The sequence below is a fragment of the Neovison vison genome, chromosome 7 (assembly GCF_020171115.1).
Source record: "Neovison vison isolate M4711 chromosome 7, ASM_NN_V1, whole genome shotgun sequence".
Classification (NCBI taxonomy): Eukaryota; Metazoa; Chordata; class Mammalia; order Carnivora; family Mustelidae; genus Neogale; species Neogale vison.
Genome location: NC_058097.1, coordinates 167141434 through 167389046, shown reverse-complemented (window position 1 = coordinate 167389046; position 247613 = coordinate 167141434). Strand labels below are relative to the sequence as shown.

General features: G+C 39.6%; 2 protein-coding genes across 4 annotated transcripts; both read right to left on the bottom strand.

The window, feature by feature from the left end:
• Positions 1-55458: 55458 nt before the first annotated feature.
• PRMT3 (protein arginine methyltransferase 3) lies at positions 55459-181741 on the bottom strand. Its single transcript, XM_044258964.1, has 16 exons — positions 181656-181741; positions 181256-181391; positions 179603-179685; positions 178171-178220; positions 177441-177543; positions 170438-170597; positions 168957-169101; positions 164970-165035; positions 156092-156213; positions 138544-138643; positions 110693-110771; positions 97731-97918; positions 95651-95737; positions 68252-68302; positions 67967-68054; positions 55459-56426 (listed from the first exon to the last, which is right to left on the bottom strand). Exons 1-16 carry the CDS (start codon positions 181681-181683, stop codon positions 56317-56319), a joined length of 1596 nt encoding a protein of 531 aa, XP_044114899.1. The 5' UTR covers positions 181684-181741; the 3' UTR covers positions 55459-56316.
• A 3039-nt stretch (positions 181742-184780) lies between these two features.
• HTATIP2 (HIV-1 Tat interactive protein 2) lies at positions 184781-200261 on the bottom strand. Of its 3 annotated transcripts, none has more exons than XM_044258963.1 (6): positions 200224-200261; positions 199453-199648; positions 196847-196954; positions 188533-188670; positions 186218-186279; positions 184781-185496 (listed from the first exon to the last, which is right to left on the bottom strand). In XM_044258963.1, the coding sequence occupies exons 2-6, from the start codon at positions 199645-199647 to the stop codon at positions 185271-185273; spliced, it is 729 nt and encodes a 242-aa protein (XP_044114898.1). In that variant the 5' UTR covers position 199648; positions 200224-200261; the 3' UTR covers positions 184781-185270. The 3 variants fall into 3 exon arrangements, with proteins under 3 accessions (XP_044114898.1, XP_044114896.1, XP_044114897.1); XM_044258961.1 differs by lacking the exon at positions 200224-200261 and adding an exon at positions 199994-200146; XM_044258962.1 differs by lacking the exons at positions 188533-188670; positions 200224-200261 and adding an exon at positions 199994-200150.
• Between the last annotated feature and the right edge of the window lie 47352 nt (positions 200262-247613).

The following is a 247613-nucleotide window of genomic DNA, read 5'->3' as shown; positions in this document are numbered from 1 at the left end:
ATAATCTGGCCCGCGCGCTGCCTCCAAAGAGGCCGTAAATCCGCATCCATCACCGCGTAGCCATTCGGTCGGAATTAACCAGTCACTACGGCCTTAATTACTTTGTCAAAGATGAAAAATAGTAATTGATTTCGCCCTCGATCACTTTGCCCCCCGCTCCCTGCAGATAAGCAAATAAATAGCTATTTTGTGAAAATCCGGGTCTATACGGCATTTGTGGGGGGAGAGGGTGGCGTCTACTGAAGAAGGGGCCGCCCCGGTCCGGTGTTTGTGCCACGACACGAAGGACAAACTGGAACCCAGGCAGGAGAAGGCCTGGAGTGCGGCCCGCCGCGTTCAGGGTGCTACCCTCCGCCCCACGAGGGAAGAACACAGGAGGGAGAGGAGTGAGTAGGGGGTTTTACCAGCGCCGGCTCTGGGGTTAGCCGGCACTGGCGGTACCAGCCTCCTCTCCTCCTCGGAAGAGCAGGTGAGAAAGAGCGAGGGGCTAGTTTGAGAGAAAGGGGAAGAAACTTGCCTAAGGCCAGCGGGCAGAGCTATGACTTGAGCCCAGATCTGTGTTGACTCCGGCCCACCCCACCACTTGGGATGCTGGCCTTGGGGTGATTTCGGGTGTAAACACCTTGAACCTCTATAGACAGTAGATGCGGAGGCTCAGTGTGGGTTTCAGGTGTCATTGACAAAGACAAGAAGCCCTGCCGTATTTTTGTCTCACTTGCCCACTACTGTCCAGTTCCACTGCAGTGTTGTTTTCTGCTATGAATATGGATTCCATAGACAGACTTCGCCACCGCCCAGCCTTTGTGACCTTGAGGGTGAATTCTCCATCTGTAAAGTAAGGATGATGAGAGTCCTGACTCAAGGGTTGTTTGAGGCTTAAGTGGGAGTAGGCGTGTGAAATGCCTAGAAGGGTCAGCCGCCCGGTTTGCTATCAATAAACAATCTTCATTACTCAGGCTGGAAAAATTATCTGTTTGAAGTCCATCAGATTAGCAAATAAAACAGTTCCTTCTCCCTAGTCCAGAAGGTTTAAAATGGGTAGACACGCACAGAGTGGAAAGCCGTACAAAGCAGATAATCATTTTTGCAACATTTTCCCTTCTTATTCAGTGGTTTGGTCATGCAATAATCAAGTATTTATCTTCATTAAAAGAAAACTGGGAGCATCCTGAAAAGGTACCCAAACACAGAGGTGCTGTGACCGTTGTCAGGAGACACCTTTTGGTTTAGATCAAGATAAATCTCAAGAAAAAAGACAGAAGGTAGGAGATTTGTAATGAGCTTTACTGTCCAGTTCTCATCTAGACGTTAGGGAGAACCGAACTAATCAAGGACGGCTTCCCTCACCAAGGCATTTCAGTAGAGTCCAAGGCTGGAAATCAGTGGCTCAGCTAAGTGACTAGTCTGCGTGCAAAATGTAGGTTCCAAATCCTGAGACTCAGACAGGCAGGACGCTTGTTCCTGAGTCAGCAGTGGGGATGATTCTCACTTCACTGCAGCAAAACACAGGGCAGTGGGCGCAGGCGCAGATGTAGATAAGTTTAGAACAAGCTGCAAAGGACATTCAAGGTCATTACAGTCCCACATGTCTCCCTTACCAGTGAGAAAACAGAGGTCGAAGGAGGAAAAGTAAATGCTCGAGGTCACTTGCAAATTAGAAACAAAGTCTAGCATCTATTCTTTTAAAGGGAAAGAAAAAGAAAAGGACTGTGCTCTCCTTTGATCCAGCAATTCCACTCTGAGGAATCTACTGGAAGAAATAATGGCTCAGTACAAGAATGTTGATTATAGCATGGTTGATTAAAAAAAGCCCAGGGAAAAAATATCCACATTAGATAAATAATAGAGCTAAAATATGGAATGATTTGCAGCTGTTATTAGAGCCACACAGTCAACCCAGACAGATTTTCATGAGGAGTTGTGGGAGAAAAGCAAGATGCATTAAAAGGTGTATAACATGATCTGACTATGTGTGTGTGTGTGAGAGAGAGAGAGACAGAGAGAGCTCCAGTACAATGTGAAAACACACATACTGGCACCCAGTGTGCTTTGGGATAAGTAGAGTGGAAAGGAGAGAGAGAAGACATAAAAAGGACAAACAAACAAAAACAAAGAAACAGGAAAAAGAGGGGGAAAACCATACGTTTAAAAAGGTTGTAATTGTCCTAGTCATCAACTTATGCAAAAAAAAAATTGTACAAACGATATTTTTAAAATTCAGCCCTAGAAACTACTGCTTTAATTAATGAGGATGTTCACCCAACAGGCTACTTCTATTACAAAGTATTCAGCCTCTATCTATTTTACTGTCTTCCTCTGAGGAGCAGAACTCAGAAAAAAGAATTCAGTTAATTAAGAACCCGAGCCTAATATTTGGCTAGTCTTCCTTCTAAAGCCTGGCATTTTTATCTCCTAGCTCTGCTGGGCTGGAACTGTTAGAGGACATGGTGTGGAAAACATGAGAATGCTCTGAGCCTCCCACCCCCATCTTTGTAACGTACGCTCAACTACGAAATAAACAAATTACACTACACTGAAAATTTCCAGTTTCTAATTCTTCCATAGTGACAATATCAATGCTTTCTGGTAAATAACATATTTACATCTTTCCTCTGCTCCTTATTCTCATCATTCTTCAAGTAGTCTTGCTTTATAAGTTGTATATGTTTGATTAACTGATGAATGTTCTCCTTCCAAGTTCACATTCTTTCCTGTTTATCCATCTGTCAAATTTCCCAAAACCCCAAATGGAAGATACCAGGTAACAGAGTTCAAGTCTCAAATATATTCATTATTGGAAATAAGAGATTTCTAATACATCAAGTGCAAGAAAATTGTTGTTTTATGTCTACAGTGTTAGTAAAGAAGATTCTCTGTTTTCTCTTGAATGTTCCTTTTTCCCTTCTGTTGTTGTCCTAGTTAGTGAAATTAAAAGAAAAAAAAAAATGAGTTCAAAGTCATGCAGATCTAGCAGGAATCCCACAAGTAGAGCGGAACAGATGTCGGGAAGAATCACTATAAAAGCAGTGATGGAGTTAAAGCAAGGCTATTGAGTTGAATCTGAATGAAGTTCAGAAAGACACAGTGGTCAAGACAATGGTCCAGGACATGGGACTTTGAAAATTCAAGACTCTTTATACCAGTAGGTAACACAGATAAGTTTGAGAATTAAGATTTTGTCACTTGGTGGTACCCTTGTAAATTGGGCCCAAGGGGCTATGGACATTGGCACCAAATTTGGTACTGCTGATTCCAGTAATCTGCAGCACTCAGTACAGGACAAGACCATATCAAACAATGGCAGCCAGTCTAAGATCTTTGAAAGACAGCCCAGTGTTAATTTATTATGATGGTAGTTGTCTCCTGGGATATCACCATTAGAGTCTAGAAATGATCCGTGAAATCTTTTAACATAATCTCTTCAGGTCTGCATTCTGTTTCAGAGTGTTTCTATTTTGTTTCTATTTTCAGTCTCAAGGTGTTCCTGGATGGGAGTAACATGATATATTTATAGTTGTTGATCTTTTTACCGCAATTTAAAATTAGACCTAAGTCAAGAGTTTGAATCTGCATTCAGCCACTTAACTAGCTGTGTGTTCTCCAGTGGTTACTTATTTTGTGAGCCTTGTTTTCCTTTTCAGTAAAATGGGGTTTCTTTGGTGATTAAATGAGATAAAGTACATGAAAACCTCTAGAATACTGTTTGGCTTGGACAAAGAGCTCCTTCTATCTTGAGAAATCAGGTTTTAGTGGGCTTGAAATTACTGCCTGAATTGTGACACTATTATTCCCCTAAACAAGTAACAAAATGATTCCTTTCTGTAGATCTAATATTACAGGATAGTTGCTAGGTATTACTCTCCCTATCTTTCCCTAAAAAAAAAAAAAAAAAAAAAAAAAAAAAAAAGATTTTATTTATGTATTTGAAAAAGCAGGAGCAGGGAGGTAGGGCGGGGGCTAGTGCAGAGAGAGAGGGAGAAACAGGTTCCCCGCTGAGCCAGGGAGCCTAAAGCAGAACCTGGGGATTGTGACCAGAGCTGAAGGCAGATGCCTAAGCCTCCCAGGTGCTCCCTCCTTATCTTTCTTCATGGGACATGATCTTTGCCTGGTGACTTTTTTCTTTCTTTCTTAAAAGTTCCAGGCCTAGTCATGTCTACGCCTCTGCATCTGCAGGGTCCTTTGCCCAAAATGTTCACCCTCCAGAGAGAATTCCTAACTATACCTTTAGACCCACTGCCCAAAACCTATCTCCTCTCAGAGGCTTTTTTTTTTTTTTTAAAGATTTTATTTATTTATTTGACAGAGATCACAAGTAGGCAGAGAGGCAGGCACAGAGAGAGAGAGGAGGAAGAGAGCCCAATGTGGGGCTCCATCCCAGGACCCTGGGATCATGACCTGAGCCGAAGGCAGAGGCTTTAACCCACTGAGCCACCCAGGCACCCCCTCTCAGAAGCTTTTAATGAACAGAGTTAGTATCTCCATCTCGTGGGCCTCTCTAGCACTTGATGCATTCTAATTATTTTCATGTAGGAAAGACACTAGCCATCTGTGGCTACTTCTGTTTAAATTAAAATTAAATGAAAATAAAATAAAGTGTAAAATTCCATTCTTCAGTCACCTAACTACGTTCTTAGTACCCAATAGCTACTTGCACTGGACAGTGCAGAGGACATTTCTATCATTGCAGAAAATTCTATTGCAGTGCCTTTCTAAATTGTGAACACGTCAAAGGCAGACGTTTTAAAGGCCTGATGTTTTAAAAAATCAAGTTTAAAAAAGTTTAGAAAACATCAAGTCAAAGGCTTGATGTTTAAAAGCGCTGTATTTCTACTTGTACTGACACGCTGAAGGCACTCAGGGTTTTCGAATGAGTGCCTTAAAAATCATAGAATAGCCTCCTGATTTCTTATATGTCACCTTACTGTCTTCTCTAAAACATATTATTTTGTATTTTAATTAGTTTTTTATTTTGTTTTTCTCATTATAAAATCAATACATGTTTATTAGAAAATTTGGAAAAGCTCAAAGAACATAAAAATATATAATCCCACAACTCCAAAATACATCCTATTAACATTTTCTCTAAGACTTTCTAGACTTTCATGTATAGAAAGATGTTTTTTGTATTTACAATATCGAGATAATGCTGTTCATAGTCTTTTGGAATCTGCTTTTTTTCCCCACTTATACAGTTGATATGCTCTGCCCCATTGCCATAAAATCTACATTATCACTTTTAATCACTTTTACTTGCCACAGATTTTTCATAATATATGAGAGCATCACAATTTAACTAATAAGCTATTATTTCACATTTGGATTGTTTCATATGTATATGTATTTAGAGAGGGAGGGGAGGAGCAGAGGGTGAGGATGAAGGAGAAGAAGAATCTTAAGCAGGCTCCACGCCCAGCATGGAGGCTGATGTGGGTAGAGCTCCCACAACCCAAGATCATGACCTGAGCTGAAATCCAGAGCGAGATACTTAGCCCACTGAACCACCCAGGCACCACCCCTCTCATAGATATTACAGATTATAATAAGGTACATTTAAAGGAATTGCATATTTTTGAAAATTGGATCTATCTTATCTGGAACAGTTTGAGGTCGGCCTGAAAACATGGATAGGGACCTGTACATGAAAACGTACCCAACCCCTGAGCACAGGGTCACTGTACTCTGGGGTTTGTCCCAGTGGTGCCCACTCTCCCCAGTGATGCCCACTCTCCCCAGTGATGCCCAGAAATCTAGGGCTACAAAAATGCCATAGAACAAAAAACCATAGTACATTTCCATAAGATTAAATCAGTTTTCTCTTTAGCATAATGGAGTTTTTTAAGTGAAAAGAATATTACTTATTAACTACAAATATTTATAATTGTCAGTATGCACACTACCCAAATTTTACAGCTATTAGGACCAAAGAAAAAAGCCCATCTGTTTACACAGGATCTAATTAAACAGTTGTGAGAAATAATGCAAACATTATTGAAATGGGCAGGACTTGTGAATGCTTCCTCTACAGTGGAAATGCCTGATTCAGGGCTCTCTCTGTTTTTTACAGATGATATGGATGATGGCATGTTTTTCCAAGTCATTAACTTGGACACGGCTTTGGGGCCAAATGAGAAGCTACATCCAAACCATTCTAAAAGCCTGGGTGATTGGTGGAACTGACAAAGGAAGGACCCTCAGTCGTTCACTGCTGTGGGAGCATTTGGGGAGTGTGATTGCCTGTGACAACTCACGGTTCAGTGATTCCATTGTTTCATGAAGGCCTGGTTTCACTGATACTAAGAGAAAATGGTGGGTTTGTCCTCACATGGGTTGTTCAAGGAAATGTCAAAGACATTTCCAATACTTTTTTTCCCCTTTAGAACCTTATTCTGTCAATTTGGCCATTAAAATGGTTTTTTAAAAAATTATATTATAGTAAAATACAAGCAGAAAGAAAAAAAATAAATATCATCCCACCATGACTCTTTTGTTGGCAAGGGACAGAAACCAACTCAAAACTATCTGAAGCTCAAGGTACCAAGTAATGTCTAGGTCAAAGTCAAAAAGGAGCCAGCTTCAAGGTGGGCTGGATTCCAGGCTGCCCACAGCGCCACAGCGTGAGGACCCTCTCTCTGAGTCCTGGACCCTCTATCACATGTTTTCAGACTCCCCCAGAATTCTATGGACCCATGTTTACATACTATCATCCAAGGGGAAAAGAAAGCTACATCTCAACCACAATCTGGGAAGCCTGGGGAAAGGACTCAAAGAGGCCAGACTCTGAGACAAGGCCTTTGATGCAGGTGGACTCTTTGGGAGGGGGACCCCCTGAGGGAGCAAGGAAGGTAAGACAGGAATGCGAGAAGAGTCAGGAAAGACAGCGTTAGTGAGTTACCACTGTGGGCCACTGGAGTTTAGCCCCATTGGTCCCTCTGAGGCACCATGTCCAAATTCTCCCACTGGGGACAAGGAAGGTAGGAGGCAATGTGTCACAGACCCTCATCCCTTACTGGCTGGGGGTTGTTCCGGAGGGTGTTCATCCCCAGCTCTTGTCGAACACTGCCCTTGAGCAGGGCAAGTTGTCATAGCACTGGAAAAATACCTACGTTTCTAAAATGGAGATAGTTAAGTCCTGCTTACCTCTCAAAGCCGAGGTGAAGATCAAATAGGACAAGAGAATGGTGAGAGCTAAGTAAACTGCAAAACACCAAGCAGTCTGTCGCGGCCGGCGCGACAAATCGTCCAGGAACGTGAGGGTAAGAGGATGGTGAAAAGAAATTAAGAGACAAAGAGATGGGGGCAGGAGGAGCACTGAGGAGGATGTCCAACAGTGCCGATTTTATTCCACATCCTACAAGCATTTATAAGGCAGACCACAATACAAGGAGTAATACATCAGTATCTACTCAGATAACTGCAAGTTCTTATAACAAGTTTATATTAACTACAAACAAATCTCGTGATGCCAGGTAGTCACGGCTAATGCCATTAGCTACTACTGATGCAAGACAATCAACCAGGAAGTGGGTTATGGGAGGTACAGGAACAACAGGGACCAACTAAGAATTCATGACCCTGACCACATTGTTCCCTTCTGTAGGGAGAGCGTGTGGGAAGTCACGTAGGCGAGCACGCCACACGTAGCACAGACCCCTTCTCAGTCTTACTCAACTTTCCTGTCCTTTACCCCTTATCAAGGCGTCCGGACTTTAAAGGAGACACAAGTCAGGGCCTGGTTTGATCCACGACTCCAACCATGCCGTAGCCTCCAACAGCAGTCATAGGAACTTGAATCTCTATTTATGGACCTGAGGCCCGCAGATATGTTCTCAATCACACGGGTGTCCGTGTATGTGTGTATGTTGCAGAACAAGGGTGTTTCCTGAAGAGAAGCATGATCAAGAAGGTCACTTATCTAAGGACAAGGCCACTAGTGGACCTCAAATGAGGAAGGGAACCCATGAGCCAGACGTGGCCATCTGCAGGCTGTACTGGTCACTATTTGTTTTCTTCTTCTTCCACCGTAACCGAGTTTAGCTGGGTACCTGGCAGTTAAAGATGACATATCCAAATATTCCTCATAGCACAGTGAGCCCTTGTCACTAAGATCTGGCCAATGGTGTATGAGCAAATTCTGTGTGCTCTCAGGGTCTTACCTTAAGACCCCTGAGCATATACTCCCTGTTCCTGTTGGCTGAGGGACAACAAGAGCAGCAGTCACGGCTTTGGACTCACAAGTAAGAACCATGTGGGCTGGGCTGGGATACCTGGGTGGCTCAGTGGGTTAAGCCTCTGCCTTCAGCTCAGGTCATGATCCCAGAGTCCTGGGATCAAGCCTCGCATTGGACTCTCTGCTCAGTAGGGAGACTGCTTCCTCCTCTCTCTCTGCCTGCCTCTCTGTCTACTTGTGATCTCTGTCTGTCAAATAAATAAATAAATAAATAAATCTTGAAAAGAATGGCGGGGCTGCCTACCATGTCTTAGCTATGACATAAAACACAAATATATTTCTCTTGTTTAAGCTGCTGTCCTTTGGGGCTTCTCTGTTGTAGAAATTTAGACTTTTTTTTTTTTAAGACTTTACCCTAATACATGTGAAACTGAGCCTGCCCCAGGTGGGAACAAGAGTCTCCTGTCAAACTTGGGCCATATCCATGCAATAGACTATAGGATTACCTGCCATTCTGGCTGACTGAAAGACCAATGGGCACCATTTTTCTTGAATGCCATTTTCTGTCAGCCTGGCCTGCCAAGGTCACTTACAAGAGGCAAGCCGCATCTGTATCCGACTGAGGGTAGAGCGTGAGTCACCACCGCTACTCCAGCATCCTGTGCTGCTGTTGGGCTGGTTCCCACTCATTAGCTGTACCCCACTCATAATGAGAACAGGTCTTTGCCTGCCTGCAGGGATCAGGACTCTGTTTGGTACCTTGTATTCATAGCCTTAAGGTAGGCGGTAATTTTCAGACCAAGAAACAATCTCAGAAGTTGAATGAGTTACATGAGGCCATACAGAGCCGAGGAGTCAAGGCTGATGGGTATCAGTCTACAGCCCGTGCTGCTTCCATCTCAGGCATGGCCTTCAAATAAACGGCCTACTTCCAAGTATGGTTTAGGTTGCTTAACCACGTAAAACTGGCATCTGCTTATTGAGATGAGAATCCTGGCACTTGGAAGCCCCCCCCACCCCAAACCATTCATTAACTGTTGCCCACCTTCTAGGCTTTTATCCTTTGAGAGGGTTTTTATTCTCTGGAAGCAAGTGTGACCATGCACATAGGAGCATGTGTCCTGGATACTTCTGAGAGCTGATGAAAGTTCTGGAAACATCCACACTGTTATGGGTTGAATTGTGTCCTCCCCCCCGCCAAAATATTTTGCAGTCCTAAGTCCCAGGACCTCAAAAGGTGACTTATGGGGAAGGTAAATTGTTTACAGAGATAATCAAGTTAAAATGAGGTCATGAGTGTAGTTCCTACTCCAATATGACTGGTATCCTTATTAAAAAGGAAAATTCGGACATGGAGACAGAACACCTAGAGGAAAGATCTTGTGAAGGGACACAGAGAAGATGGTCATCTAGGGAGGCTTGGAACAGACTCCTCCCTCACAGCCCTCAAAGAAGCCAGTCTTACCAAATGATACCTCGATCTCAAGTGTCTGGCCTCCAGAACTGGGGGACAATGAATTTCTGTTCTTGATGCCACCCAATCTGTGGTCTGGCAAACGGACCCCCAACTATACATACGCACATAAATCTCGAGTTCTACACACAAATTCTAGGAATTCATCCTTTACTCCAGAATATCCATGGACCCCCTAATGAAGGACCCAGCAAAGTTCTATTTCCTGAAAACATTCCAATGCCCATAACAGTGACAACACTAACAAAATGAAGGACAACTGTTTTAAAGCACTCTTCTGAGGCCTTCCCATGTATGCAATCATTTAATTATTCCAAAAACCCCAGCAGCCCCAAGAAGCAAGTAAGGGATTCTGGTACCTGGAAGTGGGATGCTTTACTAAGAAATGCCCAATAAACTTGCTGGTTTAAAACAAGAGATTAAGGGGACGCCTGGGTGGCTCAGTTGGTTGGACGACTGCCTTCAGCTCGGGTCATGATCCTGGAGTCCCGGGATCGAGTCCCACATCGGGCTCCCAGCTCCACGGGGAGTCTGCTTCGCTCTCTGACCTTCTCCTTGCTCATGCTCTCTCTCACTGTCTCTCTCTCAAATAAATAAATAAAATCTTAAAAAAACAAAAAAAAAAAAGAGATTAAGGAGCGCCTGGGTGGCTCAGTGGATTAAAGCCTCTGCCTTTGGCTCAGGTCATGATTCCCAGGGTCCTGGGATCGAGCCCCACATTGGGCTCTCTGCTCTGTAGGGAGCCTGCTTCCTCCTCTCTCTCTGCCTGCCTCTCTGCCTACTTGTGATCTCTGTTTGTCAAATAAATAAATAAAATCTTTCAAACAAACAAACAAACAAGAGATTTATTTTCTCTCAGCTCTGGATGCCAGAAGACTGCAGTCAGTATCCCTGAGCTACAGTGAAGGCATTCATACGGCTGTTCTCCCTCCACAGGCTCTGGGGAGAATCTCTTCCTGCCTCTTCCAGCTTCTAGGGGCTGCCAGCATTCCTTAGCTCAGGGTCGAGTCTGTCTCCTCATCACCTTCTCTGGGTGGGTATGAAAAATTTCACTCTGCCCTCCTTTTATTTAGGACCCTTCTGGATAACCCAGGATAACCTCACTATCTCAACATTCTTAACCTCATCACATCTGCAGATTTCTTTTCTTTTTCTTTTTTTTTCCGTATAGGATAACACTCATAGGTTCCAGGGATTAGGACACAGATATCTTTTTTTTGGGGGGGGTTAGCCTCCTGCTAACTGTGCTCTGGACCCCAAAGAGTCACATCTGCCTCACATGCATAATAAAAAGTCACCCCACCCCAACATCCTCCCAAACTTCAACCCATTAATGGATCAACTCAAATCCAAAGTCTCCTCTAAGTATCATCCAGTCAGAAGTCCCAAATCTCATCATTTAAATCATCTACATCAAGTATGGGTGAGGCTGTGTATGACCCATCCTCGAGCAAATCTCCTCTCCCTCTGGGAACTTGGGAAGTTAGAAAACAAGTTGTTTACTTCCAAAATACAATGGTGGGGCAGGCAGTTACTGACATCCCCATTCCTCAAGGGAGAAGAGGGAAAGAAGAAAGGGGTCAAATTTGCAAAATTCCACCAGGTTTCAAGGCCTGGAAATAATCGCCTGTGGCTGGAGGCTCTGCCCTCTGGACCCATGACTTGAGGCACCTGTTATTATTTCGTTCACTTTACAGGTGAGAAAAAGGAGGCATAAAGAGACGGAGGCCTGCACAAGATCACAGAGCGAGCAGGAGGCTGACGAAGGTGATGTGCAGGGACTTCCTCTGCAGACACTCTCTGGTTTATGAAGGGTCCTAGAAAGGGATGGGGATTTTTGTTGTTGCAAATGAAAAATACCTGTCTAATAACACTGTTGTTAAAAATACTTTTTAAAAAAAGATTTATTTATTTGAGAGCGAGTGCAAGCATGGAAGGGGCAGAGGAAGAGCGTGAGAGACAATGTCCTGCAGACTCCCCGCTGAGTGTGGAGCCCGACCTGGTGGGGCTCGATCCTACAGACGCTGGGATCGTGACCTGAGCTGAAATCAAAGAGTTGGATGTTTACCTGACTGAGCCACCCAGGAGCCCCTAAAAATACATTGGGAGCAAGTAGAATACCCATGCCAACTGCACTTTGCACCTCTGCCTTCCCTCTTTGTTTCCGACAGTTTCTTTGATGAAAATCTTGCACTTGGAAGGGAGAAGCTCTGGGGAGATGGAAGGCGCTCTTGCAGCCACTCCCGGTAGCTGTCCCATGCTGGTAACCCATGTTCTATACGTTCCCACATTGGTGGAGAGAGGGCACCTTCCAGTCAGACCTCTTTGGGATCTTAGCTCCTCTACTACTAGCTCCATGACCTCAGGCAAGTGGTTTTTAGCCTCTTTATGCTTTTATTTCCTTTTGGGAAGTGAGGGAGTAATAGAACCTCTCTCATGGATTTGTTGGGAGGGACTGAAGTAATGTATGCAAAGTTTAGCACAGTCCTTGACACATGAAAGCTGTTGCTAGTATTATTATTTTTGTTGTTCTTTCTCTTTGTTATCAGGTGATCTCTGGAGCTGATACCCTCTGGAGAAGGTGGTTTAAAGTCTGATCAATGCAGAGGCTACAAATTTTTTTTTTTTTAAGATTTTATTTATTTACTTGACAGACAGATCACAAGTAGGCACAGAGGCAAGCAGAGAGAGAGAGAGGAGGAAGCAGGCTCCCTGCTGAGCAGAGAGCCTGATGCAGGGCTCCATTCCAGGACCCTGAGATCATGACCTCAGCCAAAGGCAGAGGCTTAACCCACTGAGCCACCCAGGTGCCCCAAGGCTACAAATCTTTTTAAAATATATTTTTAAAAGGGGGCAGCTGGCTGGCTTAGTTGGAAGGGCATGTAACTCTTGCTCTTGGGGTCATGATTTCAAGCCCCACTTTGGACCTACAGCTTACTCAGAACAAAAAATATATACATTTTTAAAAGAAAATGCCTCATGTAGCTTCACCCTTATTGTTATCCAAAGGATCAAATTCTTGTGCCCCTTTTCCAGTTCTTCTTGCAAAGTAACTTTGGGAATATTAAATAAGTTCAATTTTCATCTTCCTAGATCTCACAAAATACACATATTTTTTCCCCCTTTCTTTTCTCTTCCCCTTAGTTTTCTGGGTGATGGGAGGGAAAAACCTTTAGGGAAGAAAAGATTACCAGATTCATAAACCAGTTTTCCAATTACTGAGCTTTTGCAAAACAAGATTCCATAACTGCTCAAGGTGCCAGGAAAAGACACATAAGAAAGTGATTTATCAGGAGCATCCATGGCAGAAAGTTTCTGAAGGCCCAGGGCATCTTTATCCTTGACTTACCTGTCAGCAGACACGAGGGAAAAGAAACTGCATACTAACCAGAAAATCTGAAATACTTGTATAGCAACAATTCTTGTGCTAGAGTTTTCTTCCCTATTTTCACACACACTGGGAAGGAGAACGCTGTCCTGACGCTCCAGCCCAAGTGAGGGATAAGGATGAGTGGAAAGTCCAGAGAGTGGGAGGTCCTCTGCAGCTGGTCTGAATGGCAAGGAAAAGCTTGATAAATCAAAATAAACCAAGAAAGATACTGGAGGAACAGTTATCTGGAATTGGTGTGCTTTGATTTATTGTTATTTCCCACAACCCATCTTTGATACACTCTCCATCTTCAGAAGGCCAAGTGTGGACAAGGCCAAGGCAATTGCTTACAGACACCTGGCTCAGCATTGGCTGTGGAGTATCTTTTGGCTGATCCTGTGGTTTTTTTTCGCTTGATGGAATGGAACTTGCTCACTGGAGGTCTGATGAGCACATGGGTGTTTTGTCTTTTGAAGCAATGATGGGAATTTTTCCTGTGGTAGCCTTCTAGAATTCACAAGGAAATGAATTTCTAACTCCTTTAACTGACTTCAGGTGAACAAAGCCTTTCCAACTGGGTTAATGTTTGACTTGGTTTGCTTTTTGCATACTGTTTATGTTGTATGATCTGTGTTTATTTATTCAGTAAATATTTACTGGGCAGTATGTCTAGACAAAGTATCCCTGAGAGTATAATAAACTAAACAGAGGTACTGCCTTCATGAACTTTACAACCTATCAGGGAAAAGGATTATTAGGCTACTGTAATTGACTATGATGAAGGTAATATATTATATTTAATAACAGCATCATTCAAGGGAATGATTATCAGGAGTCAGGTACAAAGTACATTACATATATTAATTCATTTACTCCCTGGGATAATTAGATAAATCTAATAACTTCTTTTTTTTTTTTTTTAAATCTAATAACTTCTTATCCCCATTTGATAGACAAGGACCCTGAGGCACAGAGAGGAGAAATAACTTGTCTGAGGTTACCAACTAGTAGGCAGCAGAGCTTGGTGATGGACCTGGGCAGTCTGGCTTCAGAGCTGGTGCTATTAGCCATTATGCTATAATTAAAGAAGCTCTAGGTGCACGGGGTCAGGGACAGAGCTCTTTAATGAGCAGGCCTGAGGCTGATTAGTGTAGGTGTGTTCTAACATACATACTTTCAGCTTCAAGTAATGCCTGGTCAACAGTGGCATAAACAAGGAAGGAATTCTTTTTCTACAACAAAATGTCAGGTGGTGTTTCTATCATGGGTGCAGAGGCTGTAGGAAGCCTGAGTTCCAGGAAGCACCTCTTTTCTTCCTCCCACTACTCTACAGCAGGTCCCGGTGTCTAGCCCATCTCCATGGGGTTGAGAGTTTTTGCTTGCATATCTTCCTCTTATCAGGAAGGGAAACCCTTTCCTGATGTTCCATAGCCAGAACTCTAGCAAATATTAGCCAGAACTGTGTTATACGCCCACCTCCAGACTAAAACTAGGGCCTGTCTTCCCTGAGACAGGGATTTCTAGGAATCTGTTAAGTGAAAAGAAAAGAAAGAGTGAATTTTGAGTTGGTAACCAATAGGGTCTGCCAGAAGGAATCCCATGTTCAAAAACTAAGCAGAAAACCAGAACATGACAAAAACAAGGGGTGGGAAGAGGCTCATTATGGCTGGAGACAAGCTTGGCAGGTGGCAAGAGAGGAGGCTTGGAAGGGGAGAACCGACACCATGAGGGACCATGCATGCCGTTTCAGTGAGAGGATGAAGGAGAATTTTAGACAGGGCCATGACCTGAGGTAACTTGTTTAGAATTATCATTTCTGGTAGCTCAGTGGGGAATATTTGAAGGAACAAGAAAGACAAGAGACAGGGAAACTGGTTGGGAAGATGTCCTGAGCTCTTGCACACACATGGTGGCAGAGAGAGGCGGGCCGCCATATTTGGGAGGGAGAACCAAAGACAGTGATTGGATTTGGGAGCAAGGGCCTGAGGGACGCAAGAGAACTTTCAGGAATATTATCTGCATTTCCACTAGTAAAAACACAAAGAGAACTGCTGAAACCAAGCCTTGGGAACCAAGTTCACAATAGTGAGCTGGCAATGACCATGGAAGGAAATCCACAAAGGTCATCCATTTTGGTAAATCTGAATTTTATTTTATATATATACTGCAACTCCACAGAGGCATCTACTTAATTTAATTGTTTGTTCTGAAATCTGTCTCTATGCGTCCAACATATTCATTCCGCTATTTCTTGACTTCTAATCCTGGAAGATGGGATTTAGGTTTCTCCCCACTTTACCTCTTCATCCTGCATCACGCATGCCCATGAGTCACACCTACCCCCAGCCTCCCAGTATCATTATGTCACAATTCGAGGTTAAAACAATATTCAGTATTTGCTTTATTATGGTTGTGTGGATATTATTCATAGATGAGACCTGTCAAACATTAAGATGCATTGTCTTTCTTGTATAATAAATTTTGATTGTACAAATTATATTATTATTATTATTATTTTTTAAAAGATTTTATTTATTTATTTGACAGAGAGAAATCACAAATAGATGGAGAGGCAGGCAGAGAGAGAGAGGGGGAAGCAGGTTCCCTGCTGAGCAGAGAGCCCGATGCGGGACTCGATCCCAGGACCCTGAGACCATGACCTGAGCCGAAGGCAGCGGCTTAACCCACTGAGCCACCCAGGCACCCCATAAATTATATTATTATTATAAATTGCCAAGCTTTCTATGAATGAATCTCAAAGTAAATCATTACTTAACTCTTCCCTTAACTCTAAATATTCTGTCAACATATTCAAACACATTAGCTTATCGAATGATATCATTTTGTTTCTTTTTTTTTTTAAGATTTTATTTATTTATTTGGAAGACAGATCAGAAGTAGGAGAGGCAGGCAGAGAGAGAGGAGGAAGCAGGCTCCCTGCTGAGCAGAGAGCCCGATGCCGGGCTTGATCCCAACACCCTGGGATCATGACCTGAGCCGAAGGCAGAGGCTTTAACCCACTGAGCCACCCAGGTGCCCCATCGTTTTGTTTCTTGAACACATCCATTGGTGAGCCCTGAGTCCTCCTGCTCCAGTGTGGGCTGGGTGCCTACTGAACCAGTACATCAGCTAGCTATTTCTGCACAGCGATTGCTCTAAAATGTAGTGGCTAAAAACAACAACTGTGGGGTGCCTGGCTCAGTGGGTTAAGCCTCTGCCTTGGGCTCAGGTCATGATCCCAGAGTCCTGGGATCGAGCCCCGCATCGGGTGCTCTGCTCAGCAGGGAACCTGCTTCCCCCTCTCTTTCTGCCTGCCTCTCTGCCTACCTGTGATCTCTGTCAAATAAATAAAATCTTTAAAAACAACAACAACGATTGCTTCATTCAGCTCCCTGTCCTGCAGGCGGCAATGTGGGCTGAGCTCTTCGCACTGGTCCTCCTAGGCTTAGCTGGACTCCCTTAAGCGTCTGCGGTTAACTGCAGCCCTGCCTGGGAGGGTAGGGGTGGGGCAGCTGGCCAGAGGATGGCATGCCCCATGATCTCTTATCCTCCACCGGGTTAGCTCAGACTGCATGGTGCAGATGAGGACTCCAAAGACAGAAAAAGGAAATACCCAAGACCTCCTGAGGTTAGGGTTGGAACTGGTTCACCATGACTTCCATCTCATTTTCCAGGCCAGATAAGTCACAGTGGCAGTCCAGAATCAAGGTGCAGAGAAAGAGATTCCATGTTTCAATGAATGATTCTGGAAGTTGTCTGCAAAGAGCATAGATCAGGAAGGTCACCAGCTGGGTCTCTCCATTCAAGCGACCCACCAGTCTGAAGAATAGTCACTTGTGGTGGGGTCTCCTATCACTACCAGCAGGATTTAGAAACCATGTGGTGATTTTTTTTTTTTAAAGATTTTATTTATTTATTTGACAGAGAGAGATCACAAGTAGGCAGAGAGGCAGGCAGAGAGAGGGAGGAGGAAGCAGGCTCCCTGCTGAGCAGAGAGCCCGATGCGGGACTCGATCCCAGGACTCTGAGATCATGACCTGAGCCGAAGGCAGTGGCTCAACCCACTGAGCCACCCAGGCGCCCCCATGTGGTGATTTTAACTGTGTGTGCAGGTAGGCAGTGGCTTGGCAGGTGCTGGTATCTTTAGGACACAGTAAATTCTGCAAGTGTTGGGAAAACTGCAAACTGGTTTCAGCTGTTGCTTCAAGGTTTTTCTGCCAGGGTGAAGGTATGGCCAGCATGATCCTCTCAGGAATTGCAGATAGGAGGCAAACAGGAGGGCCAAGTCCCTTCCTCCCTCCTCTCCTTCCTTTCCTCCCTCTCCAGCTCTCCCATCCCCCTCTGGAAAACCCCTTCCCCATGAGCACAACTTAACAGGGAGCCAGCAGGCCGAGGTGGAAAGGATTTTCAGAATCTCCGTCTGGCATCACATAGCAGATTATTACAAGTGTGGGTTTATAGTTCTGAGGTAAGAGACAATATGCTAATAACAGGCAGGTCCTGTTTTTTGGTTTGTGTCTTCCTTATTTCTTGTAGCTTCCTGAGAAACGATGCACGTAAGGTATATTTCTTTAGGTCTTTTAGGTCTAAAATATCATTAGCCTACCACCACAATTACAGCTTGGCTGAGTGTGGCATTCTAGTATGAAAATCATTTCCCCTCAGTTGAAAGCACATCTCCATTATCTTCTAGAACCTACTGTGGGCGCTAAGTCTGTTGTCATGTGGATTCTGAACCTTCGTGGGTCACATGTTCATTATTGATTGTTTGTCTTATCTTTTCTCTGTGGAAGCGGTTATGATTTTCTCTTTATTCCCAGTGTTTTGAAATTTCACAGCAATTTCCCTTAGTTCTGTTTTTTTCTTTTTCTTAAAAATTTTTCTTTTTAAATTAATTCTGCAAAGTGCTCAGTGGGCCTTTTCAATTTGGAAACTCATTTCCTTAAACTGTGAAATTATACTGAAATGTATTTGATAATCTTTTTTTTTCTCTCTCTCTCTCTGGAATGTCTAATAATCACTTGTGGTATCATCTAATTTTCTTATTATTGTTATTTTACTGTTAGCAGAGTAATCCCCCTGTTTTTAGTGGAGCACTCCCACCTTCAGCAGTGCCTGGTCTCCCAAGATAAGAATCCTTCTGGCTTCACCTTGCCCAGGGTCCTTCTTAACCCTGCGCTATGGACAGGTGTGCACGGGATCGTGCAGGGCAGGACCAAAGAGGCAGAGTGGCAGGACAGTGCCTCTCACAAGGGCATTCAGCCCATTCCTTTCTTTACAGCCCCACCTGAGTTCTGAACTTCGGATGTACTTGGTGCCTTCCATTTCTGACTCTCAGGGAGATTCGTAGAAGGTACCAGTTTCCTTCTTGGTGCCCCCTACTTGGGACTTCGGCTTCTGTGTTCTCTGGTCGGCTGAGTCGCTCTCACTTGCCCACCTGCTTTCATATCTTCTGCTCTGCCTCTGGCTCTGTCAGTAGGGCCAGAGAACACCTCTGTCCAGAGGCCACAGACACATGACCCTCTTCCCTGAGCAAGATGGCGAATGTGCTTCAGAAGCTGTGCAGTAATGTTGCAGAATGTTCCCCCATGAATCAAGGTATCCTGGCTCTCTGGGGTCCCCTCCCACACTTGAATCTGTGACTTGCCAATGGGACATTAGCAGACGCCAATCAACAGAAGTTTGTGCACTGGGTGATGGCCTCTGGCCGCTAGGAGCTCTGAGACTGCTGGGGGGGTGAAGCCAAAGCCAACTTCTTACTTAGTGAGAGACCACGGGAGGGAGAAGCCAAACCACACAGCAAAAACTAGCCCTCAGTCACCCCAGGTTCCCTCAACCGCATCCACCCAGAAGTCAGTTAGTACCGGCAGAAGCACCCAGCCCAGTCCAAACCACCGACTCACACAATTATGAGCAAATAAAATGACTGTGGCCATCGTGTTTGGACGGGTTTGTTATGCAAGGACTAACGGACAGGGAGGTGTTACACTGACGGTTTCTTTTTTGCTTCCTGTGCCTTTAGGGATCACAGATCAAGGCTATGTTGTTTTTGTTCTATGTGTCCCTGTAAGTTTACACTTCTATTAATCTGTTTATCTCCATTTTTACATGGTTTGGGGAAGAATACAAAAGTAAATGTACAAATCGATTTCATCCATTTAACTGCAAGTCTCCGTTTACTTCTTCATCGTCCAAAAGATATTTACTGAGCACCTACTAGGCACCAGCCCTCGTGAGGCGGCTCTCGTTTCATCTGTACAATAACAGATGTTGTTTTCCCCTTTCACAGATGAGACAACCAAGACTCAGTGAGGTCAAGTGCCCCACAATTAATAAGGAGGACTGCTGGGGTGTGTTCTTTCAGATGAGTGCCAACAAAGCCCCCCATGGTTCCAGTATACTTTGTTGAACTAGAAAACAGACCGTAGAGAAGTGAAAGTTGGGATGGATGTAAGACCCATCATCGACCAGCTAGCTGGCCGGATACGGGGGGTGAACAAGAAACAGTGGGAATCCCACCTCCTCTCTGTCTGCCTTTCATCTGGAGATGGCCATGGGACAGCACCACGAACACAAGGGACAACAGAGGCATGGCTGTCTTAATCGGGAAAGGTGGAGCGTTTGCTTCTGGGGGACTGTCTTGGCGCTTTCTCCTCTGTCCGCGCATCTTCTGCTGAGCATGGGTGTCAGCACCACTGCGGTCTGCTTGTATTGGGGAAGATTGGTTGGTGCCACTTATAGGACGCTTTCCCAGGGTAAATGTTAGCTTCTGATTGAGCTCCTGGGTGGTGGGCGGGGAGCGAAGCCCCGTGAGGCTCAACATGGTTTACGACTGTCAAACGGCTAAAACTCCAGGCGTTGCTTGGGAAGTATTCCCAGAAGGCCCCCAGATGACTTCTGCGCTCGGCGTAAGGGAAATTAAGTGCCGAAAAAAGTGTGTTCAATTTAGATCCATCTGGTCTGTTACTTCTTTCCTTTCTTTTTCTCCAGCAAGAGAACTAGTCAAAGATACTTTGGGATTGCTTTAACCTGCTCGGAAGCAAGGGTGTTGTCAGCCTCACATGCTGAAGAGCAGAGAGAAAAAGCGCTCTGATTCCAATGGGTAGCAAGCTCAGTGTGGAGCAGAGGTGGCCATCCGGGCTGCAGGCTCCCCAGGACACAGAACTTGGGAGGGAAGAAAGGGTGTGTGGTTCAAGAACACGTCTAGAAGAACGCAGAGGTGACCCTTGCAAGAAAACGGTCTGTTGCAGTATCTGCTAGCCAGCACGTGACCGCCTGAAGCTGGGACGAACAATGTCACTGGACTCCAAATAGGAAAACCAAAGCCAAGGATCTGGGGTTTTCCAAGTGGTCCTAACTTCAAATACTCATTCTCATCATCAGATCACGAGTCTGGAGTAAATCTATAAACCACATGAGCTTGTAATAAAAGACATCCAGCTACGGAACCCTGTATGGCTGTTACTGAAAGTGGGGCTGATAATAATTTCCATTTATTAAGCATCTGACCATATGCCAGTCGCTGTTCTAAGTGCTTTACTGCCTTTTTTATTTTTTAGTCCCTCCATCCCCGCCCCCGGCAGCCTCAAGAGTTGGTCCTGTTATTATTCTCGCTTCACACATAAGGGTACCGAGGCTCACGGAGGTTAGCTAGATCGTTCAACATCTACACCTCACCGGTGGCAAAGCTGCGATCTGAATGCAGGTGACCTGCCTCTAGAACCCAGGACAACAGGGGTCAGAGCTATGCAGCCAGCTGGCAGGACAGTTGCCTCGGAGAGGGACGGAGGCAAAAACGGATGGAAGGCTTTCACGTTCCACTTGATCAAATGCCATAACGTGAGTTTCCCCCCCTAAATATGTGTTTCTTGTTTGCTTTCAGCATCTATGACAAAAGGAAAAGCAACGCTGGAGAAAATGGGATAGCAATGCAGCATTTCCCCCCCCTCCGCCCCCGCCCCCTTTTGCAATGTAGCTTTTGAGCCAGGACAAGGCACTGTCCCCATTATGTTAAAGGTAGGAATTTATTCAGACATGAGGCGAGACTAGGCAGGGGGCCAGGAGCTACAACAGAAGTCAGGAATCTCAGCCTAATGGAATTATCTTCAGAACCCCTAGAAGCCCCCCTGTGGGGAAGTGTGCACCGGCAGGTTTAACGCGAGCTCCAGAGCAGTGGGCTGGCAATCACAGGTAAGGGTGAACTGAAAGAGTCTGGAGCCTGGAGGGCAGGCCCTGGGATGGCTGGAAGAATGAGCAGCTGAAGCCTGGAACCCTGGAGTGACTAAGGGAGCAGGGGAGGGAAACGGATGTGAGGTCCCATGAGGAGGAGGATGGTGAGCATCTGCCCCAGCTAGGAAGCGTCTTGGAGAGCTTCTGGTAAAGTCTTGAAGGTCCATGAAGGTGAAGGGGGAGAAGAAGGTGAGGAGGGTTCTACCTGGCCAAGGTGGGAGTATGTGAAAGCAGGAAGGAATGAGTTCTCCCAGCCGATGCTACACTAAGCGGCTCGGCCTTCACACAGAGCCTCTACCTGCGTGATCATTTTGCAAGGTTTCCCTCCTCTCAGGGATGCACACACCTGGGAGCGTGCAGGTCACCCTCTCAGCCCAGCAGGAAGGAGACCTCTCAGAGGGGTGGCGAGGGAGTGAGGCTCTCCCGGCTAGGGGGTCTGGGCATTTGGCAGCGCCTAAGGCGTCTGGCTCGCCGCTGTAACCACACACCCAGCACCAGGCCGGTCCCGTAGTAGGAACTCAATCATAATTTGTTGAGTTAACTTGTTTGATAAATGTGTGAAATAGCAGAATGCCACTGGGAAAATTGTCCTGTATCTTGGGATGAAAATGTCAAACCTTTATTTGGTTTTTAATTAGTTATCTTCTTGATCAAAACACTAATAGGACCAATTGGTAGCATTTATTGAGCACTTACAAGTGCTAACTTTTTACGTTTTAAGTGACAGGAAGCCCAATGCATATTTTGCTTTAAAAGTCCAGGGACAGGGGCATCTGGGTGGCTCAGCAGTTAAACAACTGCCTTTGGCTCAAGTCATAATGCCAGGGTCAGGGATGGAGACAGCATCCGGTTCCCTGCTGTGCGGGGGAGCCTGCTTCTTCCTCTCCCTCTGCCTGCTGCTTCCCCTGCTTGTGTTCTCTCTGTCAAATAGATAAAAACCTTAAAAAAAGGACAGATCATACTGTCATCAGGTAAGGTTTGATCAGGGGTCTGGCTTGGTTTCTCTGTGATTATTTAGTTCTGCCCTATTCCATGTGTTGCCTTTCTGCAGGCCAGATTTTATTCATGGATGCAAAATAGTTTCTGGCAGAGGCTGAGGCCATGTAATGCCTCATTCACACCTAGGAGGAGAAAGAGAGAAAAAGAGAGAGAAATAGTGAGGCCAAATAATGCCTCGTTCACACCTAGGAGGAGAAAGAAAGAAAAAGAGAGAGAGAGAGTCAGTCCTCCTCCTACCACTAAACAACATTTCTAAACTTTGCTGACTGAACCACACTGAACTAACCAGGAAAAATCCCCATGATGATTGGCACAGCCTAGGTGACTCATCCCCAAACCAATCAGTGTAGCAACAGGGCTGGGATCACCCCCAAGTGACTAGATCAGTCGTGACCCCTCCTTGAAGCTTGGGACGCAGGCCATCCTCACTAAATTTCATGGCTACTTTCAAATGGGCAGAGAGATAAGTGGATATTTACAAGGCAGACGAATATCCATTCATTCAATCCTCACAACACTCTGTGAATTAGATCCCATGGAGAAATAAGAAAAATGACGTCTGAGAAGTTAACCAACTTGCTCAAGATCACAAAGCTAGTAACTGGCAATGTTTGGATCTAAATGCACGTCTGTCTGCCTGACTCCAAAGCTCAGGCACTTGGCCACTAGACTCTCTTCCCCAAATCTTAGCCATTGCATGAGTCTCTCTGGTTCCCTCCAAGAGAAACCCATTCCTGTGATCACATCCATCTGTGCTGGAGAACTCCTTGGGTCCAGGATGAATCCCTTATGATACACAAGAAGGATTCTCCAGAGAGCCTAGGCCATGAGCTCAGCTTCAGAGGCCTCTGGATTCCAGCCTCACTTAGGGGGAGCAACACACACGAACCTACTTGGGCTCTGACCAAGAGGTTGCTATAAAACCAGGACAGACCGTTCCTGCTCTTCTCTCAGTGGTCATTCATCAAGCAGTTACTGCGCATCTGCTCTCTGAGGACCCATCTGTCTGAACTAAAGGCGGAAATGTTGTTTCCAGTGTCCTTGTCTGGTCTTTCATTTTGGTCTGCTCCTTTGTTTATCACACCCAGTAGCCTTCTCCTCCTCCTCCTGGACTAATGGTGGCTCTTGGTCTCATCCCCACACCCAGCCCATTTCCCTTCTCTGGACCCAGCACCCCTAGAATAGTAACTATTTGTCTCTTCTAAAAATTTCAGTTAATTAACCATGGCTGTCTTGAGAAAGAGGTGGAGTCTGCATCCGGTCTCAGAAGGCAGGCGTGCCATGATCCATTAATAATGTTTGCCCCAGGAGGAGAGGCTGGACTGCAGTCTGCATGGAGGGTACCTGACATTGCTGGGCCCATTCTCTCACCGAAGCTTCATCTTTGGGACTCACAGAACCAGATGTCCCCGTGGTTTGAGCTCCCTGAGGATGAATTTCCGGGGCTAGCATAATACTGACAATCTCTACACTCCTACCTGCCTCTTCAGTTATATAACTTTGAATGAAGCTGAGCTGTTTGCATGTCAGGTACCAGAAGGACGGAGCAGTCCAGAGACAAAGAGAAACAACAGTGATGGTACAGGTCTGACCCAGGCCAGAGAATCTGAAGTGTGATTTAGAATGTCTGGGTCAAGGGGCGCCTGGGTGGCTCAGTGGGTTAAAGCCGCTGCCTTCGGCTCAGGTCATGATCCCAGGGTCCTGGGATCGAGCCCCACATCGGGCTCTCTGCTCAGCAGGGAGCCTGCTTCTTCCTCTCTCTCTGCCTGCCTCTCTGCCTACTTGTGATCTCTGCCTGTCAAAGAAATAAATAAAATCTTAAAAAAAAAAAAAGAATGTCTGGGTCAAAATGCAGCCAAGCACTCACTCACTCTGGGATCCTGGGCACGTTTTTGCCCGTCCCCCGGCCTCAGTCTCTCCATGTGACATTGGGTTACATCAGGAATTGTCGGTGGGAATGAAACCACTTCTTAGGGGGTGATTTGGACATTTTCAGTGTCACTATGACTAGAGGCTGCTCCTGGAATTCACTGGGCAGGGGACAGGAAGAGTAGGTAACCTACAATACGCAGGACGGTCCCTCCCCGTGAACTGTCCCTCACAGTGAACTATCCCATGTCCTACTGGACACTTACGGACAGGAAAAACTTGTTCATAATTATCTGATGTTAGAACCTGGCTCCGCTTTAAATATGAATGCAATCCATTTTTAGCACAACCAGTATACACTGAATTTTTGGGAAAATGGCATTACCATATAAATCAAGGTAGAGTACAGCCTAAAAACAGTTGTGTTGAGTTGTGATTTACATACTATACGATTCACTCATTTTTAAAGCATTATCAATTCAGTGAAGTAGGTAACCAATTCAGTGATGTTGGTAGCCTTGGTAAGTCGGGCCACCATCACCACGATGGAGAGTCAGAACATTTCCGCCCCTTGTACCTGTCTGTGGTCAATTCCTGCCCCACCCCCAGGAAGCTACTGATCTGCTTTCTGTGTCAATAGATTTGTTTTTTTTTTTTTTCCCTAGAAATTTCACATATATAGAATTATACAACACATGGCTCTTTGAGTTTCTGTTTTTACTTAGCTTAGCATTTTCTGAGGTTCAGGTGCGCCGTGCCATGGATGATTAGTCTGCTTGCTTGTTACGACTGCTGAATAGCATTCCCCTGAAGTGTACCACACTCTTCTTTTCAACCCATCACCAGGTGATAAACATGTGGAAGGTCCCCCTGTCGTGGTTGTTACGAATAATGCTGCTGGGAGCATTCCTGTACGAGTCTTTGCATAGACATGTGTTTCTGTTTCTCTTGAACATATACTTAGGAGTAGAACTTGTTGGGTTACTTTGTTATTATTACTTTAATCGAGAGTTGTTTAAATTCTTTTGGAAATGGGCACCTGGGTGGCTCAGTCGGTTAGGCATCTGCCTTTGGCTCAGGTCATGATCCCAGGGTCCTGGGTTCAGCCTGGCATCAGGCTCCCTGCTCAGTGGGGCATCTGCTTCTCCCCCTGCCCCTACCCCCACTCATGCACTGTCTCTCTCTCTCTCTCTCAAAAATAAATAAAATCCTTAAAAAAGTTATTTTAGGGGCGCCTGGGTGGCTCAGTGGGTTAAGCCACTGCCTTCAGCTCAAGTCATGATTTCAGGGTCCTGGGATCGAGTCCTGCACCGGGCTCTGCTCAGCAGGAGGTCTGCTTCCCTTCCTCTCTCTCTGCCTGCCTCTCTGCCTACTTGTGATCTCTGTCAAATAAATAAATAAAATCTTAAAAAAAAAAAAAAAACCTCATTTAAAAAAAAATTATTTTAGAACTCACTTCGACCAGCACAAAATGAACCACCCAACCACCAATGCTGGGACTCATTTTGGAAAACTGACACAACTCATGGGGTCTGAGTCACCAATACAATACCCCCGCATCCCTGTGCATTTGGAGCTCACGCAGGCATGTACGTTGAATCATATACATGATTACGTGCGTAGAAGGAGGCTCGGACTTCTTTCATTATGTCTCTAGTTGGGTTGTACCCAAATACGTCCATATTAAAGTATATATTCCTAATAAATTACTTTAACTTCTCCTATTTAGGATGATTTTTTAAAAAATCATGTATGGTTACTTATGTTATTTCTGAATTTCATTTCAGGATAGTAAAGAGGGTGCATGTATTTTAGAGAAAGACGCCAAGGGGCAGACTGGGAAGGACTGATGACTTGAAGGTTCTGATACCTGTGAGTTTTAAAATTCTGTGCTCAGAGCAGCTTAATTAGAAAGGCTACTGCAGGTAATCCAGACTTGAAGCAAGAGCAAATCAGAGCAATTGTCTTGCACCAATTGCTGTGATCATCTGATTGTGGCCTAGCGTTTTCAGGCCAGAAGCAGAGAGACTGGCAGAAAGAAAAAACCCCAGAGAACCATCTTGAAAATGAATAGGAAGAGCTTCGGATTCTATTACTGAGCCTGGGTTTCAAGTGAGTCACAGAGTGGCAAGCTGACCCCGCAGGTCCCATCCCACATGCTACAAAGGCAGAAAGGGAGGCCTGCACAAGGCGGGGGTGGTCCTCACGAGCCAACCAGGTCTGGGTGATCTTGGAAGCCTCCTAACTGGACTGGCCCTGGGGAGGGAAAGGCTGGGAGGAACACAGAGAGCAGGCCTCAGGCTCCCCTCCGCTTGCCCAAGCAGCTCCGGCCCAGGCTTCCTCCTCTCCAGTTAACCTGACCCACTGTCCCGTGTAAGAAGGCATCACTTACCTGGTGTGACTCAGGCAAGGGAGCTGGGAAGGTCTCACTACCTCCATCCACTTCAGGTGGTTTAACCAAAGTGTGTGTGTATGTTACTTCACCTCCTTGGAGCCCCGGAAGGCGACCCGATCTCCACCGCCTCACGTTCCGCGCTGCTTTCTTGCCCCTCCGTAACGCCGGAGACCGCTGACTGGCTCCTCCATCTGACTGTGCACGTCTGGTTCTTCCTTCTCAGGGCTGCGTCGCCAGTTAAAGAAACATTCGTTAGAGCAGGGAGTCTGACGCTGGGAGATCAGGCTACGCCGGAAGGGGCCGCAAGCGCGGCCTTGGGACCCTCTGGACCTGCCTGTAAACAAGGAATCCCAAGGCTGGGCTCAGCACTACCCCCCGACCCCACCCCACCCACGCAGGAGCCCTTGCAAGTGGGGGTATGGAAGGAGGGGGGAATCCGCTGTTCTGGGGCTCTTTTGTCACCCCCCCCCCGGCTGGGGTCATCGTACAACTCTGGGTTTTCACGGTTTGGGTACTTTTTTTGTTTTTGTTTTTAAAACACAGACCTTGACAGCTCCTTTGCAAAACGGCTAGATGCCTGCATCGTCCCAAAGGAGCTGTGGTGTCTACAGCGGTCCACTGGGCTTTGGCGACTGGGCACACACCTAGGACACGGCTGCGGGTCCTCCCTCGGCCGCAGGCCGCGTGCGCGGGGCAAGGACGCGGGCAGGAACCAGGAGGACGTCTGGCCCAGCGAGCCGCCCTCATGTTGGAGGCCCGGCTGTCCGCGCGGAGCCTGGCAGCTCACGCCCAGGGTGGGCACTAACCTTCCTTTTACCTGTGGCTAGCTCCAGAGCTGCGCCAGGGTTTTTCTGGTATAAGCATGGAGCAAGCGAACGTTCTAGGCTGCTGCAGGCTGCAGCGGCACGAGGCCCGGCAGCCAGTGTGGACAGGAAGAGGCGGGCCGGGGAGGGGCATGAGTTACTGCACCTGCCCGTCTCCTCCGCGGAACGGCCAGCGCCGGCCTCTCAATTTGCCGCTTCCTCCAGCTTGCTACCTTCCCGAGCAGTTTTCCGGTGTTTAGGTTGGAGGAACTGCGGACTGTGGGACAGGCACTTTTGAAATCTGGCTTCTTTAGAGCTTCTGGAGCAAACTTCCCAGCTGTGGAGTAATGCGGAGCTCCAGGAGCCCTCTGGGAAGCTCTTTCATTACAGACATTTACAAAGGAAAAATTAAAAAAGAACAGTCAGCCTGGTTTCGATAAGAGGCGTGTATCTAGCCCTGCAAAGCTGCGAGCGTGTGCCTTGCAAGCAAATCGCAGTGCCTGCCCGAGCATCCAGGGAAGCTGAATTCACAGCTTTAAAAAACAAATGAGCATACCCCCTCCTTTTAAGAACTGAAGCTAGAAACGATAAGGTTATTTTTAAGTCCGTTATATGCTCACTGCCGACTAAGCACATACTTGCACCCAAGTACAGGAAGTCAGGCAGGATGGAAAGAACGATGGCCAAGGGCCTTAGGGTCAAGCTGTTTGCATTTGCATCTAACCCCTCAACTTCCTGTCTTTGCAACCCTCCATCCTCAGTTTCTCATCTGAGCCCTCCTGGGGCTGCTGTCAGGACGCATGCGCATGTGATAAGCATCTCATCCAACAGTCAGCGGTTATCAAGGGTTCTAAAGCGCCTGACCGCTAGTTTGCATATGCCGCAGCTAACCCATGAATTAGCGAATTTTTATAGTAGGGGAATGGGATTTGTCACTGTACCCAGGCTAAATTGACTCCTTCATGGTGCACAAACATGGAGGGGGTCATTCTTTCCCTGTAGGGCCCAGCACCATTCCAAGATCTGCTTCTATTCTATAACGTGTTAAACGGGACAAGGTCCAAATCAATCATCGTGTCCCCAGACCATTGAATTTTTTTAATGTAAACTCAGTGGTTTTTAGTATACATCAAAGTTGACCGACACTGCCATAGTCTAATTTTAAATAAGTTTCATAACCAGCTCACCCAGGGTGGCTCAGTGGGTTAGGCCTGAGACTCTTGGCTTGGCTCAGGGGCTGGTCTCAGGCTAGTGGAGTCCCGTGCCTGTTGGGCTCTGTGCTCAGTCGGGAGTTTGCTTGGGTTTCTTCCTTCCTCTTCCTCTGCCCCTCCCCTGCCCTCTCTAAAATAAATAAATTTTTTTGAAAAAATTCATTTTCATCACCACCCACCCCACCCCCAAGAAACTGTATGCACCAGCAATCATTTCCTACTTTCTTCCAGCCTTCTGGAGTCTGTCTCTATGTATTTGGCTATGCTGAACATTTTATAAAAATGGAATCATATCATATGTAGTCTTTTGTGACTGGCTTCTTTCACGTACCCTAATGATTTCAAGGTTCATCACCAGCCAGTAGACCTTTGCATTGTTTCCACTTTGGTGCACCTGGGTCATTAAGGAACTCTATGTTTATCCTTTGAAGAACGGTCAGACTGTTTTTCAAAAGTGGCTGCACTTTTTTATGTTTTTTATACTGGCAGTATATGAGGGTTCCAACTTCTCCACAGCTTCACTAATACTTGTTACTGTGTGTCCTTTTTACAGTTAATCGAATAGGTGAGAAGTACAATCTTGTATGGTTTTTATTTGGAATTCCTTCTGGCTGTTGATGTGGGGCATCTTCTTATATGCCTTTTGGCCATTTGCCAGTCTTCTTTGGAGAAATGTCTATTCAAATCCTTTGCCCACTTGAAAATTGTTTTATTTGTCTTCTTGTTGTTGAATTTTAAGTGTTCTTCATAGATTCTGGATTCAAGTCTTATCTAATATATAGGATTTGCAAATATTTTCTACCATCCTGTGGGTTGTCTTTTCATTTTCTTGACGGTGTCCTTTTTTTTTTTTTTTTGACAGACAAATAGGCAGAGAGTCAGGTAGAGAGAGAGGAAGGGAAGCAGGCTCCCTGCTGAGCAGAGAGCCTGATTTGGGGCTCTATCCCAGGACCCTGGGATCATGACCTGAGCCAAAGGCAGAGGCTTTAACCCACTGAGCCACCCAGGCGCCCCTCGAAGGTGTCCTTTGAAGCACAAAAGGTTTCAGTTCTCATTTAGTCCAACTTGTGAATCTTCTCTTTTATCACTTGTATGTTTTGTGTCATATCTGAGATCATTGCCTAATCCAAGGTCATGAAAGTTTACTCCTATGTTTTCTTATGAGTCTTATAATTTCATCTCTTATGATTTTATCTTCTAAGGGTCTTATAATTCTATCTTTGTTCAATTTCAGTGGAACAAAAAAGGAAACTAAGACCTTGTGAAGGTAAGCTTTGCTCCAAATTACGTTGCTAATAAGTGTCAGGTTGGTAACTCTTATAAGAACAGCTTAATTTTATGCAAGCTGATAGCAATATAACTTCAAGACCTAAGACAGCCTCAAGTCATGTTAAAAATCAGAGTCTAAAACCAAATTTATACTCTTTCTGAAATGGAATCCACCTTTAATTGGAGGCTAATAGTAGTAAGAACAGACCTTATTTCTCGAGCAATTAGTCTGGGTCAGGCACTGTGTTCTCTATCTACTTCTCAAAGCCATATTGTCAATAGGTACTATTATTATCCTTATTTTAAAGATGAGGAAATGGTTCCCAGGTGCTTTTTAAGTAACATGTCTGAAATCACACAGTCAGTAAGAGGCAGAGCTGGATTTTAAAGCCAGGGCTCTCATCTTCTTGTAGGGCAAACTATTAGAAAAACGAATGACTATGGCTGAAACCCAAATAAAAGGGCTTCTGACAAGATAAGTACCTGCTGATGACACGAAGTGGACCTCAACGGCCATGCCCATTTCTTGTCACATCTGTTGGTCATTTCTCTTGGTGGGGTTGTGTTGATTTGTGGTGGGGAGAACCCAGACACCACAGAGCATCTGGGTTGCAATGGAAGTCCTGATGCGTTTTCTTTAAATCCAATTTTCCACTTGGTTTGGCTAGGGCAGGAGGATGTCAAATTCTGTGACAGAGGTCAGTCCTATAAGGTGTTTGTCTCTATTTACATAATTCACTGGAACATTTTGGGGGGAGGGGGAATCCATCTTCACTGACATTAGCCTCGGGAACTCTCCCTGGCTGGAGAGAGAAGCAATCCCAGGGCTAGGCCCGTACAGAGGTCCAAGTTTGCAGTTTCAACCAGGCATATTTATTTACATGTGGAAACTCCCAGTGGGAAGCTGAAGAACACAACTTAGGAGTGGTCCCCAAGTGGGAAATTGAATAGTACGCTGAGCTCCTTTTATTTCCATTTAATTTACCGTTGGTATCATTACCATTATTTTGTTAATCATTTCACTAGCAATGATGTAACTTGGGACCAGCCGAGGTAATTGCGGCCAAATGGGGGAGACACTCATCGGCAGTACTGAGTTAGCAAAAGCTTTCATTCACCTTTTTAGGGATGGATATTAGTTCTTTCCTTTATTCATGGAGCAGAGAGCTGCCGGGAAATGCTCAAGATATTAAGAGCTCCCTGCAGCTTAATGAACTCTACACTTGGTTGAAAAGAGGTTTCTGTAATTTTCAGCTTGCTGCTGCCTGAGACTATCACTCGGCACAGCCAAGTGGTCTCCGAAGAGTCTAACGAGCCCATGTGAAGCCCCAGCACTGCCCCATGGTCTGAGCAACACGGAGTAACTCTTTACTCAAGGCTCTCAGACACCGGACTCTACCATCTGATAGGCTGTGTGACTTTGCGCAAGTTGCTTATGCTTTCTGGGTCTCTATTTTCTTATTTATCAAAAGAAGGTAATACCACTTACTGCATGATTGTCAGGCAGTCAACGGGGAAAGATGGGTAAAAGGCTCAGAGCATTCCTTGGTCCATACTAGCTATTTAATAGATGCTGTTTCTTTCCTGAACATGTGTTCGTATGGAGGACTTTTCCTGCTGAGCTCGGGGTTATTTGGGAGCCAAGTACAAGGAAGTGTTGAGAAACTAGTGGCTGGAAGGAAGGTCGGTTTTGGGTGGTGAAAGTGAAGACGTCAGAGGCTACATGGGTGTTCATGATGGGACTCAGCACGCCCACCCTGAGGCTCCGAGATGGCCTTTGTCTGGGCGCTGGAGACCTCCTGTGTTCCTGCCACTGCCTGCCACTGTGTTCCCTCTGTGCCTCTGACCTCGCTCCTCCTCCCCTTGGCTCACTGCTGTATTTCAGTCGCTCCCATGTGCTAGACAAGCCCTTCTCTGTCTTTCCAGAGGCTGCTCCCTCTGCCAGTCTCCTCTCTCCCTAACCCCCAGTCCCCTAGGTCTTCTTCAACCCGTCCTCACTGGCCCTGTCCCTGATCAGCCCTCCCAGATCACCCTGTGCTTTGCTGCACAACACAGATTGGTTCATGGGTAAATGAGCTTCTGTTTGTGTGAGGTTTTTAATTTTAAAGATGTCTCACCATCTGACAGTTGTTTCTCGAAGCCTGGGTCTGAGATTATTTTGCTTACACTCTAGGAGGTGTTCAGTAATACATGTTCAAAGAGTGAAAGACAAAACTCCTCTTGGGGAAAATGGGGGAAACAGATGGGCAGCTTTGATGCTGATTGTTGAACTCTCTGTCTTGGGCTGACTTTTAAGCAAAGGCAGGAAGATGAAAGCATTAATATTAGCTGACACAGTGTGCTTTCTAGCTGCCAGGAGCTCTTCTAAATACTTCTGTGTATTAACTTCTTCAATCTTGATGATAAATATATAATTACTGTCACCCCCATTGTAAAGTTGAGAAAACTGAGGCATGAAGAAGTCATTCTCAGGTAATCAGTGGCAGAGCCATGACTTGGACCCAGACTCTCTGGCTTCAGAGTGTATGTTCTTAGCCATTGTCTTATCTATTCGACACACATTCTCCTTTCCCCCTGGAAAATGCTTTCCTGCTCCAATCCTCCCCTTCCCCACACATATACATGTTTTGGGTCTCAGATCCCAGGTGAAATAGGTCTTCCTCCGAGAGAACTTCTCCATCTCCCACCCTAGCTCAAGCCCCAGCTTATCAATACACACAGCATCTGAATTTTGTATTGCCAAATCCTGACTGGTTATTTCCTCTCGATTACAGGGCATGGCTTATTTATCTCTGGACCCTCTGCAGCCACTAGCACAAGGTTCTGCATACTCAAAAGTGCTCAAAACTTGGTTATGATGGAATGCTCCCATATCCTCAGGAGCTACCTGTTAATAATACCCACCTTTGGTGAAATGTCATTACTTACAAAAATTGCTTATATGACGCTTACCCAGCTATCTCATATCTAGAAATTTACCCTAAGGAGATAATCATGCAAGGACAAAATAATGCTGATGCAAGTATCATTGATCATGGCAAAAATTAGGAACCAACCTAAATTGGTGATCAAGGGGAGACTAGTTAAATAAATTATGTTCTTGCCACATAACGGAATCCTATGATGTCATTAAAAGAATAAGATAAGTACATTTACAGATGATAACTTAGAACTTTATCCAAGCTGTACTGGGGAGTGTTTAAAAAAAAAATTTCCAAACTGTACTGGGGAGTGTTTAAAAAAAAAAATTCCAAACTATACTGGGGAGTGTTTAAAAAAAAAAAAGAACAGAAATTAACCGGCCCCTTTATTGAGAGCTTATTGTTCAGGTGCGGTGTTAAGCCCTTTTATATACATCAGCTCATCAATCATCACAACAGTCCTATGGAATAGGTTTGTTTTGTTATAATCCCCAAGTTTACAGACTAGAAAACTGGAGAGTAAGTGGTGAAGCCATTTCAACCCACAGTTATTTCCAGAGCTTGTAATCTGTATTATACTGTCTCTGTGATCCTGTCACATATTATTGCATAAACACTATGACAGAGACTGCCAGATACCTTGGATATCCGTTTCTCCCCTCTTTCATGGTAATAGGTTTTGTAGCAGGGCTCATGGCTGCCAGAACAAGGACTACATTTCCCAGTGTCCTTTGCAGCTATGTAACTTAGTTCAGGCCAATGGGATATAAGCAGAAATATATGTATTCCTTTGGCCTCTCTTGCAATCTCTCTCTCTCTCTTTTATTTTTTTTCCTTCTTCTGTTTTCTAGAATGCAGATGCTGTCCTTGGGAACAAGGACACATACAGTATGGTGACAAGATGGAATGAGCCGGGGTAAGTGACATGGTGGAGATCCTTGCCAATCCTGAACCACCTATGCAGACGTCCACGTGAGAGAGAAATGAGCTGTGATCACGTTTACATCGTCATCATTTTGGTTGCCAGTCGTTTGTAGGTGAATGTAACCTAAGGCATGCATCCAGAAATTCTTGCAAGGATGTTCATAACATTAACGTTAATCCCTCAGGATTGCAGGATGTGTAGTGATTTTTAAGTTATCTTCATAATTCTCTGGGTACATGAGCCACTTCTTACAAAAGCAGTAAATCAAAAGAAAAATATACCACAGTACCCTCTACCTTCTGCCCTACAGTTTCAGTTCAGTGGCCAAGTTCTCACCTGCTCTCAGCCCAGCCATAGCACCGTGTTTCTGGATGACTGCTCCCCCTGGCTCTCTGGGGTGCACTTCTGGCTTGCCTGACATTGAGGTTCAAGCTTACATCTGCAAAAATGCGTCTGCAGTACTCCATTGGGTTGGGAGGAGGGGAGGAAGATTAGCTCGAGGCCCTCCTCCTTCCTGGGAAGGGATGAAAACCAGAAAATCAAGCCAGTTAGTGTCTCCAGAGAGAAGACATATAGAAGTAGATCTGTAGGTCATTCATTTATTTAATAAATATTGTGGGGGGCATATATGGTTCTAAACTCTCTTCCAGGTATGAGGATACAGCAGTAAACATGGACTCTTTGTTGTCACGAAGCATACAGCTTAGAGGAAGGGACAAGAAGCACTTAGATTCCTCTGCACTACCCCATCTTACTGAGCTGGCCTGTGTCTGAATCCATCTGTTAGTGATAGTTCCACTTCCCAGAAGATCTCAGTGTTTAACCACCTTATTCGTTCACTTGAAAAGCATTTTCTGAGTGCCTAGAAGTGCCACACTGTAAACTGGGAATTTAAAGGCAAAGACAAGCTGTTTTCAAGATTTGACTGGTCTGTTGTTTTCAAGATTTGACCAGTCTGATGGGAGTGTCAGCACTAGAAATGATTGCAACATCGTCAGACAGGAGTCAGATCTCATACTCGGTTCTGTCTGATAGTAAAAGGAACTCCCAGCCTTGTTTGGAGGAGGGGTACAAGCAAAGCTTTGGAGTCATAACAGCTGAGCCAAGTCCCACTGAATGAAAATTACCAGGTATGTCTCAGGCCCAGGGAAACGATTCTGAGATGCAGACATCAGCACCAGTAAAATGCACGGGGCCCTTTATCTTTCAAGCACACCAGAGGTCTTGGCTCTAGTCTAAAATGGGGTTCAGATATCTGTGAGATAAACAGATGAGTTCAGTTTCCTAATCCTGAAAAGACTTGTTTAGCAGAAAAGACAGGGTTGGGGAGGGGTTAGGGTACCTGCCAGGCTCTTGGTCCCTAGCCTGATCCCACAGACTTCTGTCTGAGCCCTACAGAGGGCAAGTAGAAGGACATGCTGGAGCAGCGTTTGCAGGGTAGACCCAAGCAGCCTGCCAAAGGGCTAGGTGACATGAGATGGTTAGAGGGCATGTCCTCCTTCCCATGAGCTCTCCCACTGCCACGAGGCTTCCCTGAGCCAATGTAATGCTGCCTTCATTCCTCAGGGCTGCAGGTCTGGGAATGCCAGAACACAGTGCTTTGAGGAGGGGTGCATCCTCACCGGGCACAGGAAGGATCTGAAGGGACATCAGAGGACCTTAAGTGGCTTCTCAGGCAGTGACGATCACTGAGGGTCCCAGAGCAAAGAACATGTGGGGAAGACACATGGAAACAGGGAAGCTGGCCTTGAGGATTCCCAGAAATACTGTGGGAGGAGGAGGGTGCTGGATTAGGGGGCTGAGCCTGAGAGCCCGTGCTGGACACCAGCATGTGACAGCTGAGATAGCTCTGTCCCCTTATGTCTTAGCCTGGGCTCCCTGAAGGCAGAGCCTGAGATAAAGGCCTGCGTGGAGTTAGTTTACTTGGGAACATGCTCCCAAGGAGCAGGAGGGAGGGAAGAGGGTAGTGAAACATACACCACGAGGATGTGTTGCTGAGTTGGCCACCCCGTGATGTGTGAGAGCTGCTGGGAGTCTAATGGCCTGCATCTCAGGACTGTGCCCAGGGATGAAGAGGGGGAAGTGTCTGTCCACTGGCTCAGTACCCCTTGGTCACAGTGGCCCGAGGGTGTTAATTGCCCAGCACTTCCAGCAAGTTCTCAGGCATCCCACCCAGGCTGTCAGCAGAGGGAACCCAATGGGAGGTACTGACTGGTGCCCCTGCTCAAAGCAGGCTGAAGTCTCTGCTGCACTGGTCACCACGCAGTGGCCGGAGTCCAAAGTGGGCTGGCGGGATCTGGAGGAGTAGACAAGAGGTGCCCCAAACAGGCACCCATGAGTTGGTGAAGCCTCAGAAACCCAAGTTACAGAAGTTTCCAGAAAAAAGCAAGAATAATGATATGTTGTTATTGTTATTAACAAATAATAGCTAATATTTACTGGATACAAATTACATGTTAAATCCTTATGGATAAATCATTGCACATAACCTCATAACAACCCTTTGTGGAATGTGCTATTATTGACCTCTACCACGCAGATGAGGAAACTGAGGCAGCACATCACTTCCTCAAGGTCACACAGCTTATAGGTAGGAGATTTGACTGGTCTGTTGTTTTCAAGATTTGACCAGTCTGATGGGAGTGTCAGCACTAGAAATGATTGCAACATCGTCAGACAGGAGTCAGATCTCATACTCGGTTCTGTCTGATAGTAAAAGGAACTCCCAGCCTTGTTTGGAGGAGGGGTACAAGCAAAGTACCTCCCCGTAAGTGAGGGGATAGGCATCTTGGCTCTGGAGAGAGGCATGCAGCTCCCCAAGCCCTCTGACCTTCTGGCTAAAATGAAGACACATAGGGGAAAGTGTTCACGAAACAGAGACAAAAGATTCCCGTTTAGATTATATAAGGAATGCCTCAAATCAATAAGAGAAAGCTAGCCCAAAAGAATAGTCATGACTAGGTGATTCACAGCTAAGGAAACTGAATGGACAGTAAACATATAAAAATATGCTCAGGGGCGGGCGCCTGGGTGGCTCAGTGGGTTGAGCCGCTGCCTTCGGCTCAGGTCATGATCTCAGGGTCCTGGGATCGAGTCCCGCCCGCATCGGGCTCTCTGCTCTGCAGGGAGCCTGCTTCCTCCTCTCTCTCTGCCTGCCTCTCTGGCTACTTGTAATCTCTCTCTGTCAAATAAATAAATAAAATCTTTAAAAAAAAAAATATATGCTCAGGGGCCCCTGGGTGGCTCAGTGGGTTAAGCCTCTGCCTTCAGCTCAGGTCATGATCTCAGGGTCCTGGGATCGAGTCCCGCATCGGGTTCTCTGCTCAGCAGAGAGCCTGCTTCCTCTCTCTCTGCCTGCCTCTCTGCCTACTTGTGATCTCTGTCTGTCAAATAAATCAAATCTTTAAAATTAAAAAAAAATGCTCAGATTTACTAGTAATGAAGGAAATGAAGACGAAAACATGAATGAAATACTATTTTTTCACCTGCCGGCATGGTGGCACAGAAACGTTTGGTCTTACCAATCATTGGCACACGTATAAATAAGGAAGCAGTGCCCCCCCCGGGTGGGAGTAGGGGGCCAGTCTGCCACTATCTGTTAAAATGTAAAACACTCATACTGGGCCTCTGTGGTGCTCTTTCTCCATATGTGCCTTCAAGAAGCGCCCACACCTGCCTAGGTCCAAGAATGTTCCCTCCAGCATTGCTTGTAGGCATCAAAAAACAGAACGAAATAGAGCAAACGTGGCAGGAGAGGAAGCAGCTTAGATGTGTGTCTGTGAAGGAGCCTCACTAGTTCTATCTTACACAGTCATATGCAAAAAATAAGAAGAGCGTGATTGGAGTTCTGTGCCAACATGGAAAAATCCATAGTATATATCGATGAGTGGGAAAAAAGTGAGTTGTGGAACAACACGGAGCATGATGGCTTCACGGGAAACCAGAATCAATTGTTCCCATAGAAACTGCATGGAAGAGGGTGTGAAAACAAACGCTGAACTTACACCAGAAATCAGCTGTGGGGAAAGGAGGTGTAGAACCAGTGCCGAGAAGGCCTGATTCCTACCGCTTTGGTTTGTTTACAAGGGGATATAGTCATGGATTTCTCGTGTGGTGTTGCAAAGCGTAAAAACAGATGGGTGGTTGACCACTGGCCCCTCTCCCTTTTCCCAGCCACTAAAGAACAGAATTCCCAGGCTGGAAATTAGGGCATCATCTGGAATTCACCCGCTCCCCGGCCAGCTCCCCGCATCTGGCTCTGCACCCACAGTGGTCTCTCGGGCCAGGCACTCCTCTTCTCCTTCAAAGATTCCATTAGCGTGTTTACAGCGCTCTGACATTTGTTCATCCAGGGCTAACTGCAGGGCGAGGCTACGATTACAGTGGTGTTTTCTGTTTTTTCATTTTTCAATAAAAGAAAGGTTGAACATGTACTGTTAACATTCAACCGGGTGTAAAATCATTTCAACCAAAAGACTTTGGAAATTGATTTTTGTGGTGCGCAACCTGAAAAACATTTGTTAGAGGTTGCTCGTGTTTAGTTTTGTTCGTTGGCAAGAGCTGCTGTGGGTGTTCATTTACAGCAGGGTTCTCAAAGGGGGGCCCCAGATTAGCAGCACTGGCGTCCCCTCGCAAGCCCCAGCCCAGACGTGCTGAATCAGACTGGGGAGGGCGGCGGTACATCCAGGCGCGGGGGGGGGGGGGATGTGAGCAAGCCCTCCACGTGATTCAGGTGCACGCTCAAGTTTAAGAACCTCTGCTTTTCAGAGTCCATATTCTCTCATGGTTCACCTCCCCTTCCAATTTTCCTCAACTCCCTTCTCCTCTCCATCTCCCCTTGTCCTCCATGCTATTTGTTATGTTCCACAAATAAGTGAAACCATATGATCATTGACTCTCTTTTGCTTGACTTATTTCACTCAGTATAATCTCTTTTTTAAAAAATTTTTTATTTTTTCAGCGTAATAGTATTCATTATTTTTGTATCACACCCAGTGCTCCATGCAAGCATAATCTCTTCCAGTCCTGTCCATGTTGCTACAAAAGTTGGGTGACCTTTCTGATGGAGGCATAATACTCCATACTGTATATGGGGCAGGGGGTGGGAGGTTGGGGGAACCAGATGGTGGGTATTAGAGAGGGCACGGATTGCATGGAGCACTGGGTGTGGTGCAAAAAACAATGAATACTGTTATGCTGAAAACAAATTTAAAAAAACTCAAAAAACACTATAAAAATTAGGATGATACAAGATGGAGAAATTAAGTCTGGGAAATCCAAGTGTATGAAGATGTCGAGCCATTATAGCTCATAGTCACTGCTGGAAGAAATGTGGATTGGGAGAACTACTTGGAAAACAATTTATATTATTTTCAAAAGACCCAATAGTTATAAAATAGAACACAGAATACCCAGTCATCCCTGTATGTATACTTGGGAAAAATCTATAAAATGCTCAACTGGGAACATTAACAAAACAAGGTTATTGCAGTATTATTCTTTAAAATAAACATAGGAAGTCATTCAAATGGCCATCAGTAGGAGACTTCAAAGAACATGGTCACAGTAAAGTGAAATATGGCAATTAAAAATAATGCCAACCTTAAAAAAAAAGCAAGTTATAGAAAAATGCTTTTAGTATGAGACCACATTTGTAATTTTCTCAAATAATAAACTGAGTTTTATATTTAAAAAAAAAAAAAAAAAGAACCTCTGCTTGACCTCACCAAATAGGAACAACGTTTTAGGAAGCTGATCACACCTCTGTGGGGGGGACAACCTAAAATGACCTGTTTACATTTCCATTCATTCCTCAGATCTCTGCTGAATCATCACTTTCTCAGGAAACATTTTTTTCTTCTGTTTTCGTAGCGCCATGTACCTCTTCTCTCTGCACTGATCACAGATGCATCTTACACTTAGTGTGTGATGATCTGATTGAGGTCTGTCGCCCAGCACCCTCTCCCCAAACAGTGATTGAGTTTACCACAGTGCCAGACGCACGGCAGGCACTGATGGGTATTTGTACATCAATGAATGAACATCACCTTCACAGACAGGCTTCCTTGCCACAAACCGACTTTTCAACACATTTTTCACAAATCAGCAATGAAGCTTTCTTCGTCAAGATCCTCACTATTCATCCAGGTTTGAAACCTCGGTGACCTTTTTAAACTTGTCACATTCGTTCATCTGCAAGTGCCAGCCAGCTGCCAAGTCCTGTGGATTCTTCCCCTGGAATGTCTCCCTGCCTTCAATACTGTGTTTGTTGAAGCTAGCTTGCAACTGTTAGTATCTGTTGAGCGTTTTATGTTTTCCAAAATGTGCTTTTCCTTCTGTTAAAATATTAGCAACCATTGACTGGGGGCTCATGTGCCAGGCACGGAAGTGATTCCCATTACTGTGAAGGAGGTATTTATTAATTATTCTACATTTTCATGGAAGGATAAAGCCAGGGTTAGAGGGGCCTGGGTAAATGGTGCATAATCACTCAGCTCCTAAGTGTTAAGAGATACAATTGGACCTCGGATTGTGGTGATTCTCTGACTCATCCTCTGTGCTATAATGCCCTCTACCCATCCTTTGTCCACAGCCCCTCAAGCTGTAAGAGCTTGTGTGTTTGGATTCCATACCTAGTGCCTCTTTGTCATCCTCCATGCCGTTCCTTCCCTCAGAGTCACGCAGTGAGAATAAACATGCCTACTGGAAGGGAGATGGGCTCTGGGGATGGATCTGGGTTCAAACACAAGCTGTGGGATCCAGAGCAAGTTATTTCTCTTCCCTGAACCTGTTTCTTGTTCTGTAAAATGAGGCAAGTTAAAATTATGACCTTATAGGGTAGCTTTGAGGACTACACGAGATTGTTCACTTATCAGTGAACACAGAGTGAGCACTGATCAATGCTAACGCTTAATATGTCTCTTTCTAGTTCTCAATACATCACACCTGAACTCTGTCCACCTTTCAAGGCTGCAGGTAACCTGGGCTCCTCTTTTCCTAACTGCATCTGTCTTTATTCTAAAAAGACTCGTCTTTTTTGTTCTCTCAGTATAGATCACAATTGTTGCCGTCCCTATGTTTCCAGTCCTAAAAAACACGGGTGTTCTTTGAAAAACAAAAACAATATACAAAACCACAGAGAAAAGAAAAAAAAATTCCTGTTCCCACCCTCCAGAAATAACCCAAACATCCGTTCTTGTAACCGTGTGTGTGTGTGACTGTACCTAGCTAGATAGGGTGTGTTCTGAAATCTGATTTCCCTCGCTTTAGAATATTGAGTAGACAGACATCTTTCCATGCCAGTAAGTAGAGAGCATACCATCGCTCATTGCAGCTGTGCAGTGTGGTATTGCACACGTGTGCTACTGATGGACTGTATTGGTGAGCAACTGCTGCTTGACGAATCACCCTTCGGTTGTAGTGACTTATACAAAGTTCATGTAATTATACATAGTCTGTATCGATTCCACATAGAGAAGCAGATGGATCCATATAATGTTACATACGTATCACATGTCTGCAGGCTGGCTGGAGTTTGGTGGACTTAGGCTGGCCTCAGCTGGGTTGTTCTGCTTCAGTTTAGAGGGGCTCTGTCTATAGGGGCGAGGGTGGCCCTCCTCCATATGTCTCTCATCCTCTTTCTGGAACCAAGGATCTGCCCACGTACCATTCAAAGCACACCACATGGCCAAGTCCAAAGTCAAGGAGTGGGAAAATAGACTTGGCTTATGATGAAGAGAGACATGTGAGTGCAGACTGGGGTGAAGAATTGAGACCAATAATTTAATCTATCACATACATAATTGGTTTTGTTTCCCATTTTTTTAAATAATTATGAGCCATTTTGAGCCTTCTGTATCTGGCCCAATTTTATTTTCCTGCGATAAATTTCTAAAATCAAATTGCTGTGTCAAAGGACATATGCATTTCAAATACTGATTTGTATTTAATAGTATTCCAAAAAGATTCTATACTCCCTAGTAACAGTGTCAGAGAATGCTGGTTTCCTCACACGTTTGCCACTACTAGATTTTATCAATTAGAAAAAAAAAAAAAAGCTTTGCCCTAATATAAGAAATATGTTGTCCTAAGTTTATTACATTTCTTTGGTTATTAGTGAGGTTAGAAATATTTTTAGGTCTGTTGGTCTTTAAGTTGGTTTTTTTTTTTTTTTTTTTTTTTGAGTGACCTCTTCATGCCCTTTGCCTATACTCACTCTTTTTCAAATAAACAGATCTCCCCAGAACTAAAGTGAAGTCACAGCTTGCATCTCTTAACCCAGCTTTTGTGGGATTCCATGTGTGGTCCCCTCCCCACCCTCCCTTTTACTCAGGCCGAATGCAGTGTGCTAAGTTGGCATGAAGGCAAAGCAGCGGAGGGGTTCGTGCCCTTCAGGTGCCCGGGAGAAGAGAGTCTAGGAGGAGGAGGAGGAGGAGGAGGAGAGCGAGGAAGACCAGGCCCTGGAGCCAGTCTTCTGCGAAAGGTGACAGTCCCTGCTCCTGATGATGCTGACTCAGAGGGAAGAGGCCTGCTATAACGTCACCATCTTCTGGATGGCAAAAGAAAACTCCTTTCCAATCAACCACCTGGTCTATCCAAATGGTTTCCAATTAAGGGCATTTATATTTAAACGTAAAATCTAAAATCCCAGTCTGAGTTGGCAGGTTCTGGGAAGAAAATGACAAATCCTAAATCCTTCTCGTGTTGGCTCGAAATGCTTTGAACCAGTGGCTTCCTCCCATACTGCTTGTTGGGAAACCTAGAGTTCCAACGGGGTAAGAACAAGGGTGATCCTGGCCTCTATTCAGGTAGCACTTCTTGGGGCCCCCTATTGCTCTAAGCACTTTGTGCATCTGCTAACTCATTTAACCTTCACCATGACCACAGGAAACAGGAATTACTACCATGCCTACGTCGTAGCTGAGGAAGTTTGTTTTTGCCCAAAGACCTACAACCAGGAAATGGTGGAACCAGGATTCAAACACAGGTAGTCGGCTCTGGAGCCAGTGCTTTAATCACTGTGCTAGGATTTCCCCAAACGCACCACGTGTCCCCAAGTAGACTCAGAGAAGCACTCACCTTGCAGGATGCTGAAAGCTGTTACATGCAAAGGGAAACTTGGTGTTGAGGTCAACAGGTCTCCTTACCCCAAAACTTCTCAGGGACTACAATACGCCAATCTAAATGGTAGATTTTTAAAGACGCAAATCAATGACCTGGTACGTCCCAACATATTTGACCTTTAAAAAGATTTTACAGAATTTGTATTCCACAGACCATGTGTTGCTAAACGCTGTTAGAGAGGGCTTTGGATCAGGCACACTGGCTTGGGGCAGCTCATGAGTCAGGTGCCCGGTTTTCAGGTGACTGTGAGAGCCAGTGGCTCAACTCAGTCATTATTAAAAATTAAACCTACAACTAAATAAATTACATTACAAAGGTAATGGATACTTAAGACTTTACAGCTTCCTAATGACTTAACTGTACTTGATTGTAATCTAGGCTCTTACGTAAGGTTATGCCTGTAGCTCTACTCTGGACACTGTTCTGTACATGTGCAAAATTTGGTCTCTTGAGCATCTCCTCAGCTCCACATTCAGGGATGGCATATTGGTAACTTGAAATCAGCCACGGTAATGGTACTGACACCATCAAAACTGGCAGTCTCCACATCAGGGCTCTTTTCAGGGAAGGGGGTCTGTTTTGGGAGGAGTGGATGTTAAACATTTACCAGCACATCATGGCAGACCTGATGCTTAACATACTGACTTCACCGGTAAGCATGATTTGGGGAAGATGACTCCATGTCTTTGAGCTTTGGTCTCTGTTTCTTAAGACTGCTGTGAGGGTTACATATACCAGACTGGATTAAAGCCGTGCTCTCACACCCGGTCAGAACGACGCAGGCTCCTGGCGCTGTTCAAGACCTAGAGCTATGAGAATCTCTTGGATGGTACCCAGGGATCTGCCTTTTCAATCAAGTTCCCCAGAACATGCAGACCTGCCTTTGGGGACCAGTGGTAAAACTGAATAGTAGAGAGTATTTCTGACCCAACAAGCTACTTGGTCATATATCTCTTCCAGCTCCAGCATAAGCAGCAAGCACAGCATCGAAATTTCTCTTTCTAAAGTATGACTCATTATGGGACTGAGGCAGAGAAAGGGCCACCCCTCCCCGAGCTATTTCATGATTCTAATCCTCTACAGGTAGCTTGACCAGGACAGGACCACTTCTCTAGGCCAGCCACAGGATGTGGAAATAACTCAGTTTTGAAACTGTACTTCATATTGCTCTTTACTCATGTGCTTTTACCTGTCTTGCATCCAAATCTGGACAGGAAGGCAGGACAGCAGGACCACTGCAGGCCATGCAAATTCCCACGCTCTTCATTCACAACTGAACATGGGCAACAACTAAATCAGATACACCATATCAGCCCCTTGGTGGGACATCCCAGACCCTGTTCCTTCTCTCTCTTCAGCCCCAACGTGAGTATCAGAGGGGGTCAGATTTACTACCTAAATATTTTATTTTTACTATGTATATTATATTATTATATTTTACTATATATAAAAACGTTTTACACTACATACACATACACACATATTTTACTATATATATTATTATATATACGCTTGGTTATAAAATCGCAGAGTACAAGAGAAGAATCATCATCATAATAAAACAAGATTCCCTTGCTCCAAGAGCTAACCTCTTCGAATTTATTAAATAATTTAAAATTCTTCTTGTGGTCACTTTTACATTCCTAAATAATGTATCTCTATTTTTTGATGCATCCCTTTTAGGCATTTTATGTTCCTTTTTTCTATGATAGAGGAGGATTTTGCTTATTTCTACTGCCATAACCTTCCCAGTGTCTATTAATCTTATTTCCATCATTAGTTACTTTAAACACTTCACAGATACACTTTTATTGCTTATTCCATAGACACCAGATTACTTCAAGTTCTTATGGCTACCCACCCCACACCCCTCCCAGCTGCTGTCTTTCCACATTATCAAGGCTAAGTGGACTTCTGTGAGATGTAGTCTGACCAGTGACTACTGTCATCTCCTTGGCTCGGTATCTTCAGGATTGCCACCAAATATTGGACACATAAAATAACGGCAGAGAAAATAATTCTGAATTTTCCCCAGCTATCCTTTGTCTACTTAAGGAAAACACAGGCCCCCTTTATTTTTCTGCCCTGGAACACAGGAGTTATCTCATTAAACTAAATACCAAAGAGCAGCATGAGGAGCCAGAGCAGATGAAGGTGTAAGGGGAATAAATCCTATTAGGGTCCCAGCAGGAGAGTCATTAGAGACGCACACACTCATGAAAGACCTGGGGCTCCACTCATGTTCCTGTGGTCTCTGGTCCGGTACCAAAGGGGAAAATCATACGCTGCTTGCTTTCCGAAAACACCTCAAAGCCACCTCTTAAAGGCTTTGTTCTTTCTTTCTTTCTCTTTTATAAGATTTTATTTATTTATTTGACAGACAGAGGTCACAAGTAGGCAGAGCCAGGCAGAGAGAGATAGGAGGAAGCAGGCTCCCCGCCGAGCAGAAAGCCCCATGCGGGGCTTGATGCGGGGCTCGATCCCAGGACCCTGAGATCATGACCTGAGCCAGAGGCATCGGCTTTAACCCACTGAGCCACCCAGGCGCCCCAACAAGTTGTAGTTTCTTAAAGGTCATTTGCAATGTGGAATCTGAAACTTATCAATAAACTTATACTGTTTCATTAAAATCCAGGGTTTATCATGTCCTTAGAATGAATATTTGTAACCTTACACATTTTGAGTGGGGGAGAATATTAGTTCACAGAGTTACGCAGATCTTTCAAATGTTGACACATTTCAACATTGTATAGTATCAACAATCAAGGACGTTATTATTACTTTTGATCAGGTACAAAACATGTGACCCGAAAATATGGCATCTTGGCACACTGAGTATTTCAAGCTGAAGGAATTTGAGAAATGGCATGTGCAGGAAAGCTTCTTCCTCCCTCCCTTCCTTCCATTTTGTTAGCTCTGCTTGTGATTTGTTGCTTCTCAGTAAATAGGTGAACTCAGTGTTCAACAGTGGCCGTTCGACTGAACACATATTTGACTGTTCTCATGATTCCTCCCACCTTCAGATAAAACTCTCTGACTTTCCCCTTAAGCAGGTCATAAAACCCTCATGTGAGAGGGGCTCTCAGGTCCTGGGAAAAGAGGAATAACTCCAAAAATGAAGGAACACAGAGAGGACAGGCCTCAAATGAACAGGCCTTGCTGTTTCCCCCAGTTTACGACATTTAGCTTACCTTTTGTCCTATCACATCTTCCTCCAAGTTGCCACTCTTCATCAAACCTAGCATGAAACCCTCAGCCTTTTCTTTGGGTCTTCCTTTACTTCCTTGTGAAGGCTCCTGTGGTACTTAAAACTTGGAGGCATACATCAGAGATACTGTGGGTTTAGTTCCAGATCACCGCACAAGAAAGCAAATATCACAATGAGGGCAGTCAGCTGAATTTCTTTTTTTTGGTTTTTTTGGTTTGTATAAAAGTTATGTTTGCATTCTACTGCAGTCTAAGTGAGCAAAAGCATTACATCTAAAAACAACATACATCCTTTAAAGATACTTTATTGCTAAAAAATGTTAACCATCATCTGAGCTTTCAGTGAGTCGTAATCTCTTTGCTGGAGGGTCGTGCCATGATGTTGATGGCTGCCGATTTAGTCAGGGTGGTGGCTGCTGAAGGTTGGAGTGGCTGTGGTAATTTCTTAAATAAGACAACATTGAGTTTGCTGCATTGACTCATATACAAATGATTTCTCTGCAGCATGCGATGCTACATCATAGCATTTTACCTACAGTAGAACTTCTTTCAGAATGTAAGTCGACCCTCTCAAACTGTCACTGTCTTATCAGTTAAGTTTATGTAATATTCTAAATCATCTGTTGTCATTTCAACAACCTTTACCAGGGCCAGATTGTATCTCAAGAAACCGCTTTCTGTGCTCAGCTGTAAGAAGCAAGTCTTTTGCTCTTCGTTTTATAATGAGATTTCAGAAAGTCACATCTCCAGGCTCCACTTCTAATTTTGTTCTCTTGCTATTTCCACTATCTCTGCAATTTCCTCCTCTGCTGAACTCTTAAACCCCTCAAAATCATCCATGAGTGTTGGAATCAACTTCTTCCAAACTACTGTTCATGTTAATATTTTGCCCTCTTCCCATGAATCACAAATGTTCTTAATGGCATCTAGAATGGTGAATCTTTTCCAGATGGTTTTCAGTTTACTTTGCCCAGACCCATCAGAAGAATCCCTATCTGTGGCAGCTCTAGCCTTACAAAATGTGTTTCTTAAATAAACCTTGAAGTTGAAATTACTCCTTGACCTCCGGGGCTGCAGAATGGATGTGGTGTTAGGAAGCATGAAAACACCATCTCCATCAGAGCTCTTGGGTGCCAGGTGCACTGTCAGTGAGCAGTATGTAGTATTTTGAAAGGAAGTCCCCCCCCCCGCCCCCCGAGCAGCACATCTCTGCAGTAAGTCATATTATAGACAGATGTGCTGTCATCTAGGGTGTGCTGTCCCATTTTTAGAGCACAGAGTGGATTTAGCATAATTCTTTGAGCCCCTATGATTTTTGGAATGGCAAAAGAACCCTAGCTTTAACTGAAAGTCACTAGCTGCATTAGCCCCTAATAAGAGAGTCAGCCTGTCCTCTGAAACTTGGAAGCCTGGCACTGACTTATCTCTAGCTCTGAAAGTCCTAGATGGCACCTTTTCCCTACAGAAGGCTATTCTGTCGCACTGGGAATGTTCGGTGCAGCCACCTTCATTATTATGCTAACTGTTAGGGCCTTCCTCTGCATTAGGCTTTGGCTAAAGTCAATGTTGTGTTTGGGTTAAGCTTCTATCCAGACCACTGAAAACTTCCTCCCTATTGGCAATAAGGCTGTTTCACGTTCTTACAATCTGTGGGTGTGTACACAGGAGTGGCACTTTTAATTTCCTTCCAGAACTTTTCCTTTGCATTTACAAATTGGCTAACTGGTGCAAGAGGGCTAGCTTTCAGACTGTCTCTGCCTTTGACATACCTTCCTCACTAAGCATAATCATTTCTAGCTTTTGACTTAAAGTGAGAGACAGGTGACTTTTCCTTTCATTTCAACACTTAGAGGCTAATGCAGGGTAATTAATTTGCTTCATTTCAGTATTGTTGCTTTCAGGGTCTAGGGGAGGCCCAAGGAGAGGGAGTGAGATGGGAATGGCTAGTCCATGGAGCAGTCAGAACAATCACAACGTTTATCAGTTAAGTTCATTGTCTCGTATGAGTGCAGCTTGTGGTGCCCCAAAACAATTACAACAGTAACATCAAAGATCACTGACCACAGACCCTTATAACAAATATCATAACAATGAAAAAGTCTGAAATATTGTGAGCATTTCCGAAATTACAGACAAGAAGTGAGCAAATGCTGTTAGAAAAAAAAAAAATGGCACTAATAGTGGTTGTCAAAAACCTTCCATTTGCAAAAAATCTGGAGAGCACGATAAAGCAAAGTGCAATAAAACACATTAGTGTTAAGTAAATTTGTATGCTTTTCTTTTGTTAGTCTGTCTTTCATTACAGAGGTCATAGCTGAGAACTCAAGAAAAGAGCATAGGGGCACCTGGGTGGCTCAGTGGGTTAAAGCCTCTGCCTTCGGCTCCGGTCATGATCTCAGGGCCCTGGGATGGAGCCCCGTAGGGCTCTCTGCTCTGCAGGGAGCCTGCTTCCTCCTCTCTCTGCCAGTCTCTCTGCCTACTTGTGACCTCTGATCTCTGTCTGTCAAATAAATAAAGAAAAATCTTTAAAATTTAAATAAAAAAAGAAAGAAAAGAACATAAAGTTGTTTTTCTTCCCACTAATCTTTAAGTAAGGATTGGGAAGCCCTCCAGCTCATAGTGATATAGATTTTTAAAAATTCCAATTTTAGCTTGAAAACCAACATTTAATCATTAGCAACAAATCCTACCACTTGTTTTATTTGAAGTTATTGATAAGCTCACTTTTTTCTCTTTTGCAAGATAATGCTAGCCATAGTCAGTCATTCTTCCAAGTAAATGTAATATTTCATGGAAAAAAGTGGCTACTTTAGGTCATAAATCAATTGCATAAGTGCTTTCCCAGGAGACAAATATTATAGTTTAACATGCAGCAAGTGTTTTATTGGTAACATTAAGAATATTAAAAGACACATATTCAAGGGTCAACATCTAATGAAATTAGTATTTACCACATCACCAAGGACATTTTAAAGAGAGTATGTGGTAGTGAAGAGTAAAATGATTAGTATAGTTGGTGCCTCAATTTATGCTAAAGGGCCAGCACTTTTACCTATAATTGCTTTTGCATCATCCGTATAAATGCCAATACAGTGGAAAAGGCAAACAATGTGTCAGTATTACTGCAAGAAGAGTTTTGTTTTGGAGTCACCAGGGGTCTGCTGGCCACATTTTAAGAATCAATGATTGAGGTGAAAGATGATGCTAGTTTGGACCAGGATGGGGGTGGTGGTACTTAGAACTATTTTGGTTCTGGATATATAAAAAAATAAATAAATAGATAAATAAATAAATAAATAAATTTTTAAAGATTTTATTTATTTATTTGACAGAGAGAGATTATAAGTAGGCAGAGAGGCAGGCAGAGAGAGAGAGGAGGAAGCAGGCTCCCTGCTGAGCAGAGAGCCCGATGCGGGACTCGATCCCAGGACCCTGAGATCATGACCTGAGCCGAAGGCAGCGGCTTAACCCACTGAGCCACCCAGGTGCCCTGGTTCTGGATATATTTTAAAGGTAGATCCAATAGTTTGCTGGCCAGCTTGGATGTGGAGTTGAGGAGAAAGGTCAAGGATGACCTTAAAGTTTCTGGCCTGAGCCAAAAAAAGAAGAAATTCCATTAAGTGAGGTAGAGAAAGACAGCAGGAGCAGGGTTTGGGGATGATCAGAAATAGTTTTGGAACATGTTAAGTTTCAGATGTCCAAGAGACATGTAAGTAAACATGGCATGCAGGTGGCTGGCTACAGTCTACAGTGGAAGAAAGACGGCTGAAGATACACACTGAGAAAATATCAACATCTAAATATTTAAAATAGTAAGACTGGATGAAATCACCAAGGGAGGGAAGATGGGCAGAAAGATGGGAAGAAGAGATCTCAGGACTAAGGTGACAACATGTAAAAAGCGAAGTGGTAAGTAAACGCCAACAAAGGGAACTGAAGAGTGGTCAAGGAGGAAGAGAGTGGGGAAGGCCAAGAGCATGATCCTCAGCATCCACTACTACTGGTAGCTCAAATAAAACGAGGGCTGAGAATTGGTCACTGGAATTATCAACATGCACACTTCGTGACCTTGATAAGAGTAGTTTCAGTGAAGTGTTGGAGGCAGTGCTCCTGGTGAGCCCAGGCTTAAAAAAGATTTCTACACCAATGCTCATAATGGCTCCAGCCTGGAAACAATCCAAATGTTCACCAGTAGGTGAATGGACTGTTGACAAAAATAAACTTGATCTCAAAAAACACTATGCTGAAAGACAAAAATGAAAGAGTACATACGATATGACCCCCCTTACATGAAGTTCTAAAACAAGCAAAACAAATTTATCTTGATGGCAATCAGGATAGTTTTTGCCTGGAAGAGGGAGTGGGGATACATACTGACTGCAAAGTAGCACAGGAAAACCTTCTGGTGTGAACGAAGTGTTCTAAATATTAACAGGGGTGTTGAGTATATGCATACACTTGTCAAGTTGTTATACTGTACATGTAACGTGTGCATTTTATTTTATATAAATTATACCTCAATAGAGTTGTTCAAAAAATGGGAAGCGAGGCAACAGAGACCATGAACATGGACAACTCTTTGAGTGGTCTCAGTGTAAAAGAAAAACTAGAAATGTGGCAATAGCAGAGGAAAAAGTGGGGTTAAAATTTTTTTCACCATAGGGGTACCTGGGTGGCTCAGTCAGCTGTGTCCCACTCTTGGTCTCAGCTCAGGTCTTGATCTCAGGGTCAAAAGTTCAGGCCCTGTGTTGGGCTCCGCATTCAGCATGGAGTCTACTTTAAAAAAAAATTACCATGGGTGAAATAATGGCCTATTTGTATGTTAACTTGAGAATAGTGGAGGAAAAATTTGATGATACAGAGAGACATGCTGAAGCAGTTATCTTTGAACTATTCAGAGAAGGAGATGTGGGACACAGGGAGAGAGGCTAGCTTTGGCTAGAAGCAGTGGACGTTCACTTAGTGGGGAGGCAGTATACGGACATAAAAATTGGTGGGGCGTATGGTATGGAAACCTGTGGAAGTTCTCAGATTCATTCTCTTTTTCTTGGTAAAATAAGAAACAAGGACTTCACCTGAAAGAATGAGGGAGGAGGTTCTATAGGCTGGAGGAGAGGAGTGTAAAATAGTCATTGAGGAGACTCTGAGAAAAACAGACCAGAAAATAAGGAATGACTTCTGGACACCGGGGATTAGGAGTCATACATTTAAGACTAGACCATCAGTATGGTTGAATGCCTTCCTCTAACCTTACTGAGCTGCATATGCCCAGTCACAGGTTTGGACTAGAAGCAGAATTGTGGTTTAGCCAAGTACAGAAAAGTGAAAGAAGAGGTGAAGAAGTAGAAGCGGATATGAAAGGGAGTGATTATAATGATGGACTACAGATTTGAAACTGATCCAAGAAGGAAGGGTAAACAGGAAGGGGTGAGCGACAGAAGACATGTGGTATGAATGAGTGGATTTTGGTTGGTGGAGTTGAAGGACTGCTGGAACTGGATCACAAAAGAGAGTGAGCTGAAAACAGAGGAAGTTAGAATGATACTTAATGTTGAGATTTACACAGGAGTTTTGAGTCCTGGGTATATAGCCAGTTCTACAGGATGACCACAGGAGTGGCTGAATTTAGGTAAAGGGCAAGATCACTGGATGACGTCAATGAGCCAAAAAGTCAGGCTATAAAAGGATCATTCACATGAAATCTTAAACTCACTGATTAAGCAGGAGCAGTGTGGGGCAGTGGAGGCAGTTAAAACTTCAAGGAATGGAAATTAAGCTGGAGGTGGAGAGTTTGTGTTACAGTCTTGTTGACAGAAGATAAAGATAGGAGGGGATAGGAAGGACTGTGGAGAGAATGGTCCATAACTGGCAACCAAAAGCAAGGAAGTCACCTAATGCACACCCAAGTCTAGGGAGATAAGTGGTGTGGGAGAGGACAGTCACTATTTAAGAGGACTTCGGGGGAAGCAATATCCTCAGGAGGGCAAGGGATTTCAGAAAGAAAAGAGGAGACACACAGAACTGCACAGGGATATGAGCCTGGGATGCAGAACAAGCGGGAGGCTGGGGTTTCATCTTCCTTTAATTTAAGTTGTTATCTTAATTTTAAAAAATTACAACGAACTCAATGATAAGACTATTTTTACAATATATTTAGCTATACCCTAGAGCTAAATGAATGCTAACTACTCCAGGTTAGTCAAGATGTTGAGACACTATATGAAACCGTTTCTTTGGTAGGCTTTTTTTTTTTTTTTACAATGAAAACTTTATTGGAAAAGACAAGTGAATTGCTAAGATACTTTAAAGTAGTTTGCTTATTCATCATTTTGCTTGGAAAAATTTACCCTAACTTTATAGTAAGGAAACAAACACAAAATCATTAAAAATACATGAGCCTCCAAGGCTTGCTAGCTGGGCAGGGTCTTTACATACCTTCCCATGGCGTGTAGTGATTAAACACCACATTCTAGAGTGAGAACCAAGCAAGGCAGGCATTGGGAGCCTCAAGGCATGTTGAAAGTGCTGATATAAAGCAATTTCCCCAACTGTCTCTCCTAATATTGGCAGTTGGTTTTGGGTCCAGAGCCCTCTTAGAAACCCAGAGGTTAGTGAGATTCACAGAAGTCCTTCATTTATAGTTTAGTTTGTAGCTCGTGGGTGAGGTTCAACCATCTCTAACTTTGAAAAAGTTCTGTTTGTACCTCTCTCTGTCTCATTAAAACTGTCTAACTGAAATTGATAACCAGCTACAAAGTTTTAGTGTACTAATTTCCTCTGCACAGGGCACTGTTGCAATTCCAGACACATCTCAAGTATGTAAATACTATATATATGTATTTTAAATTAGGGTGAAGTCTTGGTTAATCCTCCAAGTTTGATAAATGAAGTACATCTAGTTGCTTAGCTTCAAGGTTTTGTAAAAACCAGTCTTTGTAATGTGTTCTATTGGGTGTATATTCTCTGCCACTGCCGTTAATGAACCTTGTGAAGAAAGTCTACGTACACTATTAGCTATCTCTGCTCCAGTAAAACTTTATAAAAATGGACTATGGGGTAGATCTGGCCCCAGGCCATAGTCTGCGAACCCTCTGTAGCAATGCTTGGCCTCAGCTATCTCACTGATCTTGCCTTTCATCACAGATTCAAATTCCATGACAGCAGGGTAGATGTAACACCGTTTTTGAGATATTCGTCACAGAAAAATCTGAATCTCTAGATGTTCTGGATCTATGCTACAGCTTAAAGGATCATTTCTGGCATGACTGGCAGGAGCTAAATGATGTATGATCCTGTTTTAATCTTTCCTATTCTAAGTTTTTAGCAGTACTGTCAGCAAGCTCGCTCCACCTCATAGTGACTGACTGCAGACCTCAGCTCAGTAACTTCACACAATACATTTTATATATTCCACTTTAAAAAGAGAGAAAGGGGGGCGCCTGGGTGGCTCAGTGGGTTAAGCCGCTGTCTTCGGCTCAGGTCATGATCTCAGAGTCCTGGGATCGAGTCCCGCATCGGGCTCTCTGCTCAGCAGGGAGCCTGCTTCCCTCTCTCTCTCTCTGCCTGCCTCTCTGCCTACTTGTGATTTCTCTCTGTCAAATAAATAAATAAAATCTTTAAAAAAAAAAAAGAGAGAGAAAGGTAGGTTAATGGAAAATACAGGCAGACCAGGTTGGTTAACCTAGATTAAGTGGTAAGAAGCAAATAATCCTACAGGACCAGAATTACTTGCTCTCCTTTTCAAACAGGTTATTTCGAAGGGAAATGACAGCTCCCTCATTTATAAAGTGTTATAAATTAATAATGTGCTAGCAGTTGGGGCTCCTTACTGGACCACTTTGTACAATGCTGTCCACCCTCAAGAGCTGTTTTGTTGAAACACTCCTTCCAAAATGCTCTGTTCAAAAATTACTCTTTGACTGAATAGAGATGACTAGTTGGATGAATCCTATACATTACAATATAACAACGTTAATCTTCACAAAGAAAAATAGGAAATGAAATAAAATCTCAAAAGCTTAATGGAAATGAAATAAAATCCTTGGGACAGAGTAGTTTGCTATCCCTAAATGAGCATCGGTCACAGCATGAAAGGACAGTGCATTTATCACTGTCAGGGGCTATGAAGTTTTAATTTTTTGTACCAGCTTAACGGCTGAGATTCCAATCAAAGAGCTAACATTTGGACTCTCATGTTCTCATAAAATGTTTAGGTACACACATTAGAATGTTTTGGCCTGGAAAGGTAAACAGGGACCTACCAACTATCGTTGGCCTATTTATAACCAGGAGAAAATTATAAGAGCCACTGGATGAAAATCTAGGCAAATCAAACAAGAGTTTAAAAAAAAATCATTTTTGAGAAATGCTTTTTTAAATAGTTGAAAAGTTTGTTACTCACTTACGTGAAGGAAAAGGCAAAAAAATTAGGCCGTATTTGGTTACTTTAAAAATCCATTAAATCTTTTTACAGGGCTTTCTTATTTTTATCACTCTACTATACCCAAATTTGTACCTTAAGTCTTCCCAGACAAAATTCAAAGTACTTTGAGCTAAATTATCAGCACCACACATTTCTAATAATGTTTAAATTAAAAAACAAGCTGGCCGGTTTAACCCAGTGAAAACAGAAATTACGCTTATAGAAGAAGCCAAGACTTAAAAGACTATGATCTGAAATACATCATTTGAAGGGGTTAAATTTTTTTTTTTAAAAGATTTTATTTATTTGTCAGAGAGAGAGAGGGAGAGAGAGCGAGCACAGGTAGACAGAATGGCAGACAGAGGCAGAGGGAGAAGCAGGCTCCCCGCCAAGCAAGGAGCCTGATGTGGGACTCGATCCCAGGATGCTGGGATCATGACCTGAGCCGAAGGCAGCTGCTTAACCAACTGAGCCACCCAGGCGTCCCTGAAGGGGTTAATTTTGCCATTGCTAGTAGTCCAGTTCCCTAAGACAAAAGACAATTTTTAAAAGAGTTTTGCTATAGTAATTTATGTCAAAATATTTCCACCCATTCATGTACTTAAGGGCACTATTTGATGAGGGAACAATTCCCAAACGAATCTCATGTAGACAGCACATATTCCGTGGAAGGGATCCTTGACTGACTAAGGATACTATCATGTAGCATTTAATGAATGTCTTCTATGTGTCAGGCACTGATTGAAGTAGCTGGAATGTATTAACTCATGAACTAGTGTATTCATAAAGGGAGAGAGAAGTGAAGGAACAGGACTACGATCCAACAGCAAGTAAGAGCTGTCACCAGAGCCTGCGCCTAGGCACTGACCCCAGAGCTCGTGCGGCTCAACGCCACGCCATGCTGCCTTGTGTATAGGTCTTATTTTGAAAAAGAACCAGCTGTTGAACTGAAAAAAGTGTACGAGCCAGCTGTCCTTAAATCCCCATTTTCTTAAAGATGATTCCTTTGACAAGGCTTTTTAAAATGCTTCTGATCTTATAAAAGGCTTTAGTATGTTAAAACATTTTATAATGTTAATGGTTGTTGTACACATTTTATTGAATGTTTTCTATTCTGCTTTTCAAATTGAGTCAATAACTGTAAACACCACAACCGTAAGTAGATTAACAGTTACATGTTAAACTTTGCATGAAAATCTAGTTTGAAAAAGATATAATAGTAAATAAGTACTTATTTTTCCCGACCTTTTAAAAACTTGTATGAAACCTATGATAAACACATTGAAATTAGATTTCCTGGGCAGTACTAGAAAACTGTCTGGTGAAATAACATCTGCAAAGATGAGAAGTTCAGAACTAGAGGGTAACCAACTAAGCTGTCTTTCAAATATGATTTGTGTGATGTTCTTTTCCGTATTTTAGTCCCTCCCACTTGCTCTTTACTTATACTCTAATATTCTACCAAATAATACAATTAAAAACTACTCCTCAGAGTAGAAATCTGTAATAAAATGTACAATAGTTTGTATATAGTTACTAGTTTAATATAACATTACCCAAATAACTAATCAGTTACTAGTGCTTAAAATTTATAGTAAGAAACATTAAAAACAACAAGACTATTTCTGTTTCAAATTTAGGCCTATTTAAATATTTTCAGTATAGCTAAACTCAATGTAATGGTTACATTTGTAAAATCTTGCTGAGCAGACTTCCAAGACTGTGATAATAATGTAGGTGGTCCACTAGGAACTGTTGTTCCCTTCCTTAGCTGAATTATATGAGATTCCAACCACATGTCTCTCATCTTGAGTAGACTCATTAGGAAAGATCCATCAGCTACATGTTCACATAAAACCCCCTCTCTCCACTCCTACCCATAACCCACCGCCGTACTAAAAACTGCAAGTTAGTTGTGCTTTCGTAGCCTTTTTACTGGAGACCATAAGTTTGAGTTGAATTATTCAATGTGAGGGTCACAATGAGAGAACGTGGATCTTTCTTATTCTTGTGGACTGTTATCCTTCCTTTCAAGGCTTCACCTATGGAAGAGAGGCAAAAGATGTGTTTAAGAATTCAAGGAATACAGTATGGCAGGAAAATAATAATGTATACCTAGTACTTCTTGCTTATTGTTGTGAGTTCACTCATTTTGGAAAAAAATTAATAAATTTTTAGGACAATTTTATGCTTAATTTTTGAACAAAGCAGATCTGAAAAAATGAAAAAATTTAAAATTAATTTAAAACATAACTGAATATTTAAAGCATGAATAACAACGATGTATTGGGAGATAATCCATGTATAGCACCAACTGGGGAAGTGAAATTTGCTCAAAGGATTGAGCAAAAGATTGGAGGGGGTAAATGGAAGTAAATTACTGAGAGTCTTAAGTTATAAATGAAATGGCGTACCAATGTTTGATAGTAGTCTGGTAAGCTAAAAAGGCATGCTGGAACTCCAGAGCAACAATTATAAAAACAAACCCAACACATGTAGTTAATTAGCCAAGGGTGGAGATAAAATGAAATAATAAAAAGTATTCAATTAAAAAAAAAGTAACAAGGAAAAAAGCAAGAAATAACAGGGGATACAGGAAAAAAAAGCAAATGACAGAATTAAATCTAGTATCACCGATACTAATATTAACTGTAATATGTTTAATACTTTGAATGTAGAGACAGCATCAAAGTAAAAAGAAGGAGAACTATTCTATATAATATTCTATATAATGTAATTCTATATTAATCACAGAGGGTCTGAAATGGCAGTATTAACGTCAGACAAAAATGACTTCAGGAAAAAATATACAACCAGAGATAAAGAAACACATTTCAAAATAATCATTCAAATCATAGAGACCTAATGACTTTTATGTATGACTATATGACTAAAGAGCTTCAAAATGCATGATGCAAATCTGACAGAACCACACGAAGACACATATAATCCACAATTATCACTGGAAGTTTCACCTCTCCTCTGTCAATAATTGCAATAACAACTAGACAGAAAACTAGAAAGAATATGGAAGATTTAACACACTATTAACCAACTTGACCTGGATGACATCTACAGAACCAAGACAGATTACATCTACATATGCTGGGTCATAAAACAGATCTTAATACACTTAAACATAAAGAAATCATACAGAATATGTTCTCTAACCAAAACTGAATAAAATTAAAAATTAACAGAAAGATACTTGAAGATACTTGAATAATCCCCAAACATTTAGGAATTCAACAAAAGACTTCTAAATATTCCATAAATCAAAATAAAAATCACAAGGAATATACTCAAAGAAAAGTAACTTGAGGCCCCTGGGTGGTTCAGTAGGTTGGGCAATTGGGCATCTGACTCTTGGTTTCAGTGCCTATTGTGATCTTATGGATAGTGGGATGGAGCCCCCTGTTGGACTCCACTCTCAGCAGGGAGTCACCTTAACAATTCTCTCTGTACCCTGACGAAATAAATAAATAAATCTTAAAAAAGAAAAAAAAGAAAGGCAATTTCCTTTCCTTTTTTTTTTTTTTTTAAAGATTTTATTTATTTGGCAGAGACACAGTGAGAGAGGGAACACAAGCAGAGGGAGTGGGAGGAGAAGCACGCTTCCTGCTGAGCAGAGAGCCCGATGCGGGTCTCCATCCCAGGACCCTAGCATCATAACCTGAGCTGAAGGCAGATGCTTAACCGACTGAGCCACCCAGGCGCCCCAAGGCAGGCAATTTAAAACATACTACTTTGGGACACCTGGGTGGCTCAGTGGGTTAAAGCCTCTGCCTTCGGCTCAGGTCATGATCCCAGGGTCCTGGGATGGAGCCCCGCATTGGGCTCTCCATGCAGTAGGGAGTCTGCTTCCTCCTCTCTCCTGCCTGCCTCTCTGCCTACTTGTGATCTCTGTCAAATAAATAAATAAAATCTTTAAAAACAAACAAACAAACAAAAAAAACCACTATTACTTCTATTACTTTCACTTCTTAGAATAGTGAATATTTTTAAAAAAAACTGAATTTTGATTTGATTCCTTAGGATGAATGATTAGAAGTGGAATACTTTCAAAAAACGCATAAAGTATATTCCAGTTTTTAATTCCCGTCATCTTCAACAACGCTGGTGTTATTAGAAACGAAACAAAAAAAATGAGTAAAAGAAAACAATACAATACTTTTGTTATTTAAACACTGCCAGAGGGACGCCTGGGTGGCTCAGTTGGTTGGATGACTGCGTTCGGCTCAGGTCATGATCCCGGAGTCCCGGGATCGAGTCCTGCATCGGGCTCCCAGCAACATGAGGAGTCTGCTTCTCTCTCTGACCTTCTCCTCGCTCATGTTCTCTCTCACTGTCTCTCTCTCAAATAAATAAATAAAATCTTAAAAAAAAAAAAACACACTGCCAGAATCTGACTACTTTGATTACACTTCAGTGATTATCAGTGGTGATGGGTATCATTTCAAATGTTTAACCACCACCTTAAAAAAAAATCCTTTGTGCATTCAAGTTAGTGATTTTGTTGATGGATATGAGGTATGGTTGCAAATGTTTCTTTTTAGTGTATGTCCTCTAATGGTTGCTGCTGTTTGATTTAAGTTCAATCCTTAAGATAATGGTCAAAATCAAAAGTGTTCTATAGAGCTTATGAGGCAGGCATCAAATTCTTCATTTCAAGTTTAAAGGATACATTGAAGAGTTCTATGTAGCACAAGTCAAGATGAACTAGTTTGGATACTTTTTGATAAATTTTCATGAAAGAAAAAAAATTCAAGCATCAATAGTAAACAAAACATCTGAATAATTAAAACGTCCTAACAGTAATTCCCTTATAAACTAGTATAGTTTTCATGTCTTAAGGTGAAATACAAGCAAAGTAACTATTTCTATAATAATCTTAATTTCAAAATGAGGGTGCAAACAGCACTTATTTAAGTTAATTAAATAGCATGAAGGGTCACAGTAATAAATACAATTTTCACCCTGCTGAACTCCCGTCAATTGTTTAGGCCTGACAAAAGTGCCAACTCAGTAGGTGTAATACCAGAAGGGATCGTAGTAATTAATCAGTGTCAAATAGATATAAAATGACTGATGCCGTTAAGCATGTGTACTGTATGGGAGCTGCAAAGGACACTCTCTGTGGAGCTGAGCTGTTACCACCTTGTTTTTATCATCGGCAGACGGCCATTAGTACCACAAAGCAGTGTTGCAGTTCAATCAAGAGCAAAATTGATTTCATTTCAATTCTGTTCTAGTGGCTTTTTAAAATTAATTTCTTCCAGAGCAATGAAATTTCATTTCCCCAGAAGGGGGAAAATTTTAAAATCATTATTATCACTATTAGAGCTTAAAGAATGAAAGAGAAAAAGAAATGGATTTTCCATCATATAAAAGCTTACTAGGTACATACAGAGAAAGAAAAATAAATAGCCTGACTTTAGTCATATTTTCAAAGCGAAATTACATGAAAAAGATATGGATTTTTACAATAAACACTGCCATATAAGTTCATACAGTAAAAAATTGTACATTAAAGGAAAGGGGACAAACACATTGAATTTAAACTTTAAAGTAAGTGTTCTCTAACTACTTTAAAAGTATTAATTCTGGGAGGATGGTTTGTTACTCCCAGAATGCTAGAAATCCTCAAATGTTAACAGCATTTCTTCTGAAATATTTTTAGATCTAGGCTGTGAATAAAATATAATAAAAAAGCCAAACACCAAACAAAACAAACTAGGCTCATTATTTTATACTTCTATTTTGCTTTTGGCCAAATGTACAATTCTTAGTCTGAGAAATTCCTTATTCACACAACATCTTTTCTTATTTTCTAAATATCAAGTCTACCCTTAAGGGTGGAAAAAGAGATTTACTGTTACTAAAGATATTCACACACCCGCCCCCATGCCCCACAATCTAGGCAGCATAATGAAAGACATATTTATAATATTTTATTTTAAAAATCTTAACATATTAGTTTCTAGATACTAAAACAAGACTTATATGCACAGCAAATTATTCTGAATAGACACTCGTGGCTTTATTTAATTTTATCTAATAATTTTAGAGCATAATGAGTCCAAAATTACTTTTAGTTTTAATTAAACACAACTACAGAGAACTCTTCAAACATGCCAAGATAAATTTGAACACCAAGCTATTTGAGTTCAATAGTATGATAAAATTTTTGAGAACATCACAGTTGACAAAATGGGACAACCAAATAAAATGGCCAGTAAATGCCTTTGGCACGATGTCACCCAAGGTGATTAGAGGAAATGAGATTTCAATGACAATGCATATTACTATGCTTATTGGTACATTCAGTAAAATTTTTACAATATGGCAAATACTACCAGCAGATCAAAAAGGAGAAAGACAACTTATCATCTATTAGAGAACCCTTTATCACAGCATACTGAGATGTACTAACACAGATGTATGCATGAAATGATCTAGGAGAACAAAGCAGACAGCAATTAATTTTCTAAGGTGAGGGAAGATTAATAGAAATAAGCTGGGTAATGCAGAGAAAACTGAAATTTATCAAGTGAAAGAGTTCAAACAGCTTTCTAGGTAGACTATCTTACGCGAAGGCAAGGAGTAAGAAAAGATAGGAAAGTTAGCTAAAAAATGCGTGGTCTGTATAAGTCCACATGAGCTGGAGCATATGATGGGCTACTGATGTGGAATGTAACACACTGGGACTGGAAATGAGGAGAAATGGTCAGATTGTAAAGGGCCACGGAAAGAAATTTGGATTTTATCCTGGAAATATTGACAGTGAAGGTTTTTTTTTGTTTTTTTTTTTAAATTAACTCTAGTAAGGCATAACTGACAATAAAATGTACACATTTTATGTGTGCAGCAATGGGTTTTACCATTATCTCACCTTCCTAAACTTTTGCCTACCCCAAGTCTCAAAGACTATCTCTTATGTTATCTTCCAGAAGTTTTGCAGTTTTATACATTTAATTTAGATTTTTGACCCATTTAGATTTGGTTCTTGAATACAGTATAAGGTAAGTATTAAAACTACTTTCCTGTACAAATACTTAAGTTGTTCTAAACACTATTTGTTGAAGACTATCATTTTCCAACTGAATACAGTGACCTTTTGGAAAAAAATTAACTAACTATACAAAAGTGGGTCTATTTCTAGATTCTCTACTTGTTATAATAATCTCTGTTTGCCTATAGTATAATATCTTACTGTCTGGTTTAATGTAACTTTTTAGTAGTTTAGAAATCATACAGTATAAGGATTCCAATATGATTCTTTGAAAAATTGCTTGGTTACTCCACATCTTTTGCATCTGCATACAAATTTTAGAATCAGCCTGCCAATTTCTTTCTTTCTTTCTTTCTTTTTTTTTTTTTCAGCCTGTCAATTTCTGTCTTGCTAAATTCTCTTATTAGTTCTGTAGTTTTTTGAGATTCCTTAGAATTCACTGTGGACATAATTATATTACCTGTAAATAATGACAGATTTATTTCTTCCTTTCCAATATTTGTTTGTTTTTTCATTCCTTATCACACTGGCTAAGACCTCCAATATAAGAAAATAGGAGTGGTGAATGTGAACATTCTTGCCTTGCCCCACACAGAGGGAAAGCATTCAGTTTTGCTCCATTCAGTATGAGGCTAAGCTATGGACTTCGTGTGGATGCCTTTTATCAGGTTGAGGAAGTTCTCTTTTATTTCTAGTATGCTATGAGTATTTATCATGAATAGATACTGAATTTTGTCAGCTGCTTTTTTTTTTAAATTAAAGATTTTATTTATTTATTTGACAGACAGAGATCACAAGTAGGCAGAGAGGCAAGCAGAAAGAGGGGAGGAAGCAGGCTCCTTGCTGAGCAAAGAGCCCGATGTAGGGCTCAATCCCAGGACCCTGAGACCATGACCGAAGCCGAAGGCAGAGGCTTTAAGCCACTGAGCCACCCAGGCGCCCCTCAACTGCTTTTTCTGCATCCACTGATGTGACCATGTGGTTTTTCTTCTTTGGATTGTTAACATGGTTGACTGAGCCTGATGGTGGATGTTAAGGAGGGCACATACTGCATGGAGCACTGGGTGTGGTGCACAAACAATGAATCTTGGAACATTGAAAAAATAAAATAAAATAAAAAAAAGAGACTATTAAATGATTCTAAAATATTTTTGAATTTTATATTATTGACTCAGTTTTGGATTCCTGGACTAAACCCCACTTGGTCCTAGTGTATTGTTTTTTTAAAAAAAATATTGCTGGATTCAGTTGACAATTTGTGCATCTATATTCATGAAAGATGTTGTTCTGTAGTTTAATTTTCTTGTACAATTTTTGTCTGGTTTTTGGTATCAAGGCCCTTATAAAATTAGTTCTCTTTTATTTTCTGGAAGAAACTGTATAGAATTGGTGTTATTTCTTTTTGAAGCAGCAGGAAGAATTTGCAGTGAAGCAATCTGTGCGTGGAGATTTGTTTTATGGAAGGCTTTGAGGCTGCCTGCCTGTTTTTGTAAATAAAGCTTAACTGGAACACAGCCACACCCACTCATTTACATACTATCCCTCAGAGTTTAAGGTGTTTGTGGATCCCTACTGCAGCCACTGTGGGGTTATTTGGGGGCTAGGATATAAGAGAACAAAGAGAAAAAAAGAAAAGAAAAATGGGGATTTCTCTAAGCATTAGGAGATCCTTTGCCCATTCCTCAAGTTAGAATTAGAGGAGCTAGTTCATCTGTGCTGATGCCTTAATTCTGAGTTTTGGGCTGCCTGAGATCAGACTGGGGATACTCGAAGCAAACAAATCATAAATTTATCACCAGTTCAGGGTATTCGAATTCTGGTCTTCTCCAATTTATCTGATATTATTTACTTTTCAGGGATCTCAAACAGCTGTTCCACTCATTCTGGTTTATTCAAGGTGCATTCGGTGAGAAAGCTTATTTTCACTGCCCTAAAAATCCTCTGTGCTCTGCTTATTTGTATCCCTTGCCCTCGGCAACCACTTTATTCCCCCCCCCCCACTGTCTCTACAGTTTTGCTTTCTCCAGAATGTTATATAGCTGGAATCACAGTGTGCAGCCTTTTGGGATTAGTCCTTTCACTTAGTAATAGCGTTCAGTTTCCTCCATGTCATTTCATAGCATCAGAGTTTATTTCTTTTCAATAATATTCCATTAGGTGGATATACAGACCATTTAGTTTTAATATAGTTATCCATGTTTAAATATGTCTACCATCATACCATTTTTTTAATTATTTGACAAAGAGAAAGAGAGAGAGCGAGAGTGAGCACAAGCAGGGGGAGTGGCAGAGGGAAGAGGAGGATCCCCAGCAAGCAGGGAGCCCAGTGTTGGGCTTGATCCCAGGACCCTGGGACCAAGACCTTAACTGACTGTGCCACCCAGGTGTCCCATACCATTTGTTTTCTATTTCTTTATGATTGTATCTTCTTCTTCTTTTTTTTTTTTAGGATTTTATTTATTCTTTTGACAGACAGAGATTACAAGTAGGCAGGGAGGCAGGCAGAGAAAGAGGAAGGGAAGCAGACTCTCCGCGGAACAGAGAGCCCGACTCGGGGCTCGATCGCAGCACCCTCGGATCATGACCTGAGCCGAAGGCAGAGGCTTTAACCCACTGAGCCACCCAGGCACCCCGACTGTATCTTCTTTTGAACCAAATCTTCTTCTCGAGATTCCATTTCATCTTCACTACTAGCTTATCAGCTATATTTTGTGGCTTAATTAAAAAAATTTTTTTAACTTGTTCCTCTGGTGTTTACAATATACATATTTATCACGATTTGCCATTAAATCAGTTCATGTGCAATGTAAAAACTATATTTCCATTTTCTCATTAATTTTTTTGATCACTGCCATAATTTTATGTCTCTGTTTTGAAACCCGTAATATATTATTTTTGTTTTAAATTATCTTTTACAAAATTAAAAAATGAGTAAACAAAGTCTTTTTTTTATGAAGTCACACATTTACCATTTCTGACATTTCCCATTCCTTTGCTCAGATTCCACTTGGTGATATTTTCCTTTCACTTGAGAAGCTTACTTTATCTTGTATTGACAATCTGCTGGAGATGAATTCTTGCAGTGTTTTTCTTCTGGAAGGGTTTTATTTAGGCTTCATTTTTGAAATACATTTATTCTAAATATAGAATCTAGATTGACAGTTTCTTTTAGCACTTTGAAAATGTCATTTATCATCTGGCTTACATAGTTTCTGAAGAATATTCTGATATTATTCTTTCTTTGTTTCTCTGTTTTATTTTCTCTGGTTCATGTTAAGACTTTTGATATTATTATCACTATTTATTGGCAATTTGTTTGTGATATGTCTTGGTGTTGTTTTCTTTGTATTGATCTTACCTAGGGTTCATTGAATTTCTTCAATCTGTGGGTTATAGCTTTTATCAAATGAAAGAAAATTTGGCCATTACTGTATCTTCAAATATATTTTCTGTCCCTGCTTCTTTCAGGGACTTTTTATCACATTTAAATTAGTGTGCTTCATATTTTCCCACTGGTTACTGTGTTTCTTTAAAAAGTCTTTTTTCCCTCTATGTGCTTCATTTTGGAAATATTTTATGCTGCATCTTTAAGAACACTGACCTTTTTTTCTGTTAATTGCATCGAATGGCACTTTCACTTCAGATACTATAATTTCCATCTCTAGAAGTTCTATTTGGGTTTTAAATATCTTCTCATATAACAGCAGTTATGTTTCAATATGCTTGTGTGCTAATTTCATTTCTGGGTCTGTTTCTTTCAATTGACATTTTCCCGAATTTAGCATTTGATTGGAAGTTTAGGCCATGATGAATTTTATGTTGTTCAGTTTTTTTTTTCCTTTTTTGCCAGTAAAGTTACTTTGGTCCAGTTTTTTTTTTTTTTTCTTTCTTTCTTTTTTCTTTTAAGGAGGCTTGTTTTTAAGCTTTGTTAAGGAACATGCAGGTTAGCCTTTAGTTTAGGGATAGTTTATTCCTACTATGAAGCTATGGTCCTTCTGGATTGAAGAGAGTCCAAAAGGAGTCCCCAGTCTAGCTGGTTGAAACTCAAATACCCAGAGCTACATGGAATCTCTGAGACGTGTTTGTTCACAGCTGCCTCAGATGCTTTGCTTGACCTCAGGCATTTCATCCTACCTCCAAGTATCTTAGTACTCATCTAAAACTCAAGGGGCAAAAAACCAAACCAAACAAAAACCAAAACCAAAAAAACTTAAGGGGGCATTGGAGGCTTTTGGAGCATCTGGAGGCTTTTGCTGATTAGCATGTCTTCTTTAGTACTCTGCCCAGCAACTTCTGGTTTCTACTCACTAGTACTACCACCAGGGATTTAGGAGGGTTTTAAAAAAAACCCCAAAAACAAAAAGGTGTTGTATTTCCTTATATAATCCCTTCTTTATACTAGCATAGCTGAGAAGGACCACATTTTCCTTACTTTGAAATTTCCCTTTTAAGTTTTCCTGGTTGTATTTTAGGGGATTCCAAAATTTTGTGGTGTACTGGTCTTTCTATTTAAATATAAGCACATACACAATGGCAATGAAAGAAATACAGAATGTAGACAAGGCAATATTAAAATCATATATCTCCTTCACAGTATTCTGAAAAGCTGAATCAGTTACTCTAAGGATTACTGGGTAATAAGTAGTTAGGATTTCAAAATTTCACTAGAATAAAATAACATTTTGTTGTAATTAGTAGGAGAAAATTCAAATGCTATCTTAAATCTCTCTCAAGATTTAAACATGAATGAATTAGCACAACCTTTAAAATTTAGCACTAAGATAATAAAATGGGAACTGTGAAGAAAGCAACATTTTCAAGTTTCCAAGTATCAATCCAAATACCAAAGCTATACAAAAACCCAACCAAACAAAAACAAATAAAAATGTAATAGAATTTCATTTGTGCTCATCACACTTCAGTTTTGCTGTGCTCAAGCTTTTTGGAGAAAGAGAAAATGAGACCATCAAGGTTTCATTTCCATAGCACTACAATCTTAAAGTGAAAACATGACAACAAGGTGCTGCTTGACTCTAACAGTGTTTATGTGCATCTACCAAATTCAATTTATGCACCAACAGTGAAATAAACTATACCGGAATTTTATGGAATATTTGAAACAGAGAGAGAACAGTATAATGACCACCCAGACCCACCACTCAAGTTTTGTCAAATCTTAACATTCTCCCACAGTTCCCTCAATTTCTAAAAGGAATTCAGGTCTATGGCACTGAATCCCCTATAAAGCCTTCCCTGATCCTATTTCTATTCTTCTGTAGGGCAGCCACACTGAATTCCCCAGTTATCATCTTTAAGTATTGCTTCTTACTTTGACTATGTGTGTTTGTACATGAAACTGTTTCACTGGTCTTTAAACTCCATATAAACAATGTAGTGGAGGAATCACTCTTTTTTGCTTAATGTTGCTTCTGATATTCACAAATACATGATTAATCTGTTACAGAGATTTTACTGTATGCAACTATCACATTTATCTATCTTCTGTTAATGGACATTCAGGGTGCCTCCAATTTTTCACTTCTACAAACCATACTGTTGTCAAGACTGTTGTAGTCAGGCTGCAGGGGAGACTGTTCAGAATACATCCCTAGAAAAAACTATGGTTTTAGCGATGGATACTTATACATCTATACTTAACTTGAAGGTAGCAAACTGTTCTCTAAAGCTGTACCAATAAAGACTATCAGCAGAAGAGTATAAAAGTTCCATTTGGCTACATGATTGCAGGTACTTGGCCTTGTTAAATTTTATGGTTTTTTTTTTTTTTTTTTTCCTGTAGTGATGGATAAGAAAGTCTCTTATATAGTTTTAATTGGCCTCTCTCCCTGAGTTCCTAGTGATTTTGAATTTCTTTTCATGGAAGTTTGTTATACATTCAGGCTTCATATAGTCAGAAAGCTTTCTGCAAAGGTGGGGGAGGATAATTTATATGTAATAAACAATTTAAATAATAGAGATTCCACAGTCAAATTCTAACTTTTGGAGTTAAGGGTATAGGTACGTAAGAACTCTAGGTGCTAATCAGAATGAGCAATCAATGAGGTACAAGATAGAAGAATGCAGAATTGGGCCAGTCCTTGAGCACCGTGTGAGATGTGAGCAGGTACAGACTGGGGAGAGCCATGTAGACACATATACTGAACACTGTAACTACTGAATAGCATTCTTTTAAATTTACACTTCACCTCTATCAGTGATAGTCACTTTGGAAGTGAAATCATTTTTACTTATATTTGCAACTTAATATATACTACTAGTTAATACTTAAAGAAAAGTTGTTGGAATTACTTTGTGGTATTCAAAAGCTACATATTAAAGCACATTTTAACTGGCAGGAATTATAAATCTAATCTAAATAAAAGTTTTCTTTAAATCACTACTTTATTGAAATGATATGCCATCTAAAATTTATGTAGCTCTAAGAACATCTTATTTACTTAGCATGTTGCATTGTTTCAAAGACAGTGGGCATAGAAAAAGTCCCATAGAATGAAGGAATAATGTTTACTTCAAAAAGAATAAGACATTTCTCTCCCTTTTCTTTCTCACCTGCTTTAACGGAAAATGGCTTTTCCAATAGAAATATTGTTTGTTTCCAGTGTGTTCTGGCACTCTGGGGGCCCGTGGAGAACACGACCTGCATTGGTAAGAGTTCAAAAGTATCTGATGAAGTACAAGATTTTTAATATCATGCTACATTAATCTACTACATCAAATACAAGCTCCGATTGCTTACAATAGCAAAATGCTTATGATCAAACACCTTGGGGCACAAAAACAAAATACAATGTATTTCACATAATTAATTCTTATAGGAAAACTCATAATACTTACCCTGCTGTGACAATTTTTCTCAAAATATATATCAAAGTAGCCAGCAATTGCCTGTTCAAAAAAAATAAATAATTATTAAACTAATTACATGACATAACAATTATTCAGTCTTTCAAGATAATGGCAAAATGAAACCATTTCAAAGACTAGATACCTCTTATACTTATGACAGGTCACTATTATCTCCTGGAAAAGATGTTACATGTGAAAATGAAGTCATATAATTTGGCTTTCCCCCACAGAAACAATATAATAATAAGGGCAATAAGGCTAATCAAATAACCAATATGTGTTTTATTAGAGAAATGACTGTGGTAGACTACTGAAAAGTGGGAGACCACATGAAGGAAGAGGCTCAGCCAGCCGCAAGAGCTGACCCATGCTCTCCCAAAGACAGCCTGCTGTGCAGGCGGGAGCCATCTTGGAGTTCTGCTCTCTGCTCTCAGACAACTGCAGCAGCCTGAGAGACCTGGGGAGAAACCAGCAGAAGAACTAGAGGACAAGTCCAGTCCGGACTGCAGAATCATACACAAATAAATCTAAATGATTGTGACTTCAAGGTACCTGGTTTTAAGGTGGCTTGTGACACGGCAGTAAATTTAACTTAAACATACTCTTTTATACAAAGATCTCATTTAATTTCTTCTGATCGTGTGCATTTAATTTTAAAGCGAAGTACTATGAATATTTTTGTAATGAGATCAACAGAATTTTTAAATGCCACTTTTTGGCTGAAGATAAACTAAAAATATATAATAGTACTCAAATAAAACATATGTTTAAGCAAATACCCAAAGGAGAACCTCTGAGGTAACTCTAAGGGTTTACTGTGATAGTATAAAATGGTCTCTAAAAGACGAATATTCAGATAAGAATATGTAATTTTCATTTCTTTTTAAAATTTAAATGATACCGTCCCTTTTTCTTTCACTAACAGCATTAGCTTTATCTATTTTTAAAACTGGCATTAAAAAAATAGTTATAAGGTGTTAAAAATAGGACACCGATTATTGAAAAATCACTATAAAGCTAGCTTATTTGTGTACTCTGCTGCTTTTGTTGAGAATGTGAACTTTTATTGATCTGTGAGCTTAATATGGATTGGGCCCAAAACAAGTTCAATATTTAACACTGAGGTTCATTACATTTTAGATACCAAGAAAGAATCAAAATACTATTTATAATTCTATCAAACAGACAAAATATAAAACAATGTAGTACTCAGGTACAGATTATTAGAGAAAACTATGTAGTTACTCAGAACATTTCTAAAACATGACTTCTATCAGTTGATTTCCTGGTATCCCTCCATAGACTAATTCAACTATTTTCTTAAATTTATTCCTGTATGCCAGTCTTGTTCACCAGTGTCCAGAGCAGTGCCTGGCCCATAGTACACAAAAAATATTTGCTGAGAGAATGTGCTTATTATATCCAATTCTATTATAGAACTTACCATACTTCTTATAGTTAGTTGTGCTATCAGACTACAATGTGTGTGTGTTTTTAAAGATTTTATTTATATTTGTCACAGAGAGTAAGTGAGCGAGCACAAGCAGGGGGTGCGGCAGGGAGAAGCAGCAGCAGGCTCCTGGCTGTGCAAGGAGCCCCATGTGGGATGGGATAGGATCCCAAGACGGATCTCTAGACCATGGGATCATGACCTGAGCTGAAGGCAGTCGCTTAACCAACTGAGCCACCCAGGCATCCCAGACGGCAATGTTTTTTAAAAAACAAAGCCTATGTGTAATTCATATTGTTGTTCTCCTTAATTTGCATAGGTCTCTCAGGTAGCACGTTCTCAATACATTTTAGTTAAGATTTTCAGTTTCAAATTCAGCTAGTCTTACTATGTTGTCAGGACACTTTATGAAATCAGTGAATAACCAGACTTAGAAGTTATAATTTTCAACTGAAAAATTGAAAAAAGAGAATGTGAGAATCGTGGCGGGGGGGTGGGGGTGGGGGGGGTTAGGAGAGGAACCCTACTTTGTAGGGACACGAAAAAGTCTCAGCCTGACCTCTGAACCACAGATTAGTTCCAAATCAACATAACAAAGGCTGAGAGAATGAAACTAAAATCTCAATCACTGGCACAGGCCTTGAAAACCTCTAATCAACAAAGATCTCTAGAACGTAAGAGAGATTTGAAAAAGCTGTAAGAGTTAGACTAATCACTAAATAGGGTATGTGTAGGAGAGCCCAAAACACTACAGCAAACGTTTAAAGAACTAGACTGAGATGTGAACCACTGCCTGCCCAGACATGGTTGACATGGCTTATGTTCTGGCTTTAACTGGGCTGACTGCCCACTCACACCAAACATCAACAACATTCTCTAGATAATTATAACAGGACCGACAGTATGCACGACATAACACACACAACACCCAGAAAACAATCCAAAATTATTCAACACACAAAGAACTAGGAAAATGTCTTTAACTTTTATGAAAAGTGATAATCCACAAATGCCAACTGTGAGATGACCCAGAAGCTGGTACTATGAGACAAAAACTTTAAAACAGAATTATAACCATGCTGTTATGAGGCAACAGAAATGGGGTTATAGAAAACACACTGAAATGAAGTGAAAGATAGGAATTCTTGTAGAGAAAAAGAAACTACTAAATGAATGAATGAATGAATGAATAAATAAATAAATAAAACTAATGGAAGTTTTAGAATTAAAAAATGTAATAACCAAAATAAAAAGCTCCCTGGGATGAACTGCAGAATGGAGATGACAGGGAGAAAAAAAGAAAAAAAATCAGTGAATGTGAAGATAGGTCAATAGAAAGTATCTAATTTGAAAAATCAGCAGAAAAAGATTGAAATACAATGCAGGAGCCTCAGGGGCCTGTGCAACTAACATATAGGTAAATGGAGGTCCAGATGGAAAAAAATATAGGAGCGGGAAAAACCTTTCAAAATTCTATATCCAGCAAAAATATACTCAGGAAGGAAGGCAAAATAAAGAGATTTTCAAGAAAAGGTAAACTAAAAGAATTCATTGCCAAAAAAACTTCAGAAGAGATATTAGGGGTGCCTGGGTGGCTCAGTGGGTTAAAGCCTTTGTCTTCAGCTCGGATCATGATCCTAGGGTCCTGGGATCGAGTCCCGCATCGGGCTCTCTGCTCAGCGGGGAGCCTGCTTCCTCCTCTCTCTCTGTCTGCTTCTCTGCCTACTTGTGATCTCCTTCTGTCAAATAAATAAATAAATAAAACCTTAAAAAAAAAAAAAAGAAGAGATGTTAAAGGCAGTTCTTCAAGCTGGTGAGCAATAATACTGGGAGGAAACCTCAAACATCAAAAACAACAGAAAAACAACAGAAATGATCAACAGTTTGTTAAGTATAAAAGATTACTTTTCCCCTCAGAATTTCTTTAAAATACTTAACGATTTTTTAAGACAAACATGATATAACATCATTTGGTGGGGTTTTCCATGTATGCAGATGTAATCACAAAGATCAGTGCAGGAGGTTGGGTGATTAGGAGGAAGAAGAGCAAAATGCCACCAACACATATAAATGTTTATAAAACTGGGATGTAAAGAAGGCTTTCTCAGTATCACACATAGGCAGAAACTTAAGAGAAGCTTAAAACTTAGTAACAAAGCCATAATGAGATATTACCCTACACATGTCAGAATTGCTAGAATCAAAGAGGCAAGAAATAACAAGTGTTGATGAGGATGTGAAGAAAAAGGAATACTTGGCTGTTGGTGGGAATGGAAATTGGTACAGCCACTATGGAAAACAGTATGGAAATTCCTCAAAAAGTTTAAAATCGAAATACTATATGATCAAGTAATTCCACTGGGTATTTATACAAGAAAACAAAACTGCCAATTTGAAAAGATACATGCACTCCTATGTTTATTGCAGCCTTATTTACAATAGTCAAGATATTGAAGCAACCTAAGTGCCCACTGATAGATGAATGGATAAAGAAGATGTGGTACATACAAACACTGAAATATTCAGTCATAAAAAAGAATAAAATCTTCCTATTCAACAACATGGATGAGCCTAGAAGTTACTATGCTAGGTGAAATAAATTAGAATATCTTATTTATTTCTAGAATATCTTATTTATTTACTTGAAAGAGAGAGAGAATGAGAGAGAGAAAGTAGGAGCAGCAAGAGAGCAGAGGGAGAAGCAGGCTCCCCGCCAAGCAGGGAGTTTCGGTGTTGTACACCCAAAACTAGTATGACACTGTATGCTACTTACACTTAATAAAATAAAATTTTAGTGTCAAATTAAAAGATGAAGAAATCAGAGTATTTGCATTATATATATATATATATATAACAAAGGGACACTGTCCTTTTTTACATTAAGTTACTACAAATTGTAAGGAAACAATGTCAAAAGAAATTAGAAAACAAAGCAGGAAATTTATAAAAGAAAAATCAAATAATATGTGTAAGTAAAAGATGTTTGACCTACTTAGAAAAATAAGTAAACTAAAACAATCAGATACGATTTTCCTTGATCACGATAGGGAAAACTTTTTTTTAAAGATTTTATTTATTTGACAGGGAGACGTATCACAAGTAGGCAGAGAGGCAGGCAGGGGTGGGGGGGGAAGCAGGCTCCCTGCTGAGCAGAGAGCCTGATGCGGGACTCGATCCCAGCACCCTGGGATCATGACTGAGCCAAAGGCAGAGGCTCTAACCCACTGAGCCACCCAGGTTTCCGGGGAAAACATTTTTTTTTTTTTTAATATTTTACTTATTTATTTGAGAAAGAGACAGTGAGAGAGAGCATTAGCGAGGAGAAGGTCAAAGGGAGAAGCAGACTCCCCATGGAGCTGGGAGCCCAATGCGGGACTCGATCCCTGAACTCCGGGATCATGACCTGAGCCGAAGGCAGTCGTCCAACCAACTGAGGCACCCGGCGTCCCGTGGGGAAAACATTTTTTAAAAGATAATATCCATAGTTAGTGGGGAAAGTAGCATGCATACTGGGAAAATAAACTGAAATGACCTTTCTAGAGGGAACTTAGCAATACATAATAAAAACCAAAACATCTGTATTAAAAAGAAGTCACAGAGAAAATGGTACACATGCTATGATTCTATCTACATACAGAATATTCAAAAACAGCACAATTTACACTGTTGTAAGTCACAATAGTAGTTACCCTTCAACAGTGGTAGAAACTAGAAAGGGGTTACATGGAGGGCTCCTGGGCTGCCAGTAATATTCTGTTTCTTCAGCTGACTGCTGGATACATGGTGGGTATTCACTTTGTGCAATTTTATCAAACTATACTTAAGATCTGTGTACTTTTCTGTTGTGTAAATACATGTTATGGGCTCAGTCAAAATGTTTATATAATGCATATACTCACTGACCCAGTAAATCTTAACTTCCAAAAAATATTCTATGGAAATTTATCAAGTATGATTGCAACGATTTATCTATAAGATGCCAATTTTAGCCCACATTTTCAACAACAGGTGACCAGTTAACAAATCATAATACCTCCATATGATGGAATAACATTTTGGCCATCAAAAGTAATCCTATAGGTAAATATTTATCAATTTGGAAAATCAGTCACAATAATACTATTGGGTAAAAGAATAATATATATATTATCGGCACTTATTACATGCCATGCAAATGTGAATACATATGTACATATCTGAAAAGACATTCACCAAGCTATTGAAGTAGATGATAGATTTGGAATGTGCATATTCATCAGCCTTACCTATAATTTAGATTTCCCATAAAAATGAACAGCTTCTGTGATAATAAATTATTTTTAACACTTGAGTTAAATGATCTATAGTATTGCATGGAGAGACATTCAATTTAATTATTATTACCTTTTATCAGTTCCCTTAGCAATGCCCACCTCTGTATACCCAAAGGCTAGGGCAATATCTAATATGTAATAGGAACTAAATGAACTTGAAAAAAAAAGACAAGTTTTTCCAACTATAATACAATAATTATATATATTTATTATAATTATATAATATAATTATAATTATATATATTTATTATATAAAATATATATTACTATAATACTAACAACTTCCATTATCAGGAAATGTGATCTAAATACAAATATAAATATAAATCTGTATAAAATACACAAAGCAAAACTTCATATATTTAACTCTGGTAAAAGACAGACTGGCAATATTACTATGATAGAACAAATGTAATTATAATAGAGTATATAGCTCTAAACGAAGAGGGGAGACTGATGCATGAGTTTGCAACAGAATTAAAAAATCAAAGTATTTGAGAATACAAAGGTATTTTAGAACTGTCTTCCAATCCCCAAATTGAACTATCTATGAAATTCAGTTAAAAATCAAAGAAACTCATCTTCCTCCAAGCCCCCCAAATACAGTGAAAGAAATACTGGGTAGTTTGGGGTAATAAAACAGTGCTAAGCCTCAAGACAATAAATAAAAATAAAGATATAATTCACTTTATGAGAATTTGGCAGGGGCCTATGACAAAGATAAATCTGAAGTCACATCTACTTTATTGTTCCCTCTGAAATGCACAATAGTTTCTTCAACTCAAACAGATTTACCTCCCTAATCATGTCTGGTGGAGGGTAATACCAAAATCAGTTCTACAGCACCCATGAAGCAGAAGCACGAGAAGGTAGGAAGAAATTCACCTGCAATAAAAAACTATGTGAAACCAGCCCCCCTCCCAAAAACAAAAAAACAAACTATGTGCAGAAAATTGACTCATCAGACTGTTAAGATTCACATAACTGGGGCACCTGGGTGACGCAGCTGGTTAAGCAACACACGTTTGGTTCCAGCTGGGGCCATGATCTCAGGGTCCTAAAATCGAGCCCCACCTGGGCTCCATGCTCAGTGTGGAGTCTGCTTCAGATCCTTTTCCTCTGCTCTTCCTGCTCCTGCTCTCTCTCTAAAATAAATAAATCAATCTTAAAAAAACAAAAACAAAAACAAACCCAAACCAAAAAAACCCCCACAAAACTCCAGAAAAATTCACATAATTGAGCAAGTAGAAAACTCTTGCTCTAAAACAACCAAAGGGCATTTCTGGTTTTAAAATGGGTATTGGGCGCCTGGGTGGCTCAGTGGGTTAAGCCGCTGCCTTCGGCTCAGGTCATGATCTCAGGGTCCTGGGATCGAGTCCCGCATCGGGCTCTCTGCTCAGCAGGGAGCCTGCTTCCCTCTCTCTCTCTCTGCCTGCCTCTCTGCCTACTTGTGATTTCTCTCTGTCAAATAAATAAATAAAATCTTAAAAAAAAATTAACGTGGAAATGTAAGGAAAGGTTTAAAACACTTTAAAAAAAATAAAAAAATAAAATGGGTATTAACCCTCAAGTAGAATGCTATTGAAAGGGAAAGGGCTCCCCCCAACTTATAAGTGGTCCTTAATAATTAAAATAAGGTATGAGACAAAAAGAGGAAAAAATGTCATTAAACTTGAATCATAGACTATAAAACCCAACTGAACTACAATTAGTGTTTTTATTCTCTGTGAAGCCATTATAACCAAATACGTCAGCTGATTTAGGGACAAAGCTATTTATTCTGGTGAAGAACATAAATATGCCACTATTTTTCTATCAGTTTCAAAACCTTGTTACCATCACTTTGACAGGCTACCTCTAGGTCTGCTAAATGTTAATTTCAATGAACTTACACTCTCTCTGTGGAAGTCATTCAAATGTAAGAATAAACAACAACCACAGGAAACTGAAAATGATGGCTAACAGGCAACGGTAATAAGTAACAGGAGCACAGCTTGACATGCGCTTGAAAAAGATCAGATAGGTTATAAGGCCCAAGACCAGATACATTTCTCTTTTGTTCCACACATATATCTTGTCAGGGGCAAAGGGAACTGCTGGGGAGAAAAAACAAGCATTAAAATAAAACATCTGTAGAAGTTGGACTAATCTGTAAAGGCAAGGTCACAGTTAAATAAATAGCATCTCACTGATTATACCACCATCAGAAAAATTTTTTAAAAGTCCTTAGACTGAGGGGCCCCTGAGGGTGGCTCAGTCATTAAGCATCTGCCTTTGGCTTGAGTCATGGTCCCAGGGTCCTGGGATTGAGCCCAGCATCGGGCTCGCTCCCTGTTCAGCGTGAAGACTGCTTCTCCAGTCTCCCGCTCCCCCTGCTTGTGTTCCCTCTCTCGCTGTCTCTTTCTCTGTCAAATAAATAAATAAAATCTTAAAAAAAAAAAAAAAAGTCCTTAAACTGAGAGACGGGAGAGTCTGTGGTAATTAAGAACAACAACAGTGCTCATTATAGAAGAAAACAGAATAAAAGAAAAATACATGCATATGCAGCAAACTTCTGGGACAGTCTGATCACAGTTGTAATTTGGTGGGCATCCTCCACATATATAGGAAAATAATTCAGGCCCGTAGCTTTGTTGTGCACCTTAAACATTCCTAAGCATTAGAACATAGTCTTTCAAAATGAACTGTTTCTTCTTTGTGGATTTCACAAAGAGGAAGAAAAAAACAGTACGTGTAAACTGAATATTTAAAATTCTGTTTTAAGCCATGTTTTGTTTATCCTAGACACACAAAGGTAAATGCACTTCATTTTTATACATGCTCATCTGAAGAACAATGACTTGGAATAAAAATAAATTATTTTCTCGTGTATTTTGGTATGATGAGTATTTCTTTAAAGAAAATGTATCATGTGTGTATGGAACAGGATGGCAGCCAATGAAATAAGATCAGACTAGACCTTATGAGGAAGAAGGAAATTAAAAATTATCATTATCACTATCACCTGCAGGGAGTAATTTATCATTTCTGTTCTTCATTGGTATCATGTTCCAACAGCGTGTGGTTACAGCAGATACAATTAGGCAGCTGGCCACAGAAGTAGGAGGATAATGTGCTTTTGATGGAGTTTATCCAAGCATGGAGATAGAGTGTTTGTAATCCATGCAGCAGAATCACTATAACAAAAATACAATTCATTTTTTGTTGGAGTATTCCTTTCAAAATCTTAATACAAAATTCAAAAGCCAACTGATGATGAGTCTGAAGCAAGTAAAGAAAGCGTAAGAAGAAAATACATAAAAATGATTACTATAGCTTACATCACTGTATATAAACAAGATGATAATATAAACATAAGCCATGCAAGCTGCTGCATAAAGAGTATGAACTCTGCTGTAATAACTGGTATTTAAACTCAGAAGAGGAAATCAACAAATATGAAAATTGTGTATGATTTTCTCCCAGTATTAACTATACCTTAAATCATGGACTCTTTCTTCTTCAATTAATTTTCTATTTTATCCCAAGAGAAAATTTGCATCTTTTCTTTCTTTCATGATTCCTCTAGGGAACAATACATATTAAGTGCCATATACTCCTCAAGGGATATTGTTAAATTGAGTAGTGTTTAGAAATAGACCAAGCAATAGGGGAAGTAGCAAAACAGACAATAGGTCTAAAAATATTTTTAAAAAAGTATTTTTACCAAAAAATTCAATTAAATTAATTTTTGACCTACTTAAAATATTTCCAGGTTGTAACTGAAATTTCTTTTAAATTTACTTATCTGGGTCCCTTGTAATTTCAAAATTGCTTACTAAGGTGCTTTTAGCAGGGGAAGAAGAGATCACCTCTTCAGAGCCTACAACGTAAGTACTTTAATTCTGACATTTCATAAATTGAGAGCTTACATGCCCTAACTGCTCAACATTTTTTCCTAGCTATAAACACAAGATACTGTTACTGTTCTATATACTCAATAATCACTGACATTTACTAATATTTTCACTTTTAAAAACCCTTTAAAGTACAGTGTATATGCAGAAAAGTGCACTTAAGTGTACACCATGAATTTTCAAAAAACACAGCCATGAAACCCAGTTTAAGAAATGAAACTCAGATCAAGAAATAGAACATCCTAGCACCCCAGTAATCCACTCGAGCCAATCCTAGGCACCTCCGGCCCAAAGGGTAACTACTATTCTGATTCCCCCCACCAGCTTTATTGAGAGATAACTGACATATAACATATAATTAACACATTACGATTATAAACTTAAGGTGTGCAATGTATTGATTTGATACACATATATTGCAAAATGATTACCATTAATCATTAATTAATTAATGAGTAATTAACCATTAATGTGATCAGCATTAGTGAAAACCTCCACCGTGTCAAATAATCATCATTTCTTTTTTGTGGTGAGAATACTTAACATCTATTCTCTTAATAACTTTTATACTTATAATACAGTATTATTAACTGTAAGCATAACGAGGTACACTGGATCCCCAGAACTTACTCAGTTAGTATCCTCTGACCAACATCTCCCCATTTCTCCCACCCTCTATCCCCTGTTATTACCACTTTACTCTCTGTTCTGGAAGTTTGGCTTTTTTAGATTGCGCATGTAAGTGACAGTATGCAGTATTTATTTTTGTCTGACTTATTTCACTTAGCATAATTCCCTCGAGGTCTATCCATGTTGTTGAAAATGGCAAGATTTCCTTCTTTTGATGGCTGAACAGCCCTCTGTGTATCTATATATGCACGTGAGTGTATCTTTATCCTCTCATCTACTGATCGACAGCCATATTTTGGCTGTCCTAAGACTGCAATGAATATGGCAGGGCAGCTATCTCCTTGAGATTCTGTTTTCATTTCCTTTACATATACTCAGAAGTGGGATGGCTGGATCATATATTAATTCTATTTTTAATCTTTTGAGGAAACTCACACCGTTCTCCACAGTGACAGCACCAATTTACCTTCCAGCCAACAGCACACAAGGGTTCTCTTTTCTTCACACCCTCACCAGCACTTGTTAGCTCACCACTATACTGATTTCTAAGATCCCAGATTCATTTTCCCTATTGCATATTTCAACATAAATGGAATCATACATCATGTAGTATTTTGTGGATTGGCTACTGTCCTCACTATTGTTTTTTTGATTCACTTACACTGTTGCACATTACTTAAACTGTTACAAGGCTGTAAGGCATATCTGACTAACAGTTTATTTATCCAGTCTAAGACTGACAGGCACTAAGTAGTTCTTTTTTTTTTTAAGATTTTATTTATTTATTTGACAGACAGAGATCACAAGAAGGCAGAGAGGCTGGGGGTGGGGGGCGGGGAGCAGGCTTCCTGCTGAGCAGAGAGCTAGATGCAGGGCTCCATCTCAGGACCCTGGGATCATGACCTGAGCTGAAGGCAGAGGCTTTAACCCACTAAGCCACCTAGGCACTCCTCTTTTCCCCCTTTTTGAGATATAATTCACATACCATAAACTTTTCATATTTAAATAAACTGCATAATTCAGTTTAAAGAATACTCAGTTGTACAACCATTGTTGCAATCTAATTTTAGAACATTTTTATTACCCAAAAAAGAAATTCTGTATCCATTCCCCCTCTATTCCCAGACCTGTCTATAGATTTCCTATTTTGAATATTTCATATAAGTAAAATCATACAAATGCAAGAGCATATAAATGGAATGCTTTCATGGTTAGCTACCTGTACTTAGCATGACTTTTTCAAGGTTCATCCATGTTGTAGTACATACCAATATATGTTTTGTTTTATGGACAGATACTACTTCACTGTATGGATCTACATTTTGTTTATTCATTCTCCAGGTGATGCACATCTGGTTTGCTTCCACTTTTTAGCTGTTATGAAGAATGCTGCTACAAGCACTCATGTGGAAGTGTTTGTGTGGACAAATGTTTTCATTTCTCTTGGGTATGTTTCTGGAAGTGGATGAATTTTTAAGTTAATCTTATTCATAAACTCCAAATAAAGACCTAAATGTGAGACCTGAAACCATAAAATTCTTACAAGAAAACAGGCAGTAATTTCTTTCAATCAGCCATAGAAACATTTTTGTTGATATCTCTCTTCTGGCAAGGAAAACAAAAAAATCAAACAGAACTACCATATTATCCAGTAATTCCACCACTGGGTATCTACCCAAAGAATATGAAAACACGAATTTGAAAAGATATATGCACCCCTGTGCATTATCTACAATAGCCAAGATAAGAAAGCAACCCGACTGCCCATCCGTAGATGAATGGGTAAAGAAGTATGGTATATTTATACAACGGAATATTACTCAGCCATAAAAAGGAATGAAATCTTGCAACAACATAGATGGACCTAGAAGGCATAATGTTAAATGAAGTAAGTCAGAGAAAGACAAATACCATATGACTTCACTCATATGTGGACTTTAAGAAACCAAACAAAGGAAAAAAAGAGACCAAAAAAGCCAGACTCTTAATTAAATACAGAGAATAAACTGGTGGTTATTCTCACCTTCTTTCCTTTGGTGCTCCCATTTAAAGATATATTAGGACTTTTCTTGTATCCTCTATATCTCTTGCCCTTCCCAAATCTTCCCACTTGTATCCCTCCACGCTTCCTTCTGGATATTTCCTTTTGACCTAAAATCTAGTTCAATGAACATTTCTACACCAGTGTGCTAAGATCTGCTGTTAAACTCATTTTAGTTAAGTTTCAGAATATGTTTGACTCTTTTTCAAATCTGCTATAATTCTTTTTAAATGTTTTCGAAATTTACAATTTCTTTTGTCCTTCAACTTAGTATGCATAGTTATTTTTCTTTTTAACTTTTTAAAATAGGCTCCATGCCTAAAATCAGGTGTGAACTCACAACTTTGAAGAGCCAAATGCGCTAACGACTGAGCCATCCAGGTCCCCAAAGAGTTATTTTAAAGTCCATATCTGGCATATCTGAAATCTGGAGCACTTGGAGCTCTGTTTTTATTGCTTACTATTTCAGCTGGTTATTGATTTATGTTGTCTTGTGTCCTTGTGTGACTGATTACCTTTGATTATAATCTGTACCTTATATCTGAAAAACTGTAGAAATAATTTAAGGCCAATGATAATGATCTTCTAGAAAGAATCTTTGTGCAATGAATCTGGGGGTGCTGGCAACCCTAAGATCATCTTAATCTATTAGTGGGGTTTGAGAATTGCCTGGGTCACCCAGATGATTTGAAGCTAGGCTGCAGTCCATGGAAGGATTTATTTATTTATTTATTTATTTTTTTCATGGAAGGGTTTATTTATCTATAATTTTACCCTATTCTTGGGTGCAGTCTTTCATGGTCACAATGCAAAGCACTGGGGAATCACAAAGTCCTGATTTTTATATTCCTATCCATGTGAGGCTATCAAAGGGCAACACAAGTCTTAGCTGCTACTTCTGAATTGGTAAATGCCTATAGGGCAAAAGCAGACCCAAACGTCAGTGTCATTTCTCTGGATTGTCTTCTTTTCTGAGTTTTAGCTTGATAATGCTTTACTAATTTATATCTCTGATACCTTCAAACAGGTAGTGTTTTATTTTTCTTTAGCTTTTGTAGTTATTCTCAGCAAAAGGGTCACTCCATTTTATGTAGTCCACCATTATAGTGGGCAGATTCATTACTGCATTTTTCCTTCCTACTTAAGGCTCCCTGCCTATAATACTCCTCCATTCCCTAAACTAGCTTCTTCTCATCTACCATGTGTCTGTTTACACATTATTTCCTCTGGGCTTAGTCTTCTCTAATTCCGCCAAATAGATGTTTCTCTATTTCTCCCCGTAATAACACATTCCATGCTCAAAGTGCTTTTGGTTTAATTACAGAGCCCTAGAGCCCTTAAGGGCAGTCTCACTACGTCTGTGCTCTCCTCCGTATCCTCAATGCCCAGGCACAACACCTGGACATTCTACCTCAACAGTGAAGACAACTGTGCAGTTACAAAGGCATGAAAGAGCCAGGAAGTGCAGGCTCTATAGAAAATTAATAAAGAGTTGCTAATTGAGAGAACTAATAAATGAATAATGAAGTGATATTATATGCTCAACTCCTGTCAGCCTTTGGGAAAAGAAAATCATGATGGTTTACTTCTCTTATAACTTCCTATTTTTTTAATTCAAAATTGCTATTAGATATCAACTACTTTAGGGAAACATTCTTTGAAGTCTACACCGACAACAGTTATTTGCTCCCCATTAATCTAGTGCACACATTACAATCATCTATTTATACATTGGCCTCTCTTAAACTAAGGTCTTGGGGATCAGAGATTATATTGTGTTGTACTTGCAGTACCTAACACAGAAGCCAGAACTAGCATCCTAGTATACAGAAGACTAGTATTCAATACATGTTGCTTAAATGAAAAGTTGTCTTGGAAAGCATTTCTGCGTGTGTGTGCTTGCCACTAAACAACGTGCAGCCCACTGCTTCTCTAGATTTCTATCGCCTACCTGCTTCCTGGCATAGCATCAGTTTCTCACTGTTTTATACCTATGCTTATTGTTCCTTATATTCCATTTTTCATGCTGCTTTTTAATGTTCCCTAAAAATACCCACCTAAAGGCTCTATGGCCCATTCCTAGTTCCTCAAATGGCAGAAAATACTATCAATGATAAGTAAACATTCTAATTTTAGTATATGTGCTGCCGAAGCGAGCACGATAAGTAAACATTCTAAATTTTAAGCACAAAATAGGAGATACATTGAATTTAAAAATCAACAAAAAACAAAAGAAACCAGTTTAATGATGGCTGAAGAGGTTTAAAACTGAAAACTCTTAAAACCCATTTTTGTTCCTAGGTGATCAAGTCCTACCAAATGCTACTTGATTTTTTTTTTTTTGAAGATTTAAAAAAAATTTCTTTGGCGGGTCGGGGGCACAAGCAGGGGGAGCAGTAGGCAGAGGGAGAAGAAGACTCCCCACTGAGCATGGAGCCCCACAGAGGACTTGATTCCAGAACTCCGGGATCATGACCCAAGTCAAAGGCAGACATTCAACTAACTGAGCCACCCAGACATTCCAAATGCCACTTGTTTTTACAGGCCTTTGGGACTATAAATTGAGAGATCAAACACTGAAAGAAACTCCGACAGACAAGAAAAAAGGAGGCAGGTAGAAGACGTGGTGCACTTTATTTTCCAGAAATGAACAGGGTATTTTCTCTTTGGAAAAGTGAGACACACCGGGGTACCGGTGTGTCTCGTCAGTTAAGCATCTGACTTTTGATTTTAGCTCAAGTTGCGATCTTAGGGTCCTGGGATCCAGCCATGCATCAGGCTCTGTACTTGGTGGGGCACCTGCTTGAGATTCTCTCTCCCTCTCCCTCTGCCCCCCCCACTCACCTCAGCTCATGTGCACTCTCTCTCAAATAAATAAAAAAATCTAAAAAAAAGTAAGGTAAAAAGATGGTTTCCTCCTCCCCATCTGAGCTCTACTAAAAAAGTATCCAAGAGCTGAAGTGAGAACTAAGTACTTGGTGGCATTCGTTTATGTTTGCCCTGTGGAGGCTGCAATTTTTCAAAGAAGGTAATTATACCAGTTGTCGTAAGTTCTGGCTTTATGTCTGTAATTTCAGTGTTTTTTGACTGCTTCCTCTGCACACTGCTGGGTGAGAAAATAACTTACATTTCTGGGGCCACAGGACTGATTCTGGCCCACCCTGTATCCATGAGGTTGGATGCGGAATTAAAGGATGAGCAGAAAAGAATAAGAAATCAGGTGGAATGCTATGGTGCAATCTTTTGGGACAGCCAGGACATATCCTTGTTAAAGCGAAGGGCATTCTGTAATAGCTATGTCACTGTCTTTGTGATCTAGAAATTTAAAATGTGACTCTTTGCAAAACTGCAGGTAGAAAAGAAGTGATTTTGCTTTTAGAAGCAGCTTATTTGCATAAATGAAGCATTCTGAAGAAAGGTCTCATTTCCCCAATACATCAGATAGTGAGGTATATGGACAAATTAAAGAGTTTTCATTGCATTACCTTTGCCTGTAAAGAAAGTAGTCTTTGAGGGCGCCTGGGTGGCTCAGTCGGTAAGCGTCTACCTTTGGCTCAGGTCAGGATCTCAGGGACTTGGGATGGAGCCCCACATCGGGCTCTCTGCTCAGCAGGGAGCCTGCTTCCCCCCCCACCCCCTCTGCCTGCCCTTCTACTTGTGACCTCTATTTGTGATCTCTCTGCAATAAATAAAATCTTAAAATAAAAATTAAAAAAAGCACAACCTTTTCATTGAAAGTGCAACAAGGCAGGAAAACAAATGAAATATTAATTGGCTTATTTTATGGAGACTTTCTATGTGCCAGGCATAGTGGTAAATGCTTGTGTGCATTACCTCATTTAGCACACTCAAATAATGAGGTAGGTATTGCTGTTATGATCTCCACTTTTCAGATGAAAAATCTGAAATTCAGATAAGTTAAATACCTCTTTCTAAAGTCATACTAGTAAACTCACTTCACTGGGTCTAAAGCTGAAGTTTTTTTTTTTTTTTTTTTTTTAAATGGAGGTTCCAGACCCAACATGGAGCCCAATGCAGGACCCAAACTCATGACCCTGTGATCAAGACCTCAGCTGAGATCAGGAGTTGGATGTTCAACCAACTGAGCCACACCGACAACCCTAAAACTGAAGCTTTTAACCAGTTACATTAACACTGTTTAAACTTTCCTTTTTGATTTTAATCACTTTTAGAAAACTCTCTACTATTTCAAGATTGGCCCTTTTCTCATTCAGTCTTCTAGAAAAGAGAAAGATGGACTGATTTTGGAAAATGATATGTTCTGAGCCATATGGTATTTGTAACAAGATTTATTTTTCCAATTCTTGATTCACCTTCCAATAAAGACTGATCCTTCCTGTGAATACATATGTATACATCAGACAGCTGGAAACATTAGGTGCTTTAGGATGTGCAGAATTTCTGAATGCCAATTTTCGCAATGGCTTCTGCCAAAGCATGAGTCAAAGGAAATCTGAACTGAGAAGATTACTTCCTTATAGGTCATTATTCTGGGGATAACTGCCTAAATCAAAGAGGAAAATTCCTGGTCAAACTCATTTATTATCACAATGTAATAATGCTAATTGGCAGCCTCTGAGATAAGTCTAGGGGGAACTCCCCTGACACATCCAATAAAGAGTTCACTATTATTGATTGTGTGATAAATAAGCCATTTTTATGCTTATTGCTGTGCTTGAGATAAGTATTTGGGTCCTGCTTGAGTGTGATTATTTCTCTCAAATTTATTCTGACCCTTGGCATTGCTGATTTCAAGCATGACCCTATTCCTATCTAGAATTAAGTTATGATTGTAATACAACAGAAGAATTTCAACACTCTACTCAAATTCTATTTTAGAACAATATGGTGTTCAAATCCTTTTATAATATAACTCAACTGGAGGCTTTAAAACCACTAATAATGAACTTTCAAAAATGCAGATTCAGAGGCATTATTTACAGCATGGCTTTCAAAGGAGGCTCAAGCATAGGAATCTCTTCATCTAAGGACTCAAGTTCAGGGTTTCTCATTTTGTGGACTTCTGCATTCTCTCTGAGCAGGTTTAAATAATGGTTTAAAACTGCAGGTGATTCATCCTGCTACTCTACTCAATGAACATGTACCTCAAAGTTATTAGAAAGTGGGAAGCATATCTTTTTTAAAAATTAAACTTTTCTTAATGGTACATTTCCAAGGAAAAAGTACAAAAATAGACAGGAAGGCAACTAACCATAAAGTAAGTTGAAAAAAATCCAGATTTTAAAAAGGCTAAAATCCGGGGCGCCTGGGTGGCTCAGTGGGTTAAGCCGCTGCTTTCGGCTCAGGTCATGATCTCAGGGTCCTGGGATCGAGTCCCGCATCGGGCTCTCTGCTCAGCAGGGAGCCTGCTTCCTTCTCTTTCTCTCTCTGCCTGCCTCTCCATCTACTTGTGATTTCTCTCTGTCAAACAAATAAATAAAATCTTTAAAAAAAAAAAAAGGCTAAAATCCTCTGGGCTTTAGCTCAGAAGGCTAGACTTTGTGGTTGGGGAAAAAAGAAAGATACGGGGTGGGGGCCAGACAGAAGTATGCAAGATTTTATAGGTAATGCAATGGGTACAACTGGACTTTAGTCAAATACAAACAATATCAGAACTAGATAGAATCCCTCTGAATATGAGACAAAGCCCCCTTTTATAGTAGAGTCATATATTATGTGAAGAATTAGTCACATAATGGTTAAATCAAGTAATCAAAATTACTCTGGAAAATCCCTAATGTATAAACCATCCCTCAGTAAGTTCACTTCCAATAGTTTTTCTGGCAATGGTACAAATCATTTCTGGGCTCCAGATGAAGGAGACAGCTTGTAACAGAGCGCCATGTTGTATTAAAAAATATGTTTTTGTTTATTTTGTAAAAAGATTTATTTATTTTAGAGAAAGTGTGTGCATACACACACACGCATACATGCATTAAAGTTGGGGGGGAAGGGCAGAGGGCAACAGAATCCTCAAGCAGTCTCCCCACTGACCATGGTGCCTGATGTGGGGCTCGATCACAGGTGCTTGAGATCATGACCTGAGCCAAAATCAAGAGTCGGGGGCTTAACCGGCTGAGTCACCCAGGCGCTCCATGGTGTATTTTTAAACTTTCCAGATTTTTTTTTCTGTTCATGAAGAATTCATCCATGTTGTAGTGTATACTCAAGATCACCTTTTTTCATTGACATATACTACTCCATAAATATACTACATTAATTTATCCATTTTACTGCTTGTTTCCAGTTTGGGATTATAATCAAGTAGGCCACAATGGACACCCGTATACATATCTTCTGGAAAACATGAGCTCACTTTTGTTGTGTAAAGACCTAAGAGTGAAACAGTTAAGCCACAGAGTAAGCAAGCGTTCATCTTTGGGAGCTATAATAGCAGGTCGCCGTGTCGTATGGAAACAACTTAGCACAGTACCTTTGCGTTATCACTCTAACGCATTTCTTAGTATGCGGTCATTAGTATGTTTCTTTAAAAACATCTACGAATAAAACATTTTAAGCACACACACAATTATAGAACCTCTGAGAACCTGTCACCCATATTCAACAGCTACCACTATTTGGCAAATTTACTTCATCTATTCTTCCTCTGCCCCCTTATCTTTGCTGAACTGTTCTGAAGCAAATGCCCGATATGTCATTTCTCCCTGACATACTTCAGTTTACATCTCTAAAAAATATCGACACTTTCTTATATAACTAGCATGCCATTATCACATGTAACCATAAAGTGAATTTAAATTATCAGTCTCCCTCATTTATGTTTTGTGAATAGAAGAACTGTTTTGGCGTGTTATTATATCCCCAATGCCTTCCACTTCTTAGTACATAATGCTATTCAAAAAACAGTCTGAGAATAACTGAAGAGATTTAAGTACTATCACTGCCACCGAAGCCTAACTACAAAGGTTTAGGATTCAGAGAAGAGTACAAAGTTATGAACCATGCTCTAGATCTTATGGTCATTTATATAAGGAGAAATCTAAAACTGATGGAGAGGTAGAATCACAAAATTAGAAATGTCCTCCCCCCAACACATAAAATTTACTTAATGAAGCCTATTAAAATATATACCAGATGTCCCACTAAAATCTATGATGCAAGTTCAAAACAAATCTTACAATTTCTAAGCAGCACAGATGTGTTTTAATAATTAGTTTCCTTAGCTGATTAGCTTTGCAAGGTCAAAATTAGGTCAGTTTACACCTAAAAGTACTAAGAGCTGATTTAATACCCAAGAAATGAGTTTGGAACTAGTAGGTTTCAACTGTCAGAGATTTTTCAAAAGCCTTGAAAGAAGATTTAAGTACACAATTACAAAGAAATAGGCTCATCTTAAGTTTATTTGTAAGCTCTTGGAAAAATTTAAAGCTTAATTAAAAAGTAAAATAAAAATGATACTATGTGTAAGGAATCATTAAAGTTTGAATTTTAAACATTATAAAGTTTCATTTAATAACATTTGCATTAGCCTTAAAAAAAAAAAAACAAAAACTGTAAACCAAAGACTTGTTTCGACTCCCTCAAAAGAATTATCAGTGTCTCTCAAATATATCTATCATTTATCAAGTATGTCATTTAAAAAGGGGGAAGAAAACCAAAATGAGAATTGGGAGGTAACATACAATTTATTTTTTAGTTCATGGACTGAATTTTTGTTCATTTACTTTTCCCAACTTTCAAAAGTCTTAAATACATAGGCCCAGATTTTCCACATTGGGCTTTTAAAAACAACGCATGCAGGGACTTCTGTTTCTAGTTAGGATGTAGAGGTTTGCAAAGGGTCTTCACATTGATATAACAACAAAAATAAAAACATCTTCGCTAAACTAAGCAATCATATTTTTCATTAATACCACAGAAGAATCTTGAAGGCAAAGAAGTCTAGATTAACTATTTTCAGAGAGGAATGAGCCAGCCAGCCCCCTCTAGTTGAGCAGAGAGAAACAGTGGCTTTCATACCTGAGGGCATTTATCCAATGTTGGGACCCTTGGTGGGAAAAACAGCAAAAAATGCTGTAGGCACAGCAACCTAGCTGGAACAAGGAGAACCCAGTCAATTTTTAATGGGCAGGTCTGAGCTAGGATGGTACACTAGAGTCTGGAAAAGCCTGACAGGTAGAGCTAGCAAACCCAGAAGGTGGACGAAGCTGGTAGTTGTGCTTCGAAGCAGGCAGAGGTTTTCTTGCAATGCTTAGATCCCAAAGCCAAAATCATCTACAAGCACACAGTTCACTGTCACCATCAACATGACATTACTACTCAACTCTGCCATTTGCCTACGAGATGAAGTTGTTTGTTTCAGGCACCTTAAGAAAACCTGTCTACATGAACAACAGACCTTTCAACTAATCCCGAGAGAGCAAATGCCTTCTTCTTAAAAGAGAAAGCTCAACTAGACTGTTTACTCTTCAAGATACACTTTGAAACTCACCCTCTCACTGCATCTATCAATTCTCAACTAGATCATGAGCCATGCCAAATCCACATGAGGACCTTTTCTCCCGTTGGCAACTTCCTGCTCGGTACTGATAGATCCACTGATGATCAGATTTTCCAAACCTCATAAATATCCCGACTTTGTCTTTCTCCCTAAACTCAGTTGTATTTTGACTGTCTTCCCAAGAAACTGTGAGAGAGACAGGCCTAATCCTGTGCCCCTGGTACCTAGCCCTCACCAAGCTCAATTCCAAATTAGGTAAAAGGTATCAGCCCTTTAAACCTAGCTGCCAGGCAGAGGTAAGTGGAACCCCTTCTAGGGGAAAATATTACCTATTTAATCTGTATTATCCTTTCAAATAATGACTAACACAAAATATAAAATTATGAAATATGAGAAGAAAGAGGAAAACGTGACCCATAATCAAAAGAAAAAAAGCAACAGGGGTGCGCCCAGCGGGCTCAGTTGGAGGAGTGCACAACCCTTAGTTTCAGGGTTGTGAGTTTGAGCCCCACACTGGGTGTAGAAATTACTTAAGTAAATAAAACTTTAAAAAAAAAATAACAGAGTAGAATCACAGTTGGCTTAGGGAAATAGCAAATAGATCTTAAAAGAGTGATTATAAATATGTTAAGAAATTTAGATTAAAAGATTGACCAAACTGGACTGGTTTAAAAAAAAATGAAAGAATGATAACTCAAAAAATGAAAATAGAAATTATGGAACTGAAAAACATGATATTTAACATGAAAGTATTTTGCGGCTATCTCAACAGCAGGAAGACTGTAGATGAAGAAAAAAAAGTGAATTAAATAATAGGTAAACAAATTATCCCAAAGTGAACTTCTTAAATGGCTACTATACTTCAGTCTTTTCCTTCAACATTTTCATCCTTGGAATCAGGTTCCCTCATTTAAAATAAAAAAATCTGGGGAGTGGCAAAGTGTTTTTTTCTTCCTCATAGAATCTTGGCTATAGAATTTAATTACCAACTACAATATTTCCTCCAGAAAATATCTCTTTTGTGTTCCCGTTCCCAAACCACTCTGTGCATACATCTATACTCAGAATTTTATATTCATACTGAAATTTTCTTAGCCCCTGTCTCCTGTCACTTAAGTGCCTTTTCAGGACAGAGAACAGGGATGTGTGTGTGTGTGTGTGTGTGTGTGTTGCGTGCACACACCTTTGTACATAGATTTCAGACAGGTGCCTGGGACAACAGTATTTAATATTTGTTTAACTGAAAAATCTGTTAATATAAATCCTTATATTAATGATTTTTAAAGTTATGATAAAAATTAAAAACCTCTCAATGCTACCATACTCATATTAGTGTACTTTGATAAAATCTGGAAGACTTTACTGTAAGAGGTTTTTAAGTACAAATATAAAAAAAAGTCTGTTGGTTTTTTATTTACTCCAGTGGTTCATCTTTAATTTATCAACTGTAGTAAAAGAAAAATGCCTAGGAAAAATATTGTTCTTTGTTAAATGATGTTTAGAAATATGTTAAGGGAAGTTTATGCAAACTGAACAGTGTTGTACCAGTCATTGTTAGTGCATGCTAGCAGAGATGTAGAATAAAAGAAAATATAATGCTGAAATTAAAAATAAAAAATGCTCTAAGAGTTAATAAATAAAATAAAAATCTTTACATGTCATACATACAAGATTTATACATGTAATCTGATAAAATCATCTTAAATATTTTCCTTTTAAAGGTAAACAACTCATTTGTTACATAAAAGGCAGTATGAAGAGTCATTCAATGCATATGCTTGCCTATATCTATAAGGAACTTTTAAACACACAGATGCCAGTATGAACCCTGATGGAACAGAAAGGGAGAATATTACACAATTGAATAAATGACAAAAATACACTAGAACTCACAAAATATAACACATTAGTTCTAAGATGTATGGCTTTAAACCACTTCCCTTCGACACTTGTAAACTTTCCATATAATAATGGACTTGATTGCTCATTTACTGCAATGTTAGGCAGCCTGTTGCGATAGTCAGATGCTAACAATTCATACCTCATCATGAAAGCAAAGGCAATTTGACCTAAACTGTCAATAATATAAGATACATAAAAAATGTTAAAAAATTGCTATGTATGCGCTACTAGTCATTGGAAAATTATCCTTTAACCAATATCCAAGACACATATGATTATCATAACCTGTTAAATTCCCAAAAACATAAAAAAGTTTATTGATGCAAAAACACTACATTAAAAATGCTATCAAATTTCTTCTGTGGTGTGTGTATGTGCCTGTGTGTGTTGGTGGTGAACACTGCAAAGATAGATGTTTTATTAAAGGTTCTAACTTGAGAAAGCCATCTAAAAACACTATCAGTCTACAGCACACATGCTTTTGAAATTAAATGCAAAGGGGGTTTTCTTAGCATCTTGTTACTTTGAAAAATCCAATTTCCTCTAATATTTTAATTAGGCTACAAATTTAGAATCTCATTAGAAATAAATGGTTATGCATATATTTAAAATGGGCTTAACTACTCAGAGAAATCATCCATCTTACTTTTTGGCTATGCATTCAAGTTTTAAGCAGGAGGATTTTAATATTTTTTAATATATTTGAAGGTTTGTACTCAGCAGTAGAAAAGCAGATACTTTTTCCTTTACCCTATCTAAAGAAGCCATACCTCTTCCTCCCCAAAGTAACTTTTTCCATCTCTTTGGCAGGTACTGCTTTTTTTTTTTTTTTTTAAGTATTTTCACTAATTCTTCTTACACTATAAAGGAGAAACAAAGTTCCAATTAGGCACTCATCCTTTTTAATACCTTTGTTGTGGATTATTCCCAAGTAACCAGGCGAATAATCTATCTATTCAAAAGTAGCCTTAGAGACTAGGCTCGTATAATAGCTCCAGATGGTTGGTAGCAGAAGAGTGTACGGAGTTGGCACCACCTCAAAGAGCAAAAGAGAGTTGGAGTAGATATGGATGGAGAGTTGGGACTCACAAATAATGAAACTGTAATAAAGGTATTACAGGCCACAAACCCTTATTCATGCCAGGCTCACATTAGGGTAAGCATGCCGGGAAGGAAAGGAAGTTATTAAGACATGTAGATGCTTGACCGAATAACAAAAAATACACTCTGAAAATATGAAGAAAAAATTTTTTTGAAGATCTACTTTTTCTCAACAAAGAGGATGGGCTATGTCACTTACTTTATCATATAAATCTGTTAGCCCTTTCTCTGAGAAAGAGTATATTTTGATCACACTCTCTCTCTCCTTACCAACAACTGCTAGACTACTGGCTGAGAATCACATTTTTCAGACCTGTTTCATATGCAACATATTTTAGATTTTTCAGATCTGTTTCAAATGCAACAGGCTCCCTCTCTTCTTCACACCTCAAATATCTCATTCATAAGTTTCTGTATCTTCCCTTAATAGCTTGTACAATCCTATTGGAGTTGTTTTTTAGCGGGGTCAAGATATTTCACAAGTAAGACACAGTGATTTATTTTTCTTCACCCAAAAAATGGGAACATTAGTACCTACTTCAAATGGTTATTAAGAAGACTAAATGGAAAAAAAAAAGAAGACTAAATGAAATAATCATTTTAAAGTGATTAGCACATTGTCTGGCATGCAAGTGTTCAATGACTAAGACATTATCACCAAGACAATTTTTGTTGACAAATTATTTGACAGAATAATCTCAGAAAGGTTAACATTGAATAAGTACTAAAATTTCTATGTTCAGTACCTGGCATGTATCCAATAAATATAGTTTGAAACTATACATTCCTCTCAAAGGTGATTACAGGAGTTCTTCAGCAGTTATCAGACTGATAACACAAGTCCACTTCAACCTTCTGCCACCTCCAACCTAAACACCAGACTCACCTTGTTTCCAGACTTTTATATTGAAATCATTCAGGCATGCTGGGAATAAAAATATTAATCTAAAAGGCTCTTTAAGGACATAAGGTAATATAACAGTTTCTTTCAGATTTATCTTTCTTACAGAACTCTATAGGGGAACAAATGCAGCAAGTACCTACTTGATATGTTCTTTAATACACAAATTTCTATTACAGTTTTTGTGTTAGACTTTATGAGCTTTTTTGTGTTTGGTTTCTATTTTATTCTTTTAAATATACAGAATAAAACCAATATCATTAAAGTGTAAGTACAATTTATTTCAACAAAAAGCTTCTTTTTTTTTTTTTTTTAAGATTTTATTTATTTATTTGACAGAGAGATATCACAAGCAGATGGAGAGGCAGGCAGAGAGAGAGAGATCCCTGCTGAGCAGAGAGCCCGATGCGGGACTCGATCCCAGGACCCTGAGATCATGACCTGAGCCGAAGGCAGCGGCTTAACCCACTGAGCCACCCAGGCACCCAACAAAAAGCTTCTTTTACTCTAAGGCGAGTAACAGGAACAGAAAATAATTCTATACATGCACTGTGAAACTCTTCTGTAGCACAACACTACTGCAGCTAAAACTGCTTGCTAAGACTTTTTTTTTTCCAATTTATTTATTTTCAGAAAAACATTATTCATTATTTTTTCACCACACCCAGTGCTCCATGCAAGCCGTGCCCTCTATAATACCCACCACCTGGTAAGACTTTTTAATCACTAGTGTACAACCGGACCTATGTGCAGCCAGAGGTGCTGAAGGAAGATCTGGACAGAGGAACTGGACAGCATGACGTGGGCAGGGGGTATAGGAACAGGATGGTAGTGAAGAAGAGCTCTGCTCATCTGCATTCATCAGTGGGGCCTACCACTCACTAAGAGCGCCAGGGGCTCTCGGGTTTACAGGGCCTGCAGTGGTACACGCCTGCTTTGTGGTCAGGCTAGTTCCAAGATGCGGTTTGAGAGTATTTTGTCTATTCCTTTAGCTCTCCCAGTGTGTCTGGAGTTATACTGCTTAACTCTTCAGTAAATCACCTTTTGCTTTAACAATTTGATTTGGACCTTGTCTAAAACTAAGAACCCTGACCAATAACCCCAAAAATAAAGAACATTTCAAAAAAACTCAGTGAACTCCTCTGTCTACCTAAAGCTAAAAAATGTCCACACCTAAAAACAGCTTTTCAAGTCTTCACTACAGTTTTACATTTGCTCTCTGATTCATGTGAAGGACAAGGAGAGACGACCTAAAATAATATTACTTAATAATACTGGTAATATGCCAATTTCTATTTAAGAATTCCCTTATAGATCAATAAACTGTCATTAATCAAGAGGTCTTTTTTTTAAACTCTCAAGGATTACTAACATCAAACACAGGGCTTAACTCTAAGACTTAAAACCTTTAGTCTGTAATTTCAATTGAACAAATTATTTCAGTTACTATAAAGAACTGGAAAATCTGGGAGAAATGAATGGGAAGAATGAAATTTTGTTTTTATCAGATAAACAAATATACTGGGTATCCCCAAATAAAATAAAAAATCTGGGATCTAGATACCTCTTTTTAAAAACTGTAAAAACAATTTCTATGAAAAGATTCCTCAAAACATCAAAGCACACCATTACACTCACTTGATTTAAAATAATATTAGATCAAAATGGACAGAAACAATTTTTAAGAAGTCATAAAATCTTTTGTATGTTTATCTTTTAAAAAGTCAGGTTCAAGAGTCAAAGTCAACATGACTATAATCTGTTTCACACAGTTATGGATTATATAGTTTTCAGTAAAATTTTAATTTTGAAGGTACAATTAGTATTTCAAAAACTACACAATTAATTTTTAATATAAATATTTGTATCAATACCACTTAGGTAAATTCATACTTTCTCAAGTAAAGGCCCACATTTTATTAACATTCTGAGTCTCCTGGTAAAAAAGATTGTTATCTCAGTATTAATAAACATTTAGAAAATATTTAAGAAAAAAATTAATATATTTTAATAATCTAACATTTCTGGCTACTTTGTAGGTGCTTCCACATATATTAATTCATTAATCTGTATAACTAGTCTACAAGATATAAATTATTACTATTTCTCTTAAAGCAGTTGATTAGTCTGAGGTATAGATTACCTAGGTAACTTGAGCAAAGTAAGGAACTCGAGAGTGCCAGAACCAAATGGGAATCCAGATAAAATTTTCTAATGCCCAATTACACCAGGATGCTTCTTTAAAGAAAGGTAAATCATCATTTCTTTCTTATATTTTACAGAGGAATATAAAATATTATACCAAATGAACATATTTTACTTCCATCTATATTGAGTGTTAAGAGTTATCAGGAGGTATAGGACATGAACTTGTCTATGAAGATAAAGACGAGTACTCTCAATCAGTTACATGAGAGGCAATAAGGAAGACTCTATAAAGAAAAATCATTGCAAACATGGTGTCCTAGTACTTTCTCCTCTCAACTAAACTAACTTTTTTGAAGTCTACTGACCCATCAAAACAGATCTGTTCAATAGCCTGACAAAGGCAAAGATAGACTGTCGAAGGCAATAGTCTTTTTCATTCATCACAGGTCCGGTAATTAATTCATTAGCCTGCCCATCAACTGCACTGCTAGTGAGATTTGTGAAAGGAGATGAAACCGCTTACCGTGCACATGGATGTCTTTGTAATTTGCAGGGTAAAATCTGAAGAAAACTCCAAAGCTGAGACAGATGTTGTATGGCAATCTATTTGCTACCCATTAAGAAAGAGTGGAAGGAAGAATTTAGTAAAAATAGTGAAAACAAACCCAAAATCAAACAGATAAATATTTCTTTATGCAAAAAGGATTACTGTAAACCAATGGTTTGCAAAGTTTAATCATTCAAACCTCACTTCTGGGTTTTTTTTTTCCCCCCCTCTTTTTCTTTTATGGGGTGTTTTCAAATTTAAAGGCTACTAGCACTATCATTTAATTTTTGTATAAACCAAATGAGTATTTTTTTACTTAAACTTCTTGTAAGAACACTATATATCAAATCATGGCTCTGGTGTGCTCGAGTTTTTCTGAGATACACTAAAACATCTTCAAACAAAATTCTTTTCTTGTTTTCCAACTAAAATAATTTTGTATACTCTTAGTGGTACACATTTGCTATAAATTGTACATGATAAGAGTCAACATTTTTATAGGAAATGCCAACTTGAAAACAAAGGCTAATGAGAAGGATAAGGTATTTTAGAATTCCTTTTTGTAACTGCATTTGAAGAAAACTTTGTTAGATATTAGGAAAAACCGTAACAGATAAAATCAAAGAGCCAAGCCAAGGAAGAAGATTCAACTCAGGAAAATAATGGCCAAAGAGCCTTATCTTACTGTTCTGCCCTGGTTCAATTCCTTCTTCATTTTACCTTGGAGAGCAGGGAGGTCATGAAGGCCTGACTTGCCATGAGTAGATTATGACACAGCATACACAATTCATAGGACTATGTACTTGAGCCATTACCCTCTTTTAAAAAGCTTGAGAAAATTTTAAAGAAGTTACAGTATGGTTGAGTTTTATTTATAGAGCATTGTGGAACATGGAACAAAATATATTTACCCAAACAAACAAGTAAATAAATACTTATTAATGTTTAAAAAAAAGAGAAAGAGTATGTGTACTTTTTGAACATCTTTGTTATTAGTCTAAAATCTTCTATTTCAACTATTTATTCATAGAAGTTTTGGGCATTAAACAAAGAGAGCACTATAGAGAAAAATACCCTCCCCCCACTACCCTCCTCTTCTGCAGAGCCTTGAGGCTGAGTTGGCTGGAACTGTACACTCCTACCCAGAATCAAGGAATGCAAATAAATCTCTTATTATCAGTGTACCACAGGATTCAACAGTACTATAATCATTAACCAGGTTACAGTTTTTTCTTAAAAGCTAAATGCAATTTTAATCAGCTTGCTCTTGTTGAGAAACTTTTTAAGTTTATTATTATATGCCAACTTTAAATATTTCATCTATGAAGAAAATTAACAAATATTTATTGAACATCCATTCTATGCAGAGAACAATTACTGATGCTATGAAAGTGTGACTACAAATATAAGACAATGCTCTGAACCTAAAACTGAACAAACTATATTTATCTAATTAAAACAGACAAATTAAGGATTTTTTAAGAAAAGCAATGACTTCACTGCAAAGTTATTATTTAACCTATGTAAATTTGACACAGCAAAATTTACAATAAAACTAAAGAGTAATATGTTGAACGGTAAGATTTTAAAACACAAAAGGAATTAACTGAGAAATCTGAACAGAGTAGGGCTTCAGCTTCATAGGCAAATTCAGTGTAATTACTAATCTGAAAAGCTGGACGAGATTTGAACGTGAGACGTTAAACTGTATAGAACATATGATATGAATGAATAATCTCACTGTAAATGAGAAACTAGAATAAGGCCATGGAGGTGGTGATGAAGCATAAATGATAATAAAGCAGGACTTTTCACCTTCAAACCCCTCCGAGTAAGGAACTGTGATATACAAAAAGGTAAGTGATTCCAATGGATGATATAGTCAACTGGTAAATACTGTAACCTCAAGGTACATTAGACTGGTTAATATAGGAAGGATAACCACTGTTTTGAAAGCCCATATATAATATCAATGTTAATTTCAAATATTGAACTCATAAATGAAAACTGATAAAAATGGCAATTCTGTTAAAATAAAATTGGTAAAAACACCTACCTTAATACTACAAGCATCTGAAATAAGAGTCTTTGGATCTAAAACTTCCACAACAGCTTCTGGAATAACTGCTTTCTTCATACAGGACATGTTGAAGCCATACACATTATCCCAAAAAGCAATTCTATCGGCATGTTTATTCATATCACTTACTGCCACAAGGCTGATAGTGCAAATATCAGGGTAGACTGTAACAGATGAAATTCCCAACAATTTATCATTATCTCCCTTTGTGGCAAAATATACTATTTTCAAAGGCTAAATAAAAATCCCCAAATCATCAGTATGAATTATTAGCAGTTGATTACTAGTAGTGGGGGAATAACACAGATATAGATCAGGGAAAATAACCAAGTTCCATATTGTAGCCTCTTTAAAAAAAAAAAGATTTCCATTATGGTGATGGCAAGACTAAAATAAGGATTTCAATGATAGGTTCTTATTACAATAATTAAAATAAGAGAGCATAATCAAATAAACCAAAATGAGCATATTTGTTAATATTAAACTTACAATATGCTAACTTTACAAAGATACTAAATCTTTATACATTACTCTGAAACATGTAGAAAGAGACAAATCATTTAAAAAGGGGCAATTATTGATGATGTAATAAATAGTAAGAAAGGGGAGGTAGAAGATACTGAGGGAGCTCTCAGCAAAAAGAGCTAATTCAGATATGGCTATAGCAGAGGTGCAGGACTGTATGTAAGAACTGAAGACCACATGAATTAGGAGCAGGGAGGGAGTGTTCTAGGCAGAGTGAGCAGCGTGCATATGGGGTCACAATTAATATACATTCCAATTTAAGAGAATGAGATATAAGACTACAAAGAAAAGCAGGGAGCAAGGAAAACATGGCTGGGTTGACCATGTTAGTAAACTGGATTTTATTCTAAGACTAACAACAAGCCTGTGAACAATCTTACACAGGGTTACAACCTGATCAGGTTTTGGTTTTGGAAAAGCCAGACTGAATACAATGTGGAGAATGAATGGAAAGATGCAAGATTAAGACAAAGACAAAGTAAGAGATAGTTCTAATAACCCCGGTGATCTGAAGTAGAGTGACGGCTGTGGGAACGGAAAGGGGGAGATATAAACAGCCGGCCCTTGAACAACACAGGTTCACTTACACATGGATTTTTTTTTTTTTTGATAAATACAGTACAGTGCTGTAAACATATTTTCTCTTAGGATTTTATTAATAACACCTTTTCTCTGAAGAATACAGTATATAATACATATACAAAATGCAATGATCAACTCTTTATGTTAAGGCATCCAATCAACAGTAGGCTATTAGTAGTTAAGTTTTGGGGGAGTCAAGAGTTACAGACTTTTGACCACACAGAGGGTGGGGCAGTTGATGCCCCTAACTCCTGCACTGTTAGAGGGATATTTAGGAGGAAGAACTCACAGGATTGGCTGGCTGTGGAGGCAATGAAGGGGGAAGAGTCAAGGACAACAGTTTTTAGCTTTAGCAGTGGGGAAGATCTTGGTACTAACCCTTACATTAGGGAATAAATAAGGGCAGATTCAAGAGGAACAAAAGAGTTCAGTGCTTAAGGAACAAATGGGTAAAAATATCCAATAAGCAGCTAAATAAACAGAACTGAAATTTAAGAGATGATCTGGGTTCAAGATATAAAATTGGGATGATGATCATATGAATGGAAATGTGAGTTATAGGAACTCATGGGGTCATGTAGGGAGAGTACACGATGATTACTAGAATTTAAAGGTTGTATAAAAGGAAAGGAGGCTGATAATAAATGGCTGAGAAGCTGGGGCTACCTAAGCAAGAAGAAAATCAGGAGAGTATTAAGAGAGGTAATAGTAGACAGTGATACAGGAAGAAACTGTTCTAATAACAAGGGTAAAAAGTATGGCACCAAATAAAAAAAAATATTGAGGGTACCTGGGTGGCTCAGGTCATGATCCTGGGGTCCTGGGATGGAGCACCATATCGGGTTCCCTGATCAGTGGGGAGCCTGCTTCTCTCCTTCCCTCTGCTCCCCCCTACCACCTATGTTCTCTCTTGCTCACAACTGCTCTCTCAAATAAATAAATAAATAAAAATAAATAAAATTTAAAAATATTTTTCTCTGACAAATAAATAACAAAATTAACTTTGTTCTGTCAAATAAAATTCAGGGGATTCATATATTAAAATAGAAATCACATCGTCTTATATCAATAAACTGAAAGCAAGTATAATGCATCAAAGAAATGCAAAAAAGAAATAATTTCATGATTACTAACTAGTTTTTACACTTAAACAGCAGAGAAATAAGCCTCCCCTTCCTCCAAACTTTGTTTCTATCCACGGCCTTCAGAATTTATCGTTCAATGATAGCAGTACTAAACTGTCTTCCTAATAAAGCCCATGGTAAGATCTGCTGGCATCAAAGCTATTGCTCCTTTCAAGCCTGATGTGTGAGACACCCAGAAAAAATACTTGGTGCTATGTCATGATAAGAACTTTCTCAAGTCCTGCCTAAGGGGCATGTGAGGCAGATGTGATCAGTGCAGTGGGCTACAGCACTGGGTACTGGGCTACCATGGACTATTGAGTTACTTCTACTGTCCTCCTCTTCCACCCACATGGTTAGGTTTCCTGACTGTTTAAATTCCTTTTTTTTTTTTTTAATTTATTTGACAGAGAGAAATCAGAAGCAGACCGAGAGGCAGGCAGAGAGAGAGAGAGGGAAGCAGGCTCCCTGCCGAGCAGAGAGCCCGATGCGGGACTCGATCCCAGGACCCTGAGATCATGACCTGAGCCGAAGGCAGCGGCTTAAACCACTGAGCCACCCAGGCGCCCCCTGACTGTTTAAATTCCTGACTAATACAAATTCTTCAAGGTATCTGATTTGTTGCTGACTATGCTGAGCCAGCAAGAGCATTAGCTATGGGAAAGCATGTTTAGTTAGTTAGTTAGTTAGTTTGTTTATTTAACATAGAGACAGTAAGAAACGGAACATAAGCAGGGGGAGTGGGAGAGGGAGAAGCAGGCTTCCAGCTGAGCAGTGAGCTGGATGCGAGGCTCAATCCTAGGACCCCAGGATCATTAACCAAGGCAAAGGCAAACACTGAATGGCTAAGCCACCCAGGTGCCCCACATGTTTAGTTTCTTAAACCAGATCCTTTGGTGAGAAACACTGAAGCAGAAACAGAATTCTAAAGTAACTTTGGATACTTGGCAACTTCTAGCTATCTTTTGTTGGACTTAATATGACAATCATACAAGTTTCACACATTTTCCCCTGTAACTCCATCCTTAAAGACGAATATAGTTAGGGTACAGACCAGGGATCAGCAAACATTTTCTGTAAAGTAACTATTTCAGGTTTTGTAGGCCATATGGTCTTCGTTGAAACTATTTATCTTTGCTGCTAGAACTGTGAAACCAGCCACAGACAATAAATAAATAAACGGGCTTGGCTATGTTCCAATAAAACTTTATCTACAAAAACAGGCAGCAGGCCAGATATGGACACCCCTGATATGGACAAGAGAGAAATGGATGAGGGAGGTCATTATCAGAGCCACCATATTGTGCTACTTCAGGGAATGCCATTCACACTATGGTCTATGGGAAACTGAGTATCCTTCTGAGTCATGTAGTACACAGACATTCAAATTAGTTCTTCTATTTCAGGTATTATTAAAAATCTGGGCCTAGTCACTATTTATAAGTTAATGATGGGAAAATATTTCCAATTTCCAAATAAGGATTTTTTGAAGATATCTTTATTATATAAATTGGAAATTGATTTTTAAGCTTATTCAGCATCAGAATGTTTGCTGATTTAGTAGAATACTTCCCTTTATACATATCAATCATTTTGTCATTGACTATTTAAAATCCTTCTCCATATTGTTGACATGTGTTGTGAAAAGAATAGTTTATTTTGACTTATTATCTCCTTTTATTCTAAACCTTTTTACTCTCTGGTTATTTATATACATGCAGTGATGCCAGTGCTTATAGGAATTATTTCTTTATGCATCTCAGTCTTACCCTTTAGTGTCCCAAAGTTTGTGAGGCATTTCTAAGGGATAAAGGATTTCCCATCTTTATTCACCATGTGAGCTGTTCTAGTGACAAATGAATTCTGGGCAGTGAATCGAGAAGGACACAGATGTCAAAGCCATGAATTTATAAATGGTCTGTTAAGAGGGTGCTTTGTCCAATCAGTGCTTTGTTAATTTCACCTACAAAAAGGAATAATTATTCAATTATGCTTCTATCTGACAAAAATCAAATGACAAATGTGTCAGAATGTGAAAGTAAAGGGTTAGTCAGGATTCTGGCAGGTGGCCCAAAATTTTAGCCAGCTGTGAGGAGGTGGATATGGAACTAAACTGACCTATAATACTGATTACAGGTCCTTTATGAATATTCATCCTTCTTAGTAACAAAGATAAAAAATAATTTCCTTTCCAAATGCTAACAAATAAACCATGATTTTCTGTATCTTTGTGAAATGTAATTACTTGAAAAATATACCTCAACCCTAGAAAACGTATAAAGTCAGATTCCTCTTGTTTGTTTCTACTTATTACCAAGCTATTTCCATTTTTTCCTTATGAAAACGTTATCCATATTTCTTGCTAATATTACTAATATATCACAGTGCTTGATACAGAGCCAGAGGTCAACCCTGATTACGTGATGAAGGCAGACACTGCTAGGCTTCTAAGTTGAAATTTACTCTTTTGTAATTAGCAGTTATTTTGTGGGGAGGTTCTCAAAAACTAGGTAAACATCCCATTCTTAATCAAATTTTCAGATTATTCATTTATTTATTTATAGCTCAATGGACTTGTTTCCTATTTTATTCAAAGAGTTATAGCACCTCTTGTCCCCCAAATTAAAGGAAGGAAGTATGGAATGGTAGAAGTAAAAAACTGTCTCTATTTGCAAACAACATGACTGGTCACATAGAAGAGCATAAGGAATTCATAAAACAACTCCTAGAACTATCAGGTAAATTTAGCAAGGTCACAAGATAAAAGGTTAATAAACAAAAATCAATTGTATTTTTATACCAGCAGTAGTCAACTGAAAAATGAAATTTAAAACTTTCTACTTGTAAAAATGACCAAAAAAATTAAATACTTAAGAATAAACTTAACAGGGATGCCTAGGTGGCTCAGTTGGTTGAGTGTCCGACTCTTGATTTCAGCACAGGTCATGATTTAAGACTGGTGGTGAGACTGAGCCCTGCAAATAGCTCCGTGCTCAGTGCAGAGTCAGCTCAAGATTCTCCCAGGCCCCCCTCCCCCCACTCATGCACACATAACACACACTCTCTCAAATAAATACAATTTTTAATAAAGAATAAACTTAACAGAAGATGTACAAGATCTCTACATTGCAAGTTACAAAATAGTGCCAAGAGAAATTAAAGGCTTTAAAAAATGAAAGGATATATTATGTTCATGGTTTAGAAGACTTCATACATTGTTAAGATGCTAATTATTCTCAAGTTGATCTATTCATTCAAGCCAATCCTATCTTAATTCTAGCAATCTTTTAAAAATTGATAGACTGATATAGATTCAAAACTGGTAAGATTCTATAATTTTAAAAAACCACATACACGTATATACACACACACAGACCAAACTGCCAAAGCAAATTACCGTAATTAAGACAGTATAGTATTGATGAAAAAAGAGACTTACAGATCAAAAGAACAGAATACAAAAACATACCCAAACATATATGGCCAATTAATTTTTAACAAAGATGCCACACAATTTATCAGAAAGGATAATCATTTCAACAAAATGTGCTGGAAAATATTAACATCTATCCTTACCTCACACCACACACAAAATTAATTCGAATGCACCACTGACCTTAATGTCAAAGCTGCAACGTCAAGAAAAACACAGGAGTATTCAGTGTAACCTTGAATAAGAGTCCTCAGATTGGACATTTTTCTTAAGAGGACAGAGACTGAGCACATTTTTAAGAGTCATCTGTATTCCTTTTCTGTGAGCTGCCATTCAATTCTCTGTCCAATATTCTATTGGGTTTGTGGTCTTATTTGTAGGATATTAAGGAAATTAGCTTTTTGTTAGTGACAGGAATTGAAAAGTTTTTCAGTCTGAACTTTCTCATGTGACTTTGCATATGGCATATGCTGCCATTTAGGAATTTATTTATATAATCAAATATATCAATCTTTCTTCTAATAAAGGCATCTGAATCTAAGTTCTTGTTTAGAAAGTCACACTTCCCAAGTTTATAAAGAAATACACCTATGTCTCCTTCTAGTATTTTTACTTTTTCTGCATTTAACCTTGACTCATGTAATATTTACAGTGTGCATTTTTTACTTTATAATTTATTGTGTTTTCCTTTTTAAAAATATTTTATTTATTTATTTATTTGACCGAGAGAGAGAGAGAGCAAACACACACAAGCAGAGGGAGCAGCAAATGAAGAGGGAAAAACAGACTTCCTGCTGAGCAGGGAGCATTGACATAGGGCAACATGGGGCAACTCAGGGCTCAATCTCAGGACCCTGAGACCATGACCTGAGCCCAAGGCAGATGCTTAACAACAGAGTCACCCAGGTGCCCCTGTTGTTGTTGTTGTTGTTTTTATATTTTAACACAGAGGGCTACCTAACTCTCTCAATATAATTTACTACAGTAAATTATATGAAATGCCATATATTATTTGGTTTATACCAGAATTCTCAATTCTTTTTTTTTTTTTTAAAGATTTTATTTATTTATTTGAGAGAGAGAGAGACAGTGAGAGAGAGCATGAGCGAGGAGAAGGTCAGAGAGCGAAGCAGACTCCCCATGGAGCTGGGAGCCCGATGTGGGACTCGATCCAGGGACTCCAGGATCACGCCCTGAGCCGAAGGCAGTCATCCAACCAACTGAGCCACCCAGGCGTCCCCAGAATTCTCAATTCTGTTCAATTTATCTGTCCATTCAAGAATATTGTTTTAATTATTGAGGTTCTGTATATGTTTTAAGTTTGATACCACTAGCCTTTCTGTCCCCTGCTCCCCCACACTGACACCCTTCTATCTCAGTTTTCCTTTACGTTACTACCAAAAAATTAAAAAATCCTAATTAAAAACACCAAACTGTTTGTTGGAATTATGTTATAATTTTATAAAATTTATTCTACAAAAATATTAAATGCACACAAAAATAAAAGAGCATAATTAACTTTCATGTACTTATCATCTATCTTCAACAATGTCTATGTTTTTGGATTACACTAAATTTTAAATTAATTTTGGGAAAATCAATATCCTTATGGCACTGATTGTCTTTTTATAAGAACATGGTCTATCGAACATGGTCTATCTTTAAAATTATTTATCTTTCTTCTGTGTTTTAGTAGTAAAGCTGTTTGCATATAAGTTTTATTTCTAGTTACGTTATTTTGTAGCTCAATAATGTACTACACTATTTTATTATTTGTTATCATTTTTCAGTTGATTCACGTGAAGTACCTAGGTCTGAATCACAAAATCTACAAAAAAATTAGTTTTATCTACTTTCTTTTTTTTTTTTAAAGATTTTATTTATTTATTTGACACACAGAGAGATCACAAATAGGCAGAGAGGCAGGCAGAGAGAGAGGGGGGGGGAAGCAGGCTCCCTGCTGAGCAGAGAGCCCTGTGCAGGACTCAATCCCAGGATCCTGAGATCATGACCTGAGCCAAAGGCAGAGGCTTTACCCAGAGCCACCCAGATGCCCCTTATCTCCTTTGTGATTTATCTTCTATGTTCTCTTTTCTAACTGTACTGACTAGTACTGCTGACAAAATATTTAAAAATAGTGTAATAGTAGCCATCTAAATCCTGTTTTAATTATAGAGGAAATGTGTTTAGTATTTCCCCATTAACCATGATACAGATTTTCAGCTGAGATAAGTATACTTTATCATATAAGCTATTACTAATATTTATTACATTTATATTTAATTTATTATACTTATATTTTAATTTATGTTTATATATTATATTTATTATTGATATCTCACTATTCATATTTTCTCATTTAAAAATATCAAGAATATAAATTGTATTTTATCAAAAACCTTTTGACTATCTATGAATACAGGCATGATTTTATGTCTTAGCTCTAAGCCCTACTCATATGATTGATTATAACATTTTGCTCCAATTCCCTTTTGTCTGGTATCCAATAACACCATGACTGCTACTTCCATTATGAGGGGATTTGCCTATCCTTTATCATCCTTTAAACTTTTCCAAATAATTTTGTTTTAGATATGCCTCTATAAAGTATAGAGAATTATGGCTGTTTTTTTTTTTTTTTTTTTTTTGGTGATCCAAACTGAATTTTTTTTTTCTCTGAATAGGTGAGTTTAACCCATTTACATTTATGGATATGACAAACATTTTTTTTAAAAAATATTTATTTATTTATTTATTTGACAGAGAGAGATCACAAATAGGCAGAGAGGCAGGCAGAGAGAGAGAGAGAGGAGGAAGCAGGCTCCCCGCCAAGCAGAGAGCCCGATGCGGGGCTCGATCCCAGGACCCCGAGATCATGACCCGAGCCGAAGGCAGCGGCCCAACCCACTGAGCCACCCAGGCGCCCCGACAAACATTTTTTTGGATCATCCTTTACCATTTTATATTATCTTTTCTGTATCTGTAATTTTTCTTTTGTTTTTATTTTTTTATTTTTTTTAAAGATTTTATTTATTTATTTGAGAGAGAGAGACAGTGAGAGAGAGCATGAGCGAGGAGAAGGTCAGAGAGCGAAGCAGACTCCCCATGGAGCTGGGAGCCCGATGTGGGTCTCGATCCCGGGACTCCAGGATCACACCCTGAGCCGAAGGCAGTCGTCCAACCTACTGCGCCACCCAGGCGTCCCTTTCTTTTGTTTTTAAATAGTTCACTACATGATCTTTTGGACTTTTTCCCAAGGATTAGTTCTTACATTTAAGAAGTTTGTGGGGATGCCTGGGTGGCTCAGTTGGTTAAGCAGCTGCCTTCGGCTCAGGTCATGATCCCAGCGTCCTGGGATCGAGTCCCACATCGGGCTCCTTGCTCTGCAGGGAGCCTGCTTCTCCCTCTGACTCTGCCAGCTACTCTGTCTGCCTGTGATCGCTCTCTCTCTCTCTCTGACAAATAAATAAATAAAAATCTTAAAAAAAAAATAAAAATAAAAAAAATGTTTTAAGAAGTTTGTGTTTCTGTTTTCATAGCTAACTTTGTAATTACATTACAGAATACTTTCAGTTCTCTATTTTCAACACTATTAATCTCCTATCATGAACAATGATGAAATTAGTGTATTTCTTTATTCCTCCCTTCCCTTTTTTTCATATTTTTTTAAATTCAAAAGATAGATGTATTGATGATACTAACAGCGAATACAGAAGTGGGCACAGAGTTAATACACAGCTTAGTAGAAATCAAACCATATCATAGTCCAACTGACTTCAAGGTGGGAAACTGCACTCCATGTTTTTTAAATGTCACTATTATTACGGTATAACTTATATGCAATAATAAAAGTTGCTGTTGGGACACCTCGATGGCTCAGTGGGTTAAAGCCTCTGCCTTCAGCTCAGGTAAAGATCCCAGGGTTTGGGGATCGAGCCCCACATTGGGCTCTCTGCTCCATGGGGAGCCTGCTTCCTCCTCTCTCTCTGTCTGCCTCTCTGCCTACTTGTGATCTCTGTCTGTCAAATAAATAAATAAATGATCTTTAAAAAAAGAAAAACTTGCTCTTTTTGGCCTTTTTGGTGTATTACTGTACGTGATTTGATAAACACATACAGTGATGTAATCACCACTACAATTGATATAGAGTCTCTCACCACAATCCTCACCACTAGACTGTAATCAATACTACTATTTTAATATTAACTCTGCAGAGCTAAATGTGCTTACAATTCTATTACTTGATTTGTCAGCTTTAAATGAGATTCCATGAATTCTTGCTATTAAAGATAATGCAACTCAAGTATATATGCTTCTTCCCACCTGCCTCCTGCATTCTTTTTCCAACTTTTGTAAAATGTAGTATTTGACACTGTTAGGGTATAAAATATACACATTCTATGTAATCATCCTAAAACATACATTTATATTTGTCTTAATTCTAGTTGTAAAAATATGCATAGGTCATAGCACATTGTTCTTTCCCCCCAATTTTTAATTTAAATCCCAGCTAGCTAACATACAATGCAATATTAGCTTCCGTTATAGAATTTCATGATTTGTCACTTATGTACAATACCCTGTGCTCATGACAGGTGCCCCTCCTTATATCCATTAGGTATTTAACCCATCTCCCTGTCTACAGCATATCATTTTCTTAGTTTTCCTCTTTATCTATAGGTTAGCTGAATGTAAAACACTATGGTTCCTAAACACAACTAGTGCTTTATAAATCTTAGCTAAAAATAGTAGAAGCAATCTTTAGTAAATACATTTTCATTAACTTTATAAAATCATTTTTATTAGTAGTAATAGTGGTAAATAAATACCTCCAAAATACTGGAGAATTTGCTTGGTGATAATAGGGAGAATATACACTCTGGCTGACTGTGTTTTATAAAGGACTTCCTCCATACCATCGTATATATAGTGAGACATAAATTGTACCTAAATTCATGGAAAAATATCAATTGTGGTCCCTTCATGCTTATATGAATCTTTAGTATTTTCCCCTCTCTCATAATTCAATCATTCTTTTTAAAAAATCATTGCATTAACTGCTTAATAAATCTTTCAGAAAAACATAAAAGAAAAATTTGCTTTGTAACAGAGGAATGAGCACCAGATGACTGGTGATATTCATTAGGCATACTCAAACACAAAAGAAGTTAAATGGTCTACTTCACGTTACTCATTTCTGACTTTGCCTTCTTTTCTCAATTCTGTCAATAAGCAACATTCAATAGCACTGCCTAGGCAGTTAAATGCTGCCCTCTCCTCAATATACCTCCAGATTACCTCAGTGCTAATATGAGCTACATAAAAATATGAAAAGAACTAGACTTAGGAGTCTTCAATTCATCCCTGATGATGGGAAATACTCTGCTACTGTTTCATCAACTATAACCTCATTATTTCATGCTGTAAGTTCTTAATGAATTTCACTGAGAGTTCAATTTAAATGCATTAAGTTGCTGTCAGTCCTTCAGTAAGATCAATGAATACCACTTGGGGAGGTATGGAAACAGTTTCCTGAATCTTCCCTAGAATGTCAAGGCAAGAATCAGAATCAAAAAAGTACACTTTAGTAGGGATACAAACAGGGATTCTGAAAAGAACATGAATATTGGAATTGGCAGATCTCAATTTTTAAAAAAAACAGTCAAAGCTTGACCACTTAATATGCATCCTCTAGGACACCTTTGTTTCTAAAATTCAGAGGGCTGTTGTGACAATTATACATGTAATAATATAAATAAAAGTATAGTGTTAAGCAGCTAGTAGACAATCAACAAATGGTAGATGATATTAGTTTCAGTCACTAAATATAACAGTCATTAAAAAAAAGCCACTCAACTATAGATAGATGTAGCCGATTTTTGCAGGGTAAAGTATATATATAAATTCTAGCCAGGTTCATGTCAGAGATCAGTAATACATCTTGAAATGCTTGCAGGAAAAAATAAATGAAAGTATTTTGAAAAAGAAAGGTAAACCATTTAAAAGCTATTATAAAAGAATTCTAGTGTACTGGAGAATTTTCTGTGCTTTGTTTTGGCCTCACTGATTTTTACGGTACCATAATTGCCAAAGTGATTTCACAGAATATGGATGGGCAGGAGGCATAATTATGATCGAGTACTTTATGTCACTAGTTCAAAATGTCCAATTTTCATCTACCTTTTTTTACATAATAATTTTTCAGATATTATATTTTATTTATCTATTTGAGACAGAAAGAAAGCATGAGATGAGGGGAAGGGAAGGGAAGGAAGGAAAGGGACAGAGGGAAAGGGAGAAGCGAAGAAGCGAACCCCCCACTGAGCAGGGATCCATCTCAAGACCCTGAGACCATGACCTGAGCTGAAGGCAGACACTTAACCAACTGATCCATCCAGTTGCCCCTTTACATAATAATTTTAACAACTGTACTCTGGCCACAGAAACTACTTGTTGATCTTGAAGCTTTGAGAAAGTGAAGGTTCAGGGAGAAGTGAATGAAGGGAGACAGATGCCATTCAATTCAGTTTTAATGATTTGATTCAATAAACTTACATGATGCTCTATCTATGTTCCAGGAGCAGTAGAGTTTGTTCAAGAGTCAAATATGGACAAAATATAATCCCTGCCTTGAAACCGACTGTTTGTATATAACTGTTCACAGCAGAAGGCTTAAAATACACAATCTCACTTACAGCATACAGAACATGAGAAAGCTTTCTAAATTTATTGGGATCCAATAAAAAATACTATAAAAAATCCAGTACATCCAGTATAAAAAATACTGATTGGGTATGCTGCACTTCATAAACAGTCATTTTTTTTAAATGTTCTCATTAAATTACAGAGATGACAGGTTTATATATTTAGTGAAGTCCTGGAAAATTTTCCAGTAAAGTAGGTACTTTCCAACCTAGTATGAAATACTTTATTAGAAAAAAACAAACACCTAGATGTCATAAGGATTAAAAATCAAAAGGAGTTTCTGTTAAGATTTTGATTTCAACATCAAATAGCTTCCAAAGCTAGTCCTACCACTAGTATTTTTATACAAAGCATTCTTGAAATACCATTAACTTATAGTCCTGCATATTTTCTATAATGTTCTACTATCAACAGTATAGTAAACGACTGTCTTCAAACTTCATCTTATGGAAACATCTTTCATTTCTATTGGGAACTTTCTCAGTCATGCATAGTTTATTTGAAATCCAAAGGTTCACTTGGTTCTGCCAGACTAAAATTACATTATTAAAACTAGAATTTTTACTCACCCGATCCTCCTTTTGCCAAGTATTTGTTCTTTGCATAAAGGACAGAATCTAACATAGACTCAAAAAGAAGAAAATAGCCCTGCATAAATAAACACAAAAAAAGGATTTTAGAAATGTGTAATCAATATCCTCATAAGTATATCAACTTAAATATCTGGGCTACTCTTTCTATAAAAGATATTTTTTTGTCTCTGCCATGTAATTTTCTACAAAGCTTGAAGTTACTTTTTGCATTAAATTCTCCAAGTACATTTAAAAAATCAGGCCAGGGAATAAAGTGGACCCAGACAGTTTATTACAGTCAAATGTACCGAAACCTTCTTAATCCGTGCTTCTGCTTTCTAGACCATTGTTTCTTCCTCATTAAAAGGAAAATCCGAGACAGAAATTGTTAATGTACCCTCTAACTACCTAGAATATTGCAGTATTAATACAGACAGTGGCTCTCAACCAGATTTTTGTCCACTGGAGGACCTCTGACAATATCTAGTGCCATTTTTGATGATCACAACCCAGGGGGAAGGAAGGAAGGGTGCTGTAGGCATCTAGTCACGTAAAGCCAAGAAATGCTGATAAACATGCTACAATGCACAAGAAGCTCTATGACAAAGAATGGTACAACCCCAAAAGTTGATAGGGCTAAGGTTAAGAAAGCCTAGTCTAGGGGCACCTGGGTGGCTCAGTGGGTTAAAGCCTCTGCCGCCAGCTCCGGTCATGATCCCAGGGTCCTGGGATGGAGGCCCACATCGTGCTCTCTGTTCAGCAGGGAGCCTGCTTCCCCCCGCCTCTCTCTGCCTGCCTCTCAGCCTACTTGTGATCTCTGTCTGGCAAATAAATAAATAAAATCTTAAAAAAAAAAAAAAGAAAAAAGAAAAGAAAAAGAAAGCCTAGTCTAGAATAGCATTTCCCAAAGAGCTTCTTATCCAGTGAGTCTCTTCTGTTAAAAAAGTAAATAAAGAAAGAAAGGAAGAAAGGAAAGAAAAAAAAAGAAAGAAAAAAAAAAGGGAGGGTATCTTTAAGAAACCCCAGATGCTTTATCCTCCTCTTGAGATTCATAATGCACGTCATCACGTTGATAGTTCTGGGAAGTGTTACAGTAAAGAGGACTACTGAACATATTTTAATTGTGTTACTCTTTTGCTTACACACCTCTTTTCCCCCCTACTTTACACCTATTAATACCTTACACAACTAGTGTTCTATGTTCATGAAATACAGCCCTGCAGTACTCCAGATTTTAGATACCAATAATGAATTCTCCACCAAGAAAGGATAATCATAGCACAGGTGAAAAGAAATTTACCACTACTGGTATCATGAGTAAGGGATCAATGACAGCTTGAGTCAGTCTTTCTCCTTCTAGAGTCTACCCCGCTCCCCACCTGGAGCAGCAGGAAGAGTGAAGTGCTCAGTGCGGAGCTTAGCACAGCAAACACTTTCTTACTGCTTAGAGTAAACCAACAGGAATTCTGCCCTAATGACAGCATTCTAAATAAAAACTGTTCTCACTTACTCATTTGTTCTGTGCACGAATAACTGTTTGACAGGATAAATGCAATAGTCTTTAACCACATGAACAAAGACTTTTTTTTTTTTAAAGATTTTATTTATTTATTTGACAGAGAGAGATCACAAGCAGGCAGAGATGCAGGCAGAGAGAGAGAGGAGGAAGCAGGCTCCCCGCTGAGCAGAGAGCCCGATGCGGGACTCGATCCCAGGACCCTGAGATCATGACCTGAGCCGAAGGCAGCAGCTTAACCCACTGAGCCACCCAGGCGCCCGAACAAAGACTTTTTAAAGGGGTCTCTAGAAGAGGAAAACCTGCAAACTTGAGATGGGTAATCTTCACAAGGGATTATTATCATTATTTTTGAAGATTTTATTTATTTATTTGAGAGAGACTGAGAGAAAGGGGAAGAGAGCATAAGAGTGGGGAGTGGGGAGGGTCAGAGAGAGAAACAGACTCCATGCTGAGCAGGGAACCCCATGCAGGACTTGATCCTGGGACTCCAGGATCATGACTTGAGCCAAAGGTAGTTGCTTAACAAACTGAGTCACCGACGTGCCCCAAATCTTCACAAGAGATTAACAGCAGATTTAAATTTATAGAAAATACAGCTCACAAGCCTGAATCACTTTTAAAAAAACCCACCTAATTAAACTGCCACTAGCAACTCTATATTGATTTTTACCCACTCCCAGCAACATACCAATTCACTGAAAAGAAAATACTTGTCTACAAAAGAAAAACTTAGCAACAAAACCTTTTATTAATTTGTTTACATTAGGAAAATTAAGGATTTGGTGGAAGCTGTTCTTCTGGTTAGAGCATCTCAGTAATATGTCTAACTCTTAAAAGTTTGTTCACTATTAGTATCATCTGCGTATTCAAAGAACAAGAAACTTTTGGAAGTCAACTAAGAAATCTTTATCAATCTGACATAATTCATGCAGATCTATGCACACAACTCCTTATAAATAAGCATTCATGTGCTGATTAAAGTGAATTTTAATTGAATTATTCAAAGAGAAGTCTTCTGTTTTCCTCCTATTCTTTTTTTTCAGATGAGCCAAGACTACGTATATGTGTGCACAGACAAAGGAAAAAGATCAGCTGGTAAAACAGGCTGATAGGGAAAAAACCATCCTTATTTGCAAGATTGCTGCATGTTAAAATATTAATTTAAATAAAATAATTCACATTTTGATACATACTAAATATTCATTAGTATGTTTAGTCTTTTTTGGAAGGGGGCAAAAAAATTAGTTTGTCACTGATTTGGCACTGTCTCAAACTGTTTTTAGTATTAACTTTCAAAGTAGTTGGCAAAAAGCTAAGTATTTTGCTTCCTATGTCCAAACTGTCTTACTTCCATGTACTACAAATAAACCAAACTCTTTTCCATCAGTAACTGATCAGTATCAGAAGCTCCTTCTAACAACATGCTTATTTACTGTATCTATGATAAAGTTATTATTAGCTATCCATTAGAGATTAAATTGTGGCATATTTTAAACTGGTGCTACAGTCAATGCCAACAGTGGTGAAAAGGGTATACTCCTGGGTTTAAATCTCAGTGGAGCCCCTTTTTTAGAAAAGATTTTATTTATCTATTTGAGAGAGAGAGACCCTGTAAGCATGAGTGGGAGGGGGGAGAAGGAGGCAGGGGGAGATGGAGAAGCAGACTCCCTACTGGGGCGGGGGCTCGATTTCAAGACCCTGGGATCATGATATAAGTCTAAGGCAGACAATTAACTGACTGAGCCACCCGGGCACATCACGGAGCCCCCTTTCTCTATATGACCTTGGACAAATTAACATCATTGTGCCTCAGTTTCTTCATCTGTAAAGTGACAAATATGGTATTCTACTTTATAAGGCTGTTCCGAGGATTAAATATGTTAATACATATAAAAGATTAGAACAATAAATCTTATTAATTTAGCCTAACATTTAAGAGCTATTTAAAAAATATATTTGTCAAGGCTTGTCAAATTTTAAAATTATATTTAATAAATTAGAAAATAAAGTTTTACCAGGCTGTCCAGAATCATCTCATGTTTATATAGTCAATGGGTCCTATACTACAACCCATGAGTCAGAACTGGAATTCCTCTTTTTTCTTTTTTTAGGGGGTTTAGAGAATACATTTTCTTGTGTCACTTCTTTCAGACCAGTGAAGATTATGTATATGTGTGCACATATACATAATACAAAATATAAAACACTCAAAATTTCTTTACGTTAAGAAACAGAATTTTAAAACCCCCAAAAAGTAATTTGGTCATATTGGCCAAATTAGTGCCAATTCCAACTTTAAGATTCTTCTCACAAAGATAATCACAAGGATGTTTTTCCCCGCAAGGCAAAAAAAAAAAAAAAAAAAAAAAAAGGCAAAAAAAAAAAGAAAAAAGAATCAGCTTTATTTAATACTTCAAATTTTGGTATTTACACTTAAGACACTCCCGTATGTCTGCTTCTATTTAAAATAGTTAACATCAACAAGCATTTTTTCACATAGCCTATAATGATTACCTTAGCTAAGCTTACAATTCTGATTAAAACATATTAGAGATAGTTCCTAAGGTTTTAACTATCCAAACAACCTAATATCACATTATAGACATCAACAATAGAGAAGTTCAATGCCTTAAGTCATATGACTGGATGAATAACACTGGACGATTTTTTGGTCCCCTTAGAAAACACTGGTTTTATGATTCAATTCCTATTGTTGCTAAATTAAACAGTAAAATCAGGTGCAAACAAACAAAAAGATAATTATCCTTGGCAGCAAAAATACCCTTTCAATAAATGCCATGTTTTTCCTTCCCATTTTTTCAATCAGTCATCATTACTGATCAGAGAATTTCTGAAAGCAAACAATCAAATGTTTTTGTTGATACAGGTAAAGGACTTAGTACAGTTCTTGGCATAGGGTTAACATATAAAACCTGTGAAAAACTGTATCACATAATTCTTTAATTTGGTAGAAATCACTATGTGGGCTCAGGTATCATGTCATAAAATTGGGCTAATATGGAAGGAAGCAGAAGGCTAATGCAAGTCTTTCTTTTTCTTCTTTTTTTTTTTTTTCTTTTTAAAGATTTATTTATTTGGGGGGGCCTGGGTGGCTCAGTGGGTTAAGCCGCTGCCTTCGGCTCAGGTCATGATCTCAGGGTCCTGGGATCGAGTCCCGCATCAGGCTCTCTGCTCAGCGGGGAGCCTGCTTCTCTCTCTGCCTGCCTTTCCGTCTACTTGTGATTTCTCTCTGTCAAATAAATAAATAAAATCTTAAAAAAAAAAGATTCATTTATTTGACAGAGAGAGAGATCACAAGTAGACAGAGAGGCAGGCAAAGAGAGAGAGAGAAAGAGAGAGAGAGAGAAGCAGGCTCCCTGCTGAGCAGAGAACCCGATGTGGCACTCGATCCAAGGACCCTGAGATCTTGACCTGAACTCAGGGTCCTCGAAGAGCCGAAGGCAGCGACTCCACCCACTGAGCCACCCAGGCGCCCCAAGTCTTTCTTCTTTCATCTTTCCCCATTTTTACCTCCCTTTACTCTATGCATTGTTGTACAATTAATAATGGTATTTTATATCTATAAATTTTTTTACTTCAGTATCGAGGTATTACTTATGTAAGTATATGCTGAGGCTTCTAATCTATCAAAGCAGTTTGTAAGTCTTAACTTAAAGACTAGCTGAACTAATAAATCAACGGAAAAGCATTCCTTCAAACCAAGAATAGATTAATATTTCTTCACATTTAGACTCAATGAAGACTGACAATTTCATTGGTCATTCATTTCACTCAGCAGTCAGATTTCTGCTCAACTATTACCTCCTTAAAAAGTATTTTCCTGATGTCTCCACATAAAATAGCATCTTTTTCCTCTATTACGCTCCATCTATTTACCTTACTTTGTACTTCTTTGCGACACTTGTGAATTAAAATGTGGTTTATTTTTGTTTTTAACTCTTGACTAAAATGTAAGCTCCAAGAGGAGCAAGGACTTTATACTGTTTGAAGGTACCTTCCTGAGGGCTATAAATGTGGCCAGTAGATTGTAGGAACTCAGTAAAAAACTTCTGAATGAATAAAAAGATGAGTTATTAGTATCATACATTATATTCGTTAAAAATGAAACAGTACCCGCTTATTCTTATTTTTCTCATACTTAATAAAACTGGGTATTTTAAGAACCCTTTTTGAGCCCAACATGGTGCCTGCACTCACAACCCTGAGAACAAGACTTGGGCTGAGATCAAGAGCTGGCATAAACCAAAGGACTTAAAACACAGCTCACAGTCACAGAAATAGTTGAATGACCCAGAACTTGAACCTTGGTTTAACTACAGAATCACGTTCTGAATAACTATCTTATATTGCTTTTTTCTAAAAAAAAAAAAAAAAATTATTTATTTATTTGCAGACAGAAACACAGCAAGAGGGAACACAAGCAGGAGGAGTGGGAGAGGGAGAAGCAGGCTTCCTGCTGAGAAGGGAGCCCAATGTGGGGCTTGATTCCAGAACCCTGGGATCATGACCTGAGGTGAAGGCAAACACTTAATGACTGAGCCACCCAGGCACCCCCATGTTACTTCTTAAGCTGATATACCTAACTGAGAATAAGATTTAGTGTTTGTATTATATTATACTACCTTTGTAATTAAGGACTCGAATGTTCTGAAATGAAAAATTTCCCATTAAGCATATCAAACAAGATTAGAATTTATAATAGGTATCTGAGTCATAATATGTCAGAGTGATAGCTTAGTTGGCAACTGGGTATAAGCCACTGTACATTATGAAAATTATCAGTTTAGAAAATCAATGCAAATATTAGATTATATGTAGAACCAATATATGACATCTATGAGATAAATTAACATATCTAGCTTTAAATTTAGCTGATGAAAATATTTACATATGTATTGCTAACTGTTGTCCTTTCTCTCAACTTTCCACTTTGCTAAACTTCATTTTACTATAGGCTTTCTATGTGATAGAATAGCCTTTAATTTCCTGGGAACTGTCCTTGGTTCTGAACCAAGTCATTTATTACTGATATCAGAAGGCACTCCTCCAAATGCCCGGCTCATCTGCAGTGCAATTCAGACTGTAATTTCACAGGCTGCTGCCTCACCTGTAGGGGTGCCATCTGGAAGAGAATTATACCCAATATTTTCTCCCATGATGCTCATGGAGCACTCTTTTTTCCAAAGAGACATTTACTTTTTTAAAATTAAAATTTGCATTTATACTTCAAAAATTAGTTACTACAAAAGGAACACACTGGATTAAATCTGGGACTAAGATATTAACATTATTCATTGAAATGGGAACCTTATTTTTAAAATGTCTGTTCATATCTCCTTAGAATAAATTAATGATAAAAGATAGTTCTGATACCTTCAGTATAAGGTTTTCTCTCTCTCTCTCTCTTTTTTTTTTTTAGTACAAATAACTGAGTTACTGATACACTCTTTGGCAGAATTAATTATTAAAAAGAGAGGCAGGGGAGAGTTACAGATAAAATGGAGAGTTAATCTGTAGAAAGTCTAGTGACAAATAATAACTGAATTTATCTAAATATAAAAGATTAGTTTTAACAAATAAGCAAGACTACAAAATCTAAACCCAATTTTCAGTATACTTCTGAAGCATAATAAATATTTCATGACACTTTTTTCCAATACTGCTCTCAGTTTTATAAAATTTACTGTAGATAGAACTGTTACCTACAGTGACTAAAACTATTAATTGGTTGTTAACTGAAAACAATATGCTTTAAGAAAAAAACACAAATAAATGTAGATATGTTTACTAATTCTCTTTTTAAAAAATATTTTATTTATTTATTTGACAGAGAGAGACAACACAAGCAGGGGCAGTAGGAGAGGGAGAACCAGGCTTCCTGCTGAGCAGTGAGTCCAATGCAGAACTTGATCCCAGGACCCCAGAATCAAGACCTGAGTGGAAGGCAGACACTTAAGGACTGAGCCATCTAGGCATCCCTATTTACTAATACTCTTTAAGGGTGAATCTATCAATGAGGATTGTCACAATTTTCCTTGCACAAACCACACTTATAATGTACTGTAAGTAATTTCCAGTTTGGGTTATTTTAAAATAGAAAAAAGAATCTAAGAGTACCTTGTCAAGTGAAAAATCTCTGAATTCCATAATTCCCACCTACTCGCTTCTATTCTGTCACAATAGTTTTACTCACTACTTTACTCAACAGGAATCTTTTTTACAGTCCTGTTCAATAGTTTATGCCAATATTAGCTGATATTATATAAAGAAGCAGGGAAACAAACACAATAAGCTCTTGGTAAACCTATAATACAACTAATACAAGCAAAACAGGAGGAGCACACTGAAGGTAATTTACCTGCTTTAAGTGTTCAGTTAGCCATTGAAATCTAGCACGTTATAGAGAGAGAATGCAGAACATCATTAATTTGCTGAATTAAAAGCAGACTGGTTACGGATGTGTCTACTGTATATCTGTGTGACAAAAATATATATATTTTTTAAGATTTTATTTATTTATTTGACAGACAGATCACAAGTAGGCATAGAAACAGGCAGAGAGAGAGAGAAGGAAGCAGGCTCCCTGCTGAGCAGAGAGCCCGGTGCGGGGCTCGATCCCAGGACCCTGAGATCAGGACCTGAGCCGAAGGCAGAGTCTTAACCCACTGAGCCACTCAGGCACCCCAACAAAAATATATTCCTAATGATGGTAAAGAAAATCTTCCTTGATGTCCCATAGTAGGTCAGGTGCCCTTTATAATATGACCTCATTTAGAAGTTGAGTTATTATTAGTGCATAGGAATGAGAACTAAAGGGTTTCTCAACCTTGGCACTACTGACATCTTGGGCCAGGTAATACATTGTTGTGGAGACAATCCTGTCCACTGTATGAAGTGTAGTAGTACCCTGGCTTCTACCTACCACAGGCCCACCAGCACTCTCCTCCTGTCTCTCTTCCTCCCTAACCGCCTTCCCCCCACTGGCTATAAAAACCTAAGATGTTTCCAGACATTTCCCAATGCCCAAATATTCCCAGGTGGGCAAAACTGGATACCCTTCACCATGAAAACCACTCTAAAGACATCCAAAAAGTAATTAGATAAGTACTTTCTCCTAATCTACAATGCTCTCTGCTAAAAATGTACCAAACTTAAGTTTTTACAGGACATAATATAACCTTTGTTTATTTCACTGTTAATATTTATAATAGCCTTACACACTGAATACCTGAATTGTAAAGTTTTTTCAGTGATTCCCAGTCTATCTCTTGCCTCTTTCAACTTAACATGTGCTAATGCGAATGAATGTATCACAAACGTGATAAAGAAGATACTAAGATACTTTCCTTACTGACAGCTCTACAATGACTGAGACAGGTGTTATAGCCACACACTTGGCAAAAGCAAGGTGGCTGCTGTTACCACGCAGCAAGAATATTGTAGGTTTTGTATTTGTTTACTGTGGAATAGGTAAGAAAAATAATGTTTTGAACATGTATATGTACACACAAACACACACAGACATCTTTTCAATGTTTTACATATATGGCTAAGACAAATTTCTTATTGGAAGGGGAGGTGAATCATGAGAGACTATGGACTCTGAAAAACAATCTGAGGGGTTTGAAGTGGTGGGGGTGTGGGAGGTTGGGGTACCAGGTGGTGGGTATTATAGAGGGCACAGATTGCATGGAGCACTGGGTGTGGTGAAAAAATAATGAATACTGTTTTTCTGAAAATAGATAAATAAAAAAATTTAAAAAAAAAAAGGACATGCACATTTAAGATTTTGATCTGTGTCATCAAAATGCCTCCAGAAAGACTGACAATTTTTATTCCCACAACTATCTAAGTGAATTAAAGACTTTCAAATAGCCTAAAAAGACATAAAGTCTGTGGAGAACAATTTTCATGTTCTGGGGTGGGGTAGAAGTATTAACTATAAAGAAAAAGATGTAAGTTTGACTAGATTAAAATTCAGAACCTCTGTTCATCAAAAAAAACATAAAAAGAATTAAAAAGGCAGAGTTTGAAAAGATACCAAGCACACACATATCTTTACTTCCCTCAAAGAACACTATTCATTAAAAAAAAAACAGGTAAGGGGCTCCTGGGTGGCTCAGTGGGTTAAGCCTCTGCCTTAAGCACAGGTCATGATCTCAGGGTCCTGGGATTGAGCCCCACATCAGGCTCTCTGCTCAGTGGGGAGCCTGCTTCCCCCAACCCTCTTTGTCTGCTGCTCCACCTACTTGTGATCTCTGTCAAATAAATAAATAAAATCTTAAAAAAAAAAAAGGAAAGAAAAAAACAGGTAATTCAAAGGAAAATGGACAAAGAATTAAACACAATTACTATACAAAACAGGAAATCCAAAGAGCCAATAATCACATATAGAGATGGTGAACCTCATTACTAATTCAACACAAACAGAAACTACTACTGACTAGCAGAGAGGCAATAATTACAAAGTCATACGATGTCCATTGTTGACAAGTCTATGGAACAATAAAAATAAGTTTCACAACCTTTAATAAGGGAAGTCTGGTATCATCTAGTAATGGAGAAGAGCAGCATGCCCTGTTATCTAGCCATTCTACTTCTAAATAAATGAGAAGAAAGGCACGCTTGAGTGTAATGGCACACATATACCTGTATACAACAGCACTATTATTTGTCATGCTGAAAGAACTGGAAATGATCCAGTGTCCACCAATTGTAGCATAATAAACATACTGTTAAACAGTCACATAATAGAATATACAAAAATGAAAATGAACAAATGATCCACATGGGCATTATTGATGAATGTTACAAACATGACTTAGTGAAGAAAGCAAAAAGCTATTTTTTAATACAAAAACATAGTTATGTTTTGAGTCCATTTACATAAATCTCAAAAACTGGAAAATATAAACTAAACTGATTAGGAATATAAATGTAAGTAGCAAAAACATAAAGCAAGTAAATGACTACCATAGAGGTCAGTAGAGTAGTAAGCTCTCTGGGATGGGAAAGAACTTGTAGCAGATACAATTAAAAAAAATAAAATGAGAAATTTAAATATATTTGAGAAGATATGTAAAAAAAGACATCTAAGGATGAAATTAGTATATAAAGATATTTGAAGAAAATTGAAAAGATACTTGGCAGCTGCTTTCTATATTTTGATCTAACTAATGATTACACACATGTTCATTATATAACTATTTCTTACATTCGTCTGTATTTTCTGTGCATGTTGTATTTCACAACTTATTAAAAGGAAGATTTTATGACTAGTTATATAATATGCAATAGTTGGGAGAAGGCAAAAGAAACACACTCAAATCTGTTTGTAAATGTTAAAATGTGTCGGGAATAGTACACAATTAATGAGAAAAGTGTTAAAGTAAACTAAAGGACCAAATTTAACAGGGACAAAGAATAATACTTCATAATGATAAAGAAGCCAAACTTTATCAATAATACATAATAATTCTAATGTGTATGCACCTAAAAACTACATAAAAATATCTGAAGCAAAAACTGACAGAAGGGAAACAACTCCTGAACTATAGGTAGAAACTGCATTATTTTTCTTTTAGTGGTTAATAGAACAGATAGACTTAAAAAATAATAAGCACTTAAAAGATTTGATACAGGGGCGCCTGGGTGGCTCAGTGGGTTAAGCCGCTGCCTTCGGCTCAGTTCATGATCTCAGGGTCCTGGGATCGAGTCCCGCATTGGGCTCTCTGCTCAGCAGGGAGCCTGCTTCCCTCTCTCTCTCTCTCTGCCTGCCTCTCCATCTACTTGTGATTTCTCTCTGTCAAATAAATAAATAAAATCTTTAAAAAAAAAAAAAGATTTGATACATACTGTCAACCAATTTGACCCAGTTGACAAGTATATAACAGTCCATTCAATAACAGCTGAATACACATTCATTTAAATGAATGTGGAACACTCAACAAAACAGACCATATTCTTGGTCTGAACAAATTTAATGTAATGGTAACATACACATTATGTCCCCTAATACCAAACAAATTAAATCATAAATCATTAACAGAAAGGTACCTAAAAAATTTCCAAGCATTTAGAAATTAAACAACACACTCCTAAATAATTCATTTACCAAAGAAGAGATCACAAGGCAATATTTTGAGTTGAACAAAAAATTTACAAGATACAGCTACAGTAGTCATAATGGGAAATTTATAGATTTAAAAGAAGAAAAAAGCAAGGTGTAGGATAGTATGCAGAATATGCTTATTCTAAACTAGATATAAGGGTGGGGCTTGCCATCTATTTTGTTCACTGCTTTATTCTGCTGAGAACAGCCTTAGCCACATAGTAGCCACCCAATATTTGTTAAAGAAATTAATGAATGTGCCAAGAGGTAGAGACTTATGTTATAACTTATTATAATGTTTTAGAAAGGATACACTAGAATTTGGTAACAGGTTTTGTTGGGGGATCCAGTGTAGGTTCTGAGTGGTAGTGTAAAGACAAGATGAAATTTGTAACTTCTATGTATTATACAGTCAAAAAGCATTTTACATGTATATAACAACTATTTGTCAGAGCAGCTCCTATTTTATTACTACTTCACTTGATTGTTACTTTCCATGCAAGAAGAATGAAAATAATAATAATAATAAAAAAATAATAATAATAATAGTAGCAGCTACCATTTATTATGTGCTTGCTACTCTCTGTCAAGACTACTTCCTTCCTTCTGCATACTCTTCTGAAATTTGAAAAACTTCTACCATCTTAAAGGTCTTTCCCCTAGGTGGCACTCTCACTTAATGAACAAAAGACGGAGAGTCAAATTGGTTCTTTTGTTCAGACTGCAGCAAAAGGTCCAATAAGCAAGACTATCAAAGGTAAAACCAGAGGTGCCTAGGTGACTCACTCGGTTGAGCGTCTGACTCTTGGTTTCAGCTCAGGTCATAACCTCAGAGTTGTGATAGGCCCACAGCTGGCTCCACAGGGGAGTCTGCTTGAAATTCTTTCCCTTACCCTCTTCTGCCCCTCTCCCTGCTCACATGCTCCCTGCCTCACATAAATAAATAGATCTTTTAAAAAAAGAAAAAGGCAAGGGCGCCTGGGTGGCTCAGTGGGTTGAGCCGCTGCCTTCGGCTCGGGTCATGATCTCGGGGTCCTGGGATCGAGTCCCGCATCGGGCTCTCTGCTCAGCAGGGAGCCTGCTTCCTCCTCTCTCTCTCTCTGCCTGCCTCTCTGCCTACTTGTGATCTCTCTCTCTGTCAAATAAATAAAATAAAATCTTTAAAAAAAAAAAAAAAAAGAAAAAGGCAAAACTGAATCATCTCAAGACCTTTCCAAATGCACATATGGGTCTTACTCCAGAGTTACAGAACCAGTTTCCAAGGATAAGGGTATGAAATGCAGTATTAATTTTTACTTTTTAAAAAAGGTTTTACTTCTCCAATGTGGGGCTCAAACTCACAACAATCCTGAGATCAAGAGTTGTGTACTCTACCAACTGAGCCAGCCAAGTGCCCCAAAGAAAATTTTTTTTTTTTTAAGATTTTATTTCTTTATTTGACAGAGAGAGAGCACATACAAGCAGGGGGGAGCAAAGGGAGAAGCAGGCTCCCCGCTGAGCAGGGAGCCAGATGTGGGCCACAATCCCAGGACCCTGAGATCATGAACTAAGCTGAAGGCAGATGCTTAACCGACTGAGCCACCCAGGCACCCTGAATATTAATTTTTAAAAGTGTTTTCAACCCCCATACAAGTTGGAAAAAAACCATTAATTATAACTGGCTATTCTACTTTAAAAATTACAACTAAAGTATTAGCTAGTATTTTTATTAAAGAGAATTCTATTGGAGTACATATATATATATATATATATAACAATTTATAAAATATGCTTTTGTTTAACACAAGTGAAAATATAAATACATATATATCTAATATTTTTAAATAAGTCAAAAGCATAAAAAAAGTTATTCACTAAGGGACAAAAGAAATAGAATCACATCATTTCTTCATAATTTGGGGCGCCTGGGTGGCTCAGTCGGTTAAGCCACTGCCTTTGGCTCGGGTCATGATCTCGGAGTCCTGGGATCGAGTCCCGCATCGGGCTCTCTGCTCAGCAGGGAGCCTGCTTCCCTCTCTCTCTCTCTGCCTGCCTCTTTGCCTGCTTGTGATTTCTCTCTGTCAAATAAATAAATAAAATCTTTAAAAAACAAACAAACAAACATAATTGATAGGGAATCCATCAGTGGTATCCATCAAGACAAGCTAGGTTATCCTACCTTAACAAACAGTTTCCAAATCATCACCGAAAACAAGATTTATTTCTTATATTACAGGCTGACAAGAGTCATTGCTTATTATAATTCCTCAGGAATCAGGCTGACAAGCTTCCACAGTAACTGATGCATAGAAAGGGGATAAGGCAAACTGTGCACTGGATATTAAACATTCTGTCTGGATAGGACTTTCACTGGCCAGAATAAGCCACAGGGCCACATCTGACTTCAAAGGGGACAGAGAGTTAAATTCTATTATGTGCCCAGAAACCACGAGATGCAGAAAACATAACAAGAGTCCTAACAACAGACTGGCAACTCAAATACATAAGGAGTGCTCAGAAAAATAATAATAAAAAAAAAGATCTTCAAAAGAAATATAGCCAAAAGAAATTGACTGAAATTTCACAGAATGCCAAAATGAGCCATAAGCACACTGAATGTGGGAACTGTTAGTTCTTAAACATTATGAAGTATTTGAATTATGGAGTGCCTCTCAAATTCTTATACAATTGCACTCCAGAATTTCCTTCTCTGGTTACATAATGAAATGGAAAAAACTAGGAATTAAAAACAGTCACAAAATTGATTATTTTTTATCTTGGGAACAAGCTTGTAATGGGTTGTATCTGTTGGCCATGTAAAAGAATGACATTTCTTTCTGTCTTTGCAGTCTCTTCGTGATTGCCTGTGATGCACATCACAGTCTGGCTTACTGCTTATCTAACATAAAAAACTGTGTGTGCATTTTCTCTTCTAAAAAACAGTAGTCACAATAGAACTGAACAAGAAAAGAGAAAATGATGTGAAAACTGACATCCATAAGAAAACAAATGTAACAGAGGTGCTCTTCAGGGTTTACTGGTTCTGCAATGAGGGCCCTGAGAGCACTTCATCAGCTTATGTGGAGAACAAGGGTGCAATGCCTTTGCTTTATTAATGGTAGATTATCTCCCAAATATAATACTTGAGTGTTTATTCTTTTAATAAGAGCATAAAGGATAATAATTTAGGAAAAAAGTAATACTTAAAACTATTTTAAAAAATCACTTGACTGTTGGGACACCTGGGTGGCTCAGTTGGTTAAGCGTCTGCCTTTGGCTTAGGTCATGATCCCAGGGTCCTGAGATCGAGTCCCTTATCGGGCTCCTTCCTCAGCAGGGAGCCTGCTTCTCCCTCCACCTGCCATACCCTGCTTATGCTCTCTCTTGCTGACAAACCAAAAATAAAATTACCAAAAAAACACTTGATGTGGGATTCAGCTAAATCAGTACTTAGAAGTATTAGCTTCAAATGCCAAATACTAGAAAAAAAAGTTGGAAATCAATGATCTACACTTCCTTTTCAAGAAGCTAGAAAAGAGCAGCAAATCAAACTCTAAAGAGAGTAGAAGGAAATAATAGAGACTAAAGCAGGAATCAATACGATAGAAAACAAATGTTGATTGAGAAAAATCAACAAAGGCACAATTCGGGTTCTTTGAAAAGAGCAGTAAGTGACAAACCTTTAGCAAAACTGGTCAAGACAAATTACATGTCATTTCCTAATAACAGGAACTAGTTTAAGCCTTGAGTTTGTTTCTGGTCACTTGTCTTTATTGGCTAGAAGCACAAATTAATAAAATTAAGACTGAAGAGTGAATTCCTTAGAAGGTCCTCACATTCACTCAACTTCATGTTACTTTAAATTGGGTATTCCCAAATAAATGTTCTAGTATTAAAAATGGATAAAGGGGAAAAAATGGGTAAAGGGAAGAGAATGGAAAATGGAGCAGACCAAATCGATGGTCTGCTGAAGTATTTACACTATTGAAGTATTTACTCAAAATATATAATCTACCAAAAACAGGTCAGAAAAAAAACATTTTATTCATTAGAACAGATCAAAATTTACTGTAACTCACTCCTGCCCTAATTCTCACTTCACCTAACTAAACAGTGACTTCATAGTTCTGCCATATAAATTTTCCCAATTTGGAGCCTCTAGTAAAGAAAATATAACATGTAACAGATCTGTACTCCAACAGAAGAAAACCTCTGAGGACAATTATCTTCATTAAGCCTTTTTTAAAAAAATTTTTTTTAATAAACATATAATGTGTTTTTATCCCCAAGGGTACAGGTCTGTGACTCCCCAAGTTTACACATTTCACAGCACTCATCATAGCACATACCCTCCCCAATGTCCACATCCCCACCACCCTCTCCCGTCCCCACTCCCCCCAGCAACCCTCAGTCTGTTTTTTGAGATTGAGTCTTTTATGGTTTGTCTACCTCCCGATCCCATCTTCTTTCATTTTTTTCTTTTCCTACCTCCCAAACCCCCCATGTTGCATCTCCACTTTCTCATATCAGGGAGATTATATGATAGTTGTCTTTCTCTGACTGACTCACTTTGATAAGCTTAATACCCTCTAGTTCCATCCATGTCGTCGCAAATGGTAAGATTTCATTTCTTTTGATGGCTGCATAGTATTCCATTGTATATAAATACCACCTCTTCTTTATCCATTCGTCTGTTGATGGACATCTAGATTCTTTCCATAGTTTGGCTATTATGGACATTGCTGCCATAAACATTCGGGTGCATGTGACCCTTTGGAGCACTACATTTGTATCTTTAGGAGATAAACCCAGCAGTGCAATTGCTGGGTCATAGGGTAGCTCTACTTTCAGTTTTTTGAGGAATCTCCACACTGTTTCCCAGAGTGGTCGCACCAGCTTGCATTCCCACCAGCAGTGTAGGAGGGTTCCCCTTTCTCCACATCCTCGCCAGCATCTGTCATTTCCTGACTGGTTAATTTTAGCCATTCTGACTGGTGTGAGGTGGTATCTCATTGTGGTTTTGATTTGTACTTCCCTGATGCCAAGAGATGTGGAGCACTTTTTCATGTGTCTCTTGGCCATCTGGATGTCTTCTTTGCAGAAATGTCTGTTCATGTCCTCTGCCCATTTCTTGATTGGATTATTTGTTCTGTGGATGTTGAGTTTGCTAAGCTCTTTATAGATTTTGCATACTAGCCCGTTATCTGATATGTCATTTGCAAATATCTTCTCCCATTGTCAGTTGTCTCTTGGTTTTGTTAACTGTTTCCTTTGCTGTGCAAAAGCTTTTGATCTTGATGAAATCCCAATAGTTCATTTTTGTCCTTGCTTCCCTTGCCTTTGGTGATGTTCCTAAGAAGATGTTGCTGTGGCTGAGGTCGAGGAGGTTGCTGCCTGTGTTCTCCTCAAGGAATTTGATGGATTCCTTTCTCACATTGAGGTCCTTCATCCATTTTGAGTCTACTTTTATGTGTTGTGTAATGAAGTGGTCCAATTTCATTTTTCTGCATGTGGCTGTCCAATTTTCCCAGCACATTTGTTGAAGAAGCTGTCTTTTTTCCATTGGACATTCTTCCCTGCTTTGTCGAAGATTAGCTGACCATAGAGTTGAGGGTCTATTTCTGGGCTCTCTATTCTGTTCCATTGAGCTATGTGTCTGTTTCTGTGCCAGTACCATACTGTCTTGATGATGACAGTTTGTAATAGAGCTTGAAGTCTGGAATTGTGATGCCACCAACTTTGGCTTTCTTTTTCAATATCCCTTTGGCTATTCGAGGTCTTTTCTGGTTCCATATAAATTTTAAAATTATTTGTTCTATTTCTTTGAAAGAAATGGGTAAGATTTTGGTAGGGATTGCATTAAATGTGTAGATTGCTTTAGGTAGAATAGACATTTTCTCAATATTTCTTATTCTAATCCATGAGCATGGAACATTTTTCCATTTCTTTGTGTCTTCCTCGATTTCTTTCATGAGTACTTTATAGTTTTCTGAGTATAGATTCTTTGCCTCTTTGGTTAGGTTTATTCCTAGGTATCTTATGGTTTTGGGTGCAATTGAAAATGGGATTGACTCCTTAATTTCTCTTTCTTCTGTCTTGTTGTTGGTGTAAAGAAATGCAACTGATTTCTATGCATTGGCTTTATATCCTGACACTTTACTGAATTCCTGTCCAAGTTCTAGCAGTTTTGGAGTGGAGGCTTTTGGGTTTTCCACGTATAGTATCATATCATCTGCGAAGAGTGATAGTTTGACTTCTTCTTTGCCAATTTGGATGCCTTTAATTTCTTTTTGTTGTCTGATTGCTGAGGCTAGGACTTCTAGTACTATGTTGAATAGCAGTGGTGATAATGGACATCCCTGCCGTGTTCCTGACCTTAGCGGAAAAGCTTTCAGTTTTTCTCCATTGAGAATGATATTTGCAGTGGGTTTTTCACAGATGGCTTTGATAATATTGAAGTATGTGCCCTCTATCCCTACATTTTGAAGTGTTTTGATCAGGAAGGGATGCTGCACTTTGTCAAATGCTTTTTCAGCATCTATTCAGAGTATCATATGGTTCTTGTTCTTCCTTTTACTAATGTATTGTATCATATTGATTAATTTGCGGATGTTGAACCAACCTTGCAGCCCTGGAATAAATCCCACTTGGTTGTGGTGAATAATCCTTTTAATGTACTGTTGGATCCTACTGGGTAGTATTTTGGTGCGAATTTTCGCATCTGTGTTCATCAAGGATATTGGTCTGTAATTCTCTTTTTTGGTGGGATCCTTGTCTGGTTTTGGGATCAAGGTGATGCTGGGCCTCATAAAACGAGTTTGGAAGTTTTCCTTCCATTTCTATTTTTTGAAACAGTTTCAGGAGAATAGGAATTAATTCTTCTTTAAATGTTTGGTAGAATTCCCCTGGGAAGCTGTCTGGCCCTGACCTTTTGTTTGTTTGGAGATTTTTGATGACTGTTTCAATCTCCTTACTAGTTATGGATCGGTTCAGGTTTTCTATTTCTTCCTGGTTCAGTTGTGGTAGTTTATATGTTTCTAGAAATGTATCCATTTCTTCCAGATTGTCAAATTTGTTGGTGTTGAGTTGCTCAGAGTATGTTCTTATAATTGTTTGTATTTCTTTGGTGTTAGTTGTGATCTCTCCTCTTTTATTCATGATTTTATTTATTTGAGTCCTTTCTCTTTCCTTTTTGATAAGTCTGGCCAGTGGTTTATCAATCTTATTAATTCTTTTGAAGAACCAGCTCCTAGTTTCATTGATCTGTTCTATTGTTCTTTTAGTTTCTATTTCATTGATTTCTGCTCTGATCTTTATGATTTCTCTTCTCCTGCTGGGTTTAGACTTTCTTTGTTGTTCTTTCTCCAGCTCCTTTAGGTGTAGGGTTAGGTTGTATACTTGAGACCTTTCCTGTTTCTTGAGAAAGACTTGTACCGCTATGTATTTTCCTCTCAGGACTGCTTTTGTTGTGTCCCACAGATTTTGATCCATTGTGTTTTCATTATCATTTGTTTCCATGAATTTTTTCAATTCTTCTTTGATTTCCGGGTTGACCCATTCATTTTTTAGAAGGTTGCTGTTTAGTCTCCATGTATTTGGGTTCTTTCCAAATTTCCTCTTGTGATTGAGTTCTAGCTTCAGAGCACTGTGGTCTGAAAATATGCAGGAATCATCCCAATCTTTTGATACTGGTTGAGACCTGATTTAGGACCCAGGATGTGGTCTATTCTGGAGAATGTTCCATGTGCACTAGAATAGAATGTGTTTTCTGTTGCCTTGGGATGGAATGTTCTGAATATATCTGTGATGTCCATCTGGTTCAGTGTGTCATTCAAGGCCTTTATTTCCTGTTGATCTTTTGCTTGGATGATCTGTCCATTTCAGTGAGGGGAGTGTTAAAGTCCCCTACTATTATTGTACTATTGTTGATGTGTTTCTTTAATTTTGTTATTAATTGGTTTATATAGTTCGCTGCTCCCATGTTAGGGGCATAGATATTTAAAATTGTTAGATCTTCTTGTTGGACAGACCCTTTGAGTATGATATAGTGTCCTTCCACATCTCTTATTATAGTCTTTGGCTTAAAAATCCAATTGATCTGATATAAGGATTGCCACCCCAGCTTTCTTCTTATGTCCATTAGCATGGTACATTGTTTTTCACCTCCTCACTTTAAATCTGGGGGTGTCTTTGGGTCTAAAATGAGTTTCTTGTAGGCAGCATATTGATGGGTTTTGTTTTCTTATCCAATCTGATACCCTGTGTCTTTTGATTGGGGAATTTAGCCCAATAACATTCAAGGTAACTATTGAGAGATATGAATTTAGTGTCATTGTATTGCCTGTAAGGTGACTGTTACTGTATATTGTCTCTGTTCCTTCCTGATCTACTACTTTTAGAGTCTCTCTTTGCTTAGAGGACCCCTTTCAATATTTCCTGTAGAGCTGGTTTGGTGTTTGCAAATTCTTTCAGTTTTTGTTTGTCCTGGAAGCTTTTGATCTCTCCTTCTATTTTCAATGATAGCCTAGCTGGATATAGTATTCTTGGCTGCATGTTTTTCTCGTTTAGTGCTCTGAATATATCATGCCAGTTCTTTCTGGCCTGCCAGGTCTCTATGGATAAGTCCATTGCCAATCTAATGTTTTTACCATTGTATGTTACAGACTTCTTTTCCTGGGCTGCTTTCAGGATTTTCTCTTTGTTGCTAAGACTTGTAAATTTTACTATCAGGTGATGAGGTGTGGCCCTATTTTTATTGATTTTGAGGGGCGTTCTTAGCATCTCCTGGATTTTGATGTTTGTTCCCTTTGCCATATTAGGGAAATTCTCTACAATAATTCTCTCCAATATACCTTCTGCTCCCCTCTCTCTTTCTTCTTCTGGAATCCCAATTATTCTAATGTTGTGTCGTCTTATGGTGTCACGTATCTCTCGAATTCTCTCCTCGTCGTCCAGTATTTGTTTGTCTCTCTTTTGCTCAGCTTCTGTACTCTCTGTCATTTGGTCTTCTGTGTCACTAATTCTTTCTTCTGCCTCTTTTATCCAAGTGGTAAGAGCTTCCATTTTTGACTGCACCTCATTAATAACTTTTTAAATTTCAATTTGGTTAGATTTTAGGTCCTTATTTCTCCAGAAAGGGCTTTTATCTCTCCGGAGAGGTTTCTCTTATATCTTCCATGCTTTTTCGAGCCCGTCTAGAACCTTGAGAATTGTCATTCTGAACTCTAGATCTGTCATATTACCAATGCCCATATTAATTAGGTCCCTAGTCTTCGGTACTGCTTCTTGTTGTTCTTTTTGTGGTGAGTTTTTCCGCCTTGTCATTTTGTCCAGATAAGAATATACAAAGGAGCAAATAAAATGTTAAAAGGGTGGCAAAGACCCCAGGAAAATGTGCTTTAACCAAATCAAAAGGGACTCCAAATGGTGCGAGGGAGAAAGGGGATAAATAAGAAAAAAACAAACAAACAAACAAAACAAATAAGGAAAAAATATTAAAAAAAGAAAACATGTATATACAAAAAATATAGTTAGATACAATGGAGGATAAAATATGACTATAATAATGAAGGTTCAAAAAAGAGAATTATTATTATTGTTTTTTTTTTTTTTTTTTTTTGGTAAGGCATTGTTAAGATAAACTAGTCTTTAAAAAAAAAGTTAAAAAAAGGAAAGGGCAAAAGTTAAAAAAAAATTAGCAGAAGAGAAAAGAAAAAAATATTAACTGCAAGACTAAAGAACCATGAGGAGAAAGCCATGAATTACCTGCTTTGCTTTCTCTTCTGGAATTCCGCTGTTCTCCTTGGTAAGTGAAGTTGGTCTTGGCTGGGTTTCTTATTGATCTTCTGGGGGAGGGGCCTGTTGTAGTGATTCTCAAGTGTCTGCCCCAGGTGGAATTGCCCCGCCCTTACCAGGAGCCAGGCTAAGTAATCCGCTTGGGTTTGCTTTTGGGAGCTTTTGTTCCCTGAATGATTTCTGTAGAGTTCCAGAGGTTGGGAACGATAATGGCAGACTCCTGATCTCTGGCCCGGAGCAGCTGAGAGCTTGGGTCCCACTCCTCAGTGAGTCCTTAGAGAAAAGCACCCATCCACCCCCGTCTCCCTGGCCTCTGGTCGCGTTTGGAGAAAAGCGCTCAGTTGCTTGCGCCTGGAGAAAAGCGCTCGGTCACTTCCACTCCCGGCCCCCAGCTGTGCTCTGGGCTCACCCAGCCTGCAACCGGTTCAAGGTAACCCCGAGCTGAGAGCTCACTCCTTGGCTTTGTTGCTGTAGCCTAATACCTGGGAGCTCTAATACTTGCGAGCTCTTGTGACACTCAGACACCTCTGGTCCTTCTGTGATCCCGCGGGACCTGGGGTTACACTGACCCCACATGGGCTTCACCCCAGTTTAGCCTCTGGAGCGATGTCCCTCAGTGGAGCAGACATTTAAAAGTCCTGATTTTGTGCTCTGTTGCTCCGCTGCTTGCCGGGAGCCAGCCCCTCCCCTCATCAAGCCTTTTTAAATCAGTTTCAGAAAGCAGTGTAAGTCATGGCTTCTTAAACTTGTCCCTTGAAGTAGCTCTAATGGCAAAAGAGAATGAACTGAAACTCCCAGGGAACTAGGAAGGACTTAGTAAAATCAGCCCTGGGAAGACTCAAAAAGCTATGAAGGCTAAAGTTTTATCTTAAAAATTTGTGAAATTTTGCATTCCGCTTCAAAGAAATACAAATAATGCTTTTTCCCTCCCAAATTTTCACACTATACCTAATCTGTTATTTCTCAAACACATGATTGGCAGGTTCTCTAAATCCAGGCTGAGGTGTGTAAGAAAGTTTTCATTATTACAGATTGGTGACATTTATATGATTACTCAATTCTTGTGAATCAAGTATCTGTTCACGGATAATTTTTGAGGAGAAACACTTCACACTAATTATAACAATTACCACTGTGCCACCTCAGTTACATAAGATCATCTAAGTGAGTTTATATTAAATGTCCAACTGTCTGAAAACGCAAACTAGAAATTTTAGGAGCTTTCCTTCACTCACAGGTAGAAGTAAACAGCATTACTTCTTCTGCTTTAACAGAGGGCTCATAAACCAAGGGGAAAGCACTAAGAATGTTCTTCACCTAAGTGTTAATAGTCTTTACTTCAAGTATATTATCATTTTCAAATTTTACTTATTGACGAACCTAGTTAGGCAGTTCATTCATTAGTTAGCAAGTGCTTAATAGACTATACAACTTTCAAAACCAAATAGCTAACTGAGATTCCATTATGCGCAGAAACTGCTTCAAGAAATTTGTATCTATTAATTTATTTAATCCTCACAAAACCCTATGAAGTAGGTATTACTATTATCTTCATTTTATAGAGAAAGAAACTGAGGCACAGACAAGTTCGGTAACATGCCCAAGGCAGCAAACCCAAGCAGCAAAACAGGGCAAAGGGTAAGGCAGTCTGACTTCAGGGCAACGTGGTTAACCCTCTCATATGTTTCCTCCCTGACTGCATGTGCCGTATAGCAAATTAGAAATAAGATCATATCTATGGCCAGTGAATTTCTACATGGTAAAGTTCTCTTATGATGTACATTCCCTCATCATTTACTAATGCTAAGCCCTGTGATAGAATCTGGCCATAGCAAGTAAATGCTGGCTCCCAGTCTCAGGAGAATGGAAAAAAGGTACATGAACAATTAATTACAATACAGTGTAATCTGGGTTGTTAAAAACCAGACCAGGAAAGGTCACCTGTCATCATGGCAGTTGGCTGAAATGGCATGGCTTCACTGTCAGACTAAACTAAAGATGACAAAAACATTTCAACACCCACCAGTTTAAAATGTGACCTATGACAGGCTTCATGGTCACTTTGTGGATTGCTGATAAGCCAAATCACAAGCTATGTTATTTTTTAAATGGTATCTTGAAAAGCTAGTCATTAATAAATTGTATTAAATATGAACAGATGATATCATTGTGGGTGTGTGCATGCATGTGTATAACACAGATACCCTTGGGCTGGTGAAGATGGAGTAGGAAAGTTAATTCCTAAATTTCAAGGATACATCCAAGTATACTTGAGTAAAGAGAAATTTTAGGTAGCTTCTGTGAAAAGCAAGCCGAGATAGAAAAACTGCAACAAGGGACCTTAGGCAATTTAAATGCACATCAGTAACGATCACGGCAATGAAATATAATGTGTAATTCTGCCGATAATCCTGATGACAGAGAAAAATGAAGGTGCAAACAAGAATCATTGCTGGCAATCTTATCATATGAAGCCAGGATCTCTATATGTTTATAAGGAGGTCATGCTAAAGACATAGATGGAAAACACGAACACACGAAAACACGAACCTGGCTTAACTGGTCTGTAGCACAGAATTAGGGACATTTGGAAGCCTGGGTGGCTCAGTGGGTTAATAAAGCCTCTGCCTTTGGCTCAGGTCATGATCCCAGGGTCCTGGGATCAAGCCCCGCATCAGGCTCTCTGCTCAGCAAGGAGCCTGCTTCCCCCTCTCTCTATCTGCCTGCCTCTCTGCCTACTTATCTCTGTCTGTCAAATAAATAAAGAAAATACTAAAAAAAAAAAAAAAAAAAAAAAAAAAAAATTAGGGACACTTACTTTAAACAGGCTTATTAGGCAATCAGAAATAAATTGTCATAAAGAATGGTTCTATTGGTGGAGTAAATTTATGGAAAATGAAAGGAGATACTCATGGGCATAAATATTAACTTCTTATAGAGATTAAACTGACTTTACTCATATTTATTTATTTCAGTTATTTATTTAATATTGGCTAATTTAATATCAGTTATTTATTTAATATCAGTTATTTACTTAACTGAGAAAAATTTTAACAAATGGAAATTCCATTCAATAAAAATGAAAATGTAAAACTAAAGGAAAGCCAAAATCTGGAAATTCATCACTCTAAGAGGCAAGTGATGGCCTATTAAATAATACGCTAATAGCAATGATTTGGCTTTTAAAAGTACATCCTTACCTAAGGACATCTTCCAAAATAAAGGCAAAGTTCATGAATAGTTGTAGACAAAAAAATAAATCTAGATTAACATGGAATAGTTAGGGGACTACAGGAGAAGAAAACAGATGTACATCTGTGTAACATATGATACCTACATTGCTACTTTAAACATCTGAGTCCGATTTTTATGCAGAGTATGTATTTTTTTGTCTTTTCTTGTTGAACTTTTAAAAAAAGCAGAAAAAAAATGTATGCTATGGCTTAAAATTGTGTGTTTCTAGATTTTTGTATCATTACCACCATATGTTTAAAAAAATAAAAAAAGGAAAGAGGACTCCATAAAATATATTTTAGTTTTAAGATGCTGGTTAACGAAAATGTGCATTTACATTAGATTTAAAATACTCAATGACTGGGGTGCCTGGGTGGCTCAGTGGTTTAAGCCTCTGCCTTCGGCTCAGGTCATGGTCTCAGGGTCCTGGGATTGAGCCCCGCATCTTGCTCTCTGCTCACCAGGAAGCCTGCTTCCCACTCGCTCTCTCTGCCTGCTGCTCTGCGCCTACTTGTGATCTCTCTCTCTCTGTGTGTCAAATAAATAAATAAAATCTTTGAAAAAAAAGTACTGAATGATTTGCCACTTGCCCACTATTTCAGCCAAAGCAGAAATATCTGGAAAATGTTGGATATATCTTAAAAAGCTTATCTGTTCTTCCTGTTTAATTAGCTATTTGGAATTTTCCAACTACTGAGCTCAGAAATCCTGGAAGTACCCAATTTAAAAAAGAACTTATAGGATTTAGAAAGTACTATAAATGATTATTACCAATCCACAAAGTTGACTCAAACATTCTAGCACAAACCTATTTAAAAAGCTTAACACAAATTTTATTAGAGAAATAAGGCTATCCAAAGTTGACTGCCTTAGAATAACTGCCATATATTTGAGTGTCTAATGCTCCACCTAACTCATTTAACACCATCTGCTAGACTTCAATTCCACTGATACCTATAAGGAAAGGAAAACAGTAAGATAATGGAAACTCTTAAGTTACACCCTTGTAAAGAGGATAAGGAAAGTTATTAGTTAACACTTCCTGAATACACTGATTTACTTCTCTTAGGGAAGGGCTTCTGAAAGCATCTTGGTTCCAAACAACTGGTTTTCATTCCAGGTTCCTGTGACTCAGAATTATCTGTATTATATTGCCTTCCTAATAAAGGCAGAGATCATATCTGACCAATTCTCCAAAATGAGAGGTACCCTTTACACCAATTACAGTCTAGAAGACCAGAAACCATAGGTCATGAAATAGAGAAAAATGAATGCAGGAAGTTGTTACCTTTTACAGAAAGGTAATAGATAAATGATATGGTAAGTGATCAAGAAGAGACGGAGACAACTGGATACCAGCAGACACCAGGAAGGAACTACTATTCGTAGGCTAGAGAGACAAAAGGAAGAAGCGCTGCTACAAGAGTCCAGGGCCAGAGTCACATAGTCACTGGAATTAATGACAGACTTATCCAGCGGGAATTGGAGTCACAAAAGAAATAGCTTCTGCCAGCAATATAACTAGAGGCAAACAGAAGCAAAAAAATGTCCTGACTTTTCTCTTTAAATCCCCCATCAGTGTTTCCCATTGGGTTTCTCAAACCCCATGGAAGATGGCTGTCCCTGGAGCCTAGAAAAAGAAGCCTGCAGAATTAGCCCTCCTTCAGTATAGAAGCAAGTAGGAGAAGAGTGCAAAATGCACCTGAGGACAAATAAGCCCAAGACCAGCACAGCCTTTCAATAAAGTTCATATTGTAAATGTGACGATCTCACAAATTCAGTCAACCCCGTAAATTTTTTGCTATTATACCAACTGGCTCTAAGATTTCAACAGAATATTTGTACTTCTAGATCATCTTTCAGATTTTAAAATGAAAATTCCTAGAACATCAATATCTAGAAGTATAATTCTGCTAGGCAGGGTCAAGAACTATGCAACTAGTTATACCCAGATATGCAAAAATGCTCAACTGAGGTGACAGGAAGTTTAGTAAAGTCTGTCTCAGTTTGCTTATATCCCAATTTGGAGTAATTTAAGAGATATATTTTCCAAGAAAAGCAAAATGGTCCCTGGAGAAATGAGGATGTCAGCCAACATTTAGTATACACTATTATAAATTATCCCTGAGTAAATGCCTCAAATGTGCTTCTACAAAGTACCTTTAAAAGATGTTGGATTTTTAATTATATGTAACTAAACCCCTATCTTTTCACCCAATTCATAAAAGAAATCAGAGTGCTAATACAAATTCTTTGGTATAAGATAAATAATGACACTGTGATTAAAAATTATTAAAAGTCAACTCTACCATAAAAAAATTGACATACTCTTTCATGTACAAAAGAGGTACTGCTAACAATGGTGACTGTCACCAGCTCTAGACCGAAATTTACTTATATATTAAATCTGAACATTTCAAAAGCTCCCTGAAATCCCTATTTTCTAGAATTACTGCTATGTTATTCAAAATGTACAGATAATATAAAGCATAATGCATTTTTTCCCCAAAAATTTTTGATAAGTTCATTTAGTGAAAATATATGTATCAAATACAGGTTTTTTAAAAAAGGCTTAAAAACCTTCCAAATACTTAAGAAATCTTTATTTAGAAATACTAACTTGTCTTCATCAAATTGGCATTATCTACAAGTAAAATTAGTTGTTGAATACCATTAGTTTTACTTCATATACGTTTAAAAATAAACATTCCGTACCCTGACTTATGATTTCCAAAGCAAATTCTAAAACTATATAACATATCTTAATTTTATTGTGTGATAAAGGACACTGAGTACATGGCCTGACATAAGAAAGACAGGACATTCAGTATTACAGCAATACTGGCAACATCATGTTAAGTTTGATCAAATAGTCCTAGTAAGTCCTTACTAGACCTCAAAGACTTTTGAGCAAACATATGTAGTTCTCTACAAATTTAGAAAACAGAGAAACAGTAATTCCTTATTATGATTTTAAAAGTAAAAAAGCTAATTTATTCTCTTTTTAATAAGATTACAAATAGCCAGTGTCATATCAGAATAAACTACCATAAAAAGACTGTAGCTATTTTTAAAATAATGCCATTTTCCTGCCATTTATCAAATATAATTAAATGCAGAAAACTACTATCTTATTCATGCTTTCTTTTTTTAAAACCAATACAAGTAGTTTTTTCTGCAAACACTTACCATCCATTCAGATATAATAACATCCACTTTTTCTACAGGAAGGCAAACTTCTTCAATCTTTCCTTTAATTAGTGTAATAGTATCTTCAAGTTTATTTAGTCTGAAAATTATCATAATGAATTAAATTAGTATGTTAGACTCAGAAAATTAATCATATTATATAATTTCTTGGTAACTGTTTGGGTTATTTTGTATGTTCTAAGTTTGATTACTCCCTGAGCACTAGAATTAATTTTTGATCACTGCATAAATGTCCACAAATGTTTTTGATTAATATGGCAATACCCTGAACCAAGATTGAAAACTTCAGCCTGAAAAGAAATCTGAATTTTATCAAGAATGTATGTCAATAAAATTACTGTTTTGTTTTGTTTTTTTCCAAAGGGAGGGGTGGAGAGAGACATACAGAGCAGGCAACAAGAGTATATTTTGAAGGCAAGCTGTGTTTCACAGTGGAGAGAGAATTAAAAGCCAGAAACTCTTTATTTGAACTCTAGATCCTTTAGTAATTGTCAGCTAAGTGATCTTCATCAAATTATATCATAATCTTCTGAGACTGTGTGCTCATGTGTAACAGAGAATGAGGATGCTTGCCCTATCTACTTCACAGCCTATTATGAGGATCAAATATCTGTGAAAGCAGCACATACATCCTCAGCACGTTATTTCCTCAAAATACTGTACGCTGCATAAAACCTGACTATCTACTACCACCTTAATTTAATTAACCTTGTCCACTGACACTCATTAGGTATTTTTATATGCTTGGTCTAAGACTAGCACGTATTTTTCACCTTCCTTTTAAGATATAAAGTAGACAACAGAGTTAAGGAGATGATTTCAGAAAGTTAAAAGCAAGCTGCTAAGTTTCTATCTAGTTAAATAAATAAACTCTCAATCCTCAGAGGATGTACATCTGAATTACAAAGGACTTTTTCTGCTAACAAAGGAGGATGTCTTTTCCCAACTTCACTGAGGTATCATTTACATAAAATTAAGTACATTCATTTAAAGGGTAAATTTTGTTGACTTTTATGAGAGAGACATTTGAGTGATCAATATCATCATCAATATACAGAACATTTCTACCTCCTCGAATTCATTAGTACTCTTTCCCAGAAAATCCTCCTGTTCACAAGCAAACATTGATTTTCCTTCTTTCATTACATACTAGATTATTTTGTAGTTTCTTATAAATGGAATGATAACAAATGTACGGTTTTGCATGTGATTTCTTTCAATAAGCATACTTTTTAGATTCGTGTATACTTTTGTGTATATCACTAGTGCATTCCTTATTGTTGCTTAGTATTCCTGTGTGGATAAAACAATTTTGTTTATCCATACATCCATGGATGGAATTTCTGCCTGCCGCTCCCTCTGACTGCACTCTCTCTCTCGCAAATAAATAAAATCTTAAAAAAAAATATGTTCATAGGGATAATGGTCTGTAGTTTATTTTCTTGGAATATTTGTTTGACTTTAGTATCATTGTAATAGCCTTTTAAATTATGTTGTGAAGGGTTCTGTCCACCTCTAAGAGTTTAGTATTAATTCTTCATTAAATGTTATAAGAAATTTGCTATTTGAGCTTGCAGTGTAATTTATGGGAAGGACTGTAATTACCAACTCATTTTTTTTTCTTTTATCTTCTTCCTCCTTCCTTCCTTCCTTTCTTAAGATTTTATTTATTTAAGATAGAGAAAGAGAGAGCGAGAGATGAAGCCCAGGCAGGGGGAGAAGGAGAAGGAGGCTCCGGCTGAGCAAAGAGCCTTGATCCTAGGACCCTGGGATCATGACCTGAACTGCAGGTAGATGGTAACAGACTGAGCCACCCAAGCACCCACCCACTCATTTAATTTATTAGATCTAGGTATATTCCGATTTTCTAGTTCTTCTAGAATCAATTTTGACTTTCATTTTTCAGAGTATTTTTCCATGTTACCTAAATTGTTATTATTTATTGGCATAAAGGTGTTTGTAATCTTCCTTCATTATCCTTTGTCTATATGATCTGTAGTGATGTTCCCCTCTTCAATCCTAATACCGATAATTTGTATCTCCTTGAAAATTCCAGTTAGAGGTTTATTAATGCTATCTTCTTTAAATATATTTTGTTATCATTAATTTTCTCTATTGTTTTGTTCTGTATTGCATTGACCTCTGATCTTTACTTTCTTTCTTGGTATAGTTCACTTTTCTTTCTCTACTATATCTTAAGATGGAACATTAGGATCATGGATTTTAAATACTTCTTCTTTTCTAATATAAGCATTTAAAACTAAATTTCCTCCTGAGTATGGCTTTGGCTGCATCCCACAAATTTTGATACCCTGTACTTTTAATGCAGTTCAAAATATTTTCTATAGTCTTTCTTTTGTTATTTCTTCTTTGAACCATGTGTTATTTAGTAATGTGTTATTTAACTACCAAATATTTTGGATCTATCAGATATCTGTTATTGATTTATAATTAAATTTTAGTAAACCAAGAAGCTCAGTCTATAAGATTTAAATTTTTTTCAACTTATTGAGACTTCTTTTTATTGTCTTATATGTAATATATTTTGATGAATGTTCTATGTGCACTTAAAAAGAATATCTTTCTGGGGTGCCTGGGTGGCTCAGTGGGTTAGGCCTCTGCCTTCAGCTCGGGTCATGATCTCAGGGTCCTGGGGGATTGAGCCCCGCATCGGGCTCTCTGCACAGTGGGGAGCCTGCTTCTTCCTCTCTCTCTGCCTGCTCCTCTGCCTACTTGTGATCTCTCTCTTAAAAAAAAAAAAAGAATACCATTCTGCTATATTTTTTGATAAAGTGTTATATGTCAACTAGATTTTCTATACCTCTATTCATTTTATATCTACTTGTTCTATCAATTATTGACAGAAAAGTACTGATTATCTCCTGACATGATTATAAACTTGTCTATTTCCCCTTTAATTTGTCAGTTTTTGCTTCATGTATTCTGAAGCCTTTGTTAGATGAGTATAGGTTTAGTATTATCACATATTCTTGATTATTTAATCTCTTTACCATTATTAAATACCCTCTGAACACCTAAAGTTTTATGTTTTGCTTATATATTTATATATTCGTTTCAGCTTTATAAATTATTTATGTCTTCATACAATTATCTTTCCCCATTCTTTTACTTCTAATCTATGGCATTTTTGTATTTAGATTGGATTTTTTTGAAGCTACAAAACAGATGGGTCTTATGTTTATCCAGTCTGACAACCTCGATCTTTCTATGTACTTATTTATGTATTATTTATTTATTTATCTGCCTTTTTAAAAAAAACATTATGTTCAATTAGCCAACATATAGTAAGTATATCATTAGTTTCTCATGTAGAGCACTGGGTGTTACACATGATCTGTCTTTTAATTGAATCTTTAGAACAAGGAATGTGAAAATTATGGCCTTCTAGCCTGTGCCCATTTTTGTACGTTCACAGGCTTAGGCGTTGTTAAGAAGGAAGAAGCAAGCAAGAAGGAAGCAGCACAAGTGACACATAAAGTTTAAAATATTTACAATCTGGCCATTTGCAAAAAGGTTTGCCAACACTTGCTTTAGAGCACTACAGAAGCATAGCTAAGACAAAGAATATAGTGAGAAAATCTACAATAGAAAAAAATGAGGTCACAGAAAGAAAAGAAATAAAAGGAACAGGAAAAAAAAAAAAACCAACCCTTGAAGAAATAAAGGATGAGGGACGCCTGGGTGGCTCAGTCCATTAAGTGTCTGCCTTCAGCTCAGATCATGATCCCAGGGTCCTGGGATTAAGTCCTGCATCAGGCTCCTTGCTCAGCAGGGAGCCTGCTTCTCCCTCTGCCTACAATTCCCCTTGCTTTTATTCTCACACTCTCTTGCTCTCTCTGGTAAATAAATAAATAAAATCTTTAAAAAAAAAAAAAAGGATAAGAATTTTCTTGAACTGGCTAAAAGCATTAAGCCATAGATGAATCCAAAGAATCTAAGACTAATTTCTTTTAAATCTATGAATTACAACTTCAATAATCAAAAACAAAGACAAAATCTCCAACAAAGACTGGTTACCTCCAATAAAAATAAGTTACTCTGACATGTGACTTCTTTTTTTTTTTTTAAAGATTTTATTTATTTGTCAGAGAGAGAGAGGGAGAGAGAGCGAGCACAGGCAGACAGAATGGCAGGCAGAGGCAGAGGGAGAAGGAGACTCCCTGCCGAGCAAGGAGCCCGATGTGGGACTCGATCCCAGGACGATGGGATCATGACCCGAACCGAAGGCAGCTGCTTAACCAACTGAGCCACCCAGGCGTCCCTGACATGTGACTTCTTAATACCAACAACAGAGGCCAGAAAGGTAATAGAATGATAATACCAATGAACTAGAGCAGAGGTGTGCAAATTTTTTATTAAATTGCCAAATAGTAAATATTTTAGACTCCCAGGCCATATGGTTTCTGCTTGCAACTACTCAAGTGCTATTGTTGGATAAAAGCAGCAATAGACAATATGTAAACAAAAGGGCATGGCTATATCCTAACTTTATTTACAAAACATGTGGCCAGTCCATGGCTGAAACTTATGGACTTCCATACTAGAGCATTATGACACCAATCCAGAATTGCCACACAGATAAAGTATCTCCAAGATAGAAGCAGAATAAATTTTTGAACAAACCAATACCATTTTGATTTTGTTTGGCTACAGCCATATGTACACAATGAAAAAAATGTTAAAGAATTCGTTCAGAAAGATGGAAAATGATCTGAGATACTGAAATATGAAGGAATAAGAAAAGAGGATGCACTTATGGGTGAATGAATACAAAGGATCATGAACCACAGATTTTACCCAGGGTCAAGCTTCACAATTTCAAAAATACAGGCAATTTAGAGGTCCTAATTAGGGAGAAGTCTGGGACATTAAGGGCAGCTGCTTTTCTCTCTGTCAGGCATGTATTCTCGCATCCAGTGTAGACACGATTTCTAAGTAAGGAGCTCCTCTCCATGTACCAGATTGCTCCCTACTACATGAGTCTCATGAGTACTAATATCTTTGAAATTATTAATGAAGCTTAGTACTGGGTAATATCTCTGGGTAATCAGATTTGTGTGAGTCTACTGGAAAGTAAGTTAGCTCAGTGTGGTGCTAGCAAGAGAACTCTCATACAGATCCATGAATCACAAAGGTTCGGGGCACTTTTAAACCAGGAAAAGGAGGGAACTAAAAAAATTAGAAAGATTAATCCTCAGATGGTTACCTAGACATTTTTGGTATGAAATGGGAATACTCAGACTCATAGAAACTGACCATTGGGCTGGCAGGCATCAGTAGGCGGAAGGGAAGACAGTGAAAAGTTCTATTCTCTGGCTGTTATTAGCATGTCTGAGAAATACTAGTCCTTTCAGGGAGGAGAGAGAGGCAGGAGAAAAAAACCCTGCAAGAACAATTTTTCCTCTCACTGGAAGGCCTCCTTGTGCATATATGGCTACTTGGGGAGATGAAGTATCCATTAGGAAAATAATGAATTTAAGGCTATGGGTTATTCCAAAGGTAGGTGGAGGACAAGGTGAGAGGACTCCTGAGTGCGGAGTATATTTTGTGAAAGAAACAGGGCATTTCACAAAGACATACTAGAAAAGCCTAGTGAATCATTACTGGCATGGACAATCAGGAGGATGCATCACTTATTTTACATACAACAGAGCCAAAAGGATTACTTGAGTTGATGATGGATTGCTGTATTGCGGTGAACAGGTGCTTCTAGGAGGTACAACAACTAAATGCTCAGTAAGAGCTGGGCTACAGTCTATCTACCCCATGAGGGTAACTGCTTTATCCCCTTCCCAAAACACAGATAGCCCTCTAAAGCAGAAGGAATGCTGTGAGTGCAAGTAAACTTAGACTGGCTTTACAAGTAACAATATAATCGAATGCTACTGACAGAGATGATGATGTGGAACTCAGTGACTCCTCATTCTTGAGCATTTTATGCAACCTTGTAATCAAGATGTAGTTTCTGATTACATTAATTACCAAGAATAGGACTCCATGATATTGCTGACATACAAAAAAAGGGGGGGGATCAACAAAAGAAGAAAATGGAGTAAACAAAACCCAGCTCATTGAGAAGGACAGTTTAGATGGCTTTGGAAAAACAGTGTGAAAAAGAGGAATTAGGTAAGTTCACGACTAAGGAGTTAGTAACAAGCTTTGTAGAGGACGGTTCATATCTTAGTAGATTCATTAGGGTCTTTACAGGGTTATTCTTAGCAGAAATTATTGCAGAAAATGTTAGAAGAAGAAGTTAAAACAGCTGACTTGTGATTCATGTATAACCTTTACTGAGGGATATTCAACCTGTGGGTAAATTTTCCATTCAAAGTGACTTAATGTCTTTCAATTATCTGGGAAGTTAGAAATTAACAATAACTTGGATATTTTAATTTCCAATGTTTACATGCTTCATGTTCCTTACAGAAATACAACTGATTATTTTTAAGTTATGTCAGTCACTATACAGTATATCATTAGTTTTTGATGTAAGGAGGGCATTATTGCATGGAGCACTGGGTGTTATGTGCAAACAATGAATCATGGAACACCACATCAAATACAATTAATTTTTGTATATTAATTTGTATTCAGCATCTTAATAATTTTATTATTAGAATAATTTACTTATCATTTATTTCTGAAGGGCATATTTATAAACATACCATTAGTAAATATGAATAGTTTCCTTTTCTCATTTTCAATTCTCGTAACTTTCTTTTTAATGCCTTGCTGTACTGGGATCTCCTTTACAGAGTTAGACAGAAATAGTGACGGCAGGTATCTCTGTCCTGTTCCTGAACTTAAAGCAAATGCTTTCAATGCCTCATCAAGACATGGGCCATAGGGCTTGTGTTTTTTTGTAGGTACTGTATCTCATGTTAGGACATTCATTTTTAGCTCTAGTTCACTAAGAACTGTAATTCATTGATATACTGCATGGATATGGAATTTTATTAAGCCATTTTTTCTGCATCTAGTGAGATGATCTCAATAGACTGTTCTGGCTGATGTTCTCATACGTAACCAACCTTACATTCCTGGGATAAACTTTACCTTTCAATATATTGCTCAATTAGTTTTCTAATATTTTGATTAAAATTTTTGCATATATGTTCATGAATGAGTAACCTGTAATTTTCTGTTCTACTGCCTTAGTAGAATTTCAGTATAAAGGTTATACTGCCCTCATATATGGGTGCTTGATTCTTGACAAAGATGAATGACACTGCAAAGTGGAGAGGAAAGAATGGTCCCTGTAATAAGTGAGGCTGGGACAACTAGGTCATTTAAACAGATTACAAAAAAAAAAAAAAAAAAAAAAAAGAGGGCGCCTGGGTGGCTCAGTGGTTAAGCTGCTGCCTTCGGCTCAGGTCATGATCTCAGGGTCCTGGGATCGAGTCCCGCATCGGGCTCTCTGCTCAGCAGGGAGCCTGCTTCCCTCTCTCTCTCTGCCTGCCTCTCCATCTACTTGTGATTTCTCTCTGTCAAATAAATAAATAAAATCTTTAAAAAAAAAAAAAAAAAAGAATAAAACTGGATCACTACTTCATCCCATATACAAAAACAATGCCCAAGAGATCACAGGCCTAAATGTAAAAAACACAACTATCAAGTATTTACAACAGAATATAGGAGAATATCTCAATAAGCTCAAAAATAGCCTTAATCAAGAATGCTGCTCTATGAAAATTGAGAATTCAGTACATCAAAAGACACTATGAAGGAAAAACGCACACAAGAATGAGAGAAGATATCTGCACTAGATAAAACCTATAAACTACTAAAATTTTAAAAATATAAAGATCTCCTACAAATAAAGGAGAAGCTCCAACTCAAGAAAAATCTGAGAAAAGATATCAACAGATATTTCACAGAAAAGAAAACTCAAATGGCCAGTAATCACCTAAAAAGGTGCTCAGCCTCATTAATAACCATAGAAATGCAAATTTAAATTCTAATGAGGTGCTCTAAGACCAACTGGAAAAAAATGGAAAAGATGAGACAATACCAACCAGAACCATTATGTATAAAAAGTCTGTAACAGAATTTTTCATAATAGCTCTAATCTGAAAAACCTAAAAAATGTCCGTCAAGAAGAGATCAGAAAATTGTGATATAGTCATCAACTGCAGTCCTTACAATAACAACCATGAATGAACTCCAGTTACACATACCATGAATGAACACTAAAAAAAAAATGCTGAGCAAAAGAACCTAGACAAAAAGAATGCATAACATATCAATTTATTTATTGAAAAATCAAGAGTTGAGTAAACTAAACTATCTCAAATGGAAGGCAATGTCAGTGGTTAAAGTAGAAAGCAAACAAAAGTAGTAATTACTATCAAAGTTAAGATGGTAACTCAAATAGGCAAGGGCAGCATCTGACTGAAAAAGGGCAAATGGAGGTGGGTGGGTGGTAATGTTCTATTTCTCGTTATTTATGCACATTTAATACATGTTATATTTCATGAAAAAGTTAAGAAAAAGGGATTGTTTATCATATTTGAGTTTTTTTTCAAGTAAGTACTTAATAAAACTCTTTCTGATAAAATTGCTGTGGTTGCTTACTATTTACTGAAATATTTATGTGGTTCTAACAATTACAAACACTTCAAAAGAAACAAAAAGTGAGCTTCCTAAAAGAGCAAAATGTTCCCATTGCCTAGAAATATCTTCAGAATGCTAATGGTGAAACAAGATGTGTTCTGTAAAAGGCCATCTGCTCAGGCTGTTTATTGTCTGCTACAAGTCATAATCCTACTTGCATCAGTAATTACTTGTTCAAATATAAATATAGCAGGAAAGATTAAGATTTCAGGCAATACACAGAAAAAAAGACAAAGGCCAGAAGTCCCAGTAATTCTGTATGAAACAGCTCAACACAGATATCATTCACATAGATAACCTCTTTCTTGAGACTGCTCATCTTAATCACCACCTGATTCCCCATTCATGAAAAAAACTATACATTTTACTGACTTTTCTCAAGTGTCTACTCACTAAACCTTTCTTTGGCATAAAAGCATGCCAAATGAATTTTATCTCTAGAATCACCTGCTCAGAAACTAGCTTTAGGGACGCCTGGGTGGCTCAGTTGGTTGGATGACTGCCTTCGGCTCAGGGCGTGATCCTGGAGTCCCGGGATCGAGTCCCACATCAGGCTCCCAGCTCCACGGGGAGTCTGCTTCGCTCTCTGACCTTCTCCTCACTCATGCTCTCTCTCACTGTCTCTCTCTCTCAAATAAATAAATAAAATCTTTAAAAAAAAATTAAAAAAAAAAAAGAAACTAGCTTTAATCTACAGAAATATGACAATGTAGTAAGAAGAATATTTTAAGTAAGTCTCTTAACTCCAGTGAGTACTCCAGTGAGTACTGAAACCATCTATTTTCTGAGTGAAAATTCTGTTAGGAAATAAGATGGGAAAATATTGGTCATTCTATCATAAAAGTAGCAATTTTATTTCATGATTCAGAATATCAGCATGATTAATTATCTTATACTGGGCATATAGATTTGAAAGACACAGTCCACCCATTTAAGAACATGGTCTAAGGGAGACAGAACAGTAAGCAGCATAGGGTATCACAGGAGCTTATATAAAAAGCCCTTAAGTGAGGGACATCTGAGCTTAACCAGGAAAAGACAGAGCACCCACAAAGACATGTGTGTCTTTGTGGTCTTTGTGGGTAAGGGAGGGTCATCTTTGTATGCACGCATCTGTGTGTGTGGTGTATAAAAGAGAAATGCAAATCCGAAGAACTATAAATAGCTCAATATGATTAGTGCAAGAAGAACACAGTGACGAAGTTAAGAGGTAGAGGGGATACTGAAGAGTCTAGATTTTATTTAAAGGCAGTGAATAGTCACTTCACGATTTTTTAGAACTGGAAGCATAGGATCAAATGCGTAATGTACCTCTGATGTGATGCAGATTAAAGACCTGGTCTAGTCCATAGAAGAACATGGTCTAATAGGGAGATAAATGCAAGCAGCATAAAGCATCAGAGAAGTTCCTGCAATGAAGACCTGGAGTCAAGTAGGTGGCATTTAAAGTTTGCGACAAAGTAATTATGGAGTTCATCTAGAAGAATACATGAGTGCTAGGGAAGGGCAGGGAGGGAATATCCTGATAGAAAAACATATAAGGTTTACGTAATATTACTTTGCTTTCATTTCACTGTGGCACCCAAGCACAGATACTTCTCTTTTGTTCCCTAAGCACACGGAAATGACTATAAAGCAATGTAAAATACAAAAATAAATTGATAAATGTGTAAAAATTTTAGGAGGTGGTATCAAAGAAGCAAAGATTCTAATAATTTAGTGGAAGAAAAAACGGAATTAAATTCTATTGGTAAACTTGTCAAGAAGGCTCCAGGGCTTGGTGTACACAGCAGAGATTATAGTGGAGGTGGAAGCTATTTTTCACAACACAGAGCCCTGCAGTTAAAAGGTATACAAGGTAGAAGTGACAGACACTGAAAAATCAATGTCAGGAAGGGGAGGTCTCCCTGTGCTCCCCTCAGAGACAAATTACATTCCACCTACCTTTACTAAAAAATCTAGTCCTCCATTCATAAATCCAACAAAAAAATAAGGATTCTTTTTTTTTTTTTTAAGATTTTATTTATTTATTTGACTGACAGAGAGAGAACACAAGCAGGGGGAGCTGTAGAGGAGAGGGAGAAGAAGGCTCCCCTCCACCCAAGGAAGCTTGACGTGGAGTTGGATCCCAGGACACTCGGATCATGACCTAAGCTGAAGGCAGACACTTAACAGACTGAGCCACCCAGGTGCCCCTCAAAACAAGGATTCTTAACCATTTGAGACCAAGGGTAGATGTAAGTACATCCCATGAAAAATACACGACCAGGCAGGTCATTCCAAATGCAGGCCCCTGCCATGGAGTCAGAGTAAGGCGTGTATTCCTTGAATACAATGAACTGCCTCCCTCCCAAATTATCATTTGTGTTTACAGGTTTGTAGCTGTGGAATTACGAACACTGAGAACATTCATTGTTTAAAATTAGCAATAATTCAGCTTCTACTATAATGAAAAAAAAAATGATGAAAAGAATCATCTAGATTCAGGCACAGAAAATAGGCTTTCAGGTTTGATGTTGATTTACCTTTGAATGTTTGATGTCCCAGGTCTTAAAAATTTATTAGTTTATAAATTCATTCATTAAATAAGTATTTAAATTGAATACCTACCATGTGCCACACACATCACCTTTCCTGGTGGCAAAAAAAAAAAAAAAAAGAGAAAAATCCCTGTCTAAATTTGAGGAACTGAAATTCTGGAAAAACTTGCATTTCCTATATATTTTATCTCCTGACCTAAAGCTTTAAAAAGCCTTACCAAGGGGCACCTGGGTGGCTCAGTGATTAAGGCCTCTGCCTTTGGCTCAGGTCATGATCCTGAGGTCCTGGGGGGTCCTGGGATCAAGCCCTGCACTGGGCTCTCTGTTCAGCGGGCAGCCTGCATCCTTTCCTCTCTCTCTGCCTGCCTCTTTGCCTACTTGTGATCTGTCAAATAAATAAATAAAAATCTTTTAAAAATAAATAAATAAATAAATAAAAATAAAAAGCCTTACCAAAATGCTGATAGTGATCTCTCATACTAGGATCACAGAAAATCTTTAGTTTCTTCTTTATCCTCTCTATGTCTTCCCAACACAAAACACATCCTTTCCCCCTACTTTTTTACTTAAAGGGGAGGAGAACTGAGTAGGGAAATCAGTCCCACTGCCCTGGAGAGAATGGCTGACAACTGCTGGAAGCAAAGGCAAAGTACAAATAACCAAACCAGTTACACGCAGCTGTATGAACTTAGGTGAGAAATGTAAGAATTTGAATTAAGACATGGATTCAAGACATGTCAATGATAGATGAGGGATGGATCTGAGAAAACAGTAAGGATTCTCAGTTAACAGGATTCTCCCCAACAGGAATGTTGGCAAAAAAAGAAGCAAAGGTCAAGTATGAATCCCAGGTTTTCAATTTTTACCCATGAGAAAAGCACCAATGCAGATCTAATCTCTCAGATCTTATCTCTGTAACCATGGCAATAATTCTTGACCGGACTCTACAAAACTTCTGAACACTCACATAGTTGGAGGGTAATGATGCTCTTCTATATGGCCCAAGCCATGGACCACGATAAACCGGCCTGACAGCATGTTTAAAGCAAACATGAATATTCCTGATGTGTACATGGGGTCTGACATGCATTTACACCATGGGGGGGGGGCGGTCACAGAGCAGGCGCCTATATGACCAGCTCTCTTTGAGAACTAGGGACTCTAAGACTCAAGCAAACTTCCTCAGGAAGAGACATCTTACATGTGCCTCTGAGGTTTGCAGCTAGAGAGAAATTTACATTTTGCGTGACTCTTGCAAAGAAAGGATTACTTGGGAGCCTCTACATGACCTCTTTACTGAAGGGTATCTTTTTCTTGCTGTCCCTGAACTATGTCTTTTGCTATGTAATAAATCTTAACTGTGAATACAACTCTATATTGAATGTAAGGAGTTTTCCCAGTGAACCACTGGACTAGAGGGCAGTCATGAGACCTTCAAAACAGGATCACTGAAGGGACAGGAAATTAAGAATTTGGTGGGGTGGGAGAAGAAATGAATTTAGTTTTCTTGTACAGTGTCTCGATCACCTTCATTACCTTCATTAGAATTCTATGGTTTTTGAGCAGCAAATATGTTTTTTGCCATTTTAACTTCATTAGCAGTTCAAAATTCTCTGCAGCTTTAACTCACTTTTCTGTGTTTTTCCATTAAATTAGGAACAAAATGTGAAGGAACATCCTTACTTCAAGAATTTATCCTGGTATATTTTGTGATCTTGTTCCAAACCTGATATAGGGGTCACCACTATCTTTAAAATCATTATGTTAATTCTTCTCAAAGAACTTTACCAAGCACCTGCCATGAATCAGACATTTTGCTAGGTGTTCAGAATAAAACGATTAAGAAAATATAGCTTCTGTCCTAGAATCCAGAGGACACCTAAATAAACATGACAACAGATCAAATATTCTCTAGGCTTTTCTTAATGTTTCATTTCTAACAGTATTCTAGATACAGGCAATATAAAAGATTGCATCTTGAATGTCATGGTGAGACTGAAAGCATTGCACCGTGGCTGTATGATGGATCAACCTTCTCCTGGAAGCTCCTGTGCAACAACATGCAGAACTCTGAATAATGAGCTATTCCATGGCTGAGTCAATGAGAAGCCAAAGGCAGCCTGAGTTACAGCAAAAATTTTACCAGATGCTACCCCTGCTTCCTGAGGGTGAACACAGTATACAATTGTCTGGCAATTCCATAGCTTTGCTGTCCTTAGGTAAGTTTATGTTTCTAAAATGATCATTCACTGTGGAGTTCGAAGTACAACAGCATGAATAAGAAACAATTTTTCATCCTTCCATATTTCACTTGGAGTTCTATTTGGTCCTGCTAATACAACATCTTTGAAAACCTATATTCTCCTTTATATCATGTCTGCAACCTCAAAACTGCAAGCCTGACCTTCATCTTAAGCCCAAATATACATTTATGTGTAATATACATTATAAGCCCTAATATACGTGTCAGTTTACATTAAAATCATTACTTATTTCATTCTAAACACATTTCTTTAGAAATATTAGATCTCTTTTTTAAATAAAGGGATACAAATTATTTTATCACATTCTGAATGTAATTCAAGGACTGTACACTAAATATATTTAAAAATAACGAAAAATGCATTTTAAAAGTGTCCCTCTTAGAATTTAAAGTGCTTTTTTTTTTTCTTCCCCAAAGACTCCATCTATCTATTTGACAGACAGAGATCACAGATCACAAGCAAGCAGAGAGGCAGGCAGAGAGAGGGAAGCAGGCTTCCTGCTGAGCAGAGAGTCCGATGTGGGCTCGATCCCCTGGGATCATGACTTGAGCCGAAGGCAGAGGCTTCAACCCACTGAGCCACCCAGGCGCCCCTTTAAATGCTTTTTTACAGATATCAGCTTACAGAGTTCTATAGAAATTCTACTGTGTACAGATCGCTAATGTAACAGCCTCAGAAGAGCAAAGACTCAGAGTGTGCTAACTGGAAGAGTTGTTTTCACTGACTGTGATAATTCTGGAAAGCTCCAATATACAATAATAGACAATTATATAAGAGAAGTTGAGAGGGGGCACCTGAGTGGCTCTGTCAGTTGAGCTTCTGACTCTTGGCTTGGCTCAGGTCATGAAATCCAGCCCCATGTCAGGCTCTATGCTCAGCATGCAGTCTGCTTGAGAATCTTTCTCACTATCCCTCTGTCTCTCCCACACACCCCATGGATGCAGGAGCTCTCTCTCTACAGAAGAAGAAGAAAAAGAATGAGAAAGAGGAAGAGGAAATAATCCTGGGGGGGGGGGGGAGAGAGAGAAGTTGGGACTAGATTTCAAGGGAAGAGAGTAAATACAGAATGAAACTGGCCAAAACTTGAAGTTTAATGGTTTAAGAGAGTAGAGACTGTGAACTGGGGCGGGGGGGGGGGAAGGCAGAAAAGAGAGTCATCAGATTTTGAGGGGATAGCTACAATAAATGATACTTTAGAAACATAACCAACAAAATATAAAATATTACTTGTGGCACTGGTGCCAAGCTAAACATACCACTACTACTACTAATTAATAACATTACATTTACTGCTAAAATTTAGTAAGCAGTTACATGTCAGCCATTTTGTAAACCACAATGAATGAATTCAATCCTTATAACACCACCATCAACCACCATCAACCTCACTTTATAAAGGAAGAAACCGGAGATTAAAGAAGTAATTTGATAATTACTATGTAGCTAATTAATCAAAAAGCCAAAACCAGAAATCAAGTCATGTGTTTCCAGATGCTGAGAGAAATATGCTAGACTGCCTCCTCATCTGGTAGAACAATTAGCCAGTAAGCTGTGGGAGTATTAACAGTAAACTGTCTCCTGCATACCTTTTTAGGGAGACATTCACAAATAGAAAAATAGAAGTTCTTTTACCCAACAGTGTAAGTTTCAAATTTTCAAATGGAAGACAAGGGAGAGATGCTTATAGAAACTATGGATGTAACTATCTTTTTCACAAAATAAAACAGGCAAAGGACAAAATCTCTTCAGAAACAGTATAATGTTGGTTTAGCCAAAACAAAATTTATCTAAAGCAAAAAGGGCTGATTTTCAAATTCTATGGGTTCTAAGTAAAGCAAATTATTGCGCACAACTAACACAAGCCCTGTAAGTAGTTAAATGGAGATACAGCCCAGTAAATCAGCTGTGAGGATGAGGGAGTCAGGCTGCCCGGGATCTAATCCTGGCTCCACTACAAATAAGGAGACTTACTCAATCTCTGCCACAATTTCTTCATCTCTATAATAAGGATAATCATATACTGTAATTATATCTACCTCAAATAAGATTCAACAGAGAGTACTAAGTTAAGGTTAGCAATTTTTATTATTAAAATGAAGTACCTAAAACCGAGTGCTAAGTCATTTCCAATAAATGACCTTATGCAAAATTTCCATACACTGCAGCACTACATTTTATATACTCAATGTGAATATAATCATTGTATAAAGATATTTCTAAAAAGTCACTAGGCATTCTACGTGAAACAAAAATAAAACAATATAAAATAAAAGGGCTGTTAGCGCCATCCTTTTCCTTTTCTTCCATAAAGGAATTAAAATGAGGGCACTTTGTAGAAACCAAAAGTGAAAATTAACATGTAAATGTACATGGTCTTTTATAAGATTAGAGCTTCAAGTAGAAATATTTTACCATAATCTTCCTACCAACAATGTATTTTTGATAATTGTTCTAAAACAATCTCTTCTTGAGAACACTGGTTCTCATATTTGTTTGGATGGCAATGCACAAGCAAGTGAGGGTGTTCTTTATAGAAACCCCAAAATGATAATGATGTCCTTACTGGCATCCTAAGAACTAGGAAAAACTTCACCAGATTATAGAATTGCCTATATACATGCAACATATATGCCATTTTCTCCAGTATGAAAAGAATAAGCACAAACCCAGAACTATGAAAAATCTAACCAAGACCAATGTAATTTTTCATTAACATCAATTTGGTACTTGTTAATAATAACAGTAGCTGACTTTTGAGTACCTATTATGTACCAAGCAACATGCCAAAGAGTTATATGCGTATCTAACTTACAACTTACCTTGCTCATAATCGTGAGGTATTCATTATTATTTTGACAGTGAAACAGCAGGTGACAAAGAGGTTAGATAAAATTTAAGCTCAAATAGCTGGTAAGCAGGAGTGAGGATTCAAACCAATCCTGACTCAAACCTTGCACTCTGAACCACAACACTAAACTCTACATGATACAATAACATCTACAAGTTTAAACATCTTACATAATTACATTCAAATTTAATACTAATAAGGAAGAATTACTATTTATCAATTTTAAGAAAACAGAACATGAAGTATCGATGGGAGGACCATTGAAGAACTGCCGTTGGGGATGTAATGTATGCAGGTAATTATAATGATATTGTATTTAAACACTTAAAAGTTTATACACTTCAAAGTTCCTAAGAGAGTAGATCTTAAATGTTTCCAACACAAAAAGAAATGGTAGTAACATGATGCAATGGGGGTGTTAGGTAATGTTAACGGTAGCATACACAAAGGTATGGAAGCAATACATTGTATATCTTCAACTTACACAATGTTATCTGTCAATTTTATCTCAATAAAGCAGGGGGGGAGCCACGGGGGAGAGAATTGCTGAGAAGCTCCTATTAGTTATTTACTCTGAAAATTACTCCTAAGTTCCAAGTATAAGGTGCTTTGTTAAGAACACAGCTGAAGAAATCTAGTTCTCTAAGCCATAGTTAAAATAAAGTCCATCTTACTATGACATAAGCCAACTGTAGAGTCAATCCTTGATCAATTAACCTAACTCTTCAAAGAGAGGAGATATTCTAGATAATAAAATTAAGTTTTAGGAGATACTCTAAATCCCCTCTGCTTTGTTTGTAATCATTTCGGAATTCACTTATTTTAATTTGAAGGAGGCACAAATGTTAGTGTTGCAAAAAAGAAAAAATATAACCCTTAGTCTTTAGTCTGATTGCTATTTGCTGAATATGAAACGAATATTCAGTTTTGTTGAGTCCTCTGACAATATTATCTTATATGTCAACGATTTCTAATTTTGTATTATTATAAGTAGCATATTTATACCCATAATTGGAAAGATAATAAATTGTATAAAAATAATTGTCATCAGTGAGAACTGTGTAATGACTGTTCATACCTCAAACATGCTTAGTTCAATCTAACCTAAAATCTTATTATTCTGGAATGAATTTTTACTAAAAGACACAAGTCTTGAGTCTGCTTCAGATAGCTATTAAAGACAAGAGGATTAATCATCATATTTAAAAATAATCTTAAATCAAGCCTTAAAATACATCTACCTTATGATATCCATTGCCTGGTAAAGTATTTCAGACTGATCAACTCCAAAAACTTTCTTTGCCCCAGCTTTAGCTGCAAACATAGAGAGAATTCCAGTTCCACAACCAACATCCAAAACCACCTGGTGTAATAAAAAAACAGATGTTATTGAGAAGGTCTAGTATTTTAAGTTTTATTTATATATATGGCATTACTGCGAAGGAACAGATCACAAAATTTAAAATTTTACAGATCAATGATAGTAATAATTTCTATTTAAAAAAAATAAGTGAAGATATTACAATGGGCTGTTTTAAATTCCTTTTTTGGGGAGGGGGATATTAGTTCTGTGCCTAACATGGGCTTGAACTCATGACCCCAAGATTAAAAGTCTTGTGCTCTACTGATTAAGCCAACCAGGCATCCTGTTGTTTTACATTCTCAATAGCCTATCTGGCTATATTCTGCTACAATCAGATACAACAATGTAAATTAAGAGATGTTTTATATGAAATACATAATTTGTATAGACTTCATAGGGAAGTATTCTGTTTATAATTTCCCTACTGTATGTATGTATGCTCTAATTTAGGTTTAGTAGTTCTAAATTTTAGCCTAAAAAAACTTTCTAAAGTTTGAAAGGCAGGAATTAACTTAAGCAGGATAAGAGCCTGATCCAATACAATTAACAAACGCTTATAAAGGAATCCTAGATGTAGAATATTGTCATATCCCCTCCAGATCCAAAATTAAATATTCAACTCATTTAAATAATGCAGGTACATTAAAAATACATTGGCTTCTAGAATTCAGAACTTCAAAATATAAGTTTTAAAAATGATCCTCGGGGCTCCTGGGTGGTTCAGTCAGTTAAGTGTCTGCCTTCGGCTCAGGTCATGATCCCAGGGTCCTGGGACTAAGCCCCAAATCAGGCTCCCTGCCAGTGGGGAGCCTGCTTCTCTCTCTCCTCCCCGCTTGTGCTCTCTCTCACTATCTCTGTCTATCTCTCTCTCTCTCAAATAAATAAAATCTTTAATAAGTAAAAAAAATAAAAATAAAAATGATACTCATTATCATTAGTGAAGGTAATAAGAATCAAAGTTTAAGATGATACTGGAGGGGCACCATGGGCAGCTCAGTGGGTTAAGCCTCTGCCTTCGGCCCAAGTCATGATCTCAGGGTTCCAGGATCGAGCCCCACACGGGGCTCTCTGCTCAGTGGGGAGCCTGCTTCCCCCCTCTCTCTCTGCCTGCCTCTCTGCCTACTTGTGATCTCTGTCAAATAAATAAATAAAATCTTTTTTTAAAAAAATGATGATACTGGAGACAGGTAAAAAGCAATTATTTCTAAATCAAGAATTGTATGTTATTTTCAGGATTGTATAGTGAAACGTGCAAAAACAAAAACAGGGCGCCTGGGGGGCTCAGTGGGTTAAGCTTCTGTCTTCGGCTCAGGTCATGATCTCAGGGTCCTGGGATTGAGTCCCACATCGGGCTCTCTGCTTGGCAGGAGCCTGCTTCCTCCTCTCTCTCTGCCTACTTGTGATCTCTCTCTGTCAAATAGATAAATAAAATCTTTAACAAAAAAACAAAAACAAATTGCTGAGGACACACATAAGGCAAAGTACTCAGAGGTATACTACTCTGTAAAATTACTGAAAACTGTAGGGCCTTAAGTCTTTCATTACTGATGGTCTAAATCCTATGTACTTACCCCAAAATATGAAATGATTTCAGTATTCTGTAAATATTAGTGCAGTTAAGAGCAGGCATTGATCACAGTAATGGGATACGGCCACAAACAAGACCAAACCCCTGTCCAAAGGAAGGGGAGATTCTCTTGTGGAGAAGACCAATGAATGAACAAATACAAAATAATGTCAGGTGGTAGTGTTACAAAGAAATTCAAGCACCAGAGTAGAGGTTAGAGCAGGGAAGAGGGGACGCATCTTTTTGAAATTTTAAATAGGTCTGTGAATATGTTTCCCCACATGTGAGCACAGAACTGAAGGCAATAAAGGAGCATACTATGCAGAGTATCTGGAGAAGTGTCTTCTGGCCACGGAGGATATCAAAGGCAAGGCATGAAGTACCAGGCAAAGCTAGACCAATGGCTAAGCTGGGTGAGAAGAGGTGGAGGTGAGGTCAGAGGTTAAGAAGGCCATATCACACAGAACTTTTGGATTTTATTGAGTAATGGGAAGTCACTGTAAGAAAAACAGAACGAGAATTAAGAATTTTTTTTTAAAGATTTTATTTATTTTATTTGACAGACAGAGATCACAAGTAGGCAGAGAGGCAGGCAGAGAGAGAGGGAGGAGGAAGCAGGCTCCCTGCTGAGCAGAGAGCCCGATGCGGGGCTCGATCCCAGGACCTGGGATCATGACCTGAGCCGAAGGCAGAGGCTTTAACCCACTGAGCCACCCAGGCGCCCGAGAATTAAGAATTTTTTAAACTGTTCAAAAATTATTTTATTCTTCAGCTAGGTAATATAGTCAAATAGTTTAAATATAAAAGCTGCATTTCTTAGTTATCCTTCAAGAGACTTTCTATGCAAACGCACATTTTTTTTCCTTCCCCTTCTGCCCTCGCTCTGTACTGCTTTTTGTATTTAACAATGTGATGTAGAGATCTTTCTGTATCAATTTACAGAACTTCTTTCTCTCATACAGTCGTATAGGATTCCGTATTATGGCTGTACCATAATCTACGGACCTAGTTCTCTACTGATGGACATTTAGGTAGTTCCTGGAATTCTACTAGGATAATCAAAGGTATAAATAACCTTATAACCAACTGCATTCACACATGAGTAAATCTATCAGAGAGAATATACATATTTGTAATCATGGCAGACATAATCAAATAAATTCTCTTCCTTGGGCCAATCTAACCAGCAATGTTTAAGTGCTGATGTCCTTACAGGTGAGACTAGCCTATGGAACATACATTCACACTTTTGGCTATCTGCCAATCTTGCAAGTACAAAATAATAATATACTGGTCTAGTTAAAACATGTATTTCCATTATCATGAGATTTAGCATCATTCCTTACGTTGTAGAGCCATATGTAATTGTTTAGAAACTATTTACTTATATACTCCTCCTCTATTTTTCCAGTTAAGTTTTTTCTTATCAAATTTCTAATCAAAATTTTCTTAACAAATCTTGTCAAACAACAATTCTTTGTAAGTTAAGGAAATTAAACCTCCATAATAAAACCTGGAATGTTTCTCTCAGCATATATTTTTTAAAGGAACTCTTGTTTTAGTAGCTATGAGAAATTTTATTTTTAAAGTTTTTTTTAAATATATTCATTCTGAGAGAGAAAGAGAGCATGAGTAGAAGGAGGGGCAGAGGGAGAGGGAGAAGCAGACTCTATGTTGAGCATGGAGTCTGATGCGGGGCTTGATCCCAGGACCCCCGGATCATGACCTGAGCTGAAGGCAGACAGTTAATTGACGGAGCCACCCAGGTGCCCCACATTAGCATATATTTTTGTCTTTTGATTCACTTACAGTGACTTTTGTTATGTAGAAATTCTTTACTTACAGTAAAACTCACCAATCATGTCTTTTATGGCTTCCTTCTGGATTTTCATAATTAGACTGACCTTCCCCATCTTCCCTATTTCATCCTCATACATTTCCTTCTGGTATATTTATGGTTTCATTAATATACTCTGTTTTTATCATAGTTTATATTAAGAGGTATGGTTTCAACCTTACTTCTGTTCAGATGGCTAACCAACTGTTCCAACATGCTATTAAACAGTCTGTTTCCCTTACTAATTTGATATGTGACTGTTAAGATCTGCTGAATATCTGTGTTCTTCCAAAATTTATATGTTGAAATCCTAACCAAAAGTGATGGTATTAGAAACGAGGGTCTTTGGGAGGTAGTTAGGTCATAAGGGCAAAGCCCTCACAAATGCAATTAGTACCCTTATAAGAGGCCCCAGGACAGATTCCTCTCGGGAGGAAGAAGGCATTTTACAAACCACAAAGCAGGCTTTCACCAGAATTAGCCAGTGCCATGATCTTGGACTTCCCAGCCTCTGTAACTGTGAGAAATTTCTGTTGTTACAAGCCACTAATAAGTTCATGGTATTTTTGTTATAGCAACCTGAATGGGACCTGGAGCATTAAGTAAAAATTATGTATATATTTTGGATTTCTATTCTGCTCCATTAGTTTATATAATCATGTGCCAGTAACTATACTAATTACAGAAGCTTTACAGAATGTTTTAGTACTTAGTAAGGCTGGTCCACTCTCTGGGCCACCCTCACTACAAAATTTTTTTCACAGTGTTTCTGGAAAATTTTGTATATTTATTTTTTTCATAAGAACAAGAGAATAAACTTGTCTAGGCTTTTTAAAAAAAAAACTTAATATTTTTATGGGGATTGGGCTAAAAATTCTAAGTTAATTTAGGGAAAATGGACAATTTGAGTTTTCCTACTCGAGAACACAGGCTTTCACAGTTTGTTTAAATTAACTATCGTGTTCTTCAGATTTAAAAGTTTTTTTCATATTAGCCCTGCACATTATTTAAGTTTGTTCATATGCATTTTATCTTCTGTATTATTTACTGTTATGAATGGAGTGCTTCATTCCACTATATTTTGAAAACATAACTTACTAGAACTGACTCCAAAAGAGAGAAAATCTAAACAGCTTGATTTTTACTGAAGCAATAAAGTTGTCAAAAGTTTTCTACTCTGTGACTCCTATCTTGTGCCCCTCAAAGAAGGACAAGGCCCGGATGCTTTCATCCGGAGAGAATCTATACCCCATCTGAGTTGAGTCACCACATTTTAACTTAGCTACTTTAACAAAAAGAAGTTAAGGATTTAAAGATGGAAACTACATGTCATTGCAAACAAAACTAAAACATTTTCTTAAGTTACAAATATAATGTGTTAACCATAACAGCAAGAAAATACTATCATAGGTAGCATATATGCTTACAGTACATTAGTTTGAAATATATGGCATAAAATAAAAATGGAAAAATATGTAACACAATCGTTAAGTGCTAAGTTCCTAGAAACTTTCACTGAAATAAAGTATCTGAAAAATTTCAAAATTAAAAATAAAATGTCCGTGTGGAATTTAGAAGTTTGATACTATAGTATTTGGTAATGATGACTGGGAATATCAACAGTCACACACTGTTTATGGAAAAACAGGCCGGCAGCACTAATACCATCTAAGGTATAAATAATCTTTTTTGACTCAGGAAGTCTACTGCTAGGAATTTATCTTATTATGGTACTCTTACATATATTAAAAACAAATTTAAGTATTTTATATTTTTAAATGAACTATTTCTAGTATTAAAAATTAAAACTTTCGGACATTCTTACATTGGACATAGGAGCCAATGTTAATAAGGAATCATCTCTAAGGAAAGTTGCTGAATAAAGAAAGCTTAGTATAGAAGGATATATATCATATGCTCCAATTAAAGTATGTGTTCTTTTGTAACACTATATACACACACACACATAATTTATATACACATGCATACATATGTGTGTGTGTGTGTGTGTGTCTTAATGCTCATTTTGCAAATGAGGAACATGAGAAAGCTTCAGAGAGAGAGAGAAGGGTACAGGTCAGGATCATAAAGTGGATAATTTGCAAAGCTAACATGCAAACATAGTTCAATCTGCTTCTAAAGCTATATTTTAAAAAATATTTTAAATTATATATTATTTATTACACCTAGCTCAAAATTAGGTAATAAATTAAAAATATAATAAAAGGAAAGTAAAAATGATGACAGAATAAACTAACATTATTTTATAAAATGTTGAAGGAATTTGATTCCTTTTTCTGAAGAAAAAAAGGAGAAGAAAAAAAGTGAATCAATTTAACTGTAGATAATAATCAAAAGCATAGTGAAGGCACTTAACTGTGAATTTCTTCAATGGATTACAAATAGAAATTATGAGTGCATGATAACACGATTAAATGCCACCCCAAGTTAAATTAAATCTGAGAAACCATATGGCCTCCACAGGAGGTTTGTGAATTCAAACAATAATAAGAAAGGAATAGGGGAAAGAAGGCAAGAAGGGGGGGTTGAGAAAGAGAAGCAAGGAAGAAACGCATTTGTAATTATAAGCACCTTTTTGAAAAATAAACCTCTACTGTGCACTACATAATATGATATAGAAGCTAGGGTTGTATAAAGTTTGTCTACATAATACAGATAAAAGCAAACAAAAACAATGTTAATAAAACTTAGGAAAACAAGTTATTTCATACATTTAAACAAGAATTAGATTTAAATAATTTTATGAACATATTCTATCATGGCACACAAAAATCATATGACTAAATATGAAAAATAATGTCAATTAAAATATAACTAACGCATCCCACTCTAATTATTCATTCTATCCTAACATAATGGTGTTTCAAGTGCAGTGGCATAGGCTTAAGGGCACCAAATTAGGAGTAAAAACCCTCAGGTTTGTTTTTATTTTAGCTGTCTGTTTTAGGGCAAGTCAATTAACCTACTGGTCTCAAATATCTACATGTGCAAAATGAGATAAACACTTGCCCTGCCTAGTTATAGGCATATTGTACAGTGACAATGACACAACATGTTTGAAAGCAATATATAAATTATCAAATGCTACTTAAATATATGATAGTAAATTTTCTAAATCTGTAGCCACAGTATAATAAAGAAAAGTATCCCACATCACTTAAAAATATGAAAGCTCTAGATTATTTAATATTGTTAATTACAGAAATTAAACCATGAAAGTGTTCTAAGGAATTAAAAATTGATAGGTATAATATTTTACATTGCAGTATGCTTTTGAGAAGCCATAAATGCCAAGCAAAACTAATTACACATTGATTAACCTAAATGAAAACATTTTAGAGAAATTGCTAAGGAAAAACAGACCCGAATTATTAATAAGCTGTTTTCTGACTTTGGCAGATTTAACATCTTCAGTAGGAGCAGTAAGTAAAACACAAAATAACTGAAACATTATCTATTTTCCATGGGCATGTATTTTGTCTGAAAATGTGTAACAAATATATATAACATTTCTATAATACTATTAAAATAAAAAACGAGATGCAGAAGTGACTGTGTATGTCTATGAATCCACTAAGATGCATTCCATACATGTAGAAATATTCAGAATTACTTAATTTCTCAGTGAATAATCTTCTAATTACAAATATTTATGCCTTTCCAGTAGAGTCTTGGAAATCTACTGGAAAAGATGCTTTTAACTTACTTTCACTTAAATTCTTACAGTATTTATATCAAAAAGTAATATGAAAAGATGGCTCAAAAACAGTGCTTTTGCAATTTAAAAAAAGTCATAGTACATTCAAACCAGAAGGGGTTAAAATGATTTCATTTTACAGATGAGGCCCAAAGAAATCCACCCACTTCTCTAAAATTATTATTTATCTGGTTCCTGAGAAGGCAGGCAGGACTAATGATGCCCAGACCAGTACATGCTTAATTTCTCTACAACATATTAATGAAAAAAATAAAATAAAAATCTGGGCACAGTCTACCTACAAATATAAAGCAAAATTTTTAATAGTAACACATTTGCTTCATGGGAAACAAAATTGTTTTTAGGACATATTAAATAAATTGTTCTAGCACTTGGGTATAAATATAAAAACTATAAAAAAATTCTTAGTCTCTGCTGTAATAACACACAAAAAAGCTAAGTACAAAGAACTGATAAAAACCAAGATTTTAAAAATGAAATCACCTATTTGTGTATACAGGGGATCAGTAAATACAAAGAAACACATACTGTCATAAACCTTTCATTAGGTAATGCTTTGGTGAAGATATAGAGAACCATATAAATTCCAACTGTCTAACTCAGTTAAGTCACAAGTAAAACACAGCTCTTGGGAAACAGATAAGGAAAATGAAAAGCCAATTTGTATTATATTCCAAACAAAATGCAAATCAGGAAAAGGATTTTTTAAAATATAAAGATTGCTAGCCACTGCTGCAATATCACGTAAAGCTTATAAAATAACCTTCGAGAACTATCTTTTAAAATGAAGGTGAAAGGGGAATTATAAAAACCTGATATGTTATCAATATACATGTTCCTGAAGTGCAAAGGGTGGGGGAAAATTCCCAAACAAAGTACATACGCAACAGAAATGATAATATTTTTTACTAAATTAGTGGACTAATTTCCATAAAAAAGAACAAACAGAAAATCTGAACTTTTAGGTAAACATGCCAACATAGAAAAGGAGGGAAGGAGGAAGTAAAGAAAAAATGAAAACAATTCATAAGGGAGGAAATACAAATAACAAAAATTTCAAACACACACACACACACAAAGTGTGAAATTCCATCTTTGAAAAAACCTGAAATGGTATTTAGACTAAATATAAAACACAAAGTGTCTTATAAAGGAGTAAATGAGGTCTTAAAAGAAAGCACTTAAGTTCTACCTTACAATATTTAACCCTACTTATAACTTCTTAAAATTATTAACTTTTAACTAATTAACACATACTAATCACTAAAAGTATGCTTTGGTACAGGGCTTATCTGATAGATTTGAAATTCACAGGAATCACAGTACATCAACAATATGGTTTAAGCAAAATAATCTGGATAAGTAAAGTTTAACTAAACCATGTCACTGTAATTAATGAATTTCAATTTAAAAAAAATCTGTAGACTGAATGACAGCACCAATCAGCATTTCTGCTATCAGGATTCTGCACCAGAGAGAAGCGTCATAAAAGTCTCCCATGAAATAAAGCCAGAGTACACTAAATCAACTGCTAGCACAATGAGACCCAAATGAGGACTTCTATCGCCCAAGAGCCTTGCGAAAGGTACAATTCTGTAGCCAATGCTACTCACCTTGTCTTTGAAGATATGTGGATTTTGATATATAAAATCTCGGTAACTTTCTGTTCGTACTTTGTCCTAGAGTGGAGAAAGAAAAACATTCTGTTTATAGGATAGACTGAAAATATAAAATTTCTAGGAAGATATTTGTTATTTTATCACACATTGCTAGTCTGCTTGGAAAGCTAAGCTTAATTTCTTTGTCCTAAAAGAAAACAATAAAAAATAGAAATGCCAACAACACACAAAGAAAATTACTGGAAGTTGGATAAGGTCTAAATTCTTAAAGATGTACACATTTTTGTCTTGATACGTGTTATCATTTCAAGACTTCAACTGATAATTAAAGCTAACAGAAGCTGAACACTTGATGTTTCGCTCCATCAAATAGGGCCTGGAGTCTAGAGCCTGACAATGTATAGTAAAGGGAGTCTACTAGGTTAATGTTAAAATATGGGAGAAAAAGAGCCAAAACAGATAAATGTTAAAAGTTGTGGTTACATATAAAAAATGAAGCCACACGGAGTATGGTTTTTCTAAGAAAGTCACTGATCAGCACCTATCTGATTTATAATCCTGTTTTGTTTCTAGAAATGTCTGTAGTAGGAAATGATGCTTAAAAGCCTATAATCCCAAAGGTAAATCATTTGAGCCCTGCAGCTCACATTTGAGACTTCTACATTCTGGAGTCTCACATGACCTGAGACTGACGCAGGCATCGAATGTGAACATTTATTTTAGTTCATGAATAAAGCCGATTCCCTTTTAAATTACTTTAGTTGAGACACATACAGACAGCAAATTAAGCAGTAAGGGCCTCTGCTGCCAAGTAAATAAAATGAGCACAATAAAAATAGAATAGGAATTCCAGCTTTAGGTTTCACACTAGGTAAAAAGAAATGTTACAGCAAATACTAGGATATCAAAATTTATGCAATCCACTCTCTTCAAAAAACAATTTTAGGCCAAAAAACCCCCAAAACCATATAATGTCTCAAATTAAAAGCCAAGTTGTTCTACTTAATTACAGGATATAAAAAAATGGGGTACTGCAGAATTAATTCCATGTTTTCTGATAGAATTATTTCTAATTGCTTTATATAAAAAAATGTATACCATTCCATACATTTGTCATTCTTATACTCATCTTGTACTACAGCCAGTGATTTTTGGTGGGTGAACATCAGTCTAGGAGGCAGTCACTCAGAAAGCTCTTGCCAACTACACTGCCTCACCACTGCTCCAACTTGATCACAAGCACCCGAATGCCTGTCCTAAATCCATGCACCGCTGCTCCCTCAACTACAGTCCTTCATCCGGGCTCTTGTTACAGATCCATCTGCTTTCATTCGTGTGCAATAAAATCCAAAGTATACCAGAGTGCCTTGGGCATAGCAGAGCTTCAGTTTAGTAAATGAAGTTTTGAAAGGAAAACCACTAAAAATGAAAATGCAAGCAAATAAAAGACTAGCACTCATAACCACTTGTAAAAATGTATTCTAAGAAAACACAAACACTTCAATACAAAATAAGATAATAGAAATTTTAAAAATTATTTTTTTCACCAGCCTATTAAAACTAAGGAACACAGAAGAAGAATAAAATCAGAGCTCTAATACTAAGAAGCATCATCATTTTTTAAGACTAGTAAAGTGCCATGGAATTATTCCTATAAGTACAAGAAAAAATTTAAGAATGAGACTACAGAAAAGTATATACTACGAATTTTATGTATATATAACAGTATGTTTTAAATGTATGGGCTCATGAAGGTAGAAGGAATGCATGAGTCGGATGAAGATACAATCAGAAGAATGCAGTAAAGAAAAATTATCTAATGGTACTATGATCTGTGATAAATGTTTACCAGGATGAACAATATTTTTCTTGGAAAAAAAGAGTGATACATCTCAGATTTACAACATTAGTCAAGAATGACTGTTCTTCAGAAAGATAAAGTGGCAAAGGATTTTGAAAGTTCATGTAATCCATCCTTCCATCAACTGTTATCTCTGGAATTCAAAAATGTTATCTTCATCTGAACTTTAGAAAGTAAGATCACAAAGTACCTTTATTTATAATTATTAGCACAACATATCCCATCACTGAAATACCTGAGACTAAGCAACCAAAAAATCCAAATACTCTTCCCATAAAAGAAGGGCCAATTCTAAGGATAAAAATAAATCCTATCCATGGTTTCTCAATTTGAAATTATCTATAAATATCAAATGAGATTGTGGTAATAACACAACCTTAAACAGATTATGTGAGCTAAGAATTGCTTTGATAAGAGTCAGAGTATTGCTTGATACACAGAATATTTCCTACTCACCCACAGTATGTAAGTTAGCAAAATATAAATAGGATAAATAGTTCTTTTTGCATGGAATATATGCTTATTTCTTACGAATACTTAATCAAGTCATCCCCAAGGAGAGGTAATTACATTGTTTAACAGCTAGTGGGAAGTGAGGCATGGAAAATTATATCAATAGGGATTCTTAAATGATTCTCTAAAAGGGAAAAGGTAGTATTGAAAACTTCAAGGTGGAATTTCTTAAATCCATATGTACATCAAAAGGACTTAAAGATATATGACCAGGTGTAAAGATCCTCTAGTTATGGATATACAGCTACAAATGTCCAGGACAGATATTTGGAAATAAGTAGTCAAAATGGATTTCCCTGATGATTGTATCTAGGATACGTTTATGTCCCACCTACCTGGAGTCTCAGTAACCTTCTGTCTGAAAACCCACACAATTTCCATACTAAAGGCATTAAAGGTTCATGGCATTTAAATTGATGGAATGATTTAAAATGACAAACATGGGCTTATTAAGTGAACTCCTTATAAAGAATTCTAGACACAATAAAATTAATTTTAACAAAGAAAACAGAGTAAATCAATTTCTTTTAAACAAACTCACTCCGACTTAAAATAATTTATCACTTATAACTGTTATTTATAATGCTATGCCATTACCCAAGTGACAACAAAAAGCACAACCGACTGTGACATGTCATTATTAAAGAAATGACATGACACTGCTTTAACAGACCCCAAGTAATTACAATTACTATTAATCAGGAGACCTTCACCCTGTGATCTTGCAAACCTGACTCAATAAAATACATACATGTTATTATTAAATATCCCTGGTTATTTTAAATCTGTGTCAGAGGAACATGGTCTCCAGGCTTTCCAAAATAAAACAATCTTGTGAGGAAGGATTTAGGAATGCATTTTTTGTTGGCTGGATTTAAGAAAAGGCAGTGGCATCTAAAATTCACAGAGATGAACATCTAACACTTACACGAAGTTTTTTACATTCCAACACTTGTTCTACTGTAGTTTTACCAAATTAAAAAATTAGATGTCACTATTTTACAATCTACAATACATAATCAAATGTGTAATTACTAGGTATGGCTAGAAATATATTTTATATGGACATTATCATTACAAAAATTAAAACCAACCAAATTTAAAAACCTGATTTGACCAATTTAGGAAATTCTATATATCAATGATTTCAAATGTAACAAAGTTATGCTATGACAATTATAAAAATTATTTACAATTTAACTTTTTACCAAAAAATTATTTGCCCAAACTAAAGTCAATATTACTATTTAAAACACTAAAATTAATCATCCCCTTTGTACATTAAAAGGCAAATGTATAATTTGTTACTATTTAATAGTTGCTCTTGACAAGATGAAAACCAGCAGCAGTTTTCTCCAATGTTTTATTTCAAGCAAAAGTAAAGATTTCATAAAGATTAAGAATGATCTTAAATCGAATTTACAGTGGCTGTGGTGCTCCTGTAGTCTTTTCAACCCAAGATGCGCTATTAAGCACCAAAGAGATTTAAAAAGCAGTTCTAAGAAAACACCAAAAAAAACCCAGTTCTACAGAATATATACTAAGAACTTGTTTCATTCGGTTTTTCCTTTAGTATAGATTTGGAGCACTTTGTGCTCTTTTCTAACCTTTAGCATTTCTTCATGTATCCCATAATGCCCGTATGAGCTGAAATAAACGCCATCCTCATCTTCCTGGAGGTCTGCAATGGCAGTAGTAGATGACGAGCAGGTTCTGACATCTGCGTTCATCACAAAATCCTGAGCAAATTGTCTGTAATCAATTTGAAATACACCCTTGAGACAGGTTTATTGGACCATGAAAAAAGGAAAGGCTAGAGGTTGAGGGAGAAGAAAGGGAAGGGAGTCTGGTATGCAGTGTGATGAGCCTCTAATTCAACATTCTCTCGAAAGCAACGGAAGGCTCCCCCTGCTGGATCTTAAGCAACAGCATATGCAAACTCAGACGTAAACATGCCTTCTTCGAACCACAGAAACACTGCCAATAGAAGATTATAGCTGTTTGTACCTTTCAACTGAACAAAACCACATTATTTTTATTCAATTTTATTATTTCTATTGTTCTAAAATCTTATTTTAGGTGAATGAATCAGTGTGATATATTTCAACACTATTAATGTTCTTTGAAACCACAATATTTCATCAAAGGGTTATATGGGCAGAAAGTTGACCCAAATCGAGAATTATTTACCTACACCACCACCCACTGCAGCTCTAAAACTCAATTCCCTCTCTGATGACAACATATTAAGTATCTATAATGTACGCATGGGGGTGATGCTAAGCGGGGGACGGACAGTGAAGTTGTTGTTGGTTACTAGATTAACCAGCATAAAATCTCAAAAAGGAAAGGGAACCATAGTCAGCTACATTTTGTTCCAGGACATTCTAGCAAACCATCAAATGGGTACTGAGGGAATGGCAACCAACTTACAAAAATCCAACAGCTAAAGCTATACTTTGGGCAATGCAGAATCTCAGGCCCTACTTCAGACCTCCGAATCAGAATGTACAGTGTAACAAATTCCCAAGTGATTCACATGCACATTAAATTCTGTGAAGTATATTCTGTGAAGTAAACCAGCAGAAGGCTAATTTACTCACTGGGCAAAATCACCCTATGTATCTTGTTTTCTAATACTACATAATTACACTTTGGTTCTTTAAAAACAAAAATTTCAACACCGTATTGTCCCCAAACCTAAAAAATATTAATTACTCCCCCTTAAAAGGCTAGGAGAAAAAAAGTAAGTGGAAAAATCTATTAGAGTCTATTCAATTACCAAGTAATTCAAAGGAAGGCAATATCAAAGAACAAAAGCACTCAAGAGGACAACACTCCTAGAACAGTAACTGTAAGCACAAAAGGAATTTCAAAGAATGGAAAACAGGCAAAACCACAAAATTCTGTTAATCAACTATAACATATAAAAATGCTGCATACCATTAATTAACTTAAAATAAATTTAAAATTAAATACCTACATTGTGCTTTCCAAAACATGGAATGTTTTGCCATATTCCACCTTATTATTAGCAGTATTATTTGGGGATCTAAATAACTAATATTCTGTAAGATTGATAAATTACTTCATTCTTTGCAGATCCTCATGCGCTCTAGCTAATGCAGCTTCAGCAGACAGTGCCCTGGCTTCCATATGTTTCAATTTTTCAACAACAGATGTGTTTTCACTGATTCCATTGGGGTATGAGAATGGGACTGACACTGGTTCGTAGAGATCTTCTACATCTAAAGAAATAAATGGACATTATTATCAGGCCATCTTCTGACAATGAAGCAAATATAAACATATTATCAATAAATATATACTAAGGGCCTATTATGCAGCCAACTGAGAAATAGTTGTAGAAGTACTTCTAGTTAAATAAAACTTTAATATCCAAACTGTTTCCATTTAAATTTAAAGAGCATTCTGTTAGTCTAACTTTTTCATTAGGTGGCTAAATTAACCATATATTAAAGCATTAATTATACTGAACCAAACTCAGGAAGAAGCAAAAAAATGGAAGGAAAAAGCCCTAATATTTATTTTTTTAAAGGTTTTATTTATTTATTTGACAGACAGAAATCACAAGTAGACAGAGAGGCAGACAGAGAGAGAGAGGAGGAAGCAGGCTTCCTGCTGAGCTGAGAGCCCGATGCGGGGCTCGATCCTAGGACTCTGAGATCATGACCTGAGCTGAAGGCAGAGGCTTTAACTCACTGAGCCACCCAGGCGCCCCCTTTATAAGTATTGATCACCAGATTTCTTCCAAGTACACACATTACATCTTGTTTCTTCCTCAAACCTAAGATATAAATATTTATCCCTATTTTAAGTCATGGGAAATATAAATTTCAGAGAAATTAAGAGAGCTGCCCAATGTCACTTGGTGATTTAATAAAAAAAAAAACACCAAGATACCAACCCATGCCTGCCTTCCTAGCTCATATTCTCCACACACTAGTTCCCTTCTCAGACTCTGAGTCTTTATCTATAGAATAACAGGCATTCATTTAGATATTCACTAAGGACAGTGTGTACATAAAGAATTCTATATATTCAGTAACTTTTTTATCCTAGGTAATGGGTAGTGTAATCTATACACCAATGTCTTATTGCTGGTATTATGACATCCTAATTCCTAATATCAAAAGACTTAACTTTAATATCTTGATGTATAAACTCATTAACTTCCACTGAAGAGCTAACAACTCTGCAAATAGAAGTTAATGTGTGGAGTTAGTGACTGGTCAAAATCGCAGTGTCTATTAATCTGTCCAATTAACCTTCAGATCAACTTTAAAACAAAAAAATGATGCAGATATATTTTCTCTTCAGTACAGCACTGGAAGAAATATGGCTTTATTTTTCCATATTCAGTTTTTAGTTGTGACACAGAGTTGAGAAAAAAGAACTAAGCTTAACAAATACATGAGAATACAACTTAGAGACTAGAGCTTACATTGAACTTCTTCTAAAAGCACTAGTCCAATATGCCACTAATCTCCAATTAGTCTGGCAGAATACTGTTTTAAAACAACTATAGATTCATTTGCTATTTACGTCACCAAAAATTAATGAGAACAACAAAATATGTTAAGGACAGTACACCATATTTTCTACTTCTTACTACAACTCATTTTCAAACTTCTTCAAACTGTTTACAAGCCAGCTTGTTGGTCTAAATTACAGATGAGAACTGAACAAAGAAATTGATTTCTTTGTTTCAGCAAGTTTCTCTGTTTGCTTTTTGCTGCAATAAAGGACAGAGCAATCTTTCAACATTAATAATATGTAGATAATCATATAAAGGAAACGTTGGAAAGGAGAAAGGATTCAGTCAACATTAAGATCCATAACTACAATTTATCAAAAGTCTAATTCAAAGTTCTAAACCATATTCAGGAAGATGAATTTCCATATCTACATTTTGTCACTGGAGGTTCAGATCACCTGGATACTTCATTTTGGCAGCTGAGAACTACCACAAAGGATGGTCAATTCATCAAGAAGGCATAACAATTATAAATGAGTATAAACCTCACAAAAGCAAAAACTGATAGAATTAAAAGGCAAAAACAGACAATTCTTCAGTCATAGAAATGTAAATACACCCCTATGAATGACTGATGAATTAGAGAAATTCAAAAACATGTAAGAGATCACAACTAAAATATCCAACACCTTGAACTATTTCTAGACTAGTGGACCCAAAAACTGTTATCTGACACTCCTGCAGAGTACTGATTTTACAGTCAGTCTGTCAACTTGAGTTTGTCTGATGTTTTTTCATTATTGGAATAAAGTACAGCAGAAAAATGATGTTGTATCCTGGTGCGTTTTTCCAAGGTGTCAATAGGACTTATTAATGGTTACATTAACCTTGATCAGTCAGTTGTGGGAGTGTCTGCTGGCAAAGTTAACATCTCCTTTGTATTTAAAATTTCTTGGGGAGATATTCTGAACTATGCAAATCCTATTTCATATTAAATTTTTACCCACTGATCTTAGCGTCCATTGGTGCATCTTTTCTGCAAGTTATTATTACGGTGTTTGCATAATGGTCATTTTCTCTCTTCCCTTCTAAAAAAGCAGCTCTAGGTTTGAGCTGCTCCTTCTCCATATATTTATTTAGTTGATTACATTGGTATGAATTCAGGTATATTTACTCTATCCTATGAGCTAAAACCCAACACTATCACTTTGTGTTCCTCAAATTACTCCAGATTTGGCCATGAAGAGTCCTTCACGTTGGCTCCTGTATTCTTGTGTAAGTCCCCTCTTCCCATCCCCCCCACCTTTTCTTTTTAAGCACTTCCTCACTCTGTGGCGCAAACTGTTCCAGACTCATCTTTTATCGCCCTATGCCATCCATGGAATCAATCACTTCTCCAAACTTTTTAAACATTTTTTATTGGACAATGGTGTTAAAATCTGGGCAATAGGCACGTTTACTGCTACTGGGGTTTTTCTAAGCTTTCTCAACAGAGCCAGGAAATACATGTGTGTATACTGACCCACACATGCACAGACACCTGTATTACCATACCTATGTGCATGTATATTGAAAACTGAGTTGATACTGATACCTCTGATTCCAATCTATCACTATAGGACTCATTTCATCCTTCTGTACTTCCTTATCTGACACCTCCTTCCCAACAGTGAGAAACCTAGCTCTTATTATCCGTAATATATTTACTTACTTGTCCATGCTATTATAGACAATACATAATCCCAGAATTGCTAGCTCAAACCTTACGAGAAAAACCTTTACTGACTAGATCACAGAATTTATGTAGTCTTTTTTGCAATATCCAGTCAAGATTTTAGTGACTCAAACAACTCTTTCCTTCCCCAACCCCTTCAGCAGTTACATTAGTCCTGTGTTAATACAGCTGAGTTCATTCGTTAGTGTTTTTATTCCATTTTGCACCACCACTACCCTCATACCTCCTGGTTGCTTTATTGGTTTTGTTTTTTTTTTTTATTACATGAAGGCTATGAGAAATAATACTTCTGTCCTAAGAGTGGGGGCTATACAGAAGGTACATTCTACAAGAAATGTCACTCCCCCATTGTCCCTGTTACGTCTACCCCACTGTGCCCTTCTATCGCTGTCCCACGAAATCCCATACGTAACTGCTCTCTTTAGTTTCTAGTTTATCTTTACTGTATTTCTCTTGCACAAATGAGCAGACACATGCATTTTCTCAAATCCCTTCCTTTCTTACATGAAAAGAATATCATACCATAGATACTCCTTTGAGGTTTGCCTTTTCTTATTTAACCGTATGTCTTGGAAATCACTCTATCAGTTCAGAGAACTTGGGTTGTTGTTGTTGTTGTTTTAATAGATGGCGTGGACCTACCAGAGTTTACTCAACTACTCTTCTATGTATGAGCACTTAGGCTGTTGTCAATATTTAGAAATTACAATGTTACCTTGAATAATCTTGCATACATGTATTTTCAGGATGTTGGACGTGTACCCTCAGAGCAGATTCTTATCTGTGAAACTGCTGTGTTAAAAAGGGCACATACAGTTTAGTTAGGTGTTGCCAAATTTGCATTCTACTAGCAATGTATCACAGTGCCTGTACCTTCTCTGTCAAAAAAATACGTCATATTTTTAAAATATTTACCGGTCTGATAGGTAATAAAAGGTATCTTACTGCTGGGCTACTTTCGAACTCTTTGGTGAACTGTCTTATCCTGTACTTTTTCCTATTGTTCTATCAAGTGTTTGATCCTTTGTCCCTCAAAGTTTAAAGGTTCTTTGTTTATAAAAGAATACTGACACTTTGTGGAATATTTTCCAAATATTACATTGTATTTAAAAAAAAAAAACTCATTTTATTTACTCAGATTCATTAGTTTTTCCTAACATCCCCTTTCTATCCCAAGAGCCTATCCAGGATACTATAATTCATTCAGTTGTCATATTTCCTTAAGCCCCTCTTAGCTATGACAATTCCTCAGATGTTTCTTGTTTTTGATGACCTTGATAGTTTTGAGGAGTACTAGTCAGGTAGTTTGTAGAATGACCCTTACTTTGTGTGTCTGATGGATTTTCATGGTTAGACTGAGGTTATTGGTTTTGGGGAGGAAGACCAGAGGGAAAGTGTCATTCTCATCACACATTATAAAGAGTTTATAACATCAACGTGATTTATCACTGATGTGATTATCTGGCTACGCTAGTGTTTACCAGGTTTCTCCCTTATAGTTACTTGGCCCCCCTTACACTATACTTGCATTGCTTATTTTCTTAGTCATCTTTTTTTATTAATTCGATCATCTTTAAATCCTCAAAGACTAATACTTAGCAGATGCTTGATAAATATTTATTGAAAGGCAGTGGAGGTTCAGTGGTCAATAAGCTTGGAGCCAAGATAGCAATGTCCTTCTCTTCCATCTCTCTCCACCAAGGGCTAAGAGCACTATTTGAGAGAACGCAGGCAGCACACTCAAGGACATGCCCAGTTCAAGTTCTCCCTTTTTTACTGGCCTCTTTGAGTGTTCCAGTCGTGGCTTCTTCATCCAAACTCCTGTAGATCTTATTTATTTACTAGTAACAATAAATTCCCCTTTATTAAGCAGTTAACCCTCTGACAGGTACTGTGCTGATATGCATTATCTTCTCAACAATTCTACAAGGTGTCATTACCACTTTTTTACAAATTAAAGCTGAAGGAAATTAACTTAATATTCCCGTTGGAGAGTTAGATTCAATACTGATCTGCACCCACAGTGACCAGCATACAACAAATATCTGTTGATATAACCTCTCCCTCTTCTGAATAATACTACCTTTTCTACTTCTCACAAAACTTATCATATCTGACCTTATAATACAAGACAGACATTTAAAAACAAAATACTCTTAAGACTGTGGCCTCCTTATGGGAAAGAGTCATTTCTTCATGTTTCTAAGGCATTTGATGTACCACTTTTAACCAGTGAGTGTTCATTGGATGATTTTGAATTTAGGAAGTAATGAAGAGCACGTAGTGGGCACTTTGTCATTTATCAAAGAGATCACTTTGTTCACTCGGGGGAGAAATGAGATTAGAGAGAATTTGTAAAAATGGGAAAAAAATCAACCCGGGACTCACCAAATTTTGGAGCCAGAAAGAATCTCAGATGAACACTTAGTAACAAAAAGTTCTGTCCAGGGTTAAACAGTTCCTGAATCCAACAATAAGGTCCTAACTACTACATCACAGTACCATACAACTTAATGACTGTCCTTCTCAAGGAAATGAGTAGTTTTCTACTCTTTTTCTACAGTTCTCACTAATCAGAGAACTGCTCAAGTCCACACTGTCAAACTGCTCAAGTCCACACTGTCAAACTTCCGTATGTGAAGGGACATGTCCTTTTAGAATGGTCTTACTGACCTGAAGAAAGCAAATGCTTTACATCTAAATACAGTATAAATAAGGGGGAAAAAAGTATTAACCCTGATAAGTTATAAAATAAAGTATCTATAAGAAGCCAATAGAATTTTCCTAAGATCCTTGTTTAATAAGGAAGGAATGAGCTGGGGTGCCCGGGTGGCTCACTCAGTTAAGAGCCTGACTCCTGATTTTGGCTCAGGTCCTGATCTCATGGGTCTTGGGATCAAGCCCCACCTTGAGCTCCACACTCAGTAGTAATTCCGCTTCAGATTCTCTCCCTTAATCTCTCCGCCCACTCACATGTACACACTCACACTCTCTCAGATAAATAAATCTTAAAAAGAGTAAAACAGGAAATGAATGAATGCACAGAGCAAATAAGAAAGCTATAGTCAAGAAATGAAAGTAGCCCTGCCACAAGGAAGGCTGTAGAGTTAATGTATGTAGATGAGCCCTAGGAAATTCGAGTGGAATCTGTTTTGTATCAAAACAAAATCTCAGTAAATTAGGTGTCTTAAATTAAGTCAATTATCTGATCTAAATGCATCAGACAAAAGCAGCAAATACTATTAAAACTACTTTAATGTTACGTTGAAGCAGAAAAAAATTAAAAAATTATTTTGAATCAGTAGATTTAAAAATTTTGGTTAATTAAAAATAAATTTAAAACTCAGTTAATTTTAGTTAAGTTGGCTAAATTAAAATTTTAGTCAATTTTAGTAGACTAAAAATTAGTCTACAATTAAAAATTATTGGGGGGCCTGGGTGGTTCAGTGGTTAAGCATCTGCCTTCCACATGGGTCCTGATCCCAGGGGCTTAGGATCGAGCCCCACATCTGGCTCCCTGCTCCTCATGAAGCCTACTTCTCCCTCTCCCACTCCCCCTACTTGTGTTCCCTCTCTCGCTATCTCTCTCTGTCAAATAAATAATCTTTAAAAAAATTATTTTCTCAAGAGTCCCTATGTTTCAGAACACCTTATACACAGTATTAAAACAAACTTCTACCTCTAAATTTCTCTCTAGTAATGGTCACTGTAACTATCAAACAGCTTTCGTACAGAAACCAACTACCTGGTAAAGTCTTCAGAGAATTAAGGAGATGATATATTTTCTTAGAAAACTTAACCACCCTTTGCCATTATAAATGACCCTGTGTTAAAGAAGACCCAGTAGGTTCATCTTACCAAACTGAAGTAATAAGTCATCTTCTAATACTGGCTTCAAATACTCTTCTTTCTCCCAAGGCACTGGGTTGTATATGGAATTCATATACTCAACTGTAGGATTCTGGATGTAAAATTAATTGCATGTTTTTTCATTGTATATAGTCACAACACCCCCGCCCAGCAAAAAGTAGAAAAACTAAGCAAAAAAAAAAAAAAAAGGGAACCATGTCTACCTCACAAAAAATCTGTATTTAAGGAGTCTATGCTTCACCTGTCATTTCATTAACTTGACTGGATGATTGCTTAGATTAAGCAATATGGTTTCAATGCACCTTTTTATTGTTTCGATTTGGGGGAAGTAGCATCATAAACATTCATTGGAAGAGAAGCGAAAAAAGGACTAAGTATCTGAAAACTAGAACAAAAAGACAACCACAGTACTTGAAATCATGCTAGTAACTATTTCTGATTCAGGGAAATCCTGTGTTATCAGTATTATCTGACACTGAATTATTTTTTCACATAGCACCAATTCACCTCTTCGACATAGTTAAAAATGATACCTTACTAAGCATGGTGTGTATTCATTTACTTGGTGCTTGTTATGTTGTACTAGTTCCTAATGTTCATTATTACCCCAGTATGATACATAGCAGTTCTTTGTATTCTTCTAAAATCAACACCCCAACAGGCACTGTGGTATTTCTTTAGTTTCCAAACAAAACTGTAAATTAAGCTACTGACTTACCTTGAGTCTAATAAAATTTATTAGCTTAATGTATCCATAAAATTCAAGTCCTAATGAGGAAAAAAAAAGATAATTCACCTATTTTAATATGCATTTTATTTAAATGACATATTCTATAGCGGCTTCTCTGATTAGATAATAAAATATTTCTGTTCTCTAAACTACAACTTTAAATATTTTGAGTTTCTCATTAAGAATTAGAAATAGCAACTTTAAAACTTCTGAGTATTTTAATTGAGAAACAGCCACATGGATAACAATTTCTAATGTTTTTCTTGCATTTCTGAAAAAGTAGGAAATTAATTTTTAGAATTCAAATCTTCATTTGTAAGAACAATACAAATCAGGAAAATTCGGTTATAGACTTTAACTAAAGTATTTGGCAGCTGGTATTAGAGCCAAAAGTCTCTAAATCCCCTATTTTTAAGGTGCCTACCAAATTACAATTTTGCCTGGGCATGTAGTATTCAAATGATACACCAGCTTTTACATTAAGTGATATAAATTAAAATACAATGAGGCTTGTTCTCTTTCCAGAAATGAAGCACCATTTAAAACATGGAAAAGCAACAGGATATCCAACCAACTGAGTATTATTTGTTGTGAAAAATGTTGTTATGAGAAACATAACAGCACTGAAGATGTTTTATAAGCATAATAGCATATAAAAACCTCTATTTGTTAAGTAAAAAAAAATTAAAAAATTATAAAGTATGATTCCAATTTAGTTTAAAAATGCACATCAAAAAAACCAATAAATCACTCATGTCTTATAAAAGCAGCTACAGTTGAATTTATGATTTATTAACACATTTTATCACACACTGAATTTCTTTTCTAGATGATAGCAAATACAGGGACTAAAAAAACCACCCCCGTATTTAGTTAATTTTAGTGGAACAGTGTAGCTCTTTTGCATACATTTGAAAGAGTAGACTTCAATTATAAGAGAAGTATGTTCAAACACAAGTTTCAAAAGAATCATCTAAATATTTTGTTTACCACCTTAACTTCATCACTCCTTTTTCTATACTCTTACCAAACTCAACCTTTTTGCCCTGAAGTTCACGTTATGCTTTGAACTGGTAAGTTGTCTTTTTTCACAATGACCCACCTCCTTTTCCAAAGTCCACCTCTATCCTTGCTCTCCCTAATTCTAATATGATAAAAATGCAATCATATGCTAAGTTGCTTTCTTCCCCCCTTTTAGTTGTACAGTCAATATAAGCTTAAATAGAGTGAATCTCATCTAAAATGATGACTTATAATTAGTCATCCTTCGAAGGCCACTTGTCAAAAAAACTTCGTAAGAGAGGTTTTTGTTGTATTTTTCATGACACTGAACTTATAGGAAAGAAAAGGTCTGGAGGAATACAAAGTTTGAACTTAAATTTCACAACTAAAATTTCCTTTATTCTAAAAAAATACTCACCATGTTTATGGACCATGTTATCAATATTAAATTGATGCTCAGACTTACAGTGTGAAAATGTTTCTTCAGCAGATGTAAATAACCTGAAAAATGAAACCATAACTTCATGAAACAGTTCCCTCGAAAGTCTAAATATTGATTTCAGGTGAAATACACACTCCCCCCACTTCTGCTAAGTCCTGTTTTATATCCAAGTAAGAAAAAGCAAACATACCTGTAGATGAGAGGGACCCAGCATTTCTAAAGGGAATTAGTACCTCTGTGTCACCTTGTATACCCTACAAACTACATTTAAAATGTCAAAGTTAATTTATTTGCCAAATAATAGCACTGAGTTTATCAAAAAGCTTTTAAGGACGAGAACTCCGTTTGATAGTTTCTGTCAAGAGATGAAAACTCCCTACAGCAGATTCTTTTCTGCTCTGTTGTCAATGCTGCTTCCAGTGGCTTTGAACTGCGAGAGCTCAGACTGCTTTTAGAAATAAAGCATAACAAGTAATTGTTACAGCTGGCATACTCCCAAAGTGCTTATTCCAAAGATGACCTTGCAGTGTTCTGAAAGTACTGGTGTTACAGACACTGTGAGGACCAAGCCTCTTCATTAGGTGACCTGTGAAACTGAAGGATACTGGAGATAGGAACACACAGCAAGGAGCTACCTATCTCCTCGGCAGACCTAGCACCTATGCAGCCGTTAGTTTTCAAAAAATGTTTACCTTGTTGTACTTAGACGGCTTACCACGAAGTACACCCCTAATGCTCAATGAATGTTATTTTAGAACAACTGGAGTGTAGTAGACATTCTGTACCCACGCGAATGGCGCTACGTGGGAGAACAAGGACGAATCAAGAGGAGCTAATATGCCACCCATCAGCACCATGCCTAGATTTATGGGAAACTGGAAAATGTTTGTTCAAATAACACTGGCCCGTGCCAAGCAGGCCTCTTTCACACCCACTTCCAAAAGGCTGACCAGAGTCAAAGCTTCCTGAGATGAAGAGGCAGAATTTTAAGTGGTAAAACGTGGATTTGGATATATGACAAACCCTTTGTTGAAACGAGTTACAGATACCATAGCTTCTTTCTTCCTAAGTGAAAAGGGCATCAGTTCCTTTCCCTTCAAGAGATGGCGAGCCCCTACCTAAGAAAGGGGATTCTTCAGATGGCTCAAGTGGAAATAGTACACCTGAGAAGCTCCGTACTCATTAATGAATTATAGAGCGATAAAGCTGGCAGGGCCCTGAGGGATGATCTGGCTTAGTGACTGGCAAACTTATCTCATTAGAATCATCTCAGAAAATGCCTTTATAAAAATGTCAGATTCCCAGGTCCCACGCCTGATTTGGAAGGGCGGAGGCGCCGGGTTGAGCATCCTTTAGTCTCAGGAGACCAGGGTGCCCCGCTAGACTTGGGAACCACAGATTCAGAGTCCGCGCACGGGGAAACTGAGGCCGGCGGAAGAGAAGCTAGAACAACGTGGTTTCCAGGGCACGGCTCTTCCCTCTAGAGCACGGTGCTTCCTTCTCAGCAAACCCTCACTCCACACCACGGGCTCAAGGATTCGTGGGCCGCTCGGGCCGGGCTTCGGACGAACGGACCCCACGGACGCACCGGGCGCGGGGACCCGGCGCCTGGCACGGAGGCGGACGAACCTGTCACAGAACAGGCAGGGGGTCTGCTGCTTGTCGTGGGGGGGCTCAGCATCGTCCTCATCCTCCCAGGCGGCCTCGTCACCGCTGTCGGACAGCTCTGGCAGGTCGTCCTCGTCCTCCACAGCGCCCCGGCCGCCTAGCACACGCACATCATCAGCCCGGCCCCGGACGGACGCCAGCCAGCGCGAGCCGCGCGCACGAGGAGCGGGGATGGAGTGGGGGGATGCACCGCCCTCCTCCCCGCTCCCCCGCGGCCCTCGCCAGCGCCTCCCCCACTCCCAGCCAGGCCCCACCGTCCCGTCCCGGCAACCGGGACGGGCACCGGGAGGGGCAGGTCTTTTTCCCGCCCCGCGGGCTGCGCGCCGGGCGAGCAAGGTGCTCAGTAGCCAGGGATACCCACCCGCAGCGCCCGACGCTAACGAGCACATGGCTGTGTTGTCCCGGAACCCCGCGCGCCTGGGGGCGGGGACCCGGCTGGGCAGCGAGCGCGCAGCCGCCGCCGAGCTCTCCGGGCCCGGAAGCCTGGGAACGAGCGCGAGCGCGCGGCAGGGACGGAACTCGCGGAGCCTCACAGCCGCCCAGAAACGCGAGAACGCGCGCGCGCGAGCTTGGGAGCGCTTCCGGCCTCGAGGCCGCGGTCGTTGGTCACGTGAGTTGGGTGGGCGGGGCGGGAGCCCGTACTCCGCTTCCTCCAGCGTCAAGGTTAATGTATCGCGCGCAGATTCGGCGATGAATCTGGTGCTAAGCATCGCAGGCTTTGATGTGACCTTTGTCTCCTCCTCGCGCCGCGGCAGGTCTCACCGGGAGGCCTTCGCCCGCGCCCCTGAACCCAGAAGCGCAGAGACCCGCCACCGCGGATTTACAGTGGGCACCGCGCCCTCTGTGCGTCTCTAACTCGACGAACGTTAGTGGAAGGGAAGGCCCACGCGCGGCGCCCTCTGGTGGCAGAGCAGGCAGAGCGCAGGCAAGGACCTCAGACTCGACTGATTCCTGGGGTCTCTGATTCCCTTGGGGTCCAGAGAGGACTGCAGGAGCCAGTGTGGGCGTACTAGAGCACTCAAAGGTGCCGAAGCCTGGCGGACCGTTTTAAGGATTTTAGTCTTTTAAGTGCAGTGGTTAAGTGAGAGCATGGACTCAGATGTAACCTACTTAGTGTGAATCCTCCTCCTGTTACTTCGTCAGTCTGATCTTGAGCAAGATCAAGACTTTTCACCACCTCCACTTCCTCACCTACAAAACAGGGATAATGAATGCACTAGCCATAGAGCCACTGTGAGGATAAAATGACTTAATACGTGTAAAGTGCTTAGACATTAAGTGTTAACTTTATCCTAAACAATGGGGAGCAGCTGGCAGAGTGGCTCTTCCATACGTTCAGAAAGGGACATTACGGCTGCTGGGTGGGAAGAACACACATGTTCTGTGCTTCATGCCTCCCCCCCTCCTTTCCTAGCATGTACTCAAACTACAGAACGCTTTGTTGGGTAGGAGTGAGCAGCAGTAACTTCTGTAGGTAACTGACAAGCTTTAGGTCCAGAGACTAGCACATGTTTATCCAATTAAATTGACTACCTTGGCCTACCAGACTCCACATAATCCTACCTGATTTCCATATCACCAACCCTTCAGCCTTTGATTTGGGGCTCATCATCTTCCCACCTCAAAGCTTTTGCTAAGAATTCTCCACAAATACGAACCATCATTTCTCAAGAAGTTTCCACTGTCTTTCCAGCAGCCCTCCATTAGTTTCTTTCTCAGCATGTACCATTATCTTGTTTGTTTTGGTTTTACCTCCAACGCTGTACCATGAGGTAAGGGCCTTGTCTCTTTGCTTTCGTTTTTCTGGCACATAATAGATGGCTTAACTCATAGTAAGTACTTGGTAAATTTGCTGAATAAAAATGACGCCTTCTATTGCTAAACTCTTCTGAATGTACTCTTATCTGTAAACTAGAGGACAGAATCTATCAAATATTAGTTTTGAATATTTGTCCTTATACTGCCGGGATAGCTGCTGGCTCCAACAGGTTAGACTTAGGTTCACTGATGTATCCACACTTCCTGTGTGTCCAGGAGCACTTAGGAAGCATTCAGTATGGTGAATGAATTCAAGGCCTTTTGTGACCTGGGCCCACTCACCTTTTTGCGTCATCCTTCCAACATAAACTCCTTCTCCAGCATGGGCCATCTTCTCCCCCGTGTGTGTAACATTGGGAGGGAAATCTGCTAAATTCCTTTGTAACACCCAGTCAACACTAAAGTAAGTAACCCACAGACTAGAAGGGTGACTGAGCCAGAATCTTGTCTGTTAAGTTTGTGTCTCACCATGATGCTGGGCTTGGGAAGGAGCCACTTTCCTCTCTACTCCAAAGACGAACACAGACCGACCCTCCCCCTAACATCCTATCTCACTATTGAGGCCAGAACAAAAAGTTGAACATGACCTGACAGAAGGTTTTGTGGGTAAGGAAATAACATAGAGAGAGTAACTTAAAATAGGCCACGGTGGGTAGCTGCTTTTAGAGCCCACAGGCCTCAGGATGTCCTCATGGGGTCCCCTCACTTCATGCCGCTCTTTGGAACCCATGCCTGGCAGGAGGAATGTTCCATCTCTTTCTAAAGTCCACATCCTAAGACCCCACCCCTTCCTAAAATACATCTCTTTCCTGGGTGACTGACAATGGGACTGTCCAATCCCTTCTACAGATATACACCCCCAATTAAAGGGGATGGCCTTCATCCTCTGGTGTCTCCTAAAGCTTGAAATGTACCTGGCATACTACAGACCCTATAAAAAGGACTGAATCATTCAAATCACTGTTTCCCTCAGCATAGATGTTAAGACAGGTTTCACCACTATCCTTTGTTCGTGGATTGAAACTAACACTGGCTAGTCGACTTTGACCCTCCTTCCACATCTTTCTTTCCTTTTCCATAGTTTTTAAGGTGATAGTTTTTAAAGTGTGGCACTTTGACATACACTTCTACGGGTTTTGTAAACTTTTTGTGGTTAATCACTACTGGGATCCTAGACCCTATAAAAGAAACAAATATTTCAATTTTATTCATCCATAGCAAGTACTCATCCAGTCACTGTTAACTGGAACTTCCTGGAAATACACGGCTAACAGAGGCTTTGGAGAGTGGTTAAAAATAATACAAGCTATGGGTCAGGCTGACTTGGGTTAGAATTCTGGCTTTGCCATTCCCGGCTTCAGGTCTTCAGCTTTGGTCCCTTGGGCAAAGCACTTAACCACAGTGAGCTTCAGTTCCCCATCTGAGACATGGGGATGATAGTAGCACCTGCAAGAATTGTAAGGATTGTGGAGGGTTACAAGACAGAGAGCTTGTGTAAAGGCTGGCACTTAGCCAGCACAGGATAAATACTAGCTCTCTTCTATCATCCAACTGGCCAAAATGCTGTGTATCAGCACTGACAATTGGACATTTCCTAATGATCACCCAGGACTTGTCCATTTATCTTCCTTCCTATATTTAATTCTCCCATGAATTTTACAAACTCGGTTATATAATGGCTTTTATTATACATTGTAAAGAAGTAGTAAAGCAAGACGCCCACTGATACAAATACAGCAGATGGCAGTGGGTAACTCAGAGACACAAATGACAATTTTAGAACAGAAATCATCTGCATAACATACAACGTTTGTGTAGATAAGCCTTTCAAAGCAGGCCTCCCCACCAGTGGCAGCAGAACCATTAGGGGAAGCATTAAGAAAAAGAACAGGTTCCTGTGCTCATACCCTGAAGATTCTGCTTCAGAGATTTGAGGTAGAGCCTACGGATCTCTGTTTTTGAAAAGCTCCCTGGGCAATGTATCGATCCGTCCGACCAGGCTCTGCACTGCTGGTGCAGGACACAGTAATTTGTTACTGGATCCGGCAGCTGAAACTAGGGAAACCACAGTTAAAGCACACTGACTTTTTTTAGACCCTGAAAGTACCAATTAGGCAGTGGGTGTTGAGTTCCAGTAGAAAGCGTTTCTCCGGTGCGGTCATGGCGTGAGAGAGCTATCGGCTCTCCCCAGGCCATGGATGGCATTATTATCCAGAAGTTCCTTCTTCTTGCCGCTTGGGTTCACTGCGTTGTTCAGCATTGCCCTAACCACAGTTGTCACTGGCACAGAGTGCCCACTGGCCCAAGATTCTGGTAAGGAGCCAAAGAATTTCCTAACCAACCACTCCCCTGGGCGAGATTCTTGCCTATCACACAGCAGAACTCTAAAGAGAAAAAGAAACGCAGAGGAAGAGATGGTTTATTGTCTTCAGACCATACAGGGTGTTATGAACTGTACTGTGCCCACCAAATCCATGTTGAAGCTCTAACTCCCAGTGAGGCTGTATTTGAAAACAGTGCATTTACGGGGTAATTCAGATTAGTTTAGGTCACAAGGGTGGGACCTCAATCTGACAGGACGGGTTTCCTTACAGGAGAGGGGAGAGATTTCAGATACCTCTCCACATGCACACAGAGGAAAGACCCTGTCAGAGCACAGAGAGGAGGCCATCTACAAACCAGGAAGAGAGGCCTCAGCAGACACGGACTCTGATGGCAACTTGACCTTGGGTTCTACCCTCAAGAACTGTGAGAAAATAAATTTCTGTTGCTTACACCACCCAGTCTGTGGTGTTATTCTGTTATGGCAGCCTGAATAGATTAATACAATGGGTGAAAGGTTTTATTTGGCGAATGAAGAGGGTTTTTTTTTTTTTTAAAGCAGCAAAAGCGACCCAGGAAATTCCAGATTATTCTGAACCTGGCACCAACAAACGGTCTACCCTTTCCTTCAAAGCCAGAAGGCATGTTCTTCAGAGGAGCAATTCAACTCCAACCAACTTCTTTCATATCTTAGATATCCTAGTTGTCAGCCTCTTCACATGAAAAACTAACTTCTAGGGAATAACGAATAGTAGCGTACTATGAGGGAGTATGAATACTTACCCAGGCCTAAAGACAGAGTAACGATCAAACTGTAATTCTTCAACCCTAGCTTCTACTTCTCCCTGTTAATAAAAACCACTTGTATTTAATCAAGAAGACCAATTTACTGTAATGCTTATAATGGAATAACTTGGGGGTCTGAAGATAATCTGCTTCTGCGGGTCTCAACAATTGTAAATAGTGTTATCTGGAATTTTCGAATCTGGCAACTTAAGGAAGAGATCGTTTCTCCCGATAGGCAGTAGAGAGTTATAAAAGATGTCCTGAATGAGAGGATGGCTGCCTAGTCAGTCCAGCCTCTCATGTGACTGATTTTAGAACAGATCCAGAGAGCAGGTAACCTGTTAGGAGCTCAACCATCAGTGAGTACCTTCTCCTTAGTCTGGAATTAACACTGCAGGCTGATGAACATCAACCCTTTTTGGTTTCTAGATAGTCCAGTGCGTCAGAAGATGCACAGACTCTCTCTATTACTGTCTTCCTTACAAATCCCATTGGATTTCAGGAGACAGTGAGATGACATCTGTACGATGGCTTTAAATTAAATCTGTTAAACAAACGGTGAATTTTCATGCCAGGCATCTCTAAGAACAGAAGTGCCAGAGGAGCTCAGACCACAGGGACATCTGAAGGCCTTGTGAATTCAGGGGCATGCTCTCCTCTTTCTGGGCCTGTTCCTACTGTTCATTTGGTGCCTCACCTGACACATCACATCATCTTGGGTAGCTTTTAAAAAAATTCATTAAAAGTTCATGTTTTTTAGTATATTCACAGATATACTTCACCACAACCTAAGTTTAGAATTATTTCTTCACCCCCCTGCAAAAAACCCTACACTAACTAGCACTTACTCCCATCCCCTTCCCCACAGCCCTAGCCAACCATTAATCTTCCTGTCTCTATATTTGTCTATTCTGGGTATTTTCAAATACACAGAATTCTACAACTTATAGCCTTTTGTGACCGGCCTCTCTCTTTTAGCATAATCTATTTAAGTTTCACCCTTCTTATAGCATGGATCAGGCCTTTTTACTGGTGACTAATACTCTTTCCTATGTATGTATCAGATTTTATTCAACCATTCATCAGCTAATGGATATTTGTGTTGTTTCTAATCTGGCTATTGTGAATAATGCTGCCTTGACCCTTCATATACCAGTGTTTATGTGGACAGATCTCTTAGCTTTTATGAAGATAGGTTCTGTCTCTATTAGCAGGGTGCATAGAAGAGTTAACATAGCAGGCGGACACTGTTACCTTAGAAAGGCCTGCCTGCGAGGTGACCTTTGGTTTGTGTTTGGGAACTTGGATTTCTGGAGTGTCCCCGTCATTTCCTAACTGACAGGGTGGTTTATATTGCCTCAGCTATTTGTACAAATTATGTGGCTTATGCTGAACACTTGCTTTACCTCTGGAAGTTTATAATTTTTTTTTCCACAATCAAGGTGCCCAGTGATTGACTCCAACAAAACTGAACTCTGGCGCTCAGGTGGATTTCTCTCATTTCTCAACACTCATTGCTGAAGAAATTTTTTTTTTTTTCAAAGATTTTATTTATTTATTTGACAGAGAGAGATTACAAGTAGGCAGAGAGGCAGGTAGAGAGAGAAGGAGGAGGAAGCAGGCTCCCTGCTGAGCAGAGAGCCTGATGCGGGACTCGATCCCAGGACCCCGAGATCATGACCTGAGCCGAAGGCAGCAGCTTAACCCACTGAGCCACCCAGGCACCCATTGCTGAAGAAATTTAGCACGTGTGACTCTATTGAGAGAAGACTCTGGAAGCTCATACCCATTTCCTCCAGACTTCACTCCATGAACTCCTTCTCTTTACTGACTTTGGGCTTCACAGCCTTTTATTGTAATAAATCATAGCTATGAATATAACTATATGCTGTGTCTTGCAAGACCTTCTATCAAATTACCAAACTCCGGGCTAGCCTTGGGGAATCCCCAAACAAGCAGATTAGAGTTATCTTGAGGGCAAGAGCCACAACCAATACTACAATATCATCTACTCTGGGAAAGTTTAAGAATCACTGCCTCAAAGTCTCTTCTAATACTCAGATTCCATGCTGCCATTCAAGACCAGAGCTGTCATAACTGATTTTGTGATTATCAGATACTCAACACAGGGAAAGACACTGGATTTCAAATCACTCCTGTTTACTAAATATATTCATGCAAAAAACAGTACCTGCTGCTATGAAAAAATGGATAATATAGTGCATTTCTATCACTTAGCATTTTATATTACTTAGTATTACCAATTAGCCAGGGTTCTCCAAAGTATATGAAAGACAGAAATGTGCACAAACCTTAACTTGCAGATACAAAAAACTGCTTGACTTATCAGCTCCTTTAGAGGACAGCAAGTTAAAATGTTTGCACCCTCCAGCTTTTGCCAGCTCTGCAGACTTGAGGACATAATCTCGATCGACACGAACAAATCCTTCCTGAGGGGGAAAAAGGGTATGAATTATTTCCAAAAAGCTATGAGTTCATCTCAAAGATGACTACTCAGGTTGGGCGACAGGCTAGGAGGCCTGCAGGAGAATGGGGATCTAAATAAAATGCATCCAAGCAGAGGCTCCGGGAAACGCTCCAAGTATGATCCTCAGGACAGACAGACAAGCTGCGGCAGCAAGGCCGGTGAAATAATAAGAACAGTGACATTGAGACAAAAACACCAAACAAATCTGCAAGGAACTAAACGAATAATAAGACCAGGCTAAGAAATGGCTTGAAGTCACGCATCTCTTTGTCTTTTAGTAACTTTCCGATTCTCAATTTTCTCTGTGTCAGCTCTCATGGGCAGGGGTCTTGGGGCATAGCTGAGAACTCTATCCAGGCACTATCAGAACAAAGTCTATTTAATTTCCCATTTTTGTGTATGCTTTACAACATACTTCATGTATCAGTAAAGAGTGAATCCTCACTTTTTTTTAATGTTGAGGCACCTGGGTGGCTCAGTGGGTTAAAGCCTCTGCCTTCGGCCTGGGTCATGATCTCAGGCTCCTGGGACCGAGCCCCGCATCAGGCTCTCTGCACATCGGGAAGCCTGCCCCCATTCCCCTTTCTCTGCCTGCCTCTTTGCCTGCTTGTGATCTCTGTTTGTCAAAAAAAAAAAAAGTTTGGGGACCCCTGGTCTAGACTTAGTCGGGTAAGTGTAGGAGTAGGGTATTTCTTCTTAATTCATATCTCAGCATTAATGTATGCTCAGCACACGACAGGTAATCTCGAAACATTTGAACGGATGAATAAAAGTCCAATGAACACAGAGAAAGGCAAATCCAGTTAGAAAAACAACAACAACAACAACAACCAAGTGGCAATAAATGGGAGTGGGGAGAATGGTATAAACAGTAGAATGTAAACTCACTTCCAGGGCCTAATGGAGGGACACATGCCTGTACCCAGACAAGGGAAAGCCAGAAGCAACAGCTTCTCAGGACCACCACCAATGCTGGCATCCTCAAATTCCAGAGTGCTGGAGAGGAGTCTAAAGCCTAGTAAACTTTAGACTTACAACTACATAATGAAGTTTTCTATAAGGACGATTCCAAATCGGAAGATTACGTTACCACCGTAATGATATTTTTTAGTTCAAGATTTGGCCTAGGGGACTTATTGATCCTAAATGTTTTATTTCATAAGGAGAGGTGGGTCTTGCACCTCCGGAAACACCATATCCAACTGCTTCATTGGGAGATGTGAAAACAAGGGCCAGTGACCTGGTGAACGTCCGGTCGGGAGAGAAAGCGGAGAGCGGAATGCCGATTCTTGCCTCTGAGCCACGCTCTCCACTGTGCCCAGCTCCTGCTCATCGCACACTGCCTGCAGCTAATGCGGAGGGCTCACTCGTGGCTGGGGTGGCCCCACAAAGATGTCTGTGTGCCGATCCCTGTACCAGGGAGTATGTTATACAGCAAAGGGAAGTTCAGGCTGCAGGGGGAATTAAGGTTACTAATCAGCTGACCTTAAAATAAGGTTATTCTGTGTGATCCAACTGGGTCCAGTGTAATCACAAGAGTCCTTAAAGGTGGAAAAGGGAAGTCAAGAGAAGGGATGAGCTATGCAGTGTGAGAAGTACTCAGTCCCCTGTTCCCGGCCCTGAAGATGGAGGGAGGGGACCACGCACCAAGGAACGCAGGCGGCCCCTAGTAGCTGGAAAATGTAACGAAATGGATTCCGCCCTCCCCGCCACACCGAGCCTCCAGAAGGGAACACAGCCCTGTCGACCCCTGGATTTTACCTCAGCAAAATCCATGTTGCATTTCTTACTTATAGAACTGTAAGATGATACATTTACGCTGTTTTAAGCCACTAAAGATGAGGCAATTTGTTACAGCAGCGATAGGAAACTAATCAGATTTCAATTTTAAAACAACGGGCCCAAACTTTTCCAGATTTGTATGGAAGTCGGTCACAAAAGGAAAGTAAGCATATTGTAAGTATAGAACTCGGTGACTTTTCATCAACTGAACACCCTCTGTAGCCAGCCCCCAGATCAAGAACTAGAATGTCATCCTGAACCCCAAAAGCCTCTCCTGTCCTCCTCTGTCAGCAGTGACAGTCTATTTTTAACCACGCCCGCTACCTGCAGGGCAGTGTTAGGTCTCACCTGGAGTAAGATAAACGTCACTGGTCACCACACATCACCACCCCTTTTTCCGTGTTGTACACGTGCACGTTTGAGCCTCACAACAGACTCCCCTACGCGCTGACTCCAACCCATGGTGCTGAAGCAAACCGCATTCCTGCCCTGCCCCTCAGGGAGGGCCCTGAGTCTCCTCGGAGCCAGTCTCCGAATTGAGATTTTACATGCGCTGAAGGAATCCCCAAACTCTGATTCCGAGAACAGGTCCATTATTCACAGTGAAATCCCAGCGCTGACTAGTGAAATCAATTCCTTTTCATCGTTGCTGCTGTTTTAGCCCTATTTCTTGGAAGCGTCATCCTAGTTGTCTCTGTTAAAATGCTTTTTTTTCTTTCATCAGCTTCTTTAAAAAATAAAGGAAAGATTCAGCCAATCACAAGTCCCTGGACCGACGCTGTCTCTCTCGCTTAATCCAGGGCCAGTAAAGGGATAATTTGATTAAACTGAGACCCTAATTTATTTGGCTTTAGTTCTGGATCAACCTCTTCTTAATAGAGTCCTGCCATCTCCAATTGTTGGATGAAAATTAAAGTGACATAAATGCCATGGGACGTTTTCCATCTGATTAGTCAGCGAGAGCACGTCAATACCACCCTAGCCATCAGAGTCCGGCGTCCTTCCTTTCACCGGCCTGGCTAACAACTGACAACCGCTCCGTGAAGGACGAGCGCCCACGCTGCCGCGCAGACCCCCACACTGGGCCCGTCATCCCTGTTCAATGGGCCCTGTTGACGAGGTGCCCATACCTTTCTCCACTGCTGTTCTCTGGACAAAGCTAAATATTGTTTTATTAGCAATCAATGGCTGTTAATCCAAAATGATTTCACAAATCCTCTGAGTCCCCAAGCTGATTATAAATACGCATTTTTCCAAGCCCACAATTTTTGAATTTCACTTCCCCCACCCTGATGCGTGGCCTTTTAGCTGATGAATGAAACTCAAAAGCAGAGGGGTCAACGGCTTTCAAGGACTTAGAAACCAAACTTAAGCGTGGATCCTGGTGACAGACTTGGAGATACCGACACACACTAATTTTCTCTGCAGTGAGGAAGATTCTATTTAGAGATAGAAGGAAGCTGTCTTCAGAATCTAATTAACATCCTTTCTTGTTCTCTAGCGGTGCAGATAAAAACAACAACAACAACAACAATAGAAGAAACAAGCTAAAGCAAGCTATTTCATAACCCAGAAACACAGTTTTCATGTGTTTTCCCAGAAAAACCACATTTAGTTTCTCAAACCATATGGCAAGAGAAAAGACATCTCTTCTGAGAGCATTACAACCATTCTGTTGCAGTGTCTTTATGATTCTTTACTCAGTGTGTCTTATTTTAAGCTAGAAATCAGAGTTTCTTCCAGAAAAAGGAACTGATTAGTTAAGTTCCTCCTATAAATTTCCTTTCCCAGCACCTGCTCGAAAGAATAAACACAACATAATACAACTTGGCAGAACCTCCACAGGCTCCACAAACCCTTTACTCTTTAAATCTTATTAAAATCCAAAGCTACTAAGTATTTCTTCTGATCTTCTTTACACATGCCTGTAAACTAGGAACACACCAGCTTACAAACAACTTCTCCTACTGAAGTATTTCGGCACTGATGGGCATGACCAGAGAGCACCCCACAATGACTCAACATCCGGGGCTTCCTTTTCCAAGGAGGAAGGATCTGTCATTCTGTAAAGGGGCGCATTTAGCCACATTCCTGCTTCAGATTCTTTCTGCTTTACTCCCATTTCAACCCAGCCTGATAAATTAGACTAGAAGAAAGAGATGCAGACAAACAACAAATGGTATAATGCAAGACCTCATTGGTTGGTGTTTCTGGAGGGCATCTCTTTATTTAATGTATAGTGGTGGAACCAAGATCCCGGTTAGAGGAAAAGCTCTGGATAGAAAAAGAAAATCAAACAGATAACTGAGATTCCTGAGTCTATCTCTTATGTTCTCACATAATGGTTCCAGGTGGGGAGTCTTCTTTTCTCTGGTTGATGGAAGTCAAAGAATTCTGCAGACTAAAGGGGGTCTCAGTGGCCACCTCCTTCTCAGTACTGACAAGGAGGCACCGGCCCATGGGAGCGACCTAGCACACGCAAGGTCCCATGGCTATTTGGTATCCAAACACAGTGTCAAGCCACTGAGGCTCTATGACTTCACAAGCCCCCTTCTAGACATCGAATCAAATGGTACACATGACAACAGGCGGCAGCAAGCTTTTCTCATAAAGGATGAGAGAGCAAACCCTTTCAGATTTGCAGGTTTCTCTTACAGCAACACAGCTCTGCCCTCACAGCAGCCACAGATAATACATAAAGTAATGAGAACAGGATTGTTCCAGTAAAACTTTTATTTATCAATATTGAAATTGGAATTTCTTAAATTTTCACGGGACATATTATTCCCCTGTTGACATTTTTTAGCCATTTGAAAATACAAAAACATTCTTAGTTCCATGGGCTATACAAAAACACATAGGCTGTATGTGGCCCACAGCCTTGGTCTGCAAACCCCTGGGTTCGAAGTATGTTTCATTCGAATCAGAAGCCAGGAGACTCTAACGAGGCCTCATGAATGTTAGAACGGCAGCTTTAATCACATTACTGGCATTGTCCATTCAACAGAATCCAAGAACCTGGACAGCGAGGAAGCCAATGGAGAGGAAAAACCTTATGACACCACCTCGAACTCACTAACCACATCCTTCTCTGAATACAAATAAGGGGAAAACGCTATTCTCAGTGACATATGCGAGTTTCTGCTCTACACCCCAAGCCAATGTAGATCTGGTCTTCAAAGGGTATTGCAACCTTTACCAGCACACAAGTTGCTTCTTAAAGCCAGGTGAAGGCCATCTGGGACTCTAGTACATAAAGAAGCAGCAGGAGAAGAAGACTAACACACCCTAATGCCTTGCGAAAGCAGCTCCAACAAGAGGATGGTTGGCTTCGTCTCAATCTCCCAAGATGCTACAAATAGTTTCCAGCCTTGGAGATTCGGACCCAGTAGATCTGGGGCCAAGTAAGGAAGCCACTGCACGGACTGGAGAGCTGCGGCCTGTGAATGTGAGAAAGATCAGCATCTAACACGATTTAAAGAAATGGTTTTCCAAACAGCTGAAAGGGCCAACAGACCTACCCGTACACCAGTTTCAGAGGAAATCTGAGAAGACTGAACTTTATGGGTTGTAATATTTTTCCCCAAAACTCCCATGTTGAAATCATGAGTTCTAGTATCTCAGAGTGTAACCTTATTTGGAAACGGGGTCACTGCTGATGACATTAAGTTAAGGTGAGGTCATACTGAGTAGGGTGGTTCTTAATCTACTTGGACTAGTGCTGTTGTAAAAAGGAGATATTTGGACATAGCCACACGTACTTGAAAAAAACACTGCATGAAGAGATACAGAAAGAAGGAGGTCATCTATGTCATCTATGAGTCAAGAAGAGAAGCCTGGAAGTTCCTTCCCTCCCAGCCCTCCGGGGAACCAAAGCTGCCAACACCTTGATCTCAGACTTCAAGCCCCTAGAGCTATGAGACACTAAATTCCTGCTGTTTAAGCCACCCTAGGTATGGTGCTTTGTTATAAGAGCCCCAGCAAATTCACACTCTGAAGATCACAGAGAAACAAGATGGCTACTCAGAGGGTGTCAATAATGAGACAGAAATCCGGATTTCTTGACATTTCTATAGTGCAAAGTCCGATTGCTAAGGAAAACTGCGGGATGTTCCAGTTACAAAACAGCTCCAGAATGACACCAAGCTTGTACCAGCTTCTCAGTATCTACCTGATGAGCTCTTTTTCTGTAGACAGGGCTGCCAACCCAGAATACCAGTAGGATGACTTTGGAAACCCACAGTCCCCATCAAACAACTATTACTACCTAGCCACCTGGGAACTGTCACCTCTTTTGAATTGCCTAAAGTTATCACAACCTCCAAATTTTGTATTGCATCCAACCTAAATTAGCATCAAATTTCTTTAAGAAAGACTTTCTGGAAGAAATGTCAGTTTTCTTTCTGTCACTATCCTCTTGAACCATTTAAATAAACCCCAACTCATTTCTGAGATTGTTTGGCTTACTAGTTTTTTTCTCTGCTTACCCATTAATCCTTTTATCTTTTCAAACCGATTTTGGAAAACAAACTGATTTTGGAGCCTGAGGGGTAGGAAACCAACTCCATCTTAAAAAAAAATAGTCTGGAGAGGAAAGACATCCGATTCCTCTGATTAAAATTGCTTTACACAGTTTCAGTGCAATAAAGCAATTTAGACTTTTTCTTGGGGCACCCTATAATGAGATTTGCCTTATGTCATGAAAATCAACTGCTCTATACCTAATGCAGTGGTTTTTATTTTGCTGAGTCACTGCCAAAATCAGGCTGGCACTTGAGACAGTTCAACTTGCGGTGTACTAGAACAAAAGATTTTCAATGCTTTTTGGAGGGCACGCTGCTTGTGGCTCTCCCTGGGACAGAAACTATACTAGATGCTGAGCAGGAAAATGACCCTTTCTAGGAGACACAATGCGCTAATTCCTGGGAGATTAAACTTCTCTATAATCCAGACTTCCCAGCACAGAGCTCAAAACACAGCTGGGTTCCAAAGTGGACATGATAGAACCGCAGAAGATTTGGAAATACATCCCTACCAAAAGCATAAATAGAATTATTCTTTGAATCACCAACAGGGCCAGAGAAATACATCTGAGCTAACTCCTTAGTTGGTATGAACCAACAGTTCTTAGCCACAAGCCCTCCTAATGATTCTGATACATGGGCCTGTTCATAAATCTATGATAAGGCCCCATGGCAGCATCATGGTCCTGCAAATTTAATAGACACATTTAGGCACCTATGGGGCTCAGTCCGTTAAGCATCCAACTCTTGCTTTCGGCTCAGGTCATGATCTCAGGACTGTGAGATGAAGTCCCACTTCGGGGCTCTGCAATGGGCATGAAACCCATTTGGGATTCTCTCCCTGTCTCTCTGCCACTCCCATCTCCCTCCCCCTCCACTTTCACTCTTGCACTCTCTAAAAAAATTAAAAAATAAATAAATAAACAAACATATTTAGCTCCAACAATTTTCTGCCAGAGGAATAAACTATAGTCAAGGTATAAATTAAGATGTATTAACACGTGCTGAGGATCTACATAGTAAGCAATGACTTTTTTTTTTTTTTTAAGATTTTATGTATTTATTTGACAGAGGGAGAGATCACAAGTAGGCAGAGAGGCAGGCAGAGAAAGAAGGGGAAGCAGGCACCCTGCTGAGCAGAGAGCCTGATGCGGGGCTTGATCCGAAGGCAGTGGCTTCATCCACTGAGCCACCCAGGCACCAGTAAGCAATGACTTTTATCTAGATAGTAACCTAGGACTTCTGGACAGAGGCTGATGTGATTTAGAACACCATTAAAAAGAAGATAAAACGTGGATTAGAACAGTTCTGCGTCAGTTAGGGCTGAATCACCACTAAAGGCTGAGTCATCACTAACGGCTAGCTGAATCGTGCCTCTGTTCTGATGTTCTGTATCTTAAGTTTAAAACTTGGCACGAAAATAGGTTGATGTAAATCATTCATGTGAGAGAAAACGCTTTAAGTTTAAAACATTTATAAGGAAAAAAAAAAAAAAGCTTATTGCTAACAGCATGAGCCAGTTACTTTTACTCAGACATAATGGTTTGCCTTAGTCAGGGGATATAAAGACAGCAATATTTGTAAGAGGCAAGACCTTGTAAATATTTATGATGTCTCCTGCATGAAGGCCTGAACTCAAGGGTTACTTTGAAGGAAAGATGAATTTATCAGTACTATTCAAAGTACAGCAAAGGCTACGGCAGTATATGAAATTGTAAATGATAAGAGCTTATTACATGTAAGCACTACGGACGTAAAGAAAAAGAGTAACCAAGAAAGGAATCATTGACATTACCAGCCAGTGGAAGAGAAAGGGGTCTATGTCTTCCTTACCGCCCCGGCTTTTTTTCTGGTAGTACCCAGGCAACAAAATCCAACATCATGACCTTGAAAGGCAGAAGCGTAGTCATCCAACTTCTCAAAGTCCACCACTTCTTGATTCTAGACAACAAGGACACAGCTGTATATAACTTGATGTTATTAAAAAAGAGGGGGAAAACACTCCTCTAGATTTAAAGAATAAATTACAGAACATTACTGAACAGGCTACTCATTTATCATAAAACTTTGCAAGCTCTCTTCTCTGGCATCTCTTTCTCCTGCCATTCTTCTATCTTTTCCACGCAAGTCTATTTAGTAGGGCAGATTCCTATGGCATGAGAATCATAATTCCACAGAGTGCTTATTTTACCTAGTAAGAAACCTCTGATAGAGCTACAGTGGCATTGGTGCAGAGTGGCAAAAAACTGGGGCATTAGATATTAAGCATGGATATACTTAATAATGTACGCAATATTAATAAGGTACTGGGTAGTTTTTAAGACTTATGAGCAAGTGACTGTTACAGGTACTGTTCACCAAATGGATACTTTGCTGGGAGATAAACCAGGTTTAAAAATAATAAAATCAAACAGAAATTAAATTAAGGAAAATGCATGATCATATTATAAAAATTTTTGCAAGCTCATTTTTTTCCCACCAAAAAGCAATTATATGAATTCAAAATAACAATGCACTGGATGTCCATGGTACACATAACTGGGCCATAAGTGATTCGATCTCTAAAGTCAGGTTCAATTCTAATTTTCTCTCTGGAAACATAAAAGACCTGTCTATACTACCAGGAGGGACACCAGTGAAGTACAATGTCAGGGCAAGTAATGGTGTTTGGAATCACAAAGACCTAGGTTCAACTCTTGAGCCTGCTACTTAGTAAGCATGTAATTTTGGTCAAGTTATATGCCTCAGTTTTTCCAGCAACAAAACGGAAATGATAATTTTTCCTTCAGTCCAATTCATGAACCACCTGTGTTAGAAGCAGCCAGTGAGTGCTTCATAAAAAGGCATATATATTAGGAGGTGTCACACCAATACTTCTGAAGCAGAAAATGCATTTTAAAAAAATATTTTATTTATTTATTTGACACGCAGAGAGAGTGAGTGAGAGGGAATACAAGCAAGGGTAGTGGGAGAGAGAAAAGCAGGCTTTGCACTGAGCAGGGAAGCCTGATGCAGGGCTTGATCCTAGGACCCTGAGATCATGACCTGAAATGAAGGCAGACGCTTAATGACGGAGCCACCCAGGCACCCCAGAAAATACACTTTTAATAAGCACCCTAAGTAATTCTTGTGCTCACTCAGATTTAAGAACCTCCATGTAGGGATGCCTGGGTGGCTTAGTCAGTTAAGGGTCTGTCTCTTGCTTATGGCTGAGGTCAGGGAGATCAAGCCCAGTTCAGTGGGAGTCTGCTTCTCCCTCTCCTTCTGACCCTCCTCCTGCTCATGCACTCTCTCACTCTCTCTCTCTAAAACAAATGATTCTTTAAAAACAAACAAAAAAAAAAACAAAAAAAACAACCTCCATGTCACCTCACAAGTTTGTTATGAAACTTAAAAAAGATAGATTGAGAAGTTCTCATCATCCAGGAATTCAAATAAAATGTAGTTTTCCTTCCCTACCATCAGCTCTTTCAAAACGATTTTTCTGACACTGTGAGCATGCTGAAGAAAAATATGTTCCCAGTAAGTACATAACCCAAAGACATGCCACCAAAACTCAGTTATCAAAGCACGGAACTCAGTATGTTTCTAATTACTGGAAGTATTTGTCACACTCCATGAAGCCAGATGTGAAGACCACATATGAACTAAGTGTGAGCAAAGTCCTGATGGACACAGAATAGATGTAAAATGATCTGACCATGGACCTACAGGGGTTAAGAACATTTATTTGTGAAACCACTTGTTTGGGATGTTCTACCTGTGAAGCCTGTGGGACCAACTTCTATTGCTATGGGGGTCTCGGGATCACACTATAGTTTAATTTATTGTATTTCACAACTCCCTTTACATGGGGAAAGGGATCTCCACAGAGCTCAGACTGCAAATATTTAGGGAAAGTCTGGCATATCCTTTGGTTAACCATGAAAGTGTGACAAAGAGTATATTCCACTTACAAGGCTACAGCCCTGGGATGTTAGGTGCGGCAATTCTTGTAGGTGAATAATCTCACCTTTATTGCCATAGACCTTGCCTGCAATTAACTGACATGAATACTGAGTGCGCAGGTAAATAAAACAGGCAAAATGGTTGAGAAAATGGCCCCAGGTTATCAGGCGGTCTCCAGAACCCAGCTTGAATGGCTCTGAAAACTGGCTCTTCTGTCTTCTGAGCCCTCATTACAAGCCAGGCTGGCCTTATAGGGGTCTAGATGGAGAGAAGGGCTTTGCCCAAGGTCATATAGTGAGTGGGGAGGCCAACCCAGGCCTGTAACCAGGACTCCAGCTTCCAGGAGGGGCTCTCACACCCCATTCTGGGCCACAATGTGATCACCTCTCCTCCACCACAGGCCAGGAAATGTTCAGCCTTTAGAAATGAATATATGTTCACTCCGAAGAATCACTGCTATTGCATTCTTGAGTCCCAGCTCAAATACCCACCACATTTTTATAAGCATCTTCATCGAAGGTGAGCTTTCTCCGGCCAATGAGCGTGACTTTGGAAAACAGGCTCTGTTCCAAGATTTCTTTTAAGAGCACTCTGCCGGTTTCTCCGCTGGCGCCCAGAATAAAGACAGATTTATTTTGCATCCTGAAGTCTTCCCGAAGCTTCGGCAGTGCCTCAGTCTCGGCCATGCTGCAGAAATAACATCGACAGCTGCTGGTCTTGGGATGTTGAAGGGATGGCCCTTGCTTATCTGGGGTAACAATGGCGGTTTATATGCTCTGGGAAAAGGTATGTTATTCTCCGCAGTCCGGGCCCAGGGGAAAGTGCTGAATCACCCGCAGGGCGTGGCACCCTGGCCATCGCCCGAACCTGAGCCAATCTACACCTCCGAAGGGACCCTAACAGGAGAATGCGCCCAGGTGCCATGGCACCCAAAGGCCTCGTTCCCGACGCTACTCCAGGTTCCAGCCCCATCCCTCCTCCCCCCCACTGGGGTGCAAGGGCCCAGCTCGGTCTCCTGCGCGGAGGGGTTACCTGGAGCCAGGCCCCGACCCCGCGTCCTCAGGCCGCAGCACGAGCAGGGCGGCGACCAGTGTCACCGCCGCAGCCGTCACCGCCGCCGCGCTCAGCGCCGCGGGCCCGGCTGTCCGGGCTTCACCCCCTCCCCGCGGTTCTTTGTCCCCTCGCCCCATTCGGCGGGTGCCCCTCCCAGGTGCGCCTCCCAGGTGCGCCCGGGGGTCGCCAGCAGCCGAGTCTGCGCCTACCCGATTACGTCTTCGGGTGACTTCGCGACGCCGCTTCCTCGCTCCGCCTAGCGGGGCGGGGCCTAGGGGAGGGCGGGGGGCGGACGGGTGTTTGGGCGCAGGGCGGGGTCGGCCGCCTACACGTGCGCGGCGCCAGGCGGTGTCGCGAGCTTGGAGACCGCCCCCTAAACGTCAGCAATCGCGAGCACCCTCTTTCCGCGCTTCGTGTCCCCACCCAGCTCGCCCCATCCATGGCCTCAGCCAATAGACTGGACCTTTGCTGACTGGACCTTTGCTGGTTTCTAAAACATGTTTCAGTTGTATATTAGACAACTCTGTCTCAAGTTCAGCACGTCAAAACCTTAACCTTTGCCACCCAACCACCCCAAACAGATGAAACAAACCTACACCTTGCCTCTCCTGGGTCTCACTGTTCCTGTGCATTCTCACACTCCTCACCTCTCCCTCCTCTCTCCAGTCAGAGATTTGGGCGGTCCTCTTTTCCTGGCTTTTCCACAGCCTATTTTAATCAAGTCCTGTCCTATCTGTCTTTCAGATACTTCTCTTGCGTAAGCCTTGCTCTCGCCATAGGTCACCAGCATAACCAGTTTCCCTGCCCGATCCCAGGCTGTGAGCTAGGGTGACCTTCCACACCCGATCCTGTAGTTCGCTCTCCCAAGCCACATCAGTGGTGTTTAAAACCTAACAGTCTACACGGGACAAGCTCTGGATCTTGGAAGTCCTGGACAGGAGTTAGAATCACAAGCAGGAATCTGAACAACAGAGACAGAGGGTGTTGTTGGTTATTTGGGGGCTGCCCAGGACTCAAATTCTATCCTTATTTTTGGGAATTTCAAAATAAGCGGGAGGCAGGACCCCACCTCCTACTCTAGAAGCCAAGGGAAAGCGTTGTTCCCTCACCCACTCCTTGGGAATTGTATGTAGGTGAGACCTGAGCTCAGTTTATCAGACACTGCCATCCAGGTTTTTCGCTTTCGGGGGAGTATTAAGTAGATGCAGGGGAAGCCTGAGATAGGGTTTGGCTGGGTGAGTATAGGATAAGGGCATCCTCTGATCTGTCAGCCAACTAATGGTGTGCTCGGTTCTGTGTTTTGCCTTCTTAATTCCGGACTGTTTTCAGAGCCTGTTCTTTATAGTTTCTGTTATTCTTCTAAAAATTTCGTTTCCTGCTTAAGTTAACCAGAGCTACTTTCTCTTGCTTGCAATAAAAAAAACCTTGAATGATACAGAGCAGAGTGATTTGTTCCCCACTGGCCTGTCACAGTGCTTAGACCCCTCCTTTTGAGTCCCTACAGCTTTTCTACTAAAATGCAACTTAAAATCTTGTCAGCTAGCCCTGTCTCAAGAATTCATTCATCATACCTGTTGCAGAGATTATTAACTTTCCTCTAGTGTCCATTCTTCTTCTCTTCTGTATTATTTTTTTAGTTGTGGCATAACTGCTATACAACAAAAAGTATTCGTCCTAACAGTTCAGTTCCATGATTTTAGACAATTATGTATACACCTAGGTAACCCACCTAAACCAAGATGTAGAACATTTCAGTCATCTTGGAATCATACCTTCATTTCTCTTTCTAGGCAATCCCTCCACATTCCAGAAGCAACCATTTTCTGATCTGTTAATATAATAGATTAGTTTTGTCTGCTACAGAACTTCATTCAATAAAATCATATAGCACATACTCTTTGGTGCCTCAAGTTCTTCTGCTCAACATAATGCTTTTAAGACTCATCTGTATTGTTTGTAGGGTTGCATTATTTTTTTTAAAGATTTTATTTATATATTTGGCACAGAGAAAGATCACAAGTAGGCAGAGAGACAGGCAGAGAGAGAGGGAGAAGCACCTCCCTGCCGAGCAGAAAGCCCGATACGGGGCTCGATCCTGAGATCATGACCTGAGCTGAAGGCAGAGGCTTAACCCACTGAGCCACCCAGGCACCCCTCTAGGGTTGCATTATGACCTTCAAAGTTCCTAGTGACTTCGTGAGCCCCTTTCTTAATAAAAAATAAAGTTAAAAATTCATCTCTTATATCTCTGTTACTATAAAAACAAATATGTCTGTATTAATTAACATTAATAAAATGTTCTCTTCAGGCTTAAAGTTCATTTTTTCCTCCTGATAGTAAAGAAATTGGAACATTCTCGTGGGCCTGGGCACTGCACCTGCTGTACCAAATGGTTAATACAGCCCTGGTTGTTTCATGTATCAGTACTTTGTTCCTCTGTATTGCTGCTGAGTGGCATTCCATTGTATGTATATCCCACAACGGGTTGCATTATCCTCCTCTTGATGGACATTATTCTCCTCTTGGTTTGTTTCCTGATTTTGGCTATTATGAATAAGGCTCCTATGAACGTTCTGTATCAGTCTTTCTGTGGACATATATTTTTATTACTCTTAGGTAAATACCAGGAAAGGAATGACCGAAGAGTTCGCTCAGCTGAACATACCATTTTATTCTCCCACCCACTTGGCATCATCGATCTTTTTAATTTTAGTCATTTAGTGAATGTTAAATGATGATATGGCTCCTCGTCTTTCTTTTAGCAACAGAGTCCCAAGTTATATTGGACAACATGGCTGTCCATTTAGATTCCATATTTCCCAGTATCACTTGCAAGCCAATGTGACCATGTGACAATGTTTTAGCTGATGAGCGGCAAGCAGATATAATATGTGCCTGTTTGAATCACATTCTATTTCATTTATTTTTGCATTTTTTAAAATTTATTTTTTTATTTGAGAGAGAAAGCATGAACGGGGCCGGGGCTGGGAGAGGGAGAGAAAGAATCCTCAAGCAGACTCCCTGGTGAACATGGGGCTGATCCTGGGGTTTGATCCCACAGCCCTGAGGTTGTGACCTGAGCCAAAATTAAGAGTCGGAGGCCTAACTGACTGAGCCACCCAGGTGCCCCTTGAATCACATTTTAAGAAGGAAGTTACCTGCTTTCCCTTCACTTTCCCTTTCCTCCTATCATTAGGCCAGAACATCCTGAGCCACTGGGCCACCTAGCGAGCCTGCTCTGACCATGGGAAGAAAAATATCACAGGCCATGGCAGAGCAAGAAGTTAGAACCTGAGTCCCTGGATGACTTCCTAGAACAGAGACACTTACCCAGCCTGGACTGTCTGTCCTCCTGTGGGCAGTGGGAGAGAAGTAAAGGGCTGTCATGTTGGAACCACCTTAATTTTGTTTCTGCAGCTTAGATGGCAGTTGCCTAAAATCCTTTTAGTCAATCTTGCCAATGGGTACTTAGTGATTTTTTTAATGTGAGCTAAATACTGTGCTAGCCACTATAGATTTTTCCAGGATGAATCAGATACCAGATACAATTACTGTCTCCTGAAAAGGCAAGTCATGAATAATACTTGAGGAGCCAAAAAGAAGTACATGATAACATTCTCAAGCATCCCCAAAACCTTCATAGGGTTTTGCACATGCTAAATGCCAAGTGAGTATACAGACCAAGTGATGGAAACTCAGAGAAAGACAGGCCCATGACTTTTTTCTCTGACAGTTGGCAAGCGTCAAAGCCCTGAGATAATGTGACGTGTTCTAAGCCACAAAAGTCCATGGCCAGTGGGGAGAGAAAAGCATAAGGGAAGGAGGGGAAAAGGAACATGGAAAGATCCTGGGTGAGAACTAAACATTGACAAGTTTGAACATTATCTGGCAAGTTCAGGTTTGACATCACCTTTACTTAAATCAAGCCTGTTCATTATCTTGGCCTCCATTTTGTTACCTGTAAAATGAGAACTGTTTTATTAGGTTCATTTTGCTCCAAGGAGCAGAGACTCTCACCCCTGCTATATTGTAGGTGAGTACTATAAGGACACACATATTGTGTAGGGGAGGCCGAATCTCCCAGAAACCTGAAATATGATCTGCCGTAGGGTCTGGCTTCATGGAGACAGAACTGGAAGGGCCGTTCCGTGTTTGGCTCAGATGGAAATTCTTTAGGGTCAAGAATCCATGCATCTTCACTTTTCAGCTATATTTTTACTTGTACCTTAATTTAGACTCTTTCTGTTTGTAGCAATTGAAACACCAACTCAAAATGCTTGGAACAAAAAAGAAAATATACTGGCTCATGCATATGAAAAATTAGTGTGTGTGACAGCCGTAGGCATAACCTAGAGTCAGGTCTTAGCCACAGGGCCAGGACTCGGTGTCCTTCTGGCTCCCTTGATACTGGTCTCCTTCAAGTTGATCTTCTTTCAGACCCCACAAGATAACCTAAAGGATGTGAGCAGCTCCAGCCCTTCACCCTCTATTTTAGCCAGGGTCGAAGACAGTAAAGCTAATGGCACTCCAAGTGGGTAATCTAGGGTAAGGGTACTAAATGGATGGTGTTTAAAAGATCAAAGGTGGGAGAGATGATGAGTTGCTAGAACTCAGGACTGTCCCACAGAAGCTGTGATCTTCAGTGGAGGAGACTCCACTGGGAAGAAGTCAGGGGAATAATGCCCCAGACTTCCTCTTCGCCCTTCCGCTGGTCTCCTGCTGGTACTTCCAACTGGCTGAATTCAACTAGAAGTCAGGGGGAACTTACATGGTGCAGACTAGGTTTCTCAGGGGCATAGAGCAGGGGGGAAGGAATGAGGAGAGTGGATCATTCAAGACATCAAGTGCATCCTCCCAGATTCAAGTTTAACAGAAAAGGGCACAATTGTAAACAAAAGTCCCCAATTTTACCTCTTCATTCTGATTACATGACTATCACTGTGGCCAATGGAATGAAGCCTGGATTGGGGTGAGGAGGTAGAGCCCCCAGGGAAAGTAGATGTCACTATTAAGAGAATAAAGGAGAGGGCACCTGGGTGGCTCAGTGGATTAAGCTGCTGCCTTTGGCTCAGGTCGTGATCTCGGGGTCCTGGGATCGAGTTCCGCGTTGGGCTCTCTCTGCTCAGCGGGGAGCCTGCTTCTTCCTCCTTCTCTCTCTGCCTGCCTCTCTGCCTACTTGTGATCTCTCTCTGTCAAATAAATAAATAAAATCTTTTAAAAAAAAAGAATAAAGGAGAATGGATGTTAAATGGCATCTAAAGTGGTCATACTTGTCCATTTGTTACCCCATTTATCCATAAATATCTATACCGGATTTTTTTTTTTTTTTTTGCAAAGGAGGGCTATACCTGAATGTAGCATGACTGGGACATGTGGTTGGACACAGAGAGTTTGGATTTGATAGAGATAGGTTTTTGGAAGAAAATTTTGCAGTATTCCCCTGTCACAGAACAAATGCAACCATGAACTGCATTCAACAGTTTAGGTAGCTGATTTAGTATATCTATTTATGTTCTTGGCAGTGTTTTTTTTTCCTCCTTTTTGAAAGCTGTGGGAGTGGAGAGCTCTTGGCATATGTGCCCATGTTTCCTTTCCTGCCGCCATGCTAATTTTTTTTTCATATTATAGGTGGAGAAACTGAGTCACATATCTGTTAAATCTTTGATCTAAGATCATAGAATTAAACTTGTGTGTCAGGACAAGAACCTAGATATCCAGATCAATGACATAATATTTAGTGATACTACTGCAACTCTAGAATCTTTTTTATGAAAGCATAGTTCTTATTTTTAGCTGACTGTCCTATATTTGTTGTTGTAATATTCAGGTTCCCTCGCATTTTGGAGTGTATTCTGTCAGTGATCCGTGTTGAGGGAATGTGGTAGGTGGGAGTGTGGCTAGTTTTGAGGGGCCAAAAAAATCAATATGGCTGTAATGGGAGGATGAAAGTATATGACAGGGACAGAGGAGAGGACACTGGAGAGGCAGGTGGGGTCTAGACTGTACAGGACCGCCTAAGATAATTTATCATTTTAATTATGATTTATTTTTTTAATTCACTAAACATAATTTCTTACCATTGTACTTTCAATGGTTTTCTTCAATTTAAAGTAGTGACATATTACTTTAATTACTATTAGTACATTTATTAATACTTATTACTATCAATACATTTAATACAGTATGTAAGAATGAGGAAATTTTAAAAATTTATTAAACATTTTTTAAAAAATATTAAGAAAAAGGGAGTGTGTAGTACACGCAGGATATGACAAATTCATGAAGATAGTATTTAAATGAGTACCATTTGGAAAACACTGGTGTGCTGGGCATTTTTCATTTATCCCTGCAGACCTACTTTTCACCCTGCTTTTCTGTGACCCCAGACCTGACCTCAAAGGCACGCACCATCTGTCTCCCTTGCTCTCTGGCTTCTGGTGGAATTTGGCCAGTGGGAAGCACAGGTGGGAGATGGAAAGGGGGAAGAGTGTGAATTTAGGGTGTTTGTCCTCCCAAGTCTCGTCTTAAGGGTTGCTGTGGGTTGGCGCTCTACTAGGGAGCACAACTCCTGCCTGCCTACCTCTCTTGCAGTTACAGGCACTCTCCCAGGTTTTGGTAACCACCTCCTGACACCATCCATTCAGACCCTAGTGTGGTAAAGCCTCCTGCTGGTGCTGGCATCGGGACCCAGCACCATTCCTCGTTTGTTCTTCTTAACCTTTCCACACCCTTGGAACTCTTCTCTTTTTAAAAGCTCTTCCATTCTACCATTTGAACACACTATTATTTACTGCCAAAACTCTGGCCAGTGCACCAGTTACATTGGAATTCCTGAACTTTGAAGTCAGGCAGAAGTAGATGTAAATCCTGGACAGCCTCTGAATAGCTGTGTGGCCTTGGTCAAGTCCAAGTGGCCAAGCAAGTATCCATCAAGCCAAGAAGCATCTACCTTATGAGGTCAGGCACCACATCTATCTCACCACCAGAGCCCTAGCTTTGTGGGCAGTGTTTAGCACTCAGTAGGTGTTCAAGAAAATTTTGGTATACATGGATTTTCTATATAGGAGACCTAGGAGAGAAAGAGGTCAGCTTGTCAAATACCCTTACTTTACAGATAATGCCCAAGAACGAGGCATGACTTGTGCAAGCAGTAAGCCCAAGGAGCTCATGGACAAAGGTGCCCTGCCCATACCACCCCATGTCTTTGCAGAGCTCATCTCCTTCCCCAAATCACAACACCTCAAAAGACAGCTCCCTTCTGAGGGGGAATTCATTGGGTTAGCACATCTGCTTTCCAGTAAGAAGAAGCAACAAGAGGCATGCCTGCGAGGCTCAGTTGTCTAAACGTCTGCCTTTGGCTCAGGTCAGGATCCCAGGGTCCTGGGATTGAGCCCTGCATTGGGCTCCCTCCTCAGAAGAGGGCCTGCTTCTCCCTCCCCCTCTGCCTGCTGCTCTGCCTACTTGTGATCTCTGTCTCTCTGTCAAATAAATAAATAAGATCTTCAAGAAGAAGAAGGATGGGTGGGGGAGGAGGAGAAGAGGCAGCAGCAGCAGCTGCAACAAGAGGGAAAGCACATTAAGGATCCGAGGGTCCTATACAGAAGACCATGAAGGGGAACCAGCCTGGAACACAGGGTTTATTTGAGACATTGGGCTGGATGAGTGGGGAAGGCGCAGATGTCTTGAGCCCTAAAAGTCAAGAAGTGAAGGCATGGTGCACTAGTGTTCTAGGGCCACCATAACAAATCACCAAAGTAGGCAGCTTATAATAACAAAAATTTATTCTTCCTCAAGTCTGGAGGCCAGAAGTCTGCAGTTGAGGGGGCAACAGGGCCACGTTCCTGCTGGAGGATGTAGGGGAGAACCATTCCTTCCTTCTTCCAGCTTCTGGAGGATCCAAGCATTCCATGGTTGTGGCTATAGTATTCTCATTCTGCCTGTCTGTACATGGCCTTCTCCTCTGTGTGTCCGTGTCTTGTCTGTGTTACAAGGATACTTGTTGTTGGGTCGCCAAGATAATCCAAGATGATCTCATTTGGAGACTTTTAACTTAATTACATCTGTCAAGATTATTTTTTCCAAATAAGGTGACATTCACAGGGGTTGGGATGTGGACATATCTTTTGGGGGCCACCATTCAACCCACCACAGATGGCAAATGGGACAAATGTTCACCAAATTTAAGCAAAAGAGATGCTCGATGAGTTCTGCATTTCGTGGGTGAAGGTGAATCTGGCAGGGGTGTGCAGGGGTGTGCAGAGGAGGGATAAATACAGAAGAGGGCTTGTGGTTGAAGCCCTCGCCAGAGTAACCCAAAGTGGGAAGGTGTGGACGGGAGAATCACAGCAGGAAAGAGGAGGAAGTAAAGCATATGAGAGACTTTCTAAAATAACTATCATCCTTGGTTATTCAAAGTTCTGTGCAACTGAGAGAGCATAGGATTTCAAGTTATAAGCCCCAGCTTCAACGCTGACTTGCTGTACATTTGGTCAAGTCTTTCTTTGTAGTCTTCTCTCCTATAAGTGGGAGGATCATAGCAAAACCAGCTGACTGCCCAGATTAATGGCAAAGTTCCAATTAGACAAGACATGGGAAGGCAGAGGAGGCTAGTTAACTGGTTATGCCATGGGATCAGTGCACCTGGTTTAAAGTCCTGGCTCTGCCACCAGCAGCTAAGTCACTTTCGGCAAGTTCCTTAGACTTTCTATTCCCTGGCTTTCCCATCTGTCAAGTGTGAATGATGGTAATTACCTAACTCATGGAGGTTTTGTCAGGGGGTTCAATGAGATGATGCAAATAAAGCACTTAGTATCTAGCATTTGACAGGCACTGAATGCATGTCTTATTACAGGGAGGAACTTTGCAAACTTTGTTTTTTAAAAAAATCCAAGTACTGAGCGACTTGTCATTCTGACTACTCTGAAGCATCTCTTGAAGCTTCAGAAAAATGAAGATGACTGGGTCTGCCCTAGACCTAGAATTAAGATCCATGGTCGGTTTTTTTTTAAAGATTTTATTTATTCATTTGAGACATTGATACAGACAGAGAGAGAGCTGAGCAGGTGGGGGGGTGGCAGAGGAAAAAGGAGAAGCAGACTCTCCACTGAGCGGATAGCCCTACATGTGGTTCTGTCTCAGGACCCAGAGATCATGACCTGAGCTGAAAGCAGACCCTAACCATCTGAGCCACTCAGATGCCCCAAGATCCATAGTTTTTAAAGCTTCTCAGATGAATCTGCTTCATGAGGGAGAAATTCACCACAGCAGAACATGTTATTAGGACCCATTTCCTAATATCCATAAGGAGAACAGTCTTTACTTTAAAGAGACCATGTAAGTGGCCTGAAGTATCCTGAGTCTAACACCTCCTTTAAAAAAAGTGTAGTACTTATTACATGTCAAGTACCATTAATAACTTCTTATGTATTGACTCATTTAATACCCACAACATCCTTACAGAGCAGGATTTTTTGGTATTACAGAAAAGGAAACTGAGGCACAGAGAGGTTAAGCAGCTCCCCCAAATTCACCCAGTCAGAAACGTAGGTAGGTAGCGCCGGTGTTGGAACAACAGTCTTCTGGCTCAAACAACGACCCCTGACAGATTCTCTCAAAGCTGCAGTGTCCCTCAAGAATGTGACCTCTCTAAACCTCAGTTTCCTATCTGTAAAATGAGGATTATAACATGACTTACTTCACAGGGGACTCGTGAAAATTAAGTGAGATGCTGTATGCAGAGTACTCAGCAATGTATTTAGAATCTACTAAGCACCGATTGAAAGTCAGCCATATTATTCATAATTTTAACATAGGATCACTAATTGTTTAGTTATACGGAAATATAAGGCAGGTTTCAACTTCAGTGTAAGAATCTTTTATTTCCCAGCTCCGGGGCAGGACACCTGATTCAAGGCCATGTGGGAATCTTTCACTTGAGTTTACCTCCTAAGCTCTGTTTGAGTCTAGCACTGGCATGTAAGAATTCTTTGGTGCGTGCAAGAGGGCTTGAGGAGCTAAAAGGGCCATTTCATTAGCGAAGAAACACAAACTGCACGACACCAAAGAACAAGCCCCTCTAAGTAAAGGAAAAATGAATGGGGAACAGCTGAATCTTCTTCCAAAGAGAACTTCCTGCAGTTTCAACTTCTCGGGGAATTCAGAGCCTTAGCCCGAGGAAGAGGGAGAGACCTAGAGGGGCCAATGAGAGCGGTCCTGCCAGATAACACGTGACACACACTTCCCCTACCTGCCAAACGTTTACAGGCGGTGCGATTCTCTAGGAATAGGAGCCGGGGGAGAAGTCAGACTGATAAAGGAGATCACAGCCCCTAGGGGGACTGGGAAAGCCCAGGTCACATAATATTTTACAACTCCTGACACAGGTATTGGCTACAGTAGTGTGCGGAGAGACAAAACGAAAGTGTGGTCTATAAGGGTGTGTGCGCATCCTATAGGAAACAGATCCGGTTTCTGTTTCACGCCCCTCCACTCCCGCCCTCGTCAGCACCCTCTATGAGTTTCCGCCACAAAGCACTAGGGGGCGCCAGAGATGGCAGAAACGTCAGACTTCTCGGGACCCCCAGAGTTAGAAAATCCTCTCTGATCTTCATGTAGTGAAAGGACGCTCACTATTAGTTCTTTTTATTTTTTATTAAAGATTTTATTTATTTATTTGACAGACGGAGATCACAAGTAGGCAGAGAGGCAGGCAGAGAGAGAGAGAGAGAGAGAGAGAGAGAGAGAAGCAGGCTCCCCATGGAGCAGAGAGCCCCATGCGGGGATTGATGCCAGGGCCCTGGGATCATGACCTGAGCCAAAGGCAGAGGCTTTAACCCACTGAGCCACCCAGGCGCCCCTGATTTTTTTTTTTTTAATGAAATGATGATAGACATAAGTTTACTGGCTAATACTTTTGGGTGAGGTTGGTAGTTCACAAATGAAAAAATAATGAAGCATTGTTGGAGAACGCAGAAGTAAAGGAGATTGCTAGGGATGAACTAATCTATTTGTTAAACATCTATTAGCTGCTTTCTGTGTGCCTGCTGGTTAGATGCTGTCGGGGACACAAAAAGTGAACACATGATTTCCCCCTGAACTCCTTAGCAACTCACAAGTCAAAATGTTCATATGCTCTCTGGAACTCTCCTTAGCCTCTTCATCTATTCACCATTAACGTCTTCAGAGGAAGTCTGTGGAAGGGATAAGCACAAAGGCCTTGGAGTAGGACAGCTGGGTTTGATTCCCCGCTCTGCCACTTCTAGCTAGGGAGCTGCCTGGGCCCTACTTTCCTCATTTGTAAACCGAGGAGGTTACAATACCTACCTCGTTGGGTGTTACAAGGTTTCACTGAGATAATTCATGCAAAGTGTTTGGTACCATGTCATATTTAAGAGCTCAGTATATGTTCATTTTTATCCAGATACTACCCGTCCTTGGGAGTCCAGCTGAAATCACAGAGAGATTAGGTCCCAAGGCACTGTCTCATATAATTATGCAGGCCAATAAACTCTCTTTTGGTTCAGTCACTTGCAACTGAAAGCATCCTGACTTATATGGCAGCTATATTTATTAATTCTCAAATCTGTGTCAGTTTTTGTGCAAAGTAATTTCCATGTCTTTACTGTCTTCTCTTTTAATCCTCATAATAGCTCTATGAGATAGAGATGAAATGGATACTGATATGATTCTCATTTTATAGATGAGGAAACAGTAAAAAGCATTAAGTAGCCCATGTAAGTTCACATAGCTAAAAAATAGAAGAATCAAGATCTGAAGCCATTTCTAGTCCTACTATTACTATAAAATCGATGTTCCCAGAAATGACAAAACCATGTGCTTTTGTAACATGTTAGAAAGTATGACCTCAGTCATTTAAGACTCCGTGTTACAGGCATACTTCCATACACTAGAACCTTCACTGACTTTTCCTTTCCCTGAGTACTGGTCAAGGTCACTATCAGAGCCCTCACATTTATCCCTCAATTACCCACCATGCACTCCTATATACAGTCTTACTAGAAGGAACAGTCTATGAAGGCAGGACTTTGTGTTGTCCTCTGTTATGTCCCCAACACCTAGGAGGACACTTGACACAATATAGGCACTAAACAAACATCTTCTGAGTGGCTGAACAAACAAATACAGTGCAGCTTTCCTTGACCACATTGGACAACTTGGAGACTAGATTACTTCAGAACATTACTCATTTGACAACATTGGTCAAAAATCCCTTTGCAGGGGTTGCCTGTGTGACTCAGTTGGTTAAGCATCTGCTTTCAGCTCAGGTCATGGTCCCGGGGTCCTGGGATCGAGCCCCACATTGGGCTCCCTGCTCAGCAAAGAGTCTGCTCTCTTCTCTCTCTGACCCACCTCCCACCCTCTTGAGTGTGTGCTCTCTTCCCCTACCTCAAGTAAATAAATAAAATCTTTTTTAAAATCCCTTTTTGTTTCTTTCTTCCATATCATCTCATCATAGGAGCTAAATGCACATGCGTACACATGTTGACCGAGAGATATTTCAACTCTATCCTTAAAACAAGCTCCTTTCCTTCAGATTCCATAGCAGGATCCTGTGAGCACCTGCTTAGTCCACCTCAACCTCTGTTCTAGGCTCCATCCTTAAGGAAAAAGCAGGGTTTACATTCTTGTCACTGTTGTGATGGAACTGGCCACAGCATAGAGCCTGAAAGATCTGGGGTCTCATCCCAGCCTTGCCCCTACTTCTTTAGCCTCACTTAAACTTCCATTTCCTCAGGTGTAAAATAGGAACGATCTCTCAGCTTTCTGTGAGGATCAAATTATATGGTTATGAAAAGGCTGAAAAACCTAGCAAGATATCCAAAGGAAGGCATAAATTTAATACATACATACTATTTCTGGGTAAAAGAGGTTTAAAAATCTCATTTTGATGACTGAATGTTTTATATTGATTGGCTTGTGAGGGTAGCATAGGATTTGGCCAAATGCAAACTGGAAATAATTTAGCTACATAGAATTTGGAAGAAAGGTATTTGGTTGAAATTAACTTAGTCCCTAGGACAAATTCGTCAAAATATGGTTCGGTGAACAAACTAAATTAGAAAAAAAACTAATTTTTCTCTGTTACTGGTTTTACAAAAATTGGTTGTTTTTGTTTACTTTGGGGAGAGGGTTTTTTTTTAAAATTATCTTTTAGCATTTTTGTCACTTTAAGGAATTTATGTTTCTTTTCTTCTGAAGTCATTTTAAGTACGCCTTTGAGTTGGAGTTTTCATCAGTTTGGCCATTTGTCAAATGTGTTTCCTCTCAGGAGATCCATGGGACATGGATTAGTTATTTATAATGGGAATTCATAACCGAGTCATTATAAAAACGAATTGTCAGAACACAGTCAGCTACTTGACAACTATTGTAGTTTGTCTTTCAAACATCAGAGCTCTTAGAAACTGGTGGGTTTGGGGTCTTTTTACCACTTTTACGCAATTTACTGTTAAGAGAGCAATGAAGGGGAGAAAATCTTGAGTGCAGGGGAGGGAGCATTCAGGATTCCAGCGTGGACAAAGACACCATTATCTGCGAAGAACCTTCGAAAATCTCAATTTAAATGTAAACTCAACTGTTGAAGTGGAAAAGCAAAGATTACGTGGGAGGAAGGCAGTGAGGGGTTTTTACTGGTCTTGGTGGTGTCAGCTCGGAGGAAAGCACAAGAGGGCAGTGCAGTGCTAAGTATCTCAGAGCTGACTCCGCGACAGACCGTCGGGAAAGGGGAAAAGTCAAACTCTTAGAAACAGAACAGGATGGTATTTGTCAGGACCTGGGAGGTAGGGGGATATGGGGGAAAGTTGGTAAAAGTGTACAGACTTCCTTTAGAACGGATGCCTTGGCACACAAGATTCATGGGACGGCTGGAAAGGACAAGGGACAGAAATTGCTCAGGACAAAAGAGCTGCAGTAGAACTGACTACTATTATTGCCAAATTTTATTGTTACAATGCTTCCCATTTCTGAGCAAGACAAGTAATAGGCAATCTGATTACGAGAGCAGACAGCTCATTTTCCTCCTTTCCTGGGTGAAAAGTGTAATTGGTTTAGAACATGCATTCTCATGGTGAAAAACCATCTACTGACTATGGAGATTGGTATAGTATAACTCATTGGAATATAGACATTAGAGTTTCTGCAGAAACACAGCAGATGAAAATGTCCTATTATATGTTAGAATGTTGGTAAAGAAAGTTTATGAGGGGGGCTTGGTTGCTTCATTTTGTGGAGTATGTGGGGTTGTGAGTTTGAGCCCCATGTTGGGCATAGAGATTACTTAAATATGAAACCTTAAGGGGCGCCTGAGCAGCTCAGTCGGTTTAGCTCAGGTCATGACCCTACGTCTTGGAATTGAACCCCAGGTAGGCGTTCCTCTGCTCAGCAGGGAGCCTGCTTCTCCCTCTCCCTCTGCCTACTGCCCCCCCTGCTTGTGCTCTCGCTTTCTCCCTGTCAAATTAATAAATAAACAAAATATTTTTAAAAAAATATTAAAAACAACAATAAAGGTTTATGAGTAGAGCCCAGCAAGTCAAGAATTCATAATCGCGGGGTGTCTGGGTGGCTCAATGGTCATGATCTCAGGGTCCTGGGATCAAGCTCTGCATCGGGCTCCCTGCACAGCAGGGAGCCTGCTTCCTCTTCTCTCTCTCTGCCTGCTTCTCTGCCTACTTATGATCTCTGTCTGTCAAATAAATAAATAAAATCTTTAAAAAATACACATAAAATTAAAAAAAAGAATTCATGATCCCATTTTTCTTGTCAAATCCCAATACCTGTTCTAATAATGTAGTCCTTATTTTTTCAATATAAAAGACTGTCAAACCTTAACTGGTGAAAAGAATTCACCTGGGCATACAACAACCTCCTTCCATGATTTCAATCATAATAAATCACTGTGCTATGGATATATCAGTCAGCAATCAATGTTGTCTGGTGAGTATAAAGAAAGGAGTACCAAGGACCAGAGAAAGTCCCTGAAGCTCCCTGGTCTCCTAGAGATTGTTGTATGGGAGTCTAACACTTCATAGGGGTAAATATTCTGCAGATTCAGGAAGATTTCTACCATCACCGACCTGGACACATCCAGGCTGAATCAAGAATTCATCTGAGAATTCAAGTAGAAAGACTTGAATTTATTTTCAAATTGTACATAAGCAAAAAGATGAGTGCAATATCAGCTGCTAGTATTTTGGGATTCTGGTGACCTGAAATACTCTCTCTATACGCCCTTTAGAAACTTTACTTTTTAATTAAAATGTAGCATCCTGTCTTATATTCTTTTTGGTATAAATCCAGCTACATGTAAATGATCGGAATGAAATGCAAACATAGTAATTAAATCTTAAACATGTGCTTGTTGTGTTAAAATAATTTTACATGCTTATTAAGATAAAACATTCAAAATATAAGCATTTATTTGAAGTTAATTTCGGCAATAGTCTAGTTGTGCTAATACAACAAAAAATAACCCCCACACAGCCATGTTACACTGGAGAGGATTCACCACCCTCCCCTGTAACCTCAAAAGCACCTGCTTTAATTCACTCTGCTTATAACAAAATCATCATTCAGCTTTCTTTTTTTTTTAAGGTTTTATTTATTTGTCACAGAAAGGGAGAGAGAGAGCACAATCAGGAGAAAGGGCAGGCAGAGGGAGAAGCAGACTCCCACTCAGCAAGGAGCCCGGCAGGAGACTCGATCTCAGGACCCTGGGATCATGACCTGACCTGAGCTGAAGGCAGACGCTGAACTGACTGAAACACCCAGGCGACCCATCATTCAGTTTTCGAATATTCTACAAAAATGGATATCAAAGCTACTATCTTAAATGTATTGTGCTTTGGTAATGAAATGTGCACTGCAGGGACACCTGGGTCGGGGCTCAGTTGGTTAGGCATCTGCCCTTGGCTCAAGTCATGATGCCAGTCCTAGGACTGAGCCCTGCATTGGGCCCCTTGCTCAGCGGAGAGTCTGCTTCTCTCTCTACCCACCTCTGCCTCTGCTCATGTTCTCTCTCTCTCTCTCTCTGATAACGAAATAAATAAAATCTTAAAAAGAAATGTTCACTACAACGATCTGAGTTGCAAAAACTATATGTTTATAGGAGTAAAGAAGAAAACCAAAAATATGTTCTTTGTAGGAAAACTAGTGATTTAAATCAAACCAATTCTAAGAGAGTAATGGTTATCAACTTGGATAACTATGTCTAGGGGCCACATGAATAGTTTCATCTGCCAACTAAATTCCTCAATTTAAAGTTGGATGGTCCCTTCCCTTGGAACTGCATGGGGGAGATCACACACTTCCGACAGGGCCAACATCAATTCATTTGGTTGGTATTCCTCTTTCCCTGGGATAAGACGGACTGCCAGAGAACATTAGTTCACTCTGCGGTCATGGTTCAAAAGTGAAACTAATTGTTAGTAAAACATGCTAATTGTCAGAAACAGATGCATTACTATGGGTAGGTCATTCTTAACAGTGTAATCAAAACTCTTGGAATGATGATCTGCCCTTGAAATATGGATTCCAGAACTCCTGAATTTAAGAGCTGGAGTTTTTAAGCTGTTCCCGCAGCCTCTTGGGATTAAGGTGGAGACTCTTCTGATCTTATAAAACTCCCCAGGATTCTATTCCTATCTTACTAATTGATTTTATGTGCCTACTCACACGAATGTTTAAGTCCTTTCCTGGAGTCCAAAATGAATCTGATATACATGGAAAAAGACCACTGAATTTGGAATTAAAAGATCTGGACTTGACACTTTCTATTTGACCTTTGGCTAAATCCTTTATCCTTTATGGGGTTCAGTTTCCTCATCTGTAAAGCTAATAGCCCTCACCTACCTCAAAAAAGATGTGAGAATCAAATGAGCTAAGGTATGGGGAAATATTCAATAATCACAAAGCTGCAGACATTTAGGAAGTTTATAAAAAACTACAATCAGGTTTAGATCTTAAATAATTATGCTACTAGGAATTTTGGTTATGATTATTCTCCATCTACATTAGACATTCTACTCACTTAAGGATCTGACACCTCGGACAAAGTTCTACAGAATTCCCACTTCTATCCACTGCTCCTACACTTTCTAAGCAGTTGGGGAACTGTCAGCCATTACACAAATTAAGCTGTTACCGAAATGACTAGTACTATTATACTAAGAGCCTGTGAGCCACCTGTTTCAGAAAAGCCTGAGGCTAAGTTGTCTAATAAGGCCTGGGCTGAGGAGCTTCGTCTTGGAACGTAAAATGCATATCCTTTATGAATAAATCTAGCTTCCAAAGAATGTGACTGTCCAGAGAATCATGCAATCCTAACATGTTAGTCAGCAGCCCCAAAGTCGAAGGACCATACTGACAAGCAAAGTAGCAGGGAAAGTATCTGCCACTTGCACAGGGCTTTCCAGTTTTCTATGCATTTCCATATGCTACATACAAATCGAATGTGTATATGACTCTCATTATAGGGGCACTGTCAGTAATTTGAGAAGTGGCAACAAAAACTAAGGAAGGAAACAGAATGAGTTAAACCCTCACAAATACCTTAAAGTAAAACTGTGAAATAGATTAAATACACAGACATATACCAAATTGAGCTATGATATTAATATCAATCAGAGCATAAAGCCATGCTTATACACAATGGAGCAAACATTTGTGTCCACTCATTTTTTTTTCCTCCTTCCTCCCTTAGTTTCCTAACTCTCCTTTGGGAAAATATTACTCATTTTCTAGTATCTATGTACTTTCGGTAATACTGATCTCATCCTTTGGTCTTGGGGTTAGCCCTGATTGCTCTATACCAACCTGAATAGTCCTGACCTCTGTTATTATTCAGGAGTGGTCCCATCACGAGAAAACTTAGAAATTTTGTTTGAAGGTTCTAGGAAGCACCTTTCCTCCTAGATGTGAAGGAGAAAGTCCACAGCCCAGGATACTACTGGCAGCCATTGTAAAACTAAGAATGAAACCAACCTACCATTAAATACACCTACTAGAAGAGCAGAGCAGAGCAGAGCTGTACACAGAAGAGGGGTGGAGCCTAATCCATCTCAGGGCTTTCCAGTTATGAAACCCAACACTTTCCCTCTACTTGGAAATTTCTGTTCTTGCCACACAAATCACCTGAAATGATACATTTAATAAAGTACTTTTCCATCATCTATTGCATAATTGGACCCTCACAGTGACTCAATGGAGTGGGTTTTACACTTGATCTTAGCCAAAAGGCTGAGAAGCGATTTTAGTGTCATCTCTACTTAACAGTAGAGGAAAGAACTCTCAGGTTCATGACCTTCCCAAGTCCATCCATACCGCGGTACATGTTACAGCAGGAAATGGAATCAGGTGTTTTAGTCTAAAACAATTGCTGTCTAGTTCACCATGTCATGCTGAAATGCCAAGTTAAGAGCACATTTTGAACTTTTATGCCTGAGGCAACATATAATGTTTTGTAATTATTAAATTATTAAAATATTGTAGGCATACACTGTAAAATCTAGAATCTCAATCTTTGGCTCTCAGCAGTGGTTAGTAAAAAATTTTAAGGACAGACTATGTGTCAGAGACTACTGGAACTCAGTTACACATTTGAATAAAACAGTTTATTCTACCCTTGTGTTTCCCTGTCCTTTTGTTTTAATTCAGTCAGCCAGTAATTATCAATCTTCTAGGTCGAGCATCTTCTAGGGAATGTGAGGGATTCAAGAAGTACTCTTTGTCTTTGAGAAACTCACGAGAAAGTTGGGGAAAAAAAAGATATACTGAAACATAAAACCAGGTAAGAAAAACTGAATTACATGCTCATAATGAATATCAGAATGGACCCAGTTTTCGGAAAAGACTTCAGGAAGGTAGTCAAATACAATATCAGTATCAATAAGGGTAACAATCCTATTTTCCTTAATAGAGGGTCACTATGCCTCAAGGAGACCTACCTCTATAAATTATGCTCACTTTATGCAAAGATTCCTGCTTTTTTAACCTGGTTTAATCATCTGATAATAGGAATAAAACTAAAATCTTCTTCATGGGTGGTTGTGATTATCCAATCAGATGTACAAGATGAAAGCAGTTTAATACCAGTTAGGATGCTTTCAGTTGTAAGTAACAGAAAACCAATTTTAATTTGAGCTTAGATGATACAAGGAATGTACAGGCACCTGGGTGGCTCAGTTGGTTAAGCTTCTGACTCTTGGTTTCAGGTTGGGTTATGGTCCTAGGGTCGTGAGATGGAGCCCTAAATCAGGCTGTACACTTAACACAGAGTCTGTTTGAGATTATTTCCCCCTCTCCTTTTCCCCTTCTCTAAAATAAATATAGTCTTAAAAAATGCAAATAATGTATTCTCTTTCTTAACTTTGTAGTGGATCAAACTTTAAGTACAACTTGAAGAGGGCTCTACCATTGTTTCTGTCTGATTTTCTTGAATTTTTCCTTCTTTGTGTAATGTCTTCATCTTTCGGTTGGCTTCCTCTGCTTTTCAGAGTTTAATACCAAGACCCTCCTCATCAGAATCTCCTACTGAAGTTGACTCTTTGGATGTAGGATGGGGAGAGGGTGTCCAGCTTGTTTATGTATGAAAAATATTTCAGGTAACCCTAAGGCAAACTAAGGACTGGGAACCACTGGATAGCTCTGAAGGAGGAAGGCTGAAAGAACATAGTCTACTCCATATTTTCCTATTGTAGGTTAGAATAACTATAAAGCTTTAGCTAACTACTTTAAAGCACAAGTCCATTTATTCTTATGCTAAAGGTACTCAGAAAGGAACTGAAGTCTGTGACTCTGTAAACGTGATGTTTACCTCCAGTCCCTTGCCTGTATACTTCCCTTCAGACATTTAGCGCATACACCATTTTCTTTGCATGAGAAACTATAGAGGGAGAGGCAGATGGAAAGTGAAACTGCAGAGAGTATCACTGGAATTTTTTAGAGGAGCAAAGAAAACAGACTCTGGCTATATTAAGGAAAAATGAAAGAAGTCCATAAAGTAGACACTAGGTGCTCACAGAATTGCCAAGAGGCTGAGAGACCAGGCTTGGTGTCGGTGAAGGAAGCATGAGACTCCTGGGAGGGTAAGCATCAGGAATGGCCACACCAATAGTCTAGTCCAAAGTCTACTCTGCAATGCAGATGATGTCCATCTCTCCCAAATCCTTGCACTGCTTGCTCAAGATTGATCCACTAGAACTCATACGTATATTATATCTTACATGAAATGGAGAGTGAAATCTAGCACCTTGGGCTTCTAGGATAGGAGCTAGCTACTATCTCCTACCAAGACAACACACAAAAGGGAAGTAACCAGAAAGGAAATAAGAAGCGAGACTACCTACAATTCAATATCAAAAAAGCAAGTAACCTGATTAAAACATGGGTAAAGGACATGAGCAGACATTTCTCCAAAGAAGATATATGAAATGGCCACTGAGGCATGAATATGTGCTCAACATCACTCATCATCAGGGAAATGCAAATCAAAACCACAAAGAGCTATCACCTCACAGAAGTTAGGAAGGCAATTATAAAAAAGGAAAGATAAGCACTGGCAAGGATATGAAGAAATTGGAACCCTTGTACAATGTTGGTGGGAATATAAAATGGTGCAGCTCCTAAGGAAAACAGTATGGAGGTTCCTCAGAAACTTAAAAATAAACTTACCATGTTATCTAGCAATTCTACTTCTGGGTATTATATATAAAAGAACTGAAATCAGGATCTCAAAGATACATCTGCACATCCATGTTTGCTGCAGCATTATTCAGTAGCCGAGATACAGAGAAAATCCAACTATCATCAACAGATGAATGGATAAAGAAAATGTGGCATTTACATACTATGAAATATTATTCAGCCTTAAAAAAGAAGAAAATCCTACCACTTGCAGCAACATGGATAAACCTGGAAGACATGATCTGAAGTGAAATAAGCCAGTCTCAGAAAGACAAATACCATAGGGTTCCACTTATATTAATAGTCAGACTTACAAACGCAGAGAGTAGAATGGTGGTTGCCAGGAGCTGGAAATGGGAAACTGTTGTTCAGTGCTTCGGTTATACAAGATGAGTAACTTCCAACGGTCTGTGATACAACATAGTGCCTATAATTAACATGGTCTTGTGCCCTTAAAGATATATTAAATGGGTACATCTCATAGCAAGTGCTCTTACCACAAGAAAAGAGGAGGACACAAAAAACTCTTGAAAGTGAAGGATATTTATTACTGTCATTGTGGTGATGGCACCATGGGTGTATGCATATGTCTAAACTCATCAAATTGTACATATTAAAAAAGCACAGTTCATGGTTCATGAATTATATCTCAATAAAGGCATTAAAAAAAAAAAAGTCATGGCTGGGCAGCCAAATAATGGCAAGTGCCCACTACAGGAGGTTCTGCACTAAAGCATTTTCCAAAGAACCCAGAGCCTGCCATCCAGAAAAGACACCCCCTCCCCCACCGGGTTTAAACAGTAGCATGATAGGCGGCCATACAGCGCCGCTAATGAGTACCAAGGAGGGACAAAATGAAGTTCCAAATTTTCATCCATCCCAATTAGGTGACCCGCAGGGCGTCTGATGACCAGAGAAAACGCCTGCAGTTCAGGAAACGTCCAGTAGGGAGGGCTGTTTTTCCTTTCCGATAGTATTTATTTCTGGGAGTCACATTTATGTCCAGTGAGACTTAAATTCAGAACTTGGGAGTCTTCCTAGGATCCTAGAAACTCTAATCTGTGAAAACCATTGGAGATCAAATAGCACACTGGTTTGAAAAGGTCCTTGCTTCAGACGCCCTTCTTCACAGCCTGGTATGTAAAGTAGATCTAAGTATGGCTGCGGTGGTCGGTGGTCGGTGGTCGGTGGTCGGTGGTCGGAGTGGGGTGTGGTCCTGGGCTGCCTGCCTGGCTTCCCCCACGTCATCCACACCCTCCCAAACCCCCGCCCCAATACCAGACAAGCCCCTCGAAGCACCTGTGCCACCCTAAGTTAGTCACCCACTGCTGTAATAAAGCTGCATAGTAAACTAATCCTCAAACTCGAGGCGTTGTAACCAAGGGCATTTATTTTATCTCACGGTTCTGCAGAATGCATGGGGTCTTGCATGGATTAGGGGAAGGAAAGGTAAGTAACTGTTTAGAGTTTAAGGGAAGCCAAGAAGGCCCTGCTGCTGTAGTATATACTGCAAATCCTTCCACTGGTGATAGCCTCCTTCGGGTCCTCTCCTTCCTCTCCTGTTTCAATCAGATTCTGTGAATTTACAGACTGTCTGCTCTGTTTTTGGTCCTATACAGGGTACTTGAGAAGCAGAATTCAACCTATGGTGGGAGCTTTTTTATGAATTTACACTAAAGTATGAATGATTTATTGGATCTGTTCGCCTCATAACTTATAGCCAGAGAGAGCACAGATGTCCACATGAATAAAGGCAGTAGGGCCCTTTTGCGCAGAAGGGCAGGGCACAAACAAAGTTGCTGAGGATTCCCTATTTGCCTATTGTGCAAAGATCTATAACTTATACTTTTTATATTTCCCAGGACCACTAACACAGTGCTGTGTATTCAATCAATGATCAGTAAATACTTCATTAATTTGTTCATTTGATGAATTTTCATGCACCTGTTGTCTCCCAGGCAGCAGGTACTCGTCAACTGATTGGTCTGTCTAGCAAAACAACTCCAAGAGATCATCACCATTCTTCTTGACTCACGACTTCCAAAAGGCATTGGTACCATAGGTCCAATAGGACACGTTACATAGCCAAGCTCTGTGAACTAGAGTGTTGCACAAATAACCCGGGATTTCCCTTATTATCAACATCAATATGGAGCAGAGATGTGAGGCTTAAAATATAATCCCTGCTTTGGGCCCAGCTTTATCAGAAGCGGAGTTCACCAGAGGGATCTGTGACTGTTAAGACTTCACCCTTACGGTTAACACTGGACTATTCAAAATATACCACTGCAGAAGACCCTCAGACACAGAAACCACTGCAGCAAGATAGGCTTGGGCTTAAGTTGACTCATTTATAAGTGCAGTTACTTAAAAGTTACTTTTCCCCTGATTTCGTGAAAATGTCCCCACTGAGACCTCGTCATCAGTAACACATCACTCTGGACATCAGGTGTTTGTCGACAAACGTGGTTGACAGTCCACTGATTTTCCTGTTTTAACTTTGGCTCTCCTAGACGTTGTTTACCAACCTGAACCATGACAAGTGGAAAGAGAGAATGTGGGGGAGAGGGGGAAGGGAGAGAGAGAGAAAGAGAGAGAAGAAGGAAGAGGAAGTGGAAGAGGAAGAAGAGGAAGAGGAGAAGGAGGAAAGGAGGGAGGGAAGGAGGAAGGGAGGGATGGATGGAGGGAAGGAAGGGATAAGATCCATTCCAGGGACAGATTCATTTGGAGATTAGAATCCAGTACAAAAGAGACACTAATTTTAAAATTGAACATCATGGCCTGGAACCACCAGATGTGAGACAAGCAGGTTAAAGAGCCAAGAGAAAAACAATGAAAATAAGCAGCTGAAAATAACCGGACAGCAGGGAGTCAGAGAAGACAGGTGATGGAGAGGCACCCAGAGGAGGTGACCTCATTCCAAAAAACAGGCAGAAACTAGGCTGTTGCTCTACTTACTAGGAAAAAGAGTAAAAAGTATGTAAAACTTTACCCCTCTGCATACAATCACCTAAAAATAAAAATTGCTTCAGCAGAGGTAAAGTGGCTGTTTGCAGAAAACTGGCTGTTTGCAGAGAAGGAAAATGACCATTTCCTATCCTGTGCGCAGGGAGCAGTCTGAAAACTGTCTCCTCAAAGCACCCTCTTTCTACTGAGCTTTTGTCCCAGGGCAATTTCGCACTTTGATGATGGTTCCTATTTGTCACTAGCCTGGGTTCCACTAAGAAGTCTTTTTCAGCTATTTTGCAAAAGAACAGTTGGAATAGATTCCCAGGTAAGATGACAAGGCCTATTTCTGATGGCTGAGGCTGACTTCTAGAAAGTTCCATCCCTTGAAATGTTCGGATCCCAGGCAGCTGCACAGGACTTGATTTTCAAATAGAGTCTGGGGACCGTCACTTCCCCCAGGGGGATTTGCCCTTTAAGCTGCAGAGCGACAGGCGTCAAATGATACCCATCCTGACGCGGGGAGCCCAGGGAGAAATTTTACATTTCACAGCTGAACCAAACCTCACAATGCGCCAGGGAAGAATTGGTAAAAGGTTGAGCTAGAGCTACGGTCTTCAAATTGGAATACTAATGATGACCTTTAATGAAGCCTGACAGTACAATCTGTTTCTCATTGTTGCTCAAGGGCCAGCTCCCAAGCACACCCTGGCTTTCAAGGAAGGGACAGACTGGGATAAATGGACCCTGCTGGTGAGCAGGCCTGAGCACAGCTGATCTTTCAGCCAGGATTAAATTAATTAAAGTGATTCTCTCAGCCAAAGAATTAGTCTTTTTATCTGTCATTATTGTATTGTTTATTAATCTCCAATGGGGGCTAATTGGTATCTGAGCTTTTGGGGACAAGGGATCTTAGAGTGATAGGGATGAAATTGTTCTCATTTGGAATGGGGTGAACAGGAAGGGTTGTCTTAGTTCTAGATGTGAAACGAGCTTGTTAATTTAAGACCTTCATCAAAAGACTACAACAGCCCAAGGCAAGAACAGTAAGGCAAAATGAACCTATATGGAGGAAGGTTTAGCTGTGTTGGCTTTGCCCCAGATTAGTAATCAATGGATAGTCACTAAGAAACCTACTGCAAAGGTGGCATGGTGCCAGGGAATTAGAGGGACCCATTCATATGCCATGGCTCCTTAAATAAGGGTGCACTTTAGTTAATGAGATGCCCGAGTCCCATGCCCCAGAGGAATCTGGAAAAAAAAACAAAAAAACAAAAAAAACTTGAATACCCGTCTAGTTCAAACTCCCAATTTAACAGATAATAAGGAAATTTCAATCAGTCGTGAGGCAGTTTCTCAGGGCTGGGGTATTTCTTACAGTGGGAAAAATGTATCAGGCCGGGCTTCCACATCCAGATGTTACCTGGGTCCAAAGGGAATATGATCCCTCCTTCTCTGCTTTGAGTTCTACTCTCAGGGCAGGGATGAACGTGGAGGGATGACCCCCAGAGGAGACCTTGCGCCTGGGAAGATAGGGGAGGAGTAGATACACGTCTTGAACCATCCTAGCCTAGGAAAAGAGAGAAACAAAATTCTGCTGGTGTTAGTGAAGGCTAAGTTTGCAAGTGAGAGAAGTTCTACTGTCCCATGCCTCGTGGCTGCTCCAGGAAGGTATACTCTGGGGGAATTCCTGTTCTGAAGGCTGCCCTGCTTTAGCAGTTCTCTCCTATTGCTCTGAGCTCTGGCATCTAGGGATTGCCAAAGAAGCGAGTCGATTTCAAGACATTATTTTGCAAGCTTGCCATCTCTCTCTGGCAATAACAACCCTTAAGACCATGGTGGGCTGCAAGACAGTTCGTGTTCTGTTAGTGACAGCAGACGAAGGCCCAAAGTCAGAAACTCCATTCATGATCCCTGAACATAGACACCACCCTCATGGTTTCTGTCTTTCAGCGATAGTCTTGCTACTCTGTTCCCACTCTGATCACGTGGTGCCACCTTGGCCTCTGCAAGCAACGTAATAGCCTGAGGTAGGAAACAGTCCAGGCTGCCTCCCAGTGAAAGGCTGTTTATAACGGAGTCAAGATAAGGAGTACATAGCAGCAGGTGTCTGGGAGCAATAGAGAGGGTCAGGCTTCCCTGTCACACCGTTATACTGAGACCCCCAATATTATTTTTTATTCTGTATTCTGCCTCCTTCCTTTGTTTATACTATCCAGAGCACCAATAAGGATTTAGCTTTTTCAACTCACGCAGGTACAGTCGTCTTAAATTACTGGCCATAGCAGGAAGAGCATCTCAGTAAAGACCCTCTGTTGCTGGCGCTCATTTGATGTATGCTGGAAACTCACAAGGGCTCTCCCTGTAGTGAGCACCTCTGCCCATGTCAATGGAGCTTGCCTGGTAAAGGGTAGGGACAATTTCAGAAGCTGCACACTACAGGGGCCACTTCCGCAGTTGCTGTCACTGGAGAGGAAATGTGACCTGCTGTTTCCCTGCGGGCTCTCATTCAGAGGGGAAAAGTTAAAAGACTTGTGTCCCACAGGACTGCCCCCTCTAAGCCATCTGGTTATAAAGCATGGCTTTTCTTAAGGGCTTTCCCGTCTGCACCCACTTGTAGTTCTAGGTTTTAGGCTGCCCTAGAGCCCAGGACAGGATACCTAGGAGGGAAAAGAGAAGCAACCTTGGAGGTTCACGGCTGGGTTGTCCCTCAGACACGAGGTTTCCCCACAGTCTGCTGCTCTACCCCCCACCCAGAGTCCTCTGATAGTTGCTTTACACATTCTGTCCAGGGTTTTAGTTGTAGTCCGTGGAATCGAGTGAAGGAGGCTTGTTCCATCTGGATCAAAACCAGAACTCCTCCATGTCTTTTTAACATGTGTCCATTATTCTTTGAACATATCCTTGTTTCTGATTAAACAAGGCTCTGGGCTCATCTTAGATCGTCTTTGCCCCAGCCCTTGAACCAGTCATTTCTCAAAGGAACTTTAGTTCCTTTTAGCAGAGAACAGTATTGGGGAACCAAGATCCAGGCACTAGATTGCTTTGCTTTTGGGCTTTGCTTCTTCTAGGCCTTTTCCTGCTCCCAGGTTCTTTTGGTGGACAGACCTTAAAGAAGCAGCCTCAGAGTCACAGATAATTATGCTACCTGGCTATTTGGTTTTAACATTTTAAAATAAAGTTTCGTTAAAGTAAGTAAAATTCGGGGTGCCCGGGTGGCTCAGTGGTTTAAAGCCTCTGCCTTTAGCTCAGGTCATGATCTCAGGGTCCTGGGATCGAGCCCCGCATCATACTCTCTGCTCAGTGGGGAGCCTGCTTCCCTTCCTTTCTCTGCCTGCCTCTCTGCCTGCTTGTGATCTCTCTCTCTGTCAAATAAATAAATCAAAAAAAAACGGGTCAAGCACTTGAATAGACATCTGTCCAAATAAGACCTACCTATGGCAGAGAGACACATGGAAAGATGTTCAGCATCACTAACCATCAGGGAAATGCAAATCACAACCACAATAAGATACCATCTTATACTTGTCAGAATGGCTAGAATCAAAAAGACAAAAAATAACAAGTGTTGGTGAGGATGTGGAGAAAAAGGAACTCTCATGCACTTGTCACTGGGAATGTAAATTGGTATAGCCATCATGGAAAATAATATACAGGTTCTTTAAAAAATTAAAATATAAATACCAGACAGAATGGGAAAAGATATTTGCAAACGACATATTAGATAAAGGGCTAGTATCCAAAATCTATAAAGAGCTTATCAAACTCCACATCCAAAGAATAAATAATCCAATCAAGAAATGGGCAGAGGACATGAACAGACATTTCTGCAAAGAAGACATCCAGATGGCCAACAGACACATGAAAAAATGTTCCACATAACTCAGCATCAGGGAAATACAAATCAAAACCTCAGTGAGATACCACCTTACACTAGTCAGAATGGCTAAAATTAACAAGTCAGGAAATGACAGATGCTGGTGAGGATGCGGAGAAAGGGGAACCCTCCTACATTGCTGGTGGGAATGCAAGCTGGTGCAACCACTCTGGAAAACAGCATGGAGGTTCCTCAAAAAGTTGAACATAGGGTTACCCTAAAAAACAGCACAGTGCATAATGTCCTTCCTGTCTGAATACCTTAGGATGGACACTTTGAAGTCTTGATGAAAACTGTTGAAGAAACTGATAATGTTCTCACTTTTTCAGCATTCTTAACTAAAGCATCATAAATCCAGGCCAGCTGACAGTGATTGTTTAGAGAAAAAGCAAAAAAAACCAGTCTCAAAATTGTGTCATAGAATAAAAGATGATAGATCTACACCAGGAATTTAAAAAAATATATAGATATAGATATAGTCATTAAATGAGATAGATCTCATTTAATAATATATTTATCATTATCAAATGTTATTCAATATTTAAATATTATATTTAATATTTATTTAATATTTATATTAATAATGTAATATATAAATATTTAATATTAAAATGATCTATTTATCATCATTAAATGAGATAATGCACATACAGAGCTTAGTATAACACTTGGCACAGTGAGTTCTCATTACATTTTAGCTATTCTTTTGATTCCTTTTTTTAAAAGTAGAAGTTTAGTTTCTTTTTTAAAAAGAGATTTTTATAGAGAGAGAGAGAGCATGAGCAAGGGGAGGGGCAGAGGGAGAGAGTGAGAATCTCTTTTTTTTTTAAGATTCTATTTATTTATTTGACAGAGAGAGACACAGCGAGAGAGGGGGCATGAGCAGGGGGAGCAGCAGAGGGAGAGGGAGAAGCAGGCTGCCCGCTAACTAGGGAGCTCCATGCAAGACTCAATCATGACCTGAGCCAAAGGCAGCCACTTAACCAACTGAGACACCCAGCTGCCAGGAGAGTGAGAATCCTAAGCAGACTCTACGTGGGTCATGGAACCCAACACAAGGCTCAATCCCAGAACCCTGAGATCACCACCTAAGCCGAAATCAAGAATTGGACGCTCAACCATCTGAGGCACCCAGGCACCCCAGAAGTTTAGTTTCTGAGTCCGAGTATATTCTCTTTCCTCCTTCTCTTATGGTGACGAATTTCACAACTATGTGGAGCCCTTTTGGTAAGCTCTCTGCATATATTATCTCATTTAAACCTCAAATAACCCAGCAAGGTAGGTACCATTATTATACCAAGCTCCAGTTAGAGTAAATATCTTGCCCAGAATAACAAAACTTGCAAGTGGTAGAGGAGAGATTTTGTGTACATCATCTGGCTCTAGAGCCAGGACTTCTAATCCCCATGTAAGAAATTCCAAAATGAGTTGCAAAATCCTTTCACATTAATTTATTATGTGAAAAGGTTCAGAAAATATTGACACCAAAATATAAAGCCTTATATATGATAAGACAAACTTTGCCCTCTAATACCTAGTGCCAAAAAGAGGTTGGGGACATAGATTTAGAAACAATGTTGATGCTTGATGATGATAATGATGATGATAGCAAACACATAAAGTACTTATTTTGTAACAGACACTGTTCCAAGCGCTTTATATATACCAACCCATTCAATTTTCACAATAACCCTATAAAGTAAGTACTATTATTATAACTATTTCTGAAAAGAGGAAATGAAGCAGGGAGGTTTAGTGACTTACACAAAACTTCACACAACCAGAAAGCTTGAATCTGGGATTTGAACTCAGATAGTCTGACTCCAGAGTTCACACTCCCATGCACCACACTATATTGTCCCAGTGCCGCTAGCCCACAGCTAGTGATCTCTGTTACTGAAGAAATCATTCAACCATGACTACCCCTGCCATGTTGAACTTAAAATTCCTCAAAATTGGGGCGCCTGGGTGGCTCAGTTGGTTGAGTGTCTGCCTTTGGCTTAGGTCATGACCCCAGGGTCCTGGAATCGAGTCCCACATCAGGCTCTGCCTGCTGCTCCCTCAGCTTGTGCTCTCTCTCCCTCCCTCTCTCTCCCTCTTTGCCAAAGAAATAAATAAAATCTTTTTTAAAAACTTCCTCAAAATTGAGGCTATAAAGTTGTTAGCCTTATCCGAAGAGAAGCATATAAATAGAAAATTTAAAAGAGCATATCCAGTTGTTGTGTGTAATCTGTTCCCTTAGGGCCACTGGAATTCCTATTCCCCTCCAGTCCCTCCCACATTTGCTTATTATTTCTTTATCATTCGCATAAACACACACACACACACACACACACACACACACACACAGCTCCTTTAGAAAAACTCAACCATTATGTTTGTCTTTCTGAATTATTCTGACTCTTTGCACTTGAGACTTGTAGCTCCTTGAGTCGCAATATGCCTGAAACAAAAGAGGAGATCAGTTGAAAAACATGAGTGGATTTTCTTAGAAAATTGCATGCTTCCATCACAGGCCTGTTGTGAGGATCAAAGTGAGAATGTGCGTGATCTCGCTTTGAAAATTCTGAAGGCCTTCAGAAATGTAAGGGATAGTTATTGTCACCATACTAAAAACAAAACCCCGAGCTCTCTTCCCAAAACAATTCCCCAAACACAGTATCAACGGGAAGGCAGAGCTGAGGTTCATAGTCTTTCTTTTTATTGGCTTGGACTTTAGAGTTTTTGTGTGTGTGTTTTTTTTTTTTTCATAGCCATTAATATCTGTTTCCTTGGAGTTGCACTAGGCTTGCACAAGCTCACTGAGACTGTGCAATAAGATTCGTTTATGAATTGGCCAACAGATGACACCTTTTTTTCAAGGAAATTTGCATTTGTCATTGCAATAATTGAATTCACTGCTCAACACATGAATAAATTCCTCAAAGGAGTCTTTGTGTTGTGCTTGGGATTAAGAGTACTTTTTTCTGTCAAAGCAAGGCAAATTCTGCCTGAAATGAGTTTCTTTCTGCAGCACAAAGAAAGTGAGTGGGTGAAAAGATGTTAAGACAATCCTTTGCATATGAAGACCTCAGTTGAACCAACTTCCTCTATGACCTGAACAAAGTCAGAACATTTCTCTGGACCTTAGTTTTCCTAGCCACAGAATGGGGAGGATGGTCTAGAATTCTGTGATCCCTTCAGACTCTAATATTTTATGATCCTATGAATCTTCCCTCCAGAGATGCCCAAAAAATTAAATATGGTATGTCTCACCCTAACAATGGCAAAACCTTAGTGCTCCAGAAAGAAATGTAAGACTTCAGTCTATCTGCATGATAATAAAAAAGTACCTCTAACTTTATAGTTCACAGAGTGTTTTCACATATATTATTTCATTTGATCCCTACCATAAATCTTTGAAATAGAAATTTTTATTCCATTTTACACATGACGAACTTGAAACTCAGAGCTAGTTGTTAAAAGTCTCTTCCAAAATTCCACACTTAATAAATGGTGAGTCCAGGACTCAAAATGTGGGTCTGGAGTAGTATAATTTTACCTCCGACTCCATTATGCCTGACAACTTATTACAGGAGATTTTTACTCCTTCCTTATGGGTTGCAGATGTTGGTATTGAAAATTATGCCAGGGACGCATATATTCTTGCATGAAATGATGATAAGAAATTGGCTGAGCAAGAAAGTTGAACTCTTACTGAGCCTATTTCATAAGCATCATAAAGGCGAAGGTCCCACAAGCAAATGAAATGCTGAAATGCTATATCTCAACATTAACATGCTTCTTCATTCATTCATGAATTCAGCACAGATTTGCAAGCCATTCAATATAACCAGGCATGGTGCTAAGAGACAACAGCATTGAATAAGACAATGTAAAAAATATATAATGCAACAGGAAAAACAGACAAATAGGAATTGTTACGAATCTTCTGCTAAGGAAAATTTAGAATGTTACAGGAACAATTGAGAAAAAGCATGTGACTTTTTTTCCTCAATGCTGCAGGCTTCCCAAAGAACACGGCTTTCAAAACAAGAACTGGAGGAAAGGCAGACCACTGCTCACATAAGCAAGAGGGAGATGTAAACAAGAGGGAGATGTTCTTTTTTTTTTTTTTTTTTTTAAGATTTTATTTCCTTATTTAACAGAGAGAGAGAGAGAGAGAGCACACAAGCAGGCAGAGCCGCAGGCAGAGGGAGAGGGGGAAGCAGGCTCCCCGCTGAGCAGGGAGCCTGATGTGAGACTCCATCCCAGGACCCTGGGCTCATGATCTGAGCCACCCAGGTGTCCTGAGGAAGATGTTCTATGTAGAAAGAAGAGCATGTGCCAAGGCAATCCTTGCTTTTACTTTTAAAAAGTTACTGCTGCTTTCAAAAATACGTTTCTAAGATTTTTTTTTTTTTAGATTTTTTATTTATTTGACAGAGAGAGGTCACAAGTAGGCAGAGAGGCAGGCAGAGAGAGAGGAGGAAGCAGGCTCCCTGCTGAGAGCCCGATGCGGGACTCGATCCCAGGACCCTGAGATCACGACCCGAGCCGAAGGCAGCGGCCCAACCCACTGAGCCACCCAGGCACCCCGTTTCTAAGATTTTTAAAGTACAAAAATGATGAGTGTGTTGTGTCAAAGGAAATGATACAAAGGTCTATAAAGAATAAGTTAATATTCTAGCTCTAGCCTCTTCCCATTTCTACTTAACCAGTATGAATTGTTCTTGTGTAGAATACCCTGCTTCCCCCCATCATACTGTTATGATGTAGCTAATTTGTTTCAAACTGCTTGAATCCAGACAGTGTGATTTTACTTCGGGTTCATTGGTTTAAGTCACAAGCCAAGCTGAGTCAGTTGCCCTAATTCAGACGTGGTTACTCTAATTGCATCAGTTATCTTCATCTTTGATCAACACAAAGACATTTCACTGATCAGTATAGTAAATGTCAGAAATGGGTTTTTCTTATTAGCATCATAGATGCTTAAAATGGGTTCTCATTGGTCAAATTGGTGGTGTTCAATTACATACGACTGATCTAAACTCTTTTAGAGACACCCCACTTCCTTGCATGGATAGGGTTTAAATGTCTAACAAGGTCTGCAGCCTGCTCCCTCAGGGGTGGTATCTAAGACTTGACTCTAAAGAGTACTGATCCAGCGGCACCTGGGTGGCTCAGTTGCTTAAGCATCTTGCCTTCTGTTCAGGTCATATTCCCTGGGTCCTGGGATCGAGCCCCGCATTGGGCTCCCTGCTCAGCGGGGAGACTGCTTCTCCCTCTCCTGCTCCCCCTGCTGTGTTCTCTGTTGAACAAATAAATAAAATCTTAAAAAAAAAAAAAAAAGAGTACTGATCTAGTTTGTTTGGGAGGATTTCTGAGGGCCTGATACAGACCATAAGGAGAACAGAATCCTTCCCTGCCATATTGTCACATCTGGCTCAAGGGAACCTGTCATGCAAGATGGTGAGCAAAACAACTAAAGGACCGAGTGGAACTTAGCTGAGCTTCTATGACTGGTGATATGACCTGTGTGTGCTTGCTTGTTATAAACGCTCATGAATGAAGTGGGATTGGGTCCGAGACTTGCTAACTAAACCTACCTAAAACTTTCTTTTTTTAAGATTTTATTTGTGCATTTATTAAATATTATCAAATAGAGAGTGCCTGCACGCATGCTTGTTCAAGCAGAGAAGATCTGAGGGCGAGGGCAAGGGAGAGAGAGGAAGAATCTGAAGCGGACTCTGCCCTGAGTGTAGAGACCAGACTTGGGGGGCGGGGGGGGTGGGATCCATCCCACCATCAGGAGATCTCCACCCATGACCAGATCTCCACTTCTGAACTCCACCAGAGCCAAAACCAAAAGTCAGATGCTTAACCAACTGAGCCAGCCAGGTGTCCCAAACCTACCTGAAACTTTTAAGAGGTTAATATTATTTACTAATATGACCCTAGTCACATTTAATGCATGACTAAATTGGCTTAGATAAGTTCACAGTACACACAGATAGCCTCACGCACACATACTTGTAAAATTTTGTAAAGTAAGAATGTATCATACCAGATTTATTTTTTTTTATTTAAAAATTTTTTATTTACATGGGATGCATCTAGGTTAAGGGAGAAAGATATAATGTAATTTGTTTAGAGACTGAAAAAAGATTCCATAGAGTAGATATACTTGTTTGTTCTGCCATTTACCAGATACCACTATTAATGAATATTTTCCATTTTATTTTTGTTTCTATGATTATAAGGATTGCTATAATAAACACCCTTGAACTTAGAACCTTATTTTAGTGTTTCTATTTCTATGGAATGTATTTTTTTAAAGCAGGATTGCTAGAGGTAATGGAAGTTTAATACACTGAAATGAAGTCTATTTTAATATGTATCACCAAATTACTTTCCAAAAAGCCTGTCATAATAGACACATTCCTATATCCCATTAATTTATGGGAATAGCAGTTTTCTAGCATCTTCTCCAAGTCACAGTGGTATTGCCCTCTTAATGTTTTGCCAATTTGATGGGCAAAATGATGCTTCATTGTCACTGTGTTTGGCATCTCCTTGATTACTGAGGTTAAGTCTTTTGTCTTACGTTTTAGGACTTCTGGATTTTTTCTTAAGTGAATTTTCCATTTATATTATTTGCTCAATTCTAAGGTTTGCTTTTTAAGATTTATGGGACCATATAGAATAATAGAAAGATTGTTTTGTTTGTAAGGTAGTTCTCATTTCTTTTTTGGCTACCACTGCTTTTTAATTTTGTCATGGTATATGTGTCACTTTAAAAAACATCTCTCTCTTATATGTTTATTAAAAAATTAAAAAGACAAAAAACAAAAAACATCTCTTCCATCATAGCTTCAGGGTCCTGTGAACAAGAAGGCTTCCCTCATAACAGCTTTCTACAAACATGTTTCCAAACTTTCTAAAATTTTAAAACATTGAAGAATGTAATTCCTCTGTAATTTTTCAATAAGTTGTGAGTAAGGGGATCTTTTTCTTCCAGGAAGGTAGTCAGTACCATTTATAAAATGAAACATGTATTTTTGCTGAAATTGAATGCCACATCTCATATCTTTTCTTTTTTTTTTTTGTTTAAAGTAGGCTCCATGTCCAGCATGAGGCCCTACACGGGGCTTGAGCTCATGACCCTGAGATCAAGACCTGAGCAAGAGTCAAATTTTAACTGTCTGAGCCACCCAGGTGCCCCATACATCTTATATCCTAAGTTCTCAAATGCATAGATCTCTCTTTTTAATTTTTTTTTAATTTTTCTATTTGACTCCAAAGCTTGTTTGCTTTTTTTCTTTCTTTATATTTTTCTACATTCTTGCCACTCTTACACTGTGAGAACAACAGACTTATAATAAGTCCTACTTTCCTTGGCTGGTTTTTATTTATTAAGAAAAATGAATTAGTGGCGCCTGTGTGGCTCATTCGTTAAGAGTCTGCCTTTGGGTCAGGTCATGCTCTTAGGACCCTGGAAGAGAGCCCTGCTTTGGGATCCTTGCTCAGAGGGAAGCCTTCTTCTCCCTTTCCCACTACCTCTGCTTGTGTTCCCTTTCCTGCTGTGTCTCTCTCTGTCAAATAAATAAACAAAATCTTAAAAAAGAAAAGAAAAGAAAAGAAAAATGAATTAGGTGAAACAGCAAATTATTTAATATTTTAAAGTTTATTATTCAAATGAGAAAGGAAATGGAAAACAGGTTATAAGTCTGGCTTACCTAACTAAGAGACTCTGGAAATGTCCCTGACTTCCCTCGCCTTGCTCATCTGCAAACTTGGCATTTATAATTTCCACTTATTCCACAGGTTTATTTTAAATAGCTAAGGAAGTTAGACACCGAAAATAATGTGTAAATTCTAAATGGCATTACACGTGTCAGTTACCCAATGGCATGTAGGATGTAATATGTGGGATACCTAATTCTTTATGGACTATGCTTGGATCCGCAAGCATGACCACCTCTTATAAAGCATCATGAGCCTGCTCTCGTTTCTCCCTGTCAGAACAGAGGAATGGTCTACGAGACATTAAAATCACATGTGTTTTCAAAGCCCTGGCCAACTAATTGGGAGGAACTATAGAAAACAAACGGCAATGATGAACAATGCGGGGTAGAAAAGCTGCCTCCCCAAATCCCCAGGTTAAATAGACTTAAGAATCCCATGTTGTGGCCTGGCCTGGGGAGGATTCTAAGAGGATCATTCCCCCATGGCAGCCTGGGTAAAGGGTGAAAGGTTAACAGGCCAATCCCAGGACAAGGTGTTGGCCCAAATTAGGTGTTTAGAACATTTGCTGAAGGACTTAAGTCTGCTGAGTTCTTTATTTCCAACAGCAAAAGTGTTTAGGGAACAAAAAAAGACTTTTGTAAGGAAGAATTCAAGAAATCTAATTGGGTCCTCTCTTCTCCAAGGGAACCAAAAAGGTTAAAAATCCCCCCCCCCCATTTCAAGGAGATGATTACAAATAAAAAGCAATAAAGCTTGTTTTGTGTTCTGGGAACGAACATAAATTGGTTAACAACTCCCTTGCGTTTGGAATTACTCTTCCACTGAGACCAAGCAGAACCACCAAGAAGTACTTATGATTACCTAGTACTCTGGCATCTAAATACTTCCAATATCTTTTCTGCATTTTAGGACAATGAATTATCCAGGGAAATCCAGGGCAAGGGCAGGAAGAAGGAGATAGTTTAAGAGCTGGAGAAAAGAAGTGTAACTGGACACCTGCCTCACATTATAACCCCACACACTCCAAAGACCAGAAGAATTTTCTGCAGTCATCCTGCAAAGTACTTAAGCAATGACTTTGGCTATGCTGTTATCCAAAGATGGAATTCTATAGCGATGAGATCATGTGCCTGGAAGAGGACATTTTTGAGGGGGAGAAAAAAGCATTTCTTCAGGCATTTTTGTACAACACGCTCTGAAAATGTGCCTGGCCAATTTCATCTAGCACCAGAGCTCTCATATGATCTCTCTGAATTCTGATGATGTCAGCACAGATAGAGCAAAAAGAATCACATCTGTAAATTCATGAAACAGGCACCAATGGAGTAAGAGTTTACCTCGATTTTGCAAGAAAATTTTAAAAACCGTTGCTGTGGTACCTCACACTAACTCCAAACTCCATAAACTACAAAATTTAGAAAAAATCATGTATTAGATTCAGATAAAAAGGTAAATAGTAGAGGGACAGTGGTGGTGGCAATTATTCTGTTTACAGAAGGAACTGTGAGTAGAATTCTTTCAGATTGCAAGATGCCTTAATGGATTTACATGTGGTATACAGGAGGCAAAAATGTGAATTATGACCTTCTGTGTAAGAAAAAATAAAATACTTCAAAGGCAGATGATGAGCCTGAAACCCCAATCCTTAGCAACATGAAATCCTTCTCATCTCTGGTCTCTTGTAACCAAGTGCACATTTTCAAAAAATGCCTGCTGGAGGTTGAGGTGCTCTCTGTGGAAGATGGAACAAGTCCATCTCTCCTGGAGAGCCATCCCAGATGGTCCCACACATCCCTAGCTGCTTCTCCCTGTTTTGCTGCCCTCAGATACCTGCAGGGAACACTTCCCTCCGGGTGTCCTGCCTTCCTCCCTCCAGGGCATTTTTTGGTCTTTGTTTCCCTGTACCTGGTCGAGAGCCCAGGATGTACTAGTTTTGAAGTAGAGAACTGAAAAGTCTCTCATTTTATTTTATTTTTAGATTTTATTTATTTATTTGAGAGACAATGAGAGAGACAGCGAGAGCCAGAGAGAAAGCACGAGGGGAGGAGCAGAGGCAGAAGCAGAAGCAGACTCCCCACTAAACAGGGAGCCCAACACGGGGCTCGATCCCAGGACCCGGGGATCATGACCTGAGCCGAAGGCAGACGTGTAACCCACTGAGCCACCCAGGTGCTCTGTAGAAAGGGTTTGACCTGCTGTTTTTCTGCTAGGCCCCATTGACTCATATTTCATATTTTGTCTCTGAATAAGCCACAGAAGCTATGTTCCCACTCCAAGCAGGAAACAAGAAAGTTTATCCTAAGCCCCAAACACCCCTGACAATATCTAAGAAGAGCCAGATCCCAAACATGTTCCAAGACACCAGCTTCAAACAAACCCCAGCTGACACTGGCATCAATGTCCCCTCCTTCAGCAATTTAGCAATTAGCAATTTTACACATTCCCTGGACCCTTATAAATCCCTAATCCCAAACAACGATGAATCTCATTGTTTTCTCCTTTCCCAATCTCCCACATACTCTGTCTGCTATTCCCTGTCACTCACGCTATTCAACAAACTGTTCCCACTTTCTCTGGCTTGCGCTTGATTTCTATCCTGTGCCAAGGACCCTGTTGGCTGGTCCTGTGAGACCCTCCCATGTGTTCCTGGACTGGCCTGGCTGCATCAGTTTGATTAAATTTTGTTAAATAAAGGAAGCAAGGAGGAGGAGGCCCTCATGAGCACCTAACCTCTTCAGGAGTTGTGGGAAAAGGTGGGTGCAGAGGCTGTATTTATTCCGCAAATAGTGATTAACAACTTATGACCTGCCAGACACTGTGCTGGGTTGTGGGGATAAACACAAGTGCAACTGGGTTTCTGCCTTCAGGCAATTTATAATCCCCTAGATCACTGAAGCCAACACACGTCACTGTGGAGAGGATGCAGCAATGAAAAGAGGAAGAGGATGGGTAGCCTGAGAAAGGAGGTTTGAATCCTTCCTCATCATTCCCAACCTGGTTAACTTGATAACCAATTCGTGTTAGTGTAGCCTCTACTTATGTCACCTCCGTGGTCCAAGTCTGAATCATACCCACTTTAATAAGTGGCTGGTAAGAATCAAGAAGAGAAAACATGCTACAACATCCAGCCATCCCTGGCACCCCACACGCACTCAGGTGGGTCCATGTTCCTCTTCACGTTAATGAAAAGTGAGGGTAGAATATAAATTTATTTCTGTGCTATGATGACAGCTATGTAATCATTATGCATGCTTCGGGGCCAACACTAGGAGAGAGAGTGCATGAAAAAATAATAAAATCCATGTAGAGGGGGATTAGAGGTGATTTTTCTCCCCTCCCCCCCCAGGCTTTTTATTATGTTTCATTGATCCTTGGAAAATAAAAAAGTTATAATTTTTAAAAGTCCAACTTATTGGGGCACCTGGGTAGCTCAGTGGGTTAAAGTCTCTGCCTTCGGCTCAGGTCATGATCTCAGGGTCTTGGGATCGAGCCCAGCGTCAGGCTCTCTGCTCAGCAAGGAGCCTGCTTCCCTCTCTCTCATTCTCTCTACCTGCCTCTCTGCCTACTTGTGATCTCTGTCTGTCAAGTGAATAAGTGAAATCTTAAAAAAAAAAGAAAAAAAAAGTCCAACTTATTGTAAGATGAAGAGAATAAGAGATATCCTTATGGAAACAGGCATGTAAATTTATTATTTTCCCAGTAGAGATAGTTTGTAGAAAATGAAGTCATAACATGTAAAAGTCTTTCTTCACCATGAGAAAATTAGAGAAATCTAAAATTCTCCAAGCCTGATTTTGTTCTTTCCACAAACCTTCCTTCTTGTTCTTTCACTGGCATTTCAAAAGCTTGAGGCTGAAGAGAACCCTGGCAAAGCGCAGAAGAATTCCCAGTTTTGCCCAGTCAAGAGAGTATATCCCTGGTTGAGCACCTCTCCATTTCCCCATGGGGGGTTTCCTTTGGTTTATACCAATCTGAGGACTAGGAAGATAATATAAACACGGGGGTGGGGGTGAGCCCCCAGAGAATGAGGGGGCCTCGAACAATCCAGCTGTTAAATTCTTAACTACGAGAACACAGTACCAACTAAAGAAAATTTCTGAAGTTAGACTCCCATTCACCAGTCTTTGGCTCCTGGTTAAGATGCCTGGGGTGGGAGTGATCTTTCTAAGTTGTAGGTCAGGTCATGAAGCTGCTGAAAGGCTTCCTATGGCTCCTGGTTATCACAAAATAGACAGGCGCTAATCTCAATGAGAAAGTCTTTATATTGGGACATGTCAAATTCACGACGTGGGGATACAGCTTTCTAAAGTTTTGGTTTTTGCTTGAAATCTCAAATTTCACCATTAGCCACAGGTACTGTGAGTTGGTTTTCTTGAAATGACAGGCCCATCGCATTCCTTTGCAAGAAAATGTCAAGTGCCCACGTCAGAATAAGCCCAGTTTGTTGCTCTTTCATGTAAAAATGCCATTTCATGGAAAAAGCCACTAGTTCAGCCTAGAACTTCAACCATTGGACAGGGCTTGCCTTAAAGTAATCATCACGTTCTCGTAAGAAGACGTGCCTCATATGCACTTCCTAGGCCATAACACAGAATATTAAAAAGATATGTACTCAAGCGTCAAGATTTGATCAATTAATGATTTTCACTCTTAATTCTCAAGAGAGGCCGGGATTTTTTTGTTTTCCTGCAAGTGAGGAGTGGTGAAAAACAAAAAAGGTTGTTCTAGCCATGCTGTGCGCTGGTTTGTGCTAAGCTTCTGGTTTTACCACCATTGTTTTTGCACCATCAAGGTAAATGTCAACCTATCAAAACAGGCGAATAGCATCTGAGCATCCAGTAAAAATAGTTTTGGGGCACCTGGGTGGCTCAGTCAGTTGGGCATCTGTCTTCAGCTCAGGTCATGATCTCAGGGTCCTGGGATCAAGCCCCACATCTGGCTCCCTGATCCGGGGAGCCTGCTTCTCTCTCTCTCCCCCATCCCCACTCATGCTTTCTCTCTCTGTCTCTCAAATAGATAAATAAAATCTTGAAAAAAAAAAAAAAGTAAAAATAGTTTGACCTCACAGACTCACTTTGAATGACTGTGTAGACCACAGGTCATGAGGGCCAGGCCTGTGTCCCATGGAGCACTGAAGGCTGCTCATACTGGCATGCAAGAGCTGATGGTTAATTTTTTGAGAATTTTTGCAAGATGCTTGATGTCACATCAGTGGTTAGACATGATCCATGGTAGGAGACTTTACTCCATGGAAGTGAGTGGACTTACAAATCAGGTTCTCTTCCAGAGACCTGTTTGTCCTCCGTCTACCAATATACCACTGTCTCTGACCCTATTTCCTTGTGAATCAAAGTGGTGAATGATATTGAGTCAAACTCCCTCTCACTGTTCCCCAGCAGTTTCTCAGGCCCTTCCTCCTGGGGGGAAAGAAAAAAGCCCCTACCAGAGGCCACTCTCATGTCGCTGTGTATGCCTATACACCCAATGGCCGGATTTATTAACTTCATATCTTTAGCGAGGAGTTCATGTCAGACCTACCACAGGCCTAAAGATGGCTCCTGCTGGGCCCCTAGGATGAGGACAAATGTTTAGGCTAAGAGTGGGAGCGCGGCATGAATAGACCTAAATTAGGCCGGGTCTAAGAACCCGTTTACTAACACCTGTATTAGTCCTCTATCACTAGGGGTGAACTGCTGTCGGACAAGGCATAATCCCATAAGCTTTCCATTTGCATATCCCTCATTAGCTGATTAAAACCTGAAGAAGGCAGGTTTCTGCAGCTGGTGGGCCCATTCCTTCACACTGTCTGCCTGGGTGGTTTGGGTAATGAAGTCATGTGGGTGGATGTGAGGTTTATATGTATGGAAGGGATTAAGAGCATTAGGATTTGTGTGAGCTGATGTTGCCATATTCTCTCTACTGGAACCCAGTAATTGGATGGGAGGAGAAATGGCAGACCCATTAGTTTTGTCTGTTTACTCAGGAGCAGGGTGCTAGAGATTCAATTTTGCTTTCTTTGGCTCCCTCGCTTTTGTGCAGCAGGCCTGCTTTGTCTCCTCCAGCCCTGAGCACCTCCAAACGCCAGCCAGCCCCACTAAGGCGATTCAGCCACAAAGGAGAGACGTCGGTGCCTCAGGGCCCGAGGAAGAGAAAATGCAGCCCCGACTCAAGTACTACTTGAAGGCAGTCCCATCCTGCTAGCCCAATCCTGGGAGACAGAGCAAGAGATAATTGAAATTTATCAACACTTCTGGAGTCCTTTTTTGATTATTTTATTAGTTCTCCACGTTTGGGATTAACAATCCTCAGCATCAAACGCACCGCAGGCTCCTTACTTGGGAAATGAATGGTTAGACATTTCAGGAGTCTTAACAAAGCAATTGTTGTAGTTGCAGGGTTTGCATAATTTTAATAGACGAAAAATAACACGAAGAAAAAATCCATTTCCTGTGCTGTTTGTACAGCTGGAGACAGAGCTCCTTGTGCTTGATGATGTAAGAGATGCACCATTGTCTCGCCCCTAACCCCGACAATGAAGTCCCACTAATGTCGTTAACAAAACCAGACCAGGCAATTCGGAAAACTTTGAAGCTGAACATTGTCTCCAAAGTGTATGGGGCGCCACAGACAGAACTATGTTTATTCATTAGCAGTGCTGGGGTTTGCAAAGCTGGGAGATGACTTGCACCAGCAAAGAGTGAAGAAGGGAAATGTGGGCGGATCACAAGGCCCAGAGTTTGAAGCCAGGGAACAGAGGAGGGAAATATGGATGAGGAAATTTATTTGTCTTCCATAAAAATACTGGAGTAGTATAGAAGAATATTTCAACTCACTTTGATTCTGTGAAGGTTTATTTTGTATTTTTAGTTTCCTTTATTAAAAGCCACAGCCCCTACACAGACCACCCCCTCCCAAACTGTAAAGTGAAACTTGCAGCACAAGTGCTTTCATTAATTGCTGACATATTCCATTGCAGTTGGGTTTACACTGTGGTATGTCTTTACTGAGGGGACACATTAAAAAATCCACCAAATGCAAGTCTGAGTGTTTGAGCTGGGTCATTTGCAGGGTTTTTAGTGACAGCTTATTTAGCGAGATTAAGGGATCGAAAGAGACTCCTCATAAGCAACAGAGAACCAGCAATACTTATTAGAAAAGGTTTCTCATAGTAAAAACAAATCTTCAAAAACAAAACAAACAAAAAACCAACAAGCAAGCCAGAAAAACAAACAGATGAATAAAACCCCACATCCTAACCATCCTGTGGGCATATTTATGTGTGTTTCACCAAACTGCAAAACAAAACTCTCCATTTCTATCTCCCTCCACCTCTATTATTTTTAATTGTTTTGTCCATTCCTGGTAACATTGTTAGTAAAAAGCAGTTGGATCCTCTGTGCTACATGCTCAATTCGGCTAACGTTTTTGAGCCCCTGCTCTCTGTTGTGTAAGGGTTAGAACACACTCAACAAAGCACGCCTCGTTTCAACCCCCGTTGGGCATTACCAGTATGTATGAAAGGAAACGTAATTAGAAAGAGAGAAAAAGAGAGGTAAAAGTTTAAACCTGGCTCATATGATCCTTGATGCCAGAGATTTGTCAGATCTCAAGAACAGAATGAACCTTAAAGGTCCTCAAACCCAACCATGCAACCAACCCTCTAAACCCCCTCTTAACAAAACTTCAGTATACCCCCTTACATGTTCCAAGTGTTTGTGACCTAGCATGTCCTTAAATCTTTGTAATCCTGATCTACAAATTGATCTTCTAGCCACTTTGTCTCCCACCAAAGCTGATCTTTGCATAATATATTCTTCATGGGAAAAAATTTAGCATTTTTTGAGCCCTCACTTACCATACAGCATGCCAAACATACAGCATCCTGTAAAGTGGGAATAGTTCTTCTCATTTATAAGTAATGAAACTGAGGTCAGCGAGGCTAAGCAGCCCATCCTAGGACACACAGCCTCTAAGCAGATCAACCTCCTGTTACATAACAAACCACTTCCAAACTCATGATTTAAAACAACAGCTGTTTTATTATTTCTCGTGATTCTGTGTTTTAGCTAGAAGATTATGCTGCTCTGGGCTGGGGTGACTGGGGCTGGATGGCCTAGGAGAGCCTCACTTCAGCCTTTCAAGACAGTGAGAGCAGAGGCTACAAGGCCTACTGAGGTCTAGGCCCTGAACTCATAGCTACTTCCTTGTATTCTGTTGATCAAAGCAAGTCACAAAGCCAGTCCAGGCTCAATGGGTGGGAAAATAGAATCCACCTCTTGATGGGAAGAGCTGAAGAGAATTGTTGACCATTTGCACTTGAACACGTGGTCTGTGATCCACACTCTTAACTCTAGAGCCAGAGAGTCTACATACACATCTTGGCCTTGCTAGGTATTATCATGATGTCTTGGGAAATGTAACTGACCTCTTCCCATCTGTTTCCTCATCCGTAAAATGAGGATAATAACAAGACTCTTCTAGAAGCGTAGTTATGAGGACTGAATGAGTGGATATATATAATGCGCTTAGAATACTGCCTGGTGGAGTCTGCTCAAAAAGTGATGATGATTATTGTTGTTGTTAATAATCCATATGTTGTACTGGCTATCTCAATATTTACTAATGTTTAGTATGTGCTAAGAGCTGGGGACACAAAACAAAGGAGCTCAGTGGGAAACATTTAATCCTCATTTCCTACCTCTTTATGTAGCCTCCACGCTGGGCGCTTTACAGGGAGTTCACTTAATTTTTATAAAAATCTAGTAGGTTAGGTGTTATTCTCCCTGGGGACAGGTAAGCTGAGACAACAAGACATGGTCTTTTTTCTCAAAAACCTCAGATTTGAGAGTGAAAATCTTTACCAAGAAATGACATTTGCTAGGTTATTTCACAAGACACAGTGTGTATTACTAACTTACTGGGGCTCAACAGCAATTTGTCACCTCTGTTAAGCAGATGAAGACCCTGGTATGCAGAGAAGTCAAGTCTAAGAGAGGTCCACAGCTAGCACGGAGAAGAGGCTGGGCTAGGACTGGTGTTTCAGGCACTCCATTATAAGCTTTTCCATGACGTCACAATGTCTCACTTACTTAGATCAGTAATTGTCATGTGGAGAAGAAAAAAGATGCCCAGAAATTGCTAAGAAAAACTTGGCTAGAGGAAGGCAGAACAATGAAATGAAGCATAACATGGCTGCCTCTGGAACCTTCCACACCCTGGCATAACACTTCCAGTTGTTTGCTGAGGTCAAGTTGGATGACTTGGATACCAAGTTGGATGTGGTATGCCTACTGAGCAGATATGACTTGAATGGATCATAGCCTTTTCAGGACTCGAGTCAGGGAGCCCAGTTCCTAAAAGGAAACAGTTCCAGGCCAGCTTGGTCTGGCATGATCTCACAGATGCAAAGCATTAATCAAAGACTAGGACATCATGACTGGAAGAGCTTTTGAAAGACTGGGGATATTCCACTTAATTTAGGGTTGCAACAGCTCCCAGTCCAGGGCTGCCCGGCACGTGTGGGCTCCCTTTGTACTTTGGAGGGGACTGATACATGCCATAGAAAGAGCAGGGCTGGAGTCAAAACAGACCTGGATTTTGATCCTGGTGGCATGGCTATGCACTGGGCAAGTCCTTTGCTCTGTGACTTCTTTAGATGGCTGCTGTGTGGCGTGAGTGAAGTCCTGCATACACAGTGCTGAGCACGGTGCCCGGCACATGGTAAACTCTTCGTATTTGTGAAGGAAGAATTGATATAATCAGAGTGACGAAACCAGGCATCACCAAATCCTGCCCTGCACTCTCTCCTCCTTCTGAGGGAGTTAAACACGTGAGGAACAAAAGTAGAAGGAAATCAAAGTGCCCATTTGGCATTTGCTGCTGGCACACCCTTGTTCTCACGTTCAGAAAAGCTTTGGTGGAGCACATGGTTTCAGCTTGAGGATGAAGCACAGACTTTGCATTCTCCTCTCCTCCCAAATTTCAATCACAGAATCATCTACCTTCTGGGGGATTTACAGGAAAAAGAAGTCAAGCAAGAGAAAGAAAAAAGCTGTCCAGGTTTGGAAAGAAGGAAAAGAGGGAATAAAAAGGGATGAAAGAAAGAAAGAGTGAAGAAGCAAGGGGGAAGGGGAGGAGAGGAAGAAACAGAGGGAGAGAGAGATGACTGGGTCCATGCACATGTGCCCAGAACCCTGCCTGGATCTGCTCACCACACAGAGGTAGGAGGAAATGGTAGTGGTGTTTTAACACAGTGACCCTGTCTATTGATAACCATGACCCATTCAGTGTTTCAGATTCTTGTTATTCATTTAGCAATGCTTCTTCCCTTGACTGGGTTATGGAAGATGGTGAGTGGAGGCAGGCATTGGGAGACGAGGCTGGAGACTCACCTACCCTACGGCACCCAACACACTATAATTATAATCACTGTCATTGTCATGGCTGCCATTGTTATACTCCTGTGCTTCAGTGTCCCCATTACCAGTGGAAAGGAAATTGAATCATAAGGACTTCCTTTCAGCTCTGAATAAATTATAGCAATATTTCAGAAAAATGTGGATAAATAAAAACCTATGTAAATAAAAATTTATTTTCTAATGATACACTGAGAGATAGCATAACATAAAAATAGAGCAGATAATCCTACACAGGCATATTATTTAACCTCTCTGAGTCTTAGTTTTCTGATCTGTAAATAAGAACTAATGATAACTATCTCCCAAATTTGGAAGAATGTGTTAATGTAGAATAAAGTTTTATAAGTGCCTAAGATTCAAGACATAGTACTTCACTGTTTTATTATAAATATATGGTATAAGAGTCTATCATCGGGGCACCTGGGTGGCTCAGTGGGTTAAGTCGCTGCCTTCGGCTCGGGTCATGATCTCAGGGTCCTGGGATCAAGTCCCGCATCGGGCTCTCTGCTCAGCCGGGAGCCTGCTTCCTTCTCTCTCTGCCTGCCTCTCCGTCTACTTGTGATTTCTCTCTGTCAAATAAATAAATAAAATCTAAAAATCTAAAAATCATTTCACACCTTCATTATGCTATTCAAGGTACTCCTATTTTTCAGGTTTAAGTGTTTCATTCCTTACCCACCACCACCCCAGGTCCAAGAGGAGCACTAGAGTAGTAGTATCAGATTCAGATTTAGTAAGAACTTGAATTGAACCTATGATCCGCAGTTTTACAGTTTTATGACTTGGAACAAATCATCTACCTTCTCTGAACTGCTTCCTCAACTAGAGGATAGTTGTGTGGCAAAACTTCTAGTTGTCAGCCCCAGGATCCATTCTCTTCCTTTTTATTGGAGCATGCTGCTGTCTGATTAGAAGACGACATTTCCCGGCATCCTCTGCAGCTAGCTGTGTTCACATGACTGAATCTGGGCCAGTGAGATCTAATTAGGAGGGTTCCATGCCCTTCTTTAATTTTTCCTAGTTGTTGGAAAAAGGCATAATGGCTGGAACTCAACAAACTTCTTGGCCCCTGAGGATGACTGAACAGAGAGCTAGAGGAGCCTAAATACTGAGACAGTGTGACTCCCGTGCCAGCCCTGCAAAGACTACCTCTGATTATCCTTATGGGTTATTAAAAATAATTCACCTATTTAAGCTAATTTTATTTTGAGTTTTCTGTCAGCTGTGGTCAAACCTTTATAAGATAATGAATGTTAAAGTGGTTGGTACATTGTAGACCCTCAATAATTTTAGTTTCCTTCTCTTACCTTTCCAGCAATTTCATTCTTCTTACAAAGCCAGTGAGCCTTTCTTAAATTCAAATATTAAACACCAAATTCCACAGATATGCTCATGTTATCCCCATTTCAAAGTCATTGATGGGGTCATGATGAAGGTCAGAGGAAATACTTCTGTAAAAGTACTTTGTACATTGTAAATCTCCATCTATCCAGGAGGCATGGAGACCTTTCTCAGTATGGCCACATCTCTGACAGCCTTGGAACTGTTCTCGTCTCCTGCCTAATCTCTCCTACCCTCTCCTAACATCTCCTTCCAGACATCTCATCTTCTCTCTATACCAAACTGAATGCCTCATGCGTAAGTTTTAACTTTTTCTACTTAAGGCAGAGAAGAATAAGCACAAACCCCAAGAATATCTGGGGACAAAGCCTGAAGCAGCCTTATAGAAAAGCCCAGAATTTCTTGGCAGCATTAGACTTTATCTCAAAAAATTAATTTGAAAATTTTTCTCCTTTACTATATACTCCTGTTTACATTAAAAAATATATACTATTTAAATCACTCACCCTTGAGTAACCTGTTGTTTTGAGAACACAGATCCAGATCTGGGGAAGGAAGGCCACATTTGTCATATCTGTGCTTTTTGTGCTGT

Bases quoted from the DNA above. Each gene is read 5' to 3' on its own strand.
- PRMT3 (XM_044258964.1), bottom strand. From the start codon at position 181,683: ATGTGCTCGTTAGCGTCGGGCGCTGCGG. The intron at 179,686-181,255 runs GTTCGTCCGCCT...TTCATTTTTCAG, and splicing joins CCCTGCCTGTTCTGTGACAG to GTTATTTACATCTGCTGAAG. The intron at 97,919-110,692 runs GTGAGTAAAAAT...CATCTGTTACAG, and splicing joins CTTGGCAAAAGGAGGATCGG to TCTACCCTGATATTTGCACT.
- HTATIP2 (XM_044258963.1), bottom strand. From the start codon at position 199,647: ATGGCCGAGACTGAGGCACTGCCGAAGCTTCGGGAAGACTTCAGGATG. The intron at 188,671-196,846 runs GTAAGGAAGACA...TTTCCCCCTCAG, and splicing joins CCAGAAAAAAAGCCGGGGCG to GAAGGATTTGTTCGTGTCGA. The intron at 186,280-188,532 runs GTTTGTGCACAT...TTTTATTAACAG, and splicing joins TTTTGTATCTGCAAGTTAAG to GGAGAAGTAGAAGCTAGGGT.